At 37.8% G+C, this 288,358-nt stretch overlaps 3 protein-coding genes and 2 pseudogenes across 5 annotated transcripts; 2 read left to right on the plus strand and 3 right to left on the minus strand.

The window, feature by feature from the left end:
• Window positions 1-10,574: 10,574 nt before the first annotated feature.
• LOC149167178 (malate dehydrogenase 1, mitochondrial pseudogene) lies at window positions 10,575-11,266 on the minus strand (annotated as a pseudogene).
• LOC149167179 (uncharacterized protein At2g34460, chloroplastic pseudogene) lies at window positions 11,072-11,816 on the minus strand (annotated as a pseudogene).
• Window positions 11,817-18,803: 6,987 nt separating this feature from the next.
• LOC149167180 (DNA (cytosine-5)-methyltransferase DRM2-like) lies at window positions 18,804-169,499 on the plus strand. 3 transcript variants are annotated; one of them, XM_089432896.1, is made up of 8 exons: window positions 18,804-19,205; window positions 19,356-19,514; window positions 33,735-33,831; window positions 33,969-34,015; window positions 34,119-34,271; window positions 113,941-114,040; window positions 146,103-146,206; window positions 167,486-169,499. In XM_089432896.1, exons 1-8 carry the CDS (start codon window positions 19,203-19,205, stop codon window positions 168,752-168,754), a joined length of 1,932 nt encoding a protein of 643 aa, XP_089289022.1. In that variant the 5' UTR covers window positions 18,804-19,202; the 3' UTR covers window positions 168,755-169,499. The 3 variants fall into 3 exon arrangements, with proteins under 3 accessions (XP_089289022.1, XP_089289021.1, XP_089289023.1); XM_089432895.1 differs by lacking the exons at window positions 18,804-19,205; window positions 19,356-19,514 and adding an exon at window positions 31,487-32,303; XM_089432897.1 differs by lacking the exons at window positions 18,804-19,205; window positions 19,356-19,514 and adding an exon at window positions 32,144-32,323.
• Window positions 169,500-244,409: 74,910 nt separating this feature from the next.
• LOC149167181 (uncharacterized) lies at window positions 244,410-247,404 on the minus strand. Its single transcript, XM_089431476.1, has 2 exons — window positions 247,318-247,404; window positions 244,410-245,563 (listed from the first exon to the last, which is right to left on the minus strand). The coding sequence occupies exon 2, from the start codon at window positions 245,235-245,237 to the stop codon at window positions 244,695-244,697; it is 543 nt and encodes a 180-aa protein (XP_089287602.1). The 5' UTR covers window positions 245,238-245,563; window positions 247,318-247,404; the 3' UTR covers window positions 244,410-244,694.
• Window positions 247,405-261,368: 13,964 nt separating this feature from the next.
• On the plus strand, window positions 261,369-265,610 carry LOC149167182 (disease resistance protein L6-like). The gene is made up of 4 exons (XM_089430399.1): window positions 261,369-262,170; window positions 262,263-263,461; window positions 263,562-263,764; window positions 263,866-265,610. The coding sequence occupies exons 1-4, from the start codon at window positions 261,668-261,670 to the stop codon at window positions 265,465-265,467; spliced, it is 3,507 nt and encodes a 1,168-aa protein (XP_089286525.1). The 5' UTR covers window positions 261,369-261,667; the 3' UTR covers window positions 265,468-265,610.
• The last annotated feature ends 22,748 nt before the right edge of the window (window positions 265,611-288,358 follow it).

Here is a 288,358-nt window from a genome sequence, read left to right on the forward strand (position 1 = left end):
AGGAAATCAAGACGGTAAGAAAAATTGACGAAGAGCAGGTTACATGGAATGAGTTTCAAAACATTTTAAGGACAGGTATCTAACTGAGCGCTATTATGATGAAAAAGCAAAGGAATTTCACAAGTTAAGATTGGGAACCTTTAGCATGGATGAATACGTGGTCCGATTCACATACTTACTACGCTATGCGCCTTACATGCAAGAGGAAAAGGCCAAAATTCAACGCTCCATGAGAAGCTTACCCAACTTTATTTAGGAAAAATTGGAATTTGATTACCCAAAGACAATGGACGATGTTGTGTCGAAAGCTCACATTTGTTATCAGCAAATGAAACAGAAGAATGAAGGACCAAAAGGGGGTTTGACTAAGAAGCGTAGAAGCTTGATTCCAAAGAGACACCCAAAATTTGGTAATAACATGAATGGACAACAAAAGACTTTCAGCAATTTTCCAGCCAGGAATCAGCCCAAAATTGCATATTCTGAGAACAGACCAGCAGAGGGAGTCACTAAATCTGTCAATGATCAGCAATCAAACCGTCGCTGCAATGCCAGGGATGTAGAGAACCCCATTATTACAAAAATTGTCCGCATAGGTCTAGAACAGAACAATTATCGAATATGCAAGAAGCATCCACGGTTGGGGAAGTGGCAAGGAGCATGCCCAAAATTAACGCTGCCTTGGATGATCATCAGGCAAAATTTCAGCCCACAATGATCAAATGTGAAGGTATGATTGCTAAGCAACCTGTCTCTGTTTTATTTGATCCAGGTGCTAGCTTAAGCTATGTTAGTCCTAAGGTGGTAGAAAAGTGTCAACTATCAAGCATAAAATTTTCAAAACCTTGGCTAGTTCAATTAGCCACTAGGACAAAAAGAAGGGTTAATGCAAAAACAGAACATTGTCCCATAACCATTTCAAGGCAACCTATTTATGTTGACCTTAATATACTTCCTTTGGGTTCTTATGATATTTTAATCGGGATGGACTGGTTGGAAAAATGTTGGTCCCTAGTGGACTGTAAACAGAAAATTGTAAGTTTTATTTCTGAATCAGGCCAAAGGAAGGAACTCCAAGGAATAAAAACCAGCACCAAGCTACGTCCTATTACTGCTAATCAGTTAGGAAAATGTATCAAAAAAGGCTGTCAAATATATGTTGTTCAGGTGGGGTTTACTAGTACCAAAAATAAAATGACCTCCTTGGAAAACATTCCTATGATTCAGGAATTTGTTGATGTGTTTCCATAATCCATTCCAGGTTTACCTCCAAAACGTAATATTGATTTCAATATTGAGCTCATTTCGGGTGTAGACCCTTTATCCAAGGCCCCTTATCGCATGAGCATACCTGAGTTAACAGAACTCAAAATGCAGCTTCAGGAGCTCCTAGACAAAAAGTATATCCGTCCTAGTGTGTCTCCTTCGGGAGCTCCCGTATTATTTGTACGGAAAAAAGGACGGGACCCTGAGATTATGTATCGATTATCGACAGTTAAACAAGCTAACCATTAAGAATAAATATCCTTTGCCCCATATTGATGATCTATTTGATCAGGTACAAGGAGCTAAAGTGTTCTAAACAATCGACTTAAGATTTTAACTACCATCAAATAAGAATAAAAGAGAAGGACATTTACAAGACAACATTTCGTACCCGTTATGGTCATTACGAGTTCGTAGTGTTTCCATTTGGCCTCACAAATTCCCCAGCCACCTTTATGAGTCTGATGCATGGTATTTTCCAGCCCTACCTTGATAAATTTGTATTGATTTTCATTTATGACATTTTAATATACTCTAAGAATCAGGAGGAGCATAAAGAGCATCTGAGAATAGTATTACAAACGTTATGGGAAAATCAGTTATATGCTAAATTCAGCAAGTGTGCTTTTTCAAAGATCAGATTCAGTACTTGGGTCATGTTATTTCAGCCGATGGAATAATAGTAGATCCAGAGAAGATCAGAACAATCATGGAATGGACAACCCCAAAGAATGTCGCTGATATCCAATCATTCTTGGGTTTAGCCAGGTACTACTATCGATTCATTGAGGGATTTTCAAAAATCGCCTTTCCAATGACCTCCTTACAGAAAAAGGGGTGCAATTTCAAATGGGCAAGTGAGTGTCAGCAAAGTTTCGAAATGCTGAAACACCTGCTTACCGGTGTGAAAAGTGGAAGATCCGTAAAAGTTTTTCGTGGTTTGCACAAATGCAAGTAAAGAGGGTGTAGGTGGAGTGCTGACACAAGAAGGAAAGGTTATTGCGTATGAATCACGAAAATTGAAGGAATATGAACAACGATATTCTGCGTATGACCTTGAGTTGACAGCAGTAGTGCATGCACTTAAAATGTGGCGACACTACCTGCTGGGGAAGAAATTCCTGCTATTAACTGATCATAACAGCCTTACAAATTTCTTCAACCAGTCTAGCTTAAACACTCGACAGGCCAGATGGACAACATTCTTAAGCGAATTCAATTTCGACATGAAACATCTTAAAGGAAAGGAAAATCGGGTGGCCGACGCATTGAGCAGAAAAGTACATTGCATTTATGAGGTCCAAATGAGCCAAGCAAGCTCAAATATCCTTGAAATCATAAAGGAAGCAATTATGAAAGATCCAGAGTATACCTTCCTTTGGCAACAAACAAGGGAGGTCCTGCTAAAAAAGGAAGAATCTGAATTTGAAATAGATTCTGACAATCTTCTTACTTTTAAAAACAAAATTTATGTCCCTAACCAAAACTCGATTAAACAATTGATATTGGATGAATTTCATAAAAAACCATGTGCTGGTCACCCGGGGTACCAGAAATTATTTTCAACCATCAAAAAAGGGTATTATTGGTCGGGTTAAGAAAGGATGTCACTGAATATTTGTCCAAATGTTTGGAGTGCCAGCTGGTGAAGGCAGAACATCAGCATCCCGCAGGTTTGCTGTAGCCACTGCCCATTCCGGAATGGAAATGGGAAACCATATCTCTAGATTTTATAACTGGCTTACCTCGTACCAGAAAACAACATGACTCAATTATGGTGGTAGTAGACAAGTTGAGTAAAACTGCTCACTTTATACTCGTGAAATCCACTTACAAAACTGTGGAGATCGCAGACATATTTATGAAGGAGATTTTTCGTTTACATAGAATACCCAAAGTGGTAATCTCCGATAGGGATGTAAAAGTTACATCCACCTTCTGGAAAACTCTCTTTTCTGGATTAGGTACTCAGATCCAGTTGTCCTCGCTCTGAAATACCTTCAACCCATCCTGGACAAAGACAGTAACTTGTCAACCTCGGTAAGAGCCATGTCCTCCACACAAAAAACTAAAAGAACCACTGACAGACAATGTTAACCGTGACTTGCCTTCTCTAGTCCCGCCATCATAACCAGTGCAAGCCTCAGGAGGAGGGACTGCCTCAACGAATTAATTCGTCATTGCAGAGCAACAAGAAGCCGCAGACCAAAGGTAACAATGAATCCACAGAACGTTGGGCACGAGGAAGCGGTTAGGTGATAAAACCCTAACCAACCACCACCGTCGAATTGCCGGACAAGAATCAACGGAGGTGAGGTGGGACAGATGGCATTAGAACGATAAACTAGGTAGCAATCAAATGTATCATCATCGACTGAGATCACACCACGACTCGCCGCGTATGAAGACCAACTCAGCTAGAGCAGGGCAGTGAATGCCATAGTACCGAAGGCCATGTGATCTATTAAAATTAACCTCCATAGTATCATGGTAAATTGTACAAGCATTAAGCACATACACTGGAGGGTGAGCTAACCGACTCTATGGGAGCCACAAATCATATCAGAACTTTAATGCTCAATAAATAAATATGTATTGGTAATCAGATTTAAGGGTAAACAATTTTTTTTTATTTTTATATTGTTATTATATTTTGTTAAAAGTGATTGTTACATAAAATTACCGTATAAATTCTCAAATAATATATTAAATCATATAAAATAATAAATTATATCGTATAAAGAATAATATCAATTAATATATATTAACTACATTTACTAACCACCTTTCTTAATATATTTATACTAATTTATTATTAATCACATTTTAATTTTGATTCCAAAATTTCACTTTTAATTACACTCATTTATATTTTTCATGTGAAAAATTATATTGTTAAATGGTTGAGATAATAGACCAACCTCAACATTATTACTTATTAAAACGAATGCAATTTTAGTCAACATACTTGTGGACTAGACTTAAAATCCATTGATAGAATTCCCACCAACTTGTCATAAAATGAAATGTTCTTATTCAAAAGTTAACTTTGTTCATCATGAGCATCTTGATCATTAAATACTTGAAATCACAATCTTTTAAATATCCCTAATAGTCACACAATACTATTATGTAATGGTAAACAAAATTACTATTATACATTATTTAAATTACATTATTTAAAATTTCCCCAAATTCTCCTATTGAATGCAATGTTCTAGTTTGAAATATATGAAAGTATGATTTAAATTATATTTTAAAGAATTTCATTAAATTATCTTAGTGAATGAAACATTCCACTTTGAGAAATATGGAGGAAATTAGAAAATGTAATCAATAGATAAATTATTATTTTACATCACTTAGATTACATAAATTTTAATCTAGATTTAAACTATATTTTTTTCAAAGTTATTGAGATAATGGTTAGTTAAATTATTATTTTATATTGTTTAAATAATATTTTTAATATGTCTTGTTAAATACTTTATTCATTTTGAAAGGATATAAGGTAATTAATGCAAATGTAAATTTTTTATTTTTTTTACAATATATTGGAGTCTAGTTATGTAAATGATGGTCAAATTGTACTGGTCAATTTTGTCTAAAATCAAATAAAAATTAATATCTTCAAATAAAAAAAAATCACAATTAAAAAAAAAAAAGAACTATATCACCTAAAATTAATAATGTGATTGTGCCTAGTATTACAACTTCAACATTTTCTTATTTTATTAGTTCATTTATTGTGCTTGATAAAAATATCTTCATATATTTTTTTTGTTCAGGTTTAGTATATTCAAATATATTTGTGATGCTTATCTTTACCATATTTGAATGTTCATCTTTAGCATTTGTATTCATGCAAATGTAATATTGTGTAAAACTAGAATTTGATGTGAAGTTATATATATATATCGGATTTCCAATGCGACATAACAATATATTTATACCATTTTTTTTATATTCTCTTGGTGTAATAAGGTAGAAATATTTTTTTGGTTTGGAAGTACAGTTTTAGGATTTTATATTCATTCTTTTTATTCTAACTCAACTATACTTACACTAAGCAAGAGTATCTACAATGTAGCCTTTGTTTAGATGTGGTCAAAGTTCAATAATTAACTAGCTATGCGGCCTTGTTGAAATATAAAATTGAAACTTATTAAAGTCTAATAAAAATAAAAAATCACTGCAAAACTAAAGCTTATAATATTAAAACTATAAATACAAAACTGAAGCATATAACGCTAAAAATATTTATTATATCTTTCACTGGAAGATATAACATATTCAGTGTTTCATTGACTAACTATTAGTTTTCCTTTGACTATTCTTTTGAAAATTATTAAAGTTTACCATTATAAAAATAAATTTATTATTTGTAAATCAAATTTAAATTTATTTATCTCAAATATTATTGATTGAAATATTTCACCACCTCTTATGTAATGATGGAAAAACTAAATTCAATGCATTATTAATGATTTTTATACTATCCCTATTATTTATTAAAAATAACCTATAATTATTTATTTTAATAAATAAACAAATTAACATTTAACGTGAAATGAAAAACAACTGAAAATACCAAGTTTGAAAAAGAAATCAAATCATTGAAAAGCTTAGACTGCACATTATTTATTATTTCGTGGCAGATCGGTGCAGGTTGCTCCCGACCAGGTTTGATGGGTACTGCGGAAATAACATCAAATTATACCTATTTGAAATTCGCAGTGAGACGGTTACGTGTATTACACCCATTGAAACTAACAGAGACGGTTACGTGTATTACACCCATTGAAACTAACAGAGACGGTTACGTGTATTACATCCATTGAAACTAACAGTGAGGGAGGCAGTTATCTGTGGGAAAAATATATCATTAAGAGGACACATATTATGAAAAAAATCTTAATAATTAAGAATAAATAAGTTATATTCATATTAACATATAAAAAAATAATATTAAAAATATAAAATTATTTTTATAATATAAAAATTATATTTTATAAATTTGTTTATAAAAATGTAAAATTTGTATATACTAAATAAAATGATGAAAACAATTTTATAATAAAAGGTTTATATAAAATATAGATTTGTTTATTAATGTGCAAATTTTATAAATATTAATTTAGATAGGTATAAATATATTTTTAAATTTAAGATTTGATTAAAAGTTTATAAAAATACTTGATGTTTCTAGAATGGATTACAGCAACAGCAACAGTGTAATTGTTATAATGTTTTTTCTATATTAAACAATTCACATTTGTATCTGTTTTTTTCTTTAAATTACATATAATAAATACATTATAATATTTGTCATATTTCATTGTTAAAATTTTATTGGCTATCTTTAATTACAATAAATGTAACGTCAATAAAAATGAAAATATTTTAATTTTCAAATTTTTATCTACATAAATTAGAATCCCATCATTATTGAAAATAAAATTTTGAACATTTATCTTTTTAGTATTAATAAGAATTCAATCGTGCTATTGTGCTCTTTTATGTGACTAGTTTTTCACTATTAGATTCCCATGGAAATGATATCTATCAATATTCTAGCGTTCCATGTTAATAAATATAAAGAAATCTCCCCCTTATGATCATGATATACCAAACAAATCATGTTAATATATGTGCACATAAATAAATTTACACTTTATTATTATTTTTAATAATACACACATATATAACATTAATGTGACAACATCTCCTATATTAAACTGTAAAAAAATTCTACAATAAAAATAATTATTCCAAAATATATTTCTTTTAAAAAAAAATTAGTTTTCAACACATATACTTAAATTTAAAATTCACAAGCATCGGTTTCAAAGTTAAATTAAAAAAATTTCCCATCCATAAAGAAAATAATGTATTTTTGCTTAAAGCAATTATTTGACAACTAAAACTACTTTACAAACTTTGCATTGAATATGTCACGTCTCTTTGGAAAATAAGAATTTTGTAGTATTTTTCTAATATTAATTTGTAAAATAAAAGTAACGATAAAATCATTTAAGTCCTCCTTGAGTTAACAATGTAATTATATGTAAATGTTATATTCACCTAAAAAATAAAAGATAAAATCATTTATAATAAAATTTTATTATAAAATTTTATTATTCTCTAAAAGTGTTTTATTAAATGGTAAGTTGTTGTGTTGTGCATATTCTATTATACACTTTTCTAATGTCAGGACAATAGAGTGCTCATAAATTTGGTTGGTATTTATGTACAAAAATATTCTCTGACAAATAATTAAACATTAATAATGAGTGCATGTGAGTAGATAATTGAGGCACTCATGAGCTAAAGTTGACCATTAGTTCAGTGAAAACCTGTGAGTCAAGGTAAAAATCATGAGCAAATGAAGAATTAAAAAAAAAAATATTATTATTTTATTAATATATTAAACTTTTCATGAGCTAAAGTTGACCATTAGTTCAGTGAAAACCTGTGAGTCAAGGTAAAAATCATGAGCAAATGAAGAATTAAAAAAAAAATATTATTATTTTATTAATATATTAAACTTTTCCATTCATAAAAAATGATGAGTATGCTAAACAATAATCATGATCCCAAAATTAGAAAAATTAAATTAATATTGAAATAAAGGTTGCAAGCCAGGTTGTGTAGAGCTTAAAATAGATACAAATGGACAATAACATTAAAATTCATTTATGAACTACTTCATCTATGTGAAATATTTCATCTATGTGGGACCGTAGCAATATAAAACCTTAATATAATAATAAACAAAGCACATTAGTGTAGTCCAAATTTGAACAAACTTGATTTGTGTTCTAAGTAATTTAAATTTTATGAAAAAAACCAAAATTAGTATTTAAAATAAAATTCATAAAATAGGTATATTTATAAAGGGAAAATAATTAACAGTTTGTTATCAAAATCTTTAAAATTTACAAATTGCATAACTTGTTCCAAAACCATTTATTAAAAAAGAGTTCAAATTGAATGCAAAATTCTTTAACTTGTGAATAAGAGTTCTACATGGTGGATAGATATTGTCCATTTGATAATTCAAATTAATATCTCCATGAAGGGTAGAATTTGGTAGTGCAATAACATTTCATAGCTTATTTTGGTCATCAATTGATAAAAAAAAATTATTGAACATGGCTAGTGAACGATGTTTTTTAAAGTTATAAAATAATATTCCTAAATATTTATTTCTAATTTTAAAAAAATATAAAGCATCATTATAGATTTTGAGTATTGTATAATAGCCCTTTTTTTTTTCTCTAAACTAAGCCGCACGTACTAGCTACTATGTAACTTGTTAAGAATATCAAATTTACAACTGAAAATCAGAAACATAGAATTTATATTTAGTTATCTTGAGATATCGAATTTATGAATGAAAAATGAAAATATGAAAAAAATGAAAATATGAAATTTATGTTTCACCACATTGAACTGCACTTTTTTGTTATATAATTTTAATTACACCATTTTTAAATTAAGCTAATTGAATGTTTTTAAATTATCATATTTATAATAAAATTATAAATATATATTAAAGTTATAAATTTATGAAAAATACTTATATCAAAAATACAAAATCAATATTAAAAATCATATAGAAATATAAAATTAACGTAAATCTTTATTGACTAACATAACATTGTAAATTTAACTATAAACATTTCAATATAAATCCAATTATAAATGTTTAAATGTAAATTTGCATGTATGAACATAATTAGTGTAAACCAAATGTCATCATGTAAACTTATATATAAACTTTTATAGTAAAAGGCAAAAACATAAAAATTGAAATTTATGTGTTAATAATTAAAAAATGAAGGCATCTAATTTAGAAATGAAAATTGAAAATATAGTATTTATGTTTTGTTGTATAAATATATATATATATATATTTTAATATAGTTAATGTGTATAAATAAATCTAATTTTTCATAATATTTAAAATATAATACAAAAATTAGAAGAAACACTGATCCCATTGCAAACACAATCCACCTTGAAAGTTTACAAAATGAAAAAATGTTAATCAGGTATAACATTGCATTGAGGAAACCTAGAGTAAATTCTCCAATCCATAAAGGCTTCACAAAGCATATAAAAAATTAAAAGATATTTGTGAAAGTGAAGCTCATTTGAAGACGATGCATTGTTTCAGGAAATTGACTTTCCATTATTTTAAGTACCATCATCTTACTACTAGAAATTGCGCTGAGAGGTGCAAAGGAACGTTGATAGGAGGAGTGGGAGAATGTGGAAGGCAATAATGAAGCCAAATATATGGATAATGAAATACAATCAAAAATTGAGTTTTTATGTATCTTCACAGTGTGACCGTTTTAACATATTTGTCGCATATTTAGTTTTGTTCTTTTTCATTTGAGCTTTGAAGTCCCTTTATCTGGTGAGCTTATAATAAGAGTGCCTCTACCACCAAAACCCTTACATGAAGTTGGTGCCTAATTGCTTCCAGTCTTGCAAGTTGTTAGGGATGCAAAAACAATTTGGATGGGCAAGAACCGAACCTCCGTAGTAGTTGGATAGATGAATCTACATCCAATATTAGTCAAGATTAGTAGCTAACATTGGAGAATCAAACCTATAAATCACATGTGGCAAGTGCAATACTCTGCTATAAGAACTGGAAAAGAGGGATTGCAACTTGTGAGGCCTTATTAGTACTTGAAATATATGGTGCAACACTCACCATTATCTAAAAACATTCATTGTCCTCACACCCACATATATTGTAAACAAACTTGCCCCTGTGCAAATCTCTTCAATAGGGATCGTGTTTGTATTCTCATTGCAAAATACAAGGGTGCATATAATTCTTTGACAAACGAAGATCCTCCTAACACACATTGAAACCTGATAAAGTTCTTAACAGCGTTGCACCATGATCCCAATTTGATATAATACCTTTGACTTTTTTAAATCTATGACAAATTGAATACTTGTCGACTCCACTAAATTGTCATTGTACCTCACCCAGTTTAACATAAAAAGTGACTCTTATTTCTCGTTTCAAAAAGCTCAAAGTTTGAATTCGATGGGTTTCCTCCCAACTTTATTAAGACCACAAAAATTTCCATTTCTTGGAAGCAGACCTGGGATGGAATATTGCACAATGTTCAACAAAAATTTCACAAACTGGCTCTAGCATATTTAAACTCTAACTACCCCAATAGGGTGCCTACTAAACAAATATGACAAAATGGCAGTATCTTAGCTTCCTTCAATGTAAATATCGAACACTGAAGTACCATAAGGAGGGTCCTGACTCAATTTTTTGTGGAAAACTTCACTCCTTTCTCAATAGAAGACTTGAGTTCAGGTTTCATTGCTTCCAAACCATGTTGTTCAAAAGGAGAGATGGGGCCCAACCCCAGAACCTCCTCGATGGCATTTTTACCTAATCTTACCTTTGAGACAAAGAAAGGCAATTCAATAATGTTTGACTGAACATATGTACATTCCACAATATATGAAACTCCATTCAAACCCTTTAAACATGCATCAACAAATATTGCTCCAACGTATGCCATAGACAATGTTGCATAACCTTTTCCATCTTTTGTTGTGACAACTTCAGTTCCTCCATCTCGAGTACGCTAAGTTAGATCTTTGATATCCTCATCTGAAAGATTAGTATTTGGTTTTGAAGTAACATATGAAAGGAGAGGAAATATAGTGACACCGACATGTCCTCATACAACAAGGACATTCACTTCTTCCACAGGGACACCTGCTTTGACAACATATAAAGTCTTTGCTCCAACTACATCAAGCATGGTGACACCAAAGAGTTTTTTTCATTATAGGTTCCAACCTTCTTGAAAGCCTCAACAACAATGGGTACATTTGAATTAATAGGATTATTGGTCATGTTTACTAATGCTTGAGGGTAACGTTTTGCAATGGCTATACATAGGGATTTGATAAGGCCAACATTGATATTGAAAATGTCGTCACTTGTCAAGCTAAAGACATTGAGTACAATATAAGCAAAATTAAGTAATTGTCCAATTGTTGCACCATTGACTATGATGGAACTAATAAGAATGAATCTGTTCACACCAATACTTCGACATGCATCAACTAGATTCATCGTACCAAAGTTATCGACTTTCCATGGAGCCAGAAAATCCAACGAAGGACGAAACCCCGTTGCACAAATGACAACTTCAGCAGGTTTCACTCAATTTAGCAACACCCTCCGTCACATTTTCCTTGACAATTTGAATTTTGGCATCATTAGTGGGGAAATTGTTCTTGGTACTGTCCACATTGCGGATACCAACCCTGACATTGAATCCTTTGGATACGAGTTAGGTTACAATCCATTTACTAGTGTTTCCTGTGGCACCTGCTTTATTCGTCCTATTCTCATTTGGTTTCCCTTGTCCATCCTTCTCCTCCTTGAGGCTGCAAAATGTGACATGGAAATGTCGCATGCGAGTGCTTACAGGAGATAGACGGGGAATGATATTGTGAAATATGGTCGGATAAGAGCCACCTGCCATGCTGTTGTTTTTGCTTCGTTTTCCTCTACATCTCAAGTCCTTTGACAAAGTGACTACGCAAGCAAAAGTAGTAGTTATCCACAAACTTGGCACGAAAGACAACAAAACTACACCCAATAGCTCTGTATTTTGCTCCACCATGAAGTGATGTCCAACCATAATATTATGTCAGAGAAAGTAAAGAAAATTGAGGCATGTGCTCGAGTATTGACATGATCAACATCAACTGCAATTCCAGGCATGCCAACAATATCATAGAGAGCGAGATCATATACGAGAGGGTTAAGCTTCATTAACAAAGCAAAGGGGCTGGCCGATTCCTCTCGTTGCACCAAGTACAATCATCTTTCGAGGCGAGGAGTTAATGCCTACTATTGAGTACATTGAGTTAACAACAAGTTGGAGAGGAACGAAAAGGACGAAGAAGGGAAGGTCACGTGTCGAATTTTGATTAGTGAGAAAAATAAATCTTTATGATTGGCTGGGGAGAACAATGTCTGCTCACCCGAAGCCCACAAAGAAAACACCTATTGATGTAATTACTTGTCATAACAATCGAAATAATTATTTTGTACTCAAATATTTAGGAGGTTGTTATGAATTAAGTTCTCTCGTAAATAAAAATTATATATGAGATCATGATAAGAATATTAAAATTGAAATGACAAATAGATGAAAACACTAGATTTGTGACTTTGTCCATTAAAACTACCTACAACATATAGTTTTTCCTTAAGTCTTTAGATGTTAGATTTTTTTTCCTTAAATTGGCATTGTATTGTGGAATGGCTAATAAAGCCTTCAAGTTATGATCCAATCAAATATTTGAAAATTGATTTTATGATTTTATGTCAATTCTAAATTAAAGCAATTTTATATTGACAATGGTTGATTAATTATTTGAGAAATAAAGGAAGAGTTCATCATAAGTTTTTTGGAATGAAAAATAATAACAATTTATATAACGATGGAATTAAATGTTCTATATTTTGACTTTTCCAAATATAGTTTTTGAAGGTTAAATGTTTTGCATTTTGATTTTTTTTCACTAGAATTTGACAACACATTTTTTATTGAGGTCACTACTTTTCATTTGTTATGTTACATTTTTGTATGTATATATAGATCCAAACACATTAAAAAATATTTATGATATTCAAACTGAACACATTCAAGAATTTAAACTTACAATTTCAACGAATGCTTATCCTAAAAATATATCCAAACATAATATATATAAAATAAAATTAAAAACTAAATAAAAATAACTTATTTAAAAAAAAATCTTTCGGTGGAAATCACATAACAAAATTTTTTGGCCAACCCGTTTCGAACCAACATTAGGACCACATGGAGAGGCAGACCATGACAAAGGCTTAAATAGAGAGCAATGTAAAGACGATAATTTCAAGTAACGACTATTTTTGAAAAATAATATTTAAATTATGGTATTAATTTATCAAAAACAAATATTATTAAGGAACCGTTATATTAAATGGCTAGTTTTTGAAAAACAATATTTAAATTAATTTATTAAAATCAAATATTATTAAAATTCTATTAATGAGAAATAATCCAGAAATATAACTAACAAGAATAAAAAAAATAAATCAAAGTAAATAATATTTAAATTATGTTATTAATTTATTAAAAACAAATATTATTAAATAAGACTATATTTTTTTTTTCTTAATTGGTCTACTCCTATATTGATACAAAAATGATATTACAGAGAGGCAGATGCCTCGAGAGTTCTAGCCATGGAGTTGGCATTTTTACAAAAAACTCTTGACGTACTTACTAGAGAACCTGCATATTGACTTACATCAGGATTTGTAGTATCTGAAAACATTAGATTCCAAATCTTGACAATGACCAAAACTAACCCATATAGTGACTAAAAACTGACCCATACAGTGACCAGGACTGACTTGTGCACAACTAGCTCTTGGACAGATTCCAACATAAACATAAACATAAACATAAACAGACACCAACATATAAGAGAGAGCCACCCTCATAGTGGAGACCGACATATAGAAATGACAGAGACCTGATTCAACGAGCTTACAAGCATGAAAACTATGTATCCAGAGGGAGTTGAACTTCTTTCTTCGGCAACTGACCAAAAAACCAAAGGCGCAAACTAGTTCAATCTTCATCCGAGGTTGCTGGCTGTTCTTCTACAATTCAGCACCCAAATTGGTCTGAGTCTTTGGATTCAGACGGATGGGCTGCAGAACTTGAAGGGTCACCTCCCGCTGGTGCACTTAGGCCAACATTTGCATTTGTATTCAAAATTGGCAAGCCGCCTGAGTCTCGGCGCTGGGCGATGTTCTGGTCTGCCATCCTATGTTCCAGAGGAGCCCCAGGATTAACCTCCCCCGAACCCACAGCGTCCTCACACATTTTGACTGTCACTGAAACGATGAAGGATGAGTTTCCAAGAGAACAGGGAATGCGGAATCACGCTGTATGTGAGTGAGAATGATGTGAACAAACTTCAGCTTTGACTTGCCCTCTTCCCCTGCCCCTGCCACTTCCTGTAGCAGGATATCTGTTGCAGCAAAACTTCGAAGCGTCCAACGAGGGGTCCGAAGTGGTAGAGGATGGCTGGCGGGAGACTCGGCCACGAGAACTGCCCTGTCTGCACCCCATTCTAGGTCGTTCTCTTGGCATTTTGTGAAGAGCAGGACTGACAAACGGAGAGGGAATGGCAGGGAAGCGACTGAGGAGTAAGCACACCGAATGTAATGGAGACTGAGCACGCTGATAACTGTCAGCACCATGAACCAGAGCTGAAGGGAAGCAGGGGATGGAGTTGGCGCTTGAGGAACAACAAGGAGCTGCCACCTCGTTGAACCTGAAAGCGCGCGGAGGAGAAACAGGAGTGAGGACCAAACCAGGCGCCATCGCAGATAAAACGAATTCAAGGGAGGGCAGCGTTAATGCTGCAATTAATAAGTTTGTGCGAGACCATGTCTCCATCCTGCTGTAGTTACATCTGGCGATTGTGAGCGGCCACGCGCCCACCCTCCACGCCACCTTCGTACCCTTGAGCCGACTATTCACTCGCATCTGGGAATTAAATAAGACTATATTAAATAGCTAGTTTTTGAAAAATAACATTTAAATTAATTTATTAAAATCAAATATTATTAATTTTTTTTATTAATGAAAAATATAATTAACAACAATAAAAAAATAAAGTGAAATAATATTTAAATTATAATAAGTGAAATACTATTTAAATTATAATATTAATTCATTATGAATCACATGAATTAAAAAATAAATTATATTCTTACTTTTTCATCTCAACATTAAAAATAATCATAATTACTAATTACTTTAAAATAATAAAAAACCATTATTAACCCATTAAAAAAACCCTAAAAACAACATTCAATTAACTTACTAAATTATTATAAAATTGTTATCCAAGAAAACTACTTTAAAAAAATTTAATTGTTATATAATTAAAGATCAATGGTTATCAATAAAAACTAATATTTAGTAACAGTAATTGAAGATGGGTTGTTATCCAATAAAACTACTTTTTGAAAAAAAGATATCGATAAAAACTACTATTAAATAACCATAATTGAAGAGGGTTGTTATCCAATAAAACTACTTTTTGAAAAAAGATATCGATAAAAACTACTCTTAAATAACCATAATTGAAGATGGGTTGTTATCCAATAAAACTACTTTTTGAAAAAAGATATCGATAAAAACTATTCTTAAATAACTATAATTGAAGACGGGTTGTTATCCAATAAAGATATTTGAAAAAAATAATTGTAATATAATTAACGATTAGTTGTTAGTGGTATTCTATTTCTATTTCAAAAATTATAATGAATTAATATTATATATTTATTTTTAGTTATTACTTTTAAATCTTATTGACTGAATAAAGAATGGAGAAAATTATTATTTTGTACAATATTAAAAACGTTTTTACATTTAAATGTACGAGAACATTATTAAAAAAATAGAAAATAAAGAAAATTACAGTAGTATAAAGAATTAATTAGTGGTAACATAAATAATAAAAAATAAACATGATGCGGTGAGGAAGAATCAGAAGATTAAAAAATTATGGTATTATAAAATGTAATTAATAATAATATAAAGATTAAAAATCATTAGTTTGTTTTTATTTTTTTCCAAAGGGCTAGTTTTATATAAAGAAAGAAAACAAATATTATGGGGCCATAAAAATTAAAAGATGAATAAAATTAAGATACTAAAAGATGTTATAAGGGCTAAGCATTAATATAGATTAATGTCAAGCAAACATTTAACACACAATAGGGATCAAATTTCTTCAAGTGCAAACTTATTTAGAGTGGAAAATATAGTGTGCAATTTTTCATTGTTTACACTGTATTTTTGAATGACATATAGAGTACATAGAGGATCAAACTATAAAATATTGAGACCACTTCAAACATTTTAACCTTAGAACTTATTTTTTTCATGATATATACATATTTTTTAAAAACAATATATACTACTAATTGCACCAAATTTTGCAAAGAAAACACATATGGAAGAAGAACATAGATGAAAGGAGATGTGATATGTTATGTGAACAAAATGTTGTCTAGTTTGGAAGTATTTCCTTTGCAACATAATTAACTGCCTCTAACAACTAGTAATTAATTTAACTTTACAACAATTGGATAAATCTCTGCTCTTCTCAACAAAATGACATGGTACACAACTAGTCTCTGCTCTTCTCAACAAAATAACATGGTACGCTATTATCTATGACCGACTAAAAGAAGCTTAGACAAAATAACATGGTACACGATGTTCTATGACCTACTAAAAGAAGCCTAGATGGCCCATGGCTGAAGCAACATTTCATGTTCAACACCAAAACAATTAAACAATCCTCAATAGTTAGGAAAAGAAAATTTGAAAACATTATAATATATACATTGAATATTTAAAACATTGTTGGGAGAAATCACATTGGAAGAGTTTGGTGGACGGTTTCAAACCAACTAGTGTGGTTCATCATCAAAACTACTTGATGTACCACACTCGTTGGTACTACATGATGTACCACACTGGTTGATTCAAAAAGCTTATACCAAACTCTTTCAATGTGATTTCTATCGAAAATGTTTTAAATATTCAATATATACATTGTTAAAATTAAAATATTCTACATAACATGTATATCGAGACATTTTATTAGTCCAAATTAAAATGATTTTTATTATTATTTTGAAGTATACATTAATACTAATTTGTATTAAAATATATTATTGAATATTTTATTATATATAACATTAAATATTTCTTTTTAACAACTTTACTTCTTCTTCTATATTTATAGATATATATGAAGTTGATATCGACATAACTTAGTTAATACATATTTTCAAATAGACATAAATTAGTTAACACATATTTTCAAAAAGTTTATTTAAATCACGTGTTGAAATATTTTTGAAAAGTATAAGGTTCAAACATCTTACTCACATTTCTTTTACTTCTAATTCCTTTATATGCATAGCATGTTCATTATTTTTTATTATAGTCAACATTGTTTTTCTATTTAGAGTGTATTTTACTTTTATTTTAAAAGAGAAACATGTCAACTCCATATTGAATTCTATATTGAGCACAAACATATTTACACATCCCCTCAAACTGGATTGTAGAATGAGCCTCGGCTCAAGAAAAAGAAAATAAACATTATGAGATGACGAAGAAAAATTATGATACTATAAACTTGGTGTAATCAATAATAATATTATTAAAAAAAACATTATAGAAGTGAAAGAAAATAAAGAAAATAATGATAATATAAAGACATAATAAATAGTAATATAAAATGTCAAAATCATCATTCCATTTCCAACATAAAGAATAAGGTAAACATTATGTAGTGTCTAAAAATTAGAAGATAGAGAAAACTATGATACTATAAAAATGTAATCAATGGTAATACAAAAGATCAAAATCATCTCTCTATTCTTTTTTTCCGAGGAAAAAAGCGAACTTTTTTATAAGTAATAAAAAAGTTACAAGCATATGAGTTAACATTCCTGAGACCAACTGTGATATTGAGACCTACATCAGTCCCAAAGAGAGAGCAAACACTTCTCTGTGTATCACCAGCCGACATATAAACAAAACAAAAAATCATTTTTCGCCTAACAAACCAGCTCGGGATCATTACCTATCCCAGGCAACTTAGTCGAAATAGTGGACTGTCCGTATCCAAAAAACGTGGGCCTCCTTACAAAAGAAAACAACCCACGGGATACCAGCAAGAGCTCCATAGATCATCTCTCTATTCTATCTTGAAGAAAATAAACATTATGGAATTATCCAAAATTAATCAATAACAATACAAAAGATCAAAATCATCTCTCTATTTTATCTCGAAGAAAATAAACATTATAGAATGATAAAAAATTAGAAAATAAAAAATTATGATATTAAGAAAATGTTATCAACCATAATATAAAATATGAAAACCATGCTTGTATAAGAAATAAATTAAACATTATTGAAAATTGAACAAATTCTTGTAAATTTCATATTGAAATAAAATATTTAATAATTTTCAAAATGTTCAGGATCACGAATATTTTTTAAAAATATCTCAAGTACATCAAATGAAAATTTCAAAATATTTATTATAATCTCTATTTCTCTAATTTTTTAATTCATCAAAATTATAATGATTTAAAAATACTTTTCAAAAAATAATAAAAATTTAACTTTAATAATATTAACTACCATCATCAATACTAACCAATTTGAAAAGTCATAAAGAGATATGCAATGACAAAGTACGAGGAAGCATTATATGACATACATCTGACATTTGTTGTTTCAAGAATTTGGCTTATCAAAAGCAAGCATGTCAGCAAATAGTTTTAATAAAATAGCTCCTGTTGGACTGTCATAGAAATTCTTCTCCAAATTCATTTCAGCCCAGCCCTTTAATAGCGGGTATGGAGACGAAATTGCTCGACGCCCAGGAACGTCATTAATACTCCCCTCCAATCTCCTTTCCAACCCACTTCCATCCAATTTCATTTCCAACCCAGCCCTTTAGTTGCCATTTAGGGAAGGGAATGGAAGGACTTCCCTCCAATTTCATTTCCAACCCAGCCCTTTAGGGAAGGAAAGGGAAGGAGAAGGAGTTGGTCGTACTCTCCAATGCATGTGTTGTGTATTAAAGTGTTCACACCTGTCACTTCATTCATTCAACTAGTTTTACTCACATCCCAATATTAAGAAATCTTGCATGCTTTAGCCTTCGAACATTTTCTGGACTCTTTACTTATTTTAATCCCCTCATCTAACATTCGGCGCAAAGTGCTTGCATATTGCAGTTCGTTACTGAAGATGGTACGTACTCGTGAGCATGTTCCAGAGATTTTCAGTAGTTTTTGTTTTGGCTTTTTGTTTAGTGTTTTTTTCCATGCTGTTTGTATTTTTGGCAAAATCTTGTGGGTGATGAAGATAGTCTTATTGTTGGTTTTTTATTTTTATTTTCAGGTAAACATAGTTGATTACGAAGACAGTGATAGTGATTTAGAAGATGAATCTTCTATTAAGAATACAACTGGAGGCAACGAGTTTTCAAAACTAGAGCATGACAAAAAAGAAAATGGAGATTCTATATGGCAACCACTCTACTCAAACAACACAAATGAGGTGACCGTCATTTCCATGTTTTTCGTATCCTTCTACATGTGATGAAATTGGGGAGTGGGTTGCAAATATATGCCAATGGAATCGGCATTCTAAACTCCAAAAACCCAAATCCTTAACAAGTTTTCTATAAATGCGTACTGCTTTCAAACTTTTCATTTTAGGGGTCATATTGTCATTGTGGCACTTACTCCACTTTCTTTTTAAATGCTTTTTCAGTGCGGCGCTGACATTAGATTTCTGACTTTGCCTTTTAATTTTTCATTCTTTTCAATTTACTTTTAGTATTCATTTTTTCTAAACAGATTTGACCATCTGGATTGTTGGACATATACCCTACCGTAGCCCTTTTACATTTGATGAAAACTCCAGTATCAAACTGATTGTTGGACATATACCCTACCGTAGCCCCTTTACATTTATGAAAACTCCATTATCAAACTTACTGCATTCTTGGTTTGGCTACAAAGACCAATCTAGAAGATAGTCAGTTCATTGCGCATTCTCTTGATCTCCGCCTCTCTCAATTTTTGTGGAGTGCTCTGGAAAGGCCAAAATCAAGTAGGCGTTTATGCTCATTAGTTTCCAAGTATGTGAAATGGAATACGACAGGAAATATGCTTCTAAAAGCACAGTGGTTTGGAAAGATTAATATTTAACAGCTCTTAATGTTCATTGGGTCTTCGGGTAACAGAAACTGCAAATGAAAAATGGCAGGAAATGGGTTTCCAAAAACATAGTGGCCTGGAAGGACCAAGATGAAGCAGGCCCTTATGCCCATCCGGTTTCCAAGTATTGAAAACCGGAAACAGGAAATAACGGAAAAGGGGTTTATGGTAACGGGTAAGGGAAAGGTCTGGAAAGAATCGAAAACTTGGGCAGGCTTCTTCAAAAGGTGCAGGAAACAAGAGAAACATCAACCAAGGATTTTGGTTTTTTTAGAATAGAAAATAAAATTCGTTATCAATTCATAAGTTCATTTCATACGGAAAGCAATAAACGATAAAACACAAAGTGGAAAGACAATCACAGTACATAAGCTAAATTTGAACTCAGTATTTTATGTTCATACTTCATAATAGATATAGTGAAGGATTGAAGTAGCAAAATCATAAATGTTAACGCTCTAGGGTTAACATCATGGCTTGACCAACAACTGCATTAATACATAGGTGGTTCATTAATATCGAGATTATATTCATCATCCAGTGTTAAGGCTGTCCGAAAAAGACAGCTAAGTGCTTATTTGTTTTCCGGTCCGTTGCTCCTTTTTGTGTAATCAGAAACGTGTCTTTTTTTTAGTTTTTTTTAGTTGTTTTTAAAGAGACTTTTGGGAAGTCTTTTTTGTAATCAGAAACGTGTCTTTTTTTAGTTTTTTTGAGTTGTTTTTAAAGAGATTTTTTGGAAGTTTTTCCGGTTAAATTTCTCTAAAATCCGACAGCAATTTATTGGAATCGCAAGTTTGATAGCTAATTTCTGCACAATCAAAGTGTTCCAGGGGTTTTTCAGGGTGCTGAATCCAAATATGGAGTTAAAAAACCATTTTAAATAATATGGAGTTAAAAAACCATTTTAAATAATACAAATCAAGATTTAACCTCAATTTTTTCCACCGGATTCCTCACCAAAATCTCCAAAAAATTGCACTGAAGACAACTTTTTTTTTGAGTTAGATGCCTTGTCGGTAGACCGATTAGGTTTAGTGGAGACTTTTAGGATCATGCCAGTTGTTTTTTCCAAAATGATTTTAGGTTTAAAAGAATCCCGAGTCAAACTGTCAAAATTGGCCAGCAGTATTTGGTTGTTTCTGAAAACCATTGAGAAATAACTAGAGTGGTTTCTGGACGCTTGTGCAAACTGCCATGCGCCATAAACGGTTCCAGGACAAATTCTTGGGCTAGGAATTTTTTATTATATTCTAAATGCATTTCCTCTACACCAGAAATGGCTTCTGGATTCATAGCTTATGCCTCACATCAAATGTCATGTCTTAAGACATGTCTTTAATCCATTGTAAGTAAAAACCAAAAGTTTACATTGGGCACTTTGGAAAACCGAAATTTTCCTCGTGGGGAGTACAACTCTAAAGCATTAGTATAGGAATGAAGTTATGCAATGAAAACAACTACAAACCTCTGAGACAACACAACAGCAACAAAGCAATGATTCTCTCCCGTTTAAAAGTGCCCCTCAGTTGAGATTTTGATATTAAATTTTGTAGTAGATAGTCCAATAAGGTTTCAATTTGTATAACTGAGATTTTGATCTTAAATTTTGTAGTAGATAGTCCAATAAGGTTTCAATTTGTATAACTGAGATTTTGATCTTAAATTTTGTAGTAGATAGTCCAATAAGGTTTCAATTTGTATTTAACGGATATCGTGTAAAAAACCTAAATGAATTATGTTTTGATTTGCAATTCAGTTTTGGTCTCGAGACTCTACAGCTCAGCTCAGTATGAAGTGTAAGTTTGTCTGTTCGTCATCTATCGCCCAACCCAGTACGATGTATGATGTGTAAGGATGTCTGTCTCTTATCAAAGTTGAAATTTTGTTCATATCGATAAATATATATATATATATATATATATATATATAACTGTATAAAACATTTAAAATCTAAAATTAAAAAAATTAAATAACTGTATAAAACATTTAAATAATGTCAGCTCACAAAAAATTATATCTTTTTTTTTTTTTTAAATTTAAAATTAAAAAAAATTAAATAACTATATAAAACATTTAAATAATGTAGCTCACAACAAAAATTGCACGCGAATAAATTGGATCTCTCTCGGCTTATGTTAATGTTAGATCCTTATTTAAGAAGGATCTATGCTGTTTCTACAGTTCAGTATGAGGGGATGTGTATGTCCTCCCTATAAAAATTATGTTATAAATAAAAAAATAATGTCAGGGCATCTAAGTCACATGACACGAGGACACGAGACACGGAGGACACGTAAATACGAGTATTCAATACGAAACGCAACGACCTCGAAACAGGACACGGGGGACACGTTTCATATATATATATAATATATATATACCTAAATATAGTTTTTTATCCATATTAAATTGCAGGTTGTAGCTTATCTAATCAAATTAAAATATAATTACTTTTCAAAGTTCATAGTTCACTTAAAAAAAATAAAATCAAAATTTACTATTTAGAAATTAGAATGTGATATGCTTGGTCTTGATTCTTGAATATTCAATGTTCATTGTTCAAGTACAACTTACAAGCACATAAGAAAATAACTAAAGTCTAATCCTATTGATTTCCTCTGCCCCTCTTGCGAGAAAATGCCACAGCTTTCCCTTTCCCTCTAGATGTAGATGTTGGTGCTGGTGGAGTTGGCAGTGGAGTTTGCTATTCTCTAGAAGCTGAAGAACAAGAAGTAGGAGCTATAGGAGGTAGACCACGTCCTCTAGTGGCAGGGGTAGCCCGGGCAGGTGGTGTCACCTGGAAACATTACAATCTCCCAATCCTGAAATCATGAAAAACTGATAAGTCTGATGCATTTTGAATGAAATCTAAAATTCTACTTTCTCCATATGAAATCCAATGAGGCCGAAACCACTCTCAAACATACTGAGTCATTTCATGGTAATGTTAAAAATTTAAGTAAAAAGATGAAAATGAAGATTAAGGAGAATGTCACTTTTACTTTAAGAATTTAACATTACCATGAATAGCATATCAATACTAGGGCCTAGACTTGATCATTAAGCTGCCCCACTCAAAAATTATTTGTTTCTTTCAAAAAAAATTGCAGCTTATGCAGGCAACGTTTCCTATCAACAGAATATGCTTTTTCGAGATGCAGGACACAACGAAAACCGGCAAATACGTTTTACATTTTACAGGACACGATGAAAAACGTTTTCGACACGTTTTAGGGCCGTTTTTGTGTCGGACACTTAAAAGGAGTTGTCTTTAGTGCGACTTTTTGGAGATTTCGGTGATGGAATCCGGCGGAAAAAATTGAGGTTAAATCTTGATTTGTATTATTTAAACTGGTTTTTTAACTGCATATTTGGATTCAACACCCTGAAAAACCTTGGGATGCTTTGATTGTGCAGAAATTACCTATCAACCTTGCGATTTCAATAAATTGCTGCTGGATTTTAGAGAAATTTGACCGGAAAAACCCACCGGAAAAGCTTCCAAAAAGTCTCACTAAACACTACACCCACGTAAAATACGGGACACGGGACCTTGGAAGACGTGTCCTGTGACTTAGTCGGCCATAATAAAAAAAATGAATATGTTCTAAAGTAATTAGAAGTAAAAAAATTTGCTAAGATGTTTAAACCTTATACTTTTCAAATCTATTTTAACAAAAGATTTAAATAAACTATTTGAATATCTATATTAACAAATTTATGTCGATATCAACTTCACATATATCTATATATAGAAAAAAATTGTTAAAATAAAATATTTTAATGTGGTATATAAAAAATATTCAATGTAGGTTGAAAATATATTAATAATAAAAACCCACTTTAATTTTCGTGATAAAATGTCTTGATGCACATGTTAAGTAAAATATTTTAATGTCAATTACATATATGTTATATATCATTTATTTTTTGATGTATCCATCATTAAAAAAATAAGTTTTTTTATTTTACTATGGTTAAAATGCTTATTTGATCTTATATATACTTTATTTAGTATTAAAAATTACAATTTAAATAATGAAAATTAACACATTCTATTTTGCACTCTAAAGAAGTTGGCCCGCAAAGAAATTTGATCCCTCTTGGGTTATGTTAGATCCATACTTAAGATATATTAGATCCGTACTTAAGAAGATGGATCTACGCTGGTTGTACGAGCAATATAATTTTAGTACGAGCGATACAATTTCAAGCTTGATGCTGATACCTAAAAGATGGGTTCAACCGTAAAACAATAAAACTCTTGCTTGTACTTGTTTATGAACTAAAATGCTTGGGAAAACAATTTAGAGTGAAAAATTGAAGAAATTTAAGACTAAACTTCCCATCACATACACAATAAACAGAATAACCAAAGCTTTCAGGTGAGCCACTCCCAATTGTAAAGACAAACTAATCTTGAATTATTATAGTGTTTGTTCAGCTAGACCAAAATTTTTCAGAGTTGTTGCCAAGAAACGAGGTGAAAGCAATAAGTACGACGTTGCATTCAAGCTCCACAATTCTAGCTCAAGGTTAAGTCTTGTTTTTGAACTCTTGCAACTACATTGGATTCAAGTTCCACACCTCTAGATTTAATTTTAGAGAAACCCTTGTTTTTGAATGCATGCAGCTATGTTCGATTCTAGAACCACAAATTAAATTCTAACTTTAATTTGACCAAAAACTATTATTTTTGATGTCAGACAAGAGGTTTGAATTTCTTGGATGAGCTGGCTAATAAAATCCTCTAAATCGACGAAAACAGAGTCCTTTGACTAACATGTCATACCATGAAATTTCACCAGTAAATTCAAATTACCATTTATTTGGCTCTGGTTTTGCTTGTGAGACGAATTGAGCTCATTGGAAGTCTGGCTCTCCTGAATGTGTTTGTATCAATGTAAGCAATGAAGGATGTTGGCAGCTGTTAGGTTCCTTCCAAGAGGCATCTTCAATGGGCAGATCTTTGCACTGCAGCAGATATTTTTAAGAAGCCTGTTTCTTAACCTTTCATCTTTGGAAACCAGGATATGCTCATCTATCAGGATCAATTTTCCTTCCTCATCAAGGGGAGGTAAATCTTATGAAACTATCAAATCCTCTGCAATTTCCTTCTTTAAATTAAAAACATGGCATGGGTTATGTACCTTGACGCTTGCTAGTAATTGTAGAGAATAGGCTACTCATTCAACTTGCTGAAGGATTGCGAAGGGACCATAACACTCAGAAGATAGTTTCTTACATACCTTTTTCATAAAAGTGGTCTGTACATAAGGATCTCCGATTGCAAATTCTAGTTCGGAGCAATGCTAGTCTCCCCTTCATTTCATCGTAGCTTGAAGCGTTTTAAGGTTATCCTTTAGAGTTTGAAAGATCTGCTGATTCTCTAGAATGTAATCTCGTTTGGTTGACTCCTTGGTGTATGGGAGAACGCAAATCTGTCAATGATGGTAGCCTATATCCATAGAAAGCCTTGAATGGAGTTATTCCGATTGACACTTGATGGATGGTACCAATTCTCTTCTCAGTACAATCTTTAAATCAATGTTACCAGACTTGGAATTAGCAATAAATTGGCGAGGCAAAAGAGTGTTTTAAACGGACCGGGAAAAATGGTAAATTCAATAAATAAAGATATACATATATATTGAATTAAAAAATAATTATTTTTCATTAATATTCAATAAAGCTATGTCTAAACAATGCATAATATCAATAGATGTCCAAAATATCATGAGCAATATCCATAGAAAGCCCTGAATGGAGGAGTTATTCCGATTGACACTTGATAGATGATACCAAATTCTCTTTTCAATACAACCTCAACCTTTAAATCATGTTACCAGATTTGGAATCAGCAATTAAATCTGTAAATTAAATAAATAAAGATATACACATATATTGAATTAAAAAATAATCATTTTTCATTAATATTCAATAAAGCCATATCTAAACTATGCCTGTATTATTCTACGCCTCTATTACATAGAATAAACTGACACTGAAACTACGGCTCTATTACCTTCTCGGCGTATGAGTTGTGGGCCTGAGCGGTGAGAAGTGAGTTACAGACTGGCGTTGAATTTTTAACCTAACTAAACCACGTGGTGAACAATGCGGCAACCCGAAAAGTTAAAACCCGTGCTCGCCGAGTCGAGGGCTGAAACTTGCGTTGAATCGGTGAGTTACAAGTCAAAACTGCGTTGACCAAGAGTCAAACTCGGTCAAAGCGAGTTTGACTCAACCAGAGTTGAATTGGATCATTTGAGGGCCGAGCAGAGTTGGAATCATGAGTGATGAGACTCATGTTTCACTGCTTTAAAGCCATGCAACCTGTAAATTATGCACATAATTCTGTATATAACCCTCTTTTGATTGACCATCTTTGTTTGCCCATCAATCTGAGGGTGGTAGTTTGGTAGCTGCTACTGAATGACAAAGTGCCAGTTAACTCAAAAAGTTCCCTCCAAAAATTACTTGTGAATTTTAGATCCCTATCACTCACGAATGTTTTGACTTGTAGGTAGTCCATGCAACTAATAAATATTTTCCATAAAACAATTGCCAGTTGATGGGATTTGTAAGTGGTATCAGTAGGGATAAAGGGAACATACTTAGCTAATTGGTGGTATCAGTAGGGATAAAGTGAACATACTTAGCTAATTGGTTAACAACCACAAAGATGTAATCCTTAACGCTTACTTTAGGGAGAGCTATGGTGAAGTCCATGCTGGTAGATTCCCATTTCTCACTGGGGATGGGTGATGGCTGAAGTAAACCTGGTCTCATAATTGTTTGCACTTTGTATCTTTGACACTGCTCACAAGCCACAGCAAATCGTGGTTATCATTCTTCAAAGTCTTCCACTGCATATCTTTCTAATCTGTGCATGAGTTTTGAACAATCCAACAGGTCTGGACAATAGAGAGTAGTGACTTTCAGTTATTACCTTTAGCTTAAATTTTGGTTTGGGACTTAGAAGTTAGAACAACTCTAAGTAACAGGACACTTCCAAACAGGGCCCGTGTCCCATATCTTAAGACACGATGCATTTCCTAGAGCACTAAGTTAGGTGTGGGTGATGAAGTGGATGTGATGTTAAGGGAAGGAAACTTGATGAGTTGACTCTCATAGCTAGACAAGGTATTTTTAAGATATTCATCCACACAAGTGCCTTTAAAGAGAGGATATGCCTAGCATTGAGTTACCATTCCTTGAGCCATCTTTATCTGACTTCCCCTTTCTTGCCCTTACCATTCCTTGACCCTCTTTATCTGACTTCCCCTTTCTTGCCCTTTTCTTTATTTGATTGGTCCCTTTCTTTAGTTACTCATTGTTAAGCATGGGACTTGGGGCATTGGGATTTTTTCATGGTGGCATGGCTCAAGCTTTATTATATTAGCTGCATTTAACCTCAAGCTTATAGCTCTTAAGAAGAGGCTTTCCTCTGTGTGACGATAAGTATATACCTTGATGAATGACATGACAAGCCAACCATGAGTGGAAATATGATGAATGTGCATGGAATTGGCTATGGGTGATAGGAAAATTACATGGAACACCCACCTAGGTTGTTAGTGGTTCATTTGACTCAAAAGCAACACACTTGTCTATTAGAAAACTATGAACCCACCATAGTACAACCTAGTAGGAGACAATATTTTAGAGTGTTATGAGCCATTATCATATCACACCAATGATCATGACAGCCATGACAAACATAGAGAACAATATCATCCAATACAAACAAAACATAAAATATAGCAATGCATGGTGCAATCTCCGTCACCTATCATCATGAGAGTCATTTGAGCAAATGTAAGGAGTATCTTTGGCAAATGTCCATGGATAACCATAGATCTCATCTGTGGAACTGCTGATTGTGATGAAAGTCACAAGTAAAAAGAATCCTCTAGTTATTCTAGAAAGTCAGGGGATAACCCTGCCAATGTATTATTTTATGTCATAAAGTCACGTAAAGGAGTGATGGTGGTGTTGATGTCTTATTTTGAGCATTTACATTCTGTTGTAATTGCTATTTCAGATATATTTTAATTGTTGAATACTGCTGTTTAGCATGTTTGCTGAATATGTCAAACATTTAAATTAAGGTTCCAAGCATATTTTCTTGCTTCCAGCTCCATCAGTCCTTAGATAAGGCACTAAGTAGCTGCTAACATTCAGTGAATAAGAGGAGTTTCTGGTTTGTCAAATCTGGAAATTTCATTGTGAATAAGGACAGATTTTGACAAATCAAATAGGAATCCTCCCTTGTGCTGGAGGAGAGCAAGCCTAAAGAAGGGAAATTTCACTAAGGTGACAGTGAGTGAAATTTCCAAGTTGCCCTAGGTTTGCATCTTTATACTGGACTTGAGTATCTTTGAACTGCAGGTCTAGAAGGTAAGAGTGTTGACAACTATTTCAAAGGGGGAAATAAAGAACATTAATAGAACAAGATTCAAACTGGAACTTCAGGGGAAGATGTCTCCATCGAAGTGGTGGTGACAAAATTGGAAAAACAAGAAGAGCAAAAGTAAACAAAGAAAAGGATAACAAAGTGACCCCTAAACAACCTATAGATAAGGAACTAAAAAGGGAAACGAAAGATTCTAGCTTTGACCTCAATGAAATTGCCAAAAAGAGGGTGTTATAGAGTAAATTTGTTGCAATGGAAGATCAACACTGCATAGCGACAAAACTAAGTTTCAAAACTGGGTACAATCTCTTTGGTAGTTTAAGTTGCAAGAGAAACGAAAGATACCCTTGATTTGAATGGACTTGATTTCAAAGTGGTGTTTTGGGAAAGATAGGAGAGGCAAAAGAATTTGTGTCCAATCTTACTTAGAACTGCCTGAAATAGGTATAATCCTCTTTGTCCTACTAACAGCTTAAGGAAGAAAGTATTCATTCAGTGATGAGGGTAAAGAATTCTACAAATAAAGCGAATGGGTAAAAAATTCTAAACGTTTGTAAAGTGTACATGGTGAACCACGCACTTAGTGTGTGAAAGTCAAAACTCCTTTATGAATTAATCTTCACAATGTTTCGGAATTGATAGTAACGCACATCTTTCAGGAAACCAGCAAATTTCATCAAGTATATGTTTAGTGTATAGTGTGTAGTGTGAGGACTGATGAAAGTCTTTTTTGGAACTCAATTTAATTGTCTTTCATATTTTATCTTTTAATCAAGCAGGAAAAGGTCGATCACACAATTATGAAGTTAAGTCCCAAGCAATATTAACATCTTTTATCTCGTGTCACCTAGTGTTCACAGAGTAGTATACGAGCAAGTTAAAAATAGGCAAGACCAAAGTAGAGGACTGTATGCAGTTTAGGGAAGTGGGAAGGACTCCACCAAGGGAGTTTGGTTGCCTAATGCACCACTCACTTAACGATGTTTATAATTAATAATAATAATCTAATTTAAGGTCATAGTCTATCCACATGCTAAATTGGCATATGAAATCCCCCTGGAGTGTTTTGACTGCTTAGATTAAGCACGTGTACATTCCTTACTTTTTTTGAATTTGAAACTGTGACCTCCAAAGGAGAAAACATATGTTCTTAACCATTATGCCCACTCAACGAATGTGATCAATTGAGGTGTTGTTTGAGGTATGTTTTGCTTACATACGTCTTGGAACAAACTTGTCCGCAATGAGCCCCCTACTGAGTATTCCCCAGTTCCAATGCTTACAATTTTTCCTAAATGAAATTGTGAAATATTACCTTTTCAAAGTGATTTTACAACTGTGTCTCATTCCCACAAATTGCAACTCAGCTATTAATCACCCATAGGCAAGTTGCTTAAATTTTGAAAGTTGCCAATGAATCAATGGGAGACAGTATGGATCAGTGTTACTTGGGAGCGGAAGCGAAAGTGGGGAGCGGGAGCGAAAATGGGAGTGGGAGCGACATTTTCTGAAGCTCCTGGTTTGGGAGCGAATCCCGGAGCGTTTTTTATATAATATATATATTTTTATATTTGTTATATTTTGATACATACATGTCAAAAAAACCATGTAGAATAATGAATTAGATATAAAAAAACATAGATTGAACCATATAACAACAATCATCTAGAAGTTATAATCTTCATCAACAACGTCCACAAGTTAGTAACATAGTAACATACAACATATTGAGTCTTATGATTCATCAATCTTAAAGTTTCAAGCTTTCAAAATTCAATATATAACATTTATCATCATTGATCACCAAAGTTGTACTTGTAAGCTAAGTGTAACCATTACAACAAATAATATCTAACATGAAATGAAATGTTATAAAATGAAATGAAATGAAACAACTTTCAACTTTCATGAAGCATCATATTCATAATTCATTACTAATGAGTTATAATTGCCAACTTCAAACTTAAATTGTCATATATTGTTTAAATAAATATCATAATAAATATGAAAGAGTCAATAGTTATAAAAGCTACTAGAAACTAGAAAAGAGAAGTAAATCTATTATCTATTTCTTATGCTTGGGCCTTTTGCCACCACGAGAAATGTCTAATTTTTTAGTCTTGTTGGAAAATCAGGATCTTTGTCATTAATATCACCCTCTAAGCATTAATATCCAGAGGTATCTTTGTCATTACCTTTGTATCTGTATAGGGATCTTTGTCATTAATATCACCCTCTAAGCATTAACATAAGATAGAAAAAGCATAGCATGTCAAGTCAAGATTTTGGTTGAGTGATGCGTACATTTTTAGGAAGGTCATTAGTGATTATTATAACATTCAACATATTATCATCATTATTAGTAATGTAATCAGAAATGTTACAGCCTTTGTGCTTTCGGGTCCAACTCCTTCAAAGAACATGTCATGCATGGCAGATGGTATCTATCTTCCTTGCATGGCAATTAAAAGGCCTATGGGACCATTGGGATATTCTGTCAAGACCTATTTGAACATTTCAATCTTCTTGACGTCAGCTTGGTCTCTTGACTATATGCAGGAAAAAGATTGGCTAGAGAAGATTTGTTATATTGGAGGGATTTATGTTATCAAGAGCAAAATCAATGACAATTAACAAAACCTTAACCAAACTGAAAATTAATCGCTCAAATAAATCTCTGTACGAAGACATTCATCAAAACCTTCTGTTTGTAGTTTTGAACATCTATCTTTTTCTGAGTGGTAAGAATCCTTGATAAATATATGGAGTGTTGTTTCTAAAGATTTAGAAGAGACGTTATGAGACTGTGTTTATAGTGAGTTTATTTGCAAATCTGATTTCTTCATTTTTATTATTTATTTATGGCTATACAAATTTTCACTCTCTTTAACATTTTAAGGGTGGATTCTGATCATGATTTTCATGGATCTGTTTCTAAATTTCAGGAAATGGATCCAAAAAATTTAAAAACCCTTGGAAACATATCCAATTCCAAATCTGAAGTTTCCGATTTTTTGAAATGGCACAAAAACATTTTTACAGCGTTTCGGTCCTCGGAAAATGATCGTATCTGTTTCTGTTTCGGAAACAGGGATCCGCGTTTCCAGCAAATTCTTAAGGCGTTTCCGGTAACTTAGCCTCAAAGGTGGCTTTTTGAATTGGGGCTGAACAGAGGCTTGAGGTCTATTTTCCCCCACCTTCTGGTTGGTTCACTGTGCTTCTGTGGTATCCTATCCTAGAGAAGATTGAACCCTGGGTTTGTTTCCGGGGGAACCCTTCAGCCTCCCCCTTGTAACTCTTTGTGACTGGTGCTCTGTCTCTGTTCACTCTCATCTACAGCCTAAATTCCTCGAGGCATGGACCATCTCTGAGAGCTCTCATGGGCACCAGTGAGCCATTGCGGGCTCTCATGTGTCAATAGGACACCAAAATTGAGGAGAATAGAGCTTCTCTCCATTCCTTCACGTGTTAGCTGTATGGACATGGATACTCTGCAAAGACATTGTACTGGACATCATGGTCAGGCTTAAGAGGCAAGTCAGTAAATTGGAAACTGAATGCACAACTCTCCATTCCATCATTAACTCAGTAAGTCCCTCTGTTATTCAAGCAATTCTAGCTGCAAATCAAGCTGAAGAAGATGATCAGTCTGGCCTCCCAGACTTAAATGAACCAGTGCAGGACTCTCTTCAATGGAGCCTGCAGGTACAGCTGAAGACAATGATGTACCCCCACTCCCCCTCCAGTTAATGTTTTTTAGAGTTTTATAGATTTCTGGGTCCTTATGTAAAATCTACACTAAGGTTTTTTGTACTTGTTTTGTCTACCTACTGGCTGACTTTTACCACTGCCAGTTTGCATAACAGTTATGTACAGCCTTTAGGCTCCAGGATTTATGGCCTTCTGTAATCTCTCTGTACTGATGCTAATTGACAAAAGTCTCAGCCGTTTGTGCAATATGCAAATTATCTACCAGTTCTCGTTTAAAAAGTAACCCTTTTTAATTTATAGTAAATACATAACACTGAGATGCATACAAATGGGCCAAATTGAGTAAAAAATTCCCATCAGCAAGGTGCTACCAACTACACTGACTGCCAGGACTATGACAATTATTTAGGGTGGATTGACCCATGCTTGGGAAAAAACTCTGAAAATCCAATAAACTGGTGTGGGTCCCACTGGGCAATCCAACTTACCCCAATAGAGGTGAAACTAACCAAAACAGAACAATGTCGCTGAAATAATCACTACGACAGTCTGAAAAGTCATCAGGATGAGTTGACTCACTCCTGGAAGTGGGATAACTGGGTCAGGTTGGTGATAACCAGGTGCATGAAGTATATGCTAAAGGGCAACCTGGTTGCATCATTGAAATTGGCAGAGGGGAAAACTCTCTGCTCCTGCTACTTCTATTGAAGGATGACTTGAAACACCATGTTGCTCCAAATTCACAATTTGGGATCAACAGGTAGGTGTGTCATTTTCAAGGAAACCTGCAAAGTAATAAATCTACTTTTTCTGCACAGGCATTAGCTTATCGACATGGAAGGATACCTTGACTGTTTTGACTTGAGATATTCTTTTGTTTGACTGTTCTGTTCTCCTGTTTGATCACATGGTATAGAGGATTCCCCTCAACTTGAAGGATATGCTAAACTCCTGTTTCTCTTCATTTTATGTTGCTTTTTCTTTAGTGGCTTAAACCTATCCCATTCAAATATATCTTTGGAAAGGAGAAATTTCTGTGTTTGACTCTTCTTTTCTCTTGTTTGAAAAATGGGTTTTCCCCAACTTGGATGATATGCTCAACCATCTCAACATATGCTCAGCTTTGTAATTTCAATGACAATAAATTAGTGCTCCTTAATGTCTTGTCGATTTTCACTTAAAATGGTAACTTATTTTTTGGTATTTGTGAAACTGCATCATTTTGCAGTTAGTTTTTGAACAAATTCATCCATGGTGACACCATGTGATTAACATTTTGAGTAGCCTATTCAAAGGACGTTTGGTCAGCATCTAGATTTTTGTTATTTTTGAAAGACTGATTTTTTTCTAATTAATGAGACAAATACCAAAATTCAAATAATTATTCTGATTTCTTATACGTTTTATTTCATTCCTTATTTACAGGCAAGCTCATCTAGCACATCCTGGAGTAGCACTAAGAGTAGGTTTGTGGATATGGGATATGCTTCTGCCTTAGTTGAAAAAGCTATTAGGATACATGGTATGAGTGCATTCCTTGACTGGTTATTCAAAATGGTTTATAATTAAGTTCAGTTCAAATGTATTTGTGCATTCACTGAGGCTTTCCCTAATGGTTAAATTTCCAAATGTACTATTCTCTTTTTCTCATTGTTTTAGGAACAGAGAATGAAGCAGACATACTAGATTATGTACTGGCTTATCAAGTGAGTTAATCCATTTACATTCTTTCCCACTTGTAATTTTACAAATTACTGAATAGAACTATATTTTTTGGATGTGATAGCTATTGCTGTTAAATTTTTACAGGCTGCTAATTATTTGTCTGGTTCAAGTGACCTGGATTCAAGTCAGAGGGATTCATTTCCTGATCCAGAGGGATCAGAGTGCGATGATACATACAATTTTGGGAAAACCCAAGTAAACAATCAGGAACATATTGCTTCAAGTCAATTTTCCAAGGTAATCATAAGAATCTTATGTAGATTGGAATCACACATGTGGCTATTTTTTCAGAATTGGAATAACAGATTTGGTGTCTCTGCCCTCCTATAATATTCTGTTATCTAGTGTATGGTTTTTGATGACCACTTATTGGCCTTTATGTTAAAAGAAATTTTATGCTCCTGTAGACCTAATGTTTGTGGTTTATTTTCCTACTCAAAGTGCACTGCCAATGTCCTAGTTTTAAAGCTATTTCATTCCAAACAGTATCCAACCAAATCTCAAAGTTAAAGCTTTCTTGTTGTGGTTGACTGTTTGTAGCTTAGGCAGCTGTATAGGTGTAAGTGTCTAGCCATGTGGAAGTTGCCTAATTCGCTCTTAACCTTAGCAATTACTTTAATATTTAAGTAATTGACTTTTATAAGATAATGTGAGTCAATCTAATGAAATGCAAACGTTATTTGCACTAGTGAATTAGATGAATCTCAGCTGTTGATCTCAAGTGATGTTGAGATCTAGTCTCAACCATCAATCACTTTGGAGAATAGGGTTGTGGATTCTGTCAATAGCTTAAACTTATAAATGGAGGGCTAGGCTAAGTGAGAAGAGACATCTTTGAGCACAAGACAGTGAGAATGAGATTTCAATGATTGGGTGGAGAGGGACTTCCATTCAAGAGTGCAGAGTACGAGAAAGAGTACAAGGGGCAGCAAGGGAAAGATCCAAATTAGCTAGCAGATTGAAGGACATATCAAGGGTTTGATCAACTGGATTATTTCTAGGTTCTTGTTGTATGTATTATTTTCCTCAGAGGGTCATTATCTGAGGAAGGGATTCCTTGTAAGTTCTTAAGCTATTTGAATGAATAACTGATTTAAAGGGAAAAAAAATCTTTTTATGCATGTGTGAGATTGGTGTGTGACTTAATTTGCTTGCGCTATTTATTTTATTACGTGTTAAAATCCCAGCAGTGATTTTTTTTCCTTGGAAAAAATTGTAAATTTTTTCAACCTGTAAACAAGGAACAAAATTACATTTTGTAGATGCCATTAGGCATTTGTTCATGTTAACCTTTTGGCTGATGCACAATAAAGAAAAAATTGAAAAAAAATACATAATTTTTCTGGGGGCTAAGTGTGGTAATAATCACTTAACTTCTCCTTTTTGCTTTTATTTTTTAAACTTTTTGCCAAACCCCATGGTTCGGACTGGCTGTTACTATTGCCAATTGATTTCCAACTTCTTGCATAGGGACTTCTTTGTTTGAATCAAAACTCTCAGATACATGGGTTCTTTTGATATCCCCCAATCCCTTATCAATGAGTGTATCTTTTTTTTGTTGCTCTGGTGCTTTGATTTCTACTAATTCTGTACCTGTTGGGATATGGGTCACGATTCGTGACTGGCCCCTAGCTCCTTCATCTACTTGGCTACCATGTTATGCCAGGGCATCCATATTTGGAGTATTTTCCATGAGCTCTTCTTTTTCATCCTTAGAATTGTCAGGTATCTTCCATCTATTTGGCTTACGGGCTTGCCTCTTTTTCTTTTTTGCTAGTGGGCATGTGTTTTGCAGGGGTCTTGTTTGGAAGTAGATTCAACATCTAAATGCCATATTCTCATAATCTAGAACTTGGGTCCATTGAAAGTTTTCATGTTTTAGATGGATATGATCAAATATAACTTTACTAAGGTCTATCTCCACACAAATTAACTTTATTAATGTCTATCTCCACACAAATTGTGGCAAATGTAAGGGGGACCTTTTTTCTGTTTTGTGAGTGTCCATTTTTCTGAATTTTCCAAGAGTATTTCCAATATCGATGGTGCCAAAAAGGGAGAGGGAGATTTGGTAATCTCAACCAAACCGACATTGTAGTGACCACCATGCTTGTAGAATCAAATTTTGGGAACCATGGGGTAATAAAGAGCCCAACTCTACCCCAAAACCATGGCCCATCGTTTAGGACTTGTTCCCTAGCTTTCTATGTGTCAAATTTGTGAAAATTACACAACCAGAATCCTATTGCAGCGACTCGAAATTATTCTCCCAATTGTTATTTTAATTTAACAATTTATTTATTGTTTCCTACAACAAATATTGAATAATTCACACTGCAACCTACACAAATAAAATTGCGGAAGAATAAACGCTAGACGAAATGTTAGCACACAGATGCAAAATAACACAGTTATTTTTTGGACAGATGTCCCTAGAAAAACCCAACTTGGGAAAACCGATGTAGCAGTTGAGGGTTTTAATATTAAGCAGTAGTGAAATAATATGAGTACAACCAGATGCCGAAATTGGCAATCCTACAGAGAAACACTGGCAAGAAAAATTTAGTGAGGAAATTTCCTCACTCCATAGGCAAATACGGGCTCTAATCTCAGCTCAAATTGAGGCATACAAACTGGCTCTACGCAGCTACTGCGTCACCCTAGCGTAGTCCCTTCTGCACTAAGTTTGAACTAGCTTCTCCTCAAGCCATCTGGTCTGTTGCTGTCTGGGAAAATGTCTCTCCTTTCCGAAACCTCTGTCCAGCTTCTGGCACTGAAACTCTACTTGCACCAGCAAATTCGAAATTGCCTTTAGAGGATACTACGTTAGCCTCACTATGGCTCTTTTGCCTCTATGCAAATGCACTCACTGGGTTTGGAAAACTTCCTCCGGCTTCACTGTCTCTGCCCTTCTCTCACGGCTTCGAGCTGTAGCTCTCTCTTCGGCAACTGACTGTTGCTACTCAGACAATCGATCTGCCAGGAAATCAAACCGCTCAAGTCACTTCTCCAAGTGCCCATCGACTTCTTCTTATAATCCTCTGTTGGGACTCCAACGACCAAGATTAAATCTTAATCGATGGCTAAGATTATCTTGAAGTCGATCTGTGTGAGTTTCTAGATCATTCTCACCTTAACTTAATCAATTTTGATTAATTAACCGTATTCTCTAAGTTTATGTTAGTCTTTGGTAGCACCGCATGTGCTCTAGCCATGAAAATTGGTGGAGAGGCTAAGGCACATGAGTTCTAAAGAACCCAGAAACCATTTGGTGAAATTCCACTCAAATTGTATTTTATTAAAATAATTAATATTTTTAATGGGGTTCCTAAGTATAAACTTAAGGAAATTAAAATATTAATGGGTATTAATCAAAATATGGGTGAGAATGATCTAGAGGCGGATGAAGTCATGTTTAAATCTTAGCCGTTGATTAGAGACTTAATCTTGGCCGTTGAAGACTCAACAAGAAAGTATAAAATGGAGGCTTGGGGTTCATTTGGAAACATAAAGAGAGATTGAGGAAATCAATTTTCTTAGGTGAGAAGTTTTCAGGGGGAAAATCGATTTGGGGAGATCTTGCAGTTGAGGGGTAGTGAGAATCTGGGAGAAGGAATTTCTGAAGAACACTGAAAGAGAGACGGAGAGAGCTTGCAGAAAGGCAGCGCAATAGCTGGGAGAGTTGACGTAGAAAATTTGCTTGTCACGTAGAATCCAGAACAACCGGGAGAGTTGACGTAGAGGGCAGAGAAGGTGACGCAAGGTTAACGCAGAAATAGCCAAGGTTAGCCGGTGTTTTGCCGGATCAGTCGACATTCTGTCGGGTGAAATGAGGTAAAATTCACTTAGATTTTCCGCCAGTATTTTCTCTGTAAAGGATTGCTAGATGAGCATCCTAGAGTTGTATTCAAAAATTTCTCCTGCATAATAATAACCCTCAGAATTACTGCACTAGTTTCCCCGCATTGGGTTTTTCTGGGGATTATTGTGTCTAAAAATAAGTGTCCTATGTATCTTGGTGTTTGCTTTGTTTCCTGTGTCATGAGATCAAATATTTAATTAAGTGTAGGTTGCAGATGTAATTTGCTTCAGTATTAAGAAGAATAACTTGATGAATGTAATTTAAAAATCAAGTAGGTGAAGTAGATTCATATTTGTTGTAGTAAGGGTTCCTTCGAGTCTAGGAATTTTCACATGGTATCAGAGCATTGATTTTGAAACAGAAAGAGCAGATCCAGTACTGAGCAGTGAGGCTGAACGCTGCACTTGGCAGCAATTCGAATCCCCTTGAAGGGATTGCACAATCCTTGCCGGGAAGTAGATCTGAGGAAATCTTCTCTGAGTGAGACAACAAAGAGGTACAATTTCCAGTTCGTGAGTTTGCAAACGCAAAGAGAGTGACATAGAGCCTCAATGCAGTGCTTGAAGGGAGCAGTTTCTGCTGGGTAGAAATTTGCTGGAAAAGAACGAAGACTCGTAGAAGGGGAATTTTCTCCTTAGAGAAATTTCCGCTAGAAAGTTCGAATTTCTCACTTGCTGGACAACTATGCTAAACAGTGACTAGAGGAGTCAATTCGATAGTTGGATGAGATGGCATCGCATGGGCTTAGAGATTAGAACAGGTTGGAAGGTGCTTCCAACTATGTCATATGGAAGACCAAAATCTTAGCTGTTCTGGAGGAATATGATCTTGAGGCCTACGTCAATAGTGTTGTAGCTATTCCCGCTGACAACGATCTACAAAGTTGAGCAGGGGAAGGCAAAGAGGCTTATTCTCGATGGAGTTCGAGATCATGTGGTCTCACACTTGTAGGGCAAGGATACAACCCGAGAGATGTGGAAAGCCTTATCTTCTTTGTATGAAGGCTCTTCCGAATCTCGGAAGATGTATTTAAAGCAGAAGTTGCAACAGACCTTGATGCAGAAAGGAGAAGGGGTGAACCTCTGTCTTCAGTGTCTTTAGGACACTAGAGGCCAACTTGTTGTAGTGGGGTCCACTCCTTAGCCAACTGCGATGGTGAGGATAGCCCTGGATGGAGTCTCGGATGAATGGCAAGTTTTCGTCCAAAGAATATTGCGCAAAGAAAAACCACCTTCATGGGAGGAGATGTGGGCGACTCTTCAATAGGAGGAGTTAAGGAGGGACCTAGTGAAGGTCAACCTCAGTGGCAGCAGTGGGAGTGGCACAAAGACGAAGGAGGAGGAGGAGAACATAGCTCTAGCATCGAAGGGACAACAGAAGCCGAAGCGAAAGAAGGACATTTCGAAGGTGAAATGTTTCAGTTGTGGCGAGATGGGCCACTATGCATCCTAGTGTCCTTTGAAGAAAAAGGACAAGGATGAGAAACATGATCCTAAGGCTACTTCAACAAAGATTGACGAGGATGAGTTTTCCATGAGTGCCCACGCATCTCCAGGTGGGAGATGGGGCGATATTGAGTTGTAGTCGGGAGGACTACATATGGGCAGGATCCTTGAGGAGTCCACCTCTTAGATCCATTCCTTGCTACGGGAGCCGAAGATTCAACATTAGTGGGATGGACTTAGTGTCAGAGGATGCAGTGGAGTGTTTGGAGGACAAATGCAGTAGCTGAGGACTAGAGACTCATCAACGTAGAGCAAGGTTGGCTGCAGTGTAGTTGGCACAGTGCAGGAGTCAGCAGCAGTGCAGAAGATTCAGAGGGTCAGAATCAGCAGTAGTCAGATTCCAACATTCACTGTATTATGTTGAACAATTAAGTTCAACTAATTTTGGATGTTTTTCAGTTGCTTCTCTCAGCAACTGAGTTGCAATATGAATGCAGTGCTAGAAGTGGTAGTGCTAGCAGCATAGTAGATGCGACATTTGAGAGGGAGTTGTATTACAGATGCAACAATGGCAATGTCATGGGCAACAATACAGTAGCAACAACAACATAGTGTTGGTGGCAATAGCAGTGTAGAAAGGAAGTGCTTCAGAAACAAAGCAGCATGTAGGTGGACATTGTTGCTAGAGCACTCTCCTTGCTAAGAGGGAGTGCTATTTTTTGGTAGCATTGGATGTGCTCTAGCCAAGAAAATTGGTGTAGTAGAGACTAAGGTACATGAGTTTTAAAGAACTCAGCAACTGTTTGTTGAAATTCCACTCGGATTGTATTTATTAAAATAATTAATATTTTTAATGCGGTTCCTAAGTATAAACTTAGGGAAATTAAAATATTAATGGGTATTAATCAAAATATGGGTGAGAATGATCTAGAAGGCGGATCAAGTCATGTTTTAATCTTAGCCGTTGATTATAGACTTAATCTCGGCTGTTGAAGACTCAACAGGAAAAGTATAAAATGGAGGCTTGGGGTTCATTTGGAAACACACAGAGAGATTGAGGAAATCGATTTTCTGAGGTGAGAAGTTCTTAGGAGGAAAATCGATTGGGGAGATCTTACAACTGAGGGGCAGTGAGAATCCAGGAGAAGGAATTTTCAAAGAATACTGATAGAGAAGTGGAGAGAGCTTGTAGAGAGGCAGCGTAGTAGCCAGGAGAGTTGACATAGAAAAGTTTTTCGTCACGCAGAATCCAGAACTGCTGGGAACTATTGGAACAACCAAGAGAGATGACGCAGAGGGCAGAGAAGGTGACACAGGGTTGACATAGAGCCAACGCAGAAATAGTTGGGGTTAGCCAGTCTTGTGCCGAATCAGGGGGAATTCTGCCGGGTGAAGTGAGGTAAGGCTCACTCGGATTTTTCGACAGTATTTTCTCTATAAAGGATTGCTAAATGAGCATCCTAGAGTTTTATTAAGATATTTCTCCACCATAATAATAAACCCTCAGAACTGCTACACCAGTTTTTCCCGCATTGGGTTTTTCCGGGGACTATTGTGTCCAAAAATAAGTGTGTCTTGTGTATCTTGTTCTTTGCTCTATTTTTAGTTTCATGAGATCAAATATTTAATTAAGTGTAGGCTGTATAAGTAATTTGCTTCAGTATTCAGAAGAATAACTTGATGAATGTAATTTAAAAATCAAGTAGGTGAAATAGATTCAGATTTGCTGCAGTAGGGGTTCCTTCGAGTCTAGGATTTTTCACATGGTATCAGAGCATTGATTTTGAAACAGAAAGAGCAGATCCAGTACTGAGCAGTGAGGTGAGAAGTTCTCAGGAGAAAAATTTATTGGGGAGATCTTACAGCTGAGGGGCAGTGGGAATCCAGGAGAAGGACTTTCCGGAGAATACTGACAGAGAGGCGAAGAGAGCTTGTAGAGAGGCAACGCAGTAGCCAGGAGAGCTGACGCAGAAAAGTTGCCTGTCACGTAGAATTCGGAACTGTCAGAACTGCGGCGAACTGTCGGAACAACTTGGAGAGCTGACACAGAGGGCAGAGAAGGTGACACAGGGCTGGCACAGAAATAGCCGGGGTTAGCCAATCTTGGGTTAGATTAGCCGTAATTCTGTCAGGTGAAGTGAGGTAAAACTCACTCAGATTTTCCGCCAGTATTTTCTCTGTAAAGGATTTCTAGATGAGCATCCTAGAGTTGTATTTAGATATTTCTCTTGCATAATAATAAACCCTCAAAACTGCTGCACTGGTTTTCTCGCATTGGGTTTTTCCGGGGACTATTGTGTCCCAAAATAAGTGTGTCCTATGTATCTTGTTCTTTGCTCTGTTTTATGTTTCATGAGGTCTAATATTTAATTAACTGTAGGCTGCAGAAGTAATTTGTTTCAGTATTTAGAAGAATAACTTGATGAATGTAATCTAAAAATCAAGTAGGTGAAGTAGATTCAGATTTGCTGCAGTAGGGGTTCTTTCGTGTCTAGGGATTTTCACAGTTTAGACTTAGGAAATATTTAAAAACTGGTTAATAATCTAATTAAGTCATTTCTAGGCAAAATTTCTAGAAATAATTTTTGGGTTTTGGATATCTCATGTATTCTAGCCTCTCCACAAAGCTTCAAGGCTAAAACACATCTGATGCTACAACAACTAACAAAAATTAAATTATGAATAAACCCTTGGAACATAAGTAAAGTTCACAATTGGGTGTCCAAGAAGAATATATTCACTAATTTAAATCTTCAGTTCTCGACCAAAAACCATTAAATTTGCAAATTAATGCCATAGATCGTAGATCAACAAAAAGCAATTTTACCTTTGGAGGTTTAACATCCATTGCTGGTGCTTTTGCCGCTTGTTCAACTGTGTAAGGTCTTGGCATATTTTGGATCTGATCTGCAAGAATGGAAGCATTTCCTTTTATTGCATCCTTGAATGAGACTGTTCCATTGAGGTTTCTAGAACCTATATTATGGTTTCTGAGACTTGTTGCTCCACCTCGTAACGTAAGATTTAATACTATGGTGGGATCCTTTACCATGCCAAATAATTAGCAATATCTGCAAACCAAGGAGATTTAATAGATACTGCAAAAATAACTTCATTAGGAAAATTATCTTCTACAGGTACATCATTATTGTCATTTTGAATCCCAGATAGAAAGTCAACAATTGTATTTTGTTTTCCAAGTCTATCCAAAATAGAAATATTGAATTCTTGTGACAATAATAACCATCTTGTAATTCTGCCATTAGTGATTTGTTTATTCATTAAATACCTATTTGGAGAATGATCTGAATGTACAATGGTTTCATAACCAATGATGTTGTCTGAATTTATTAGTGGCATGGAAAACAACTAAAACCTCATTTTCTGTTACAGTATAATTTAACTCTGTAGGAGTCAAATTTTTACTGGTGTAGTAAATGGCATAAGGAGTTAAATCCTTTTGTCCTAATACAAATCCTAAAGCTGTATCTGAAGCATCAATTGAAATGTGAAAATGTAGTTTCCAATTTGGTCCTCTTAGAATGGGTGCTTTAGAAATCCTTTCTTTCAATGTTTCAAAAGCTTTTTGGCAATCAAAATTCCAAATGAATTCACAATCTTTTGTGAGCAATTTGAAAAGTGGAGAAGCAATTTTTGTAAAGTTTTCTATGAATCTTCTAATAACCAGTAAAACCAAGAAAACTTCTAACATCTCTTTGACAAGTTGGAATTGATAATTTAGAATTAATTTCTACTTTAGAAGTATCCACTCTAATTCCATTCCCTGAAATATGGTCTCTTAAAACAATTCCTTTAGTAAACATCATAAAACATTTTTCATGGCTTAATGAGAGATTTTTTTCCTTAAATCTAATGAGAATTTTTTCCAAAATTTTAAGAGCTTTTTCAAAGGAATTTCCATAGACAGTAAAATCATCCATATAAACTTCTAAACAATTGTGAATTAGATCAGAGAAAATAGCAAAAACTGCCATTTGGAATGTCGCAGGTGCATTACATAACCCAAAAGGAAGTACTCGGTAGGCATATGTTCCCCATGGACAAATAAAAGTGGTTTTATCTTGATCTTTTGGAGCTACTTGGATTTGGTTATATTCACTAAAACCATCCAAGAATGAGAAATATTTCTTTCTTGCCAATGTGTCTAAAACTTGATCTATGAAAGGAAGTGGAAAATGATCTTTTAAAGTGACTTTATTCAATTCCCTATAGTCAATGCATACTCTCCATTTTCCATTATTTTTAGGAACAATTACCAATGGTGAAACCCAGTGGATATCTGATATCGGATAAATGAAATTCAAATTCAACAATTTTTGTAGTTTCTCTTTAACAATTTCCTTTAAATTGGGATTCATTCTCCTCTGAGGTTGTCGAATTGGTTCAACATTTTCTTCAATGTAAATATGATGTATACAAATATTGGGATCAATTCCTTTCATGTTAGTGTATTACCATGCATAAGCAGATGAATGTTCTTGTAACATTTTTATTAAATATTTTCTTTTGGAATTCTTCCAGATTATTATTGATATTCAAGGTTTTTTCTGGAAGGATTTCTATTGAAGAATTGCCATTTTTTTTTCCATAGAATGTAAGGATAATTGCCGAGATGATAAATATTCAATATTACATTGTTATTGAAAAGTTTGATTAGATTCACAATATGAGGAAAACTCATTATTTTCCATTAAATTCAAAATCTGATCTTCTTCATTTGTTTGTGAAGTAACAAAGATTGGTCGTATATCAATATCATCATCTATCCATTCTTCACTTTCTATCTCTATTGTTGTTTTTGCAGGAGGATATAATGTGAATTTCTTTGTTGAACTTCCATAAGAAATAAACATATCACCAGATCTACAACTTATTACAGCATCAGCTGTAGCTAACCGTGGTCTTCCTAGAATCAATGGATGTCCTCCTAAATTACTCTTGGGTATTAGAATCATAAAATCAACATGATACTCCCAAGAATCTAAGGATACAAATATGTCTTCTAATACACCATCAGGTTTAATAACAGATCTGTCTGCTAATTGCAACAATGTAGCTATATATTGAAGATTAGGAAGTTTCAATTGATTCATAGTTTGTTTACTAATGATGTTTATAGCTGCTCCTAAATCAATCAATGTGTTTTCACAATGGGACTTCCTGGATCAAGATATTTTTGAATTGTTGTTTTTCCCATCATGATATCTGCAATTTTTCCAACTATTTTTTTTTAGTTGTGTTTAATTTGTTCAAATTTTTATTTTTTTCTTGGTCTTTTCATACTTAACTCCTTGATTGTCTTTGCAAATATTGGTATTTCTTTGATAGCTTGTAACAAAGGAATTTTTATACAAACATTTTTCAGTTCATCTATCATATCAGAATTAGGCAATAAAATCTGTTTTTCTACTCCTTTATCAATTTTCAATCTCTTAGGAAAAGGTGGTGTTTGGAGAAATATTGGAAGTTGTTCTATGATGGGAGTTGAGTTTATTAGAATATCATCAAAATGTATGAGGTGGTTTGTTTTTGAGATTTTTCTTCTTGATTAAGAGATTTCTCTTTTTCAGAGAGATTCTCCTTCTCAGATTCCTGAATAGCAACTGATGGGGACTTCTTTTCTAATACTCTACCAGATCTAAGTTGGACGTTGTTTAGATCTAATGGAGTTATCATGTAGGTTTGGAAATTTTGTCCTTCCATATTGTAAACAGGTTGCGAATTTTTATTATTATTTGGCTTTGGAATTGGTTGAGCGGGGAATTGTTTTGGTTTTTGAGGAAATGGTAATGAAAGTTGTGGATTTGAATTCGGAGGTTGAGTTGGTTGAACATGTTGAGGAAAATATTGTGGTGGAAAAACAGGGTAAGGTTGTTGATATTGAGGATATTGAGGGTATTTGCCATGAGGATTTTGCTATCCTTGTGCCCAAGGTTGAGGCCAAGATTGCCAAGGCATGGGTGCAGTCTAATTGTTCTGTGATGGTTGTGCAAATGCTTGGGTGTTAAAACCCTGAGTCACATTTGGTTGTGATTTTTGCCACGGTCTCTTAGCAATAAAACAGGGGGATCTACTTGATTTGGTATTACTTCCTCTGGATAAACAACTTTAAAACCTGGTATTGAAGGACATTCCTTTGTATCATGATTTTCTGCACATATAACACAAGTTTCTACACTTTTTAAGTCAAGAGGGCATTCTCTTAGAGCATGTTTTTTTCTACGTGGGACAAAAGATTGATAATGCATCATTTTTAGCCTTTTGCTTATTCTGCACTTTAATGGTATCTATTTGTTCACTAAGACTCCCCAAAATGTCTGTTTTGAAGTTGTCAAACAAATTTCCTAATTCAACTCTACTTACTGTCCCAGTTGCAGATTTATTAATTCTAGACATGAGAGGATCTCTTGGATTCTTTCCAGTTATTGCCTTACCTCTTGTAATGTGTATGTATAACTCACAAATGTCTCCAAATGATAACTTAGAAATATCTCCCTTACCCATTAAATTGAGAAGATCAATCCATTCATCTCTTATGAATTTTAATTAGAGAGCTTTCAAAGTTTCTTCATCTAATTCATGCATTTTAGCCCTTTTAACATTATAGGCAAATATTTCAATGAAATATTCAAGGTTTTCATCTTTTTTTTTGCATCATTTTAAAGACTTCATCTTTAAGATTATTGGGCATATAATAGCCCTTATATTTCTCTAAGAATGTAGTTTTTATTTCTTCCCAAGTTCTTATAGAATTTACTCCTAATCCCATGAACCATTTTAATGTTGCATCCTTAAGAGTTGTTGGAAACAATTTCAACTTTTGAGTGTCATGCAAGTAATCATAAGATATACACAAGACTTCAAACTCAAAGAGAAATGTTTCACAGTCCTCACTTCTTAATCCATGAAAATTTGGAAGGATCGAGGGTGAGATGTTTTTCATTGTCGCTGTTGTATCTTCATCGAGGATAGGTAATCCAAAGGGTTTTGGATCTCCTCTACCTCCTCCCCTCCCCTTTCCTCCACCTCTTTCTCCTCCAATCCTAGGTTGTTCACCATTTATATTATGTACCTCTCCTTCGCCTTCTCCAACCATTGTAGATTCTTCAGAACTAATATACAGTTCCAAAATTGGCTTTTCTAATTCCTCTTCTAGTTCTATCAATGGTAAGTTAAAATAAGTTTCTTCTTCCTCTTCTTCACTAGGGATTTCTAGTTCTTGTACTAGAAGTTTCTCTCTAGTTGAAGATAGGAAAACTACTCCTTCTGTTGGGGATGTAGGATCTTCTTTTTCTATTATTGCTTCAGTTGATGAGGTTGGTGAATCTCTAGGTTGGATTTCGGATCTGAGTACCTCAAGAAGTTTATGTTTGCTTGCAAATGATGGAATATGAGTTTGAGTGGGTGGTGTGGCACTACGAGGTCATGGTGGGGTGAGTGATGATGTTGGAATTAAGTTTTTACCTCTACTTACAAATCTACCTCTAGAATCTCTTTCCCTATGCATATCATTTTTTTAAGTAAAAAGAAAACACTGTTATATACACTTCCTCCACAACGACGCCAAAATGTTTAGTGATTTAATTGATCTTAAATTACTTACATGAATTATTAACCAACGCTAGTAAAGTGATGAAGTGTAAGTGCACTGTATGTGCTAGTGTTTGGTTATTTACACAAATTCTAAATTAAATTGAGTTATCAAAATATAAATTCTAAATTAAACTAAGTTATTGAAATGCACATGAGAAAATCAGTTATTCTTAGAAAATAAGATTATCATCTACAATGATGATCACACTCTCTGGTTTAAAACAAAACTATTTCTACTTATAAGATTCCACACTTTACTTTAAAATAGAAATCAATCTCACACTGTACATAAATGAAAACAGTGTTGTTAAAATCCCGATAAAATCGCGATTTTTTCAAAAAATCGCGATTTTAACCATAACCCGATCAAATCGCGATTTTTATCCATAAAAATCGCCAATTTTTTTTATACCCGATTTTTTCGAAAAAATCGGGATTTTTTGTGAAAAAATCCCTACTGGCGCGGGCAGCGGGCTTTTATATGCAAAAATCGATTTTTTTTTTATTCATTTGGCTGTCCGCGCGGAGGAGGAGGAGAAGAGGTGAGGGAGAGCAGCTGAAGGGTTTCCGTCGGATTTGGGAGCGAATCCAAGCGTTTTTAGGAGGAATCCAAGCCAAGATCACCAATTTGTCCGTAAAAAAGGTATGTAGATTAATTTTTTTTTGTTTTGCTTCTATAAAAACTTTGTTTTTCATTGTTTTTAAAGAATTTTTTGAAATTTTTCATTGATTTGGGATGGGTTATTTGTTATGACTATGAGAACCAATTTTTTATTTTTATTTTCTCATTTTTTTTAAACATTGTTTATTTTTTTTGAATTTTCATTGTTTTTTGGCATTTGCCATTGGCATTTGGTTGGGTAACTTGGGTTTGGAAATTGGGATTTTGGAAATAATTAACTTGTAATTTTGTAAATGCTAAATTGTAATTTGTATTATGTAATCCTAAATTCCTATTTCCTAATCCTTATTTTTCCATAGGTTTGCAAATTCAAAATTCAAAAACAAACATGCCAAGGAAATTGGATCCTTTCTGGGAATATGGTGAACCTAAAACTCCGAATGATAGACAAAACTTGTATTGCAAGTTGTGTGGAAAGGAGATATTCGGGGGGGTGTACAGGTTGAAGTTCCACCTTGCACAAATCCCTGGACGTAATGTGGAGCCCTGTAAAAATACAAATGCTGAAATTATCCGAAAAGCCATGAAATCATTGGGAGAATTAGAGCACACTAAAGAGGCCAAAGAAGAACTTTTGAGGCAACTAAAAAGGTCAGCTGAAGGAAGTGGGCCAAGTGGCACTGGTTCTACTGCAGCGTCAGTCAATCCGGTAGCTGCATCATCATTTTTTGTTCCTCGAACCACACCTGGTGCACAACCAACTATCGGTTCAATGCTAAAAAGAAATGAAAAACAACAAGCTGACAAGTTGATGACAAAATTTCTCCTCTGGAGTGATATTCCTTTCAGCATTGTAAGGAATAATCCATTTTTCCAACCTACTGTTGATGCTATTGCCAGTGTTGGCCCGGGGTACAAAATCCCTTCTCTTCATGATTTCAGAGGCCGGCTTCTTCAAGATGAAAAGCGTGACTGCACCCAAAGATTGGAGGATTTTAGGGCATCATGGGCACAAACAGGATGCACTGTTATGTTAGATGGTTGGACTGACCAAAAGGGGAGAACCCTTATAAACTTCTTGGTTAGTTGTCCCAAGGGGACTATGTTTATCAAATCTGTTGATGCAACTGATCAAATCAAAGATGCAAGAACTTTATGTGATTTGCTGGATGTGTTTATTTTGGAGGTGGGTGCAGAAAATGTTGTCCAAGTCATAACGGACAATGCTGCAAATTATGTTGCTGCTGGTAGAATGCTTATGGACAGGCATCCTACTTTATTTTGGACACCTTGCGCTGCCCATTGTATTGATTTGATGTTAGAGGACATAGGGAAAGTTCCCTTTGTCAAAGAGACTGTTGACTCATCAAAAAGCATCACAAAATTTATTTACAATCACACATCTGTGCTTAGCTTGATGAGACAATGCACCAACAACAAAGAGTTGGTGCGCCCCGCCATTACACGGTTTGCGACGAGTTTCATATCTCTTCAATCCCTCTTGAAATCTATGTGGGATTTGAAGAGAATGTTTCTTTCAGAGGAGTGGCGTTCTTCGCCAATGAGCCGCAAACCAGAAGGAGAGGCCGTGTGCAGACTTGTTTCATACCAAGAAGACTTCTGGGCGGGAGTGCAGGAGGTGTGCGCTGTCACTGAACCTTTGGTAAAGGTTCTTCGGTTGGTAGATGGTGAGAAGCCCGCAATGGGCTATTTGTATGAAGCCATGGACAGGGCCAAAGAAGCCATTCGGTCCTACTATGATGACAAGGGAGATGATGGGTTCCAGAGACAACTCCTTCTATGGAACGTCATTGATGAGCGATGGAACAACACACTCCATCGTCCCATTCATGCTGCTGGGCTTTTCCTGAACCCTGCATTTTCTTATGCATGTGGGTTTGATTTTGATACTGAGGTCGTGGAAGGATTATTAACCTGTGTCCAGAAGATGGTGAGATCTCCAGAACAACGTATAGAGATCTCTAGACAAATTGAGACATATAAGATGTCAGGTGGCACATTTGGCTTTGAGATGGCTGTCATTGATAGGACGATTAAAATGCCAGGTATTTTTTAGTTTGTACTTTGTAACTTTGTTTCAAATTTCATTGTCTCTTCAAATTCCATTTTTTTCTTATGTTTATTTAAAATTTTATTTGTAATTTTGTTGTAGACGCATGGTGGAAGATGTATGGTGTCAGAGTACCCCTTTTGCAAAAGCTTGCCGTACGCATCCTCAGCCAAACATGCAGCTCCTCGGGATGTGAGCGCAATTGGAGTGTATTTGAAAAAATACACAACAAGAAGCGCAATAGGTTAACACTTAAACATTTAAAATATTGCAAATTTCCAAATAAATTTTTGAATTCATTAAACAATATTTTTTTTTATAATATTAATTATTAATTATTATTTCATGAACTTTGTACAGGTTGGAGTCCCGTAGACTTAATGACATGGTCTATGTCTACTACAATCTTCGATTGTGGGCGAGGCAACTAGAGAAGACACCTGATATGGATGCCATCTCATTGGATGGGATTGACACCACTGCTGAATGGAGGGTTGAGACCGAGAGGCCTCTCATGGATCCCACTGAGGATTGGTTAGTGCAGGATGAGGGGGAGGAGGAGGGGGAGGAGGAGCAGGAGCAGGAGGAGGAGGAGTTGGAGGAGCAGGAGGAGGAGGTGACACCGCCTACCCGGGCTACCACTACCACCAGTAGAGGACGTGGTCTCCGTCTACCTACAGTAGCTGCTACTTCTACAGCTACTCCTTCAGCTTCTAGAGCACGTCAGACTCCACTGCCATTTCCACCACCACAGGCACCAGCATCTTCATCTAGGGGGAAAGAGAAAGCAGTGACATTTTCTCGCAAGAGGGGCAGAGGAAATCAATAGGATTAGAGTCTTAGACTTTCATTTTATTGTATATGACATTATGACATGATGAGATACATTATCATATTTTTTGTTGATATTTTGAGGCTGAGTTGGGACTCAGGACTTACTATTCAGGACATGATTCAATGTTATGTGTGATTTTAGCGCTAGAAATGATATTAAACATCTTATATATTAGTTTTTTTATCATATTTATGTGTCAATGTATTTATTTTATGTTGTAGATGGTTTAGATATTAAAAAAATTGAAAAAAAATGAAAAAAAATGAATATTTTTGTGCCAAAAGATTTTTTCCCGATTTTTTCCGCTTTTTTCCCGATTTTTACGATTTTTTCCGCTTTTTTCCCGGCGCGAATAAATCCCGATCGCGATTTTAACAACATTGAATGAAAATCAATCCATATTTTGATTAAATGAAATTCACACTCTGTTGCATAAATGAAAACTGCTCTTACTTAAGAAATCTCATGTCTAAAGAAAATTACACACTTGCATGAAAAATGAAATGAAACAAACTTCTACTTAAAACACACTCACACTTACTTGAATTAACGATCACACATGCTTGAATTTAACAACTAATTCTGCAAATTAATCTACTGTCTAAGATGAAACTCTGTGAAACTAGATCTTTGCTGCTAAGCTTTATTCATGAGCATTCAAAATTTGAACAGTAAGAATGATTAGCATAATGATTTTAACTTAAACTTTGAAAGAAAATTGAAAACATGAATATTCGATTGAATAAACAGAAATCTACAAGAATATAAGGCTAATAGCTCACTCTTAAAACAAAACAAGAATCCTTACTGTCTCAAGGGGGCCATACACGAGAAGCAAACAACCATTACGTTATTGATCAAGCACTTTAACCACGCATTGAGAAAATGAAGCAGTTCTTTTATAAACAGAGTTTAAATCTCAATGTTGTGTCCTTACTTAACAACTTGTTTATTTCTGCCGAGAGGCATATTTGTAAAGCTCATAGCAATAAATTGTTCAGAGCTATATGCCTAAGCCCTATCAACAAAAACCAAATTTAACTTGAAAAGATAATATTGCATAATTTTCTCATGATTTGCTATTATCAAAGAAAATCACGAGGCACGAATCTCATTTTCGCTTGCCTGTTGCTGATTATGGAGGTTGAATTTGCCTTTGACCTCATTGCTAGGACTTGCTTCCATTGATCTGGTTCACGAGAATAGGAGGAAATTGTTGACGGCATCAATTGCTACCTTTCCATATATTTTGCTTCCCAGCTGGCACCTTGGAACCTGTCAAACCACGGACTTGGTTGCAGAATCGTGTATTAGCTGCAGAATCATTGCAATTCGGTAGCTGAAGTAAACATTAAACTAAATAATAAAGAACATTATCAATTTATGAAATACAAGACAATTGTATACCTGCCATGTCATAATTTCTGTAACTTGATGCCCAATGTGTGATTATGAAGGTAAAAAAGAAATAGATAGAGTGAAAAAGAGTATGAAAAAGAAGCAATTGTGAGGCTCAATAGTTCCTTAGGAATCAAGGTATAGTAGGTGGAACCAAAGATCCTGAGATGCCTTATCGCAGGAATGTGGCCATACCGCATTTCATGGAGAGGCTTAGTTCTAAGAGCATAAGATGGACATTTGTTTTTGACATAAGCTGCACAAAACTACATCAACCAAAACATCATTGAGAAAATCATATTTAAGATAATCATGTTCATTCTTCCAATGACACCATTTTGTTGGGGGTTATATGGAACAATAGTTTGATGTTGAATCCCATGTTGGCGAAGATAGTTTTCAAACTCGTTAGAATCCATTATCAGTCCGAAGGGAATCAAATGTGATTGTGCATAATTCGCAATCCATGCATTAAATTTTTTGAAAGTTTCAAAAGCTTTTAATTTGTTTTTCAACAAGTATACCCAACACAACCTCGTGCAAGCATCAATAAAGGTTATCATATATCTATTTCCATTTGTAGAAGGAACAAACATAGGCCTGTTACTGCTCAAACTAGCGGGGGTCCTAGGAGGGGATCCTAAAAGGGCAGCTGCTAGGTCAAGGGCAAGAATGGAGTGATAGCCCATTGTCACCTCAGCTAAGGCTCCTTGCTCTTTACGAACTTTCATCGATGGGAGGAGGCTCGGTATAAGGGGAATCACTAGATGAATGAGCCAATGAAAGGATGAGGAGTGATTCCTAAGGCCTATTCACAAGAGAGACTCAATTGTATGGTTTGCTTTTTTGAGAAGCAAGATATAAGGCTCCTTAGGAAGGGCTAAGGGGATTTCAAGCGCTAGGGTTTCAGGATAAGACTTGTCAGGAAGATACCTAGCCCTACATGTGAAAACTTGGTTTCCAAGCGGTCTTTATGAAATTATTCAATACGTTTTGGGACCACATGGCACCAAGTGGACCCAAAATTAGATCAAGGGATGGAATTGATCAACCAAGGGTATGCTTGACCTATTGAGGGGGAGAAGGGGATCAAAGATGAAATTTTCAGTAATTTTGATGTAATGATCCCAATGAGGTCACTAGCCAAGGGAAACTAAGGGCATGAATTGATCTCGGAGCTAGGGTTTGAAATATCTCAAGATCCCACTGTTGGAATTGCTACAAATTTGGAGGGCCTCTAGAAGACACAACATCACAATAGTGGGAAAATGATCGAACTCTTTAGGTGGGTGAATCTTGAGAAAATTGATGCCCTAGGTCACCTATGGAGGCTAGGCCTAGAAAGAAAGGGAGAGAGGTGAGGAAAAATATGCTTTTGAGTGATCACCTATGGAGGATTAGTGCCTTGTCCTTTGGGAGAGATGGAGTCAAGGAGATTTTAACATTTGGAATGGATTCACTTAGTCAAGGAGGCCTTAGAAACAACTTCGCATGGCATTAGGGCATGAGAATAGCTGCTTCAAGGTCTTTATACTTCAATTTGCAATATTTGATGACTTATCAAGATAAAATTTTGACACAAAATATCTCTAGGAATATTCACTCATTCATACATGGCCCATGACATGATGCAACACTATAAAAGATCAAATTTCCACAATTTCGCATTAAAAAAACTTTAGCCTAATATAGCGAAAATCCCAGCAACATGCATTTGACAACAAAAAAAATAACAAGTATAGCATTTAAAGATTACTTACATGCAAGAAAGAGTATATCCAATCATCAACATAATGCCAATAATGAAGCTCCAAGACAAAATGAAAGAGATCCAAACATCAAAATTCATCCATTCATCCAAACTCGTCCTCCAAAAGGATAGTGAAAATATCACATGAGAAGATAACCCAATCCAAGTGATGATGATCAAAATGAATAATCTCACTTCTATTTATACACTCTAATGAATTCGATTTAGCTAAATTGGCCTAATTGAGCCCCTAAAATAAAATAATGTGCATAATAACAATACTTTTGGTGACAAGCTCACCAAATAGCTCAATAATACATGAATAAGCCTCTCAAGAGGGCCAAATGATTAGTAAAGTGAGTCGTTTGGCCTTTGAGGAGCTTTAATGAAGTCCAAGGGGTGCCATGATGTAGAAATGGACTCCCAACATAGTGGACAAGGGGTTGGCCCCTTGTTTTCCAAATAAGAACCTGTGGTGCTCCTAAGTGGGTGTGGGGGCACAAGGACATCCTCATGGGTCTCCAAGTGGATCGAAACTGCCTGTAGATCATCTGTAAGGGCTAGGATGGTGATGTAAGCCCTACCTCTGCAGCGAGAGACATCCGCTAGACCCTGGAACATCTGCCAAATGTATGGTTCAAGTGTGGAGCCAACTGGGCATGGTGAACTAGGTGCATCATCCTCATCCAAAAAGGTGGGATCACGAGCAATCAATGATCCGTGTTGGGGATCCATGAAGTAATATCTGCTATGGCGGAGACCCATGGCTCTCAATGCTCACCCCACAAGTGCCAATGTGGCTCTCTAGAGAGCTAGAACCCCGTATAGGGAGACCAAGCCCCAAATGAAGACCAACCTGCAATCTTGCATAAGATTCAGTGCGTCCCTTTGCCCTCCAATACAACAAGTCATTAGCATACTCAAGTAATAAAGCTTACAAGTCATGTGATCAATGGGGCACTTCATGGTGGCATGCCCTTTTGTAGTGGGCTTTGGCATGTACAAGTGTCTCTAAGCTCAATAGGGAGTTAATTGAGGACCCTATTAGGTGCTTTTAACCTCTAAAGGGGGTGACAAGTCCATGGTACATCCTTTAGATGGTAGGTGGCAAATGATATAATAATGGAATGGAGTGGGGATTATGGGAATCATCTAGACCACATGTTAAGGTTCATCGGCAGCCATAATAAGGGAAGCCCACACTTGGGTATGTGAGTGTAGGAAGGAGCAAATCGTGGTACATGAGTTACCCCGACCTTTGTTTTTCCACCTTTCTTCATATGCCTTTTGCCTTTTATTGATTTTTCTTCATAACTGCTCGTGGCTCCAGGGGATGAGAGCATGATGTGAAATATGTAGTAGTGGATACCCCCTTTAAGGTGGGGCGGTTCATTGCGCAGTGGGGGTTGGGACAATCATTGCTTCCTTAATGATAGAGGGGGCTCATCTAGAGCCCATAGGAACCGGGGTGATGGCCATGGATAAGGGGTAGAGATCATGTTTGTCTTTTGCCCACGTGCTAAATTTGTATGGTCCGACCATCTTTTGCATTTTGTGGTACATTTCCTGTTGAGAGTGGCCAAATTATTCTTTTTATTTTCTTTTTAGTTGCATCAACCTCCAAGGCATCATTCCAGGCCTGATTCAAGGTGTGGACAAGGGGATGGTGAAGCTAACCCTATGTGGACCTAGTGAGCGTACGTGGGCCCAGATTGGAAAATAGATAAATGGGGCTAAAATGAGTAGAACGAGAGTGATGTAGGTGGTATCGACCCTTAAGAAGCAGGACCACACGGCGAAAATTGGGATTTCCTATGTAGTGCGAACCCAAAGGCCAAATGGTCAGTAAAGGAGATCCCACGGGACTAGGATACAAGGGTAACCATGAAATCGGGTAGTGGAGATAAGAATACAAACCTAACCCACTCTTTCTGCTGAATCCCCTCCCTAAGTCATGCCCAAAAGTGCCCATGACAAGTAAGGAAAATTACTCAAGTATACCAACGAGAAGTCATACCGTTGGGGTCGGGAGGCCCACCTTCAAACATACATTCATAACAGATGGGCGAGGGACAACATGGTTGGCTCAGGGGACGGAGAAAGTGGCACATCGAGCTATTTGGGGCTATTGATTGTCTATTAAGGACCATCTAGGAGAAAATATGCATACTACCCACAGTTGGTGGGTAACATCTAGCTCCAACTAGGACATGAGCTCTCGAAATGGTGTACGGACCCACTCGAGCAGGAGGTCATGAGAACACCAACAATCTCTTGGTACCATAGATCTATTACCTGCACATATCAAAGACCAATCACATAGGGCAACATGTTTTTGTGGTGTCTTATGATCACCCATGCTTAATATTAGGCCGTAACATCAACAGGAAAGTAAAAATATGCAATTTCAATCCAAATGTAGCTAATCTACCATGAGAAATATTATATTAGTTCTAATGCAAAAATCAACATGCCATGCATCCTACTCTCACATGGATATATAATACAATGTCAAGTATCAAGGATATGGGTGATACGACTTAACTTGACCGGTTGCGGCCAAAGTTTATCATTGAGTTTAGCAATGTAGTAATAATCCTCCCCAACTTTCCCATGAATCTTGACGGGCATTGGATTTATATTTACCAAGACCACATCCCCAACCTTGTATTCCCTTTTAGGCTTCCAATTTTTGCTTGCTTTGTGATTTGGTCGCTTGAGAATACAAGCTTCTTGTGAAGGGAGAATTGGAGAGGGTTTGTCAATCTCATGTGTCTTGTAGTATGGGATCGGTCCTGGCTTGACCACATGAGAAGGGTATGTAGGCTTTCTATAAAGGATGGAGGGGTTTCCATCAGATTGCGGGATAGTGGCATCTGAAAAGTCCATTTGGAGATGGCCCCCAACAGTGGCTCCCCCACTTCCTTGATAGCAACAACCCCCACACGTCAGGGATATCTATGACCACAACGTCCATAAGCAATGATATATCGGGGTTCATAGCCAAAGAAACCTTGAGGTCCTTTATGAGGCCTTCCACTTCTATAGGCTTGGAGTTAAAACGACACACCTTTTTATATGGCCGAGTGATGTTAAGACCCAATTGCTTCATGACTTTTAGTGGCATGATGTTTGCGGAGGCCCCTGAGTGCAACATACAATTATGTAACAAAAGGTCATTAATGGCCAAGTTAAGCATGAATGGCTCATGCCTTGGGGTTTAGATCGGGAAGGTGAATGTTTTCCAAGTCTTTAGGTAATTCCTCCTCTTCAAAACCTAGGGATTTCTTGATTTTTCATTGTTGTCAGGGAAGTTTTGCAATCTCCTTTAATGGAACCGGCAAGGTCATTTTCCTTATAGTGGTTTATAGATCAATGTGAAGTCCAACCTCTTTTCCCTTTTCCTTGTTCTTGATGGTCTCTTTCTTTTGAGGATCCTTGTTGGGATTGGCCTTTGTTGGAGGATCCTTTTTAGGAGGATCTCTAGGTAGAGTGATCCAGGTCCGGGTGTGACAAAGGATCCTTCCAAGACCTTTTACTTTCGTGATGTGTTAGATTGCATTTTTAAAATAACATAAAGGAATACATGTGCATGCTGTAAAGAAGAGGAACATGTCAATCATCAACAACATAAAAACATAAGCCGTTGATAATGGAGTTCGCCCAGGAGGGACTACATCTCCGGGCCCTGGTGTCAAGATGGTGTAGGCTGTTGCATTAAGTGCTGCCAATAGTGATAATGTACACAAGAGATGATGTCGCGATCATACAAGAAAAATGCCCTCACGCAGGAGTGGCTCTAGGAGATGTTCCACTACAGGAACTCTCAATCAAAAGACTCCTATTAGTATGACTCAAAACTCATGCACGATGAGCATCTCGCCAACATGGCATAAAAGGGATCTCAAAGAAAACATGCATAGCGACACATGAGTATCAACATACAATAAAGGGATCTCAAAACACAACATGACAAATCATGACAATAAGTACATCACACAGAGGATTCCCCATCACATCAAGCAGGAACCATGAAAATGAGTAAGAAACAGGATCCCACATCAAACATCAAGCAAGGACTTGTGCAGCACAATGCATAAAGAAGAAGTACATGAACACTGCATATACCTCACAACCAACGACCATCTGAAGAAGCGGATGTCAAACTGCTAAAGCTGTTCGGACCATCGATCTCACAGCATCAATTGCATGACTGCTCGCACATGGATGTTGACACCTGCATTCCACTTAGAAAAGTGGTTGAAGAATAGAATGAGAGAATGAGAAATCTGAATGCACCATCAGATTTGTGGCATCGAATAGTGCAAAATCGACTATCCAAAATCTGAATTCTGAGAAGTTGAGAATCTGGGGCTCAAGGAATCTTTTAGATTCCCCCTAGATTCCTCAAAGATTCTGCTCCATGGGTGGACTGGAAATTTGCAACTCCAAAGGCGAATCTGACTTCGCCATTGCGATCCCTGCGGAAAACCATGAAAAACAACTGTAAACTTGACTATATTCCAACATGGAGAAAAATTACCTCCTCAGGAAAATTGCAAGGATCATGGTTCCGCTCCTTGTTTTTGCAGCGATCATGGTTCCACCCTCATAATGAAAATGACCGAAAAATGCAGAACTATGATGGAGAAACGAACAACGCCATTGCGTTCGTGGCGTCGAGAAGCGTTGAAACCATATAAAATTTGTCAAATTATGACAAAGTGAAATTTCGCCCCTCTTGCAAAATTCTGCCTTGAACTGCATGCACTGCCTTCCTCTGCCTCGAAATTTGTGCCCGCTCCTGGTTCCTCCATCTGCCCCCGAACTACGTGCAAAATGAGGTTTATATTATTCTTTAGGCAGAAATACCAATAAAGCCTATTTGGTGCAGTGGTAAACATAGGCATTAGTTGAGGAGGGGTCGGGTGGTCAAACCCCGCCCCTCTCATTTTTTACACGTTATTGTATTTTTTTGTAACGAATTAAATTTCAAACGGGGGTCGGGTCCGCATTGGGCGGCCCGCCCCATAATCCGTCTTGGCGCGCATTAAGTTCTTGTGGTTGCATTAACGTTTGGACTACCGGTTTTATGTGGTGGTACTGTAATGGGGGTACGTAATGTTTATGGGCACGTACTATTTATGGGGCTGCTCGCTTGGGGGCCGGCCACATGGACCGGGCGGGTTCGACCTTTTGCCGACACCCTTAGCCACTGTCGTCGCATTAAGTGTGAGGTTTGTTGGGGTGTGGGCTGGGTCCATTGGAGGTGGCCTGCCCACCCCCTTAATACATTGTTTTAATGTTTTATGGCGTGGGTGGAGGGCTCGGCGGGGTGATGGCTGCTGAGCCAAAATTTTAATTAAAATTTTTATGTGGGGTTTTGGGGTTAGGCTGGTGGGGGTCATGGCCCGTCGACCTTTATAATTTTCTTTTGTAATGTAGTATTTGGGGTGGCGGGGGTGGTGGCCCACCACCTTATTTATAATTTTTTTTTTACTTTTATAAAGGGGGAAATTTTCAAAGTTTTAGAAAATAAGGGATATTGGGAAAATTAACGAGGCCGCAATTTCAACTGATTTCGGGAGCTAGGTTTCATGCCTCGTGGTCGGTCAAATTGTAGGACACTTAAATCTGGCCCACAACCCAACTTTGACCAAAACTTTGACTGGCTCGTTCTCCCTCATACGAGCTTGGATTGACGAACCGTTCGCACCTCCGCGATCAGGACGACGAGATCTACGCTCTGGTCCTGGGTCGACGTCATTCTAAACACTTTGATTTTCGAGCGTTCATAAACCCTCTTTGTCCTGTGTGTCTCTGGAGCCACTTGGATCAATCCTCCCCACTGAGGAGCTTTTGGTCCTCCAAAAGCATGAAAAATAATCTGCAACTTCTCTGTACCTTGTCTGCATCACAAGAGTCCTAAAAAGGTCTCACGTCCATGTCCTTCACCTTTGTTCTTCAGAGCCTTAAGCGACGAGCCAACACCTGCTACCTTTGCAACCTGTAGTACATTGTTTTGCAAATTACATGCTTGACTTTCATGACCAACTAATGACCCAAACGTCCCATACTTGCCATGAGTTTATAACACATACTCGGTGGTCAAGTTACATCAACATGGATGCAAGACCCCAGCTACGACAACAAGGCCAACCTATCATTGTTGCTTTAACAAGTGATGGAAAACACATCACCACTACAACACATGATTTACAAAGATAAGGCCAAACACTATTGTTTTGACAAGTGATGGAAACACGACATCACTTTCAAAGTTTAACATGCAATCCAAAATAATATCAAACATCATTGTTGCTGAACAAGTGATGGAAAACACATCATCACTTTTATATTTTAAAATGCAACAAATGATTTACAAAAGAACGACCATGAAATGACAACATGTCTAGAAACCATTTTTCACTTATCAATGTGAATGGGTCACCTCCTTGTGGTGGTTTTGCTTGTCGAACAACTGCTTCACCTGGTTCATGCACCAACGCTTTGTCTTTAAGGCGCTGCTCTGGATGGAACCTCCAACAAGTGGCTCTTTGATGGCCACTTTTATCACAATAACTGCGATAGGTTTTCTTCCTCTAGATCTGCTTAACATGTTTCTTTACCTGTTGTTGAGGGGGTTTTTCACGTCGCATCCTTTTGTGTGCTGCCATTCTTTTCCAACACTTAGAAAATGTATGGTTATGTAATCCACAAAAGGTACATGTTTTTCGATGCCATGTTTTACGTTCATCACTAACATGATTAGGATCGAAATGAACATTCAAAAATCGAGAGTGGTTATACCTTTCCTTGCCGTCTCTGGTGTAAGTATGGCGATGAGAGCTTGCCTCAGCTCTTTCCCTGCAATGGAAACTGCCATGGGATGATGGGGATGTTTTCCCATCATTCTCTTTCCTCAACGATTTCCGGAAGCATCTGACACCTTTGCGCATTCTCCCTTGGTGTATCTTGAGCCTGCAAATTGAGGTCTTTGCATAACCTCCAATGGTTGAGTTATGCCTTGGTTATTAACACCAAGTTCTTCTTCCTCCTCGTGCCTCATCCTTGTAAGGAGCCTCATGTTTGTCCCTGTAATTGGGATCTCCAAATCTCCAACAGAACTCATACTATGTGAAGATGAAACTGAAAGGAAATCAACATCTTTTACCTCCTCTGTCGATTTGGAAAGAACTGATGAGGGTTTCTCATCATCTGTTGTTGGTGGTTCGCTAACTGTCGTGGCGCATTCCCCAACTTCCTTTCTGACATACCCAAGTCCTGTTCGACACGGTAATTCCTCTACTTTGATGGGGTTGACAATGCCTTGGCCATTAACGCCCAAGCCTTTTCCTTCATACCCCATTCTCTTCAACAGTTTGGAGCCAATTCCTGTGGTATGATTTTCAAAAACAGCGAAATCATCATCAGGAAACATACATGAATTTAGAGAACTACTTTTTACCTCACATGGGTCATGCTGCAGCTCTTTCAAGGCCTTGTTTTTCCTCTTTCTCTTCATGTAGACACATCTTCAATTCAATGTTCTCTGTTTAAAGATTATGTTTGAGTTTTTCCAGGGCCTCTTCCATGGCTCGCAATTGAAGCTGCAATTGCTCCTTTTCCTCTGTCTCTTTCTGTAGAGTTTCATACATTATCTCTACCCTTTTGGAAATATTGAGTATGGTCTCATACATCACTTTTTATTCCTCTGTCGCTGCACGTTCCATTGTTCACGCTACAATTCACATCCATGCAAAGACCGCTTTGATACAACTTGATCCAGGTCCGGGTGTGACAAAAGACCCTTCGAAGACCTTTTACTTTCGTGATGTGTTAGATTGCATTTTTAAAATAACATAAAGGAATACATGTGCATGCTGTAAAGAAGAGGAACATGTCAATCATCAGCAACATAAAAACATAAGCCGTTGATAATGGAGTTCGTCCAGGAGGGACTACGTCTCCGGGCCCTAGTGTCAATATGGTGTAGGCCGCCGCATTAAGTGCTGTCAATAGTGATGATGTACACAAGAGATGATGTCGCGATCATACAAGGAAAATGCCCTCACGCGGGAATGGCTCTAAGAGATGTTCCACTACAGGAACTCTCAATCAAAAGACTCCTATCAGTATGACTCAAAACTCATGCACGATGAGCGTCTCGCCAACATGGCATAAAAGGGATCTCAAAGAAAACATGCATGGCGACACATGAGTATCAACATACAATAAAGGGATCTCAAAACACAACATGACAAATCATGACAATAAGTACATCACACAGAGGATTCCCCATCACATCAAGCAGGAACCATGAAAATGAGTAAGAAACAGGATCCCACATCAAACATCAAGCAAGGACTTGTGCAGCACAATGCATAAAGAAGAAGTACATGAACACTGCATATACCTCACAACCAACGGCCATCTGAAGAAGCGGATGTCAAACTGCTAAAGCTGTTCGGATCATCGATCTCACAGCATCAATTGCACGACTGCTCGCACATGGATGTTGACCCTTGCATTCCACTTAGAAAAGTGGTTGAAGAATAGAATGAGAGAATGAGAAATCTGAATGCACCATCAAATTTGTGGCGTCGAATAGTGCAAAATTGACTGTCCAAAATCTGAATTCTGATAAGTTGAGAATATGGGGCTCAAGGAATCTTTTAGATTCCCCCTAGATTCCTCAAAGATTCTGCTCCATCGGTGGACTGGAAATCTGCAACTCCAAAGGCAAATCTGACTTCGCCATTGCAATCCCTGCAGAAAACCATGAAAAATAACTGTAAACTTGACTATATTCTGACATGGAGAAAAATTACCTCCTCAGGAAAATTGCAAGGATCATGGTTCTGCTCCCTGTTTTTGCAGCAATCATGGTTCCACCCTCATACTGAAAATGACCGAAAAATGCAGAACTCTGATGGAGAAATGGACAATGCCATTGCGTTCGTGGCGTCGAGAAGTGCTGAAACCATATAAAATTTGTCAAATTCTGACAAAGTGAAATTTCGCCCCTCCTGCAAAATTCTACCTCGAACTACGTGCACTGCCTTCCTTAGCCTCGAAATTCGTGCCCGCTCCTGGTTCCTCCATCTGCCGCCGAACTACGTGCAAAATGAGGTTTATATTATTCTTTGGGCGGAAATACCAATAAAGTTTGTTTGGTGCAGTGGTAAACATAGGCATTAGTTGAGGAGGGGTTCGGAGGTCAAACTCCGCCCCTCCCATTTTTTACACATTGTTTTTTTTTTTTGTAACGAATTAAATTTCAAACGGGGGTTGGGTCCACATTGGGCGGCCCGCCCCATAATCCGTCTTGGCGCGCATTAAGTTCTTGTGGTCGCATTAACGTTTGGATCGCCGGTTTTATATGATGGTACTGTAATGGGGGTACGTAATGTTTATGGGTGCGTACTATTTATGGGGCCGCCCGCTTGGGGGTCGACCACGTGGGCCGGGCGGGTTCGACCCCCGTCGTCACCCTTAACCACCGTCGTCGCATTAAGTATGAGGTTTGTTTGGGTGTGGGTTGGGTCCACTGGAGGTGGCCCGCCCACCCCCATAATAGTTTTAATGTTTTATGGCGTGGGTGGAGGGCTTGGCAGGGTGATGGCCATTGAGCCAAAATTTTAATTAAAATTTTATGTGGGGTTTTGGGGTTAGGCCGGCGGGGGTCATAGCCCGTCGACCTTTATAATTTTTTTTGTAATGTAGTATTTGGGGTGGTGTGGGTGGTGGCCTGCCACCTTATTTATAATTTTTTATTTTTTGACTTTTATAAAGAGGGGGAAATTTCCAAAGTTTTAGAAAATAAGGGATATTGGGAAAATTAACGAGGCTGCAATTTTGATCAATTTCGGGAGCTAAATTTCATACCTTGGGGTCGGTCAAATTGTAGGACACTTAAACCTGGCTCACAACCCAACTTTGACTGGCTCGTTCTCCCTCATACGAGCTCGGATTGACGAACCGTTCGCACCTTCGTGATCAGAGTGACAAGATCTACGCTTTGATCCTGGGTCGACATCATTTTGAACACATTGATTTTTGAGCGTTCATAAACCTCTTTGTCCTGTGTGTCTCTGGAGCCACCTGGATCATAGAGATTCCTTAGAACGGACTTGCTTGGGAATTGAGTCATATTTGTTGGGTTCCTTGGAGGTTGTGGGTTCTTTATTGCTGTTCTTTCGTGAATATTGGACCCCTTTGAATTTTCCACTATCCTCAGCGTTAAGAATTGGATCTTCCTCTTATTCTTTGAAGGTGACCTCACTAATGGGAGGATGAGTGTATGAACATCCTAGCGGAATGTTAAAGACATCAGATTCTATGAGGTTAGCTTGCTCATCTACTTCTCCATCATCACTCTCATCCTCATCACTTTGCTCATCTTCGGAAGATGAATCTTTCTCAACTGCATTAGTTGGAGCCAAAGTGTTTGGGACTTGAGATGAGCTTGGCTTGTCTTCCTCATTTTTCTTATTAGAAATTGCCTCCCTTTTGGGATGTAGCTAGACTTTTGGGCCCTTTCCAAGGCAGTGAGTTTGTTCATGTAGAGCCTATCTCGTGATTTCATTTCTTCGCAGAGCTTTTCCATTTTCTTGAGGAGCACTAGAAGGGTTTCTTCGTGTTGATCTTTGGATTTTTCCTTCTTGACCTCTGCTTTAGCCTTGGGGTGGTCATTAACATCCATTCTAGAGATTCGTAAGTTTTCCTCAACTTCCATTGCTATCTCTTTAGCCTCAGCCAAGGTTGAAGGTTTCTTGTCCCTTAATGCATAAGTTAGGTGGCCACCCACAACTTTGATGAATTTGTCGAGAATGTTAGCATCGAGGGGCTTCAAATGGTCGGGGATATCCCTAACTACCCTATCAAATTTTTGGATGAATTCTCGGATGTCTTCCCTTCCCCTAGTTATTTGATAAAACTTCTCAATGTTGAAGGTTCCTTGTGCATTACATGACCATCTTCTCATGAACATGTCCTCAAATTGGTCAAAGTCTTCTATGCATGTTGGGGGAAGACTAAGGTACCATTCTCTTGCTTGTCCTTCAAGGGACAAAGCGAAAAGCATCATAAGCCTATCCTCACCAAAAATCATCCTAGGGGACATGTTCCAATAGAAATCTTCAACAAAGTCACAGGCACTTATGGTAGCATCGCCTTTGAAATTGGGCAACCAGTTATTGTATTTCTCAGGTAAATGTTTGGGGTCATCACTCAACTTCAAAGTGGCAAAGACACTAACCAAATGCCTTTCGATTTTGGTAATCTTGGGTCAGTGTTGTTTTGGGTCAGCGCTGGAACTAGTTGCCATCTTTGGAGTAGGATAACTGACCTTTTCAAATTCAGGGAGAAGGGCAGTTCTAACAAGTGATGGATTTCATTCTCCCCTTCTTGTAGCAGCCCTAGTTAAAGGAGGAGTGTTGTCACCTACAAGTAAACTAGGGGTTTGGACAATGAATGGAGATGCCAGAGGAATATCAGAAGTGTCGTCAATGAATCAATTCTTCAATGATTGGCTAGGGAGGTGGACTTGTTTCCTCCTCGGCAATGGCGCCAAAATGTTATTGCTCAAACTAGAAGGGGTCCTAGGAGGGGATCCTAAAAGGGCAGTTGCTAGGTCAAGGATAAGAATGGAGTGATAGCCCACTGTCACCTCAGCTAAGGCTCCCTGCTCTTTATGGACTTTCACCGATGGGAGGAGACCCAATATAAAGGGAATCAATAGATGAATTAGCCAATGAAAAGATGAGGAGTGATTCCTAAGGCCTATTCACAACAGAGACTCAATTGTATGGTTTGCTTGCTTGAGAAGCAAGGTATAAGGCTCCCTAGGAAGGGCCAAAGGGGTTTCAAGGGCTAGGGTTTGAGGATAAGACTTGTAAGGAAGATACTTAGTCCTAGAAATCCTTGTGAAAACTTGGTTTCCAAGCGGTCTTTGTGAAATTAACTTCAATAAGTTGTGGGACCACATGGGACCAAGTGGACCCAAAATTAAGTCAAGGGGATGGAATTGATCAACCAGGGGTGTGCTTGACCTAATTGAGGGGGAGAAGGGGATCAAAGGAGAAATTTTCTATAATTTTGATGCAATGATCCCAATGAGGTCACTAGCCAAGGGAAACCAAAGGCAAGAATCAATCTTAAAGCTAGGGCTTGAAATATCTCAAGATCCCACCGTTGGAATTGCTTCAAATTTGGAGGGCCTCTAGAAGACACAACAACGCAGTAGTGGGCAAGAGATCGAACTTTTTGGATGGGTGAATCGTGAGAAAATTGATGCCCTAGGTCACCTATGGAGGCTAGGCCTAGAAAGAAGGGGAGAGAGGTGAGGAAACATATGCTTTTGAGTGATCACGTATGGAGGATTAGTGCCTTGTCCTTGGGGAGAGATGGAGTCAAGGAGATTTTAACATTTGGAATGGATTCACTTAGTCAAGAAGGCCTTAGAAACAACTTTCCATGGCATTAGGGCATGAAAATCATTGTTTCAAGGTATTTATACTTCAATTTGCAATATTTTGATGACTTATCAAGATAAAATTTTGACACAAAATATCTCTAGGAATATTCACTCATTCATATGTGGCCCTTGACATGATGCAACACTATAAAAGATCAAATTTCAATAATTTCGCATTAGAAAAGCAGTAAATTTCAGCCTAATATAGCGAAAATCCCAACAACATGCATGTGACAAGAAAAAAATAACAAGTATAGCATTTAAAGTGTACTTACATGTAAGAAAGTGTATATCCAATCATCAACATAATGCTAATAATGAAGCTCCAAGACAAAATGAAAGAGATCCAAACATCAGAATTCATCCAAACATCCAAACTCGTCCTCCAAAAGGATAGCGAAAATCTCACAAGAGAAGATAACCCGATCCAAGTGATGACCAAATGAATCATCTCACTTCTATGTATATACTCTCTAATGATTTTGATTTAGCAAAATTGGCCTAATTGAGCCCCTAAAATAAAATAATGTGCATAATAACAATACTTTGGGTGACAAGCCCACCAAATAGCTCAATAATACATGAATAGGTCTCTCAAAAGGGCCACATGTTCAATAAAGTGAGTCGTTGGCTCTTTGAGGTGGTCTAACGAAGTCTAAGAGGAGCCATGATGTAGAAATGGATTCCCAACATAGTGGACAAGGGGTTGGCCCCTTGATTTCCAAATAAGAACCTATGGTGCTCCCAAGTGGGTGTGGGGGAACAAGGCCATCCTCATGGGTCTCCAAGTGGATTGAAACTGCTTGTACGCCATCTGTAAGGGCTAGGATGGTGATGTAAGCCCTCCCTCTACAGCGGGAGACATCCTCTAGACCTTGGAACATTTGCCAAGTGTATGCTTCAAGTGTGGAGCTGGCTGGGCATGGTGAATGAGGTGCGTCATACTCATCCAAAAGGGTTGGATCACGAGCAATGAATGATTAGTGGCGGGGATCCATAAAGTAACATCTTCTATGGTGGAGGACCATGGCTCTCAACGCTCACCCTACAAGTTCCAATGTGGCCCTCTGGAGGGCTAGTACCTCGTATAGGGAGACCAAGCCCCAAATGAAGACCAACTTGCAATCTTGCATAAGATCTAATGCGTCCCCTTGCCTTCCAATACAAGTCATTAGATTACTCAAGTAATAAAGCTTGCAAGTCATGGGATCAATGGGGCACTTCATGGTGGCATGCCCTTACATAGTGGGCTTTGGCATGTACAAGTGTCTCTAAGCTCAATAGGGGGTTAACCGAGGACCCTATAGGTGGTTTCAACCTCTAAAGGGGTTGACAAGTCCATGGTACATCCTTTAGATGGTAGGTGGCAAATGATATAATAATGGAATGGAGTGGGGATTGGGGTAATCATCCAGACCACATGTCAAGGTTCATCGGTAGCCATAATAAGGGAAGCCCACACCGGGGTATGTGAGTGTAGGAGGGAGCAAATCGTGGTACATGAGTTACCCCGACCTTTGTTTTTCCACCTTTCTTCATATGCCTTTTTCCTTTTATTGATTTTTCTTCATAATTGCTCGAGGCTCTAGGGGATGAGAGCATGATGTGAAATATGTAGTAGTGTATACCCCCTTTAAGGTGGGGCGATTCATCGCCCACCAGGGGTTGGGACACTCATGGGTTCCTTAATGATAGAGGGGGCTCATCTAGGGCCCATAGGAACCAAGGTGATGGCCATGGATAAGGAGTAGAGCTCATGCTTGGCTTTTACCCATGCGCTAAATTTGTATGTCCCTGCCATCTTTTGAATTTTGTGGTACATTTCCTATTGAGAGTGGCCAAATTATGCTTTTTTCTTTTCTTTTTAGCTGCATCAACCTTTGGAGCATCGTTTGAGGCCCAACCCAAGTTGTGGACAAGGGGAGGGGGGAAGCTAACCCTATGTGGACACAGTGAGCACATGTTGACCCGGATGGGAAAATAGATGATTGGGGCTATATGAGTAGAATGAGAGTGATGTAGGTGGTATTAGGAAGCGGGAGCACGCAACCAAAATGAGGGTTTCCCATGTAGTGCCAACCCAAAAGCCAAATGGTCAGTAAAGGAGATCCCACGTGACTAGGATACAAGGGTAACCATGAAATCAGGTAGTGGAGACAAGAATACAAACTTAATCCACTCTTTCCGTTGAATCCCCCACCAATTCATGCCCAAAAGTGCCCATGACAAGTAAGGAAAATTACTCAAGTATACCAATGAGAAGTAATACCTTTGGGGTAGGGAGGCCCACCTACAAACATACATTCATAATAGATGGGTGAGGGACCACATGGCTCGCTCAGGTGGCGGAGAAAGTGGCACATTGAGCTATTTGGGGTTGCTGACTATCAGCTGAGGACCATCTAGGAGAAAATTTTTCTCCTATGCATACTACCCACATGTGGTGGGTAACAAGGCCCACACAAATCAAATGAATCAGTGCAAGTTTTCTACGTGCTCTAAAAGTAGATTCATGAAGTGGTTGTTTGCTATGTTTTCCTAGGATACGAGCTTCACATTGCTTTAGTGCCATAATAATAGTTGGCAAACCAGAAACACCATTTTTTTTCAACAAATGGAGACTGTCATAATTAAGATGTCCAGATCTTGAATACCACAAAAGACTAGATGGAAATGTGCCTTCATTATACTGAGAAAGGTATGCAGAGTTCTGTGCACGAGCAAATAATCCTTGCATCTTCGATAGTCTCTCCTCCTCTTCTCCAACCATGACAACTATGTTGTCAGATGCTTTCCTTATCTCTACTTTGCAATCAAACATATTAATAGAGTGGCCTTGCTGGTGAATGTGAACCAGGGACGACATATTTCTTAGCAGTTATGGAAGGTAGAGTACATCATGTAGAAGAAGTTTAGGAAGTCTAGGCAATTTAAGCCTGATGGTGCCAAGTCTTGACGGCCTGAGACTTGACTTGTTTGCAAAATACACTGCTCCATCTACATTGTCACTGAGGTCTTTTCATAAGTGTTTCTGAAAGGTCATATGGTAGGTTGCACTTGTATCAAGTAGCCATGCATCTCTCCAAGAAGCAAATGAAGTATGAAACAAATTTTCAGTTACTCCGATATTGCAATGAGCAATAATGTAATGAGCAGATTTAGGCGCTTTACCTTTTTTTTGGATCTAGTGCTTTATCTTTTTCTTATTTGTCGTCTTGTTAGATCCTCTCCCAGGGGATTTTGCATGTTGTTGCATCATGTCCATCTTTGTTGTAGCGAAGATCAAATCTTTCTCCTTGATGCTGTTTACCCCCCTTTCCTCTAAAATTCTTTCTTCCATGTCCTCCTCTGTTGCCACTTCTAATGTGAATCATGTGAAGCAATGAACATTGCTTATTTGGAGGATTCAGTTGCTATCTTCCTCTTCTTGAATGCTTTCTCTTGTTCTGCAAACTTCTCCACCAAGGTGTCAAAAGTAATGGATTTAGTTGCTCACTATCGTGCAAGGATTCAAGAAAATTAGAGTATGTAGGATAGAGGGCCTTGCCAAAGGCTGTGAGAGGAATGTCCATCTTAACTCCAATGGCATCTACATCATGCATGATGGCTCTAATTTTAAAGGCTATGGCCAAGGGGTCATCGTCTTTCAACTCAAGGTTGAAGAGTTTGACCATCAATTGAACAACTTCCAATTCTGAGTGTGTCATATAGATCTTTCAAATTCTTCAATGCACCATAAGAATTTGTAATTGAAACTATATGATGACTCACCTCTTCACTTACAAAAGCAACAATCAAGGCATAGGCTTTGTTGTCCTTGTTCTCCCAAATGGCTAGCTCCTTATCTGATGTGGGCTTGACAGGTGCCTTGTCATCCTCTCTTTCACAAATGCCTTTCCATAAGTCATTAAAAATGAGGGTATGCCTTATCCTTCTTGACCATTCTTTGTAGTTGTCTTTTCCATTCAATACTACAATAGTGGAGATTAGAGAATGCATCTTCAACAAAGCTCTAAGCTGAGACTCAAAAAATGAATAAGCAAGAATGTTGCAATAATAATATCTATTTCTTCAAATATTGACAAGGAAAGATTTCTTTAGTTCCTTATAGTGAAAAAAGGAAATAAATTTCACACATTGTCGAGTTATAAATCAGCAATATGAATATTCCTTGCCAAAAGAAAAAACTCCATTGCATAAAAAATATACATAAATAATCTCTTGTATATTTATCAAGAAATGCTAGACATGCTGATCACATCCATCGCTTTGGCTCATCAACACCTTACCATCTAAGATGGATCAGCTACCTTGCCTTTAATGTGAAAGGTTCAAGTGCAAGATCATGTCGTTGGAAGAGGGTAAGTAGACCACATTGGGGGCTTCGAGAAAGAGTGGAATCAATGTCCTTGACAGTCTTGATACGCCCGAGCTCTATTAGCCTTAGTTCTGTATCAGACATGGCCAAACAATTTGGAGTCATATATTGTTGAGTCTATCTCCTAGAAAATCCTTGCTTCCTCAGAGCATCTGCACGATAGTGAGCTACAAACACATATCCCACCCCTTGGGCTATAAATATTGCAATGTCTATGGGTGGAATCTTTCGTTTCTTCAAACATAAAGAACTTGACTAACATGCCATGGATTTGCAGTCTCACTCTCGGCAATTTGGGATTCGTAGTCTCACTCTCAGCAATTTGGGATTCATAGTCTCACTCTCTCAATTTGGGATTTGCAACCTCACTCCAAGAATTCAATTCCTTCCCGAGTTGGGGCTTAAAAACTTGGTTCTTATCAGGCTTGCCTAACAACCTGTTAAATGCTTCTTATAAAACTAAACAATCCCAAGAGAATGTTTCTGACTTATTTGAAATAGGTGTAGTTTAATCATTTCATAGATATACAACTTCATTCACATAACAAACCAATCGAAGTCTCATAGTAGTTTTTTTTGATAAATTCTTTCTCCTCCTATATCTTGTGGTGGCCCGTGGGGTCCAACAACTCTCAGTTTTAGGCAGTGAGCGTTTTTGGTGCACTAACACAAATGCGAAGGCCACAAAAGGCATGCAATTATGAGTAACAATGGGACAAACGAGCTAAACAAAGAAGGCAAACAATCATGAGTGATAGAGGGACAAACAAGTAGGGCAGAGAAGGGAGGAAATCATGAGGGACAAAGGGACAAATGAGCATGCCATAGAAGGTAGACAGTCATGGTAAACTCCTAAGCTCTGGAAAAGTTGTCAGAGCTAACATGCTAGAAGGTAGGAGTTATTGAGTGGGGCGAACAAGTAGAAAACCTCTGCTCTAATACCATGTCAGGCCAAGTTGGGTAACTCCCAAAATTCAATTTTTGTATTGATGTGAATAGACTATATAGAATTACAAAGTGATCCTTCAACTTCCAAGGTCAGTGCACTGTTCATATTTCTCCTATATACATATTTACAAAATATACACCAATTTCCCAAGGATTAGGTGTCTAACATATCTAATGTTTCAACCTTTGTTTTAATTAAAAACACTCTATCTAAACATGCTTCATTGTATTGTTTGATAAGATAAGGGTTCCCCTTACTCCTTATCTTTATAGTATATTTATTGATATCTTGGGGTATTTATTGGATTTATCAAGGATGCAAGGCATAATTTATCGTATCTCTCTCATGGATGGATTGAAAATTGTATCAATAACCTTTTGTTGATGATTCTCTTCTTTTTGTGCACTTGGATTAGGATTTGGTACAAGTTACTACTGGTTCCTGGATACCTTTTGTTGTGCTTTTGGGGTTGTGCGCAATGACAAAAAAATAGAATATGATACTCTTGGATGGATTCTATCTTCCTATATATAAGATGATCTTCAACTCTCCTTTTCAATTAAGGTGCTCCCCTTATTAGTGCTAGATACATTAGATGAGAAACTTCTAGAGATTTCATGTGTCTTTTTCTTTATTGTAGCACTAAGAGGGTACTTAAGGAAACTTTCTCTCAAAATAACAATAGAAATCCCAAAATTACTAGTCTCTTCTATATACTTACATGTAGAGTGCTTGTCTTGAAAATGCTTTCCTCTTGGTAAATGGGTTGCTCTAGATTTATCTAGGTAGAATGCTCCTCAAAACATGCCTTTCTTCCTTGCAACATGTGATCCATGACCACAAATTCTCTTCAATAAGTGGAGCGTTCCTCATACAATGGAAATAATTAATCATCGAATATTGTTTCAAGAGAGGTTTTATGTTAGTTTAATTGAGAAGATTGTTATCCTTGATAGACACTTCTCTTTTAATCGGTGATTCCACGCCCTTACCTATTATTCTGAATTAACACTAGAATTCGTCTCCACTATATACTCCAATGGATAAAGTTTACTCTTTCAGGGCCTACTACATGTAAATTGACACCAAAAAGGAAATTCCAATTGCTGAAAAATACATAACAACTTACATAACTAAAATGCGACACAGGAAACATGAGGGAGATTGTGTCTAGAACCTGAAATGTTGGTCCAGTGAAATGATGGAATTGTTAAAGAGAAAAGGAAATGGCCAAAATACCGTTCTGGCGACTTGGATGGAAAGCAAGTATTTTGAAAATTAACATCGGTTTGGACTAGAACTGTCTTATTATGTATGAAATTAAAATCGGTGAGGTCTAACCAACATTGACTGCCTCTGTAATCCAACAGTAATATCATAAATTTCGTGGGCGCATATCCAAATTGAATTTTGCCTAAGATAACAATATTTCTAAACTACAAAATTTTAAAGGGGGGGAGGAGGAGGAGGGGTCTCAACATAATTGAAATGAGCTATTTCCAATATTTTGAAAGTAATTATTGCAAAACCATGCATGAGATGTATTGAACAACTTAGGCATTCACCCAACTGGTAATTTAAGCTGTGTTTCTAATCTTTTCAGCAAACCTAGACACATCAAATAAGTCATGGCTAACTTAATTGTGCATAAATCAAAGAGTGTGATTATGTTACTTGTTTGAGTAATTTATTGACAACTGAAGGAGGAACTTCCACTCTCTCCCAACCATAGATCAACTCCATTGTTATGTCTTGGAGTCGACCACCCCCGAGCCAGATCCAATGTACGAGGAAGTAGAGGTTTGATAATAAAACCGTAATCAACAACCCAAAAACGATTGTGATGGTCACGATGAAGGGATAATATCATCTCAACTTCAGATGATTATTCGGTTTGAGGAAAATCATGTTGATTAGTGGTGATGATATGTATTTATAACATTTTTGCCCCACTGCCTCGCCACCTCCTTGGCGAAGTGGGGGTTGGGGGTACAACCTTAGTTTTCTTGTCAGGGACACTATCCCTTCAAACATCGAGGGACAAACATGCTATCAATAAATGTTTTATATTATGTGCCCCCTCTTGGTTTAATTTGTATAATAATTAATCATGTCGTAAAACATAATTATATTTTAAATAAATTATAAGTCTAATATTTTAAACATGTTTTATATATTATATTTAAAAATAATTATGTATTTTCTTTAATAATTACATTTAATCAATAACTTAGTCAATATAGGGGGGTTGACTTTTCCCAACTGCAGGGTGTTGGTATTTGATTCAATTGACAATGGTGCGACTTTTCAGGGCAACAGGAAAAACTTGACAATTTCTTTCTCAGACCAAGGATATGTAAGGCAATCTGACCCTTAGTCGTATTAATTAATTAATATTAATCATTAATTTAGGTTTTTGACCAATCATGGTTACCTCCATGTTGGTGTGCCCACCACTGTTATATTTACCATTGCAAGGTAGACAGGGAGGGTGTTACAAAGAGGGAGGCATGATTATAGAGCTTGGTGATAACGCTGCTCATCTTTTGAGAGGAGTTAGCTCCATTTCCTTTCAGATGCCTTAAGGTGATGCTCTTGAGTTGATATTATGTTCTATTTCTTCTTGGTTTGAAGAAGAATCTTCTTTCAATTTCTTGTATGATAGATGTATAGCGGGGAGTTGCATTTGGCGAGTGAAAATGCACCATCATAGTCTAGCTTGTTCGAGGACTTTGACTAGAAGGGTGAGAGAGGGTGGCCTTTACACATTTTACTTGCTTATCCAATGACCCTTCTACATTCCAATGAGAGGTTGAATAAGCCTTATAATTTTATGGAAGCTCGAGAGCATGTAGGAGTGCTCAAATCTTTAGTGAGGGTGAGTATACCTCTTGTTATCTCCTAGATTTTCTTGCTCAATTGGAGGGTCAAGAACCAACTAGCTTTCATTAGGTTGGTATCCAGTGATACTTGCATTAATTTTCCCAATGATCAAAGTCCATTTTAGAGGAATGTTCTCTAGTTTTTGAGGAAATTGTTATTTTTACCAATTTACCTATTTTCTAGGACCTTGAGTTTTGAGGTTTGTAGGTCAAAGGAGATAGCATATTTGCGATCCTTGTGAACTCCCAATGCCAATGAGCTTTTTACATCTGACATGTGAGACATCGATATTTTAGCGAGAGGGTGGCCTTTACACATTTTACTTGCTTATCCAATGACCCTTCTACATTCCAATGAGAGGTTGAATAAGCCTTATAATTTTATGGAAGCTCGAGAGCATGTAGGAGTGCTCAAATCTTTAGTGAGGGTGAGTATACCTCTTGTTATCTCCTAGATTTCTTGCTCAATTGGAGGGTCAAGAACCAACTAGCTTTCATTAGGTTGGTATCCAGTGATACTTGCATTAATTTTCCCAATGATCAAAGTCCATTTTAGAGGAATGTTCTCTAGTTTTTGAGGAAATTGTTATTTTTACCAATTTACCTATTTTCTAGGACCTTGAGTTTTGAGGTTTGTAGGTCAAAGGAGATAACATATTTGCGATCCTTGTGAACTCCCAATGCCAATGAGCTTTTTACATCTGACATGTGAGACATCGATATTTTAGCAATTATGGTTTTAGGGTTCATATGTTTTGTTTGTGTGAAATTTCGGTTGTTCATCACTTTAGTAAGGCATTACATAAGAGATAGGCTCGTGCTACTGGTCTGTCCGAAGGGAAACCAGACCAGTAGGACAAGTTCAAAGTCTTGAGATTACATTGACTCCTTTTGACCATGGTGTTTGACAAAACAAAAACATTACATAAGTTTGCAGATGGACAACAGGGATGCAAGCCCTTCTCTTTAGAGTAAAAACTACAAAAACAGAGTGTTCATAATATCATAGGGAGCCATTCTTGAAGTATATGAGGAATGAAGGACCACCATTGTGGAACTCGAACAGTAAGGGCCAAATATGATAAGAGTAGGGCCAAGCCATGAGGCCACAAATTACTTGGAAACACGCATGCTGAGTTTCAGAGTAAAAACTACAAAAACAGAGTGTTCATAATATCATAGGGAGCCATTCTTGAAGTATATGAGGAATGAAGGACCACCATCGTGGAACTCGAATAGTAAGGGCCAAATATGAGAAAAGTAGGGCCAAGCCATGAGGCCACAAATTACTTGGAAATACACATGCTGAGTTTCCTGAAGTGACTAGCGCGACCATGAACCATGGAGCCGTGAGCAACAGAGACTAACCTCGAACGCGGGTGTCATGAGCCAAGGGTCATGGATATTGGAATCATGAATTGCTGTGGAACACTAATAAGAAACCACAAACCACCATGCAGCCTAGTGCAACACTGAGTAGTCACCAAGACATAGTGGAAGAGGAACCGTGAATTGGCTAATAGTGCCTAATTTACATTGTATATGATGAACCCTAGGCAGAGTCATCGACGAACTATGAAATAGAATTATGGACCCTTTAAAGACCACCATCATGAGATTAAGGAGCAACACAAAGAGCTTATCCATGAAGCTTGAACTAGAGCTAGACACGAAGGTACATGCGAGAGAGGAGTCCATCAAAGTAGTCAACAAATAAAGATTATGCAGGGAATACAATGTGATAATCGACCTGTTGTCGCTCAAAATGTATAGGCATCGTAGCAACGACTCAGGTCGGGGGCTGTCACCTTGATCCCCAACCTCTCTGTTTACGCTGTCTCCCAACAACGGACTATTGGGGGTAGACCCTATGGAAATGAGATGAAGAAGGACTAGTTGGGAAACAACTAATCTGGGAGACACAGTTGAGCAACCAAGTACTTGTTTAGATTTAGCAAGATGTTAAGGATTCGATTAGATTTATAAGATTTGAAACCAGTGCCTCATGGAGTTCAATCCTCTTGCTTTACAAATTTTGAGACCAAGTACAGGGTAAACAACTGTTGCTTTGATTTGTACTATGAGTTCAATCCTCTTGCTTTACAAATTTTGAGACCAAGTACAGGGTAAAGTTGTAAACAACTGTTGCTTTGATTTGTACTATCTTATATGAAAATGCAATTCCTATAACTTAAGTGAAATGCGGGAATCTTGGTTGATTTTACTTAAATGCCTATTCTAAATATGTCTTTTGATCTTTGTCTGTGTTGGTCTTAGACTTTATAGCAAATGGTAGAGAGAAGTCAAGGTGAAGCACACAAGGGTGTCATTAACGATCCCTTTCCTTGAAATCTACCATACCCGGTGCCTCCGTCACTGTAAAGGTTGTGGCTCTAACGACTGCAAGGTCACCGGTTTAGATACTAAAAATGGTAGACTTCTCAAGAGAAGACACAAAGGTGTTCCTATCTTTCTTTCAACCAAGATTATGCTTGGAGGTCGATTATTAAATGCAAGACTAATTTAGAATGCAAATGCAATGTGAGATTAGCGGATGATTAATGAAGCGAAATTGTTTAAACCTTAGAAGCACTTAGATTACAATTTATTCTGAGTTATGTCACTATGTACTTAAGGAAAGATTCAATGGGTAATGCCAAACAAAAAGATAAATGCCAATCTTGGAAAGTGCCAAAAAAATAAAATAGATGAATGAAATGAAATCTTCACAAGATACACAATTTGTCAAGAGCACTTATCCAATCTTCAACGTAAAATGCCAAAGAAAATTACTTGAATTTCTAAGACAAATTATTTCAGAGGTGCCCAATTTTCAATTAGATCTCAAACCAATCAATTATCTTCAGATTACTCAATGTTAAGCAATTGGAGTAAATTATCTTCAATGCCACTTAGCCCGAACAGAATTAGATCTCAACACATCTATCATTTGAGAATTAGGAAAAAGACAAATACCATCAATTCCTCAGATCTTAACTGCTGAAACAAATACGTGAGATTAATGAACTTTCTTGAAACAATGAGCTTATGTGTGTTCAATTCAAATTTTATAACCCAGAGAAAACCAACAGTTACTTCTGAAGCAGTTCACCAATGAAAACTCACTTGAAACTTAAAAGATTATGTTCAGAACAACAGTAAATTCTCCTAGGATAGCCGTGAAATTAAAAGCTTGCGAGATTAGCAAATAAATTTATGACAGTAAAGAGTGAAATACCTTTGTACCCAATGCCTTTAGCAAGCCTAGAAATTACAATTATATCACTGTTATTTTCAGATTTCAGAGATTATGACAGTATTTAAGAATTTAAATCAACGTCAAATATGTCCAATAGTCCTGAATCTATTAGTTTCTCAAATGTGTTTTTCAAAGAAAGATGCAACTCTGTTTTATGCTTAGACTTCAGAAATTACGTTTCAGAGTTTATAATGGCAGCAAGCAAACTTATGACAACAAAGAAAATGCCTACTGCAGTGAAATATATTAGCCTTCTGAACAAACTATTACGACAATCACTCAAAATTTGTGATGAGATTAATTAGTTAAATGCCAAAGAATTCTTTATTATAATTTTAATGTCACTGCTTTCAGATGTGATCAACTTGATTAATTAGACAGTGTATGAACAATGAGAAAAATAGAGGCCAGAGAACGAAACCTGAGGTCCTAGGCCTTGAAGAAATTGGTCAAAATCTTCCAGCAATGAGCCAATCTGAAAATCACCAACTTCTACCCACAGTTCTCTTCAACTTTAGTTCAAATCTGAATGGCAAAACCCTCATCCAAACTCAGATTTTTTTTTACCACAGATAGGCCCAAACAAAAGTGGTTCAAAGTGATTGAGAAGGCACCTTTTAGGGCCTGCTGTCACAGAATATATGGCTCAGAAAATAGCTGCTTCAAAGCTCATAATAGGGCTGCAAGAGGCAACAAAAAGGGACTACTCAAAGGTTGCTACAGGCAAGGAATGCGACTGCTGTGAGGGAGAAAGGAGGCAAGAGAGACAACCTTTAAAGGGTTGCGTTAATGAAACGAGGAAGGGACAAGGGAGCGGAGGCTTGGACAAAGGTTTAGGAGAGGCCGCAGGCAGGGGAAGAGGGATAGCAAGGAGGAGCGGAGGGCCGCAGGCAGCGTGAGGGTTGCGAAGAGGAGAAGAAAGGCAGCGGAAGGGAAGGCAGAGGGAACGGAGGCTGTCGAGAGGGTTTGGAGGAGGAATAAGGGGTCGCAGACCAGAAGAAAGGAGCCACATGTAGGGAGGCTTTGAGACATTGGGAAAATCTTGCTGAGAGGGTTAAGGCAGGACGGATGGCACCTGGAGGTTACAACAGGGAGGAAATTTTTTATTAAGGGCTTCGAGAGGGCTATGAGGGCTGTTGAGGGTTTATGTTAGACCTCTAGGGCCTTTACAAATAAATCCCCAATGCTTCACACAGAAAGCATCTCAAACCCCAATCTTCTTCCTTGAAAAAGATAAATTTCGATTTGTGGCCTTGCAAACAAAATTTGAGACAAGATCTTGCTCTTCAGGGCCTAGATTTGTCTCAATATCCCCAGATCTCCTTGAAAAAATCTCTGATCTAAACTTGCACAAGTGAAAGACAAAATACCTAATACCTGATATATACAAATATAATTAAAACCCCAAGACCCAGATTTTAAAATTTTAAAATATTCTACAAAACTTCATATCTATACAATTAAATTACTGATTTATCAGATCTAAGGAGTATGAGTCTAACTTCGGTCCCAGATTTGTAGATATAAGCTCTCTTTAGCTAGATCTATCTATTTAGCACAAATCATAAAAGATGATTAATTAAAAAAAATGATGTACTAGCCCCAAAGATCTCGCGAAAAGAAAATCATATGATAAGTCTAGGAATTTAGATCAGGAAGACTCTTTAGATCTTATGCCATGGGAGTCAGCTGGTTTAGTCGAGAATTTCACCAAACGCCTAATTTTTTAAATCCAAATGATTTCTGCACACTTCAGATTAAACTATCAGATTAATAGAGACGTAAAATTACAATGTAATTTTTCAAGAATTAGAGATATTCTTTAACTCTATTAAATTAAAATGCTATTTTAAACCTAATAAACTATGTAGGATCCTTGTGCAATAGGTTGTTCTCCAAAGGCTATTAACCAACAACTTATTAAAAATAGTATTCAACAGAACGTTAAAAACAATATTACCATAAGATGCATGAGAGGAACACCACCATCAATGTAAACCCCAAAGACTTTGCGTTATTATTATTCCAGAAATTTATTACAAGAGAGCTTCAAGAGAAAATACACGACTTAATGATCGGATCCTTTGTGAGACAAATGACTTCTAATTTATAGATAAATTCTCCAAACGACTAGTTGGCTTGATCCTCATCAAAGTAATCTCGTCTGTTGATAAAGATTTAATTATCTTTTAATTTCCATCGTCGAAATATTTATTTTTTGAGCAATTTTCGAATATATCAATTAATTCATTTTTAGTTAACTCAAAATTAATTAATTAATTATTTTGAGCCAATTTCCTAAAAAAATTGACTTTGACTTAACCACCAAAGCCCAAAGTCTATTTTTTTTGAAATTTTCAATATTCCCTTGGTGGGGGACCTTCAAAAATTAATTTATCTAGAATCGACGAATTTTTTAATTTGGAGAATTTATTTTTTCTAAGACTTAACTTTGATTCTAATTAATTAAATTTTTGGCTTATGATTTTTAATTTATTTTTGCCAAAAAATATTATTAATTGACACATGAGAGGATTAATTATTTTTTCCAATGCTCTAATAATTTAACATCATGGCTAAAATACTATTTACATAAGATAACTATATTTAATCCATGAAGGGGGAATACTTGTTCGTTATATACCCTCAATTATTTACCCACTTCTGCTACTCAAAATATGATATAGTAGATTAAGTGATTTGCTAAGTCACAGGACACGTCCCCTAGGGTCCTTTGTCCCGTATTTTACGTATTGGACACGAAAACGGCCCTAATACGTGTCCAATACGATTTTTAACGTGTCATAAAAATCGAATACGTATTCGACGTTTTCGAGTCGTGTCATACATTTGGAATACGCGTATTTGGTACATAAAATACGTTGCCCTAACGTATTTCGATTTTTGAATACGTATTGAAAAAAAGCGTGGTTTATAACGTAAGCGTCGGTCTATTCCGGCCTATTTTCGGTTGTCGGGAGTGTTCTGTCGTGTGGAGCGAGCTGCGGGAGTGTTCTGTCGTGTGGAGCGAGCAGCGGTGAGGTGATGTTGAAACAGTCACAAGTTTTCAAATCCAAAAATTAAAAAGGTTATTAAATTGGCAAACCAAATGTTTGTATTATTGAGAGCAAAATTGTAATGTTTCATCCATGACACTGAAACTTTCTAAGGATAAGCGAGGTAGTCGCGAGGAATGTCACCATATGCTTGAAGGATTAAAGAAATGATAAAGACTTAAGTTCATCAAGTCTTCGTTTAAAGGATGATAAAGATTTAAAGTTCAAGAAGTACTAACTTGAAAGTTGTTATTTAAATATTTTAATGTTTTAGTTTTTTTCAAATTTTCTTCACAATTGAAATGGTATAGAATAAATATAATATCAATAAAGAATTTACAAAAGAATGAAACAAAACCAATGTTATAAAAGAATCAAAATAAACTAGATATATACAAAATGCTGAAAATTAAAGAAAAATTTAAAAAACTTTGCAGTAAAAAAGTCCCGATGAAAATGAAGTCCTGATGAAAATAAAGAAATCAATTTGCTTGTACAATAATGTAAAAGATAGCAGTGATTTGTTATTAACTATCCAATTCTCAGTTTCAGACAATATCTCCCCTTCAAGTTCCTGCAGAAACTTGGACCAAAGAAATCTTTGGAATTATTACATGTAAAGAGAGTCCTACAAACGAAATTAAGTGTTTAAAAAATATAAAAGATCTTAAAATATGACTTGGACCACTTTAAGCAATATGAAGCACATAAATATAATCTACATTAGTGATCACTGATGAGCATTAAAAAAATCAGAAATATTAAAGAGTGCAAACCAAATAAGAAAAAGAGCAGAATGCAAACCAAATGAGAAGAAAAGTAAATGTAAAGAAGCGTATCAAAATCATTGTGTGCTTTTTCTTTTTCTGGGCCAATTTTAAATAAATCCGCCATACTATCAACAAAGCTATATAGTCCATAGGAAATTGAAAGTGGAATGAGAAAATAATCAATTGTAAAACGATCTCGAAACTTGGGCTTACTTCCCTTTTTTATAAGATTATGTAACATGGTATATTACAGCAAGTTATATATATGATCATATCTTCATGAAAAATATAATAAAATAAGGCTTCATCAATGTATTTAAACTTTGGTGCAAATATACTATATATATATAAATTATAGTCGTTTTCATCCAAAATTGAAGTCTTTCCTAATGGGACCCCTTCCTATGTTCTATTCTTGCAATTTAGGTAAGGTGAAAAACCAATCTTCTAAATTAAGACTTAGCAATTCTTTGCATACTTTTGAAATTAGTTGAGCCATATATTAGGTGAACATGTACGATTAGGGGAATATTTTTCATATTGAAAATTGATTAAAGGGATCCTGAAACCTTAGTAATACCACCGAAAACAAGATAGAAGAGGGTAATAGATATTTGTGCCCCTTCATAATGTCTTAAGAAAGGGTAAAATGTGTAAAAAATTTTGTGCTGCAAATATGGGTAATGGTAGAGGCTTATATATATATATATATATATATATATATATATTTTTTTTTTTATTAAATATATATAAAACGTGTCCCCCGTGTCCTGTTTCCAGGTCGCTGCGTTTCGTATTGAATACCTCGTATTTACGTGTCCTCCGTGTCTCGTGTCCTCGTGTCATGTGACTTAGGTGATTTGTAATCAAATAATTTAGCCAATTAGCTAGATTGATTCTCAAATCACTTTATAGAAGGCTCGACTAGAACACTAGGACTTACTTAAGATCTTGATGACAAAATCTATCCTAGCTTTGGGGTGAGGCTTGAAGGAAAAACTCTGCCGATCATTTGTGTCTAAAAACACAGACGAATCAGTGAGACAAAAAACCTCCTAGGATAGAAATCGTCACCAAAACAATAGGCTTACTTAGGTTGTTAGATACAAATATGGTCATACTGGGATCATTTACATTACAAACTTGTAGAATGGATTTACAACTTTAAGAAATTGAAGGTTGATGATGAATCTTGGATAATCTAAATGATGAAATCTCTTTTGTGAAAAAATGGGTGTACTGCTATAGGGTCGTTGACACGGAGTGGTCAACACAACCAACATGAAACCTCAATCCACCACTCGACCAAATGAAGCATTGCGCTGAATGCGAACACTGCAATGAGAGAGGAAGTCATCAAAGTAGCTTGTGCACTGAAACTATACAAGAGAGCTGGTGTGATAAGCGAATTATCAATGTCAGACGAGTAGTTCAGCTTGAGCCCCAAAGAAACCAAGGAAATTCGGTCAGAGGAAGATTGCCCAACATCAAATGCAGAGCTGCACAAATTTTCCATGCCCGAAAGAACTAATAAATATCTATCGCTGGTCCAACGAAGGAGTGCATGGACACTAATATAATGATCGACATGGCTACCTAAAATCAGCATGTCTAGGCTCAAAGTAAGGGTGACAATGCTTCTTTTAGCTTGTAGAGGCATATCTATGGGAAAGTTATGTTGCCGAATGATGATGGGCTCTATCATACATGCGAGAAGGCCTGCCTCTGCATAATACCCAACCATCATGAGATTGCTCACCAAAGAGTACTGACATTCAGGGACTGTTAATGCTCGCTTCACCTGACGATTTAACAACCTGTATTGTTTCTTGGATGGAGGCGCATGGCAGGGTAGGTGACTTGCGGTTCTAGATTGTTCTATCATTGTTATGACATCGAGTTGAAGTCATCACCCGTGATGGGGGATTCAGGGTTCATATGTTGAATTTGAGGATATATTTGGATTCCTTGCGAAATTGAGTTTGATGAGATTGATTTTATTGACATGCAAGATGCTTCTATTTTTAGCAGTGCCTATTTTTAGGCATTCTATATTTGCAATGATCTCATATTAGTTCCCTTCATTTTTTGTCTTTCATATTTTTGGCATGCCTATATCTTACAGTGTTATCTTTAGTAGGTGTGGATTCTAGACTCCTAGTTCTAGTGAGAAATGGGGATTTGCTGTGAACTGAGCAAGTGGAAGTTTTTCAGTATGACATCTGGCAACCATCCCAAGCTTGTCTCATCAAGGGAATCCTAAGTTGCCCTCCTTAGATATATTTGACAATTTCTTAAATTTGGTTTCCTTGCATTACCCCATATCTATTTTTAGTGGGTGACTCATTGCCAATTTTGCAATCTAGGTCACATAGCTAAAATTGGATGCTTTTATAATTCCTCTTTGCTAGCTTTCAAGGACTGGAAGTTTGGAAATGTTTATTTTTCACCTGGTCAACTTCATTGAGCAGTTTGCATGTGAGATAGAAATTTATAATTGGACAAAAACACTGATTTTAAAATTTTGATATTGGAGGCAGTCAGTCAATTTCTCAGGTGTTATTAATGCAATTCAAGGTGTTTGCATGAACTTTAGTTTATTTCTTAAGAGGTCAACTCACATTTTCACTTGTTGCCATGGTTTACTGAGTTTTTGAGCCATATGTGTGGTTGTGAGTAGATTGGGAGTTATTTATGGCTGTTATCTGGCAGATTTGCAGTAGTTTTCTTCACTTAAACAGCCACCCAAGTTCTAACAGCAGTTACAGTTAGTTATTGCATGAGCAGGCCATCTAGTTTTGGGAATCTGCAGATCTATTAGAGAGTGAATGACATTATTTTATTGAGTTATTCCATTGAGCAGTCAGCATTCTTCTCTTCCATCTATCCATTCTTCCCATTGCTGTCTACATGCATTGTGGTGCTTAGTACGTAAGCAGTCTTGTATTTTTATCTTTGAGTATGCAGTTTCTTTACAGCTCTTCAAATTCGGTGGTTAGATAGTTTTTCTTTGTTACAGTTGTGTGGGTAGGCTAAGTTGTTTTACTTTGATTTTTGATCACTTAAAGCACATATGCATCTTCTTTTCTCCTTTCATACTTTAGCTATTGTGAAGTGGAGTCTCTCATATCCTTTAATCTAAATTTCTTGCATCTTTGGGTATTTGCATACATATCAAGGATGGCTATTTTGTATACTAATCAATTGTAATAACCGTGCATTTTTTAAGTGATTATCAGTGCATGAACACAAGGGACACCCCTTTGTGATTGGAGAAACATGAGTTCGAACTTCGAATGGCAGAGTAATTAGTGGTGACCTTAGGCTAATTACACATAGTTCTTTCTTAGGTTTGCATGGAGTAGATCTAAGAGATAACACCTCCAAAGAGATATGTTAATCATATAGCATTGGTTTCTTCCATCCGTGAGCCTTTCAATTTGCTTGAGGAGGAGAGGTTTGACACCTTGATGGAGGATGATGTGATTCCATGTTTGCAATTGATGGGAGTATTGTAGAGTATAGGTATAGAGTATTTGGGTTCCCTCAAATAAAGGGGGTTGATCATCGGTGTTACTCCTGCTTAAAGATTTTATGAAAAAGAGGGATTTTTAATAGCTTATGTTGTTTTCAAAGGTTTGGAGGTGCACGAAAGAGATTCTCATGTTCATAGGTTGTTGATAGCCCCGCATGAGTTGTTAACTATACCACAACCTTGATATTTCAAGATCAATGAGTTGACTTGTGTAGACCTACATATTTGTGATTTTAATGGATATGATCCACTTGTCTTGTTGTTTGGGGATGTGATTAACTTTGCAAGACATCCCAAACAACTCATGATGTGGTGTTCGGTATTTTCTGGCCAGTGATGATGACTTGAGAGATGATGGAGTTAAGGTAGGTGGCTTATTATCTAGGTTTATGTTCCTTCATATTTATTGGTGGTTAACGTTCTTTGGAGGTTCAAGATGCCATGATAGCATCATGTGATGGATGGGTGACAAATCCTTTTTCATGAGATAATGACTCATTCCAAGACTACAACAAGTACACATTTGCAAATGGAAAATTTGGTGAAATTACAAAGGGAGTTGACAAGTGTTGGTCAAAACACATTCCTCTCGAAGAGGGAGTGTTAGCTTTTGAGGTTATTCCAAAATTGTTTACACCATGTTTCATAGTGCTTTATGAGATTTGGGGTACATGATGTATGATTAGCCTCTCGATGGTTCGTGATGGATTTACACATTTGAGATGGCTTACTCAGTGGATGCTTGACCTTGGTTGGATGCCTTCATGACATTCTTCCTTAGAGTGTTGGAGATCTTCAGGTGACTTGGGAACATTCTATACGCTGGCCAAGGGGAGGAGGTTGCTTCCTTGGAGAACACCCTATGTTGAAAGAGGAGCATTTTAGAAGGGAACATTGAGCCCTCAATAGCATGGGGTAACTTGGATGCAAGCATGAAGGCATGGAGTTGATGTGGGGGCACTTGGGTTGTGACAATGTTCATGTTAGGGGAGTGGACCTAGTGGAGCACATGTCTTAATATGAGCGTTGGAGTCCTTGGAAATTTGGAGGGGAGTTGGACACATCTCATAGAGTGCTTGCATTGGGCCTTGCTTGTGTATGACATCACCTTGGAGATTGACATGTGTACACTTGGAATGTAGCATTTCACACGTGTGAGTCTGCTTGTGGCTTTGTGAGTTGCTTGTAATGATTTAAATACATATGTCATTGGCATCCCTTACCTCTAATATATATAGGAGGAGGGAGTCCATTCATATCATCTTCATTGTACTCTCTTTTGGATGTTTTGGAGCATATTGAATGATAGGGTTAGGGTGTCAATCTTTGTGACACTGGAGCTAAGGTTTTCTGATTAAAACCTATGTTGTACTTGTTGAAGTGGAAAGGAAGAGATGTCTTGCCAAGGAGGTTTTCTATTGTTAATGCTAGTTTGTGGAGAATTTTTGGTGGAGCTAGTATTCTTGGTTTTCCTTAGCGAGGGTTTTAAAAAGCTAGTGGATTGTATGAGCCTTGGGATGGGGCTATGCTATATACATGAAATTCATCTCTATACATATATATGAAGTTTTTAGCTATCTAATAATTGTATTATTGCATATTTGATTTTCAGCTATCTATTTCTTCATGGTTTGGTATTAGTATGTTTGGTTGATTGGACATAAGTTAAGGCTGAATTTGTTAAATGATTTGACATTGATCTTGAAGAAGATAGGGAAGATTTATTGCTGTAACTACTGCTGTGATAAGGTGATTTTCAGATTTGTTTTTTGCATGATAAGACTATCTTAGAAGGCTGAAAGCGTAAAACTTGTTGACACAGATTTCGTATCTTTTCTCTTGGATTGCCTTGTTGATTAGGTTTGTTATAAGGTGAATTTTTTGTTGTTGTTGCTGTTATTTTATCATATTAAATTGTTGAATTTGTAGCTTGGAAGGTGGTTCTGCATAGGTCATGTACCACGGCATGCAAATAGCCACCTCAAATAAGTCCTACTTTGATTATTTAATTAATTCCCTAAGTCAGGACTTTAGAGAGCAATTTAATTTAATTATTTGGCTTGCTGGCCACCTTTTTGGAAAAGGTAAAAGGGTGAATGACAGATTAAGCAAGCCACCTTTTTGGAAAAGGTAAAAGGGTGAATGACAGATTAAGTCGTAGCCCTTGATCTCAGAGATGAGATGAAATCGTAGCTATCCATCTCTTTGGGGATTAGGGTTAAGCACTTTATTAAGGGAGTTCGAGCAGTTGAGGAGATTATTTGATTGGCATGCTTGGACATTCAGTTGGAAAGAACATTTTGGCAGTCAGAGCAGCAAAGAGCAAGTTGAGACACTAGGGCAATGTACAGGGAAAGATCAGATCAACAAGTGGGTAAAGCAAAGGGGGCTGTACAACCATGAGTTTCTTGGGCCGTATAGGCCGAAATTTGTTGGGCTGTTGGCTGGGCTGTACAATGCTGTGTAGGGGTCAAATCGACTTAGATTTGCTAGGAAAAATTGTTGTAGCAATTTTCTGTTGTAAAGATCTGCTATAAACTAAATTTCTGAAGCTGAATCGAAGCCCGCTGTTTGCTGGTTTTCGCCACACTGGGATCTTCTGGGGTAAGACCTGTCTCATTCTTTTATGTGTTTGGCTTTGCGAGTTTTGCTTCTATTGTATATGCTAGTTAAGAACCAAGAGTATTTGCTGTTACAAATCAGTTTAAAAAGCATCTTTCCTTTCTGTTCTGTGAATATTTGTTGAGCATCAAATTTGTAGTCAGTTTTTCAAGAATGAAAAAAACATCTCTAAGGCTTAAAACTAATAGAATTAAAATTAGGGAAACCTCTAGCAAAAGGGGGAAATTTTCTTAAGTTGCATCGGTTCTTGTAGTTCAAAAATTTTTCTACAATCCCCTATGTAAGGATAGTTTTCTTGGCCCTATCCATGGCCTCATTTAAGTAATCCATTGCGAGGTTGTCCCCATCAACCAAGAGAAGAATCTTTCCTAATGGTTTCCTAATAGCACAAACCTCCGTCACTCCGCAAAAAGTTTCTTGGTGTCTAGCCTAGCTAGGTTCTACCCATCCACTTTAGTGATAAATGATGAAGCACGCCATTCATCTGAAAGAAACATTTTCTTCAACTCCAACATTCAAGTCAAAAGAGATTGAATAGAAGTGAAGCTAGTGGTGATAACATATGATTATAGATGCACCAATTCTATGTAACTTGTGAGTTTTCTCATAAGGCTAAATAAATGCATGATTATATATCAATTTTGTGATGCTCCTAGTCAATTCAATGATATCCTTGAGATAATAAATTTTGCCATATACTCTAAAATAAAATCAATGCAATGAGAAACATAGGGAATCCAAACCAAAGTATATTGCCTTGCCATAAGCAAATTTCCAGCAAACACATAACTAGCAGTAGCAATGTTATTCCTTGTGATTTGGACAAATTCCATGGACCTATCTCGTGGATGAACACATACAACAACTCACTTGGTAGTGTTGCATCCTTAACATATGCAAATGTGTCATTATATTTTCACCCCTTTGGGACAACTAACCAAGAAATTAAGAAGGGTCCTAATGTTTCCATTGGTCCAATTGTTTGACATCACAATGAATGTAATGACTTCTCATGATTCCCAAAGCTCCTTCAATATGTGAATCCTATTGAGCTTTTCATTTTCAAGGATAGGCCCTCTCAACTTGTCATAGGTAGGGCTTTGTACCTAATAAAGTCAACAACATCAATATTGTCAAATATGGACTAGTAGAACATGTTGAGATTTCTAGGAAAACAACCTAGAAACAATTTTCTTACACATATAACTACTTCCAATGATTAAGTTAGCATTAATTGCATTTATAATTCATTCAATATCATTAAGTAGTTATATGAAAGAAAATTCAACCATCAAATATGAAAGAGCAGTAGTAAAATAATCATGAAAACATGAGACAAGAGGCACATAAATTAGGCCGAAGGCTAGGGAAAAACCCACAAGGGGAAAACCCAGAAAATTCTTTCCTTATGAGAGAGTTCTGGATTCATCAATGCATTAGAAAGAACCATAGCAAGATAATATTGTAACTAGTAACCAAGAACAAGATAAGTGCCAAGCCAATGCCCAAGCTCTCCATCAATTTTTCAGCCCCCTTCTTCTACTCCCAACATCACTGGATCAAAGATAGATAAAACAAGTTCGATGTCACAAATGAGAAGAACTGATCTCCTTTATAATGTCTTCAAGTGAGGGTCAAATGGGTGCCTCTTAGGGACCCAACCAACCTAAACTAAGTGAGGCCGACTTGAAGATTTTGGAGAAAACAATAAAAATTCAATTTTCAATTTTCTTCATGATGAAAATACTGACCATGGCTACCATATTTCCAACACTCCCTCTTAGCGAGGGAGGTATTTTTTCACTCTCTCTCTCTCAATATCAATCTCCATGACCAATTCATATGTCTCTTGCCCCACAACCCAAGCGAAAGATCACAACTACAAGTCTCTCTCCCAGTCAAGATCAATCTCTCCAACCAATCCATAGGTCTCCCGATGCACAACCTAAGGGAGAGATCATCAGTCTCATCATAAGGAAAGATACATAGCATCCACCACAACAAGTGGGATCAATCAATGAGTCCAAACCAATCATATCCATAGGGTACATCTCCCGGACCACAAACAAGGTCTCCCGACTCACATCCTAAGGCAGAAATCCCTATCTCAATCCTCGACTATACAGTCTCCCAGTCCACGGCACAAGGGAGAGAACTCGTCCTTCTCAACTGTTGTAATGTTTCTCGAAGGCAGTTAGTTCATGGCTGCGAAACTGCGCCGAGAAACCAACTCAACCAACTTTAGGTTCAAGTTGGCCCTCAAACCAGAGGGGGTTGCCTCAAGAGTTATGAGGCTTTTTGCTATTCACTGTCAATGGAAAACAACCTATGAAGCACAATGCCCAGATCTAGGGTTTGTTGTATAAGTGGTTGTTGATGAGTCACAAATCCCTTAACAAATAAAATCCTCTCATGCAGAGGCCTTATCAAAGTGCCAGTGTTTAGCTATGACATAATAACATAGCTTGAAAGGTTTTGATAAAGGAATAGAAGAGAAATTAGATGATCCAACATCCTCCCTGGATACCTAATCATCTAACAATAGCAAAAACATATAGATGAACCTATACAATGAACAAAAATACATCTAAGCATAGCATAGAAGCAACAATCTGGTGATTTCTAGGTGGCTAATTAAACATATTATTCAATCTTTTACTCAGTGTAAAACATAACTTTGCTAGGGATGTTGGGGAGGCTGATACTCAGCCCAACCCTTCCCAATATCCTACACTACCTTAAATATATGTAGAAACAAATTATGAAGGCACGGGAAAAGACATACATGTATACAAGTTCTGTCAATAAACTGAAGCCAAAAGCCCTTGATTAAAAACTTGGTAATAGTAGACTTCACAAAAATCTCAGGGTTTTGGCATCAAAAGCCAACCCTTTTACATTACAAATAAAAGAATATATAGGAAAACATCTATCTTAAAACAATTGTAAACTTTTAGGAATAAAATCCTAAACAAATATTCTAAAATCAAATAAAATATTTAATTTGTTGTAGAAAATCTGGAAATAGTAGAAAGTTTTCTACCTTTAAATTTGGGAATTGGTTCACTAGTGCTAATATTCTCCTTTAAATATGTAGTTGATCCTTTAACTGCTTATATTCTGCCTTGGATTCTTAATCTGTTTTAATCACTGTTGATTCTCCTCCTTAGAATCTAGAAGTGATTCTCGGTTACTTAATTTGTGGTTGGGAGTTTGGATTTGCCTTTGTTGCCAAGTGTCTTGATGTGTTCGAAATTCTCCTTGAGATCTAGGATGTCTTTGATGCTGATGATGCTTTGTCAAGAAATTTGGATCTAATATGTAATCAACTTAAACTTTATCACCTATCCTTTGATTTTAATCCACAAAATTTCCTATTCTTGAACAGACTAGTGATTTCCAAACCTATGCCTTGAAGTTTGGAAATGATCTGTTTTTTTAATGATATAAATCTAGAATTTGATATTTGATCAACTGGAAAGTGCTACCTGCCCACAGAACTGTGAAAATTCCTAGACTCGAAGGAACCCCTACTGCAGCAAATCCAAATCTACTTCACCTACTTGATTTTTAAATTACATTCATCAAGTTATTCTTTTGAATATTGAAGCAAATTACTTCTGCAACCTACACTAATTAAATATTTGATCTCATGAAACAAAAACAGAGCAAAGAACAAGATACATAGGACACTTATTTTTGGACACAATAGTCCCCGGAAAAACCCAATGTGGGAAAACCGGTGCAATAGTTATGAGGGTTTATTATTATGCAGGAGAAATATCTATACAAATCTAGGATGCTCACCTAGCAATCCTTTACAGAGAAAATACTGGCGGAAAATTTGAGTGAGTTTTACCTCACTTTACCCGGCAGAATTCTGGCTGGTTTGGCACAAGACAGGCTAGCCGCGACTATTTTTGCGCTAGCCCTGCGTAGGCTCTGCGTTAGCCTTTCAGGCTCCGTGTCAACTTCTTTGCCCTCTGCATCAGCGATCCCGACAGTTCCCAGTAGTTTCGGCTGTTCCCGATAGTTATGGATGCTGCGTGACAGGTAACTTTTCTGCTCTGCGCTGGCCCTTCTGGCTCTATGTAGGGACTGCGTGGTCCTAGACTAGCCCAGTGTCAGCCTTTCTCAGTTACTGTGCTGGCTCTCTGCAAGCTCTCTCCTCCTCTCTGTCAGTATTCTTTGGAAACTCCTCCCTAATTCTCACTGCCCCTTTACTGTTGAATGATCACTTAGTTTGAATTTTTCAGCTTCCTAGCCCCATAAATCGAATTCTAGATCAATTCTCTTCCTCTGTGTGTATTTCCAAATGAACCCCAAGCCTCCATTTTATACTTTTCCTGTTGAGTCTTCAACGGTCGAGATTAAGTCTCTAATCAACAGCTAAGATTAAAACATGACTTGATCTGCCTTCTAGATCATTCTCACCCATATTTTGATTAATACCCATTAATATTTTAATTTCCCTAAGTTTAGACTTAGGAACTCCATTAAAAATATTAATTATTTTAATAAAATAAATCCTGGTGGAATTTCACCAAATGGTTTTTGGGTTCTTTAGATTCTAGAACTCATGTGCCTTAGCCTCTCCACCAATTTTTAAGGCTAGAGCACTTCTGATGCTTCCAAAAACTAACTCTTAGCGAGGAAAGTGCTCTAGCAACAATGTCCGCCTTCATGTTGCTCTGTTTTTGAAGCACCTCCTTTCTGCATTGCTGCTGCCACCAACACTGTGCTACCATACTGCTGCTCATGACACTGCCACTGCCACTGCTGCATCTGTACTGCAGCTCCCTCTCAAATGCTGAATCTGCTACGCTGCTAGCACTTCCACTGCTAACATTGCATCTGTACTGCAACTCAGTTGCTGAGAGAAGCAACTGAAAAACATCCAAAATTAGTTGAACTTCACTGTGTTCAACATAATACAATGAATGTTGGAATCTGACTGCTGCTGATTTTGACCCTCTGAATCTTCTACACTGCTGCTGACTCTTGCAGTGTGCTAACTGCACTGCTGCCAACCTTGCTTTGCGCTGATTAGTGTCTGGTCTCTAGCTACTGCATTTGTCCTCCAAACACTCCATTGCATCATCTGACACTAAGTCCATCTCGTTACTGCTGAATCTTCGACTCCCGTAGCAAAGAATTGATCCAAGAGGTGGACTCCCCAAGGATCTTGCCCACATGTAGTCCTCCCGACTACAGCTCAATATCGCCCCATCTCCCCCCTGGAGATGCGTGGGCACTTATGTCAAACTCATTCTCATCAATCTTTGCTGAAGCAGCATGAGGATCATGTTTCTCATCTTTGTCCTTTTTCTTCAAAGGACACTGGGATGCATAGTGGCTCAACTCACCACAACTGAAACATTTCACCTTTGAAATGTCCTTCTTTCGCTTCGGCTTTTGCTGTCCCTTCGATGCTAGAGTTGCGTTTTCCTCCTCCTCCTTCGTCTTTGTGCCACTCCCACTACTGCCATTGAGGTTTACCTTCACTAGGTCCCTCCTTAACTCCTCCTGTTGAAGAGCTACCCACATCTCCTCCCATGAAGGTAGTTTTTCTCTGACCAATATTCTTTGGACGAAAACTTGCCATTCATTCGAGACTCCATTCAGGGCTATCCTCACCATCGCAGTTGGCTGAGGATTGGACCCCACTGTAGCAAGTTGGTCTCTAGTGTCCTGAAGAAGCTAAAGATAGAGCTTCACCCCTTCTCCTTTGTGCATCAAAGTCCGTTGCAACTTCTTCTCTAGAGACATCTTCTGTTGTTCGGAAGAGCCTTCATACAGTGAAGACAAGGCTCCCCACATCTCTTCGGGTTGTATCCTTGCCTTGCAAGTGTGAGACCACATGATCTCGAACTCCATCGAGAATGATCCTCTTTGCCTTCCCCTGCTCGGCTTTGTATTTCTTCTTTTGATCATTGTCAACAGGAACAACTACAACACTGTTGACATAGGTCTTGAGATCACATTCCTCCAGAACAGCTATGATTCTGGTCTTCCATATGACATAGTTGGAAGCTCCTTCCAACCTGTCCTGATCTCTGAGCCCATGCGATGCCATCTTACCCAACTGTCGAATTGACTCCTCTAGTCACTGCGTAGCACTGCTCAACTACTCAGCAAGTGAGAAATTCGAACTTTTTGGTGAAAAGTTCTTTGAGGAGAAAATTCCCCTTCTACGTGTCTTTGTACCCTTCAAGCACTGTGCTGAGGCTCTGCGTCACTCCCTCTGCCTTTGCAAACTCACGAACTGGAAATCGTACCTCTATGTCGTCTCACTCAAAGAGAGATTTCCTTGGATCTCCTTCCCGACAAGGACTGCGCAATCCCTTCAAGGGGATTCGAATCACTGCTCAACACTGGATCTACTCTTCCTGTTTCAAAATCAATGCTCTGATAACATGTGAAAATTCCTAGACTTGAAGGAACCCCCTACTGGAAGGAACCCCTACTGCAGTAAATCTGAATCTACTTCACCTACTTGATTTTTAAATTACATTCATCAAGTTATTCTTCTGAATATTGAAGCAAATTACTTTTTCAGCCTACACTAATTAAATATTCGATCTCATGAAACAAAAAACAGAGCAAAAAACAAGATACGTAGGACACACTTATTTTTGGACACAGCGGTCCTGGGAAAACCCAATGCAGGAAAACCGGTGTAGCAGTTCCGAGGGTTTATTATTGTGTAGGAGAAATATCTGAATACAAATATAGGATGCTTAGCTAGCAATCCTTTATCGAGAAAATACTGGCGGAAAAGCTGAGTGAGTTTTACCTCACTTTACCTGGCAGAATTCCGGCTGGTACAGCGCAAAACTGGCTAGTCCCTGCTATTTCTGCACTGGCCCTGCGTCAGCCTTTTAGGCTCTGCGTCAACTTCCCTGTCCTCTGCGTTAGCTATCCCGGCTGTTCCGGCAGTTCTGGCTATTCCCAACAGTTCCAGATTCTACGTGACAAGCAACTTATCTGCTCTGCGCTGGCCCTTCTGGCTCTGCGTAGGGACTGCGTGGGCCCAGACTAGCCCAGCATCAGCCTTTCCCAACCCTGCGCTGCCTCTCTGCAAGCTCTCTCTGCGTCTTTGTCAGTATTCTCTGGAAAGTCCTCCCGGATTCTCACTGCCCCTCTGCTGATGAATGATCAATCTGAGAGATATCTTTGTTCAAGATATACTAAACTGTTGCCAGATGTAGACCCTTTGAATGTTGTTTGTCTTTTAATGCCTAAGTGTTGCTTTAGAATGTTCAATGGAACCTTTATCCATTTTTGACAGATCTCCTTTCTCATTGGTAGCCTTATCAATTAGATTTTCTGTTTGTTGACCGGTACCCTGAAAATTATAGATTTGCATTCTAAAAATTTCTCTAACAACTGCCTCTCCAACACTTTTGTATCTGTGTATGATGCTTCCCTTCATCAGTGAACCCTGTCTTGTAATAACTTTGAATACTGATTTTCAAGAGACTCCAAAATTCAAATACTTCTGCATATTTGCTTTGCTATCATAAGTTCTGCCACTCGGTTGTATTCAAGACTTCTAGGTGAAATATGCATCATGATCATTACAACCATTTCTGAAAAAAATAAAACAGTCATCAATAAGTCGATGACAGAGAACCAATGAATCTTGGTAACTATATGCATTTAGGAGGAAAATCATCACAAAAGATGAAATAACAACCAAAAAGGAACTCTGGAAAATCGTGAAGAATAACCAATAACACTCTGAGTGGGTCTTTGTATATTATTGCAAACAATTTCCAGTGGCCTCATATTGAATGTCCTTCCCTTGATGCTTCTTCACTTTCAACCAAACAGCCTTATCACTTTTCTGAACTCTTCTATTGCACATGACCAGTGTGAAACAGTAGAATCTAGTTTATCATTACCAAAATCAAACTCTGTGCTTTGCTCTAGTGTTGCAAATTCTATTGTTTTCCACTCATCTGAAGAAGTATTATGTCAGTAGGCCCTTTCTTCATTTACAGACCAAAATTCACACCTCTAGATGAACTAGCTAATCTATTGTTAGCACAATATCGACCAAAAACATTGGATACTTTATTTGGATAACCTTCTGTCTAAATAAAGCAAGACCGCTAAGCTAATACCAGAACTTTTGCTAATGGTGATGGTAATGTTTCCCGCTGCATTAAGGGCACCAGTCCTTTCACAGATCTTGAAACTCATGCCAAATAAGTTTTACCTTTTTAAATGGTTTCTCGAATGCTCTTCCATTTCTTCAGGTTTGCAAGGCAATTATCCTTACACTTTAAAGGGATGAATCCTTGGCTCCATTCACGTAAATTTTTATTTGTTTCCATTGAGAACCATGCTACAATTCAAGAATCTTCTCCTCCTACAGAACAGGAATCACCACTGCTGGCATACTATTTCATTTCGGGAGACCTTACACGAAAATTATTTTGTAAAATACTCTTAATTTCCCAAGATATAATGAGAAATAATCATCTGATTGTAAGCCCTGCCTTTCCAGGCTCAAAATCAAATCATATTCTGCATGTGACATCCTCACTGTTAATCAAATATTGGCAAATTGCATAAGATTTGGAGCTGCTTCAATTTCTGTGTCATTTTGCAGCATGCTGAGAAATGCAATTGCAGTTCTAAGGGCATTTTTAGAACGTTGATGCAAGCCTTCCCTTATCATCTCCACTAATGGCATGCCATGCAGTCATCGCAGTCCAAATGACCAGGTTGCTCTCATGCATTTTCTGTAAGACTTGACAAGCATCTTCCCTCTTCCCATAATTGGAATATACAGTAATAAGGGCATTCCTCACAGATGTAGCAGACCAAAAATTTTGATTTGATCATATATGCATGTATTTCTTTGGTTCGATCCAGCAATCTCAGGTTTACACATGCTTGTAAAACACTTGCTCAAATAAACTGATCTGGCTTTTTTCTTGTGCTTTGCAATTGACAAAATAGTTTGATCGCCTTCTCATCATAGCCATTTTGAGCATATCCAGCAATCATTGAAGTCCTTGACACCAAGTTTCGCTTATCCAATCTAACAAACAGCCTGTACCCATCCTCTGGTTTCTCGCAATTTGCATATAAGGTAACCAGAGTACTCCCTGCACAGGCATTAGTTTGACATTCACATTTGATCATTTGAACATGAAGTTGCTTGCTGAACCTGATATCGACCAGACAGGTACATGCTCTAATGACAATCGAGAAAATGAACGGATTCAAGTTCATTCTTGGTCCCGTCTCTTGCATTTAACAAAAGAGTTTGACAGCCTCCTCAGCGATTCATATCAACTTCTGCAAGATTGTAAAAAGCAACGACAGCCTGCGCATCTACTATTTCCTTTGCTGCCTTCTTCAAAACATGTACAAATTAGCTAATATAATTCCAATGTTCCAAATATATGCCCAAAATTCATTTTGTGCTGCAGATCTTTCACCATCAGTCAAAAAAGGTCCTCTAAATTGGATGGAAAACCATCAAGTTCAGCAATACCAACAACAATTACATCACTTAATGCCTTGAAGTTGATACCCTGACTGTAACTTGTAAGCTCCAGTAGCTCTTCCTGGAATGCCATTTCCTTGATATGGAATCAGAACTAAAGATGTCATGTGTTTCATCTTTGTTCAAAAGAGTTGGATGGTCACATAAAGCTAGCACCTTTCGGAAAAATGTTACAGGCTGTTGACCTAAAATTCTTTGTCGGTTTTGACAAAACCTGCGACCATGGCTCTTTGACAACACTAATAACCAGTTTTCCCTATTCAAACCTGTTGGCATGGCACTTCTAAATATCTTTCTGTTTTGTGTACAGTTTATGCCCATCGAAGAGAAGTTCTTTGCAGTAATTTCCATCCCAATTTTTTGTATCGATCTAGCCTTAGTACGATCGTGTCATTCCATGGAGAATGCATATTTCATATTGGGATTTAAATATGTAAAACTTCATGCAGCATGCCATAGAGAACCACTTACAACTGTACTCAAAACCTGGCCACATATGGCAATGAAGCTATTCGACGAGATGTTGATTGGAAAAGCTACTAGAGGAATTGTGGAGGGGGTCACCGGCAATAAGTGTTTTTTTTCGCTGGGGTTGCTGCAATCCATCAACTGCTGCCATGTCACAAAAATGGTTTCAGCAAAAACAACTATTGCGGACCCCGCACCCCCACCCCCCTTGCATTAAATGTCAACCAGTCTAGGGGGTGCGAAATTCGTTTATCTACCTTCTACGCATGGAGATAATGACACCTGGGTGCTAGATGTGCGTTGTTTTAAGGCTATGGAATTATCCTACATTTGCCAGGAGAAAAGAGCTATGTGGTGTTTATATAAACCAACATTTGGAAACTATACTAACATACAACATATCTGCGGCTCTGCGCCTTGTGGGCTCCTCCTTTGGCTTGGTGCTTGTATAGTTGAGTGCTAACATGGCTTGGTCGTGTGACTTGTGTGTAAGTATTTGGTGGAGTTTGATGCTTGATAAACTTGGTTGTTGACGAACTTGGTGGATGATGAATCATGAACCCTCTGTGTTAAAATAGACTTAGACTTGGAGATTGGGCTCAACTCAATAATTTTTAAAACAATTTTAATTTTAAACCAATAATTTTATAAATATATATAAATGATATTTTTATAAAATTATAGTTATTTAAAATTAAAATTAAAATTATTATTAAAAAAAATGCAACAATCTATATAATAACCATTTTGCCACGACAATTTACATAGGCCTCAAAGTTTAGCTAGGAAATCAATTAGCAAATTTTTTGAAATTTTTTGTAGCTTTCCTCTGGTCAAGAAAATGCTACAACACCAACCAAACCATAGGTCTCTCAGCCCACAACTTAAGGAAGAGAACTCAAGATCAATCTCCTCGACTAATCCATGGGTCTCTCGGCACATAGCCTAAGGGAGTGACAATCTTCCTGAACAATACATAGGTCTCCCAACGCACAACCTAAGGAATATTCATGATGTTATATAATCAATGCTCCCTCTCCAAGGGGATTCTCAACCATTCCAGGTTCTTCACATAAACATCAACAACCAGCTCAACAACAAAAAAAGTAGCCATGGTGGATCTTAGTACTTTATCAAACATTTCAACAACATCCAACTATTCATTCAGCTTCAGCTAGGGCTTCTCATAGAAGAAATCATCAATATATAGGTCTCTCGATGCACAACCTAAGGAATATTCATGATGTTATATAATCAATGCTCCCTCTCCAAGGGGATTCTCAACCATTCCAGTTTCTTCGCATAAACATCAACAACCAGCTCAACAACAAAAAAAGTAGCCATGGTGGATCTTAGTACTTTATCAAACATTTCAACAACATCCAGCGGTTCATTCAGCTTCAGCCAGGGCTTCTCAAAGAAGAAATCATCATAAACAATGGTTGAAACCAGTAGACACCAAGTGGCTTCTGATAGAGGCAAATATTAGCAACAATTGTCGAATCCAACAAATAGTAAGTGGCTTCTCACAAAAGCAAATATCGACAACTTGCTATCCAACACAGGATCAAATAGATCAACAACCAACTTAACAAATCAACTACATTTTGAGCTTCAATCGTGCTACATGCAACAAGACCATCAACACAACAGCCATAATACATTCAGTCCAGATAGAGTTAGAAATTCCATGCATCAGGTGGTGCAGCGAGCTACGAGAGATCAATTTAACAACAAAGTCTCACAACTTCTTTAAATTTATCATTAAGCAAGTGTCCATGGACTCATAGTCCATCGTGCCACAACCTTAGTAGGGATTTATAATACTTTCAATCTTATAGTTTTTCAATCAACTCCCTCTTACACTGGATGAAGAGGACCTGCAATGCCCAAATTTTCACAAACTAGACAATCAAATTCAACATAGAATTACCAATTTAATTGCAGATACATACTTGGATATCTATTTTGAAATCGATCCCAGGCTAACGTTGCTTTCAGTCTGCTCCTGCTACCAAATTGACTGAATCCAACTTGCCTATCTGGGATCAACCTATTTGGTTCCCAAATTTAGAAGACTTCAAAATTGAAGAATTCTGGTTCCCGTGCCCAAAACCCCAAGAACAATGCTCAAATCTTGATTTCTCAGTCAATTCCACCCTCCAAATTCTCCTTTCGTGCTCTATTGTTCAAGATTCCCCCATTTTTCTTACCCCATTGACATTGTTGTGAAATGGCCTTTTAAGGTGTTCTCAAGTTGTCATCGCCCCCTCGCCTCTGGTATTCGTGGACCTCGCTTTATTAGCGACAACCAGATATGTTGGACTCAACATATTTACACGTATTCAAGGTTTTTTTTTTAAAACGCACTAGATTGAAGCTATTATAATCCATTATTTGCTAATATCTTGGTGATTTGTTTACATCAACATCTTTTATTGTATACCATATGTTATAAATACTTTTAGATTTTATAGTATATGTATATTTTCATTTCCCACTTTGTTTGCATAATAAATATTATATATTATAATTCTTTTATTTTTAATTTGTATAATAATTAATATATATTATAATTATTTGTATTTCCCTTGCTATTTGTATAACACATTGCCTTTTTCCTTTATGTTGTATAGTTATATATATTATGATGGTGGTACATGCATTAAGTACCTTACTGAATGTATTAACATATATATTTTGAGTTAAGTATTCACCTATTAATTTTCAATAATTAATTTGTTCGTCCTTTACTTGGATTTTTTTGATAATAAGTTAGTATATATACTATTGCAGTGCATGCGATGCATGCATATGTAGTTATCATATGCATGCCTTGTATTCATGCTAATATTTCTATGCTACCCATAATTTGAGATGGGTCGTCACAGGACCTCAGTCCTTGTCATATCATCAATACATAGTAAACAAATCACAGGCTCAACTTCATCATAGCCATCTTCATCTACATAGATAAAAAATGTGCTTCAATTAGGCTGATCTTGTTTGCTCCCTCTAAGTCCAAAGCCCATCCAATCACAAGTCTTCTTGTCACTTTGTTCTTCCATATTTATAATGGTTGTCGCAACCTTGACATACTACATCATGTACAAGCAATTCGCACTAGAAGGCCATGGAAGAACAAATACAAGCGGACATACAGAGACAAGAGACTCATAATAGAAACAATAATAGAAATAATCAAGAAAATACTTATCTCTTGAGAATGTTCCAACTCCCCCTTGATCTTAGTCTTCATGGATCCAGTCAACCTCGGTGAACTCATCAAGGAGTTATTCTCATCCACATCATCAACATCAAGGAATCCACATCATCAAGGAGGCAATGACATCATCAAGAAGTCCACATCATTAAGGAGTCAATGTCATCATTAAGAAGTCCACATCATCATCAAGGAGTCCACATCAAGGAATCCACTTTATCATCAAGGGGTTCACATCATCATGAAGTCCACATCATCAAAAAGTCCATATTATCAACAAGAAATCCATATCATCAAGGAGTTGGGGTTTCTTTTTTCAAACAAACATAATCAATTCTAGGATTTGGTCCATATGCCTTGGATCTTCTTCCAAACCCTACCTAGGGTTTACAAACCATAAATAATCTAGTGTCAATAATAACTAAAATAATAAAAGAAATACAAGATACTTATCCTTTTGAGAACATGACAACTCCTCTTAATATTTAGCCTTCTTGCATCCAACTTGCAAATCAACCTCATCATCAAGATGTAAAATCTTTTAGGAGCTATGGTTTCTTCTTTTAAGCAGAAGCAATCAATTCATAAGCCTAAGGCCGTCTGAACCCTTTTTGTCTAGATAGGGTTAACAATTTGGCTAGGGTTTTGACTTCAAACCCTAATAATTCTTCAAGATCAATCTAGGGTTTACAAAGCCAAGACATAGAATCAATAATAGACTTTAGGTCCGAGGGACATAATAGATCAATCTGCCATCTTCATGAGTTTGGAGCTGTGAGATGCTTACTAAAAATAATATGAGACATTTGTACTTACATAGTTCATATCATACAAGATCAATATCCTTATACAATGCATCTCCTTTTCCAAAAAGGTCTAGATATCATCAACTTGTGTTCTTGAACATCTTGTAGGAGCCTTGTTCTTCTTAGTACCTTCCTTCAATACTCGGCCTCTGATGCAACATCTTCGCTTCACTTTTCAGTGTGACTACAAAATATATCACAACATGTTGAGCTTTAGACTATTTACCTTCAATCATTATAGTGTGATTACACTGCTCCATTAATTTTTCTTGACTGTAGCTAGTCTTTATTATGACTTGGACAAAACAATTTACAGGTTAGCCAAAGATTTGGTTATCCATTTGATGAGATAATTGTTCCAATATACAGACTTAATTTTGTGCTTAAAAGCTTCAATTTTTAAGATCGTCCTTCCTTCAAAGGCGATTGACTTGTGATGACCAATTCGGTTTTACATTATATTCACCATAGACTTGAACCATATGCCACATGAACTACCTTGATTTGCTACTTAAAGTTACAAATTTTATCTTGTAGATCTACGGGCTACTGTGATCTTCAACTTTCCTCTGAACTAGGTGGCACAGTCTTGGATCATGGGAGAGTCAACTCCTTTGCTTTTAGATCAATTAGGTCGGCCTTATTTGTAATGAAGGTTTTGATCTTCTTTGTGTATATAACCTTAAAATCAGTTGGAGATTCATCTTCCTTAGACTTGGATGCTATCATACTTCAGAGATACAAAAGCTTTGAATGAGTCAATATAAATACAATCATTGATCTTGAATGATAAATAACAGATATAGACTTCTGGTCTATCATAAGAACATGGATTCGTCACAAAAACATCCGACATATGCCACGGTCTCGGAGCAAGGAGGTTTAGAACAATATCCTTAGCCTTAAAACAAATTTTCATTAGTCAAATTGTTCAACCTGAGAAGTCTCAATTTGATTCATCAAGGGCCAACCTTAGGAATTTCGACCTCTAAGTCATATTTCTTAGAGCTTGCAATATTTCCATAGGAGATAAGAATACCACAAAAATAAGGTGCACAGGTGGCTTGCATGAATCATCACATAAATTATTTTCTCTTGACCACCAACACTACAAGGATATATCACAAGGCTTAGATCATATCATAGAGTTTGGATTAGCCACATAACTTAATATTTTGCATGGATTCTTATGTGCCACAATGCTTTGATTACACAACGATAGCTTGGGTTCTCATAAGTCGGATCAATGGGCTTGAACTTCAGGTCATACCTCAAATAACTCACTTTTCCATAGTCTAATTGTCATCATAAAATATTTTCCTATGACCAGAATCTTAAACAAAAATGATCCTTGAACTATACTCAGACTTCTCATCGAACTTGGATTTTCAAGTTCCACTTTGACATATAATATAACAATATTATTACAAAGAATATGAAACACTTACCTTAGAAGGTTTGGATGCCACAGAGAGTTCAGATGCCTCCTCGAACTTTGTACAGGCCCATAGTTCATACTTGGTGTAATGCTTTTTTAAATTTCGCCCTTATTCCATAAGGATAAAATACCTCAGGTTTGCAAGGTTTCCAGAATCCATAGAAAGATAGGTGCCAAGGATCATAGGGACGGATCCTTCTGAGGCTCGAACTTCAGTCTTGAATTAACTCAGAACTTTGGAGGAGGTTTGGCTAGGAGCAAACCTTCTAAACTCGGTCTAATAAAAATTTGGATCAATGACCTGATTCATAGAAGCCTTTTAAACAGAGACTTCATTAGCCCTTAAACCTTTGCATAGGAGGAGCTGCCAATCTCTCATAAAGGAGATGATTACAGAGCTCATATCACACACAATTTCAAAGGATAATGCCACATATTTTTTTATGGAAAGCCAAAAGAGGCTTACATGGATGCTCATATAACAAAGAATATCCACAGGGAAGTTCGCATGAATAGGTTTAGACCTCTAGAAACTGCCTTTTTCATTTGATTCGAATGCCTAAACCTTGCAATAAATTTGGTTAGACTTTTAGCAATTCGTCCTTTTCTTTAAGCTGCTCTTCAACCTCGCTTTGATACCATGTTGAGCTTTCTAGGGCAAAAAACTTAGAAACAATTTTCTTCCACATATAACTTGTTCCATTGTTGCAGTTAGCATTAATTTCATTTATAATTCATTCAATATAATTAAGTAGTTGTACAAAATAAAATTCAGCCAATAAACATGAAAGAGCAGTAGTAAAATAATCATGAAAACATGAGACAAGAGACACAGAAATCAGGCCGAGGCCAAGGCAAAACCTACAAGGGGAAAACCCAAAATATTCTTTCCTTATGAGAGAGAGAGAGTTCTAGATTCATCAATACATCAGAAATAACCATAGCAAGATGATAGTGAAACCAATAACCGAGAACAGGATAAGTGCCAAGCCACTGTCCAAGCTCTCCTTTAGTTGTTTGGCCCCCTTCTTTTGCTCCCAACATCACTGGATTAGAGATAGATAAGACAAGTGATGTCCCAAATGAGGAGAGATGATCTCCTTTATATAGCCTTCAAGTGGGGGTCGAATGGGGGCCTCACAAGTACCAAATGACCTAAACAAAATGAGGCCGACTTGAAGATTTTGGAGGCAACAATAAAAATTCAAATTTCAATTTTCTTCATGATGACACTACTGATCATGGCTACCATATTTCCAACATAACTAGTTGTTCTTGGCAATGTTGAAAGAAATGCATTACATAGAAAACATTTTCCCATAATCTTGTTAAAACAGTGCGAACAACGCATATGGGTTTCCAATCAATTAATTAATCATGAGCAAGCTGAAGCTCAATAATAATACAGAGATATTTACAATAATAGAAACATCAAGTTTCTATGTAGAATATGGAAACAATCAGTTTCATCTAAGAAACTGCTAAAAGAATAAAAAATAGCAACAGCTAAAAGAATGAGCATTAAATACTAAATAGGAATATTCTAATACCCTCTCTTAATGCTCAATCTATTTACAACACCAATAGACCCTCTGAATTTTACAAATTTATCAGGACCAAGAGGCTTGGTGAAAATGTCGGCGGGCTGCTCTGTTGTGGGAACATATTGCAACTGAACTGAGCCGTCTTCAACAAGCTGGCGAATGTAGTGGCAATGAGTTTCCACATGCTTTGTTCGTTCATGAAAGACTGGATTCTTGGCAAGTTTGAGCACTCCCTGATTATCACAAAACAAAAAAGTAGGCCCTGTCTGGGAAACATGCATATCTGCCAGCATACGTCGAAGCCAAACTGCCTCACAGGATGCCTTAACTGCTCCCCGATACTCTGCTTCTGTTGAGGAGAGAGCCACTGCCTGTTGCTTCTTACTAGTCCAAGTAACAACACCGGATCCTAGATTAAACACATACCCAGCTGTAGATTTACGATCATCAACCAAACCGGCCCAGTCAGAATCAGTGTAACCACTGAGTATAGGATTGGAACTTCGAGTGTATAGGAGGCCATAATCAGAAGTGCCACGCACATATCGTAGCACACGCTTTGCTGCTTTCCAATGATCAGCTTTAGGAGCTGACATGAAGCGGGAAATGTAGCTTACTGCAAAACTGATGTCAGGTTTGGTAGAAGTAAGATAGATGAGACTGCCCACTAATTGCCTGAATAAAGTTTCATCCACAAGGGGAGAGGATGACTGTGCTGAAAGTTTGAGCCCTGGTTCCATAGGAGTCGTGGCCGGTTTGCAATCCTACATTCTGAACCTGTCCACAAGATTATTTTTGGCATACTTGGACTGAGAGAGAAAGATCTGATTTTCAGTCTGCCAAACTTCAACCCCCAGACAGTAATGAAGAAGTCCCAAGTCTGTCATCTCAAAAGTTCTGCATAAATCTTGTTTGATCCCATGGATCAAATGTGCAGAGCTGCCAGTAATGATAAGGTCATCCACATAGACAACCACAAACAAGATATCATCACCAGTATGCTTGATGTACAGGTTTGCATCAGATGGGCTCCGCTGAAAACCCTGATCTGTTAGATTGCTTTAGCTAACCGACACACTTTCTGTTCTTGACCAGCAACCTTGAATCCTGGAGGCTGCGTCATATAGACTTCTTCTTGGAGATCACCATTTAGGAAAGCACTTTTTACATCCATCTGATGAACTTTCCATTTGAACTGAGCTGCTAGGGCAAGGACAAGCCTTATGGTACTCATCTTGGCTGTAGGAGCAAAAGTCTCCTCATAGTCGATGCCTTCCTTCTTTGAGAACCCTCGAGCCACAAGCCGAGCTTTATACTTGTCTATGGTTCCATCAGCTTTGTATTTCACTTTATACACCCATTTGCAGCCTATGGGCTTTTTCCCTGCAGGAAGATCAGAAAGTGTCCATGTGTGATTCTTCTAAAGACTCTGGAATTCGGCTTCCATAGCCTGTTCCCACTCAGATGTACCCTTAGCCTCTGAATAGGTTTGAGGCTCAAAAATACTGTGTAGGTTAGCCATAAGAGCAAAATTGACTGTAGACTGTTGTCTGTTCTTATGTCTAGAAGTTCTACCTTCAAGGAGCTCATCATCCCGGAGATCACCAATGGTTTTAGCCCACCATTTAGGCCGAAGAGTAGAAGAACCAATATCAGGAGTAGAGGAACCAATATCAGGAAGAGGTGGAGAAGACTCAAGAGCAATAGGGGCCGCAAGAGGAGGGTTATTTTCTGGAGGAAGCTCAGATAGAGTATTATCAAATACTGATGCTACATCATCCCTCCCATCAGGTGGACCGACCGGAAGAAGAACACTGTGAGGCTGATCCTCAGAACACTGCTCAGAAGAAGAAGACTGAAAGAATCCTCTGTCTTCATCAAATACTACATCCCGACTGAAGCTAAGACGACCAGTGGCTATATCTATCAGCCTATAGGCCTTGTGATGATCACTGTACCCTGTCATCATGAGTTTCTGGCTTTTGGAATCCAACTTAGAGCGCTTAGCAGCTGGAATCCAAACATATGCAACTGAGCCAAATACTTTGAGATGACTGATCTTAGGTTTACGGCCAGACCAAACCTCTTCAGGAGTCTTCCCTGTAACAGCCTGAGTGGGTGATCGGTTAAGAAGGTAAATAGCAGTAAATACTGCTTCAGCCCAGAATCTGTTTGGAACACTCCTGCGTTGTAACATGGAACGAGCCATTTCAACAACCGTGCGGTTGCGACGCTCGACAACACTGTTCTGCTGAGGAGTGTAGGGTGTGGTTAACCGACGTTTGATGCCATGAATATCACAGAAGTTGGCAAAAGCTGAAGAACAAAATTCCCCCCCATTGTCGGTCCTAAGAGTCATGATGTTACAGCCAGACTCTTTTTCAACTAAGGTTTTAAACTTCTGAAAGGTACTAAGTGCATCAGATTTATTTTTTAGAAAATACACCCACATCTTTCTATTGAAATCATCTACAATAAGTAAAAAATATTTGCAAGCAGTGATAGAGGCTGTATTCATAGGACCACAAATATCAGCATGAAGTAACTGAATTACCTTAGATGCTCGCCAAGATTCTCCATCCTTGAATGGAGACCGATGTTGCTTTCCCGCTTGACAGGCGCCGCATACCCCCAATTGCTGAGTCTGAATATCAGCTAATCCTGACACAAGTCCCTCCCGAGAGAGCTGAGAGAGATACTGCATATTTAGATGCCCATATCGCTGATGCCATAGAGTACTGATGGGAGAGACACGTGCTGCTAGAGCCACTTCTGGAGAGTCACCGGTGTCAAGTAGCCTATATAGACCATGGTCCTCTAGGCCAACAGCAATTGTTAGACTAGTCTCCCTGTCAATAATGGAGCACTTGTGCGCACTGAACACTACATCAAGCTGAGGAGAATTCCTCATAATCTGGCTGACAGACAGCAGATTAATTTCCATACCAGGAACATAGTATACATTCAAGAAGATGAGTGTGCGCCCACCAGACTGGATTTGAACGGTACCTCTGCCAACCACTGTGTATTTTTCACCTCCACCAAATACCACGGAATCACTGAAAGGTGAGAAGTCAATAAACCAGTCACGCCTGTGAGAGAAATGGCGTGATGCACCAGAGTCAATGTACCAAGCAAAAGACGGTACATGATCTGACGACCTTTTAGCCATAAAGGCGTAAAAGGCAGATTCTGTCTGCTCAGAATATTCCTGACTGCCTTCCAACATGAGATTAGTTAACGAAGCCATCTGCACGTTTCCCAAGATATGAAAAATACAAAAAATCCTGCACGGATTTCAACGCGGATGCTGGCTGATCCAGACAAAAATTGACAGATGTTGATATAAATATGAAATAATTCTTAAAGGAAACTGATTTACTGTAAGAAGCACAATTTTCTTAAACAAACACTAGATAGGAAGAATCAACAAATTGTGGAGATCTCACAAGACAGAGAACTGACTGCGATTTATCCAAACAGAATCGACAATTTTGTTCTAAACCAGATCCAAGAGTTTCTCAAAAAGAAATGCTTAGACATGAAGAAATGATAATGCAGGAGAAGAATCCATTTGTGTATCGAGATAGACGACTGTAAGCTTTTATCACAGTGAGCAAAGCCGAGGCTAAGACTCAGTGAAGGCTACCTGGCTTACAGAGGGCTCGACCTTAGAAAGGAATGAAAGAACTCAAGAGATTAGGATGCGAAGAGGATAGCTGATCAAGAAATCTCCCTGAGAGCAGTTTCGAAATGAACTACTGAATTTTTCAAACTATGAAAAATTATTTCGAAAAAAAAAATCCCTGTACTCACGATGACTGTTCAAATATCAGTTCTTAGAAAAGCCGGAAATTCAAATATCAGTTCTTAGAAAAGCCGCTGATAGTAATGACTGCCGCTGAGTCCAAGCCGACAGTGCCAGACTATTCTGTTCAAAAGCTTCCAACACGCAGAATCATTGAAATCTGCGGTGATCCGAGAGCTTCCGGACTGGAATCAGGTTGATTTAGCGCTAAAAAATCGATCGATTTACCCTTGGCAAAACAGAACCGACACGCTTACGCCAATCAGAAGTCGTAAGTGCCCTTTTCAACACACAGGTGCCACGGCAAAAATTCTACGTTTGACCACGATACCGCTTTGGTCTCGATCCCGTCAAATGAACGAAGCGGATGAAACGAAAGGCTCTGCGGAATTTCTCGATACTGCTGTTGTGCCTCCCGCTGTTGTTGCAATCCGCTCCTTCGAATCAACAACTATTGCAGTTAGTGTGTTGCGGATTGTCGTGGTGAAATGCTTAACCGGATGAATGTTGACGCCTTTATTTACACATTCACAGACGGTATGCTTGAAATAATAAACACATGCGTATCAGGTGCAGCTCCTTTGCATCGGCTTCTAGCATACGAAGACTGCTTGGTGGACGACGGCGGAAATTTGGCGGCGAGACATATGCCAAAAGTTTTACGCCACGCCTTTAGTCAGCCTGGAGGAAGCAACGAAATGTTGACAGTCTCGGCTTTTGCCGCCAAAAAAAATGTCAGTCTCGTGGTGCAGATCCAGGATTGGACGCGGCGGCAGAGAGCGGTCTTCGCCGATTGCAGAGGTGACGTAACTTCTGACCACAGTAGAAGGTGGAATCGAGTAGGTCAAACAAAAAAATCCACACGATAAAAAAAAACGAGCAGTGGTCAAACAGCGTCTGATCCAGCACGAAGTATGAGGGAAGTGTTTCAAATCTCTCGGATGACACCAGAAACCCTCACAAAACCACCGAAGAACAACTCAAACAGCAGATTCAAAGCCTAGAGAGTAATTTCGAAATGAAGCACAAAATTTTTCACACGAATGAAAAATTATTTCAAAAAATACCCGTGCTCTGATACCATAAAACAGTGCAAACAACGCATATGGGTTTCCAATCAATTAATTAATCATGAGCAAGCTGAAGCTCAATAATAATACAGAGATATTTACAATAATAGAAACATCAAGTTTCTATGTAGAATATGGAAACAATCAGTTTCATCTAAGAAACTGCTAAAAGAATAAAAAATAGCAACAGCTAAAAGAATGAGCATTAAATACTAAATAGGAATATTCTAATATTGTTCTAATAGGAATATTCTAATACTGAGGAATATTGTTCTTGGCAATGTTGAAAGAAATGCATTACATAGAAAACATTTTCCCATAATCTTGTTTGCTTCTCCCTTATTTAACTGGTCACCTAATAAAAGGTCATGCCCTAGCAATGGTTCTTGGAACAAAGTTGAGCTTGTTGAGGGCATTGTGGAAGGAGGCGAACAACAAGCTCTCAATGCCCCCTTGGCCCAAAAGAGTTTGTAGTTGCCACAGATCTTGTAACTCCGTTAGCTCCAACCTTGAATTCAAAGCTTCCTTCTCTTCTTTCTATTTACCCATTTCAATAAGAAATTTATTTGGGTTTGAAGCCTCACCAATTCCCACTTTATGCTCAAGAATTTTGTAAGGTGTTATTTCAAGTAGCTGATTCTACCTTACATTTCCTTGCCACACAACTTAGCAGCCAACCTTTTCCAATTATGAGGTTCAATCAGCTCCCCATATTCCCATCATGGTCCAATGCATTCAACATTTACATAGGGCAATGATGATACCTAGGACATAGAAGTAAATGGAAATCAACATAAAATAATACTACAAATAAAAATTCAAACCTAAATAAATAATAAATTTCCCATTAAAAAATTGGCAAGAAGAGGGAAATCTACTAAATAGTGCAAACCATAGCCCTCCATGACATGCCTCTTGGTCTCCACCCTCCACATTTTTGTGGTGTCAATCCTATCCAATGAAAGGGCATCTAAATCAATTTTTCTCTCAAGTTTATTGTTTTAGAAGTTGGAATTGGCCCAGGGTTAGATTGGACTTGTATTGGAATTGATTGATGACTCAATTTACTTAAAATACATAAAATATGAAATTTTTGAGTTAAAAAATATAGTCATGTACATCAATGTAAATCCAAACCATTAGAGACCAAATAGCAATGCCTTCTCATGCATATACTATGTAAGAGTGAATATATCAAAATGCCATCAAGTTTAATACATATCTGAAACAAAATACATAAACAAGGCTCTAAATAGGCTTTAGAGTTAAAAAAAAAGAACATGCTATAACCTGCTACATAGAAATGATCAACATGACCAATCTTCAAACTCATCACTACTATTTAGAATGGGATCCTCATCATGAAATACAGGATCATTCTTTGGCTTGGACTTGATTGATGGACTCATGAAGGACATCTACAATACTAGTGGTGGTGTAGCTTGTGCTTGCCATGTGTGGTGCTACTAGTGGATCATCATTCGATCAAGAACTCCTCCAAGCTTGTAGACGAGATGTAGCCTCTAAATTTGGATGCAAAATCCAATGCAAACAAGCTCCAAGCTTACTCTAAAGCACAACTTTTCAAGCAACTCCACTAACTCCAAATGTTAACATCTTGTATAGGGCTGTACCAAGTTTCTTGCTATATTAGAATGCAGAAATGGTTGTGGTATGGCCTTGAAATGCATTTCCAGCTATACAATGATGTCCCACATTTGGGAACCATGTTTGATACAGCTAGAAACACATTTTTTTGGCCATACCAACATTCATAGGATGCATTTCCAATGCTAAATATGCTTATTTTGACTTGGCTTTTTACTAGGTTTGACCTAAAATGCTAGCAATTAAAGGCAATTTTAAAATCCTAAGATAAAAGGAAAATGTCAACTTTTACTTAATTTTTTAACATTACTATTAATTGTTTCAGGATGTTTGAGAGTGGTTCCGACCTCATTGGACTACATATGTAGAAAGCAAAATTTCACATCTAATTCAAAATTGGTAGATTTAACAGTTTTCAGGATTTGAGGATTGGTAGGATTACAACATTTTTATTGGAGCCTATCACACATGAGGGTGTGGGGTTGGCTCTTAAACAAGAGCACCAATCCCTTTATGTACCTTGATGTTGGTGGTGTTAATTGTTGAACTCTTTTATCATGGTCATAGCAAATATGTACCCTTCACTCAAGTCAAAATCATTGATTAGCCATGTGTTGGTGGTGTTAATTGTTGAACTCTTTTATCATGGTCATAGCAAATATGTACCCTTCACTCAAGTCAAAATCATTGATTAGCCATGTTAAGATTTTTCTAGCATATTTTAAGGCTTGGATTAGGTAGTTTCATCAAAATTGGTTGGTGTTGAGTGATGTCCCTGGAGAATCGAGGTACAGGCAAAGACTAGACACAAGGCAAAGGGTGATACTAATGATGAGGATTCCGCTATAAGCAATGGTGGAGCATTGCTTGTCATTTAAATGTTCTTGCTTGTTTACTCAATTCCTTTTTCAAAGTTGTAACATAATATGCTATTTCTAAAATAGCATATTAGCTATCTATCTATATATATTGTGTTTCCTTGTTTCCAAAATTTTGAGGCAGCATGTTTCCATCACAAAATGTCATACCCTTTTCTTTGTATGAGGCTCAATGAAAGAGGTATGGGGCAAATGGGGAGGAGGGGGGTCACAGCGTGGCGGGTAGGTCCTATAAGATTGTTTTAGGATTATTAGGGAGAAAGGTGGGGTGTTTTGCTTTGCTTTTTATAATTTCTTGTTGTTCTCTTGTGCTTTTCTTTAAAAAATTTGCACTGGCTTGTAGGTGATCAATTCAAAATAGAACATGCCGGTTTGCTTGTTCAATATGGAACCAGCCACTGAATTGATTCGAAGGTTGAGTAAACTCCTAGAGGCATTGAACTGGTTGAATTGATAGACTTGAAGTTTTATTTGGCCAAATTTAAAATACCGCTCAAGCTTTTCACTCACATGAAAACAATAGATGCAAATCAATCCACTCTACACTAAATCTGTTATGGCTATGAAAATTCTTGATTTCCCAACCAAACTCAATGGAAGATGATAACTAGCCTCTTTGCTCTCAATCCCATGTTTCTTGTCTTCAAAATGAGCAAAAAATGTGGAAATTTCATGCTTTATAGGAAAATTATTGGCCCCTCCGACATACTTTCTACCAGATCTATTTTTCCACTATCAGTATTTTGTTTGTCTTATTTTAGAGCTTTTACTTTATTTTACTTTCTGCATCTTGCTTTATTGAGGATTCGTTTTCCACACTTTTGCTATGTATTAGCACAATCATAGTTGGCAGTTCCATTTACGTACATTTGTGGTCATTTGTTGGACATCAATAAAATTTTCTTATCTTATCAAATTGCAATATAGTGCCTATATATAATGGTATTTGGCAATATCTTCAAAGTGAAAAAACATGATTTTAAGGCTGTGTATTTGCAAGGTGAAAATTTCATGAAATATTGCCTATATTGCGATATGAGTGATATTTGGAACATTGGTTCAATTCCATAAGGTTGGTAGACTGGCTTGATGTCTCTCTGGAAAGCTCTCAATCAAGTATTTGATCTTTTTATAGCTAACTTATATTGACTTAAATTGTGCTGGGCTGCATGCAATGTAATGCTGCAAAATATGGAAATCCATGAAAAAAGAAGCAAGTTTATGGGGTGTTTTGGACAACATTAATAAGCAGATGGGATGGACATGCAATTCCATTTATGATTGTTTTTTAATAGCTGAAGAATCTTCCCTTGAATTTACGTTTATTTTTCTTCTATTTTTCAACAACGAAGCTTTTAAGGTAGAAAATCTAGAGTGAACATATACATAGATAGGTAGATAAGAAATTCTCTGTTGAATCTTCTCCCCTGTTTTGTTGTTCTACTAAATTTGATCCCGTACGGTCAAGTTCTGTGAGATGTTTATATGTAATATATTTTCCACAATCTTTTTTGAGGTGCAGAAAATGTCTCATTGCAGGAGTTTGAGCTTATTTAGAGCTGGTTAGTTCAAATATGAAGGCTTTCAATATTTTTGTTTCAATTCCCTATATTGCATATCCACCAGAAACATCTTCTATCTGGACTCTTTCATTTTGCTAAGAAAAATTACATAGTTGTAAATTTCTAATTGTATAGAGCACACTTACATCCTCAAGAATAAGGTTTTCTGCTTTGCTTGTGTACTGAATTTGGTGTTGTCTTACATCATGAAAAGGAAGATAACTTTAGGCTGGCACTGCCTCCCACACTTGCTTTATGTATACTGGCTCCTTACACATTAGGCTGGCATTGCCTTACGCTCTCCCTTGCTTTATGTATGTCATGTAATATCTAGTCTCATTAACTTGTTGGTTGCTGAAAGATGTTAATATATTTTCTTTCATACTTTCTAATATATTTTAAAATTTATATATACATGCCTGATATATTGTTTCTCCAAATTATACTAGGATCCTCAGCTAGGTGATTCTCAAGCAGATTATATCAAGGCTCAGTTGTTAGAAATGGGGTATTCTGAAAGTGAAGTATCTTCAGCCGTAGACATAAATGGTACGTGTACTTCCAGTTAATGATTGAAAATTTAATGCTGCAAATGAATTTTCTATTGAGTTTTGTACATGGATAGGGCCTCCTTTTTTCAATTATAGCCTAGAAGAAAGATAAATTGACTTTGTTAATGTCTTCCATTGGCAAAAAGCCACTAATGGGATAGAGAGAGAGGGAGAGAGAATCTATCATATTACCCACCACCAGTGGGTGACCCCTAAGGAGAATTTTTCTCCTAACATTTGTCTTCAGCCAGCAGCCAACAGTCCCTTGCAGCCACCCGATAGCTCGATGTGCTACCATTCTCCGCCACTTGAGCCAACTGTTGTGTAGCCTCACTCATCTCTCATGATCATATGTTTGAAGGTGGGTCGTCCAATCCTGAAGATATGATTTTTCATTATGTGATCAGGTGTTTATGGTTGCTTTTCTTGGGCACACTTGGGCATGGATCACTGGGAGACTTTGAAGAAGGAAGGGCTTTGATTGTACTCTTGTTCCCTCATCTCAGATTGGGGGTTAATCCTGTATCCTAGTCCTGTGGGATCTCCTCTATTGGATATTAGCTTTAGGAGTGGCACTATACGGGAAACTTGAATTTGGTTGCGTGGTCCTGCTTCCCGATACCATATATATCACTCCCTTTTGTTCATTACAACCCCTTTTCACATTTTCCCCATCTGGGTCCACATTTGTCCATTGGGTCCACAAGGTGTTAGCCTCCCCTTCCCCTTGTCCACACCTTGGGTTGGGTTTGGAACGATGCCCTAAAGTTTGATGAAGCTAAAATGAAGATAAAAGCGTAACATGGCCACAGACAACAGGAAATGTACCACAAAATGCAAAAGAGGGCCACGATAATAAAATTTAGCACATGGACAAAAGCGAAACATGAGCTCTACCCCCTATCATTATGGCAATCACCTTGCTTCCTAGGGCCCCTATGAGTGCCCCTTGTGTCATTAAGGAACCCATGAATGTTCCAACCCCTAGTGGGTGATGAACTGCCCCACCTTCAGGGGGTAATCACTGCTCCATTGTACACATCATGCGCTTATCCCCTTATGCCATGAGTAGTAAAATAAAGAAAATCAATAAAAGGCAAAAAACAAATGAAGAAGGGTGGGAAAACAAAGGCCAGGGTAACTCATGTACCACAATTGCTCCCTCCGACGTTAATACACCCAAGGTGTGGGCCTCTTTCATCATCGCTACCCTTATACCATGGCATGTGCCTTGGAGGTTTCCCTTTGTGCCCACTCCATTCCATCATCATTTCACATGACACTTACCATTTGATGGGTGTACCTTGGACTTGTCATTCCCTTAGAGGTTGAAACTACCTAATAGAGTCTTTCATTAACCTCTCTTGCTAAGGAATGTAACACTAGGGCATGTCTGAAGCCCCAAATTTGTAAGGGAAACCCACTACTGAGTGTCCACTTCTGGCCTCGATTATAAAAGCTTATTTACTCAATCACACTAATGAATTATTGTATTGAAAGGTGAGGAGACACATCGGATCTTACATAGGATTGCAAATGGGTTTTTATCTTGGTCTTGGCCTCTCTATACTAGGTCCAAGCCCTCCAAAGGATCATAATGGCATTTGTGGGGTGAGAGTTGAGAGCCATGGACCTCCATCCATGCAGAGCATTGATTTCCACACCATTGGCTTCTTCAACACCACTTGCTTGTTCGTGCCCCAGTTATTCAAAGAAGATGACGCACTTGGACCACGTTGCCCAATCGTCTACCCATTGCACTCGACACGTGGCAGTTGATCTAGGGCCCAGAGAAGGTTTTGTCTTTCCTAGGAAGACATGGGCGGGCTTGTGTCATCTTCTAGCCCTCATTGATGGAACATTGACTTGATCTTGAGACATTTGGAGACTCATGAGACGCATTCAGAGCCCACAGCCAAAATAGGGGTTTGTAGATGTTTTGTAGCATTTGGAGGGCATTTCCACATCATCATTTTTTAGGTTCTCACTCTCATTCTTAGCATAGGAGGCCTCGACACTACCCCTCTAGGCCCCCACTTCAGCCTTGTATGGGCTTGAGAGGGCTAATTTGACTTAATTTTTTAGCATTGTTGGCTTGTAGCCATGGGTGGGTTACTAAACATTCTAGTCATTGGAGGGGCTACATGTTTCATAATTTGAACACTTAGCTATTGTATAAATAGGAGAGAACTAGTCTCTCCCTATCATCATCACTTAGTATTTGATATCTCTTCTTGAGAATTTCAAACCTGCAATTGTTGGACGAATTTGGATAATTTGGATGCATTTTAATGTTTGGAATTTTTCGCTCTCTCTTGGAGCTTCATTTTGGCATTGTGATGGATGGATATATTCTTCATTATCTTGTAAGTGATGTTTAATGCTATATTTATGATTTTGATTAATGTCTAATGCATGGAATATTGTCTCATGGTTGTTAATGTGCCCTAATTGATGAAATTTTGTTTAAACATTGAAACTATTGGGAAATTTTGCATGTGTTACTCATGGATAATGAATGAATGAATGTTCCTAGAGGATTTGTTGCATTTTACATCCTTGAAACTCCATCAAAAGTGTCATCGAAGTATAAATATCTAGAAGTCGTTTTGTTGTTGCTTCCATTAAGGGTAGTGAAATTCCTTCTAGGTCTCCTTGAAGAGCAAGTTGCCATATCAAGATAACCTTTGACTCCAATTCTCCCAATTGTTAGGCACTAGTCTTAATCCTTGGTGATCACTCTTAAATTGATAAATCATCCTTCTTTCACCTCCTTTGCACCTCTTTTCTTCGTCCCTTTAAGGATAAGGAGGCCTCTCTGAGGCTTGGTGCAAAATTCATTAGAGGAAGGCATTTTAAATTTCCCTTGGATAGAACTCTTCTTTAGTGTCTCCTCTAGTGATCCTCAAGTTTTGGCGGATTTCCTACGTTTTGGTGGATTTTCCATGGTGAAATCTCCAGAAATTTGATGCCCTAGCCATCACACCAAGAGGGAACCCTAAAATCTAATCCTTCAACTTGGGGATTTCTTCAAGGCATTTGCTTTAGTTCTTGTTACCCACCACTTGTGGGTAATGTATATAGGATATTTTTTTTTTTCTCTTAGATGGTCCTCAGCTAGCAGCCAACAACTATTTGCAGCCACCGGATAACTCGATGTGCCGTTGTCTCCGCCACTGATCCAGCCATGTGGTCCCTCACCCACTTGTTATGATTGTATGTTTGAAGGTGGGCCTCCCGACCCCAAGGGTATGACTTTCCATTGGTATAGTTGAGTAATTTCCTTACTTGACATGGGCACTTTTGGGCGTGGATTGGTGGGGGGATTCGGTGGAAAGAGTGGGTTAGGTCCGTATCATTGTCTTCACTGCTCGATTTTGTCGTTATCCTTGTATCCTAGTCCAGTGGGACCTCCTTTACTGGGCATTAGCTTCAGGGTTGGCACTACATTGGAAATCCCGATTTTGGTTGCATGGTTTTGCTTCCCGACACCATATATTTTAGCCCCATTCATCTCTTTTCCCATCTGGGTCCACATATGTGTCCACTGGGTCCACATAGGGTCAGCCTCCCCCTCCTCTTGTGCACACCTTGGGTTGGACTTGGAACGATGCCTCAGAGGTTGATGCAAACTAAAATGAAAATAAAAAGCATAATTTGGCTACTCTCAATAGGAAATGTACCACAAAATGCAAAAGATGGCCGGGACATACAAATTTAGCTCGTGGGTACAAGCCAAACATGAGCTCTACCCCTTAGCCATGGTCATCACTCTAGTTCCTTCGGGCCCTAGATGAACCCCTTCCATCATTAAGGAACCCATGATTGTCCCAACTCTTGGTGGGTGATGAACCACCCCACCTTAAGGGGAGTATCCACTGCTATATACTACACATCATGCTCTCATACCCTGGAGCCCTGAGAAATTATGAAGAAAAATCAATCAAAGGAAATAGACATATGAAGAAGGGTGGGAAAGAAAGGGCCGGGGTAACTCATGTACCACGATTTGCTCCCTCCTACACTCATATACCTAGGGGTGGGCTTCCCTTGTTATAACTACCCTTGTACCATAACATGTGGTCTAGATGATCCCCTCGATCCCCACTCCATTCCATTACTATATCATTTTCCACCTACCATTTGAGCGATGTACCATGGACATGTCCCCCCTTCAAAGGTTGGAACCACCTAATAGGGTCCTTGGTTAACCGCCTATTGAGCTTGGAGATACTTGTACATGCAAAAACCCACTATGGAAGGGCATGCCACCATGAAATGCTCCATTGATTCCTTGACATGTAAGCTCATTTACTTGATTATCCTAATGATTGGTTGTATTGGAGGGCAAGGCGACACATTAGATCTTATGCAGGATTGCACGTGGGTCTCCATTTGGGGCTTGGTGTCCCTATATGGGGTCCTAACCCTCCAGAGGACCACGTTGGCACTAGGGTGACCATTGAGAGTCGTGGGTCTCCACCATAGCAGAGAGTACTTCATGGATTCCCAACACCACTCATTGATTGCTCGTGTTCCACCTTTTGGATGAGGATGATGCACTTGGTTCACCATGCCCAACCGACTCCACAAATGCACCATACACTTCAAGGGTCTAGAGGATGACTCCCGCTGCAGAGGGAGGGCTTATGTCATCATCCTAACCCTTACAGATAGTCTATAGACATCTTCGATCCACTTGGAGACCCATGAGAATGTCCTTGTACCCCCACACCCACTTGGGAGCACCACAAGTTCTTGCTTGGAAAACAAGGGGCCAACCCCTTGTCCACTATGTTTGGAGTGTAGTTCTTCATCATGGCACCCCTTAGACTTCATTAGGCCTCCTCAAAGGCCCAATGCCTTACTTTATTGATCATTCAACCCTCTTGAGAGTTTTTTATTATGTTGTTGAGCTATCTTGGTGGGCTTGTCACCAATGAATGTTATTTTTGTACATTATTTTATTATTTGGGGCCACAATATGCCTAATTAGACAAATTGAACTCCTTAGTGATTGTATAAATAGAAGTGGGGTGAGTCATTCTAACCATCATCACTTTGATTGGGTTATTAGCCCTTGTGATATTTTCACTATCCCTTTGGAGGACGAGTTTGGATGATTAGGATGAATTTTGATTCTTTGGATTTCTCTCTCTTGCCTTCGAGCTTCATTATTGGCATAATATGATGATTGGATATACTTTTTTGTACATGTAAGTGTTATTTTCATGCTTATTCTTGTTATTTATTTTTGTCACATGAATGTTGTTGGGATTTTTGCTATACAAGTAAAAATTTACTGTTTTTCTATACGAATTGGTGGAAATTGCGATCTTTTATAGTGTTGCATCATGTCATGGACCATGTATGAATGGGTGAATGTTCCTAGAGATAATTTATGTTGAATACATCTTGACAAGTCATCGATTATTGCAAATCGAAGTATAAAGACCTTGAAGCAGCGACTCTCATGCCCTAATGCCTTACAAAGTTGTTTGAAGGGCTCCTTGATTGGGTGAACTCTTTCCAAACTATAAATTCTCCTTGACTCCATCTCTCCCAAAGGACAAGGCACTAATCCTCCATAGGTGATCACTTTCAAAGCTTATTTCTCTCACCTTCTCCTTTTCTTTCTAGGCCTATCCATCGTAGGTCACCTAGGGCATTGGATATCTCACATTCTAGCTATTAAAAGACTTCGATCTCTTGCCCTCTACTGCGCTGAGGTTTTCTCTAGAAGCCCTCCAAATTTCACGAAATTCCAACTGCGGGGTCTCTAGATATTGTAATCCCTAGCCCAAGGATCGTCTCTCGCCCTAGGTTTCCCTTGGCTAGTGACTTCATTTGGATCATTGCACTTTATTTCAAGAATACTTGTCCATTGATCCTCTTCTCTTCTACAATTAGGTCAAGCCCCTCTTTGGTTGATCAACTCCATCCCCTTGACTTAGTTTTGGGTTTGCTTGGCCTTGTGTGGTCCCACTACCTATTAATGCCAATTTCACAAAGGTCACATAAAAGTCAAGTCTCCATAAAGATCTCTAGGTCTAAGAACCATCTTGACAAAGCATACTCTCAAAACCTAGCCCTAAGGATCGTCTTGGCCCTTCCTAGAAAGCCCATCACCTTGTTTCTAAGGCTAGCAACCCATCTAATTGAGTCTCTCTTGTGAATAAGCGTAGGAATCACCTACTTATCTTATCATTGACCATATATTCTGGTGATTCCATCATACTGGGTCTCCTCCCATCGGTGAAGGTTCGTAAAGAGAATGGAGCCTTAGCTGAGGTGATAGTGGGCTATCGCTCCATTGTTGCCTTTGACCTAGTAGTTGCCCTTCCTAGGACCCCTACTAGTTTGAGCGGTAACATTTTGGTGCTGTTGCCGAAGAGGAAACAGGTCTACCTCCCTAATGAATCATTGAGGAATGGATTCATTGACGACATTTCAATATTCCTCTGGCGACTCCATTGATTGTCCAAGCCCCTAGTTTGCTCAAAGGTGACAACATTCCTCCTCTAACTAGGTCCGCCGCAAGAAGGGGAGAACGAACTCTATCACCTGTTAGAACCACCCTTCTCCCTGAATTCGAAAATGTCTGTGATCCCACCCCAAAGATGGCATCTAGTTTTAGCACTGACCCAAGCCAAGACCAACCTAAAATGACTAGAAGTGAAAGGCGTTTGGTTAGTGTCTTTGCCCCTTTGAACTTGAGTAATGATCCCAAACCTTTACTCGAGAAGTACAATAATTGGTTGCCCAAGTTCAAAGGTGATGCTACCATAAGTGCCCGTGACCATATTGAAGAATTCTATTGGAACCTTTCCCCTAGGTTGATATTCGATGAAGATAGGATAATGATGTTGCTTGCTTTGTCTCTTGAAGGACAAGCAAGGGAATGGTACCTTAGTCTTCCCCTAGGAATGTGCTCTAGTAATGCTTCACCACAAAAACATCACACTAATCTTCCGCATCGATACATGTGTGGATGCTTGGCTTGCTGCCTCACATCCCCTGCACTGCTGCTTCCTGTGTTGCTGCCCATGGCTCTGCCACTGTCACTGCTACATCTGTACTGCAGCTCCCTCTCAACATGTTGCATCATGTTGCCCATAGCACTACCATTGCCACTGCTGCACTGCAACTCAATTACCGAGAAGTAAGTAACTGATCTACCCAAGTACTGACATCCTTGTCAGCCTAGAAGCCTCCTGATGCTGAAGCTACCTTTGCTGCTATTTGGTGCTTTCTCTGCTGCCTCTGTGCTGCTTCAAACACCTCTGTGCCTCTCACACTGCTGCAACCTCCTTTGTGCCTTTCTGCATTGCTGTAACCACCTTTGTGCCTCTCACACTGCTGCAACCTCCACTGCGTTGCTACAGACCTCTGCACTCTAGCACTGCCTTGTCGCTCCATTCGCATCTTGCTTCTATTGACATTCGCCATCCTGCTACTGTCATTCGGGGTTCTCGTAGCTAGATATGATCCAAGAGTTTGGGTACCTCAAGGATCCTGCCCCACATCTTTTGTAGTCCTCTTGACTACAACTCGATGTCTCCCCACCTCTTCTCTAGAGCTGCATGAGCACTCATGGCACAGTCGTCATTCGTCTCAACTTCTTTTTCCACCTTAGCCGGAGCTGCCTTGGAGTCAGAAGCTTCTCCCTGGGACACTGGGTTGCATAATGACCCAACTTCCCACAATGGAAGCACTTTGCCTTGGAGATATCCTTCTTCTTCCTCTTCCCTTGCTGTCCTGCAGATGCGAAAGCTGCATCCTCCTCTTTCTTGATTCGTCCTCCTTTGTTGCTACTTCCTGCCTTGGTCAACCATCTCATCTGTTCTTGGCAAATCGCTGCCCACATCTCTTCCCATCTTGGAAGAATAGCTCTACCCAAAATGCCTTGGACAAATGTCTCCCACTCCTTGGACACTGCATTCAGGGCGGTCCTCACCATGAACTCTTGATCCGGTGTGGCCCCTATGGAAGTAAGTTGGTCCCGAATCTCCTGCAATCTGAGGAGGTATAAATCTATCTTCTCCCCCGTCTGCATCTGATACAGTTGCAACTGATTCTCTAAAAGCATCTTCTACTACACGAAAGTGCCCTGATACAATGTTGTCAAAGTATCCCACATCTCCTTTGCCGTGTTCTTCTTGACAATATGTGGTACGACATGATCCTCGACCCCATCAAGGATTATGCACTTTGCCTTCACCATTGCATCCTCATACTTCTCATTATCAGTTGGGTCTACTGGGATAGCCACAGTTTTCAAGGCGAAGCCCTTGATGCGATGTTTATCCAGAACAAACATGATACTGGCCTTCCAGATGACAAAGTTGGAGGCTCCGTCCAACATGTCCTGATCCCTCAGTCCGTTCATTGGCATCTCTGCTCCTCCTCTGGACTCCCTCTGAGTCTCAACTTCCTTCCTGGAAGTTCTCTCCTAGACTCCCTCTGAGTCTCGATTTCCCTGTTGGAAGTCTTCTTGCCAACCGTCGATCTGCTCCTCTCCGATCCTCTTTGCATTTGCAACTCGGATCTAGATTTGTTGGCTAGAAATCCCTCAAGGTAGCAGCTCCCTCTACCTTGGTTCTGTCCCATTAGGTATTGTTCTGCGTCGACAACAACAACACCCCACCAGTTGAAGACACTGAGCCTCTTAGCTCTACGCAATCCCGACAAGGCTGAATCGCTCCTCTGGCCATCTACGTCAAGCCTCCCTGGCTGAGTAGGATGACGTGGCTCTTCGTGAGCCTCTTTTGCTTCTTTCTGCCTCGGCGTTGGTCCTCTCTTTGGCTCGAAATGATGATGCAGGCCCTTTGCATCACTCCTTTGCTGCTTTCTGCTTAGGAGTAGCTCTGTCTCTCGAGACAACTGCTACTACTAGAAATGCCCTCTGATTAAGCTGGTGCCTTTAGTTTTCTTGTGATCTGCAACACTCTGATACCATGTTGAAATTTCTAACACTTTAGAAATTCTTCTTGCATTATCTAATTTATTTCACCTACTTGTTTATTCCTTAACAAGTTATTTAACCATATAAATACTGAAGATAAATACAAATGCAATCTCAACTCATATACAGACCATCAACTAAAATAATAGACAAACACGCTGAGGGAAACCGTTATTTTTGGACAATCATCCCCGAAAAAACCCAACTTGGGAAAACTTGTGCAACAGTTCTGAGGGTTCTATCCAGCACTTCTCCAAGGCTTTGCGTCAACCTTGCTAGCCTCTGTGTAGCTCTAGAGCTCTCTAGCCTTCTGCGTCACCCACGCAGGCCCTGCTAGCCTCTGCGCAGTCTCTCTGGCCTTCTGCGTGGCTCCCGCTGGCTCTGCGTAGCCTCTCAATCACTGTGCTGGCCCTTTGGCACTATCTCTGCCTCTCTGCTATGTACTCACTGCCCCTTGCTGCAACTCAGATCACTTGTTCGATTTCTCTGAGCAAACCCCGTTCTAGAAAATCGAACTGACTGATCAATCTTGGTGTATCCCCAACTAACCTTCAAGCCTCCTCTTATACATTTCCTATTGACGATTCAACGGCCGAAATTAAGTCTCTAATCAACGTCTAAGATTAGATTTGGCTTGATCCTCGTTGTTTAGAACTTTCTCACCCATTTTATATTAATACACATTAATATTTTAATTTTCCTAAGTTTAGACTTAGGGTCTCATTAAAAATATTAATTATTTTAATATCTCTCCATTCGGGTGGAATTTCCCCAAACGATTTCTCGGTCTTGGAGATCTGATGTGCCTTAGCCTCTCCACCAATTTTCATGGCTAGAGCACATTTGATGCTACCAAAAATCAACATTCCCTTACTTTAGATTAACAGATCCAAAGTCTCGCTTCTTCTGTTTAAACTTATGCTCGATTTTGACGGCATATTGGTACGCCGTGCCAAGCCAGGAGATGGCTAGGAACTCCATCTCGTCCTGGATGTATCTATGTAGGTAGCCGCGGTACTTGAGTACCAAATGTTTCTCAGAATCCTTGATACCCAACTTCGTGCGAAGGGTATGAAAAACATTGGTAAACTCCGAAACATCTTGGTCCCTTCCTTGCTGTAGCGTGGTCCACTTTATGTATTTGTCCTCATAGCTCCCGACAGGGTAGTACTTCACCTTGATGGCATTCTAAAACGAATTCCAAGTGGGAGTGACTGAAAACAGTGAGGTCGTACGTTCATCCTTTTGCTCACAGTAGGTTTCCTACCTGTCCTTAACGTGGGGGCGACTTTGAGAAGAGCAAAAGTAATCTTTTCCCGACTGGAAAAATCATGAACAGAAAAATATCCTTCTAACAGATTTAACCATTTATCTACGACGTCTGCATCTATTACGCCCTCAAATATGGGAATGTCAAAGTTGATTTGTACCTTAAAAGGTGTGGAGCCTCCAAAGTGGCTGCTGGATGTGGATGCACTGCCGATGGGCAACTGTTGAAGGATTTGGGCAAAGTTATCCATCATCGCGTTCCTTGGTTTCTCGAGGGCCTCCTCGAGCAGTATTTTGATAGGATCTCTTGCTCCCTCGTCTTTCTTTTCTTCCCTCGTGGGCGGCCATCAGCGTTTGCGAGGCTGATCTTGCAAAGGTTCAACTAGATCGAGCACTAACTCCTTATATCTCGACTTCGTTGGAGACATGCAAAGAAAAACAAAGAAAGAGCAAACCACTCTGATATCACTGATTTGGATTTAAATAGGGATGCAACAAATTACAACTATAACTATAAATACAGAGATGCAATAGAAATAACACTTCATTTCATTAATATCAAATACTGAAATATGCTTACAAACAGAATGGAAATAAGACTAGCTCGGGTGATGGTAGCTTATCTCTGAGAAGAGATGTGGCGGCTACATGCCTTTGAACTGAGTTACAATGAGGCTCAAGGGCCTTTTTTTTATTGAACAATAAGAGAAAACCTTAAACAACCAAAACCCTAACTCGAGGAGATGCAACACCAAGAGTTTATGGGCCCTGTTGGGTTTGGTTGGGCAGCCAACTTTTCGGGGTCGTAACTTGGTCATATTATCTTCGTTTGACGCGCATGATACTTTGTTGGAAAGATCTCTCTGAAGACTACAGCGGCTGATGTGATTTTTGCCAAAAAATGTCGTTTAGGGCCTCAAAATGACTCCGGAAGTCCAGGACCCGAAAAATTGCCAAAAATAGTAAACTATGCTGCAATTAAGGAAACTGAAAAAAAACTAAAAGAACAATGGTGAGGGTCCAAGTGGAACAGGCAGGTGGCCACCAATATCCACCTGGATCAGAACCTTGGGGGCCTAACCACTCATGTTTGAGTGTTTGAGGAGATGACATAGGTAGATCAGGAGGAATTTCATTTTGACTTTTCAGATGAGGATTCTTCTTTTATAGTTGAGTCCACGAGATCTTACGAGGATAACTCTGAGGAGCATGAACAATCATTTGGGGTTGTTGATAGAAGCCTAGATATGCATGCACGTGTGATGGAGTATGGTGAGTAGTAGATTGTCCCCATGAGGGAGGAAGGTTAGGGAGAAAACTTGCAAGATGATCGATTGATGAATCAACTTGGAGAGCATGTAGAGAAGTGTGAGTTAGTTGAGGAGGATGATATGCACAGTGTGCATGATGACTCATGAGCCATTTTTGGAGAGCTAGTTGGAGGATCATGTTGAGCCCATGATGGAAGAGGATGAGCAACCATCTTTTGGACTAATCATTGATGAGGAGCAAATAGATGCATAGGCAGCTGGCAGAGTTGCAGTACTTTCAGGCAACAACCCTCTCCATGGGTACATAGATAGGGCTTGCAACACAGTTTGCCCACTTGTGTCCATTATAGAGAGAGAGGCAAAGTTTTCTAGTGGATCTTATTGATTGACCAGGCAGAGTTGTGCGAGTTGAGCATGGTGCAACATAGTGAACTTGTTTTATATTCAGGTACCCATGCATCCGATCTTTCCCACAGGATGGGTTGGTGAGAGATCATGAGTTGGTATCCTATTGATTTGGTGATGTTTTTAGTTAGGGACAGTGCAACTGGGGCTTTAGACGTGAGGGATGTTGCATGTTTCAGTTGGCAGTGGGATGTAGGGTGATAGATCATCAACATTCCAGTAGCACTAGCCCAAAATCAACATAGTGGAGTTGACCTTCGTTTATGCCAAGAGTTGGAATGGAGAGAAATGATGAGTTGGTGTTTTATTGTTGGAGCAACGTCCACAGCCAGAGACAGAGCACAACTAGAGCTATGGGGTATGGGCGATGATGATTGGCCATGGTGGTTTTGGGATCCAGGTGGATCCATTGATGGCATATTAAATCAACAGCTTGTTTGGGACCCAGGTATCGAGGGACGCATTCATTTTGGCATAGCATGGAGGTATGATGTGACCCAGTTGTTTGTATGGGATCTTGGTATCAATGTGCAAAGGCCTCTGCGGTGGACATATATGGATTGCTTGAGGACAAGCAATCTTGGGGCGAGAGGACTTGTAATGTCCCCGTTAGTTTCCTCCATAGTACAACTATTGATGATTGGCCATGGTGGTTTTGGGATCCAGGTGGATCCATTGATGGCATATTAAATCAACAGCTTGTTTGGGACCCAGGTATCGAGGGACGCATTCATTTTGGCATAGCATGGAGGTATGATGTGACCCAGTTGTTTGTATGGGATCTTGGTATCAATGTGCAAAGGCCTCTGCGGTGGACATATATGGATTGCTTGAGGACAAGCAATCTTGGGGCGAGAGGACTTGTAATGTCCCCGTTAGTTTCCTCCATAGTGCAACTAGGATGGATTTTCATGGCACAGGATGGCCAGGTCATAGGAGCAGGATTACGTCATCATGGGTCCCGAAGAAGTTTTGAGGAGTTTTTTATGGGATTTGATGACGTTCGCTTGGCATATTCGTCATCAAGAGCAGTTCCACACAACTTGTTTTTGGTTCCATTGCTTTTTGATAATTCTCGTAAAACAGGGTTATTATTGAGCATAACTTAATTTATGACGCTTAAGGTGGCATTCCGGGAGGAATACTTGATAGAACTCCTTAGTGTAATATTTATCAGTTTAGCTTTATTCTGGAGGTCGATGCAGTATTGTTGCAGATTCCTTGGGAGGCCATTGCTTCAACCATTTCCATGTTATTGCACTAGCATGTAATATCTGTTGCATATTAATAAAATAAGGCTAAGTTCTTCTGCATGTTTATCTTGTTTATTCTTTAGTTGTAAATTATATTTCCAGTGTTGTTGTTAATTTTATGGTTCAATATGTGTTAATTGTTTAGCAAGTTAATGACATGACTTTTTGAAGCAATATTCTGTAAATTTTGTATTGGGGATATTACACTAAGGCCAAATGTGCCATGGTCAAGGGGCCAAATGTGCCATGGTCAAGGGGGTAGCAATAATGAGGAATTCCACATATTGGACATATGTGAGGAGGGAGCAATCTCGAATGCATGAATTACCTTGGCCTTTGTTTTTCCACCCCTCTTATTGCCTTTTGTTTTTTCTTAATTTTTCCTTTATAAAACTGCTCAAAGCTCTAGGAAATGAAAGCATGCTTTGAATGATGTGTAGTAGTGATTACCCCCTTAGTGGGGGGGCGATTCATCACCCACTAGGGGTTGGGACATGCAAAGGTTTTTTTTTATGATGTGATAGGGCAACATTGGCCATAGGAACCGAGTGATGACCATAATGATAAGGGGTAGAGCTCATGCTTGGATTTTTCCCACATGCTAATATTAATGCCCCAACCATCTTTTGCATTTTTATATAATTTATTTCTTTTGTTTCTTGCTTGTGGTCATTATATGTTTTTTCCTCTTCTTTTAGCTGCATCAATCTCCTGGGGCAACGTTTCCAAGCCCGACCCAAATATGTGGAAAGGGGAGTGGGGTGTGCTAGATTCCAGTGAACCAATGGACAAGTGGATTCAGAAGAAGGTGGAATAAGGGATTGTATTGTACAGAGGGGAATGATATGTATTGAAAAGGGATAGATGGAACATGCTATCTCAATCATAGATTCCCAAGTAGTGCCCCTTCCTAAAGCAATAAGCCATTAGAGGTGGTCCTGCTGGACTAGATAGAAAATTAACCCCCACTTAAGGTGAGGGAACATGACAACAATCAAAACCCTTCTTTCTTCCAAGTCACCCCACAATCTATGTTGCAGGAAACGTAGGGCAAGGAGGCGTTTCCGTATGGAAACGGGTACGAAACACGTATGGTACGGCCTTGAAATGCATTTCAGGCCATAATGCCACGTTTCATGAAACTGAAACGTGGCCAGTACGGCTTGAAACGTGTTTCAGGGCCGTACAACTCACGTTTCAGCTTTTTACTTGTGTTTTTTTAAATTTGTGTTCCAATTTATTTTTAGGTTATCCTAGTGACTTCTAGTTGCTTCTAGATGCCTGTCTAAAGTTATAAAAGTGAACTTTTGCCCTTGTGTTGATATGTAGTTCATGGTAATGTTAAATTCTTAAAGTAAAAGTGATATTCTCCTTTATTTTTCATTTTCATCCTTTTACTTAAATTTTTAACATTACCATGAAATGACTCAGGATGTTTGAGAGTGGTTTCGCCCTCATTGGATTTCATATGGAGAAAGTAGAAGTTTAGATCTCACTCAAAATCCAGCAGACTTATCTGTTTTTCAGGATTGGGGGGATTGCAATGTTTCCATTGGATTTTATCATGTACTAGGATATGAAACTTATATTTAATCAAGAGAACCAAACCCTCTATGCAGGGAAGACTCCCAATATGAAGAGCATGTAGGGTACTAGGGTACGAAACTTGTATTTAATCAAGAGTACTAAGGTCGTTCGACTATGTAGGAGGAGACTCCCAATCAAGCACGAGACAAGAAATTAGAAAGTTCTCGTTGCTGATTTTGGATATTTCTATTTTCATTATGTGATCATTCATGAGTAAATGTGATGTAAATTTAGAGACTTATATTTTATGCATTGACAATTGACAATTTTATCATAATGTAATAAATTAGAATGTATCATATATGCTTTATGATTGCACATATTTCTTAAATGTTCTAATATATATATATATATATATATATATATATATATATATATATTCGTGTTTCCCCGTTTCCAAAATTTGGGGAGGTCGCGTTTCGTATCGGTTCCCGTTTTGGAAACTCGTACTCGTTTCCCCGTTTCGTGCAACCTAGCCCACAATCTATGCCAAATGCCCAAGATACAAACAAGCATAAGCACCTGAATGCAAAATGAATAAAGTACCTTTTGACTAGAAGCCCGCCTTTGAACATGTGATCCTGACAAATGGGTGAGGGGGCATATGACTAATGCAAGTGGCAAATATATAAATGGCACGACACATCGACTACTAGGTGGCTCTCATGGGTTGTTGGTTGCCGGTTGGATGAGATGATTAGGAAAAAAGTTTTTCCTAGGGGTCACCCACTTTTGGTGGGTAACAATGATTAAATGCTTGGAAGATACCAAGTTAGGAACAATATCATAGTCCATAGTTAGATCCACTGTAAAGAGAAAGATAGGAGCTAGTGGATGTGTATGCAAGATTTGATATGTAATATAAACACAATCCTAGACTTGCGGTCCAATTATCTTCACTTTATGATTACAACTTGTTGAAGGCTCAAAATTCTCTACCTCAACATTATAAGGGAGACCAACTGGTTGGGACCTTAGAGTAACTCCTTTTCCATTTGGAATGGTGGTTCCAACTAGCTAAACTAGGTCTAGTTACCTTCTCTCTATGTCTACTTGCTTAAAGTACGACTTTCACTTACCAATAGAGAAGAGATGTTAGATCAACCCTCTTGCTGATCAGGGAAGAAATTGACCCTTAAGTTGATCTGGGGCTCAACCAAGCCACAACTAAATTTTGCCTCTTTGATAAGAGGACTTCTAGGAATGTAGAATTAAATCTAAATGCAAACAAAAGGAAAGAAATCCTAATCCTGTCTCGATTAGGAAGATATGTCTCAGATCAACCCTCTTGCTGATTAGGCAAGAAAGTGACCCTTAAGCTGATCTGGGGCTCAGCCAAGCCACAATTAAATTTTGCCTCTTTGATAAGAGGACTTCTAGGGATGTAGAATTAAATCTAAATTCAAGAAAAAGGAAAGAAATCCTAATCCTATCTCAATTAGGAAGATATAGATTTAACCCAACTGAGAACAAAGTAATTAAATGATTGAGATTTCAACATGCCTGGTTTATGATGAATATCTGGCTAATGAAGTAGTTCAATTAACTGATATTATAATTTACCAAACACGCTATTTAGAGATCTATTAACAATGAATGGTGAACTAATAACATTAGGAAGTAGTTCTCATAATGCCAATGGAAATTAAATGACAGATTTATGAGTAAATAGTTACTTAAAAATATGATTTAAGCATAAGAGCATAAGAGGAAATTAACAACAAATCTATGAAACAAACAAATTAGATAGCTAATATGTAAGACATGAATTCATATTTACAATAGCGCATAATATAAATCCAATTAACATAATTCTGCCATAAAAAATGAATTTCATATTAAAAATAATAGTATTTTTAATACAAATAATTTTGAACTTGTTCTCCTGCTCTGTTATTTGAACCTGATCTCCTACAATCTTCTCCAAAGCATGAACTTTGTTGCTAAAAGCAAGAGCTGCAATAGTGCAAATTCTGCCTCTCATACACAGTTCAGAAAGAAAAAAGACAAATCCTAATAATTCCCAGATCTGAGATTGATCCTCTCTACCAACAACCTTAAAATCCCTATTACAAAGTGCTTTAAGAATTACAAATTTGCAGAAGAGAGAAGCCCTTTGCACATTCTACAAACCACTATTTATAATTTACAAAAATGAATTCCAAATAGGAGATCTGTTGAAGAGTAATTCTTCTCCAACAATTTTCATTGGTCCAAATTCTTTTTCTTCCATCGCTGGAGCAATTCCATTGATTGAAATCTTCTTTTCCTCATCTCTTCAACTATTTTCTTGCCAAAACCAATTAAAAGTTAATTAAAATCAAAATATCAAATCTGGAACACAAAATATTTCCAATCAAAACTTAATTAAATAAATAAATAAATAAAATGAAATCTGAGCTTTTTATTGATCCCTGTAAAGATTTAACTGGTCAAGGAGAACATAGTCGAATGGATCTGTATTCAACAGAGGTTATGAGTAAATGAAAATGCAGAAAATTAAACTCAGAAAATTAATTTTGTTTAAAAATTCGGAGCTTGATCTTCTGCTAAATTTTAGACTCATTAAATGATCAAATTTGGTTATGCAACCACTTCATAAATATTCTCCATGATTTTATCTATCCAACGAGCCATCCTGGGCCTCATTTGGCCAAGTAAAATTCAACTTATGAGCTTCCAAAGTTGAAGTGTCAAAATTGCTAGAATTTTGGAAAATTCGTTGCCTAGACCAAAAATAGGAAAATTTAATTAAAAATTCTAATCCTATTTAATTCCAGAATTATTAATTAATCATAATTATGAAATTATTTAGTTATATAAAAATTAATTTACAAATTAATTTAACTATAAATTAATAGAAATTAAATTATTAAATTAATTTATTAATTATTAAAAATGATAAAAAATTAAACTAATTAATTAAAAATAATAATATTAAAATATGGTGGGACATGTGGCAAGTGGCTATTGGTCCATGATTATGGACCCAAGTGGCTTTTGGTCCCAATGAATGGGCCATTAAGTGGCTTTTGAGCTCATATATGAGCAATATACAAAATGGGGAGGGGCTTTTAATGAAGTGAGAGGAGTAAAGGTGGAGGCTTTACCATATAATAAAGTGGGAGGCATAAGGGATATCGGAGGATACGAGATATCAGGCATCAGAGGATTGGGAGGTATAAGGGATCAAAAGTTACGATATGCCATGGTTCCGAATCTCGATAAATCTTATGTGTCGGGAACCATCAAGGCTATGACATATATCAGAGCATCAGAGTTATTAAGTATCAGAGGCTTCATAAAAAAGGTTCTGATATTATAAAAGTGTCGAGGTCCAATATATGTTAACGATTAATGCAAGCCCATTGAACATATGAAGCACATCAGAGGAGAGAGAAATAGAAGTATCGAAGGTTTATATATATTAGAGCATCGAAGGAGTTTGTAATAACGAAGATTTTATAAAAGGAAGTTACAATATTAATGTTTCGAGGTGTGAAGGCGTAAAGGAGGTGAAGTAAAGAGAAGTGGAGCCCATGTGGACTAGGTCTTGTTACCCACCACTTTGTGGGTGATATCCCCAAGAGAAATTTTTCTCCATGATTAGCTTTAGCCAACAGCCAACAACCCCTTGCAGCCTCCTACTAGCTCGTTGTGCCATTTCTCTGCGACTTGAGCCAGCCATGTGGTCCCTCACCCACCTGTATTGGTCGTATGTTTGAAGTTGGGCCTCCCGAATCTAAAGTTATGTCTTGTCATTTGATAATTGAGTATTGGGTTTACTTATCATGGATACTTCTGGGTATGGATTGATGGGGGGATTTGACAGAAAGGTTGGGCTTAGTTTGTGCTCTTGTCCCCTGATCTCTTTTGGTTGATACCCTTGGATCTTAGTCCCGTGGGATCTCTTTTATTGACCATTTGGTTCTAGGGTGGTAAAACTTGGGAAACCCCGACTTTGGGTGCGTGTTCCAACTCCTTTATCCGCATATATTACTCCCTTTCCACTCACTATCCCCCATTCATCATTTCTCCCACCTATGTCCACATTTCCATTCCGAGTACACATAGGGCCAACCCCCCTATCCCAATCCCTTGGCCACATTTAACAGGAAATTGTACCACAAAATGAAAAAGATGGCCGAGACAAAATAATTAGCATGCGAGCAAAAGCCAATACATGAGCTTTACCCCAATCCATGGTCATTACCCTTGTTCCATAGGCCCTAGATGAGCCTTCTTTATCAATTAGGAACCCATGATTGTCCCAAGCCTTGGAGGGCAATGAACCGCCCTACCTCAAAGGGGGTAATCACTACTATATCTTACACATCATGCTCTTGTCCTTTGAGCCTTGAGTATTTAATTAAAGAAAATTCATAAAAGGCAAAAAGCATGTAAAGAAGGGTGGAAAACGCAAGATTGGGGCACCTCATGTATCACAATTTCTCCCTCCTACACATTACATACCCAAGTGTGGGCTTCCCCTTATCTAGCTACTTCTATGCCCCAATATGTGGCTCAGGATTGCCCTTCTCATTCCCTATGCCATTCCACTTATTTATCACTTGCCACCCCCATTAGAGGGATGTACCGCGGACATACTATCCCCTTTAAGCGTTGAAACCACTTAATAAGGTATTAGGTTAACCCCCTTCGGAGCTTGGAGACACTATCACATGCCAAAGCTCACTACGGAAGGACATGCCATTATGAAGTGCCCACTTTGTTATCCATGGTTTGTAAACTCTTTTACCCAATTATTTTAATCACTGGTTGTACTGGAAGCTTAGGGGACATATTGGATCTTATGTAGGATTACAAGTGGTTTTTATTTGGGTTGGGTCTCCCTTTACGGGATCCTAACCCCTAGAGGTCAACATTAGCACATATAGGGTGTGCATAGAGAGCCATTGGCCTCCACAGCAACAAACAATACTCCACGGATCTTCATCGATGCTCCGAGACTACTAGTGATCCACTTTTGGGATGATGGTGATATGCTTGGTACATTATGCCCAACAGGCCCCCACAGGAGCCCCACACTCTTGGTAGGTGTCCTAGGGCTTGTATGATGTCATGGCAGCATTCATTCCACCACTTGGACCCTTGTAGAGGATCTACAAGCATCTTTGATTCATATGGAGACCCATGGGGTCATTTATGTGCCCTCAGACTGACTGGGAGCACCACAGATTTACTATTTGGAGAAAAAGGGGCTATCGCCTTGTTCATCATATTCTGAGGAATTTATTCCTCAGTATGGCACTTCATGGTATTATTAGGCATTTGGAGGGCCTCACGACATGCACATATTATTATTTGGCCCCTTGTGAGGCTTATTTTTACGCTTGTGAGCTAGTTTGGTGGGCTTGTCACCAATAGGGGGTCATTTATGTGCCCTCAGACTGACTGGGAGCACCACAGATTTACTATTTGGAGAAAAAGGGGCTATTGCCTTGTCCATCATATTCTGAGGAATTTATTCCTAAGTATGGCACTTCAGGGTATTATTAGGCATTTGGAGGGCCCCACGACATGCACATATTATTATTTGGCCCCTTGTGAGGCTTATTTTTACGCTTGTGAGCTAGTTTGGTGGGCTTGTCACCAATAGGGGTTTTATTTGCACATTATTTTATCATTAGGGGCTAGTGTAGGCCCATAGGCTAATTCAAACTCCTTAGGAGGCTATATATTGATGTTAGATACACTCATTTGGATCATCACTTGACTTGGGATCTCTTTAATATAAAGAACTTCACATTTGTTCCTTGGATGATATTTGTTGGAGATGGATGAATTTTGACGTATGGATTTGTTTTATTTATCTTGTCTTGGAGCTTTCTCTTGTAAATGAAAAGTTTGTTGGATATACTCTATAATGTTGTAAGTAAATTTTGATGTTATTATTCTTGTTGCTGCATACTGCTAAAATTAGGGCTAGTTGATGCATGATTGAAATGTGGAATTGAGCATGTTTTAGCTAATTTAATGTAAGGGCCAATGTTATATGAATGAAATGTCCTAGAGATTATTTTTCTTGATAAGGTTGCATCGTTTGCTTTGAAGTATAAATGCTTGAAGGTCACTTTTCTTCTCTTTCTCTCAACATTGGATGAAACTGACTTTCTGGGCCTCCTTGATCAATAAACCAAGTTCTTACTCATCATCATCCTTAAGTCCATATCCCCAAATGAATTAGGCATTGATCCATAGAAAAGGGTGGTCATCCTCTTCACCTTTTGTCACTTTTTCCCAGGTCTAGTCCTCAAAGGTCACCTAGGGCATTCATTTCCCAGGAATTGACCCAAGGAAAATCTTTGATCTCCTACAGGCTACTAAACTGGTGGGTCCCCTCCCTCTCCTCCAAATTTGAGGCAATTATAACGGTGGAATGTTCAAGAATCCCAAGCCCTAGCTCTAGGATCGAATTTTGCCTAAGCATCTCCAAGGCTAGACCTCAATAGGATCAATTCGACCTTTTGAAGTAAACATTCTTGTTTGGTCCTTTCACTTCACCTTGTCCAGGATAGGAACATCATTGGTTGTTGCATTTCATCCCCGAATTTGGGTTGGGTCCACTTGGCCCCATGTGGTCCCACTTCTCAATACAGATTATTTGTCAAGGACCATTTGGGAATCCAAGTTTCCTGAGGATTACAGGGATTGAGAACCCCATTTGTAAGTCTATTCCTTCTCCCTCAACCCTCTAATCTTCACCCCTTACCCTTGGAAGACCAAGTCCCTTGCTTAAAGAGAAAGCAAGTTCCATTCTTCACTCCATCCTCAGGAAAGGGTTTCTAGTGTCACCTTCCACCTATTCATTGACATATACTCTACAAGTGATCCCTACACTACTGAGACTCCTCCCATCGGTGAAAGTCCGTAAAGAGCAGGGAGACTTAGTTGTGGTGACAGTGGGCTAAGCTTCCACTGTTCTCCTTAACCTAGCATTTGCCCTCTTAGGAACGCCTTTTAGGTCCCCTACTGGTTTGAGTGATAACAGGTCCCATCCATCATAAACTACAACCACCTAATAATTAAAAAAATTGACAAAATGAACTACAACCACTTTGCGATTTTGAGATTTCAGGTCTCATAATTTGCTTTAAAATTGGGAATTGGAATAAATTACCGAGATCCCGGAATTGGAATAAATTAGTGAAAAATGAAATAATTAGTAAAAATTAACTAAGAATTAATATTTACAATAAATTACTAATTTATTTACAAAAAATAAAATAATATACATTTTGTACATTTTTTAATTTAGGTGGTAAAAATTATTGAACCTCGGATGAACACCATTTGCAAATCGTGTATCCAAATGAGATTAAACAAGTGCCGATGGAAAGCTAGCGAAAAATCGAACTCGATGAAGCAATCAAATAGAAATCCGACGAAAACGAAAAATTGGCAAAATTGTAGGACACTTAACCAAAAGAACATATTAAAAAGGTGATTTAGCCAAAAATTTATGGAAAGGATCCCCATTATTTGAAATAAATAAGTCAAAAAAGGGGGTGTTGAGTTTTCACTACAACACAACTTTGAAAGAGACAAAAATCACCTCCAAGCTACTTTAAGGCACAAGAGTGAAATTGCGCAGTGTCAATCTAGTGGTGTAATGTGTATATTGATTAGAAACAAGGTAAAAAGATGTATAACATTGAAGTAAACAAGAACTTCTACAAACGATGGTGAATCCCCCTAGGGTTTCCATTGTTAGCACTTGGAATTCAACAAATTTATCACCAAATAAACGATTAACAACAATAAGCACTTTAGAGATTAAATTCACAAATAGATGTGTTAAAGAAACTTGTAGAAGCAATCTAGTAATGAAATAGAAGTTAGGTATGAGTGTGAATACACCTTTTAGCACGAAATCTTAGCATTAGCTTTTCACCAAATCTGATTTCTGTTGCTGTAATTTAATTTTTAGATTTGTTAAAAGTCTTAAATCGACCCACAATATGTTAGACCAAAAGCACAATTATATAGGGTCGATTTACCTTCTTAAGGTTAGAGATCAACAATCAAGCATAAATCCTTGAATTAAGATGTCTAGAAAATGAAATGCATTGTAACTACATTCAAATTTATCTTTCTTTGATTTTTCCTATTAGATTTCTTTCTGCACAAACAAAAAGTCAAAGGATTTTGGTTTTAAATTTTTAAGTTGGTTGTTGGGAGAAGACAAATGCCTTTTCTCCAATTAGGGCTTATGGGTTCAAGAAGTATGCCCCTCTCACAGTTAGTCATTCCTATATTAAGGATTAGAGTGAGAGATTGGGACACAAGGGTAGAAGAATCTCTTATCTAATCAAGATAAGGTATGAAGTCCAAGGCTCTACAAGAAGGGATTCCTTAAGGGAAAATATTTCCCCAACCAGATCAACTATAACTTGAACAAAATACTTAAAACCATTGCCATGAAACCAAATGAGCAACGAGATGAGAATTTAGCACTTACCCAAGATACCAAGAGAAGAAGGAACAAATCCTAAAATGTCTTCTCTCTAAGTGGTATAGTAACCACTCAAACGGATTGATCTTGCAAACTAGTAAAGTCTTGAATTATCAAAACAAATCTTTGATGCACCATGAAAATAACCAAGAAGGTGAGCTCTAAAAATTGACAACATAATCTCCAATAGGTAGATATCCAACAATTCACTAGAAATTAGAATGAGAGGAGGCCTTTACTTGGAGGTGGGGTTTGTAGCTCCTCATTCCTTATTATTTTCTTTCTTTGTGAATTTGGCCTAAGAGAATTATAAAAATGTGACTTTTCATCCACATAAGGAAGGAGACTAAGTCAAAACTAAAGGTAAATAATCCTATATGCACATAAAACCCTCTAAGTGAGGGGGGTCCCATAAAATAAGAAGTTGACTAGTCGAAGATCAAAATTCCTCTTGAAAGGCCTAGTCCAAGGCTCAAAACATTGTGTAGAAGTCTCCCAAACAAGCAAAGTGCTAATATCTAGCTTCTAAATGTGGTACAACCTCATGGAATAGGTGAAGGAGGCTTCTCGAAGTGGACGCCTCCTCAAATAATGCCCAAAAGCCCTCAAAATGTGCCCCCAACTTAAGGCCATGTGTATGTCTCAAGTCAAGACACCTCCATGAAGCATGGGAGTGGCTCTTTGTTAGTTTTTGGTAGAAATGGACAAGTGTTCTAGTTTATATGGTTTTTATGAGGCTAACGAACACAAGATTTCCATAACCCAGAAAAGGTTTCACATGAAACCCCTTAGAAACACCTCAATTAGATTAATTAGCCAATAATTAAATATTTCCTAAGTCTAACTTAGGAAAAATGGTTAATTAAATCAAATTAATTGAGGAAAATTGATTTTTCTCTAGAGACTTCTGGAAGTCACTTGATGGAGTTAAGATGATCTTAGCCATCGATTGTGATTAAATCATGGCCGTGGGTCGCTGAATGAGATATTATAAGAGCAAGTCGATGGGTTTAGAGAAGATAGAGAAAACACTTGTTCAGTTCGACTTATCCAGTTGCAGCACATTAGCAAGTGCATAGTTGAAGTAGAGGGAGACACCAGCGACAAGGTTTCCAACACTGAGAATTTTCGTAGAGATTCTCAAGAGGTTTCTAGCATTCTAGTTTCAGGAAAGGAGGTTAAGATTTCTAGCAGAGGAGGTCAAAGCAAGCAATGCACATTTCTAGTGTGAGTTAGCTAGTCAACTAGTGTGTGTTTTGGAGGCAACAGTTCGATTTCCAGTTTCAGGAGGTGATTCAAAGTAAGTGCGAGTTGTCTTATAGAGCAGCGGGAGGCAGTGAGATTGACAGAATGAGTTTCTGGGGGTTGTGCGAAAATTCCAGAGTCACCAGTGCGCATCTGTAGTCAACAGTGCGAATTAGCTGTGTTACCCACCACCAATGGGTGACCCCATAGGAGAATTTCTCTCGTAGATTTGACTTCAGCCGACAACCACTAGCCCCTTGACAACCACCATTGTAGTTGTTGTGCCAGATGTCTCCGGTCTCTGAGCTAGTGATATGTCCCCTTGCCCATTTGTCGAGATCGTATGTTTGAAGGTGAGCCATCCAATTCGAAAGGTATGCTTTTTCATTATGTAATTGGGTGTTTATGTTTGTTTTTTTTAGGCACACTTGGTTATGGATTGTTGGGTATCTTGGAAGGAGGAATGGCTTTGACTGTACTCTTGTTCACTTACCTTAATTCCGGGGGGGGGGTCCCGTGGGATGTCCCTTATTGACTTACGACTTTAGGATGGGAACTACTTGGGAAACCTCGATTTTGGGAGCACGGTCCTATTTTCTTGGTCCACATTTTTCACTTCACTCCACTCATTACATGCCTTATTTCATCATTTTCCCTCTCTGGGTCTAGATGACCACTAGATCCACAAGGTTTTGGTATCCCCCTCCCCTTGCCCACGTCTTGGGTTGGGCCTGACATTATGCCCTGGAGGTTGATGTAGATAAAAAAAAGGTAAAAGCATAATATGGCCACATACAAAAGGGAATGTATCACATAATGAAAAAAAGGGATGGGACAATAAAATGTAGCACATGGGCAAAAGCTAAACATGAGCTCTACCCCCTATCATTATGGTCATCACCTTGGTTCCTAGGACCCTTATGAGTGCCCCCTGCATCATTAAGGAACCCATGTATGTCCCAACTCTTGGTGGGTAATGAGCTGCCCCACCTTAAGGGAGTAATCATTGCTATTTCATACACATCACGGTCTCTTCCCCTGGAGCCCCTAGCAGTAAAATAAAATAAAATCAATAAAAGGCAAAAGACAAATGAAGAAGGGTGGAAAAACAAAGGTTGAGGTAACTCATGTACCACAATTGCTTTCTCCTACATTCATACACCCAAATATGTGGACATCCCTCATCATTACTTCCCTTGAACCCATGTCATTTGCCCTTGAGATCCCTCTGTCCCAATCCACCTCATCAATATTCACATGACACCTGCCACTTGAAGGATGTACCTTGAACATGTCCTGCCCTTTAGGGGTGGGGAACACCTAATAGGGTGGTTTATTAACCACTCCTACCTATGGAGGTAACACCATTACATGCTCAAAGCCCCAAATCTAGAAGAGAAACCCACTATGAAGTAGCCATTTCTACCCTTATTAACAAGCTTATTCACTCAATTGCACTAATGAATGATTTTATTGGAAGGACGCATTGGATCTTATATAATGTTGGTAGATGGTTTCACTTTGGGTTTGGCCTCCCTATACGAGATCCAAGATCACTAGAGGATCATGTTGACACTTGTAGGGAAAGTGTTGAGAGCCATGGGTTTCCATAATGTGACAGAGTGTTATCTCATGCCATGGGAAACCTCAACACCTTCAACAACTTGTTCATTGCACACATTAGATGAGAGATGATTCACTTGGACCAATAGTGCCCTCAACTGGCTTAGCATTGTATACCGGGTTTGGCTGTTGATCTGAGGCCCAAAGGAGGTTTGTCTTGTCCTTCAGACATTCTCTCATTTGGAGTAGTCAATAGGCTTATTTTGCACCAGGAGACTGATGAGACCACTACTTGTGCCTGGGAGCCGTTTTGGAGCACCACATGATGTTTTACTTGGAGATCAAGGGGCTACCCCCTTGAACATCATTCATGGAGCCCTCTTCTTCATCATGGCACTTGAGAACTCGATTAGGCCTTCCAACCACCCTCCTACACCATTGCTACATAATTTTTACTAGTGGTGTTGTGCATATGCATAGTAAGTTCTATTATTTATTTTAGGAACCAATCAACTAATTCCCTAGATACATTAACATAAACATCATTTATTATATATAATTTATTTCTATTTATGACATTATTACTATTGTACATAACATTTGTTACTCTTGAAATAAACATTACAATGGCTAACTCATCTTTAACGCTTAATGTTATAAGGTAAATAGACAGGATGGTAATACTTTTCGTGCTCTGTGAATAATAATGATTATGAATGATTATGATATACATTACACTGATGACAGGTCCCACAAGTTTCTTGATTTCTAGACTCTTAATTTGGGATTTATAATTAAATTTTAATGACTTTTTCATGATTATAGTTTTATTAAATTTTATGTTTAGACTTTAAAGTTTAGTTGCTACTTAAATTTTGAAATGATTCATCATGCACCATAGAATGATTATGTAGACAGTAGTACACTGTAGATTGTAGCAGACTAATAGTAATTTTTAAGTTCTTGACAATGGGCAAGGATGACGAGATTTGTTTTTGTGATGCACAACGCTGATTAGATAGTATTAGGCTCTAGTATTTTATTTTGTAATTTGAATTTAAAAATTAGTACTAGTTCTAAATTTTATATTTTAATTTATCATTCATGTTTATGTTGAATTACTAAATTTTATTTTTTAATAAATATAAAAATTAGTTGCCGCAGTTGCTGTCCCCAACCTGCCATCCCCTGAAAATTTGGGGGTGCTCTCTAGCCGTCCCAGAAACTCGTCCCCCCTTACCCCTCGTGCCCCAATCCCCACAACCAGTGCAATATAGATATATATATTATATATATTTTTTGCATTTAAATTTTATATTAAAAGAAATGTCCAAAATACCAAATTACTTGTAGAAGATATGGAACCATGCATATTTGTACATAAATAAAGATAGATATGGCATCCATCATGTTAATTATTTGAGCATCAACCATCTAGAATCTAGATTCTTCTCTTCTTTTCTAGCCTTTGCCTCTACCTTGATTGTCTAGGGATATTAGTCAACATTGCCCAATTTTGATCGATGATTTTTAGTTAACATGCTTGATAGATGATTTTTACTTGATTGAAAGGTAATCTTTTATTAAGGGCATGAGAAAGGAGTTCAACAATTAACACCACCAACACTAGGGTACATATAGGGTTTGTTGCTCTTGATTAAATGCCAATCACATACCCTCATGCATGATATAATCTAATGAAATGCCACAATCCCATTGATTCTAAATTCTTGAAAACTGTTAAGTCTGTTGAATTTTGAATAGGATATGAAATTCTATCTTCTCCATATGAAATTTGATGACGCTGGAACCACTCTCAAACACCCCGAGTCATTTCATGATAATGTTAAAAATTTAATTAAAAGTGACATTCTCCTTTATCTTACTTTAAGAATTTAACATTACCATGAGGGAGCATCAAGGGAGCACCTTGGGAGTGTTCGAGAAGCCCCAACCCAACTTAAGTCAAAAAAATAAAAAAATAAATTAGAACTCTGTGGAACCTCCTGTCCCCTTTGGATTTGCTTGGGATTTGTACGGATTCATGCCCAAGCTGCCGTCGGATCCACGGTTCGGAAATCTGAAACCACAGATCGGGTTGGCACGGTTTCGAATTTCCAGGAACTGTCTTTACTGGCTCAATCCGTGGTTCTGGATTTCCGAATTGCAGATCCCCCACAGATCTATACGGGACGTGATTCCTGGTTTGGATCCTTAGGGGAGCAGCGTTTCGTGCAACATTGGGTGTACTCCTATACACTATGCCCCCACCTTTGCTTGAAGTATTGTCATCAGATCCATTATCCTCTAGATAACCTATAGGGTAGAATTGGAACTTAATAGGGGTTTTGAAGTCCTTCCACCTAGTTATTTGAAAATCACCCTCTAGCCTTAGTGTTTCAGTATGACTTTTCCACTAGGTTAGAGCATGGCGCTCTAACTTTAGTCTAGCAAATGATATCTTATGCTTTTCATCTATATGGTGAACTTTAAAATAAGCTTCTCATTGCTGCAATCAATGATTTTAACATTGGTTTCTCCTTATATCCATCTTCACTTCCATCTTGAATAGGGATGTGAATGGTTAATGACACTTGAACTCTGCTACTCTTCCTCGAGTTCTATCCTTGACTCATTTTTTGGGTCTTCGTGATCTCTTGATTTCCCCTTTGATCTGGCCTATGAGTTAGAGCCTCCATCTTCATCAAATGGTTTGAGCTTGCTTACTAGCGCTGCCATGATGAGGTTCATATTGTGGCTGATGTCAACGATTGGTGCTTCCAACCTCACAAATCTCTCTTCTGCAGGATCATCAGGGTCATTGTGAATAGATTTGTCAACCATAGCTACGATTTTGCGGCTTTATTCTTATACTGATTCTTGGATCCCTTGCAACTTTCCACAAATACCCAAAAGAAACTTGCTCTGGTACCAATAGGATCTGTAAACTACTAGAATTATTCCATTGGAATAGTTTGTCACAACAGATCCAATGAAATGATTGAAATTTATAATTAACCAATTTTTTGCTTAAATAAATAAACTATCTAAAATGAGAGAAATAAGAAGATGCAAAGAAATACACACACCATTCACAATAGACATAAGTTTTTCCCTAAGAAACCTTTATGGGAGAAAACCTGACTAGAAGGTGTAGCTGCTCTGCTCCCTTTTCTCTCATGTGGAAATATACAAGTACAAAGGAAGAGGTACTCTATGGAGTTACGTGAGACATGTGGCCTATAAGGTTGCTACGAAACATTAATCCCCTCTATTATGCTTTCTAATTTCCCACTCACATTTGCTTTGCCCAAATATGCGACAAAATATAATAGCATAGAATGGAACCCCCGATATTTAACAAAGCCCAATGGCCAACTAGGGGTAAGATTTGACTCTGTCAACCCTCGAGAGAGTTACAATTTGGATTTTCTGGAATCTTTTCGAAGGTCCACACATGGTTAGCTCCATATGCATGAAGAATGGGGGTTGGCATGACATCCGCTCGTACCGTGGTGGTCAACACAGTAGGTCAACTTGCAGGAGGCATAAATTTTGCATATAAGTCTGATTGATATGATCCTCGCACCATTGGAGAGGTCTTTGAGTGTAGAATAATGCAAGAGTCTGATACAAGAGTTTTTGGATCCCAAAAAACATCATTTAATGCCTCAAAATGGCTTCAGAATGTTTCAGATCTTGATTCTCCAAACTAGGACCTGCTGGTATAACGACTCTACAAGCTACTCCCTCTATTTTTACCTCTCCGAAAGCATAGAGATAGATGAGAAATAATATAATGATCCAATGTGATCAATTAATGTCCAACAAATAACCACAAATAGGTCAATGGGATTGCTAAGTACAAGAGCATCATTTTATAAAAACCAAGATAGACCTAATCTTAGATGTAAAATATCTAGACTAGGAAAGGAAGAAATGCTGTTGGAAGAGATGAAACCACTAAGGGTTTAAAAGATAAAAACAATAGACTCCATAGGGGAAAATGCCTTGGAAGAGAGCACAAGGGTGGTGGTCTTCGTATCAACACTTGAAGAAGAGGAAGGAGTTCTTGCTACATTATTATAAAGTTAGAAATGGCATCCATTGCAGATTAATGATTAATCATGTGAACATCAACTATTTATCAATTACAATCATAGAAATTCATAAACCATATAATAGGAAATAAACTTGTTATTTATGTAATGAAATCGGCTATTTGCCAACCATTAGTGTGATCTAATAGTTATGTTTACAAAATAGGATGCCTACATAAATTCTGAAATGAAAATTTAACTATGGTATGAAGATCGAAAGTTCCAAAACACAAAATTAGAAAAAGGGCCTTTTTCTTCATTTTTGGGAAGGAAGGTTGCACTGAGCAATAGCGTTTTTGAGAAGCGATGATATTCATTTCATTAATATTATTTATTGCTTCATTAAGAAAAGCCATGATCATGTTCACTGCCCTGCAGTGATTATAGATTATGTCCCTGTACCACAAAATTAAACATAGAAGGCATGAAAGCATTAACTTGCAGAAACTACTTAGCCACAAAAATGGTGACCAATTCAACTCTAGTTGAATGCTGAAGAAAACAAAGATAAGATGCAATTTACAAAAAATCCAGAGCTTAACAAATAATACGAGAAACTATAAAACTTATAAGAGAATTGAACAAGAACTGCTGATATAAGGGCACTTACAAAACAGAGATACGTACAATTCCAGGAATCATATATTATATTGAACCCAAACAGATGGAAAATTTCCATAGTTCCAGGTGTCATATTGTATATTAACCCCAAACAGTACTTTTTTATAGTTCTGGGTATTGCGTGCGAGATTAAATCCAAAAGGTTGAACCTTTTGTAAACATGGACCAAACAGATTCATTATCAACATCAACAGCACAGCGAACAGTGATAACATCAGCACCGTGAACAGGCTTAATAGCAACGGGTGAAGGCCTTCAAATGCAAGATTTGATGCTAAAGGTAAAAAAACTCTAAGATAATGCTTCATTTAATAAAATAATAGAAGCTGCTGAGGCAAAGCTATCCAATAGTAAACGCCTTTATGTTATATATGGACGTCTATAACAAAATGCCTGTATCAATATCTTTACATATGTATATAACATACAACCGTTTATTGTGAGAGAGATTTGAAGAACATAGAAAAGGCACATATCTGCTGATCCTGCGCAACACACATAATGATCCTTATCGTTTCAGAGCGTTCGGATTTAAAAGTGTTTGATTAACACGTTAATTCATTAATGCGTAATAATATTAAATGACGGAATTTATATTTAGAAACCTTTCTGCAATCCCTATCCACGAGGCTTTTCAGGATTAAAGAATGCATAAAGATGAAAATGCGAATAGTGTAGCCTAATGTCTGCCTTGGTAGATTATAAAATTGCAGTGCACTCCTTATTGTGCAACAATATCCAGCTTGATGGGAGGGTTATGTATTCTTTTTATAAGCAGTGCTCTTGAATATATTTCTAAATAAAAGCAAGCGTTGTATCAGACAGAAAATTCGTATTTTAGGCTATCCATTTTGGGGTAGCCAAATCGTATTTGCTACAAGGATTGTTAGCTGTAAATACGTAAATACTTGAATTAGTAGCATCGTCCGAAGCAAAATGCCAGAAGATAGTATCGCATTTTACTGTGCAGTGATAAGAATGCAGGTGTCAATAGTATTCTTTTTTATTTCTTGTTTTATACTTCAAAGACCCATTTTCTTCAATTGCAATTGTTTTACCTATTTTAGTATAATTTTAACCATTCAAGTTCCACCTGTACATTGCAAGAACCAGTATTGCACGTTGATTTGAATTTTACATAATCTCATTGTCACTACATCTTTTTCCTTCTGAAGTTTCTCTTATCTATTTTTTGTCTGTCTGTGGAAAATGCCATATCCATCTTCTAGGCTTACTTCGAGTTATGCGTTTCTCTTGCATATATTTGAAGATGAATAATAATTATTTTATTTATCTGGGATGCAGGAATCGATTCCCCTATAGTTGAATTGGTAGATTTTATAGATGCTCACCGGCGTGGGGTAGAAAACTATGAATTTTTGGAAGCAAATCAGAGTTTTGGGAATAAGGTACGTATGCATAGCTTTTCTGGAGATATGCTTACACTAGCAATAACACAAGAAAACCAGGATCCACATATTCTCATTGAATGTCTTGGCTTTGATGAATGGTGTTATCAACTTATCAAAGATTCTAGGACTTAAAACTGCTATGGTTTAATGGCATTGTTATCAACTTATCTAAGATTCTAGGACTTAAAACTGCTATTATTTAATTGCATTGACAATTACGAAGTGGCCCAGGAAGCTAGTAAAATATTACATCTAACTCTGTCATAGTACAGTTTAAAACGAAAAAGCTTGACATCTTGAATATGCCCTGTTAAGCTAACAGTGGCCCTGACGTTTCCAGATTCTATGGAATCTCATATGAGTTGGAGATACATGGCGATTTCCTGTTGTTTTTATATTGCAATCTCTAAATGCTCATCTGGGCTAATACATTCCAACCTCTGGTCATGGTCCCTTTTCCCACACATTATCACAGTAATTTTTCTTCTATTAAAGCAGGTTAATAGCAGAAACAGTAGAGAAACATCAGGCTAAATCTCCTCTTTAAAACGCAACAGACTTCTCTTATTACTTCAATGTTCAACAAGGCTATGTTTTATGCTGCTATCGATGATTCTAAGAATTAAAACTAAAATTGTTGAATGGAATTAACAATTAGAAAGGGTCCCAAGAGGCTATTAAAACATTACATCTAACTCTATCATAGCACAGTAAATATAAAAGCTGAACATCTTGAAGATGCCCGGTTAATCTTGTAATACCCTGGTTTTGATTCCCCATGTTAATAGTGTCTGTGGTACATGATAAAAGAATGGAGAGCTGTTGGTATCTAAGAGCCTGGATAAAATATAATTGTAGAGAAAAATGAAATAACATAACAAATGAAGTGTGGAAATTCTATCACTGAAGCAACTGATTTACTTTTTCTACTTATATCATCATAAGTTATTCATGAAATTACTTCAACAAACATTAAAATAAATATTGTTGCAGATATCACACCGTAATACAGAAACAAACATATGCACACATTGACACAGTTATTTTGGACTAATGTGCCCGGAAAAACCCAATGTGGGAAAACTGGTGCAGCAAGGGAGGATTTTATCATTCAGCAATTTTTTTGTACAACAGGGTGCCAAACTGGCTTACCCACAGATAGGCAAACTTCCAACACTTTTCTAAACCCAGCATAGGCCCTACTGACCTCTGCTACAGTGTGAAATCCTCTGCGTCAACCCATTGAGGCTCTGTGCAGCCTTTCTAGGCTTCTGCGTCACTCGTGCAGCCTCTGTGTGGATCTACGCAGTCTCTGCTGGCTCTGCATGGCTTACTCTAGCTCTGCGTCTGCCTCTTCTGCGCTAATCTCCCGTCTCTCTATTTCGTACTTGCTGCCTCCTGACTGCTCTCCAGACCACTGGTTCAATTTCTCAACAAACCCCGCTCCAGAAATTGCACTGACTGGTCCCCTTCAGTGTATTCTCCAAGTGCCCCTCAAGCCTCCTCTTATACTTTTTCTGTTGACATCTCAACGGTCGAGATTAAGTCCCTAATCAACGGCTAAGATTAGATCTGGCTTGATCCATGTCTTTTGGACCATTCTAACACAGATTCATATTAATACACATTAACATTTTATTTTCCTTAAGTTTAGACTTTAAACTTAGGGTCTGCATTAAAAATATTAATTATTTTAATATCTCCTGATCTGTTTAGAATCTTCCCAAACCCTTTCTGGGTATTGGAGATCTTATGTGCCCCAACCTTTCCACCAAATTTCGTGGCTAGAGCACATCCGATGCTACCCCATATCAACACTCCCTCTTAGCGAGAATTGTGCTCTAGCAATACTCCTCATTGAGTATTACTCTGATTATTCGACATCGGTACATGTGTTGATGTTAGGCCTTCCTGCCCACCATCCTCTGCACTGCTGCCCATGACTCTGTTACTGTCACTGCTACATCTGTATGACAACTCCCTCTGCATCCGTGTTGCTGCTGGTCCTTTTTCCCAATACTGCATCCGCACTGCAACTTCCTCTACATTTTTGCTGTTGTTGGTCCTTTCTCCCAACACTGCATTTGCACTGCAACTCCCTTTGCATCTGTGTTGTTGTTGGTCCTTTCTCCCAACACTACATCTGCATTGCAATTCCCTCTTCATTCATGCTGCTAACACACTACTTTTGAAAGGGGTTCTTTACCATCCTTATCTTTTCCCTGAAGTATCCAAATTTTGACTTTCCAAGGGCCTTGGTGAGGATATCTGCCACTTAATCCCCTGTAGGAGTGTAGCTCAACTGTACAGCTCTTCGTGAGACACAATCTCTAACAAAGTGACACCGGATATCAATATGCTTTGACCTATCATGAAATATTGGATTCTCAGATAGTTTGATGCAACTCTGATTATCATACATGATCCTGGTCGCTTCCATATTTCTTCTAAATAGGTTTACCAACAGTTTTCTAAGCGATATGGCCTCACACAAAGTTGTGCTTGCTGCCATATATTCTGCCTCAGACGAGTTCAGAGCCACAGACTTCTGTTTCCTACTGCACTAGGAGGTTATTCCTGATCCAATGTTGAAACAGTGCGTAGAGGTACTTTTCTGATCCACTGAACTTCTTGCCCAATTTGCATCAGTAAATCCACTCAACTTGATATCTTCCCCTTGTTGTACAAGAGCCAATAATCAACTGTTCCCTGTAAATCCCTGAGAACGTGCTTGGCTGCTGCCCAGTGAGCCCTCTTTGGTTCCACCATGAACTGACTGAGGGTGTTGACAGTGTAGCAAATATCTGGCCTGGTATTGACTAGATACATCAAGGATCCTATGAGTTGTTGGTATAGGGTGGGATCGACATCCTTGTCTTCTGATGCATCAATCTTCTTCCAGTTGGTGATCATTGGCGTAGCCATAGTTCTACAGTCTTCCATCCCGAACCTTTTTAGGATTTCTGTAGCATACCTTACTTGCCCAAGGAAGATTTCTCCTTTCTGTTGCCAAACTTCCAACCCTAGGAAATAATGCATTCGTCCCAGATCCTTCATATCGAACTCTGTGGCTAGATTCTTCTTGTGGTCTTCAATGAGTCCGGATGATCCTGTCAAGAAGAGATCCTCGACATATAATACTAAGTTAAGTGGCTTGCTCTCTACGACCAGATAGTAGAGATTTGGATCTGTGTCACTCTTGACAAACCTCATCTTCTGCAAGTAGCCATCTATTCAACCATACCATGCTCTTGGTGCCTGCTTTAGCCCATACAAGGCTTTCTTCAGTCTGCATACATTAGACTTCTTCTCATGAGTTTCAAAGCCCTCTAATTGTTCAATGTATACTTCTTCTATTACCTCGTTCAGAAATGTCGTCTTGACATCCATCTGATGGATCTCCCATCTCCTCTGGGCTATAATAGATATCACGGTCCTAATAGATGTATACCTGCCTACTGGGGCGAAGGATTCCTCATAGTCAATCCTTTCCTTTTGAGCATACCCCTTAGCCATAAACCTGGCCTTGTATTTTTCAATACTGTCGTTCGCAGCATATTTGATCTTGTAGATCCATCTTGATCCTACCATAGATCTATCTTGAGGCCTTGACACCACCTCCCAGACATCATTTACCATTATGGAGTTATACTCCTCCACCATCACATCTAGCCAGACCTGATGTTGATGTTGGAAATAATACTGAGAGGGGGGGTGAATCAGTATTATCAGATTAATCAAACTTTTCAAATGCCCAAAACATATACGCTACTTCAGTTAAGTGAACCAGCGTGTACACGCTACTGTGACGAAGTAAAACAGCGTATAAGCAGAAAACTCACAATTTAGTTGGCTTATTCTTCAATTAAGTGCATCAGGACATTATTCATCATATTAACAGTAAACATGTGCAGTATAACAGAACAGATAAAAAGCCACACACATGAACACCAAGATATAAGGTGGAAACCCAATGTGGGTGAAAACCACCTGCTGCAAGTTGTCTCTATCTTTCTTAATATGAAACTTCAGTTTACAATCTTTTGTACTGGTGCAGCCTTATACCAGTACGCAGGCTACAACCTGCAGAAGGCTTCAACCTTCTCTCGTTCTCCAAACTTCCTTGGAAGGGAGCTCCAACCCCCTTTTGCTTTTGTACTAGCCAAGATACTAGTACGTAGGTGCTGACCTACAATCTTCCTTCTTCCAGGTATCACTTTTCATACATTTTCAGACTTGGATATTCCTGAAGCACAACATTACAATCTGAAGACCACAATTCATTCAATTTTCACAACAGATCATTGAAGCATAAAACAACCAACTTTGAATCACTGAACCACTGAACCCTGTCAATCACCAGTTACCAGAACACAGAGCAGACTACAGAACTCTGTAATAACAGTCAGATCCCACTGTAAACCCAAATCAAGCTTCAAAAGATATACGCTACTTTAATGAGCAGAAACCGCGTATACACGCGCTTTTACCGAAGCCAACCTGCGTACAGATCTAAAAATAAACTTTCTCAACTTGCAGCTGTACCAGATATTAGTTAGACTCAGAACGTAACATTGCGACAATATGCAGATCTAGAAATGCGCATAATCAACCATAACATGATAGTGCATTTCAAACCATTTGATCCCGATCTCTCCTTAGATCTAGTTCTCCATCAACCGATGAGATCTCTCCTTAGCTCAGATCAACCAACTCAGAACCTGCATATCAGATCTCTTTCTCTCTTAGATATTCATGCCTTGTCGAAAGATGATCTTTGCCTAATGATCTTCTTCTCCTTATATAGCCTTAGGCCTTTCTCAATACCAAGAGCCAAAACCATAGTAACACAATACCATCAACTTTAAAACTAGGGATCGACACGCCCGTCGAGACATAATGGTCCGAAATCATAGGCACAACTTCCAAGGTCTAACCACCATGAACCAAAGGAACCTTTCCACATACACGCGCTTTTTCTGAATCGAACTTGCGTGTACACGCGACTTGGGCTTAACGAAACAGCGTGTATGAGCTTTCTTGCCATGCTGTACTGAGATCTGTCTTCTGATTAAGTTGCCATCACCTGTACTAACCTTTGAGCACCTGTACCATCCACTGAGTGAGTTGCCATCAAGGACAACACTTGAACCATAATGCCAACAATCTCCCCCTTTGGACTTGATGGAAACCACCACACCAAGTCACTCTCCCCCTTTGACATCAAGGGCAAAGGGAGGACCAAGATATTCTCTTCCTTGGTAATCCTTCTGCTGTCCATACTCCCCCTGAGTACATGCTGAAATCTCCAAGTGTGCTCCCCCTTTGTGAATGCCAAAGAGTACCAATCTATCCATCCTGCTCACCAAGTGCTGTTCATGCTCCCCTTGACTGTAGGCAAGATCTGCAAAAGATGTTCTTCAAGAAGAACATGACTCTATACATCATAAAAGACCTTCCTATAACCAAAGACTCATACATACATCCATTTCTCAACTAAGTGAGGATATACAAAAAAATGACTCATCCACCCAACCAAGTGGGGATACATCAATATTGACTCATCCACCTAACCATGATAATACATGAACATTTCATCATTCATCCCAGGCATAGTGGGGAAACCAACAAAGGCCGTTACATGACCTTGACACCATAAAAGAGACAAGAGAGATACATGACATAGAGACAACAGATCTAGACCAAGACTTAGGAAAGACACCAGCAGCATCTGATAAACATCTTGTTAGATCAGCAACGAGAATTTCTTTCTGAGCTCCTTCTTAAACCAATCAACCAAAACATCTGAATGCCAACAATGCTTTATGAGACTTTTGAGCTGCTCCCCCTGAACCTGTGCCTGTTGCACTCCCTGAAACTGTGCCTGAATACTTCTGACATTCCTATTGCTGTTCAGAACTTCATAGTTTTCCTTTGCTGTTCAGAACTTCATATACGCGTTTTATCCTGTATAAAGCAGCGTATGTACGCGGATATTCTTTCTGCAACAAGCGTCCAGCATACACGCGACTTACTCAACATAAATCCGCGTGTATACGCACATATCCCTTCCGTAACCTGCGTATACAAACTTTTCTGTAGAACAAACAAATTTCAACAACAGGATGAAGCATCAACTACTCCCAGCTTTTGTCTGAGATATTCAAAAGTTTCCCTGGGCAGTGGTTTTGTGAGAATATCAGCAACTTGCTCCTTAGAAGGAACATACTCCAATTTGACCTTCTGCTCAAGCACTTGTTCCCGAAGAAAATGGTACTTGATTGGTATGTGCTTGGTCTTTGAGTGCATGACTGGATTCTTTGAAATGCTGATTGCACTTGTATTATCACATAAGATAGAGACAGGTGGAGTGCAAGTGATTTGAAAGTCCTGCAAGGTCTGCATCATCCAAAGAAGTTGTGTGCAACAAGATGCTGCAGCCACATATTCTGCTTCAGCTGTAGATAAGGCAATCGAACTTTGCTTCTTGCTGAACCAAGACACTAATCTGGAACCCATGAAGAAAGCACCTCCACTTGTGCTTTTCCTATCATCCACACTTCCAGCCCAATCTGCATCTGTGTAAGCATGAAGAGTGAGATCTGTATTTCTAGGATACCATAAGCCATAGTTTTGGGTCCCTTGAAGATATTTGAAGATTCTTTTGACTGCCTGAAGATGGGTTTCCTTTGGGTTGGCTTGAAATCTTCCAACCATCCCTACTGCATGAGTAATATCTGGTCGAGTACCTGCCAAATAAAGCAAACTCCCAATCATGGATCTATAAGTGGGTTGGTGAACTGCTGCTGATTCATCATTTGCACTGAGGCTGCATCCTGTAACCATGGGTGTACATACTGGTTTTGACTCTTCCATGCCATACTTCTTCAAGATCTGCTTGAGGTATTTGGTTGAGACAAGAAGATACCTCCTTCATTTTGTTGGATTTGCAATCCAAGAAAATATGTCAATTCTCCAAGAAGTGACATTTCGAACTCTTTCTGCATAACCAAGGCAAAGTTTTGACTCATAGTTTCTTCATTGCTGCCAAAAATAATATCATCTACATAAACAACAAGAATTAGCAATTTGTTATTTTCAACTTTTATATAGAGATTGCTATCTGCTGATCCTTTTGAAAAGCCTTGTTGGTGAAGATATTTGTCCAACCGATAGTACCAAGCCCTTGGGGCTTGTTTGAGCCCATAGAGAGCCTTTTTCAATCTGCATACAAGGTTTGGATCATTCCCAAGAATGAACCCATCTGGCTGCTCAATATATACTTCTTCTTCTAAGTCTCCATTCAGGAAGGCTGATTTCACGTCCATTTGAAATACCTTGAAGTTTTGAAAGCTTGAGAGAGCAAGGAACATTCGGATGGCCTCTAGTCTTGCCACAGGAGCAAAGGTCTCTTCAAAATCTATTCCTTCTTGCTGTGCATACCCTTTACAAACAAGTCTGGCCTTGTTTCTAATTACTTCTCCATTTTCATTTAACTTATTCTTGAAGACCCATTTTGTTCCTATTACATTCTTATCTTTTGGTCTAGGAACCAATTCCCAAGTGTTGTTCCTTTCGATTTGCTCAAGTTCTTCATCCATTGCTTTGACCCAACATTCATCTTTGCATGCTTCTTTCACATTTTGTGGTTCAATGGAGGAGAGTAGAGCCAAGTAGCTTGAAGCTTCTGCAAGTGTCCTTCTTGTTTGTACTCCTGCTTCTTTCTGCCCCACAATCTGAGTTTCTGGATGATTCTTTTGGACATATCTGGATGGAGTCTTTTCTTCTATTCTTGTCTGCTCCTCTGGTTCTTCTTGAGATTCTTCTTCTTCTTGAGGTTCTTCTTCTTCATCATTTCGCCTTTGAGAGTAACCTTCATCTTCTTCATGATGAACTTGCCTAGGAATATATCCCTTCTCATCAACCACTATATCAATACTGTCAACAATTCTGCCAAGTCTTTTATTGTAGCACTTGTATGCTTTGCTATGTGGAGAATAACCAAGAAGAATGCCCTCATCTGCTCTAGGTTCAAGTTTGCCAAGTTGCTCATCAGTGTTCTTAATATAACATTTGCTCCCAAAGATTTTGAAATGCTTCACGGAAGGAGTTTTACCACTCCAAAGCTCATGAGGTGTTTGAGTGCTGTTTACTCGGACATTTGTTTTGTTAAGAATGATAACAGCAGCATGTGCGGCTTCTCCCCAGAAGGTTGCAGGAGTACCTGATTCATCGAGCATAGCACGAGCCATTTGTTGGATAGTTCTGTTCATTCTTTCCACAACCCCATTTTGCTGAGGAGTTCTAGCTGTAGAGAATTCTCTTCTTATCCCATGTTCATCGCAGAAATCAAAAAATTCATTTGATGTGAACTCCCCACCTCTGTCAGATCTGAGGCACTTGATTTTGTGTCCTGATTCATTTTCGGCCAATGCTTTGAAGGATTTGAATTTTTCGAATGCTTCATCTTTGTGCTTCATAAGCCCTAACCAAACAAACCTTGAGAAATCATCAATGAATAATATCAGATATTCTTCTCCTCGAGGTGACCTTTTCCTAAATGGACCACATACATCTGTATGGACTAGCTCAAGAGGCAAGCTAGCTGACCCTTCCTTCTCTGGAAAGTTAGTTCTGGTCTGCTTTCCAAACTGACAAGATTTGCATATGGTGTTGTCTGGAATTTTGATATCTGGAAGATCGCGAACTGCCTGATATTTGCATGCTTTCCTTATTTGTGAGAAGCTTAGATGTCCCAACCTTCGATGCCATAACCAGTGCTCTTCATCCTTGCTAAGATAGCATTGTTGTTGTTCTTCTTCAAATATGTACAGATTATTTGGAGTTCTTTTGCCTTTGAGAACTGTTTTACCTGTATCAAGATCACGAACAAGACATCCATTCGATCTGAAAATAACCTCTGTTTTTTGATCACACATCTGGCTGACACTTAGAAGATTATGTTTCAATCCATCAACATACAAAACATTTCCAGCCTTGACCTTTTCTTTTAAAGGAGCAATACCTTTTCCTTTTATAGTAGCAGGAGTATCATTTCCAAAAGAGACTTTCTTTCCCTTTTCTAAAGTAGAATAAGATTCAAGTTTTTCTTTATCACCTGTCATATGTTTCGAACATCCACTGTCAATGTACCATAGATTTTCCTGTCCTTCTGCATAAAATGCTATCCCACATCTTTCTGTTTGAGGTTCCTTTATTCTCCATGTTTTGGTGCTTGTGGCTTGTTCCTTTTTCTCCTGAAACCTGCTCCTGCATTCAGAGTCTTTATGACCAAAATTATTGCAAATAGAACATTCAACTTCATTTTCAAGCACCGAAAAGTTGTTATAGGTCCTTTTTGTAATCCCTGTCATACTTCTTTGTTTTTGAGCTTCCCTAGTCATGATTGTTTTATATGCAACACATTGAGCTGCTCTGTGACCAAAGTTGTGGCAAGAAAAGCATTGTCCATTGAAGAAGCTTCTGCGGTTATTGAATCTACCAGCCAACTGATTGTAATTTCTATTTTCATCTATTCTTGAGCCAAACTGAGAAGATTTTACCTGTGGTTGGTTGTAGCTTTTGTTCATCCTTAAGGAGGATTGTCCCTGATAGTTTCTGTTTGTAACTCGTCCCTGCTTTACCTGATTATCTTCATTGTTCTTCCGCTCATTTCCTCTTGCTGCATCAAGATAACTTTTTGAGGTGGATGCTTGAGAGGTTTCTCCATTATAGCCCAAACCTGTTTTGTTTAGAGGAGACCGCTGCACACTAATAATCTCATCCAAGGTTTCAGATCCTTTGACAAATTTAAGATTAATAGTTTTTGTTTTCTCAATTTCTTTTCTGAGACCAACAATTTCACCTTCTAGTTTTTCAAGATGTTTTTCCTTTTCATCAATTTGAAATTGCAAAGTATCAATAATCACATTCCTTTCTTCTATGCTTCTCTTGAGTCTAGTGATTTCATTATAGAGATTATCCACATCTATAGCATCCTCATAATCATCATCTTCAAATGCCATTAACAGCTTATATTTATTACCTTGTTCATCTTCATCACTGTTTGATAAGCCATCACTATCTTCATGGGTGTAGTAGCTTTTCCTATTTGCACTTTGTTTCTTGTTCCATCTAGCAGGTTCTTTTCCTTTATCCTTATAAGGACATTTTGCAGCATAATGACCTACTTTCCCACAAGCAAAACATTTGAAAGGTAGCTTACCTCTGAACCTTCCAGAACCCCTTTGAAGATTTCTGACAAAATTTGATTCTTCTTCCTCTTCTTCTGGAACATGGCTTGCTTCATAGTAATCTTCTTTTCCTGATGCCTTAAAAGCAGCTTCCCTTCTGTCAGATGGACCTCCTTTTCTCATTTCATAAGCGGTTAGAATTCCATGTAGCTGAGACATAGTGAGAACACGGAGATTTTCTTTTTCTTCTATTGCAGATACTTTAGATTCAAACTTGGGGGATAAAGATCTTAGAACCTTTTGAACTACTATAGTTTCTCTTATTTCTTCACCCAAGTTTTTCATACAATTAACAATCTCATCTACCCGGAGAAAATAATTAGCCACACTTTCATCATTATACATCCTGAGAGTCTCATATTGAATCCTGAGTGTTTGAAGTTTAGCTTCCTTTACCTGTTCATCTCCTTCATAGCTAGTGATCATTTTGTCCCATATTTCTTTTGCTGATTTGAAGTGCATGACCTTCATGAATTCTGTTTGAGATATACTTCCTAATAGGGTAGCGACTGCTTTTGCATTTGTTTCATATGCCTTTTTTTCATCTGGATCTGTAGGAGTAGCTGAAGGAAAAGCATAGCCTTTTTCTACAATGTCCCAAACTTCTGTACCAAGAGATTGAAGATATGCAGTAACTCTTACCTTCCAATAATTGAAATTTGTTCCATCAAAAACCGGTGGCCTGATTGATGCTTCTTTCTCGTAGTTGCTCATGATGAATGATCTTCCTTCAAGCGATCAAGCTTCTCTGAAGGACCTGCTCTGATACCAATTGTTGGAAATAATACTGAGAGGGGGGGTGAATCAGTATTATCAGATTAATCAAACTTTTCAAATGCCCAAAACATATACGCTACTTCAGTTAAGTGAACCAGCGTGTACACGCTACTGTGACGAAGTAAAACAGCGTATAAGCAGAAAACTCACAATTTAGTTGGCTTATTCTTCAATTAAGTGCATCAGGACATTATTCATCATATTAACAGTAAACATGTGCAGTATAACAGAACAGATAAAAAGCCACACACATGAACACCAAGATATAAGGTGGAAACCCAATGTGGGTGAAAACCACCTGCTGCAAGTTGTCTCTATCTTTCTTAATATGAAACTTCAGTTTACAATCTTTTGTACTGGTGCAGCCTTATACCAGTGCGCAGGCTACAACCTGCAGAAGGCTTCAACCTTCTCTCGTTCTCCAAACTTCCTTGGAAGGGAGCTCCAACCCCCTTTTGCTTTTGTACTAGCCAAGATACTAGTACGTAGGTGCTGACCTACAATCTTCCTTCTTCCAGGTATCACTTTTCATACATTTTCAGACTTGGATATTCCTGAAGCACAACATTACAATCTGAAGACCACAATTCATTCAATTTTCACAACAGATCATTGAAGCATAAAACAACCAACTTTGAATCACTGAACCACTGAACCCTGTCAATCACCAGTTACCAGAACACAGAGCAGACTACAGAACTCTGTAATAACAGTCAGATCCCACTGTAAACCCAAATCAAGCTTCAAAAGATATACGCTACTTTAATGAGCAGAAACCGCGTATACACGCGCTTTTACCGAAGCCAACCTGCGTACAGATCTAAAAATAAACTTTCTCAACTTGCAGCTGTACCAGATATTAGTTAGACTCAGAACGTAACATTGCGACAATATGCAGATCTAGAAATGCGCATAATCAACCATAACATGATAGTGCATTTCAAACCATTTGATCCCGATCTCTCCTTAGATCTAGTTCTCCATCAACCGATGAGATCTCTCCTTAGCTCAGATCAACCAACTCAGAACCTGCATATCAGATCTCTTTCTCTCTTAGATATTCATGCCTTGTCGAAAGATGATCTTTGCCTAATGATCTTCTTCTCCTTATATAGCCTTAGGCCTTTCTCAATACCAAGAGCCAAAACCATAGTAACACAATACCATCAACTTTAAAACTAGGGATCGACACGCCCGTCGAGACATAATGGTCCGAAATCATAGGCACAACTTCCAAGGTCTAACCACCATGAACCAAAGGAACCTTTCCACATACACGCGCTTTTTCTGAATCGAACTTGCGTGTACACGCGACTTGGGCTTAACGAAACAGCGTGTATGAGCTTTCTTGCCATGCTGTACTGAGATCTGTCTTCTGATTAAGTTGCCATCACCTGTACTAACCTTTGAGCACCTGTACCATCCACTGAGTGAGTTGCCATCAAGGACAACACTTGAACCATAATGCCAACAGTTGAGCTGCCTCCTTGAAGCTGGCAGTTTGTCCATCCTGAGCTACTAAAGCCTGATACCTGTCTGGCTGTTTTCACTCCCTTTTACTGTTCCTTGGCTCTTTGATGAAGTTCTCTGCATCACGCAGAATCTGACGAAGTTCCCTGCTGGTTCTTCCTTTGCGAATAGGTGCTTCTGTTTGCTCCTCTTCCTCATCCTGAGAATCTTCCTGATCTGAGGAAGGATTCTTCACTTCCGTTGGTTGAAGAGGCATGACCAATAGATCTTCTTTCGACTACTCCTTGGAAGGCATTTCGCGAGATCTTCTAAAAGCTCTGTCCTCCATGAACTTTACATCTTGTCGTACTAGTACCTTCCTGCTCCCTGGAAGATAGATCCTGTATACCTTAACATTATCGCTATATCCTGCCAGATACCCCTTTTCTGCAGTCTGATCCAACTTCTTCCTCTTTTCTTTGGGTATGCTACAATATGCCGAACTCCTAAATATCCTAAAATGACTGACTTCAGGTGTCTTCCCAGTGAAGACTTTTTTTGGAGTAATCTTGCCCAATGCTCGATGAGGAGTCCTATTTTGAATGTCGACAAATGTGTTGCATGCTTCTGCCCACAGGAATTTTGGCATATCCTGATCATACAACATGGCCCTAGCTGCTTCTACAATATCCCTATTTTTCCTTTCTGCCACCCCATTCTGCTCCGGACTGTAGGGAGCCATCCTCTCTCTTCTGATACCCTCCTTAGCACAATAATCAGTGAAGTCCTTATTGACATATTCTCCACCATTATCTGAGTGCAAGACTTTTATTTTCTGACCTGTCAGATTCTCCACTAGAGCCTTGAACTCCTTGAATCGACATAAAACCTCATCCTTGGTTTTCAGAAAATAGATCCAAGTTTCCCTTGAGTGGTCACCAATGAAGGTAAGGAAATACTCTGCACCGTTGAGAGCTTTGACGGACATAGGTCCGCAGATATCTCAGTGTATCAATCCTAGTACACTCTTGGCCCTGTGGTTGCTCCTAGGAAATGCTGCCTTGGCATACATTCCTAGAGCGCATACCCTGCATATATCATTTCGTTCCATACTCAGATCCGGAACTCCTGTTATAGTGCTCTGAGAATTCTCAGAGCTCCATGGTGCAAGTGACCCATCCTTTTGTGCCATAGTTCGTTCAAGTCTTTGTCCCCATGACTGCCTATTAGTGCCATTGGAGATTCTAGTTGTAATCTGTACAACCGATTACTTTTGATCCCGATCTGCACTTTCTTTTTCCAGCTCGGGTGTTTGACGTATACCTTTTCCTTGATGAAATTGACGTCATATCCCTTGCCTTGTAGTTGTGACACGGAAAGTAAGTTCATCCCCAAACCTGGCACATGCAGCACATTTGTGGCACAAAACCGCTCTCCCGATTTTGTCTGAAAAAATATGGTATCCTTTCCTACTGAAACACACTTTACCTTGTTCCCCATGGTGATATGAAAGTTCATCTTCTCTTCTCGATATTCTGAGAAACACTCCCTGATTCCCGTCATATGCCACGAGGCTCCACTGTCTATATACCATACTTCTGATGATGCAACACTAGTCATGCATGCCACTTCTTCTTCCAACCTGGAAGCCAACATAAAGAAATCGAAATCTCTCTCTTGTGCAATCCTCTGAAAATATGTGTGAGTCTCCTAAGGTGGGTGCCTTTGCATCGTGGTCTTGACCCATAACTGATTTTCCCTTTCTGTCTCTAATTACTGCTCTGATACCATGTGAAAATTTTATCATTGCAGCGACTGATTTACTTTTTCTACTTATTTCACCATAAGTTATTCATGAAATTACTTCAACAAACATTAAAATAAATACTGCTGCCGATGTCACACCGTAATACAGAAACAAACATATGCATACATTGACACAGTTATTTTGGGCTAATGTCCTCGGAAAAACCCAATGTGGGAAAACCGGTGCAGCAAGGGAGGATTTTATTATTCAACAATTTTCTTGTACGACAGGGTGCCAAATTGGCTTACCCACAGATAGACAAACTTCCAACACTTTTCTAAACCCAGCGTAGGCCCTACTGACTTCTACTATAGCCTGAAACCCTCTGTGTCAACTTGCTGAGGCTTTGCGCAACCTCTCTAGGCTTCTGCGTCACTCTTGCAGCCTCTACGTGGATGACGTAGGCCTTCTGGCTCTACGCAGTCTCTGCTGCCTCTGCGTGGCTTTCTCTGGCTTTGCGTCTGCCTCTTCTGTGCTGATCTCTCGTCTCTCTGTTCCGTACTTGTTGTCTTCTGACTGCTCTCTAGACCATTGGTTCAATTTCTCAACAAACCCCGCCCCAGAAATTGAACTGACTAGTCTCCCTTAGTGTATTCTCTATGTGCCCCTCAAGCCTCCTCTTATACTTTTTTCTGTTGACATCTCAACGGTCGAGATTAAGTCCCTAATCAACGACTAAGATTAGATCTCGCTTGATCCATGTCTTTTGGACCATTCTAACATAGATTCATATTAATACACATTAATAATTTATTTTCCCTAAGTTTAGACTTTGGGACTCCATTAAAAATATTAATTATTTTAATATTTCCTGATTTGTTTAGAATCTGCCCAAACCCTTTTTAGGTATTGGAGATCTTATGTGCTCCAACCTTTCCACCAAATTTCATGGTTAGAGCACATCTGATACTACCCCAAATCAACATGAAGCACTCAGATAACACGGAATTTATGTTGTAAAACCCTGACAGTGTGTCAAGGAAACATCCATGAGGTTAGGTATCAGTATTTTATATTGATCAAGAAACAATATTACAATCAGGCTTACAAAAACAATTCAATCTCTCGGGCTACATAGATATATCTAACTTGGCACCATTACATTTGTTTCATGCATTGCTACCATTATACAAATGGAGTCATCTACAGAGGCGGAGGAATTGCCCGGAAGGCCAAAAGTGGCTGGAATCCGGACAAATTTTTTTCAAAAAGTCTTGTAGAGGCAGTGTTTGAATCATGTTTTTGATGGTGGAAATGGATTCAGCACCATCAGAAACTTCCAGGGCACCTAAAATTATGAAGTTTAACAGCGTTTTCTTGGATTTACAAAAACCCCTGCTGTATTTTTTCAAAATACGACCGGAATTTCCATAACTTTCCTGGCAAAAAAGCATAATCGTTAGACTACTGCTTATATAAACTACCAAATATTTACTTGAAGTAAATTTTGGTTTTTACAAGATAGTTTTCTTTTAATTGTTTTCATGATTTTAACAATCTCCAACTTGGCAACAATTTACTTGATACCTTTCCCAAGACCATTCATCACCTCTTTTGTAAGCCAATAGAAGTTGAAGACCACCACAAATTCTCTAACGATACTAGTTTTGTAGACATGTCTACTTGTTTTCAAGTATGGACTTCCTTAAAAGTTAATATCTATTCCACCTCCATCAATAACTTGTATTACAAATGGTACTTAATATCAATATGCTTAGTCTTATTATGATACACTGGATTGATAGCCAAATGGATAGGACTTTGACTGTTAGTCTTGTATTCTTCCAAACTCACTGAAAAGACCCTTCAACCAAATTTGCTCCTTGCATGCATGTAAGACAGTGATATATTACGCCTTAGAAGTGAATAAAACAACTGTTTTTTGAAGTTTTGACATCCAATTAAGAGATCCTCCTACAAGAGTAAAGATAGAACCTGAATCAACATAATCACAAACAAAAAATCACTACAACCATTAAAGGTGATGCAATAATCACTTATGTCTCTAAGATACTGAAGTAAACATTTCATTTCATTCCAATGTTCTCTCCTTGGATTTTCCATGTATCTACTGACAACAGCCACAATGTGTCAAATATATGGGCTAGCACATACCATCAAATACATGAAACTTCGTACTGCATTAGCATATGGTACATGAGACATATAATCATTTTCTTCCTCACTGCTAGGACATAAACCTAAAAAAAACTTAAAATGGAAAGCTAAAGGGGTAATTATAAGTTTCACATTATCCATATACTTCTGTTCTGATAACTTGAGCTTACCATTTTTACTGTCTTGGTGTATTTCTATGCCCAAGGTTTCTTTCGCTGCTTCTAGATCCTTCATATCAAAATTCCTAGCCAACCGAGTCTTTAACCTATTGATCTCTTCTGTACTTTTGCATGCAACAAGCATATCGTCAACATATAACACCAAGATAGTGAATATACCATTCAAACTTTTGAAGTAAACACAATGGTCATACGTGCTTTTAGTATAGTTTTGGCTCATCATGACGGAAAATAAGTTCTTGTTCAATTGCTTGGGAGACTGCCTCATGTGATACAATGACTTCTTGAGCTTTCAAACAACCTTCGTCTGCAATGTTGAACAAATATTCTGGATGTTCCATGTATATTTCTTCATCCAAATCTCCATGTAGAAATGTTGCTTAAATATCTAATTGCTGTAATTCAAGATCAAGTAGAGTAATTAGCGCTAACACAATATGAACAGAAACAAGCTTAACAATTGGTGAAGAGATCTCATGGAAACCAATACTTTCCATGTAAGAATAGCCCTTCGCTACTGGTCTAGCTTTATATCTTCCATGTTTACGATCAACACCCTCCTTCAATTTGTAGACCCACATACACCTAACAAGTTTTCTATATTTTGGGAGTTCTAACAGCTCATTGGGTCTTGTTTTTCTCCAAGGCATCCATCTCCTCTTTCATTGTCATCTTCCATGTAGCATTATTGATATCATCTATTGCTTCTTGATAATAAGAAGGTTCCCTATCGTCAGTAATCAAAGCAATAGATGAAACAAAATCAGTATTGCCTTTTAGTAGGATTTCTGTCCCTAAGAAGGTTCCCTATCGTCAGTAATAAGAAGGTTCCCTATCGTCAGTAATCAAAGCAATAGATGAAACAAAATCAGTATTGCCTTTTAGTAGGATTTCTGTCCCGTGTAGATCTTCTTGGTGTTGGTTGTGGAATTTCCACATTTTCTTGAATATCTTTAGCATCCATAGATTCTTTATAATTGGAATATTTTTATTGCTCCCTATTTTTTTTTTGTAGATGGTTGAGTCTCCAATATAATTTTTTGATTTAGTGGCACTTGTTTTTGTTTCAAATCAACTTTAACAATATTTGATTAATGAGGAGGGATTCATCAAATATTACATATTTGCTAATGATGATTTTGTTGGTAGTAAGATCCCATAATCCATATCCCTTAATTATATCATTATAACCAACAAGGACATATTTCTTCAATATGCGGTCTAATTTAGAACACTAGTTTTAGGAGTAAGACCATAAGCTTCACAACCAAAATTTGAAAATTTGAAAAATCACAAGGATGACATGTCAATACATCTTTAGTAGTTTTACAATTTATTGCAAATGATGGTGATCATTTTACTAGATAGCAAGCTGTATTGACTGCTTCTGCCCACAACTCTTGTTGCGAATTGGCATTGCTAAACATGCTCCTTGCTCTTTCTAAGAGAGTCATGTTCATGTGTTCTGCCATACCATTTTGCTGGGAGTATATATAGTGGTTTTATGCCATTTGATTTTAGATTCTGCAATATTTTTCAAATTCTAAAGATGTGCCTCCATTATCCGTTCTTAAACATTTGATTGTCTTGTCAGTTCTCTTTTTTACCATAACTACCATAACTCTAAATTGTTTAAATATGTTAAACACATCAGAATTTTTTTTTAAGACACAGATGCACACATTTTAAGAGAAATGATCTATAAATGTTGCAAAAGATAACGATCCACTAAAAGAAACCATAGGGGATGGCACCCAAACATTTGAATGGATATAATCTAGAACGCTTTTACTAGTATGAATTTCTACTTTAAACTATTGTGTACATTGCTTTCCAAAAATACTTGTGTTTGTAGGAATACAAATTCAAAGATCTTAAATTTCGAAGTGATTTGGGGTTTATCAGTACTTGTAGCCCTTTCTCACTCATATGACCCAGTTGGTAATTCTATAAATGATTAGATTCATTTGCCTCTTTAGAGACAACTAATGCTTCATTTATTTGAGTACTCCATTTTAGCTTGTAAAGGTTTCCAATCTTTGTAGCCTTCATAACCACCAAAACTCCTTTGGACACCTTCAATCCTCCACCTTGACCTATCTATTTGTAACCTCTATATATCAATATTCACAAAGAAATTAAAATCTTCTTTAGTTCAGGCACATCTTATCTTTGTCAATGTCTTTATAATACCATCAAACATTTCACTCCTAATGCATCCAACCCCAACACTCTGGGAAGAAACATTATTTCCCATAAAGAACAATACCGACGTCAACTTCTTTATAGTTATGGGAAAAAGATTCTTGATCTAACTGTAGCCGATATATAATGATTGAGCTCCCTTGAGGTCTTCCTTTCCTGAAAAATAAAATTGCTTAATGGATTTCCTTGATTGGAAAGAAACATTATTTCCCATAAGAACAATACCGCCATCAACTTCTATATAGTTTTGGGAAAAAGATTCTTTATTGAGCCGAGAGACTCATTTTACAGCCCAGTATGAGGAGATATGTAAGTCCTTCCCGCACATCTTATCTTTGTCAATTTCTTTATAATACCATCAAACATTTCACTCCTAATGCTTCCAACCCCAACAATCTGGGAAGAAACCTTATTTCCCATAAAGAACAATACCGACGTCAACTTCTTTATAGTTATGGGAGAAAGATTCTTGATCTAACTGTAGCCGATATATAATGATTGAGCTCCCTTGAGGTCTACCTTTCCTGAAAAATAAAATTGCTTAATGGATTAAAATTGCTTAATGGATGTCTTTGAAATAAAATTGCTTAATGGATTAAAATTGCTTAATGGATGTCTTTGAAATAAAATTGCTTAATGGATTAAAATTGCTTAATGGATGTCTTTGATTGGAAAGAAACATTATTTCCCATAAGAACAATACCACCGTCAACTTCTATATAGTTTTGGGAAAAAGATTCTTTATTGAGCCGAGAGAGTCATTTTACAGCCCAGTATGAAGGGATATGTAAGTCCTTCCCATCCGTGCCCCTTTAAAAATAATGTCAACTATAATGAAAAAAATGAATATGATCTAAAGTAATTAGAAGTAAAGATTCCCATAAAGAACAATACCGCTGTCAACTTCTTTATAGTTATGGGAAAAAGATTCTTGATCTAACTGTAGCCGATATGTAATGATCAAACTCCCTTAAGGTCTTCCTTTCCTGAAAAATAAAATTGCTTAATGGATTTCCTTGATTGGAAAGAAACATTATTTCCCATAAGAACAATACCGCCGTCAACTTCTATATAGTTTTGGAAAAAAGATTCTTTATTGAGCCGAGAGACTCATTTTACAGCCCAGTATGACAGGATATGTAAGTCCTTCCGTCCGTCCGTTCCCCTTAAAAATAATGTTGGCTATAATGAAAAAAAAATGAATATGATCTAAAGTAATTAGAAGTAAAAAAAATGTGTGAATCAGATGTTTAAATATTATACTTCCAAAAATATTTTAACAAAAGATTTAAATAAACAATTTGTTAAACTATTTGATGTTTAAATATTATACTTTTCAAAAATATTTTAACAAAATATTTAAATAAACTATTTGAAGATTTATGTTACTTAATTTATGTGAATATCAACTTCATATATATCTATGTATAGAAAAAAAAAAGTTTGTATGGTTAAATTTTTTATTTGGTCCTATATATACTCTATTTAGTATTCAAAAATACAAATTAAATAATGAAAAATAACACATTTTATTTTGCACTCTAAAAAAGTTTGCACATGAAGAAAGTTGATCCCTCGGCTCATGTTAGATTTGTACTTAAGATGGATCTATGCTGGTTACAATGGATTAAAAACATGTCTAGAGTTTGCACATGAAGAAATTTGATTCCTCTCAGCTCATGTTAGTTCCGTATTTAAGATAGATCTATGCTGGTCTAATTGTAACTGATGCATAATGATTGAGTTAAGCTTCAGGTCTTTCTTTCCTGAAAAATAAAATTACTTAATGGATTCCCTTGATTGGAAAACTTAGTTACAAAGAGATTAAAAGTATTTTAAAAAGTTGAGTTCACTTATATTCCAATCACAGTGGTGACATTTTTAAGAGTTGTAGGCAAAATAAGACCTCTTATTTGTACGAGTAAAACAATAGAAAGACCTCAGAGTAAGATATTCAAAGAATGCTCTGCAAAGATGGAGCCTTTGCTCCATCTTTGTTATCGTTTTAATTTTTTTACAAATAAAAAAGTTAAGACGAAGTATATTTACCGGTTAAAGGATGTTTATATTTTACTTGAAATTTGACTGCAATCAAATTGTTGGAGATGGATTTATTGTTCTACAATCAAATTGTTGGAGATGGATTTATTGTTCGAGACCAGATGGCCTTTTTTCTAAGATTTTGATATATGAATTTTCTAAGTTCTATGAAATTAGATACAATGTGCCATGTTTAAAGGTAAGAATTAAGTTTGAATATCTTAAAGGATGTTTATATTTTACTTGAAATTTGACTGCAATCAAATTGTTGGAGATGGATTTATTGTTCGAGACCAGATGGCCCTTTTTCTAAGATTTTGATATATGAATTTTCTAAGTTCTATGAGATTAGATACAATGTGCCATGTTTAAAGGTAAGAATTATACTGGTAGACAGAGTTCTTTGCATTGAAATTACCAAGTATAAATTATGTTTACTGATGTGCAGGGACTGGAGGCAGAAGATGAAAACTCATGTTTAAGAGAATATCGGAAAAGAAAGCAAGAAGATATTGTCTTGAAAGCTGGATCATCTTCAATAAAGAAGAAAATGCCTAGAGCGCAAGAGAAGAAAATATTGAAGAACAAAAATATCAGAGAAACAGTACAATCTGAACAAGTTGAATTGAATGATGAAAATTTAATGCTTCCGTATCCATCCCTGGAGGAACTTATTGGGTTTGGAGTTCCTGGATACCCTGGGCCTGTGGAACAGCGTCCAAAGGAGATCAAGGCATCTATGCATGGGCCTCCATTCTTCTACTACGAACATGTGGCCATGGCACCAAAAGATGTTTGGGAGACAATAACTCGTCATTTTGGTGGCATAGGGCCAGAGTTTGTTGACTCGAAATCTTTTTCAGTTTGTATGAGGCCAAGAGGCTACGTTCACAACCTTCCTATAGATGGGCGGTCTCGAGTCCTGCCTCTGCCTCCTATGACAATCCATGAAGCATTCCCTCACACAAAAAAGTTTTGGCCTCCCTGGGATAATAGAGAAAAACTGAATTGCATGTGCCCAGGACGAGTCAGTGATGTCCTATGCCAAGCTCTCAGGTCTATTTTGACAACCTCAGAAGGAAACCCAACAGTACACGAGCAGTCTCATATACTTGAAAACTGTAAGAAGTGGGACTTGGTGTGGGTGGGGCCAGATCAGATGGCTCCCCTGGAACCTAATGAGATAGAGCTTATACTGGGATTTGATAAAGATCACACTCGTGGAGCATCTTCTCGTACTGATCGCATACAATGCCTAGGTAATGCATTCCAGATAGACACAGTTGCATACCATTTGTCTGTTTTGAAACTATTTTATCCGGATGGACTGAATGTCCTTTCTCTATTTTCTGGTATTGGTGGTGCCGAGGTTGCTTTGCATCGTCTTGGAATACATTTAAAATGTGTTGTGTCAGTGGAGATATGTCCAAAAAACAGGCTTATCCTTAGTAGCTGGTGGATCAAAACAAATCAAACGGGTAGATTAATTCAAAAAGAAGATGTACAACATTTGACCAGAGACGTACTACAGGAACTGGTAGATATGGTAGGAGGTTTCGATCTTGTCATTGGTGGCAGCCCATGTAACAACCTACCTGGCAATAATAGAATTGGCATGGACGGACTAGAGGCGAAACGGTCTTCTATTTTCTATGAATTTCCTCGGATTTTAAATGAGGTGAGGCAAATAATGCGCTCAAAAAGGACGCGAGCATAGCATTTTCCCTTCTATTTTGGGCTTACTGATAGGGTGGCCACCCGAGTTTCACGGAGAATCTTCAAATGGATTTTGATTCTTCGTTCATTCTCTCATAGTTGAGCCATCGTTTTCAAATCAAATCACAAGTTCCATATCTGAAAACCACCTTGATTCATAGCTAGAAAGGAAACAATCCTCTTTTTTCAATGAGTTTCCTTGGATTTCGAATAAGGCAATACAAATAATCTATGTAATCTATGTTGCACAGGGACTCGCCCCCGAAAAATAACCTAGGTACATTGTGTTCCCGCATTCCGGGTACTTTTGGACCATTACGAAATGCCCCCAAATTGGTGGGGATTTCGTCAGGGACTCGGGGTTTGTTGGACATCGCTAAGATGTTCCAGACAGATTTTAGGGATTTCCTGATCAAATTTCAGAGATGTTTTTAGCAGATTTCAAGGATTTTCTGTGCAGATTTCAAGGATTTCTGAACAGATTTCAAGGATGTTTTGGGGAAATTTCAGGGATAATCCAAGCATATAGTTTCAATTTGGACAATCATGGACATTGACAATATGATCATTTTTCCCATCCATTATTTTTGTAATGCATTGAATCTAAATCTTTTGTACAAGTTGGAGTTCAAAGCATGGGTTTAGTATGATGGGTTTCAATTTGGATTTCTGTGATTTAGATATTGTATTTTCAATGGTAAAATTACAAGTAGCAGTATCCATGTTTAAAAAACAGAATGTAACATTTTAAAAGGGTGATCACTGTGGTTATTACTCTTGTTCTTTTTTATTTTTCGGATCATCTCAACGTTTACACATTGTCCGTAGGTTTTGAGGAGTGATTCAAATTTAGTTCTTGCACTATACCAATTTCAAGCATTGTGAAAACAATCAGATAGTAGTGACTTGGATTGGGTACTAAATGTTTAAATAAGTTCTTATTCAATTTTTCTTAATATGAAATATGAATTTAATCTCTTTACAAAACCAAAGTATTTTTTAGTGGTTTTCAACACCGCTGTAAAAATTTGCAAAGTGTATTGAGAAAGGTATGTCTTTTATATTTAACATAGTCATCATTAACAATAAATATGAGGACAAAAAAATCGCTATAAAGACTAGTGGCCAATAATGGAATGTCGCTGAACCCTTTTCTCAATTGTTCAATATTTTTCATAATTGACAAGTGTAAGACTTGTGCATAATATTATGGTCATTGGGTGGCTGCTATGTCCATGGAAATATCTGGGCTTTCAAGCCCCTCAAGTCATTGGATGGCCGCTACGTCCACGGAAATATCTAAGTTGATCAAGCCCCTCAAGCCCTGCGGCCAATAACTATGCCCCAGGGTGGCTGCTACGTCCACGGAAATATTTGGGTTGATCAAGCCCCCAGCCAATAACTATGTCCAACCCCAAGGGCTTCGGGGAGAATTGACCTTGTGACCTCCCGATCGGTGAGGCACTGATTTGACCGGTTGAGCTAACCCTTGGGGCTATATATATATATATATATAATTGTTGTTCATATTTAATCTCTATACAAAACCAATGTATTTTTTAATGGTTTTTAACACCGCTGTAAAAATTATGCCTTCTATGTTTAACATAGTTATAATTAACATTTTATGTTTAACATAGTTATAATTAACCAAAAAAACAAACAGGACAAAAAAATTATTGTAAATATAATTCTTAGTTTAATAGATTCTTCATAGATTTTATTGCAAAATGAAAGTAGTCACAGTGGTGATTATCTGTTGGTGATTATTTGACAACCCTTAACCCTTCCTTGAAGACTTTGGTTTCATCAAGGCATTGGTTGTCTAAATTTTTGATGTTTATGAGTATTTAAAGTTTTTGTTAATGTTGTAAGAACCCTTTAATCAAAATGAGTACCTGATCTCCAAGTTGGTTGGCTCTTTTCTTTCAACCACGTCTTACTTTCAAACAATCTATAGAAACCTTTTGATCTCCAAGTTGTTCACAATCTGAATGTTGTATTTGATTTTGAATACAAGTTCTCCAAGTTGGTCCGTGTCTTACTTTCAAACAATTTGTAGGAACTTTTTGATCTCCAAGTTGTTCACAATCTGAATGTTGTATTTGATTTTGAATACAAGTTCTGGTCACAATCCGAATGTCATATTTGAGTTTGAGTATCAGTTTGTGAATGTTGAATTTGGTATTTATTTATTTTTTTTCACACCGAAATTGAATTTATAAATTTAGGTTAAGGCCAACTTTATTATTGGAAAGAAATTCTAAGTAACATCATATTTTTGACTTTATAATTTTGTATTCACTTTTCTTTCTAATTATAACCGTGTTAATTTGTATTCACTTTTTATATATATATTAATATAATCAAATATTTTAAATACTTTTTATATTGATGGATAAAATAATTGAAAATGATGGGGCTTTTGATAGATGATGATTGAATGCTTTGTTAATGCACTCTTTGATGTGAAGTTATGGGTTCAATTCCCTACCTGGATCTGGGTGTTGTATTCTTGCCAAGTTTACAAAATAAAAATGTTAAAGACTTATGGATCACCCCGCTCAGCTAGAAAAGTTACCAGAGGAAAGGATATTAGTGGAATTAAACGACAACATACAACAACTGAGATTTAGACAAAGACTCTACAAGAATAGAAGAAGGAAATCAGGTTGCTCTTGTCTCTTCCACGCCAACTCTAGGAGAATGGAGGAAAACTTAACTTTTCTATTCATTTGTATTTAGTTGTTTTTTTGTATGAATTTTTGATCATTAGTCATAGACTAGATGATGGAATGCTATTAAGCATTTGCAACATGTAATTTTGTTTTTATTAATAAAATTATGATTTTTCCTTGGGAAAAAATAAAATAATTGAAAATGAATATTGGTTTTATAATATCGTAATGTTTTAGTCATTAAATATTAATATAATCAAATATTTTTTTATATTGTTTTTAAAAATAATTAAAAATGTTTATTGGTTTCATAATATTATAATGTCTCACGTTTTAGTGATATGTGCTATATATAATTGGTAACTTTGTATTCACCTTACCTTCTAATTATAACTCGTAATTTTGTATTTACTACGTTTATAAAAATTAAAAAAATATTAATAAATATTAATATATTATATTGATTATAAGGTTTTACTCACTATACCCCGATGGGGTGACCCAACAATGACAAGACGAGCCTCGGGGCTTCCCCCCTCCACCACATGGTGCACATGTGACATTTAACACAGGGGTTTGTCACCTTATACTCCTCCCAGACGATCATTCTAGATGAGGTTGTGGGTATGATAAACAGGGTGGCAGAGATCTTGGTTCAGTTGGGAATTTGGGCGATGTATGTTGGTAAGTGGGAAGTTGAAGGAGTGGGCGATGGAAACCATAGAAACTCGCCGAGGTTTTGGCTCTTGAGGTGTGGCACTGTGGAAGTCAGGTCCATTCTAGTCTGGCAAGAGTGTGGCTTTCGAAGGAGAACTTGGGATCATGGCTCTCTTCTACAAGGAAAATTGGGTATTGGCACTATCATAGGCTGGAAACTCTCTTTCAATCGGGCCCCCTGGCTTCGCTAGCTCAAGGTAATCTATCTCAACGGTTTTGAATTGGGAATTGTGATCTTTGTCTTAAAGGAAATTCCATGGAGTATCCTGGGCATCATATGTGGGTTTTGGGGTCCCTAGAGTGGTGACGACTCTGTCTCAGGGACTTGGTTTTTATTTGGGTATCTTGGTAATGGTGGGGCTAACGAGTTGGGTTTTCTCTCTGGATCTCTTCAACTCACGCTCGGAAGCTTTTCTCACCTTGGTTTACCTTTTCATTCTCTCTTTCAGTGGCCCCTAGTCAAAGGGTTGTTAGTCTTTGAATTTTGGTCGGGTGGTAGTTGGTTTGTCTCGCTCTCCGACTCTGGTGTCTCCAAGATCCCTTTTGAGGCTGTTGGGGAGGCCATTGGTGATGTCTGTGGAACAGGGGCTACTCGGCCTAAACTTCTCACAAATTGTTAGGCAGCCCCTTGTGGTACCGCATCTGGGTTTGCTCAATTGTGTTGGGTGTCCTCTTCCCTTGGTCGAGGTTGCTGCAACGACTGTTCTTTTCATTGCAGGTTTACTACTGGGTGTCTTCAGCCCAATTTGATCAACACCCCTGCAACTAGAACAATTTCTCGTCACCGCGAGAGGCCATGCCGTGGGGGTGGAAATTTGGGGAATGTTGGTCACCTCGTTCCTCACAATAGCTCATCTTCAAAGACTTCAGCTAGCACGGCCCGAGAGGGTAAGGTGGAGCTCTCCCTAGCTCGCTCCCCATGAAGAATTGAGGCGCCTACAACCATGGAATCCTTAGCTACATAGCTTCATGACATCCAACTTAATATCGCCATCTTACACGACCACAGGTATGAAGATTGCAATGAGATTGTTGCTTACATAAATGACATTCAGTGCAACCAAAACAAGATACTAGAACAATTGGATTCTCTCCGTCGAGACCATCGCAGAACAAATAACCACCTTCATAATCTGGAAGCTCGGGTGGAGCATATAGATTTTCACATGCATGACTGTGATGGCAACTTTGCAGCGGCCCTGTACTCCCACTTCAACCCCCTCCATGAAATGTTGCTGTTGGCCTTTGTTTTTTTTTTGTTTTCTTAAAAGTACTAAATGGCTACGATGCCAAGCAGAAATAAAGATTGTAAAGTTCCATCTTAGACATCCTCCGACACCCTCTTCCAACAAGTTTGATCAGAATGAGGAAGAAGGGGTCGTTGAGACATATTCTATAATCTTGCTCTTCATGAAAATCTAATGAAATTTTTTGATTCACAAAAAAAAGAGAAGGTTTTACCCACTATGGTAGCGATGTTGTGAAACATTATGTACGATAATGTTATGTTGGTTTTTAAAATTAAAATAACAAGTAATAATTACTAAAATAAGTTGAAGATATAAATTTAATGAGTTTATGGATGAAAGTTTACAAGTCCTTAGTATTGCATAGCCAATGATACTTGTTATGCTGAAACATATTTAACGGGTTGAGGAAATCCATTATATAATATAAAAGTGTGAAGACTTGACATCTTTGAATGCTTGGTAGATTCAGATTGGACTTAATTATTATAAAATAATTAAAATACATATTAATTTCATAATATAATAGTGAGTTAATAACATGTGCTAATATCATAATGTCTCAATGGCAAGTCCCACCATATAATATTATTATTATCGCTACCTTAGGCAAATTATAAAGGAATTTGATTCATGCATTGACCATGAATTAATTGACTCTTTGACAAAAAATTAAATAGAAATTTATAAAGTTAACATTATAAACCAAATTAATTTATTTATGAAATATTTTAATTTTTTTTTTCTATGGTTTGATTGGTTCAACATGTTTGAGTCTTATTGTGCAATGATGCCAATGTACCTATGGTCATAATATATAACTTCCATTTTTGAAGCCAATAGACATGGAATAGTAGGAAATCAAGACAGGGAGAAAAAGAAAAATATATCTATGAATATCGGATAGGAGAAAATGAAGGGATGTTCTATCAAGAAGAAAGTTCTTTTAAAGGTATTAATGAGTAGAGCTAGAAACACCATTGGTAATGGTCATAATGATGATCTACATATTTTAAAAATGTGAAGGTGTGAAGTTGCATGATGACCAAATGATAATAAACGAGGAAGATATAGGAAAGAATGTTGCTAGAAATTTTAGACGGATACCTTGAGAAGGATTGTGTACATAGTGACAAAAGAAGTGAAAGTCAATTAATAGAGATTGTACTTGACTCATTGTTTCATGAGTAGGACTTTCCATAACGTTAAAAGAGGTCGTTTCCAGATTTAAGTTTCTCATGGACAATGATGGTAGTAGTGTTTCCAATTGTTTCAAAATCTAAAATAATGATACTATTTAATAAGAAAGAGTCTTTTGCCCAACTTGATGAAACTGAATTTATGAGAAAGCAATCAAGTGGTATTGAGACACGAACTTTACGAACTCGACGAGATCAGAAAATATTTCTGTGGATGAAGTGCTGATTGTTAAATAAGTCAACATGGATTAACAAATCCTTGCAAGTAAATTAAGCATGATATAAAATTAAATCATGATGAAAAAATGTTTATATGCAATTGCATATAGCGGTATTGGAATCAGTAAGCCAAAGGGTAAATGGATGTAAAATCAAAGGATTTTAATTTTGAGATAGATGATTTAAATAATGATTCTATCACTAGGAAGAATATATGACGAGAGATTAAGACTCAAGATGATGAGGCTCATGTGAAATTTAACGATGTACTTAGATGATTATACCATTGGTGTAAATAATCAACTACCCAGTGGAAAGAAGTCGAACTGATTATTGAAAAGCAATTGACAACTTGATGAAACCATATTGACGATGTTTCATGCTGTCATGGTAGGAAGATAATGATGTACATATGGTTCTTATAGTGATAAGGTATCCATACGATAGTAGCGATATGCAGAGGTATTATGATGTTATGTCAAGATATATTGACATATTCATTTACTAAGTGATGATAGGTATTTAATGTTCAATACTCATGATGGATATGATATGCATAACGTGGCATAGGAATTATGATGCTATAATATGAGGATTATTGACATGTGGTTCATTTATGAGAATTCATGATATGTCTTCAATATAATTATGTTGATGGTATAACTGAAGCATGTGATAGTTCCGTACAACTCTATGACATGCATGAGCATGCAATTCCTTATTATTCATAATGTTGCAATTAACAAAGATGAACGTTCTTATGATGACATGCAAGAGTTGGCATGTGGATTATTTCCTATGATACTATGATGGTATGGTTAATGCATTGGATGCATATGATTCACAGGACTCCACAAATGGGCCGAGAGGGCCAGTTTATTTGATGATCTCGTGCGAGCCCATACGCACGAGGGAGAATAAGTAACACCATATGGGCTGGGGACAAAACTCAATCAACACTACATATGCCAGTGGTTCCTTTGTCTTGTGTATAGCTCTTGATGGATAGCTCTTGAAGAGCTATGAGACCATCTTGAGGAGGCCAAGTGCCTGATGTTCTAGGCTTGGTGTCTGTTATTGGATTGGGATGTCGAAGTCTGGAAGGGTTGTATAGGACTTCGATGCCTGGGGCTGTGCGCCTGAGTAGTTGTGGAGGGAGTGGGCCAGCCTTGCCAAACGCCCGGGGTCATTGAGTACCGGACCGGATGCCTGCCTTGGGGCAGATGAGGTCTGAGTCAGGCGCGAGCCTTGGGGCCAGCCTTGGACTAGGATACAGACCGGGTCAGGCTTAGCCTGGTGCCGAAAGTGGGAAAAAGGACAGAGATTCCTTGAGATTTCCCGGGGGTGTTGGGGACTTTCGATGCCTGCTGGTTATACTAGTTCAGCAAAGGGTGTTGGCAACAGGAAGTAAATAAAATAATAAATAATAAATAATAAAAATAATACATAATACATAACTCAACATAACTTCGGGACGAAGTTCCTTAAAGGGGGAGAGTATGTAATATCCCTTCCCTTAATAATAAATAATAAATAATAAAAATAATAAATAATACAAATAAATAATAATAATATAAATAATAAATCACTTAATAATAAATAATAAATCATAAATGTTAAATAATAAATGATATTTAAAAATATACAAGAAAATAAATAAAAATAATAAAAATAAAAATAGTAATAACTATACTAAAACTCTAAATCAGAATAAATAGAAATAAAACAAGAAAACTATCAAAAAGAAGGAAATAAAACAAGAAAGCTAAAAATCAAAAGAAAAGTAAAGAAATAAAACAAGAAAGCTAAAAATCAAAAGAAAGTTGCATGTAGACACATGGAGTGTGTGCATGTGGTTCCCCTTCCAATGTTGTTCTATTTAATAGATGGTGAGGAAGATGAGAGGCATTCTTGCATTCCATCTTTCCAAGATTCTATCTTTCATTCTCTTGGGAGGATGGTGTTTTAAGACATAGGAGTCACTGGCAGTAGTATGTTGATTGAGGGCTCGGGGGTGGCCAGTTGTAGCAAATCCTTGCACAATTGAGCCTACGGTTGGGTGGAAAGTCGTCCCCAAAACCTTGTTGTGATAAGCCTACTTCTACGACAGGTAAGCACTATTCTTAGTTGAATTTAATGTTAATTAGAAAAGTTAATTAGATATTTATTTTTGGACTGTTACATTTATAAAGTTAACATTATAAACCAAATTAATTTATTTATGAAATATTTTAAATTTTTTTTTTTCTATGGTTTGATTGGTTCAACATGTTTGAGTCTTATTGTGCAATGATGCCAATGTACCTATGGTCATAATATATAACTTCCAAACCCGAGCCCATTTTGTTTGTACATTGTGATAATAACAAAATATTTAAACAATCTTATGTACATGTTTTATTTGAAAATCTCTCCAATGACTGAGGAAAATTGGGTGGTTTCTATCAAGAATAAAAAGATATAGCGATGATTTAATAGGCTTTGAGTCTTCTTGTGCAATGATGCCAATGTATCAACGATCATCAAATATAACTGCCAGACCGTGTAGTTGCTAGACCCAAGCCCATTTTGTTTGTACATTGTAATAATAACAAAATATTCAAGTAATGTTATGTACATGTTTTATTTGAAAATCCCTCCAATAACTGAGGAAAATTGGGTGGTTTCTGTTGAGAATCAGATAGTGATGGTTTAATCATACATAACATTTACCATTTGAAAAAGAGAATTCAATGCGTTGACAAGCGGGAAAAAAATCGAGATCATGAAAATCCAAACCATCATATGGTATAATACTTGTAATCACTCCCTCCTACATTTCCCTGCTTTTACTAGCTCTCCGGGATAACCATGAGTTGAGTGTTACTATGATATACCCGACTTCCAAATACCAGTTATGGAAGTGGGGTCGACTAACCAAAAAATTACAACCATCCCTCAGGGACTACAAACCACACAAGAGCTTCACAACCACCCCAGGTGATTAATCCCTGAGTTGGAGCTCTTTTTCACTAACTTAACACCCCAACTGCATCCTTGACACACTATGCATGTAGTTATTAGGATCCAAACGCATGCACAAGCATGCCTGCGAGTAGTTGTGACAAAAAAACCCCTGTTCTATGCATACAGTTGCAAGATTTATGCCACCTTTTTAGGAAACCCTCCAGACCATTGCCCAAAACCGCCTGTAACTTTCCAGAATCATAAATAACATGGTAACAAGGCTAACCATTCAAAACTTGAACAAGATCTTGAGCAGAACATGCCTAGTACATGATAAACATTTCGTCAAACATATGGTGAACATAAAAGCTACAGGTCATGAATGCATATCTGATCATAAACTTCTAAACTTCATTTGAGAATTGCCAAGAAGGCTCAATGCCATTTCAAGCTAGCTGCAACAACACTTGTTAGTCGATGCATTCATCAACCATTCAATAAACTATCAAATGATGAACAAGAGCTATAGTTAGAGCACATCATAGAACCACACTTATAACCGACATATAACTAGAATAGAATCCATGAAAAATCAGCCATAAAATCTGCGTAATAACAAGTACTTGTGTTCATTAATTACATTAGAATAATAGCTCATATTAACTTGTACAAAATCCAGGGGACTTCCACGTACCACCCAACCATAGGTTGGGATAAACTAAATCTTTCTTTCAGCTAATCACCCTCGTGCTCTATTCAAAGCGTGAATGTGAGATATCATGGGATAAACCAATACATAATCAACCAAGGACTCTGGAGGTTAAACCACCTCCACCTTCAAGCTATTGTGATTTCACCTAAACCGGTCCCGAGATCACAAAACCAAACCAAGCTTGAATGCCTCATAATTTCTTCACTGTACCTTGAGGAATTTTTTTGTCTCCACCCACTGGTCGAGGGATTCCCGAAGAAAACCATCTCCACCCCCAACCCTTGGGATTTCCTTGAGGCCACCTAACCCGGTTCCAAAACCTTTTGACAATTCAAAGCTCAACCAAGAATGGATCTCATGACACCATGACTATCTAAGAGATGGAAAGGCAAGGATGAAACCACTGCCAAGCTAGACAAAACACATGTCAATGGAAACAAATGAACCAAATAAACAAATTCATGTACCATGCATTCACATCCCAACAAGGAAATCACACATGCAACCACCTACAAAATCCTCCTGCTGAAGCTGTTGATTCAACCTTCTCCTTATGCCCCCTTGCTTTCCTTTGCTTCTATTTTCTTTTCCTTCTCCAAATATGAGTGAATGGTAAAGTTCCCCCAGGAATTGTCTAAGTGTGCAAGAGTGTATGAGAGAGAGAGAGAATGAAAGGAGAGAGCAAAAACTGAAGTGACAAAAGTTGTGAACTATTTCTCTAATGTATTTTTATCATTGATGTCTCATTTTCCTTTCATTTTCTTCTAATTCCTTTTGCGTGCAAATTTGTGTCTCTTCATCTTCCTTTTCTCCTATTTCCCTTATTTCTCATAATTAAATGTCAATTATTGCCTCTTTACCTTTGGAAATTCCCTTAGCCATTAATAAAAACACAAGTGATGCCCACTAAAGTGCTTTCCCAACTTTCAATTTGGAATACTATTTTGCCATTTTCTTTTATTACATGAAATTTTAACTTACGGCTATTACAAATCCCTCCCCCTTGGGGGAACACTGTCCTTGGCATTCGATGACCCCTATGAGTAGAAAACCGCTGAAAACAAAACATACCACCTATGCAACGTTATATCATAGCTCGATGCACTATTTACAATGACATCTCGCTGAAAAACAAAATGAACATACCACTTATTGGAGTTTATAACACAACTCATTGCAGTATTTACAACCACACACACGCACACAAAAAAAATCATTTTCTTGAAACAACAAATAATGAAGGATACAAAACCCGCATCTCATTAGCCATCTCCCATGTAGCTTCATTGGGCCCAAAATGCTGCCACTGCACTTTAACTTGCTCGATTGCTCTGTTCTGAAGCATGAGCTGTTTCTGTTGTAACATGCACTGAGGTTGTAGTTGGAACTCTACCTCTGGTTCCATCTACAATATATATCAATCAATCACATGATCAACATCCTAGACATATCTCCTAAGTAATGAAACATGGAAAAAATCATGGTCTTTCAATGTTTGACGCAGTGCAAGTCGATAGGCCATTGGTCCAATCCTCTCAAGGATCAGAAAAGTCCCACAATACCGATGTTCCAGTTTGGCACATGATCCAATCCTCAAAGAGCTTCTCTTGGGCTTGATGCGCAAATACACATGTTCTCCAACTCGAAACTCCTTGAATGCTCCGTGTTGATCTACATAACTCTTCTGTCTGTCCTGTGCTACCTTCAAATTCCTTTTGATAACCTACATTTCCTGCTCCATCTCAGCCAACATATCTGGGCCAATCAACACCTTGTTCACTGGATCACACTAGTTGATAGAAGTATTACAACTTCACCCATAAAGAGCCTCAAATAGACTCATCATCAAATATTCTTGATACCCATTATTATATGCAAACTCTGCCAATGGAAGATACTCCTCCCACTTCCTCTGCTGATGCATGACATACATACTCAACATGTCCTCAAGAATCCTGTTGACCTTCTCTGTCTATCCATCTGTCTATGGATGATAAGATGTATTGAAATCCAACTCTGTCCCCAAGCCTGCAAGTAACTCCTTCCAAAACCTGGAAGTGAAATTGACATCTCTATTTGATATGATCTTCTTGGGAATTCTTGCAACCTCACTATCTCCTCGGTGAAGATCTAAGCTATCTCACTAGATGAATTTGTAGACTTTACTGCAATGAAGTGGGATACCTTGCTCAACCTTTCAACCACAACCATGATGGAATCATGCTACTTCGATGTCCTCGACAAACCTATAATGAAGTCCATGGAAATAACCTCCCATTTCAATTATGGAATCGGAATATGTTGTAGCAAACCAACTAGATGCTTACACTATGCTTTCACCCGTTGACAGTCTAAACATCTAGCAACAATCTCAACTACCTATTTCTTCAAGTTCAACCAATGATATAACTTCTTAACCACTGCCAAAGTCTTCTTATATCTTGGGTGGCCTGAATATGGCTTGACATGAAACTCTTTTAAGATAAGATTCTTCAACTTACTACTATTTGGCACATAAATCCTATTCTTGAATCTGACCAAGCCATTTTCTATGAGGTGATACTCCTCATCTCTATCACCTTCACCCTTCATCGAAAACCTATGGTTCAACAACTGGTACCTCTCATCATGTTGCTTGCATGCAAGATCCACTCCTGTAAATATATCTCATAAGAGCTCATAGCGGAAATATGATTCACTAACACTCTCCTACTGAGAGCATCTACAACCCAATTCTCCTTTCCCTTAGTGTATCTGATCTCAAAGTAAAACTCACTAAAGGTAGGCAACCATTTAGCTTGCTTAGCATTCAGATTAGGTTGGTCAAACAAGTACCTTAGTCCACTATGATCACTCATCAAAACAAACTTCCTGCCAAGAAAGTAATGCCTCCACATCTTCAAGGCATGAATGATAGCTTCCAACTCAAAATCACGAGTCACATAGTTCTGTTCGTGCTCATTCAACTTCCTGGACTCATAACATACCACCTATCTTTCGTGCATCAAGACTCTACCAAGTCCTTTCTTGCAAGCATCCGCACGTACTACAAACTCATCAAGATCTGCAATCTTCAAGACCAGAGCATTTGTAAGCAAATGCTTCAACTGCTCAAAATTAACTACACACTAATTAGTTCATTCAAATTTCTTTCCCATTCTTTGCAAAGATGTAATATGATAGAAAATCATTGAGAAATTTTTGCTGAACCTCTTGTAATAACCTGTTAGTCCCATAAATGATTTGACCTCATCCATATTCCTAGGAGCTGGCCACTCCATGATTAGCTTTAATCTTTTCCGAGTCCACTAATATGCTTTCCTTGGAAACAACGTGTCCCAAGTAATGAATATGAGGCTAAAATAAACTGCACTTACTGAGCTTGGCATAAAATTGATGCTCCCTCAACAATCTTATCGCTATTGCTAGGTGTTGTGCATGCTCCTCCTCGTTCTTGGAGTATATCAATATATCGTCAATGAACACTATCACAAACTTGTCCAAGTAAGGATGCAACACATTGTTCATCAAACACATGAAAGTGGTTGGAGCATTAGTAAGACCAAAATGAACCACCACGAATTCATAATGCCTATACCTGATACAAAATGCAATATTGCAGATGTCTTTTTTTCTTATGCACACTTGATGATACCCCGATCTCAAATCAATCTTTGAAAACATTGTTGCTCCCTTCAATTGATCAAACAAGTCATTAATTTGCGACAATGGATACCTGTTCTTGATCGCGATCTTGTTTAGTGGCTTGTAATCAATGTACAATATAAGAGTACCATCCTTCTTCTTTACAAACAACACTGGTGCACCTTAAGGTGACACACTTGGCATTATGTATCCCTTATCAAGCATTTCCTTAAGCTGTGACTTCAATTCCACCAACTCTAGAGTGCTCATCTTGTAAGGTGCCTTTGATGCTAGTGCTCCTCATGGTACCAACTCAATAGATAAATCCACTTCCCTATGAGGCGGTAACTCTGATATTTATGCAAGAAATACATCTTGAAGCTGTTGTAAAACATGATACCTCTTCAAGACTTCATCATCATCAATATATGTTCCTTTTCATTGGAAACATGCACTACAAACAATGCACACCTTTTCCTACAACTGCGCTTAGCTTGCATAGCTATAACAATTCTCACTGATGTCTGATTCTTCTTTCCCTTCAAGACTTTCTTCTCTCCATAATCATTCAAGCACTCAATAGCCTTCTCATATAAGTCTACCTTGGTCTTATAAGTAAATAACCCATCCATGCACAAAAGCATACTATATGATCCCAAAGGAAGTACATTTAGATGTGCTGATATAGGCATAGCATTCATCTTAAAAGTATAAGATCTCACCCGATGATGAGCTCTTTTCTTGGTCTTATAGCCAATTGCAGCAACTAAGACTATGCATGCACTTCTTTATTCAAGCCACACTTATCCACTAAGTCAAGACTAACATAACTATAATTAGATCCAAGTTCAATCAAAATGGAAACAAATCGATCGCAAATCTTACCTTCCATCTCAATAATGGATGCTTCGTGGTCTTCCTGCCTGTTATCAAGTGCTGCATAGATTCGAGGAATGTTCTGATCAACATCCCCAACTATCTGCGCCTCCTAAGCACTTTAGATTTGTGTCCTACCACCTTGGTAGAATGGACAATCCTTTTTGCGATGGTCTTTGCCACAAATCCAAAATTGCAACGGTTCTCTGCCACTACCTTTATTCTGCTTCTCTCCAGGCTGAGGTCCATGTCCCTTCTCAGTTGCATTAAAATTCTTATAAGGAGCCACATTTTCTCTCCCCTGCATCCTGAGGTCTTGCTTGCTTCTGAGGCCATTTTTATTTAGTCTTCTCATTCCCTTTCCAATCACGCTTAGGCTCAAACTTGCACTCTGATTGCTCATAAAAATGCTTTAATTTCCTAATGAATACCCCCAATGACCAACACTCATTATACTCAATCTAATCCTTGAATGCTAATGACGGTCCACTGATGAACCTTTGGATCTTTGTCTTCTAAACCTTGAGATAAGGCACATATCTCAACAAATCCAGAAATTTAGTATGTACACTTCATCTGTCATGGAACCCATCTTCAACTCATAGAATTCCTTGGCATTTCCATCATAATATCTCTCAGACAAATACTTCTTTTTGGGGAGTCTTTTAAACTCATGGAAACTCAACTCTTCTACCTTGATGCTTCTAACATGCTTCACATCTTCCCAAAAAATATATGCTTTTCCCTCGAGACTGAAGATCACTATATTGGATTTCATATTCTCTGAATAGTTATGCAATCTGAAGAACTTCTTCATCCCTAGCAGCCATGTTTCTACATCTTCTGACTTCTTCATCTCTCCATCAAATGTAGGATGCTTGACTTTCTTCAACTCCTTTATAAAATATTGCTTCTCACTCCTCCTATAAGGATCATGATTGTGGTGATGACGATGATGTCTCTTTGAACTAGAACCAGAATAGAACCCATAAACACTACCTCTCCTGTCAGGTGTATCCAACCATTTTCCACCTATGATGTATCCTTTTTGTCCAATCTATATCCTGCTCAAGACCTGCTACCATATGCCCCATTAGTCCTTTCCTCCTATCCATGACTAATCCTTAACTGTCCCTGTATTTGCAAATATGATAGGCTCTGAAGGATCACTGCATTAACCTCAACTTTATTTTCTTGAGCTTTGACAAGGTTTTGCTAAGTCCCAATCAACTTGTAATTATCTGCCTTGCAACTTTTGATTTCTACCTTCAAACTTCTCAATGTATCTGCTATATCAAGAGAATACTCATCTCCTTGCTGCTCAACTGATCTATAAGGAGAGTCACGTGAACTGTAATCCACCATTCTGCTTGTCATCTTTTATCTTCTTCTTCATGCAAGCATACCATGTTAGATAAAACAATTAGAAACATAATCAAAATCTGATCTGGATTTAAACAGGAACACAACAAATTACAGATATACCCATAAATACAAAGATGCAGTAGAAATAACACTTCATTTCATTAATATCAAACGCTGAAATATGCTTACAAACAGAATGAAAATAAGACTATCTCGGGCGATTGTAGCTTCTCTGAGAAGATATGTGGCAGCTACATGCCTCTCAACTATGTTACAATGAGGCTCACGGGCCTTTTTATTATTGAACAATAAGAGAAAACCATAAACAACCAAAACCCTAACCCGAGGAGATGTGACACCAAGAATTTATGGGCCCCATTGGGGTTAGTTGGACAACCAACTTCTCGGGGTCGTGACTTGGTCATATTATCTCTGTTTGACGTGCATGATACCCCATTGGAAAGATCTCTCTAAGGACTACGATGGAAAAGACGATATTATTACAAACAATGGCGGTAGATTGCCAAAAAAACGTCGTTTAGGGCCTCAAAACGGCTCCAGAAGTTTAGGACCTAAAAAACTGTTAAAAATAGTCAATTGTGCTACAATTAAGGAAACTGAAACAATGAAAGAAACAATGGTGGGGGTTCAAGTGGAATTGGCGGGTGGCCACCAATATCCATCGGGATCATTCCTTCCCCCTTAGGAAGCAATGGTCCCCATTGTGTTGAGTTCCTCCATGAGATGAGGAAACTTCTGCTGAACTTGGTCCATGGTGAGCCACTTGCCTTGTTGAAGGAGTTGGTCTGCTTTGACAACTCGATACAGTTGGATCTTCTGCTAGCGAGTGTGCTTGATCTGGGTGTCCATGATCCGATCAGTTGTGGCTTGTTCCATGCAATCTGGATTTAACTTTGTAGGTGTGAGTTGTTTTGCAATGTATGATGTGTAAATGATGGGAAGTATGGTCGAAGGCGGTCCACATTGAATAGTGGGTGCAGGCCAAGGAATGGGGGAATGCTGAACTCAAATGCATTGTCTCCCACAACCTTGTTAATGGTGTAAGGACCCTATCAGAGTGGTCTGAGTTTCTGATAGGCTCCGATAAGGCGTTCCTTTTGCAAATGCAACCAGACTTTTTCACCCACCTGAAACTTGTGTGGCACCCGATGTTGATCATGTCGCTTCATGTACTTGGCATTTGATTTCTCCAGAATGTCGTGGACCTACTGGTGGATATGTTGGATGTGCTCAATGAAGCTGTTTGCCTTATCGGTTTTGGACTAGACATGAGTCGAATCTGCCTAAGTAGGTGCAAATGGCATGGCCACATCAATGGGACATAGTGGATGGAACCCCAAGCCCCCCTGAAAAGGCCTGTGCCAATCGAGCTGTGGAGAGCCCAGTTATAGTCGTGCTGGACATAGGGGAGGCTCTCATCCCATGTGCGTGGACGCTTTGAGTTGTACATGCGCAGAATGTGTACGATCATCCTGTTGATGACCTTTGTTTGGCCATCAGTTTGGGGATGGAAAGTTGTGGACTTAGTGAACTTGGTGTCCAGCATCAATCAGACACTGGACCAAAATGTATTGAGGAACCTGCTATCCCGATTTGAGATGATAGACTGTGGGATCCCAAAGTGTACACACACTCGTTCAAAGAAGTTTAGCAATGGCTTCCACTGTGATATTCTTCTTGCAGGTAGCCATAATGGCCATCTTCGAGAATCTGTCGATGACCACAAAAACACAGTCGTTTCCATGCTTAGTAGAAGGAAGGCCCAACATGTAATCCATGGAGATGGATTCCCAAGGTCGACTAGGGGTAGGCAGCGGAGTATAGAGGCCTTGCTTCTTGATGGACGGTTTGGCAATGACGCAGGTAGTGCAGGATCTGATGTACTTCCCGACATATGGTTGAATATTCGTCCAATAGAAATACTTCTGCAGTATTGCCACTGTTTTCTCGACCCCAAAATGCCCAGCGACCCGACTGTGGTGTGCTTCCCAAATCATCTTGGGACGATCGCTTGAAGGAACACAAAGGTGTCCCAGATGGCATAATAGGGCATCTTGGAGGTGAAAATATGGAATTTGCTGACCCTCCAAAAGCATCTGGTATGTGTGGTCGAATTCTAGGTCACTTTTGTAGAGAAGTGGCCAATCAGAAATCTCGTGCCCACAAGAGTTGAGAACGGTGGTTAACGCCATGATCGGTGGTTGATTGAGGCAATCTACAACATTAATGATGCTTCCTTTCTTATACTTGATATTCAAATGGAACTGTTGCAGGTATGTGGAACACTTCTGATGGTGATCATTCTGCAACTTCCCTTGCATCTATATGAACTGCAGGTGCCGGTGGTCTGTTTGGATGACGGTTCCTCCCCAAAATGTAATACTTCCATTATCGGCAGACCTGCACAATGGAATACATCCCTTTGTCATAAGTGGGATAATTTCGGACTGTGTCTGAAAGTGTTTCACTGTGATATGCCATTGGATGCCCCTATTGAGTAAAGACAACCCCAATAGAATAGTCAAAGGCATCTGTATCGATCTCAAATCGCTATTACAAGTTTGGTAATGTGAGCACTAGTGCAGAGCAGAGGCAATGTTTCAACTCTGTGAATGTCTTCTATTGAGATTCAGACCAAAATAATTTTTCTTTCACTACTCCCTTGGTGAGTTGACTTAAGGGCCAAGTGATATGAGAGAATCTCAACACGAACCTGCGGTAGAAATTGGCAAGACCCAGAAAGCTGCGCAGCTCTGTTAGAGTGGTTGGAGCTAGCCAATCCTAAATGACTTGGATCTTGGCTAGATCCACATGCAGCCCTCGTTCATCAACAATGTATCCCAGATACTGAACCTGGGTCATGCCAAAAGTGCATTTCCCGAAATTGGCACATAGCTTGTGTTGTCACAGTGTTTGGAAAAGCTGTTGGATGTGGTGGAGGTGCTCTTCTCAACTCTGGCTGAAGATCTGGATGTCATCTAAGTATACCACTACAAATGAGTTGGTGAATGGCCGCAAAATGTCATCCATCGGCTTCATAAAGGTTGCAGGAGCATTCGTCAACTCGAAAGGCATAACCAACCATTCGAAAAGGCCCTCCTTGGTAGGCAATCTTCCACACATCAGAGGGTTCGATTGGTACCTGGTGATATCCTGATTTCAAGTCGATCTTGTTGAAATATTTTGCCCCCATTTAGTTGGTCTAAAAGGTCATCGATCTGTGGGATTGGGTACCTATTTCGGACAATGATCTTGTTCAACGCCCGATAGTCAATACAGAGTCTCCAAGTCCCATCCTTCTTCTGTACCAACACGATCGGACTCCCAAAAGGCGATGAACTCAGACAAATGTGACCTTTCTACAGCAGCTCCTGAATCTGCTTCTTGATTTCGTCGTTCTCCAGAACGGAGCGCTGATAGATTGGTCCATTGGGCAGCGGCGCACCTAGGGTCAGATCGATTGAGTGCTTGACCTGACAGTGCAAAGGCACCCCTGCGGGGGAGGTGAAGATGTCCTCGTACTCTTCCATGACCTTGTCCATCTGTTTTTATCGTGCATAGGAGCCTTGTATGGAGGTCGTGGCCACTTTCTTCTTCTTTCTTGAGGGTGTATCATTAGGAAAACAACTTTCCTGGTTTTGGAAATCAGCTTATTGCATTGTTTTGCAGTAACCAAAGAGATGGCGATAGGCGGTGCTACCTCCGGTATCTTGTACAACTTATTTCCCAAAGTAACAATAACAACACGAGGCCTTGACTCATACATAGCATGTCGCTTCCATAAGTATGGTTGGCCTAATAATAGATCACAAACATCAAGGGGAGCAACGTCACATAATATCTCATCCGTGAAGGGCTTGATGCTGTATGGAAGGCGACACTGCTGGCTCATGTGAAGATCTCATCCTTGGTGAAGCCACTCGATGGTGTACGGTTGTGGATGTGCTGTGGTCGGTAAGCCCAACTGCTTCACAACCTCTATCGAAATGAGGTTCTTTTGGCTCTCGCTGTCAACAATGCACTGTAGCGAGGAACCCTTTATCCACATCTGGGAGTGGAAGAGGCGCTCCTCTTCCTCTGAATCTTTGGGTTCCTCCTTCTGGATCTTCATGGTGGAAACGGTGTCGTTGGGCTTTGCATCGATATTATGCTTCCCTTTGTCATTCCCCTTGTTAGGTTCCGAAGCCTTTAGCTCGGTCACCAGTGACTGCTTGGCTCGACCCTCACTTGTGTTGTGAGTGGAGCTCTTATGGAACTCACACCACTTTCCCGTGTCCTTCTTTGGCTTTGCAGTGTTGTTCTTTGCTTGCAGCTTTGGCAGGTTGTCCTACGCCACCTCGCCTTGGCTTTGTTCTTTGTTCTGTAGTTTTGGGGCACCTTGCTTCTTCTGTTTAAACTTTTGCTCGATCTTGACAGCATATCGATATGCCGTGTCGAGCGAGGAGATGTTGATGAATTCCATCTCGTCCTGGATGTACCTGTGCAGGCAACTGCGGTACTCGAGAACCAAATGCTTCTCAGAATCCTTGATACCCAACTTCATGTGAAGGGTATGAAAAACATTGGTAAACTCTGACACATCTTGGTCCCTTCCCTGTCGCAGCGTTGTCCACTTTATGTATTTATCCTCATAGCTCTCGGCATGGTAGTACTACTCCTTGATGGCATCCCGCAATGAGTTCCAAGTGGGTGCGGCTAAAAAAAATGAGTTCATACTATCATCCTTCTGCTCACAGTAGGTTTCCCACCAATACTTGATGTGGGGGGCTGCTTTGAGAAGTGCAAAAGTGATCTTTTCCCGGCTGGAAAAATCATGAACGGAAAAATATCCTTAGCAGATTTAACCATTTATCTACAATGTTTGCATCTATCTAACCCTCAAATATGGAAATGTCAAAATTAATTTGTACCTTAAAGGGTGTGGCGCTTCCAGGGTAGCTTCCAAAAGTAGATGCATTGCCCTTGGGTAGCCGTTGAAGGATCTGGGCAAAGTTGTCCATCATCGTGTTCCTTTGTCGCTCGAGGGCTCCTTCGAGTAAGATTTTGATAGGATTTCCTGCCCCCTCGTCTTTCTTTTCATTTACCATGGGAGGCCGTCGGGATTTGCGACTCTAGTCTTGCAAAGGTTCGACTAGTTCAAGCCCTAACTCCTTATATCCCGACCTCGTTGGAGACATGCAAAGAAAAATAGAGAAAGAGTAGACCGCTCTGATACCACTGATCCAGATTTAAACATGAATGCAAAAAATTACATATATAACCATAAATACAAAGATGCAATAGAAATAACACTTCATTTCATTAATGTCAAACACTGAAATATGCTTACAAACAGAATGAAAATAACACTAGCTCGGGTGATGGTAGCTTATCTCTAAGAAGAGATGTGGCGGCTACATGCCTCTCAACTGCATTACAATGAGCCTCAAGGGCATTTTTATTATTGAACAATAAGAGAAAACCCTAAACAACCAAAACCCTAACCCAAGGAGATGTAACACCAAGAGTTTATGGGCCTCGTTGGGGTTAGTTGGACAACCAACTTCCTGGGGTTGCGACTTGGTCATATTATCTCTGTTTGATGCACGTGATACCCCGTTGGAAATATCTCGTAGAGGACTATGACAAAAAATATGATTTATCAAAAAATTGTTGGCGGTAGATTGCCAAAAAAACGTCATTTAGGGCCTCAAAACGGCTCCAGAAGTTTAGGTCCCAAAAAACTGCTAAAAATAGTAAACTGTGCTACAATTAAGGAAACTGAAAAAAACAATGGTAGGGGTCCAAGTGGAATTGGCGGGTGGTTACCAATATCCACCTAGATCAAAATCATTCCTTAGTGAATTTCAAGGGAGGCTATCACATCTGCACAAATTAGTACATATTAGCACGATGCATATACCTACATCATGAAATTAACACATCAACATTATGCATGATAAGACAAGACTGCAATAACAACCACGTGCATGATAACCATAACCATCACAATGCATGTATACCAATATATATTTAGCCCATCCAATCCAAGTGTTTGAACCTGGAAGCTCTAATACCACCCTGTAACTGCCCCCTCCAGGCTCCCACATTTACCTACTTTTAACAACTCTTCGGGGTAAACATAAGCTGAGTGTCACTATGATATGACCTGATCTCCAAGTTCCAGTTATGGAAGTGGGGCCGACTAACCATAAACTTACAACCATCCTTCAGGGACTACAAACCACACAGGAGTGAAACAACCACCCCAGGTGATCAATCCCTGAGCTGGAACTCTTTTTAACTGACTTAACACCCCAATCGCACCCTTGACACATTGTGCATGTAGTTATGAGGCTGTGACCACACGCACAAGCCTTCCCGCCAACAGTTGTGACAAAAAAACCCATGTCCTGTGCAAGTGGTCGCGAGATATATGCCACTTTTTCAGGAAAGCCTTCATACCACTGCCTAGAACCTCCTGTACCTTTACAAAATGATAAATAACATGGTAATAAAGCTAACCATTAAAAAATTGAACAAAATATTGACCAAAACATGCCTAGTACATGATAGACATTTCGTCAAACATATGGTAAACATGAAAGCTACAAGTCATGAATGCATATATGATCATTAACTTCTGAACTTCATCTGAGAATCACCAAGAAGGATCAATGCCCTCTCAAACTAGCTACAATAACACTTGTTAGCCCATGCATTAATCAAGTATTCAATAAACTATCAAATCATGAACAAGAGCCATAGCTAGAACATATCATAGAACCATGCTTTTAACCAACATATAACCAAAATAGAAACTATGAAAAATCAGCCATAAAATCCACATAATAACAAGTACATGTGCTCATTTATTACATTAGAAGAATATCTCATATTAACTTATGCAAAAGGAAACCAAGTCACAGACTTCCACATATGACCTGAGCATAGATTGGGATGAACCAAATATTTCTATCATCCAATCACCTTGTGCCATGTTACAAGCATGAATGTGAGATCTCATGGGACAAACCAAGACATAATCAACTAGGGACTCTAGAGGTTAAACCACCTCCACCCTCAAGCTACCGTGATCTCACCTAAACCAATCTCGAGATCACAAAACTAAACCAAGCTTGGATGCCTTAGAATTTATTCACCATACGTTGATGAATTTTCCTGTCTCCACCCACCTGTTGAGGGCTTCCCAGAGAAAACCATCTCCACTCCCAACGCTTGGGATTTTCTTGAGACCATCTCACTTGGTTCCAAAAACTTCCAACTATTCAAAGTTCAACCAAGAATGAATCTCATCACACCATGACTATCGAGGAAATGGAAAGGCGAGGATGAAACCACTGTCAAACTAGGAAAAACCAACGCCAATGACAACAAATGAAATAAATAAACAAATTGATGTACCATGCATTCACATCCCAACAAGAAAATCACACATGCAACATGTTACCTGCAAAATCCTCCTGCTAAAGTTGTTGATCCAACCTTCTCCTTATGCTTCCTTGTTTTTTTTGCTTCCATTTGCTTTTCTTTCTCCAAATCCGAGGGAATGCTAAAGTGCTCCAAGAATGCTCTAAGTGTGCAAGAGTGTATGAGAGAGAGAGAATGAAAGGAAAGAGTCAAAACTGAACTGGCAAAAGCTTTGAACTATTTCTCTAATGTCTTTTTTATCATTGATGTCTCATTTTTCCTTCATTTTCCTCTAATTTCCCTTGCATACAAATTTGTGTCTGTCCACCTTCCTTTTCTCCTATTTTCTTTATTTCTCATAATTAAATGCCAATTATTGCCTCTTTTCTTTTACTATTTTCCTTAGCCATTAATTAAACCTCAATTGATGCTTACTAAAGTGCTTGCCCAACATTCAACTTGGAATACGTGTCTCGTGACCTTGGTCTTATTTTGCCTTTATTACATGAAACTTTGACCTATAACTCTTACAATACTATAAGTTAAAGCCATCCCAATTCTTTTAATAATGTCCAATAAATCTATCAATCAATCCTCACATTTAAAAAATAATGCACTTGTATGATGTTTGAAATAAATACGTGGACGTTGACCACAACAAAGCATGCACCAACATGGAAGAGTAATTCGAGTAATTCGATCACACAATGTCGAGCAATGTTAATATCATGACGTATAGTGAGATCACTCTCTTTTTTATTTTTAATGCGAGTGATATGATGGCAAGAGCTAACCAACCTGCCATAGGGCATTTAATGCCTCTACGGTGACTGGTTCACATACACAAGCACATACATATTGCATAGCCTGATTTGACAGCCCATATGATGGTCATACATTTTTCGGAAACACCTTCACGGCTCTCTCCTATTTCCCGGTAGCCCCGCATGCGAACGGAACTGGCAGACAAGACAGGCCCCAAATGAATATTTATTCATCCAGCTACAGCTAGGCGATGTGCATTAATGCGCTGACGAGGCTCTCAAATTCAAATTTTCAATCTAACTCCCGCATCCAAGAAAATGCTCTCAAATTCAAATTTTCATGCTTCAGAGTAATAGGGAAATCAACTCACGGGGCAAAAATTTCTTTACCAGAGCTCAAAGGCCGATATTCAGTTCCTTGTCAGGCGTATTTCCAGGTTTCTCAAGGCTGCCAAGTAGGTCGAGCGGGTTGGATGAGCACCAATTTATCTCCCTGCCATTCTAAATCTTTGGCTGGATCATCATGATATGTTATCTGATTTACACAAAGTACTCTGGAAGCAACAAGGAGTGCGAAAGGAAAATGCATGTTGGCCAGAGGCATCGTGTCTTCCAAGCTCGCTTTGGCCCATGGATTGAAGAACAATGAATTCATGTTCATGGGATACCTTGTTGTGGGGTTTCATAACTGCATGAAGACATCCCCATCATGCCAGAAGATCGTCGTCCTCCGATATTCTGAGTGCCTGTTATTGGGATTCCGAGTCCAAAATTTTGTTCTTATATGAGAAAATAGTTATTTTCAGGCTCTCGAAAATGAAGCCCTTCGTCTCAGACGTGAAGAAGTTGCAGGACATGGTGCCCCAGAGTTTCTGAGGAGTGTAAGTTTACAATGATTTTCTGATACGCTTCCTCAAGGGCTCCACCACGTATCTCGGGCAAGCCGAGGATTCAGTGGTCATCGAATTACTGTCGCGTGGAGAACAGATCACAGACGAGGTTGAATGAAGAAGGGTGGGAGGAGGTTGAGCAGATGGCTTTCTTCAAGCACGACTAGATATTTGTTGCCATGTGAAGGTGGTTCGTTCACTATCAGATAATAAATCCTCAGAGCAGATCCTGAAAATTAAAAAATGTTGTCTATAACTGTGTCTCAAGAGATCATATCTAGTTATTATATCACCATGAATTTTCTAAACAATCGAATAGCTGATTCGAACAAGGATCTAGTTTATCTTGCGTTGTTTTGCGGCGCCATATCTCTGGTGGGGCTGGCTTTAGTCCTTCCATGGGACAACATTTAGAGGTCATGACATGATCATATGGACAACAGACGGACTAATACATGCATGGACGACAAATCCGTAAAAGCGCTCCCTTGTCTTATTTAGGGAAAATTTATTATACCACAACTTGCAACAGTGTGTGTTATCTGCTTGACAGAATTCGTAGGAGGAGAAGATGTGAGATTGTTGCCGAGCTACAACCATGGCTTCCACATGGCATGTGTAGACAAATGGCTTTGTTCTCACTCTTCTTGCCCTACCTGTAGACATTGTCTTCATTCTGGCTCTAAAGGTGGGGCAGACAACATTCAGCCCGCCATATTATCTATCCAGGAAGCACAGACTCATCAGTAGGAGCTTCTCAGGACCCTGGCTCTATCATCGACTTAGAGTTGGGGGTTAAACAAATTGTGTCTGTGTGATTTTTGGATGAATTTTAAATTATTTCTTCCATGTTCTGGAAAGACAAATTTTCGTAAGTGTCCAAACAGTTTTATATTTATATTAATATGAAAACTTAGTCCCATAAAGGAATTAATAAATTATGTAGTGTAATTATATTTATATTAATATGAAAATTTATTCGTAGAAAGGAATTAATAAATTGTGTAATGTAATTGATTCACTGTGATAAAATTTAGTGAAGACCCGGTTCTAATAGGGTTAATAATTTTATTACTTGGTGAAGTATTTAATTTATTTTTTTAACTGTTTCATCTGTAAAATTTGGAACATTTTTTAATTTCTAATTTATTAAAAGTATAAATATATATTATATCAAGCTTAATTTTTTTTCAAAATTATGCATATTGTAATTTAAAATTGAAAAACATCTCAAAAGAAAACTTTTATGGATAAGTTTTTCTCATTATTTGAAAAATGTGGAATCTAAATCCAAAATATCACAATATAATTGAATTATAAGTCAAAATAGCTTTGTATGAAAGCCTAATTTCATTATTATTATTTTTTTCATATATTTATATTCTCTAGAAAACATATTTTTTCGAATTATTTATTTTTAAATTAAAAATAACCTAAAAAATAAACAAAATTTTTATTTATTTATTTTTAATTTAAAATACAAAAACTAATTATATAATTAAATATGAAAAATGAATAATTATTTCTGTGTTTAATTTTAAATTAATATATATATATTTAATAAAAATAAATTAATTTTTAATTAAAAAACAAAATAAATTATAATAAAGAAACATAAACATAGATCCATGTATGGGTTAGTTTTAATTAAAATATTATAAAACACTTGTAATCTTATTGTCATCATGCTTGTTCTATTCGTTACTAACATTATAATGTGGTATGAATGAGATTACTCAAGATATTTCACTCTTATTCTTAACCATAAATAAATAAAATACTCAACATTTTTCTTTATATATGTAATCTTTTAAAAATATTTTAATATAAAAAATAATTTTATATGTATATACAAAAAAAATAATAATATATATTTATAAATAAAAAAAAAATATTTTAATGTTTACTATATAAAATATTTTCTATATATAATCTTTTAAAAATATTTCAATATAAAAAGTAATTTTATATGTATATATACAGAAAAAGAATTGATATATGTGTATAAGTAAAAAAAATATTTTCTATATATATATATAATATTTTAAAAATATTTCAATATAAAAAATAATTTTATATGTATATATACAGAAAAAAAACTTATATATCTGTATAAATAAAAAAATATTTTAAGGAAGAAGGATTATATATAATTTTTTTTTTTTGGGGGGAGGTCTGATGGAGTTCACGCGTCGCGATCGTAAAGGCTTAGGTTAATCTAGCTGCAGGAGCCGCAGGAAAACGGGAGCTCGCCGGAACGGACAGCACAGATCTGGGAACAGGGTTTTGGTTTCCGTCTTCAGACAGCGACTGCGGTATCTACGGTTGACCGGTATGGAGGGCCTCGAAGCTACGGAGCTTGTGGACTACTCCGCGGACCCACTAGAAGGGATCGCCATCTTCGGAAACCCTAACGAAACTCCCGCACCAGCTGTTGAAAACCCCGCCGCCCAGGACACCCTTCCTGTGGTTTCTCTGCCGTCTCCTCCCACATCCCCTGCTCTGGATGCCCCGCCCCTTTCACCAGGTACTGCCCTCCTCCTATCACAATTATCACCCGACGCTCTAACCTTCGATTTGCCATCTCCGCCAAGAAGCGTACTTCCCTCCGCCCCTGTTGAGATTAGGGCAGCAGCTGAAATCCCCATCGCACTTACCGAACACCAGGCGGCACCGGAAAACACCATCACCCCTGTTGAGTCTAGGGCTGCAGCGGAAAAACCCTTGAGCGAAGAAGGGATTAGACCCTCGGGCAGCTTCAGCACGCCGGCCCTCAATGCACAGCCCGCAAAACCCCCCCTGGGGTCGAGGTCACCAACCCACTCATAGATCATCCGACTGCTCCACGCTCGAAGAAGCGATCGAAGTGCATCAGAGCAACTGTCAAAGACATTACAGTATCATTCGGTGATCCCACAAACTTCGAGGAGACCATGGCACTGGCTCGAACGATTTTGGTTGGACATGTGCGGGGGCGTACCTTCACGGCGGAGAGATTGAAACTATGGGTGAAAGAAATTTGGGGCGCGCTATTCACTGAATTGCCGGAAGTACAAGAACTCCCAAGGGGATGGTTCTCACTCCACTTCACAAAAGAGGAACACACGAATTCTGTACTAGCACAGTACTGGCACATAGAAATGGCACCGGTGCTATTGAAAAGGTGGAGCCCTCTATTTGATCCGGAACGCGAACAGATTGGAGCAGGCCCTCTTTGGGTGAGATTGTCGGGGTTGCCTCTACAATACTGGTCTGAGGAAGCATTCGTCAAGATTGGGAATGCTTTGGGAACGTATTTGGACCACGATCGATCCTACAAGGAGAACAACAAAAGAATACTAGCTAGAATCCTGGTCCATCTGGATACCAGGGAGGGATTACAAGAAAAGATGACTCTGAGATGGGGGAATTTCAGCAGATCGCAGATATTGGATTACGAGGGCGTTCCCTTCAGATGCAACCGATGTCACCAAGTCGGTCACTTGTTCAAGGACTGCCCATTGAACAACAATCAGGAAGGATCTCCAAAACCGGCACCTGCGGTCACCAGCGGAACCCCCCCATCTATATCTCGTTCGCCACAAAGCAGCGCGGGACCCCAAGGCGAACCTGCAAAATTGGACAAGCGAAAGATAGCCCCGCCTTCGCCCCCGCTGACCAGGGCTCGGGCAGCAGCAGCGGCCGCGCAAGTGTCGGGTATCTCTCCTATCCCTCTCTCTAAATCATCTGATATCTCATTTGCACTTGAAAATTCAACTGCATGCACTATGGTTCAATGTGATATCCCCCCTCCCCCTCCGTCGTCATCCACTGCTCCGACCACTCTGCCCTTTTCATCTCCGCCCCCCTCGCCATCATCATCCCGTTCGACCCCATCCCACCCATACTCCCTTCGCCCTCGCTCTTCACATCTGGAGGTCTCTGAAACCCTTTCCGGGCTGGGTATTGTCCCTCTAGGCCCTGGGTTCCTTACTACCCGGGGTCGCAAATCATATCTCAATAAAGCCATTAGGCACGCGGGCGCGGAAGTAGCAGCTGGGCGTCAAGCCACCATCGACGGGGTCCTTAGAGCAACAAAACCCCCAAAGATCGGCCCCCCATGAAGTGCATCTCCTTCAACTGTAGGGGCCTGGCTAGCTCCCCAAAAAAGCTAGCCCTAAAACGACTTTTTGAGGTCGAACTCCCCGATATCATTCTCCTACAAGAAACCCTTGGTTCTGCAGAGTCTACTACACGAGCCCTTGCCACAGTAGGAGCCCGATGGAACTTCATAGCTTCGGATGCCATGGGCAGATCGGGTGGTCTGGCGTTCGGATACAATCCCAGTTCTATCAGACTTGACTCCTCTTGGGGAGGTCATGGATTCCTAGGAGCTGATATATTCTCTATTGAACTCGGCCTCTCCCTTCGCATTGTCAACATATATGGGCCTTGCCAACAGAGGGAAAATTATTGGAGTCAACTCCTCAGCTGTAATCTATTATCACTTGATCACATCATCATAGGAGGAGACCTGAACTTCTCCCTGGGATTCAGTGAGTCATGGGGATCATCGGCCCAGATAGATCCCCTCACAGATTTCATGAGACGGTTATTGGAGCAGCATGACCTCATTGATATCCCACTGCAGAAGCCTCATCCTACATGGAGAAATAGAAGGATAGGATCGGCTGCCCTAGCCCGAAGATTGGATAGATTCCTGATGAAAGGCCCTCTGATTCATCGACTGCACACATACAAACAGTGGGTAAGCAATGGAGGTATCTCAGACCACTCCCCAATTGCTATGGAAATCCAGGGACCGCATCTGAAACCAAAAGCACCTTACAAGTTCAATCATCTGTGGCTACAAGACCCTAGCTTCTCTAATCTGATTACAGCATACTGGAGAGCACACCCCATTGATCGAGAATCCTCGATGGCAAGGGGATTTGTTAAAAACCTGACTGAGCTCAAGCATATAGTGATCAATTGGGCCAGGGAGAAGAAGAATCGAGAAGATGAGCAGCTCATCAAGGTAGAAGAAGACCTGAATGCTCTTCTGGACGAGAGAAACATGGGGTTCATAACTCAGGATGACAAGGCCCGCCTCGTGGAGCTGGAAAATCAGAAGAATAATATACTAAAGGGTAGGGAGGAATCTATCAGGCTTCGTAGTAGAGCTACTTGGCTTAAAGCCGGAGATGAGAATACCAGATTCTTCCACAACTTTGCCAAAGGAAGGAAAGTGGCAAATACCATATGGAACCTCCCTCTCCCCGAGGGGGGACTGGCAGACTCCTTTAACAAGCTCTCAAATCTGGGTACCTCACACTTCAGAGACCTATACAAGAACCCTGCAGGTACAAATCTGGCAGAAATCATCAACGTGGCCACACACTTCCCCAGATTTGTAGAAGAGGAGGAATCTGAAGACCTTGAAGCCCCCGTCACTATGGCAGAACTGGAAAGTACTATCAAATGGTTTCAAAAGGAAAAGAGCCCTGGGCCGGATGGCTGGACTATAGAGTTCTACATTGCCTTCTTTGATCTGCTGGGAGGAGATATCTTAAAGGTTGTTGAGGAAAGCAGGACCTCGGGTAGTCTCTACAATGCTATTAATTCCACTTTCATTGCCCTCATCCCTAAATCAGACAACCCATCCTCATTTGATGACTTTCGCCCCATATCCCTCTGCAATGTCCTCTATAAGATCATCTCTAAGATCATTGCCAATAGGATCAAGCCCATTCTTTCCAGACACATCTCCCCTCAACAATTTGCATTTCTGGAAAACAGGCAGATCCATGAAGCCATTGGCTCGGCACAAGAGGCGATACACTCTATCTGGACTAAACATCTCAAGTGTATCCTGCTGAAGATAGATCTATCCAAGGCATTTGACCGAGTAAGCTGGCTATATATAAAAATGATCCTTATTCACATCGGTTTCCCCCCCACCTTAATCAACTGGATCATGGCGTGCATCACCTCCCCCACCTTCAGTATCTTGATCAATGGATCAGCCTCACATTTCTTTCACTCCGAAAGAGGGCTGAGGCAGGGCTGCCCCCTCTCGCCACTACTCTTTCTTTTGGTCATAGAAGCTCTAAGCAGGCTTATCATCTCTGCAAAAAGGGAGGGGACTATCAGAGGCCTCAAAATCACGGAAGTATGTTTCCTCACTCACCTTCTATTTGTAGATGATGTCTTAATTCTATTGGATGGCAGCGTACAGGACTCAACATCTTTCACTCGTATCCTAGATCTCTTCTCAAAAGCTACGGGCATGGAAGTGAACAGATCAAAGTCCACTATCACCGCGGTGGGTACCACAGCAAATGAAGCGCTCGTGGCCAGACAGGCGTTTCCTTATACCACCCAGCCACTGGACAGAGGCCTCAAATATCTGGGATATTGGCTAAAGCCGACATGTCAAAAGATAGCTGATTGGGTATGGCTAGTATCAAAGATAGAAAAAAGGTTAACATGCTGGAGTCACAGATATCTCTCCAGGGCTGGGAGACTAACCCTGATAAAATCTGTACTTGAAGCTACCCCAGTATTCTGGATGGCATTAGCTTGGATACCCCGGAACATATTGGCTAAACTACAGCAGCTATGCAATAGATACTTATGGGCTGGCAACCAAGACAAGCGCATCTTTGCCTGGATTGGCTGGAACAAGATTGCCATTCCCAAGAAATGGGGAGGTTGGGGGTTGAAGGAGCTCCCTATCTTCGCAAAAGCACTAGCAGGAAAAATGGGTTGGGCTCTACTGACGACCCAAAGTTTATGGACCAGTATTACATTCCACAAATACATATGGCCACTCAGCATCAATGACTGGGCAAGGCTCCCTGAGTGGAACAAAACTGGCATATCTTCGATATGGAAGGCCCTCTTACATTCACTGCCTCTCATTAGAGACAACCTGGTCTGGCGTATCAGAGAAGGGAACAATGCAAGGATAGGTCTTGACCCCTGGACGGGGAGTGGGGGAAGGCATACACTACCACAAGATCTGGTTGCACACCTCACAGCTCGGAACATAAAGGTAATCTCACAGATTGCGGACCATGACCATTCGGATATCTTCCACCAAGCTTGGAAATCAGCGCACCAACTAAACCTCCCTGGAAGATGGCATACAGCATGGGAAGAATACAGAGATGCCTTAACAGAATCACACATTAGAATCACAGAGGGCCCGGACGAACTTGTATGGAACCAGGCAGAACACGGGGTATACACACCCAAGGATGGTTACATACAGCTCATTGCACATAAAAAACCTGAGGTAAATGCTAGTTGGTGGCAGAGTATATGGAAACAATCCGCTTCCCCATGATCAAAGCTCTTCAATTGGTGCATTCTGCGGAATAAAATTCCCACCGGAGACCAGCTTATGAAAAGAGCCCAGCATGGCCCCACGTGGTGCGTACTATGTAAAGCGGACTCGGAATCTACAGACCACTTATTCCTAAATTGTCGTTCGACATTGAACCTGTGGAAAAACCTCAAGTCTTTCATAAACTTCGCGGGCGAATGGGCTGGTACTGATATCATTAGCGCATGGACTGATTGGGAAAAGAATAACAGAGGTTCAAAATCTATCAATCTCCCCATCATTGTAAACTGGGCCATTTGGAAAACAAGAAACAGCGTGATATTCGAAAACAAGCCAATTCACTGGCCACTGCTAGAGGCTAGTATTGTAGCTGCCCTGAGGGAACTACCCGACCCACCCCCTCCCTCAACTCGACAACCTGCCCCGCCCCCTCCCATCGACCCAAGCACGCCTTGGGCATATTTCGATGGGGCGGCAAACCTGCAAAGATGTGGTGGAGGCATCATCCTACATATATCAGAGAATCATCACTACAGAATTAAGGCTGGACTGGGAGCTGGAACCAATAACTATGCAGAACTCATCACTCTCCGCCACTTACTTCACTTTGCCTTGAGGCACCACTGCACTAGCATCAATATATTTGGGGATTCACAGATCATCATTAACTGGATAAATGGCACAGCTACTTGTCACATGCACTCACTCAGCATTATATTACATGAAGCACTGACATTCAAATCAGCTTTTAACAATATTACTATCTCTCACATCTACAGGGAACACAACAAGGGTGCCGACAAATTATCCAAGGAGGCAGCGCTGATGGACAGAGGCATCTGGGAGATTACAGAGGTTAAAGATCAGCAGGAACAAAATTTTTTCCACCGACCGTATATAGACCCGGGATATCCAACCTTGGGTCAGCAAGTAGCACAATAGGAACCGCTTTTTTAACAGCAGTACTTACATAGACTCATACTGAATTTTTTGATATTTTGAAAATGATGAACAGGCTACTGTAATAGAACAGTCCGCATACCCTGCGTGGTAATGCAACTTAACAGCTCAACTGTTAATACTTGTAAAAACAGACACTCTCATGTAAATTTTTGCTAATTAATGCAATATTTATAGATTTTTCCAGAGGAAAAAAATATATATATTTTAATGTTTACTATAAAAAATATAAGTATTTTAATGTAAGGAAGAAGTGGTTGAAAATAAAAAAAATGTTCATTTACTTAATATAAAGTTGATATGATGAATTTAATATTGATAAGAATAATAACAACAATAATAACAAATTCAATATAGATTATAAATATATTTTTTCAATCTATAAGATCCATATGCTTATTTTAAAATATATTAATAAAAAACATATATTAATAAAACAATAAATTTAATGTAAAAAAAAATTTTATAGATAAAATATTTCAATTCACAATTAAATATAATATTTCAATTTCAACTATCTATTTATTATATATGGTTAAAAATAAAGTTTGTATATATATTAAATAAACTAATAAATATTTCAATGGATAGGTTAAATATAATATTTTAATTTCAATTGTGTATTTATTAAATATGGTTAAAGTAAAATCTATGTATATACTAAATAAAGTAATAGTAAAAATATATTGTGGTGGGTATAACATTTTAAGTGGTTTTATTCTTTTACATTTTAGACTATTTTCAAGTATAATTTTTTGATTAATTTTTAACTTAAATAAATATTTATTGAAATTACAAGTTTAAACTATTTAATTTACACAAGCCAAGTGTCTAAAAAAATTCATAACGTCAAATTCATTATACATTTAAAAATACAATTCAATATATATAGTGAAATTAAATTCTTTGAAGTATAAATATTTTTTTCTAAAATTTACAGGCTTAACAAATTATATTTAACATAAATCTATGAAATCTATGAAATTTTGATATTTAAATTATTTAACATCTACACCACGATATATATATCTTATTTAAAAAATTATAAAATAAATAAATAAAAATATATTAATTCAATATATTAACTTACTTAAAATTCGCATTAATTCAACACTTCATCAGTGTCATGTCAACCTTGCAATGTACTTAATCAGCATTAGAGATGAAATAATAGACTTCATCAATATATAGAAAAAAAACAAGTTTTTTAAAATTGGGCGGAAAGTGGAAAAATAGTACTTTAAAAATATAGTAATTTTGAAAGTCGAATTTAAATGTGTAATTGATGGCTAAATTTTATATATATATATATATATATATTAGTTTTGTGAGAAGTTAAATAAGTTTAATTTTTATTTTTTAAATATTATAACACTAAAAATATAATTTTTATAGATTTCTTTATTTATTAAGTAATTTTATTTTTTTATTTGAGAGTATATTTTATATTTATTTATTTAATCATATTGTAATGTTTTTATTTATTTTAATTTTAAATTTAACTTAAATGTTTATTTAATTATATTGTTATGTTTCTATTTATTTTAATTTTAAATTAAGTTAAATTTAATTTAATTTTAGATTTATCAAGTATTTAGAGGAATCAATTCTCTTGATTTAATCCCTGTACGAACTTGGTAGACCCCTAATTAAGATGGATTTAGGATGGTTTAATCTCCCTCTTTAAATATACTATATTCCATATGAATACTATGGGTTAATACAATGGGTTATCTTAAATATGGAGCTCAAAAACTTAGACCCCTAATTAAGATGGATTTAGGGTGGTCTAATTTCCCTCTTTAAATATACTATAGTCCACATGAATACTATGGGTCAATACAATGGGTTATCTTAAATATGGAGCTCAAAAACTATGGGTAACTCAACCAAGTCAATGAATCAATTCTCTTGAGATACAAAGGGACTTGGTAGATCCCAAATTAAGATGGATCTAGGATGGTTTAATTTCCCTCTTTAAATATGCTATATTCCATATGAATACCATGGGTCAATACAATGGGTTATCATAAATCTGGAGCTCAAAAACTATTAGTAACTCGACCAAGTCAAGCTTACCTTAACTACCAAACAAAATGAATCAAAATAAAAAACATATATTTGTTATTTTAACATTGCTTTATTTTATTTTCACCGTTAAATGATTACATTACGTTACAACATCTATAACCATAGCGGACTCGAAAACAACTCTTGGGGCAATTGTTGTGGAAATTATATGTGTAATAATTCCAACATTAAATTATCAATGTGGGGTCATAACACTTAGAAGCACAAGCGCAGGTAATGCAGGATCACAACATCTAACCAAAACTAGAATATGAAATCAATTTACTATCTAAGTACGTAATTTATAATCATTGTTCAAATGAGTTTATTTCTAATTATGACCTAAGACTTACCTATCATAGCCTACTTACTATGATTTAATACTCAAAACAAATTCAATCCAAATCTATAGTTCAAAATGAAACACTCTTATTATTTGAATACTCTAATCTCACTTTAAATAATGGCAAACTCAATCCAACAATAAGATGTACTTAATCTATGTGCAAGAACCTTAAATCAACTGAGGCTAACTCAAAAAGGCATCAAACTTATGCTAGATCTTAATCCAGTAGAATCCTATGATAGCTTAGTTACTCTGATTTAATACTCAAAAGAACTTCAATCAAAATCTACAATTCAAGATGAAACACTCTTATTATTTCAATAATCTAATCTTGCTTTAAATAATGGCAAACTCAATCCAACAATAATATCTACGTAATTGATGAGCCCCAAATTTGGTAGCATTTTGGGCTCATTTGGCCTAACTACCCTTGTTCAACCCTTCATTTTTCATAACTTATGCATTATTTTCTAGTATGTTTATGTCATTTGAACGAATAAGGGTAGTCATTATTCCTAGGTGGCTAACACGTGCTCATTTCAGGATTTTTGACACATGTGGAAGCAAAACCGAGCAGACATGGGCTAGGAGACAGCCAAGCTTGGGTTGAGGATTCGTACGGCGTTTGTCTATGGCATTAAATAACCTCCCTCGGGATCTTCACCCCCAACTCCGAGCTCCAAAGGCCATCAAAACCGGATCTAGAAGGCAACCAAGCAGATTTCTTGAAAGGAGCTGTTCACTCACAGTTTGGGCAGCCAAGTCCCATAAAATTAGGAGGCCATCCAGGGCCTCGTAGTGTATAAATGATAAGGCTCCAGCCTTCGAAAATGACTTTTGAAAAACTTTTGCACATTCTGCACTACGTGCTGCTAGCTCTGTTTTGTTCTTTTGTAGCCATTATTGGCATAACTCTTGACTTATGATTATTTTTTGATAATGGGAAGCAGTCGGATTTGATATCAGCTCTGAGATTTTTATAAGAGCCATAGCTCTCGGGGTTGGGCCCAACCTGAGAGCTTAGGGCCTCCTTATTTGTATTGTTATCTTTCCTTTCAGCACTGTGATTTTCCTTTTATGCATCTGAACGAAGTTTGTTGAGCTAGGATTTAGTTGTGTTGGTTAAGTAGGATACTGTTGATGAATAGAATTACTTTGGATGTATAGAATAGATTGATAAGACAAAGATTGATAAAAGCTCCATAAAAGGGTTGCCTGCACTCTCAGTTTCACCTCTCCCTTATTGGATCAGGGGCTGGAATTGTGGAGCCAGTGCTGCTCAACAAAAACACTAGTTTGCTTGGCCATGCAATCATTGGTGTAATGTTTTTCACTTGTAGAAATTAGTCATGCGTTTAGACCTTTTTAGATGTTCCTTTGATTAAGTGCTGTACATGGTTTTCTTTGGGAATAAAGTTGTTGTTCATGCGTTTCATTGACAGTTCTGATAAATTAGCTAAGATTTCGGTTGTATGTAGGACTTGGTTGATTCAGTTAAATACACACCGTGCAGGGCTTATCCATCTTTCTCTCATCCACCTAAGCTTCGTCCAGGCCAGCTGCTCCCTCTCCTAGTCAGCTTCCTCGTCTCACCACTCCTCTTCTGTCCACGTAACCCTACCTTCTTGCTCTTCCATTGCCTTGGTCTTCCTTAAGACAAGTTAGCTCTCCACCCCCTCTCATCACTTCATCCACCAGTCGCTGGGTCATCTCAGACCCCTACCCTACCTCCCTATCCATTCATGCAACCTCTTCCACTCACCCATCCTCCAAAATCCAATCTTAAAACATCCTGTAGAAATTTCTGAACATCCTGTAGAAATTCCTGAAACATCCTGTAGAACCCCTGCAGACTTCCTGTAGAAGCTCACAAACAAGGTTTTTAACAACCAAACTTTGTGAGACCCTCTGGAAGAATGTTAGGGGCTCCTTAGGCCCTCTCTGTACCATCCCAACCTTTTCCAAGCATTTCTCCTCCTTGATCCACCCCTACACAGTGAAAAGCCAGTTAAAAGCACATGCATGATAATTCTAATAACTTAGTCAAAAATACAAAAAGATGTTTTCTTCAAATAAAGGTAGTCTAGATACATGTATTTTACCTTCATAGAAGTAATGGCATCTTCTTCCATATTTTGCCTTCTTTCCTTTGCATCAGTAGGATTAGCTGGTAGAATTAGGGTTTGCTAGGGTTATGGTACTCTTTGACTTTCAGTTTCTTTCTGCAAGTAAGATCAGCTTCCTTTGAGTTAGCTTCCATCCATCATGTATAAAGCTTCTTCTGAAAGCTCATAGAAGTTGGCTTGAGCCCCTAGCGGACTTGTGCCGGCTGACCAAGTGACAGCTGCGACAAGAGCTAGTACTTGTGCATACAGCACCGTCGCTTCCAAGTTTGTTACAAACTACCGGGTTGATAAAACTAAAGAAGGGAGTTCCAGGAGTTGTAGCATTATTGCTACAATACTGGGGCCCACCATCTTTTTGGCGCCGTTGCCGGGGAAGCATCAGAGTATTGGTGATTGTTGCTTTTCTTCTATTTTTCCACACTCGCCTTCTGCCAAATAGTTCATTTCATTTCCATTCTGCAATTTCATTTCCGCAAAAGTAAAATAGATATTTCCTACTTTCATAGATTAGCAATTTCAATTCTGCAAGCATAGATTAGCAATTTCAATTCTGCAAGCATAGATTAGCAATTTCAATTCTGCAAGCGTAGACTAGCAATTTCAATTCTGCAAGCATAGATTAGCATTTCATTCCCGCAATTTCATTTGAGCAAAATAGATTAGTCCTTTCCTGCTTTCATTTCAATTCCGCATTTTCATTTTAGCAAGATAGTTAGTTGCAATTCAGTCTATTTCAGTTTTGCAGGTACAAGCAGAAAAAGCAAAAAGCAATCAAAAGCCTTTCCATTTCATGCCTCGTAGGAACAGAGATAAAACTGGCAAATTCCTACCCAACACCCCCACCACTTCACTGAGTCACCCTTCTCTCTTCTTTGGTGACAATGATCCAGAAGAACTTATAGGCGAGCCTCCTGAGACATACGAAGATCCTATACCAGAAGAAGAGTTAGAAACCATCCCACCTGAAGCCATGGCTGAAGATGGAAGAGAAGATGAGAGAATAGAAGGTGCCTTTCCCATCCGAGAGACCAATGGAGACATGAAAATGAAAAACATAAGCCCCTCCGCTTTACCTCACTTCCATGGATTGACTACTAAAGACCCTGATACCTTCCTGTTTGAGTTTGTTGTCCTTTGTCGAACCTATGACTATACAGAAGATGAGAAAAAACTGAAACTCTTTCCCTCTACTCTCAAGGATGCAGCATTACGCTGGTTCATGGGATTACCTGGGAACAGTATCACCACTTGGGCTCAGATGCAGCAAGCTTTCAATAACAAATACCGGGACTACTGTAGGTCCAAGGAAGCCAAGGGAGAGATCTTTCGGATGACCATGGGGAATGAGGAGTCTTTAGAAGACTATGAGGAAAGATTCCAACTTAGCTATAAACGAGCTAGGTGCACACTTGACTATAAATCTCTCAAGTTGGTCCTGCTCTGAGGAGTCCCCGAAGACCTCCTAGATACCCTCCACATGCTAGCTGGAGGAGACATCTACCAACTACCTTACGAGGATATAAACACCGTGTTTAGAAACCATTCTAGGGCAGCCCGGAAAAGAGGTAGGGGAAACCCCCTTTCAGCTAGTGCTACTTTCTCTAAGCATGAGTTTGTTAATCAGCTGGAGGACCTCAAAAGTGAGGTGAGACAGACCATTGCCATGCAACTTGATACATTCCAGATCCAGCAAAAGAAAGAGGAAGCTGAGAGGGCTTTGGCCATCTTCTGTCCTAGGTGTACAAGGAAGCACCCTAAGAACGAGTGTCCCTTACACTCGGTAGAGGTATGCTTCGTTTGCGAGGAGAACCACCCCACAAACCAATGCCCAACCTTACCTGGGTTTAAGGCCATGTACCAAGGAACTGAGGCACCCACTGAACCTCTCTACCTCCTCAATCAAAGAAGGCCGCATGGACCTAGACCCTACCAGCAGGGGATGCAAGGGACATCCCAAGCTTATTATAGCCCCAACCAATCCACTCCTATGCCTTCTTGGGGCCCCCCTGCTCATCCTCCCTGGTCTGTGCCTCCTCCATGGTCTTACCCACCTCAATACCATACTCAGCCCACTACTCATCCGTTTCACTCACCTGTCCAGCCATAGCATCAGTGGAACGCACCTCAACCGGGTGGAGGCCCCAGTACAACACTCCTCCCGCCATTTTGCCTCCACCACCAGCTCAACCACAACCATTACCTCCTGCTCCTCCGAGACAACCCCAAATGCCTGCTCAACCGAACCCGAACCCCAACAACCGACAGGCCCAGCAGGTATATACCGGGGAAACAACCTGCCCTACCTATGCTGTGGAGATCCAGGAGATCAACCTGCGATCCGGGAAGACTCTTCCGGATCGCCAACCTCCTCCCTTAGAGGATGAGGAAGATAAACAGGAAAGTGAACCCAAGGCCACTCCACCCTTTCCTGAGAGACTAACAGTAACCACACAACCCGACCCAGAGGAGAATGAGCTTCTGGGAGAACTCAAACAGTTGTGTGTAAGAATACCACTTCTCCAAGCCATCAAAGATGTACCGATATACAACAAATTGGTTAAGGAAAAGTGTTTCAGGCACCCAGGCAGGCGAAAAAGAGATGCCTCAACCATCAATGTCATAGGACAACTGTCTGATCTTATGTTGGGGCAAGTAATCTGTCCAAAGTATTTGGATCCTGGGAGTCCTGTAGTTGATGTCCACATCAATGGCACCATCATACCCCACACTTTGATTGATTTAGGGGCTGCCATTAATGTGATGACCAGGGATACCATGCTCAAACTCAACCTTCAGGGTTCCTTAAGGAAGACCTCGACAGTCTTGCAGTTGGCAGATCGCTCCACTGTGACCCTCGAGGGGATTGTGGAGGATGTCTTGGTCTCTGTTGACTCGTGGGAGTATCTTGCGGACTTCTTGGTTCTTCAGCCAAAGGCAAAGCTTACCGGATACCCCCTTATTTTGGGAAGACCTTGGCTAGCCACTGCGGATGTTTACATAAGCTACTGAGCAGGGAACATGACCATCAAAAATGGTCCTATGTCCAAGCAGCTAGTCCTATACCCTCCTGCCCAACCTCTATTAGAGCATGACTTACCACTTTGGTTGGAAGAAGGAGAAGAGGATGAGGTGTACTCTGCACCTTTTTGCACCTTAGAGACCACCGGGGGAGGTCCCCAAACTGAGGATGATTTGATTGAGACCTTGATTAAGAATTCGCCTCCCAGTGCATTGTCCTTAGAGAAATTGGTGGAAGATGCTCAAGCCAGCACCTTAGTGGACCTTTGCATGACCGATCCACTCTCTCCCAGGATCAAAAATGTGGAGTTTGGCCCTGAGAGATCGTTAAAGATCAGCTCCTCCCTATCTCCTTCCCAGGAAAAGGAGCTGTATAGTCTGTTGGCCAGTCATCTAGATGCTTTCGCTTGGAGCTATAAGGAGATGAAAGGGGTCCACCCTTCGGTCTGTACCCATCACATCTACATCAAAGAAGATTGTAAACCAGTCAGACAACCTCAGAGGAGAATGAATCCAGCCCTTAAGGACATTGTCAAAGAAGAACTGCAAAAACTGTTGGATGCAGGATTCATCTACCCCATCTCGGATAGCGAGTGGGTGTCCCCTCTGGTGTTGGTACCCAAGAAAAATGGAAAGTGGAGAATCTGTGTGGACTACCGAGAGCTAAACAAAGCCACCAAGAAAGACCAATTTCCTCTGCCTTTCATAGATCAAGTGTTGGATGGACTAGCAGGGAAGAAGTTTTTCTCTTTCCTAGATGGGTTCAACGGGTATAACCAGATCCAAATCAGCCCGGAAGACCAAGATAAGACCACCTTCACCTGTCCTTGGGGTACCTTTGCTTACCGAGTCCTTCCCTTTGGGCTATGCAACGCTCCTGCCACTTTCCAAAGAGCAGTCTTTAGCATCTTTTCTGAGCTGGTCCATGATTCGGTGGAAATCTATATGGATGAATTCACTCCCTATGGGTCCGACTTCCAAGAAGCATTGTCCAATCTGGGAAAAGCCCTAACCAAGTGCATTGAGATGAACCTATCCCTTAGTCCGGAAAAATGTGAATTCTTGATGTCTGAAGGGACCGTGCTAGGACATACCATTGCTCGCCAGGGATTGCAGGTGGATCTTGATAAAATTGCTCTCATCAAAAAGGTTCCACCTCCTCAGAAAGTAAGAGATGTTCGGAGTTTCCTAGGCTTAGCAGGATATTATAGAAGGTTTATTAAAGATTTCAGTAAGCTAGCCTCGCCACTGTTTGGCCTCTTAGCAAAAGATGTTGAGTTCAAATGGACGGACGACTGTCAAAGGGCTCTGAATGAATTAAAGGACAAGTTGGTGTCTGCCCCGATATTAAGAGGTCCAAACTGGGCCCTACCTTTCCACATCCACACTGATGCCTCGAACAAAGCCATAGGGGCAGCCTTAGGACAGGTTGAACAAAAACTCCCATATGCCATATACTTTGTCAGCAAAAACTTATCCAAGGCAGAACTGAACTATACTGTAACTGAGAAAGAGTTCTTGGCTGTGGTCCATGCCCTGAACAAGTTCCAACACTACATCACTGGCTATCAAACATTTGTACATACTGATCATGCTGCAATTAGATATTTAATGAATAAACCAGATGTGAATGCTCGTATTATTAGATGGTTACTTATGTTGCAGCAATTTGATTTGACTATCATTGACAAACCAGGTAAAGAAAATGTTGTTGCTGACTTCTTGTCTAGATTGGATTTACCTGCAGGTGAAGATGGAATAGTGGACGACCAGATGCCAGATGAACATCTGTTTGCTATCTCAGTACTCTCCCCATGGTTTGCTGATATAGCAAACTATCTGGTCTCAGCACAGTTCCCTCCGCATATATCTTCCAAGGAGAAAAGCAGAATTGTAAGGAAGAGTGCCTCGTTCACTTGGATTGGGGGCAACCTGTTCAAACTTGGCCCCGATCAGATCTTAAGGCGGTGTGTATGGGAGGAGGAAGTCTTTGACATCCTCCTAACCTGTCATGACGAGCCTTGTGGAGGACATTTTGCAGCCAAGAGGACTGCCTTCAAAATTCTACAAGCAGGCTACTATTGGCCCACGCTCCATCAAGATGTCAAGAGATATATCAGCCAATGTGACTGATGCCAAAGGATGGGGAAGCCAACCCCAAGGGACGAAATGCCTCTCCAACCTCAAGTGACTCTTGAACCATTCGAGAAGTGGGGCATGGATTTTGTGGGTCCTATCAATCCTCCTTCAAGGCAAAGGTCTTACATCATTGTGTGCACAGACTATCTGACCAAGTGGGCAGAAACCAAGGCAATCAAAGCAACGACGGAAGAAAAGGTGGCTGAGTTTTTAAGAGAAAACATCTTCTACAAATTTGGCTACCCAAGAGAGCTAGTCACCGATCAAGGAAGCCAGTTCACCTCCAACTTAATCGAAGATTTGCTTGCTCATCACAAGATCAAGCATAGGACTTCCACCCCCTATCATCCTCAAGCAAATGGGCAGGTGGAAGTCACCAATAGAGCATTAGAAGGGATTTTGACTAAGGTGGTGAGCAGCAACAGGAAGGATTGGGCAGACTGCCTGGTTGAGGCCACCTGGGCTTACAACACCACTTGGAAGACCACAACCGGTTTCACACCTTATGAACTGGTCTATGGGAAGAGAGCTTTGCTGTCAATTGAGTTCGAGTACAACACATTGAGGATGGCAGCTCAGCTGGACCTAGATCTTAGCCACGACCAACAAGAAAGGTTATTGCAGCTGAACGGGCTAGATGAACACAGAATGCAGGCCCTTCTCCACTCAGAAGTGGTTCAACTTCAGAGGAAGATATGGCATGACCGACACCTCAATGACAAGCAATTCCAACCGGGAGATTGGGCGCTGTTGTATGATTCTAGACACAAGGATTTCAAGGGGAAGTTGAGGACAAGATGGTTAGGGCCATATGCAGTGGAAAAGTGTAATGATAATGGGTCTGTTCTCATTCAGACCATCGATGAGGAAGCCATCCCCATGCTCGTCAATGGGCATCGACTAAAGATCTACAGGAAACCTCTTTCGAGGCAAGAGTTCATCAAAACTGTGGAAAAATCAGTACTGGTCATAGAGAAGGGTTCTGCCTCTGTTTTGGGCGTACCCTGAGCATTCAAAAAAAAAAATCATAATAAAAAAGATCCTTGGGTGAAAACCTTTCTGAGGCTCCCAAGGCAGATGGTAGGGGTGAAAACCTCATTGAGGCGCCCCTGCTGTCTCTCTGAAAAATTGGAATAAAAACAAAAAAGATCCTTGGGTGAAAACCTCTCTGAGGCGCCCAAGGCAGATGGTAGGGGTGAAAACCTCATTGAGGCACCCCTGCCGTCTCCTCAAAAAAAAAAAAAGAGAGAGAAAAAGAAAAAGAAAAAAGAAAAGAAAAAACAGTAACAGAAAACAGGCTCAAGTTTTTGAAGTTAATGGAGGTTGCAGGTATCCCATGCAGAAAAGGAGGCCTCTCAGCTCAAGGATAAGGGTCCCTACCATGCTACCAGGTGACCTCACCAGCACTCCCTCCAGAAACACTCATCTCTTCCAAGGTTTGGGCACGGTCCGGTCATAGTTTAGCCTCCTACAGGAAGCTACAGGACTTTCTACAGGAAGTTCTGTATTTCTACAGGAAACTTCCTGTAGAATCTTAGAACGGGCCAGGACCGACTGTGTAGGAAAATTTGAAGCCCGAAGTCCAATAAGGAGGCATGCAACCAATGTTTTTCTCCAGCACCCACTGTCGTCGCCTCCTTCCACCACCATGGCTGCCATATGATTGAAATACCTGCGCAGTCAAACCAGAATGTTGGAATTTCAGAAGAAATCATTTTTAAATGAAAAACAAAGCATGCAGAGGCCGTTGCGCTACCTGTCAAAGAAATTCGAAGACCCTGCAACCGTGAATGTGACTCCACCATTTCAGCATGCACCTGAGACGGAGAAACGGCTACAGGATGTCCTACAGGAATCCTGTAGCAGTTGATCCGGCTAAAGCACATGTTATGGAGATACCTGAAACTCGTGAGCCAGCGCATGCACTATCCACAACCGAGCAACCGGTCTCGTAACCAGCAACAGTCAGCAAACTGGAGCTCCCGTGCCTGTGCACGAAGCGGCAGCAAGTGGATCCATCACCCTCGGCCTGAAGCGTGAGAAAAATAACGTCACAGCCGCACAGGTAAGTGCCTCACCCTGTTTCGTCAAATCACATGAATAATACTTTAAAATGTGTGTAAACATGAAAATGAACGGGTTGAGCAAGTCGGGTAGCCATTCAACTGGCCACCACAACCATCTCGACGGCCTCGTCCGATCCGAAAAGCTTTGGGGGCGTCGACAAGGCAGGAAATGGACACGTGGGAAGAGTCCAGTTGGAGAGAAGCGACGATCTACCAAGAGTGGCGGCGGTAGATATGCAAGGAATGATTCGGCGGTCAGGCAGACATTCAGTGGTATGATCACAGGTGACGTCGGCCAACGGGCCGATGGGGACAGCTCACCCCCGAGCCACGAGTTCCGCAGAGATTCAAATCTACCGGCTAGATCGTGTATGGCGCACTACACTCATTTATTCCAACCGCTTTGCAGCCGAGTACGCATCCGCAATTTCCTGAAGGTTGATACTCCGAGTTCTCAGCCTGCTCAGCATCCTGTTGTTGCACAGAAGGCCCAGAACCGCTGAAGCGCTCCCCAGAACCCATGCACGACTCCTACAGGAAGCTGGGCTACAGGAAGCTCAACGTCACGGAAAAATCAAACTGTTCACGTCAAAGGTGGCAAGTCTGGAACGAGGTAATCCTAAACATAGTCCTCACATGCAATTGGTTCGAAAGGTGGTGAAGTCGACGTACAAAAAGGGTAGAAAACCGTAAATTTCAGTCTGTGCATGAATTTGCAAGTGTCTTCTTATTTCTGCATGAGAATTGTCGTCGTCGTGTATATGCCGGATTTTCTACAAGGTTTGGTTCATAATTGAGCCACTGTCAAGGCTCACCTGTAGACAGTCGTAAATTTTTACCTGTGTGCATGATCGAGGCATAACTCTGCGCTCTGTCTGAGGAAATCCCAAAAGTCCATCTTTGTATACGCACCAGCCAGCTCAGGCCACCACAACAAGCTTTTACCATGCCGGGTGGGTTCATCAAGAAAGAGCCTACAGACTCAAAGAAACTACGGGAAACCCCTGAGGTGGTAGACCTGTTTTCTCGTGGTCGGTGGATGTCATTCTGTGACAAGCTTCAAGGTCACGACGACGAGGTTGCAGAGGAATTCTTGCGATCCTTGCAACCGAAGTCCAAAACGTTGGCTGTTGTCAACTTCAGAGGTTTGACCCTCAGGCTTACCCCACAGTTCATTAGCAGGGTCACTGATCTACCGATGGGGGTACCTTGGGATAAGGAGGAGAGAAAACTAGGCCAGAAGGCTAAGAAGGAATTCTTTTTTCCAGAGGAGAAATTCTCAGAGGACAAGAATGGAGTGCGAAGAACCAGCCTACAGCCGTTCTGGAGTGAGGTCAGCCTCCAAATTATGAAGTATATCACGTGCGAGGGGTGATTAAGCATTGTGTATGGATACCATTTTCGGCTGCTCACAGAACTTAGACACCAAATGGACCTACCCTCAGAGAAAAGTTGAGCATCCCTTACTTCCTCCTGCAGTCCATGATCGAGTGTGCCACTAAGTTGAAAGAGGGGACGCCAGATCAGATAGCCCATCATGGGCTCATTAAGCTCCTCGTGGAAGATGCACTTCACACGTATACCATTCCTCTCTCCTGGGAAACCTTCCAGAATTTGACTAAGGATGATGATATCCGAGTACTGGCTGAGGAGCTCACCTCCTCCAGCAGCGAGGAGAAGGAACCAATTCAAGAGAAAAAGAAAGAGCACAAGGGAAAACAAGAGAAAAAGAAGGAGCCCAAGGGAAAACAAGAGGGAAGACAAGCTGCCAAAACAGAGGGTGACAAAACCACATTAACCCCCAGGGAAAAACGGCTACAAAGCAGAGTGGAAAGGACTGAAAAGGTCCATGTCGGTGAGGGCACCTCTAAGGTAGCCTCAGCAAAATTGAAAGAAAAAGCACCCTCAGCCAAGCAGGCTAAAACGGTGCCATATGTTTCTACAGGAAAATTGAAACCGGCTTCTACAGGAAGCCACAAATCAGCCACTACAGGGCTTTCTACAGGAAGTCCTGAGAAAAGAACACAGAAGGAGAAGACAGCCGAAATTCTTGCTCGGGAGGCAGCAGCTGTGCTGGCCACCCTAAGTACCTCCCCCAAGCCAAAGGAGAAACGCAAAAGGGAGATTCCTCTGTATTTCAAAGCGAGGAGAAGTGTGAGAATTAAAACTGGCAGGCCCCAACCTCCATCTAAAGACCCAATTACCGTCGAAGACACCCCTACCTCGCCAAGGGAGAAGTCCCCCTCCAAAATATCAGTCACTTATGAGCGGGGGAGCCCCAAGACAACTACCTGGAGGGAGAGAATGGAAAGGTCAACGTCAAAAACCCCTCTACAGGATGCGAAAGCAGTTCTACAGGAAACTTTAGCCAAGCTCAAGGAGACCGAAAGGATGGAGGGGGAGGCAGCTACCTCACCACAAAGGGAAGCAGAGGTAGAACACATCATGGAGCCTAGCCCCCAGCCCAGCTTGAGCTCTTATTATAACTTTTTGGAGGCTGGGAAAATTATCCCACAAAAATTCATAGTACCGCTCTTCTTTGCATTAGAAGAAGAAAGAGTACGAACCCACACGTGGATGAGGATAGCTAAATCTAAAGGAGTAGCAGATATAGGCCCCTTGGAGGAACAACTCAAGGAGGCAATAAGGGAATTAGCTATGGCCAAGCACGTGGGAAACTGCCAGCGAGTATTTCTACAGGAAGAGAATGAGAAGCTCAAACTGCAGCTACAGGAACAGAGGAAAGAAAGGGGCACGACCTCAGGGGACACTACAGCAGAACATCAAGGCAAAGAAGGAATGCAAGCTGGTCCTGAGGGACTAAACCAACATCTACAGGAAAGGGAACTGCAAGCAGACATAGAGATACAAGCTCTCAAACAGCAGTTGCAAGAAAAAGAGGCAAAACTGGCCTGCATGGCCAGTTGGGCTATGGATGCTTTACAATGTAGGCAGTGGGCCAAATCTTATGGCCTATACCTATGGGACCAGTGGCTGCAATTCCAGATTAATGCATTAGCACAGAGGGGTATCTCCCAGATCCAAAACCCCCAGCAGTTTACAGATTTATGCAACAGTAGCTCCTCAGAGGACAAGGCCAAGCTATCGGAGTTCTACCTCCATAATTTGGCCCTTCCTAATGAAACTTCATGGGATCCCAACACGGTTGTGGAAGATATGCAGCTAATGGCATTTACCTCATGGTTAAACCACGAAGAAAAGAGAGCGACAAAGGTCATAGATGTTATGAACCGGGAGTTACATGAACCACTGTTAATCAGAGCAGAGCCAGGGGACCCCACTGCATTGATATCCACCCACCAACACCTAGCAACCAACCCGCAAGCTTTACTAAAATACATGGATCAGCAGGCTCAGGCTATAGCACATTTCGAGGATATGGAGCGACTACTAGGGGACAATTGTGTTCATGCTTGCACCCGGAGGTGGAACACATTGTCCCACAGCCTCAAAATCAGAAAGTATCACACTCCAACTAGAATGAGGGAGGGTCTAGTACGGGTACCTCTCTACAAGAAGTCCATGCAGAACCTCCAGGCCAGCTGGATCGGCCTCAAGCTAAGCCCACCTTTGCTTATGGGATTGGTAGAAGGAAGCACAGAAAAAGAAGAACATAAGCAATGGGAAGAGGTGGAAAAGAAGGTCGGGTTCCATGACAGTGAGGAAGATACTACTGCAGAAGCCTGGGATGTGAGAGTGGCGGTTAAGGCAATGAAGGACGAGGAGCTGGATTAGTTGCTCAAGGATGAGCAATCATTTTAGCAGGGGGGTGATGATGAGCCCCAAATTTGGTAACATTTTGGGCTCATTTGGCCTAACTACCCTTGTTCAACCCTTCATTTTTCATAACTTATGCATTATTTTCTAGTGTGTTTATGTCATTTGTACGAATAAGGGTAGTCATTATTCCTAGGTGGCTAACACGTGCTCATTTCAGGATTTTTGACACATGTGGAAGCAAAACCGAGCAGACATGGGCTAGGAGACAGCCAAGCTTGGGTTGAGGATTCGTAGGGGGTTTGTCTATGGCATTAAATAACCTCCCTCGGGATCTTCACCCCCAACTCCGAGCTCCAAAGGCCACCAAAACCGGATCTAGAAGGCAGCCAAGCAGATTTCTTGGAAGGAGTTGTTCACTCACAGTTTGGGCAGCCAAGTCCCATAAACTTAGGAGGCCAGCCAGGGCCTCGTAGTGTATAAATGATAAGGCTCCAGCCTTCGAAAAGGACTTTTGAAAAACTTTTGCACATTCTGCACTACGTGCTGCTAGCTCTGTTTTGTTCTTTTGTAGCCATTATTGGCATAACTCTTGACTTATGATTATTTTTTGATAATGGGAAGCAGTCGGATTTGATATCAGCTCTGAGATTTTTATAGGAGCCATAGCTCTCGGGGTTGGGCCCAACCTGAGAGCCTAGGGCCTCCTTATTTGTATTGTTATCTTTCCTTTCAGCACTGTGATTTTCCTTTTATGCATCTGAACGAAGTTTGTTGAGCTAGGATTTAGTTGTGTTGGTTAAGTAGGATATTGTTGATGAATAGAATTACTTTGGATGTATAGAAAAGATTGATAAGACAAAGATTGATAAAAGCTCCACAAAAGGGTTGCCTGCACTCTCAGTTTCACCTCTCCCTTATTGGATCAGGGGCTGGAATTGTGGAGCCAGTGCTGCTCAACAAAAACCCTAGTTTGCTTGGCCATGCAATCATTGGTGTAATGTTTTTCACTTGTAGAAATTAGTCATGCGTTTAGACCTTTTTAGATGTTCCTTTGATTAAGTGATGTACATGGTTTCCTTTGGGAATAAAGTTGTTGTTCATGCGTTTCATTGACAGTTCTGATAAATTAGCTAAGATTTCGGTTGTATGCAGGACTTGGTTGATTCAGTTAAATGCACACCGTGCAGGGCTTATCCATCTTTCTCTCATCCACCTAAGCTTCGTCCAGGCCAGCTGCTCCATCTCCTAGTCAGCTTCCTCGTCTCACCACTCCTCTTCTGTCCACGTAACCCTACCTTCTTGCTCTTCCATTGCCTTGGTCTTCCTTAAGACAAGTTAGCTCTCCACCCCCTCTCATCACTTCATCCACCAGTTGTTGGGTCATCTCAGACCCCTACCCTACCTCCCTATCCATTCATGCAACCTCTTCCACTCACCCATCCTCCAAAATCCAATCTTAAAACATCCTGTAGAAATTTTTGAACATCCTGTAGAAATTCCTGAAACATCCTGTAGAACCCCTGCAGACTTCCTGTAGAAGCTCACAAACAAGATTTTTGGCAACCAAACTTTGTGAGACCCTCTAGAAGAGTGTTAGGGGCTCCTTAGGCCCTCTCTGTACCATCCCAACCTTTTCCAAGCATTTCTCCTCCTTGATCCACCCCTACACAGTGAAAAGCCAGTTAAAAGCACATGCATGATAATTCTAATAACTTAGTCAAAAATACAAAAAGATGTTTTCTTCAAATAAAGGTAGTCTAGATACATGTATTTTACCTTCATAGAAGTAATGGCATCTTCTTCCATAGTTTGCCTCCTTTCCTTTGCATCAGTAGGATTAGCTGGTAGAATTAGGGTTTGCTAGGGTTATGGTACTCTTTGACTTTCAGTTTCTTTCTGCAAGTAAGATTAGCTTCCTTTGAGTTAGCTTCCATCCATCAGGTATAAAGCTTCTTCTGAAAGCTCATAGAAGTTGGCTTGAGCCCCTAGCGAACTTGTGCCAGTTGACCAAGTGACAGCTGCGGCAAGAGCTAGTACTTGTGCATACAACACCGTCGCTTCCAAGTTTGTTACGAACTACCGGGTTGATAAAACTAAAGAAGGGAGTTGTAGCATTATTGCTACAATACTGGGGCCCACCAGTAATCTAAGTGCAAGAACCTTAAATCAATCGAGACTAACTCAAAAAGGCATCAAACTTATGCTAAATCTTAATCCAACAGAATTCACTTTCACTCAAACAATGTTAAACTAAGGCAATAATTCAAAACAAAATTGCAATTAATCTAATTCCGGGGATCACACAAAACAATGAGCATTCAAACTTTAACCTTTCAATATTCCTAACATCACTCTGCAATAAGAATTTAAATAATCAAGATTAAATTAACATGCTTCAAATCTAAGAAACTACAAAATAAGAAATTATCCTATCCTTAGATTACTTTAATCAAATTCAAGAAATCATTCAAACATAAACGCATTGACTAATGGTTTTACCAATAACTAATTACAATTATAGTGAATTTCAAAACTAAACTACAACTCCAAACAATGATTTAGTGGCCTTGTTGCATTGCTTTCAAATACTTGATTGCCAAGACACAATGTTATAGGAAATTGCATTAAATCAGTAAGGTACATAATCCATTTCAATCATATTTAAAAGAAATAGAGTTATCGATCTCTTGTTTATCCAATTAAGAAGCACCTTTAAGTATTCAAATCGTAAACTTGTAACAAATGGATTATTCATGAAATAAAATCATTGATCAACACCATTCATTAGCTTGCAACGAGTTGGAGATGATATGTATATTCAGTTTCAAGAAAACAAATTACAGCCTTGAGTATAGAATCAGAATTATGAGATCTAATTAACAAATGCTTTCAAAATAAAATCCCTACGTCTAGATTTATCCTATGATGTTTTAAAAAACTTGCTTCCATGTGGTGGTGGGCCCTTGCCACTCCTGGAACAAGTTTAAATTAATGCAATACTCTTTAAAAAATCAAAATCACATTAATACTTACAACAGATTGAGTGTAGAATCAGAATTTTTTGTTATGGTTCAGCAATCATGCATTTAAACAAACTACATCAAAGCTTCCAGTTATTCATAGTGTAAACAATATTACATACAATCCTTATTATTTCTACCTCTCCCAGCCCCTCAAACTACATGTAGAGCATCAACTTTTATAAGGTGAACTGGTGGAAACAAAGAACAACCAAAAACTCAAAAAAAGCAAATACAACAACAAAAAAATCATATGCAATCTTCTAGAGAGTCTTCAAATGGATGATGGTTTGGTTCATCCTAATCATGGAATTGATGGAGGAACTAATTCCATTTTTAACACAAAGAAAACTCATCAAATTCGTTTTCCTCCACGTGGACCTAGAACCATTCACAACCAAACCCAAATCGTCCAGCGACTCTGTACTTACGAAGAGAATTATGGCACTGATTCTGGGTTACATGAATAAGGGTATTTTGAACAAGATCCATGTCTCATAATCTCGATATTATTTCTCATTTGATCACAAATTGAGATTTTAACTTGTAGCAACTTAGTTTAATTGACTCATGAAAATTTTCGGATGGAACCCTGTGAAAAATGAACTTAGCAAAAACCGTCGTTAGTAAATCATAGAAAATTCATCTCTAATCATAGAAAATATAAGAAAACTAATGATAATCAACCACAAGGTGTAAGATGTGATTTGGCGGCAAGTTGAGGAATTATGGTATGAAATGAGTGTAAACATATAGGAATTTAGGGTATGAATAATGGTATTTGTACGGTGGAAAAATGGGCATATTCGAGGCCCAAGATCCCCCCATGCCCGAGGTTTTGCATGTACTCATGCAAATAAATCCCTTGCTCATTAAGAGATTCTTAACATTTTGTAGAAGTTGGTTCTTTGTGGGACAACATTGCTTTAATATTTGGAGGTGTTGGTTTTTGTGGAGCAACACTGCTTGAATATTTGGAGGTGTTGGTTCTTGTGGAGAAACACTCTTCACATTTAACATATCATACTAATTTATAGAGCAAGACAAATTGAGGACAAGAAAGGGATGGATGAGGAAGAGATGAAGAATGAAATGAGGCGGTGATGGAAATAGTAGGTACATGAATAGGTTCTTGCATACTCGTCATCACAAGGCCAATGCTTATAGGTGGTTTCCTTTATCATTTCATGATAGTAATGATTTCATCCTCCAAATAGAATTCTTTTTATCATGGAAGGATAAGACACGATAGAGACTACCTTTACACCATAAGGATTTTTGTTTTAACATGGTCTTGTAATCAGAGTATAAATCTTTTTATTATGAGTAATGAATGGAGGGAAGAGAGAAGGATAATGATTTATGCAAGATGAAATGCATGGAATGAGAAGTGGTGAATCATTAATTTTCCTGAACCCTCTAATGAATTAGAGAATCTTAAGCCAAATTTACCACAAGTTTTACCTTTGTCGTTGATGTGCTTGGTGCTGCAAGATGAAGTAGAGGATGGAATGGCTGGAGTTAATTTGAGCTAAAGAAGGCTAAAGGATGAACTGAAGGTATCCTTCTCCCCCATGCCTGAGGAGTTTTACTTCCCCAAACAACTGAGGAAATGTGAATGTTGCTGCAAATGAATGGCTAGGCTCCTATATGGAAGCCTTTACTGAAATGAATATACTGCTACAAATGAAAATGGAAATATTGATACAAGGATCCAAACTACTGCAAATCTATGTTGAGATCACAAAACCATATAATCATCAACTGCTACACTCCCATGTGAAATCTTTCATATGTGAATAAAGGGTGTGGATGTCAAACATAAGCAAGAATCATTGGAATACCAACCATTGAGGCGGTCATTAACCAAAGCGAGATATCCCACCTTTGATGTCAAGGGGAATCAAGGCAATATATACATTCTACTAGCCATGAATGGATTTGTCAAAGTAAAATGGACTACAAAATCCATTCACCAAGAAACATTGATGTATTTCCTTAGTAGACGACAAGGACACCTGCCACTAAGGCATGCAGGCTCCTAGATACCTTATCTAACCCTAACCTTAATCCCAGATAATGTGTTGATGTCAATGGGACAAGGCTTGTTGGCATATGGGCCTTAAGGAATCCCACATCAACCAACTTGAGTATAAACATAATGACTTGAAAGATACATGATTTGAAGAACTCATACAAATTTAAAAACTTTATTGGGAACTTTACCTGCCAGTTACCTGGTTTTCAAGCAAGGTTCATCCCAAGTCATGCCAGACAAGCTGGTTTAACTTGGATTAGCATTAGAAATTAAGTGAGTGATTAATCTACAACATGTTCAAGGAAGTATTTTCTTTTTTCATAAGAATTTGGGTATTTAATATTGTTGCTTCTATTCATATTTCCTTGCTTCGCAAATGTACGAGATGAGCTAATAATCACTGAAATTAAATGCTTAGCCATTCCTTGATCATATTTTTCATGGGTCTACAACTTCTCGCATTTTAAACTAAAGAAGGCGCAGAAGTAAAGGAAATATCAATATCTTGCAGCATTAATCCTATCCATGATTTTATCTCTTCCCATTCTGAACCTTAGAATTGTCGAGTTGAGTTGAACCATTGCATTGTACTCATTCATATTGTTTTCCCTTTAGTCATATTCCTTTCTTATGAAATGACTCAAACCCTCTAATTGGTGAATCTCATAATCCTGATCCTCTACTTTGCATTTTTCTAAGATCTTTCCTCAAAATTTTGGACTTTTTGGCTTATCAGATTCTTGAGTCTATATTACATCGAAGCTATTTTATAAAAATTATGAAATTATTTATCTCCAATTTTTGGATGTCCAATGTACTGATATTCCTACATAATACATTAAAAAGGAATTCACAAGTTTTATTTATGAAAAGTTCCGAAATTATTTTATTCTGAAGTCTTGCTTCCCGATTCTTTCCTTCAATATTAAAGACTTTTATATATCGGAACTTCCGATAGTGGAAGTGAAAATCAATTAAACCCCGAAAATAAATTCCACCGAAAACATTTAAATGATAAAGACTTTATTTATTGGAATTTTATCTATCGGAGAATTGTTCCCATTTCGAAAGTATTATTTATCGAAGCTCTTACTTATCACTTTGATTCTCTCAGAGCCTCGAAATCTCAGAATATCAGGTTAAGTATCGTCATAGGTCTTTGATCAATTCATTATGATCTTTCACTATGCTCACATTATCTTTGTATATATTTCATGTTATCATGGTGGTCAAGAGCTTGGATGTATTTTAATTATAAATTTCATCAAATCCAAGTATTTATTCCTCGGGATGACTTTGTGACTTTGGGGATATACATTCTTTATGGTATGTGCACATAGGCCTCCTTTACTCTTCTTGGAAATCTTCCTGGCTAATGAAAATTTCCTCATTTGTGGTTCATTTATGTTGTTGCCTTTGTCCGACTGTTGGATGCCCATTTCATTATCTCAGTCATCATTTAGTATGCATCTTCATTTTCTTTTCAAGGCACTCTTGAACAATAATTATAATAATGCAACAATTGTTAAGGAATTTGGAACAAGTAAACGCAAATGGATCATGGTTAAATCATGTTTAATTTCTCCTATATTTGAATTTTGATATATCACTCTATATTTAGCATAAAAAATTTCAAGACCTCTCCATCTACACATATGCATTACATTGTTTGGACTTGGTCATGATTTTTGACAATTTGTGAGAAGCATGGAGTGAATATAAAATTTGAAATATTAAGAGAACAATCATCACAACAAAAACATCGTATCATTATTCTAATTTCTGATGAATTTTATTTACTTTAGATTCTAGGTTATTGCTTGCTTTAGTTCATATTTAATAAATGATGATCTTGGGTCAATAAGATTTCAGAAAATTCAACATCTTCATGCTTATAATTCTAATTAAAAGAAGTTACTTTTATTGGAGAAAATGATATCTCTCACAAAAGATCAAACACAAATTTCCAATAAGTTTCATATGCCCACTTTCATAAAAACATTACAATATGATTAAATAAATAAATATAAAAATTTATATAAAATATACTCTCAAATTAAAAATTACTTAAATTTTTTTTTCCCTTTGGAAAAAATGTAATTTTCATTGATATATAAAAATTACATGCTGTATATGCATAAGCATATGCTGTAAGAGGTAGTGCCTATCAGCTAAATAAGTTCCAAAAAAAAGAAACCCAAAAATTTGATGCCTTTTATCCACGCAAGGAGGCATCCTTGTCTGATCCGTTCATCATATTGTTTTACCAAATAAAAGTAACATAAAAGTTGTAGTTATATAGCATCCATTGTTCTTGCTATATAAACATATGGATATTTACAGACTGTAATTGAAAGCAAAAAAATCCATGATCTAAGCTTGCTGTGAGCTTGCTATAGCATCTATGTCCATGAAGGGCCGGTGTAGTATTGATAGAAAATTCCTTCTCTTTGTTCTTGGATCATCCAAGTGCCCGATGGCCTGTGCATAGCTTCTTTGGATAGTCTGTCAGCATCTGCATTTCGCTCCGTGAAAATATGATGGCATGTAAAAGTGTCAAAAGAAGTAATAAGATGATGAGCCTCATCTAGAATGTGTGATAGTGTGTATGCAAAGCATATAGATTTTTTGTTAATCCAGTCACAAACAATTTTTGAGTCTCCAAAGAGTTGAAGGTCTCAGCAATGGATTTGTAGCGTGTGTTGTATGAGGAATTTTGCAGAGGATAGCTCTGCGAAATTATTTGTGCCTCCCCCGAAACCCATCTGTATATGGATGGAATGTGAATCAGTGAGGTTAAGAATGGCCCCTCCCCTGCAGCCATCCTCCTGGGCAGATTTGTCAAAATAAGCCCACAGTTTTGAATGGTCAATGGATTCGGGTATGATGGATTGAGGTCGGGATGTCTCCTCGTCGTCTGGTATGATGGAGTAGTCGGAGATGATACGGGAAGCAATGGACGGCCAGTGCAACAAGGAGTTTTGGAAAATGAGGTTGTTGCGAGCTATCCATAGTCCCCAACATATAAGTAAAGGGAGATTTCTAATTTTTTGAGGCCTAGCGCTTGTCCACCAAATCGACCAAGCTTCCTTTACAGAAGCGCCTTGCCACCTTGTTAGGGAAGAAATCACGGCTGAGATCAATTGCCATAGCTCTCGGGTAGCTATACAGTCAATGAATAGGTGTGAGGCCGATTCATTATTGCATTTACATAGGTGACACCAGAAAGGGCCATGATGAGATCGCTTGAGTAGATTGTCTCTAGTGGGAATTTTGTTCTTAAGTATAGTCCACATGAGAAGTATACTCATGGGGGGGGGGACTTTAGCTTCCATAGATGCTTCCACCATGACTCTATGACCTAAGGGTGACGATCTTCAGCTAGAACTAGATATCCCTCCTTTGGTGAGTATTTCCCTATTTTTGAGTGTGCCCAGATGACTTCATCTTCTTCCTCACTAATTTGAATATGTGCCTCAGTGAAGGCCCTGATGAAGGTTTTCTAATGATGTGTCCATTGATGGGGGATGTTTAATCTCTGAGCTGGTTTCCAGGCTTGCTGAAAGGGGGTGGAGCGATTAAAATATGCTATGTGGCCAATATGGGTAATGTTGTTGTCTCTGAGGAAAGCTCTGAGGTCATCTAGCAGCCTATATATATTCCCACATCCAATCCATGGATCCAGACCAATCATCACTTTCAATCTGCACTGGATTTTCCAAGTGATGTCGGCCCTGATGATGTCAAGTGGTTTTATTACCGCCTTCCATATGATTGAAACCCCTGAATGTAATCTCTGTGATTGGCTTATCCAGTCCATTAGGTTTGAGGGAGCAATATATTTTGAATAGGCCACCCTAGTCATAGGCTATTGGTTGTGATAAGTTTCCACCCTAGTTTCACTGCCAGGGTTGTGGAGAAGTCTTCTAATTTCTTTATGCCCCATCCTCCCCATTTCTTAGGCAGATTTAGGGCCTCCCATTTTACCCATGCGAATATTCTTCTTAACTGATGTCCCTTCCAAAGGAATCTACAGCATAAGGCCTGAATTCTAGATAGTATACCCCGGGGGATCCATGCCAGTGACATCCAGTAAACTGGGATGGCCTCTAGAACAACTTTAATAAGATTAAGTCTGCTTGCCCTGGAGAGGTATTTGTAGTACCAAATGTTTAGTCTTTTCTCCATTTTGGAAATGAGCTAGGTCCAATCTGTAATATTGTAACCCAGAGATTTCAGCTTGTAGCCCAGATATCTGGGTCCATCTTCCAGCCTAAGAAGAGTGTACTGGAACCTTTGCATCACATAATGGATTTCATGGGGAGAACATCCTGCTTCTGTGAGGGTTGATTTGTTGCAATTGACAGTCATGCCTATGGCTGTTTGGAATAAAGCAATTGTGTTCTTCATGATTGTTAAGTCTCCAATGCTTCCATTAAGAAATAGAAGGACATCATCCACAAATAACAGATGAGTCAAAGTGCAATCATCCATGATTTTTATTCCTTTCAGTCTGCCTCTTCTGAATTCTTCTTTGACTAGCCTACTGAGACCATCCATTATCAATAGAAAGAGCAAAGGGGATAGGGGGTAACCCTATCTGAGACCTCTTTCGGAACAAAAAAGGGGGAAGTTGCCCCATTGATAAGCACATTGAAAGGTATATTAGTGATGCAGCTCATGATCCATTTAATGAATTCAAAAGGGAACCCTAGGTGGGTTAAAAGAATTCTAATATACAGCCAGTTTGCTCTATGAAAGGCTTTTGAGAGGTCTACCTTTAGGATCATACCTTTGATTTTCTTGGAATGCAGAGAGTGTAGTACCTCCTGGGTAGTTCCCATAGCTTCATGGATTTGGAGATCTTGTAGGAAGGCAAATTCTTTGGCAAAATATTCTCGGATAGAATGGGTTGCATCTGATTTGCAATAATTTTTGCCACGATCTTGTAGATGCAATTACACAGAGATATAGGTCTTTAGTCATCAAAGGTAGAGGGGTTGTCGGATTTTGGAATCAGGGCGACGAATTTGGAGGTGAAGGATTCGAGGATCTGCCCATTGGATCTGGAGTGTTCAATGACTTTAAGAAGATCCTCCCCCAGGGTTTCAAAAAAAGTTGAATAAAAATCGATCGACCATTCGTCCGGCCCTGGGCTTTTGTCCCTCTTAAACCATTTGATCGTGGCTTCTAATTCACCGATAGTGATCTCCTTAGTCAGTTCCCTGCCTGCTTCCTGATCCACAAAACGAGGGAATAATTGAGCTACTTGAATGATTTCGGCAAGATTTGCTTCAGGGGGGGCCCTGTAGATCTGTTTAAAGTGAGAGTTCGCTAAAGAAGCCAACTGAGGGAAAGTATTGACAGTGTGACCTTGCTCGTTCGAGAGTTGCCAGATGGTGTTGATGGATTTTCAGCCATTTGCAAACTTGTGATAGAATTTTGTATTGTCATCTCCCTCGAGCAGCCAAGTCACCCTACTTCTCAGTCTCCATAATTCTTCGCGTTCCTTGAGGATTTTCCTTCTGGTGGCATATAGTTCAGTGAGTCTATTCCTTTGATCAGTCACTTTGTAGGCCCCTTTCAAGTCTTGTTCAATCTCATCGATTTCCTTCTTGGCATTCAAGAGAGTTTGATCGTCTTTTATTCTCTTATCGTAAGCCCAAGATTTGGATAGTCTCTTCAACTCAATGAGGTTATGGGAAAATCCCTCTGATATGTTCCCACCGGCATCTAGGGGATGCACCTTCCAGCATTCCTTGATCATTTGATTATATGTGGGGTCCTTGAGCCAAGTGGAGCTAAACTTGAAAGGTCCCTTGGGTTTCCGAGGTCCCCCACTAAATTCCATGAATATAGATAGATGATCAAAGACTCCTCTTGATCCCACCCATTGTCTATGAAGAAACCCGAATGTCAGAAGTCCTTCCTTTATAAGGAAACGGTCGAGTCTTCGAGCAAGACTAAGATCGCCAAATCCATGAAGCTATGGGAACTGCCCAGGAGGTACTACACTCTCTGCATTCTAAGAAAATCAAAGGTATGATCCTAAAGGTAGACCTCTCAAAAGCATTTCATAGAGCAAACTGGCTATATATTAGAATTCTTTTAACCCGCCTAGGGTTCCCTTTTGAATTCACTAAATGGATCATGAGCTGCATCACTAATATACCTTTCAATGTGCTTATCAACGAGGAAACTTCCCCCTTTTTTTGTTGCGAAAGAGGTCTCAGACAGGGTTGCCCCCTATCCCCTTTTCTCTTTCTATTGATAATGGAAGGTCTCAGCAGGTTGGTCAAAGAAGAATTCAGAAGAGGCAAACTGAAGGGAATAAAAATCATGGATGATTGCACTTTGACTCATATGTTATTTGTGGACGATGTCCTTCTATTTCTTAATGGAAGCATTGGAGACTTGACAATCATGAAGAACACAATTGCTTTATTCCAAACAGCCACGGGCATGACTGTCAATTGCAACAAATCTCGAGATTATGAGATGTGGATCTTGTTCAAAATACCCTCATTCATGTAACCCAGAATCAGTGCCATAATTCTCTGCGTAAGTATAGAATCGCTGGATGATTTGGGTTTGGTTGTGAACGGTTCTGGGTCCACGTGGAGGAAAACGAATTTGATGAGTTTTCTTTGTGTTAAAAATGGAATTAGTTCCTCCATCTATTCCATGATTAGGATGAACCCAACCATCATTCGTTTGAAGACTCTCTAGAAGATTGCATATGATTTTTTTGTTGTTGTATTTGCTTTTTCTGAGTTTTTGGTTGTTCTTTATTTCCATCAGCTGCACCTTATAAAAGTTGATGCTCTACATGTAGTTTGGGGGGTTGGGAGAGGTAGAAATCATAAGGATTGTATGTAATATTGTTTACACTATGAATACAATGGAAGCTTTGATGTAGTTTGTTTAAATGCATGACTGCTGAACCATAACAAAAAATTCTGATCCTACACTCAATCTGCTATAAGTATTAATGTGATTTTGATTTTTAAAAGAGTATTGCATTAATTTAAACTTGTTTCGGGAGTGGCAAGGGCCCACCACTGCATGGAAGCAAGTTTTTTAAAACATCATAGGATAAATCTAGACGTAGGGATTTTATTTTGAAAGCATTTGTTAATTAGATCTCATAATTTTGATTCTATACTCAAGGCTGTAATTCGTTTTCTTGAAATTGAATATACATATCATCTCCAACATGTTGCAAGCTAATGAATGGTGTTGATCAATGATTTTATTTGATGAATAATCCATTTGTTACAAGTTTACGATTTGAATACTTAAAGGTGCTTCTTAATTGGATAAACAAGAGATCGATAACTCTATTTCTTTTAAATATGATTGAAATGGATTATGTACCTTACTGATTTAATGTAATTTCCTGTAACATTGTGTCTTGGCAATCAAGTATTTGAAAGCAATGCAACAAGACTATTAAATCATTGTTTGGAGTTGTAGTTTATTTTTGAAATTCACTATAATTGTAATTAGTTATTGGTAAAACCATTAGTCAATGCGTTTATGTTTGAATAATTTCTTGAATTTGATTAAAGTAATCTAAGGATAGGATAATTTCTTATTTTGTAGTTTCTTAGATCTAAAGCATGTTAATTTAATCTTGATTATTTAAATTCTTATTGCAGAGAGATGTTAGGAATATTGAAAGGTTAAAGTTTGAATGCTCATTGTTTTGTGTGATCCCTAGAATTAGATTAATTGCAATTTTGTTTTGAATTATTGCCTTAGTTTAACATTGTTTGAGTGAAAGTGAATTCTGTTGGATTAAGATTTAGCATAAGTTTGATGCCTTTTTGAGTTAGTCTCGATTGATTTAAGGTTCTTGCACTTAGATTACGTAGATATTATTGTTGGATTGAGTTTGCCATTATTTAAAGCAAGATTAGATTATTGAAATAATAAGAGTGTTTCATCTTGAATTGTAGATTTTGATTGAAGTTGTTTTGAGTATTAAATCAGAGTAACTAAGCTATCATAGGATTCTATTGGATTAAGATGTAGCATAAGTTTGATGCCTTTTTGAGTTAGCCTCGGTTGATTTAAGGTTCTTGCACTTAGATTAAGTAGATCTTATTGTTGGATTGAGTTTGCCATTATTTAAAGTGAGATTAGAGTATTCAAATAATAAGAGTGTTTCATTTTGAACTGTAGATTTCGATTGAATTTGTTTTGAGTATTAAATCATAGTAACTAAGCTATGATAGGTAAGTCTTAGGTCATAATTAGAAATAAACTCATTTGAACAATGATTATAGATTATGTACTTAGATAGTAAATTGATTTCATATTTTTGTTTAGGTTAGATGTTGTGATCCTGCATTACCTGCGCTTGTGCCTCTAAGTGTTATGACCCCACATTGATAATTTAATGTTGGAATTATTACACATATAATTTCCCCAAAAATTGCCCCGAGAGTCGTTTTCGAGTCCACTATGGTTATAGATGTTGTAACGTAATTTAGTGGTGAAAATAAAATAAAATTAAAATTAAAATAAAGCAATGTTAAAATAACAAATATATGTTTTTTATTTTTATTCATTTTGTTTGGTAGTTAAGGTAAGCTTGACTTGGTCGAGTTACTAATAGTTTTTGAGCTTCAAATTTATGATAACCCATTGTATTGACCCATGGTATTCATATGGAATATAGTATATTTAAAGAGGGAAATTAAACCATCCTAGATCCATCTTAACTTGGGATCTACCAAGTCCCTTTGTATCTCAAGAGAATTGATTCATTGACTTGGTTGAGTTACCCATAGTTTTTGAGCTCCATATTTAAGATAACCCATTGTATTGACCCATAATATTCATGTGGAATATAGTATATTTAAAGAGGGAAATTAGACCATCCTAAATCCATCTTAATTAGGGGTCTAAGTCTTTGAGCTCCATATTTAAGATAACCCATTGTATTGACCCATAGTATTCATATGGAATATAGTATATTTAAAGAGGGAAATTAAACCATCCTAAATTCATCTTAATTAGGGGTCTACCAAGTTAGTACAGGGATTAAATCAAGAGAATTGATTCCTCTAAATACTTGATAAATCTAAAATTAAATTAAATTTAACTTAATTTAAAATTAAAATAAATACAAACATAACAATATAATTAAATAAACATTTAAATTAAATTTAAAATTAAAATAAATAAAAACATTACAATATAATTAAATAAATAAATATAAAACTTTATATAAAATATACTCTCACATAAAAAATCTTAATAAATAAAAAAATCTATAAAGATTATACTTTCTAGTTTTATAATATTTAAAAAATAAAAATAAAACTTATTTAACTTCTCACAAAACTATTTAAAATATTAATAATATATATATATATATATAAATGAAAATAATTTAGCCAGACATTTAAATTCGACTTTCAAAATTTATATTTTTAAAGTACCATTTTTCCACTTTCCGCCTAATTTTAAAAAACTTTTCTTTGATTTTCTATATATTGATGGAGTATATTATTTCATCTCTAATGCTGATTAAGTACATTGCAAGGTTGACATGATACTGATGAAGTGTTGAATTAATGGGAATTTTAAGTAAGTTAATATATTGAATTAATATATTTTTATTTATTTATTTATTTCATAATTTTTTAAATAAGATATATATATCGTGGCGTAGATGTTAAATAATTTAAATATTAAAATTTTATAGATTTATGTTAAATATAATTTGTTAAACTTGTAAAATTTAGAAAAAAATATTTATACTTCAAAGAATTTAATCTCACTATATATATTGAATTGTATTTTTAAATGTATAATGAATTTGATGTTATGAATTTTTTTAGACACTTGGCTTGTGTAAATTAAATAGTTTAAACTTGTAATTTCAATAAATATTTATTTAATTTAAAAATTAATCAAAAAATATACTTGAAAATAGTCTAAAATGTAAAAAAATAAAACTACTTAAAATGTTATACCCACAACAATATATTTTTACTATTACTTTATTAGTATATACACATATTTTACTTTAACCATATTTAATAAATACACAATTGAAATTAAAATATTATATTTAACCTATGCGTTGAAATATTTATTAGTTTATTTAATATATATACAAACTTTATTTTTAACCATATATAATAAATAGATAGTTGAAATTGAAATATTATATTTAATTGTGAATTGAAATATTTTATCTATAAAAAAAAATTACATTAAATTTGTTGTTTTATTAATATATGTTTTTTATTAATATATTTTAAAATAAGCATATGGATCCTATACATTGGAAAAATATATTTATAATCTATATTGAATTTGTTATTATTGTTGTTATTATTCTTATCAATATTAAATTCATCATATCAACTTTATATTAAGTAAATAAACATTTTTTTACTTTCAACCACTTCTTCCTTACATTAAAATATTTATATTTTATATAGTAAACATTAAAATATTTTTTTATTTATACACATATATAAAATTATTTTTTATATTGAACTATTTTTAAAAGATTATATATATATAGAAAATAATTTTTTTATTTATACACATATATCAATTCTTTTTATGTATATATACATATAAAATTACTTTTTATATTGAAATATTTTTAAAAAATTATATATAGAAAATATTTTATATAGTAAACATTAAAATATTTTTTTTATTTATACATCTATATTATTTTTTTATTCTTTTTTGTATATACCTATAAAATTATTTTTTATATTAAAATATTTTTAAAAGATTATATATAAAAAGAAAAGTGTTGAGTATTTTTTTTTTTTTATTTATGGTTAAGAATAAGAGTGAAATATCTTGAGTAATCTCATTCATACCACATTATAATGTTAGCACCGAATAGAACAAGCATGATGACAATAAGATTACAAGTGTTTTATAATATTTTTATTAAAACTAACCCATACATCATTATAATGTTAGCACCGAATAGAACAAGCATGATGACAATAAGATTACAAGTGTTTTATAATATTTTTATTAAAACTAACCCATACATGGATCTATGTTTATGTTTTTTTATTATAATTTATTTTGGTTTTTAATTAAAAATTAATTTATTTTTATTAAATATATATATTAATTTAAAATTAAACACAGAAATAATTATATATTTTTCATATTTAATTATATAATTAGTTTTTGTATTTTAAATTAAAAATAAATAAATAAAAACTTTGTTTATTTTTTATGTTATTTTTTATTTAAAAATAAATAATTCAAAAATATATTTTCTAGAGAATATAAATATATGAAAAAAATAATAATAATGAAATTAGGCTTTCATACAAAGCTATTTTGACTTATAATTCACTTATATTATGATATTTTGGATTTAGATTCCACATTTTTCAAATAATGAGAAAACTTATCCATAAAAGTTTTCTTTTGAGATGTTATTCAATTTTACATTACAATATGCACAATTTTGAAAAATAATTACGCTGATATAACATATATTTATACTTTTAATAAATTAGAAATTAAAAAATGTTCCAAATTTTACAGATGAAACAGTTAAAAAAATAAATTAAATACTTCACCAAGTAATAAAATTATTAACCCTATTAGAACCTGGTCTTCACTAAATTTTATCACAGTGAATCAATTACATTACACAATTTATTAATTCCTTTCTATGACTAAATTTTCATATTAATATAAATATAATTACACTACATAATTTATTAATTCCTTTCAGGGACTAAGTTTTCATATTACTATAAATATAAAACTGTTTGGACACTTATGAAAATTTGTCTTTCCAAAACATGGAAGAAATAATTTAAAATTCATCCAAAAATCACATAGACACAATTTGGTGTAGCCACTACCGTTTAACCCCCAACTCTAAGTCGATGATAGAGCCAGGCTCCTGAGAAGCTCCTGCTGATGAGTCTGCGCTTCCTGGATAGATAATTTGGCGGGCTGAATGTTGTCTGCCCCATCTTTAGAGCCAGAATGAAGACAATGCCTACAGGTAAGGCAAGAAGAGTGAGAACGGAGCCGTTTGTCTACACATGCCATGTGGAAGCCATGGTTGTAGCTCGGCAACAATCTCACATCTTCTCCTCTTACGAATTCTGTCAAGCAGATAACACACACTGCTGCAAGTTGTGGCATAATAAATTTTCCCTAAATGAGACAAGGGAGCGCTTTTATGGATTTGTCGTCCATGCATGTATTAGTCCGTCTGTTGTCCATATGATCATGCCATGACCTCCAAATGTTGTCCCATGGAAGGACTGAAGCCAGCCCCGCCAGAGATATGGCGCCACAGAACAACGCAAGATAAACTAGATCCTTGTTCGAATCAGCTATTCGATTGTTTAGAAAATTCATGGTGATATAATAACTAGATATGATCTCTTGAGACGCAGTTATAGACAACATTTTTTAATTTTCAGGCTCTGCTCCGAGGATTTATTATCTGATAGTGAACGAACCACCTTCACATGGCAACAAATATCCAGTCGTGCTTGAAGAAAGCCATCTGCTCAACCTCCTCCCACCCTTCTTCATTCAACCTCGTCTGTGATCTGTTCTCCACGCGATAGTAATTGAATTCGATGACCACTGAATCCTCGGCTTGCCCGAGATACGTGGTGGAGCCCTTGAGGAAGCGTATCAGAAAATCATTGTAAACTTCCACTCCGCAGAAACTCTGGGGCGCCATGTCCTGCAACTTCTTCACGTCTGAGATGAAGGGCTTCATTTTCGAGAGCCTGAAAATAACTATTTTCTCATATAAGAACAAACTTTTGGACTTGGAATCCCAATAACAGGCGCTCAGAATATCGGAGGACGACGATCTCTGGCACGATGGGGATGTCTTCATGCAGTTCTGAAACCCCACAACAAGGTATCCCATGAACATGAATTCATTGTTCTTCAATCCATGGCCAAAGCGAGCTTGGAAGACACGATGCCTCTGGCCAACATGCATTTTCCTTTCGCACTCCTTGTTGCTTCCAGAGTACTTTCTGTAAATCAGATAACATATCATGACGGTCCAGCCAAAGATTTAGAACGGCAGGGAGTTAAACTGGTGCTCATCCAACCCGCTCGACCTACTTGGCAGCCTTGAGAAACCTGGAAATACGCCTGACAAGGAACTGAATACCGGCCTTTGAGCTCTGGTAAACAAATTTTCGCCCCATGAGTTGATTTCCCTATTACTCTGAAACGTGAAAATTTGAATTTGAGAGCATTTTCTTGGACGCGGGAGTTAGATTGAAAATTTGAATTTGAGAGCCTCGCCAGCGCATTAATGCACATCGCCTGGCTGTAGCTGGACGAATAAATATTCATTTGGGGCCTGTCTTGTCCGCCAGTTCCGTTCGCATGCGGGGCTACCGGGAAATAGGAGAGAACCGTGAAGGTGTTCCGGAAAATGTATGACCATTATATGGACTGTCAAATCAGGCTATGCAATATGTATGTGCTTGTGTATGTGAACGGCAAGGGCTAACCAACCATATATTGTGTCATAAATGCCCTTGCCAGCTATGTATGTGGTGCAAACTTGGGATGGCATACATAAACACTCCGGCGGGCGACCTCGCGTTTCCGGTGACATACCCGGGACCCACCAACGAGGGCCCGCCCGCCCCGTCCCTCCGTTCCCGCTATCCACGTCAGCGCACGGGATCCATTTTCAAATGAAACTCTTCCCTCGCGCCCATTTCATTAAAATTGATTTTCGAACGCCGATGGCTCTGCAACCTGCTCTGCGCATCCGTTGCTAACAACCGCTGCATCCTGCTTCGCATGTCCTCTGCTACGTGCTCTACGACTGCTCTGCGATCACAGGTATTTCTCTGCAATCTAAAATTCCATAAGACTTTGGACATTTGACAAGTCTGCTATTTGTCTGCTGCGAAATCTGGCACTTATTCCGCCTTTCATCTTCTATTCAATCATTTCTACACTTATTCAACGGTGGGTTCTTCTTAGGATTTGGGAGTGAAGTGGGCAGAATGAGATGGGCTGAAACCCATAAACAAACGCCATGGCTTCATCAACGCCGTGCCTTCATTTTCGGGCGCCCCCTGATTAGTTCACTGTTATATGAAAATTGTTTTACCATCTGACATGCTCAGCACAGATAATTTTAGATACGAGAATGCATTATAAACAACATTTAAATTTTGCATCTAAACATTTTCTTGCCTCTGCAACCTCGTTTTCTCCCTCTGAGCGCGCTTAAAATTTCGAAGTTGAATATCTAAAGGTTCTCGGTGATCCGAAAATTCATTACTCTAGTTTAGCAGGCGTGATTAAAGATTTCTCCAGGTTTTAAATCGATATCAGTAGTTATTTAAGATTTTCTCGATATCAGGAGCTGTTGCAATCAAGAAAGACTGCTGAAGGAGATAAAATTCATAGGCATGGATTTTAACCAAAACACCAAGCTGGAGAACACCGGAGTGCTTGGAACCCATAACCTTTTATCTGTAGATATAAATTGTTAACAAAAATATCAGAACAGGGTATCCTGCAGAAACCCACCTTATTCCCTATTCATTCATGTATATGGAATTATCACAATCAATAAAGATAGCTTGGTATTAAGTTTAGATAATGAGCACAGAAGACTTTCCACCTGTTAATGTTGTAAACAGTCGATACAACCACGTCAACGGATAACTTTGTAAACACAGATACAGCCACATCAATAGATGGGCCTGAAGGCACATAATTTTCAGTCGGATAAGCCAAATGCATCTAGACATTTATAAAAATGGTTCAAGAAACAAGGTCCAAGTAAACAAATAGATGCTCACTTTCTTTCTTTTTGCTTGATGCTTTTTTAGATGCTTCTCGTTCTGCTGCTGCCTTCTTTTCGTCCTCGGTCTCCTCACCAAAGAGGTCCAAGTCATCATCATCTTCCTCATCTTTAGGAGGAGACTGACAACAAGTCATTAAATTCTCAGTACATGACCATGAAATAAGATGTAAATTTTCTAGATCATAAAGTCAAATGTGCCACTATAATCCTAAATAACTCATGATAGGTTATAAGTGTAATCTAAATAATTGTCAATGAGAAGTTAGAAATAAGTAGGTCTAACAGAACCAAAGTTTCATTCTTTGTGTTAACTAAAAAATAACAAAAATTATTTACAACTAATAAACAGATATTCATTTATGGATTAGCATAGAACATAAAAAATAAGATTGTGAAGTAGCCAAAGACCTCCCAAAATCAAAACAGAGAATAGAATTCATAGTTTGATACTGTAGGTCCTGGTCTACAAGGGCCTGGACGTGCCTTTTATTGATGGATTATATAGTACTAAACACATTAATCCCAGTAAGAAATTTATAATTCAACTTAAAAGTATTTTTATCAGATCATTACCAGCCTGAAATGCTTGCACTTTCATGTCAATGTGGATGCAGAATGGATACAGAGAAAAGAGAGAAAAAGCAGGTTAAGGGGCATGAAGTTGTAGCTCAAACAGCTTTAAATTTCCTACTAACTTCTAAGGACACAACTGCCATCAATATCAACTTTTCAAAAACACACCTTCATCGAGAGGGTTTCCAGATCCATCACTGTACGATGTAAGGAATTGTTTGGTGGAATACCATCCTAGTAAACAACCTTCCATCCAGCCATTAACGTGGCTTGGATAATTTTTACATGAACAAAACCAACTTTAATAAACTATAAAATTAAAATAAAAGAAGGAAACAATTTAAAAAAAAAACATTTGAAGGACAACTCTCCAACCTGCAATTGCAGCTGGCCAAATAGCTTCTCTAATATTTTACATTTCAAAACTAGTTCGGTAATTTGAAGGAAATTTGCCCATTGTTGCTGTAAACAGTTTCAGGAAATTGGCCCATCCCTGAGCTAAGCAGTTTCACAAAGATGAGATTTGGGCCACTCTACCCAGAAGGAATATCTATAATAAAGTTATCCCCATTGCTAAGTTTTCCTCTCTAAAAGCCAGTTACATTACCTTGAGTGAGGTTTTGTAATTTATAGATATAGAGGTGTTTTTCTGCAGTGAGGCTAAGAATATATCCCAAATCATGGAAAAAGCTCTTTCTTCACTCTTTCTCACAGAGAGGGAAGAAAAATGACAAGGGTGAGAATACCAGAGTCAAATGAATTTGGTAAAAGCAACGATTTCTAAAGAGAATCCACTGGAAGACGGAAAAGGGCTATGAGAAATCTAAAAGAAAATCTTAATTAGTGCTGGCATTCCCAGAATATAATGAAAACGTTATAAACAATAAATATAGTTGCAGTTACCTTTGCTTAAAGGAATAGAATGTTAGAAAGTTAAATAGGACACGCCTACAAGCCTTCTCTTGCATGTAATATGTGTATCTTCTAAATAAGAAATTTTCAATTTTACCAAAAACAAGTGTGTTTTCATTTAAAAAGATAATAAATCTCACTAAGCAAATCCAAATTCTGACTGTTAACATCTGTATATCGTAAGAAAACAGTACCTCGAAGCCAGTAGGGCACTGATATGGTTGTACCACCGAGACACATTAGGAAAGTTAGGTGTAGGTGTCTCTGACACTTGCTGATGCTGAGGATGTGCATCCTCTAAGTCTTATCACTGATATGGTATTTTCTGTTATTTTTCAAGGATGTGCATTCAGACTTGAGGTAGCATAAAAATAATCAATTTCAATCAGGATATTTTGTCATGTTAAAGTATTCTAACATGAATCTATTTTGTTGTTGTCACTATGCAGTGCTTCTAAGCCCACGGAATGGTGGAAAAGTGGACACTATGCATTGAAGTATCATGCCGCCCCAATCCGGGTCCAGCATCTTTAAAAATTGTCCTTCACAATGGGGCAAAAAATCATGTGATTTATAGAATATGGGAAGTGCAGGGAAAGACAACCAATAACGAAGCATACTACATTACACTTGTTGCAGGTTTAAAAGAGGCAAAACACAATGGGGTGAATAACATAACAGTGCTGACAAACTCAGAATTAATCTGTAATCACATGGAAGGCATCTACAATGTTAGCGCAGACAATTTGAGGCCCCTCTACAGAGAGGCAAAAATCTGGAGTGCTCGATTTAATTCTTTTTCGATAAAGCACGTTGCGGAGATCCATAAAATCTCTACTCATCTAATGGTTGGAGCAATCTCAAGTGTAGATGCAGGTGCCAGAGATGATTCAGGATCATCGTTCATTCCACTGGCAAACATTGATCAGCATCAATATAGGTCTCGACTATGTGTATACACCATGGTTGTGCCGTCATTTTTATTGGGATTCTCATACCGTGGTTCTTTCAGTAAAGTACTCGTTAATGTACTTTTTTTTGGTTTTGTAATATCATTCACCTTGGATGTCCAATCATGTTATAACTGAATTCATGTGTCCAATTATGTACATTATATTTGAGGTGAACTAATTATTCTTAACCTACTGGTGATTCTGAAGGCCATCCACAAGTTGGCAAATGTGTGGATCATTGCTTTCAGTGCATATGAATATGTGAATGTTTGATTGGTTTTAATTATGTCCATTTAATATTTTTCAAACTTGACTAGACTACTATTGGACATGGAATTATAACTCCTCAGCTTAATAATATGTATGCACAATCTTCTTCAAGCATCATTCATGATTGCCTATTAATACTTGGAGGGTACCAAAGGCTCATAGTTACCTTGTTATCTACACCTGTTAATTCCATCCACATACTTGCAGCTGCTCCATAAAACAACACAACTATCTGCACAAGCAATCTGATTTCCTTCATTTGAAGCATTTTTGTTGAGTAGGGTTTGCAACACACAAGCAATTCTAGGTAATGTATCCTTTCTTTTCCTTGCTTTCCATACTATATGCACTCACCACATATTTATTTCCTTCAACTTGTTGCTTGACACGAAGTTGGAATCCTTAACACCTACATATAAACTTAGAATGCTGATCACTTGGAACATGTAAGTATTAATTCTCTTTTTGTTTCTTTAAGGACAACTGTTTTATAGCTAGGTTCAAGCATGTTTGCAAACCTCTGGTCGTCTGATGATAACCATTCTTCGACATTTGGGTGAGACAACCGTCACAACTGAACTTTAGTAACATTCATGTTAGACCTCTTATTTCTTGTAGGTTAATCAACCTCCATGCATAATTACGCTACACTCTCAGTGCATGGATGCTCACATTATCATGGAATAGCATTAATGATCCACAACTTCGTTAGAATAAATTTCTGCAAGAATACATTTCATACATAGAGCAGAGCAGACGACTTAAAGGAAAAAAAGGATGAAAATAGTCAACTGAGAGACCACGTTCCTCTTGAATAATGTGCCAACGACCAGGAATCAACCAGAAAGTAGTTATGGAAAGACCATCTGCCATCTCAATCCTTTCCCTGTACTCATGTTGAAAAGAGATTGGTTGTGATGAACTCGACTTAAAATGGATCTTTAACAGTTTTGGAAAGACCATCTGTCATCTCAATCCTTTTCTTGTTACACATGTTGAAAAAAGATGGTAAAATTGTTTTGTGATGAACTAGACTTCCTCAAAATCGATCTTAACATTTGTCTTTCCATAGTGCATGCACTCTTCATCTAGTTTATTACCATTTATGAATCACATAAATTTGGATGTTGTTTACACATTTTTCCATCAGCAAGAAAGAGAGTCAACTTTAAGGTCACGAGCTTTGAAAATTTGTTAATTGAACTCTGAAATTTGTTAATGGTTAGTTCTTTCTCTAGACCGGCTTTAGACTGAAAAAATAAGCACCTCTTAAAGAAAATTATTCCACCAGCTCCACTGAATTGAGGTTGTCCCTGAGCAGCATCATCAAAAAAAATTCCTAAGCCATTGATTTATCAATTAGTTGCACAACAATCTATCTTGGGTAAAATATCTGGGGGGTTTGTTATCTTTCAACTGTTTGAAAAAACTAAGATTGTTCAGTCCTTGCTATGTAGATTGGATTATTAGGGTTAATTTATTCTCAAATAAGCTAATTAAACTCCCCAGGCAATGATAGTAAGTAAAGCTTCAAACCTCTTCACAGTATGATTTTCACACCAATGATTTAATCAGTCTTCTGTTTAATCAGTCTTCTGCAAGAGGACTCCTACAAACATATCTTGCAAGCCCCTCTATCTCTTTCCAAAACTTGAATAGCGAGAAAAGGACAGAATATAAAACTTGAATAGTGAGAAAAGGACAGAATATAAGCAAATGATGCACACTCTCTTCTTCAACCTTGTTCCAGGTGAAAACATTATTGTCCAAGTTCTAGCCAGTGGAAAACCCTTAATTGTAATGAACATTTCATTTTCCATATCACCTTGAAGTACCATTTAAAGCCCCAAAAACCCTACTTTCACCCAAAAAAAAATAAAAATCGAGACCCAATATTGGGAATATAATGCTAACCAACTGGTCTCTTTGACCAAATAATCTCGTCTGGCTAACCTTTAATCCTTACATGAACATCACAGGGATGCAATATATTTCTCTCATTCCAGGGCATCGTCCCCATATAATCCAAGCTCCTAAGTAGATTTCCATGCTAGGACCCAATTGACATATTCATAGATATGTTCTCTGATTGAGAGTAATGAACCTTTTATCGTGCAACATAAAAAAACTAGTGTAACGTAATACACTATTCAACCATTTTGATGATTATGTTATAATTCAATTTGTATCATTTAAAGACTAGTCAATATGATTTTGCAAACTTAGTAGAAAATCCATGACTCCTAATTCTTGTTGTGGCTGCCCTGGTTGAAGCTGTTGGTTCCAGCATGTGATAGTCGATGTTAATTTCAAGTATAAATGATAAATCAAACAGTAGTAAATGACATTTAATCAGGATTGTTCATGATGAGTGCAATCCTATGAGCATGAGAAATTATTACAATCTTTATAGTTTAATCATTATTAAATAACTAACTAGCTGAACAAAGGACAGGAACTCTGTGAAGGGATTGGTTGATTTGCAGACATTGTAGAAATGCATAATTGTAATGTGTACAATTGTTAGTAATGGTTCTAACTAATAGGCCACAACACTGAAAGTAATAATATTAGCCATTCATGCCACCAAAGGCTGAGAATGACAAAGAATGACATAATGGGGTTTGGGTTCTTTTTGAGGCTGAGCTGCTTTAGCTGGGCTTTAATTTTTAGCTTCCTCACTTCTTTTGCATCATCAATTAGAAGCTCTTGCAATAATATTATTGATGTGCTGGATGGCATTGCCCAAGTAGCTAGAAGTTTTCTCCTTAATTCTGTTGGTATTAATCTTGTTTAGTTACATGCTTTGATAGGTAAGTGATACGAACAAAACTATTTTTCTTCTGTATTTCAAGCTAAAGCAAACTTTTGTTTAAAAACATACAAATGTACACGGCCTGTTGTAGTGGAACATGTGTAAATCCAATAACGACAATAAAGGCATATGTTATGTGCACTGAACAACTTTAGCTAATATATGTAATTATCTCTATATAAACGATCTTCTACACATATCACAATCGGTAATTTAGTTGAAGTATACGCATTCCTATCACCATGAATACAAAAGCAAATTGCTATAATAAGCATGAACAAATAAATAACAGAGACATTAATATTGCAGAGGGAGATATTTCTTGAACTCTCTGTATCCAGTACTCATAATAACATGATGATTAAGAATGCAAACTTGATTTTTACAAAGTTGTATATGCCAGATTAGAATGCAAACACTAAGCAAAATCAGAAACAGAGATACACCCATGAAATGAAAGTCTGAACTGGCTAACATGTAAAGTCATTTGCCCAGCAATAGGCTAATAGCTGTATTTTAATTGCAAAGTAGACTGATATCAAAAAAATAAATCTACATAAAACAAGATAAAGTAATCCATAATATGAAAATGAAGGGTTACATATAACAATTCTTAGCAGTAAAAAATCAAAAACCATGCCCTTGGTTATTTAATCTCAGGCTCAACAAAAGAACAATAATCAATGCCACTTTCCAAAGTAAATTTTGAAAACTAATCCGAGCATACACAGCAATGAGAAATGAGCACAAGCAAGCCAGTAACCATTTAATCAGAATGAGATGGTCTTAATTCAGTTTCTAGAAGATGATCAATGCTACTCTATTTACTAAATGCAAGTCTGTTAAGATAACACAACTTCCCAACTTAAGATTGCAGTCCTAACAACTGAGTAATCAAAAACCATGACCTCTGTTTTTAAATCTCAGGCTCAACAAAAGAACAATAATCAATGCCACTTTTCAAAGTAAATTTTGAAAACCAATCTGACATAAATGGTTAAACGAGCTGTGATAATCATGTCCATTGATGCACAACAATGGGAAGCCCGTTCACTTTGTATGCCTCTGAATGTTTCAAAGATCCCACTGTCCTCATTTCATATAGCAATGGGAAGCACAATTTCTTTGGTCATTCTGGAACCTTGCAAAAATTCTGTTACAGTGATTCAAGCTTCCAATAGAATGTCAGAGTTGCCATAATACACTAGTTCTTATCACACCAATATGACACTGGTATCGCTAAGTTGTTTCCTGCAACATCATATGCAGAGATGCATAGACTTTCTAGTCAACCAAGAGATTAATGATGCCAATCATTTTACAGTGTTGGATTGTAGTTTATATTGCTGATGGTTGTGCCTACCGAGAGTTTCATAGCATGAGGGTACTGTCAAGGAAGCATTATCTTCCTCAATAATTACAAAATTACTTCCTTATCAACAATTCCAGAGTTTATTAGGTTTTGTAATATATTGTCTGCCTTGACAGCTTCAAATGCTATATTTTAGACATTTCTGTGCCTCTCAATCTCCACCTGAATTATGGTGTGCTATCAATCCACACTTCTTTTAAGGCCTGAAAATATGGATGGAAAAAGAGGTTTGATATAGATTTGACGACAATGCTGACAGAATAGACTAGAAACAGTGCAGTACTCCTAGAAACTTGCTTGGAGAATCACAGGTCATCAGCAGCCAAAGTTCAGGACCAAGTGGGAAAAGTGTATAATTAATGAAAACAAGAAAAACTCAGAATTTGAAATAATTAAAAGAGTTCATGAATTTTTCCCTTAATAATATTAACAGAACTGTTTCAATGGTCGCAAAAATGCAGAGCTTTTGATATTACAAAGACCAAGTTGGTTTGCCTGCGAAGGAACCACAAGCATAGTTAAACATACAAATAGAAGGAAACCAGTTTCAATGCCCTAACTAGCCAACAAATTTCACCAACCACTAAGAAGTTCAAGTTATTCAAAACTGTCCCAAGAGATTCACACATAATTATGTTCCCTGTCAACCTTTTAAATGCTCAATAAATCAAAGCTGGAGGGCCAAATCAGGCTGTGAATCAACCAGCATTCCAGAAGACTGCCTAACTGGAGACCTTGGAGACTGTTTTTCTACATTCAAATCTGGTGGAATCGAATTTGAAAATTCAGATGTCTGTTGAGAAGGCTGTTTTGAAGGTAAAGACTTCCATAGTTGTTTTTGAGATTGGGATGTATCAGCTCCCATTGGTATCTGCCTGCAATTAAAAGGACTCTGTGTGGTTGAATTCGGCAATTCTAACATCGAGTTTACACCTCCCTGAGAAGTGGCATGAGATGACAGATTCTGAGGATGCATCCAGCTCAGCTGTGAACGCATATACAGAGGCATGTCCATGGGTGCCTGCTGTTGAATAAATTGAGGAACACTACTAGAAATGCCTGATAGTTTTGTATCACCATATGGTTCCCTGGCCACACAATTGGAATTACCATCCAACCTTCTATCAAAACCAGTGCTGCCAGAAGTTGTCGTCTGGACACTTGAAACAGGTTGCACATGTTCAGCTGGTTTGGCAGATGCCCATTGCATAAGTCAGTTACTTCTGGAGACAATCTCAAGCAATTTTGACTGGGATACATCTGAGGTAAATTTTGCACCTGCCAGATTGACTTCACTGGATTTAGCAATTGATGAAGCTGATTTCAACTCACTCTGTTTGACTCCTTGCAAAGGTGTTTGAAAATTTATATTGTTGGCTGACTGTGAACTCATAGATAGAGGAACAGGTAACCCAGTAGATTGAGACAGAGATACTAGTCCTGTAGATTGAGCAACTGTTGCAACTGTAGATTGAGCCAAGGTCTGTTGATCCTTGATCTCCTCACGCAATAACAAAGCACCAGGAGGAGCTTCAGCTGTAACAAAAAAGAAAAAAACACGTTGTTATGCAATCGCATACCCGCCATGGCCTTATATAACAAAACGAGCCAATTATATATATATACTCTTTGTCAGCTCAAAATTTATAACCAAAAATAAATAATCAAAATACAAGCATTATCCAAAAGGAAAAAGTGTACTGTAGATGTTATGAAATCAGAGTAAACAATCTCAGGGATCTGAGCAATTGTAAATAGTGTGATCTTATGAAATAAGAGTAAACAATCTCAGGGATCAATGCTCAGAGCACTAGTTTGGTGACTTGCGGGCCTAAATGTTAAGTTCTAGTAGATTCGGACAAACAATCAAGGGTGAATGTTCACTCCTAACAGTCCAGGCCAAAAAAATCATATAGCAGTCGAGGCCAAAAATAATCATTTATACAAGTCCCTGGGGGAGTAGCTTCATGTGTCTACAAGCTGGTGTTGCACATCCACTTGCTAATATTGTGTATGTAATTGTGGTTATCCATATATCAGTTTAACTTGAAGTAACCATTTTTCCTTTTTCTGTTACTAGTCTCATAATTCAAGAATGCTTACACAGCCTTGTCCTATATAAATATTTGTAAAGCTTATTCTCTGTTGGAAAGTCCAGTATCCTCAACTAAACTAACCATTTTAAATCATCTATAGTTTAGATGATCTCTTTTTATCTGTCATGATTTGTTGTTTATGGTTAATTCAATAACCAATATCTTTTTCCTCCTCCATTGCGGATGCAAGTATCTTTAAGGGCTAATAGTAGTATTGTCAAAGAACTGAGCTATTATTGTCAAAGAACTGAATTCTAAATTTACAATGGCAGGTATGGGAAGTGAAGCTTTGGAAAATCTCTGCCTCCCTGTTTTCCTCACAAATAGATCCTTCCAATTTGCCTGAGAAATCCCTTATGGCAGTTTCAAGGGTAACATTCTTATCTGGTATGTCGGTTCCAGAATCTGCACAAGGGGCTACTGATCATTCACATAAGTTTATCCTTCTGCTGTTAGTCGCTCTTCAAATATGATGTATCCGTCATCACTGGGAGGAGCAACCATGGTAAATTCTATGGGATCTCCAACAGGGGGCAACCATATGATGCTATCTCCCCATTCACTAGGTCCATATTCTCAGAAAGGTATTGGTGGTCATTCGCCTGGGCATATAATTCCCATTTCTTCTTTAGGTGTGCCTCAGATGGGATACCCTATGCAACCAAGCATGCATAATTGATGAAAGGTAACAATCAGCTACTGCTACTATGTAATGCATATGTTATCTTACACTACAAGTTTATCTGAGACTAGAAGGATTTGGCCATTCTTCTTATTCTTTATCTCCTTCAGCTACAAGTTTGGCTCTGCATGATTATAATCTATGGTTTTGTGACCCATTTTAATGCGGATCATTCACATAAACTACTCGATAGCAGCGGAGCTTTCATTACCCTTTTGTTTCAACGATTTTCTATTCACGATGTGAAGATTTTCCTGTAGATTAATAGAGCAATAATTGTGTATGGGTTTCTACACAGTCGATCAATCCAGCCAAACCGTTGGTTAATATGAAATGCAATACCCTTGGTTAATATGAAAATGCGAATCGAACTCCTTAAGCGAACACAGAGATTTATAATTACAGAATGTTGAGAGAATGCGAGGGTTTTAGCAGTCTTTAAAACAGATTTAAAACAAAATGAATGTTTAAAACCACGATTTGACGACTGCAGAGACGGTGCAGGAATTTACCAGGAGGTAACAGAGCTCAGTCCGGCGGGCACTGGGTTGCAGAGTTTCAATGAGCGCAGCGCTTCAGTCCTGCGGGCACTGGGTTGCGGAGCAAACGGGTTCTGGTTGCAGAGTTAAATTGGCGCGCGAAACTATTTCTCAGAATTATGTTATTGAACGAGACGGGGTGGGTCCCGCGTGGGTCATCGGAAACGCGAGGTGGCCGCCGGAGTCCGATGCCTATGGATATGTATGCCATCCCAAGTTTGCACCACACACATAGCTGGCAAGGGCATTTATGACACAATATATGGCTCGTTAGCCTTTGTCGTATGTGAACCAGTCACCGTAGAAACATTAAATGCGCTATGGCAAGCTGGTTAGCTCTTGCGGTGATATGATTGTTAAGTCATGGTTATAATGGTCAATTTGATCGAAATGAATATGCGGGCACATGCGTAAAAATTGATGACTTGTGGCACGTATTTGCCACTCTAACCAGTATTTGATATACATAGTAAAATGACACATCAACTATTACGTGTTGTAAAATATAAAGCCTGTCCCATCAATGCTTATATCCATCTGCTAGAAATTAATAAGAAATAATAATAAACAGAACTTTTTCACCTCATTCTTTTATACTTTGCGAATTGTAGTCCCAAAGGATTCTACCCTTATGGTGCTGCCAAACGTTTTGCGGGCGGTTACGTCTCACCCTCGACAATAGACAATAGTGACATAGTATTCCTAAATGCATTGCCAAAAATCAAATGTTTCTAATTACTTCATTCATGTATTCTTAAATGCATGGGTCCAAATTAAATGTGTTTTACGAAGAAGGGAAACAACTCTGGACCATCGTAGAGTGATGCTCAGTCGAAAAAAGTTTGAAAAAGAAATGCCAAATTGTTTGGAACTTCACCATACCCAAATTAAATGTAAAAACCCAAATTAAATGTGTTTTACGAAGAAGCGTAGTAGTCGTGGACCACCTTAGGGTGATGCTTACTTGAAAAAAGCTTGAAAAACAAATGCCTTAAATTGTTTGGAACTTCACCACCCAATACATGCGTGTTTTGGGTCAAGTTTCATGATTCCATTTTGTTAATATGATAACTCTTTGGGAAAGAAGAAGATATTTTTCATTTTTGCAATGAAGGCCCTTCAGTGAGACAATTTTTACAAAAATAACTTCACATATACACTATGTTAGATCTTATTACACTTTCTTTTATCTCATTTTTTTGTTGGGTTATTTATGTTTATTTAAAATTAGATAAAATTTCAAATGTGTCATTAGATTATATATAAAACATGAATTCAAATTTCAAATTATTATTATATATATATATATATATATATATATATATTATATTTTCTTCGATTTTTATTTTTATTATTAAATATAAAAAAATTATATATAAAAAGTTCAATAGTATAAATAAAAGTTGAGTGGAAATGAAATGTAATATATTTTCACAAATTGAAAATAAAAAAATAGAAATTATATATTACTTATTTATATATTTATAATTTGTATCAATTTCTACTGTGTCTTTCGCACTGCTGCAACCTCCAATGCGCTGCTAGAAACTTCTGCACTTTAGCACTGCCTTGTTGCTTCGTCACACCTTGCTCCACCTGGCACCTGTCATCATGCTACTGTCGTTAAGGGCTCCCGTAGCCATATGTGATCCAAGAGTTTGGGCACCTCAAGGATACTGGCCCTGCATGTAGTGCTCTCAACTACAACTCTATGTCTCCCCACCTCTTCTCTAGAAGCACATGAGCACTCATGGCACAATCGTCATCAGTCTCGACATCCTTCTCCACCTTTATTGGATTAGTCATTGAGTCAAAAGCTTCTCCCTTGCCTTTCTTCTTGGGGCACTGCGATGCATAATGTCCCAACTCCCCACAGTTGAAGCACTTGACCTTGGAGATATATTTTTCTTCCTCTTCTGAACCCCCTATTGTCCCACAGATGCTAGAGTTGCATCCTCCTCCTCCTCTTTCTTGATTTGAGCTCCTTTACCGGTACTCCCCACCTTAGTCAACCTTGTGATCTATTCCTGTCGAAGCGCTGCCCACATCTCCTCCCAACTGGGGAGAGTTGCTCTGCCCAAAATGCTTTGGATAAACTTCTCCTAGTCCTCAGAGACTATATTCAGAGCAGTTATGACCATAAATTCTGGATCCGATGTAGACCCCACAGAAGTAAGGTGGTCAAGAATTCCTTGCAACCTGAGGAGGAACAGATCTATCCCCTCTCCTTTCTGCATCTGATATGACCTCAGTTGATTCTCTAGTAACATCTTTCGATGCATGGAAGAGCCCTGGTATAAGGTGGTCAACGTCTACCACATCTCCCTTGCTGTGTTTTTCTCAACAATATGTGGTATGACATGATCATTGAACCCATCTAGAATCATGCATTTCGCTTTCGCCTCGTCCTCTTAATACTTTTCATTTGCATTCGGGTCAACTGGGACAATTACGGTTTTCAAGGCATAGTCCTTGATGCAATGTTTATCCAGGATTGCCAGGATCCTGGCCTTCCAGATGACAAAATTGGAAGCCCCGTCCAATCTGTCCTAATCCCTCAATCCGCTCACTTCCATCTCTACTCCTATTCTCGACTCTCTTTGAGTCTCGACTTCCCTCATGGAAATCCTCCGGCGAACTATTGAATCACTCCTCTCCAATCCTCCTTTGTTGCTAAAACTCGGATCTAGATTTCTTGGCTAGAAATCTGTTGAGGCAGTGCTTCCCTCTACTTTGGTTTAGCCCCCTTAGACATTGTTCTGCCGAGACAGAAACAACGTCCCACCAGCTCCTCAAATCACAATATGCACAGTTCCCTTAGCCCCAACAACTGAAGAATCTGAGCCCTTCAAGCTCTGTTCAATCACGACTTGGGTTGAATCTTCTCCTCTTGGCCAATTGCGTCAATCCATCCTGGCTGAGAAAGATGACGTGGCTCTGCGTGAGCTTGTTCTACCCCACTCTGCGTTTGCACTGACCCTTCTCCTGGCTCAGAATGTTGACACAGGCTCTGCGTCAGCCTTTACGTCACCCTCTCAACACTGCGTCACTCGTCCTCTTGCTTCTTCAGCTCTGGAATAACGCTGTCTCTTGGGGCAATTACTTCTTTGTTGCAAATTTTCAGATTTCTTTAGCTGGTGTCTTCAATCCTCCTTGATCTGCAATCCCTCTGATACCATGTAGAAATTTCTGAATCTAACACATTAGAAATCCCCACTGCAATATCTGGTTTACTATCTCCTTCTTTTTCTTTACATTAACATGTTATTTAATAACATAAACATCGAAGTAAACATAATTGCAAACTTCACAAATATACAAATCAACAATTGAAATAAATTGAAACAACACAAGGGACACCGTTATACACTATAATATATTATAATAAAACATGAAATAATTTAAATTATATTATAATGTTAAACTTTCAACTTTTTATTTATATATAAATAAAAAAGAGGACTATATATTATAATAAAATATTAAATAATTTAAATTATATTATCTATTATAATAAAATATTATATAATTTAAATTATATATATTATAAGATTAAGCTTTCAGGTTTATATATATAAAAAACAAAAAACCGACTGCTTCCCACTATGAAATTATTTAATAAAAAAATATAATTAAAATGGATTTGACATAAATCACTTACATTTAATAACAAAAATTTAATTAAAACTAATGAAAGTGATTGGTTTATTTAAGTGTGAGGAATTAATTAAAACTAATGAAATAAGTTGTATTTAAAAAATCGTAAAGGAAAAAACACTTTAAATTTATTCATATACTAAACTGCTAAACATAAATATTAACAAACAATATCTACTAGTTAGTCTTTATCACTTAGTTTGTTATATATATATAGATATATATATTTTAAATTGAATTAATTTGATATTGGTTAATTTTGTTCACTAATTACCTCTCTTGGGGCTTATTCTCATTTTGTTCTTCTCCATGTTTTAATGGGTTGGATTCATCTACAACTACCTATAATGTCCAATTACCTATAAATGTCCAATTACCTATAACATCCAACATGTGACTCACAATAAGCCATATTTTTATTAAAGTTATTTTATCTTATAAGCAATCAGACATGATTGTGGATGTCCATGTTATATAATGGTACAACATAGTTGCATTCTTAGTTTATATATAGAGAAAGAGAGAAGGAAAGAAAAGAAGAGCTTTATATTATTATAAATAAAATGTTTGAATAGAAAATGGTTATTAATGACATTAGAAAATTGATATGTCCATAAAAATTATATTTAATTATTAGATACAAAATATAAATATATAAATAAGTAATATATAATTTCTATTTTTTTTTTTCAATTTGTGAAAATATATTACATTTTATTTCCATTCAACTTTTATTTATAATATTGAACTTTTTATATATAAATTCTTTTTATATTTAATAATAAAAACAAAATTGGAAGAAAATATATAATTTAATAAAAAAATTAATTTTATTGCTGACCTGGAACTTGTGTAACACCCGATGTTGATCATGATGTTGGTACTTATATTATGTACCAAAGGAAAAATTAACTAATAATTTTATTTAAGTACAGACAACGTCATGGTCAACATTGGGTGTCACACAAGTTCCAGGTGGGCGATAAAGTTTGGTTACATTTGCAGAAGGAACGTCTCGCTAGTCCCCACTGCAAGCTTCTCCTGCTCTGATATGAACCTTACACCAACACTAAGGTTGTAGGGGACAATGCTTTCAACCTCAACATTCCACCATTCCTTGGTCTACATCCAATGTTCAATGTGGATCGCCTTCGACCATATTTTCCACCATTACTGCACACATCAGACATTGCAGAAAAACTCACACCAACATAGTTAAACCAAAACTGCATGGAGTATGCCACAATTGACCAGATCATGGACACGCAGATCAAGAACACTCGTCGGTAGAATGTCCAACTGTATCGGGTTGTCAAAACTCGCCAGCTCTTGCACCAAGGCAAGTGGCTCACTAGGACCAAGTTCAGCAAAAGTTTCCCCATCTCATGGAGGCACTCAACGTAATGGGGACCATTGCTTCCTAAGGGGGGAGGATTAATATAGGTGGATAACTCGCCTATTTCACTTGGACACCTGCTATTGTTTCTTTTCAGTTTCCTTAATTGTAGCACAACATACTATTTTTGGCAAATTTTTAGGTCTTAAACTTCTGGAGCCGTTTTGAGGGACTAAAAGACATTTTTAGAGAAAACAGAGAGACCAGAAGTCTAAAACCAATTTGCAAAGAGTTTGGCCTCTTCTTTGAGATCTTCGAAATGAGGTATTATGATAGTCAAACAGAGATCGTATGCCAAACTTACGACCCCGGGAAGTTGATGTACCAATTTATCCAAATAGGGCCCACAATTTGGCGCTTCATCTCCTAGGGTTAGGTTTTTAGATGTTTAGGGTTTTCTAGTGTTACTCAATAATAAATAGGCCTTTGAGCCTCATTGTAACATAGTTCGGAGGCATGTAGCTGCCACATCTCTTTTGAGAGATAAACTACCATCGACCAAGCTAGTTTATTTTTATTTTTGTATGTAAGCATATTTCAGTGTTTTGATATTAATGTATGAATTTTTATTTATGTTGCATCTCTATGTATATGGGTGTTTCTGTATTTTGTTATGTTCATGCAGTCCTAATGAAGATGGATCTAGGTTGGTTTAATTTTTCCCTTTAAATAGGATATATTCCGCAGGAATATCATGGGTTTTCAATGTGATGAGCCATTTTTTTATTTTTATTTTTATAATGTTATTTTTATTTTGTTATTTCTTTATAATCTTATTTTGATTGAGTTAAAACGTTTCCATTACATTACATTAATGCTTTTTATTTAATTCAATTTAATTCATTTTTATTTTTATGTAATTTGATTTAGTCAAAATGTCAAACATTACATTACAACATCTCTACCATTGCAAAGTCTCTCAACTCTCGACTCAATCACATCATTATTATAAAAAATTTCTCTTAAAAGGTTACCATTCAAATCTAGATAGAGTAGAATATGCACACTTTTATAAACTTTTTTTTTAACCAAATTGTTATGTGGATAAAATCCCTTATTTCACACACAATCAAAACTTTAAAATTAAATTATTATTTTTATTATTAAAATTAATTTTAAATTTAATAAAAAAATTAAAAAAATGATTACAATTTAAATAGAATTTATGAATTCATGACATTATATACCTTATATTAATATTCAAGCTTAATCTTAATAAAAGAAAATAACAATTTAAATTACAATTTTATTTATTACTATAAACCATGCTTTATTAAGATACTTTAATATATTTAAGTTATAAAAAAAAAAGGTTATAGCTTGATTACAATTATAATCTACTTGATTTAAGTGAATAATATATGGTAAAATTTTAATGATAATGGGACATATGCTTATATATAAACTGGAATGACCATATAAATTAAATTGATAATAAATATTGATAAACATTAAACACTTACCTTAAAATACATTTCATATGGAAAAAATTTGGAAGAAAAAAACATAAAAATTAACTTCTTTTGTTGTTATTATTATTATTAAAATAATTAATATATGAATAATATATTTAAAAAAATATGTAACAAGATTATTAACCATGGAGATTCAACACCACTTTACCATGGAGAATCTTAATTTATAAATAGATTTTGTTACAATATTATGAACCATTACCATGGTATGACCTTTTTTTAATTAATTAATTTAATTAAAAAAAAACAAAAACAAAAAAAGCATATCAAGATAAATCTCAATCTTTGATTTATGAATATTCTAGCTTATTTTGTAGAGGTTAAATCTTTACCACCTACTTAATAATTGTTGATATTTAAATTAAAATTTTGAAAATTATATTCCAAAATAAACATGTCTATTAACATAATAATGTATATCAATTTATTATAATAAACATAAATAATGTAAGTGACTTAAATTTAAATAATTATAAATATTTATGAAAAAATAAATATAAAGATATCACTTGTTATCTCTTTGGATAAGTCCATTTTCATGGATATTTCGGGTTGTAAAACTCATTTGTAAATGATATTTGTATATCCTTTATTAAAAGAGTTTGTTGAGATTCTTTGAAAAAAGTTGAGAAATGATTCTTATTAGAAGCACTAAAGTTTAAAATACAAAAGTTGTTTTTAGTATATGAGTTAGAACTTTTTCATTTATGGCAATTTTTTATGTGGTGGCCATAGAAAACCTTAAAACCTGAAAATTTTAAACAATAAAGGAAAATTTAAGTGTCTATTAACGACTCCTTCTCACTATCTTGTGAGAGCACTGCATCAAGTACATCATCAAGCTACTAAGAAGCATGTAATAAAAGAAAGAATCATGGCCATTTACATCATTTATGTATTATAATCCTGGACATTTATGTCATGAATTTTAGGAAATTTCCAAAGAACATATCACAAGTATAGTTTATATGCAACTCTTTTAAAGTGGATTATTTATATAAGATAAAATGCACATACTATTTCAAATGTGATAATTGGAGTTAAAGGGATGAGGATATTATAGTTTGAGGTTTTTGGTAAATGTTACTCTGTTGTGTGCGTGTGTGTCATATTTTTATATAAAGTGTGTGCTCTATTGAATACTATTCTAATATTCATGTTCTAAAATATACAGACAAACTTTGTTATCTGTACACAATAATGATGCTAGAAAAATATAAAAACACCTTTAAATAAGGTTCAATATTCATATCTATTTATTTATGGTTAGTCACAAATGAACCATGTTGTTCCTATTTACAATCAAAAAATTAAAAAAAATAAATATATATATTATATCGTTTTAACCTATAAAGAGAAATTTTCATCCAGCGTACTAGTTCTTTCTTTCTTTTGACAAAAAATTCTTTTGGACACTTCGTGTAGATTTATTCTTCGAAAAGCTCATGTAGAAATGCTATATTCATGTCCATTTGTTCTACTTCAAGAACAAAAGCAACAACAAAAATAAAAGAAATCTAATAAAAATTAACACAAAAAAAGGAAATCTAATAAAAATTAACATGGAAACATGAGAAAAAAATCACCAAAATCAATTTATTTTACCTTAGAATAACTCTTTGCTACTATTCAAGCTTTGTATTTCTCCACTCTCCCCTCTGCGTTCAAATTCCTTTTAAAAACCCTTTTGTTGCTACTAGATTTTCTACCAACTATAAACTCCATTAGATCCCAAGCTCCATTATTGTCCAAATCTGTCATTCCTTCAACCATGACCTTTTTCCATAGTTTTATATCATGTGAATCCATTGCCTCTCTAACAATTATATGATCATTACGAGTGAAAAAGAAAGAGAATTTTGAATAGAAATGAGGTGGAGTATATCTTTCTAGATGCCTTCTTACTTGAACCGATCTCCCTTGTGTCAGAGTTTGTGGTTTTTCTTCTTCCAATTCTTATTCTTATGTAAAGTTTGGTTCATCATCATTAAATTCAAATTCTATCTTTCTAATTCTTTCTCCCTTAGTGGGACTTTTTGTTTGAAATCATCTTCGACTTCTCTAAATACCACATCTCAACTATACATAGCCTTTTTACTTTTTGAGTTCCAAAGCCTATAACATTTTTTAAATTCAATAAAGATACAATTTTCGACTTTTTTATATGGCTTACTCTTTTTCTCATTTGGAACATGTACAAAGCATCATAGCTAAACACCCTAAAATGATTAAGAGAAGGTCTTTGGCAAAAATCAATGGACCCTGCCTTTCCCACTTGACACTAGAAATCAAGAACACTACAAGAGATTTTATTAAATCCTCTCTTGCCTCAAATGCATAATAATACCCTCGTTATAGAGTAATGGGAGCTAACTATTCAACGAGGATGATAAAAATGTCTATATAGGTTTACAATTCACATTAATTATTTATATTGAAAATAATAATGCATTAGAACACTAATATTTATTGATTAACTTCATCGTAGCCTTTGAAGTAATCAATTTTTTTACAATTAATTATAACAATGGGAGTGCTAAAATAATTTTACGATTACTTAGCAATTATTTTTTAGCATTATGATGTTATCTCCTACTCTAGCTTTAACAATCTCTTAGATTCATAGATATCTAAGCATTATTTATTGTGGATTTTTTTCACCCATGTGATAACTAGTTAGCAAAAAATGGATTGAATCTTTCTTTCCTATTAAAAAAAAAAACACTATAAATTTTTATAAGAGAATGATTTCATTAAATTTTTATTGCCTCAAATACATAATGATATTCCATATGTAGTCAAATAAGAACTCTAAAAATATTCACAGAAATTTACAAATAACACTAATTATTTAAATTTAAAATAATAGTAGATTAAAATATTGACATTTTTCTCATTAAATTTATTATTAACTCCACTTAACTAATTCTTTACCATCAATAATAACAATATATTAAAAAAATATTAATGTAATTGCATTGTCTATTCAAAACCGCTAAAATAACGCTCGATCAGAGTGGGGCAGAGAAGAGGAGGTGGGCCAGCGGTGATGGGAAGTGGAGATGTCAGATATCATCCACACGAGCGCAAGGACAAAGATCTCTCCGAGATGTGGATGAAGAGGACAACAGGAAGGGCAGGTGGAAGGACATGGCAAGGAGGGAGAAAGCCCCGGGAGGAGGCAGGTGGAGCCAAGAGGAGAAGGGATGGGAGCCAGCGCGAAAGCAGGCAGAATGATGCTAGCAAGTGACATGATAATGGAGAAGGACTCACCGTTAGCCCCTGAGGTGCAGTGCTGCTATTTTTAGTGGAAATGTCCCCTGTTTTAGCTCCGACGGCCATGTCTTCGCTTGCTCCACTTTGGCCATAAGCCAGACTTCAAAAGTATTACTCTCGCATCTATAATTGCATTGGGTCCTGATCCAAATGGATCTAAATATGCTCTCTAAGTCTTCAAAATCTTGTAAAATCATGCCAAATATCAAAACAGTCGCATGAGAAGAACCCTTAGAATGGCGGAGAAATACTATCGGGAGGTGAAAAACACGTAAAAATAGTGAAAAACAGAGTATCGGAGGCATAAACAAGTGAAGGCATAGTAGCCATCAAATTTGGCCGATTAATGGTCTAGATATGATCTGCAACATCGCAATCGACAACCACAACAGAGCACTTACAACGGCCCGGGGCTATCGCGATATGCGATTGCAACTAATCGTGATATCACAATCGGAGAAACATTATGGAGCGGGGCCTATACCCATATATGTATGTGATGCGATTAACCGAATCTGATGGCTATATAAAAATTATTGCATAGATTTTGAGATCCGCTGAAAGACGTTTTTTAATGTATTTTCACATATTTCGTTATTTAATGAAATACAAAGAAACAACATTGATGCGATAAGACCCAGACCCGAAAGAGTTCGTGAAGGGAAATATATAATATTTGAAGTCCAGAGGGAGCCAATTTTCACGATTTTTAACGTATTTTTAAAATACAAAGGAGCAAGGCCGAAGCGACTTGTGATAATGATGAGGACGAACCCATAGAGGAATAGACCGTATTTAAGGACTTTTGAAGTCCGGAATGAACAGAGTTTTGGCGGAATTTCATAGTGTCGCAACATTTCTCTGTGTAAAATAGAAAACAATCGTTTTTGGTATTCAAAAGGATTTCAAAGGCTCGAAGACCCATTCCGTTACAGTACAGGTGGCCACCATCCTTAGAAGCGTTTAGCAATGATTGCTAACGCTAGAAGAGGGATTCGAGCAGACAGAGGCCGGGAGACAGATGGCCGGAAGGGGAAAAAGCCACAACACGATGCAGCCGAATCAACAGAAGTGATCATGGAGAATCGCTGGGACGAGCGAGCTACCTGACAGCGCAACAAAATTAACAAAATTTGGTTATTGTCTTGTTAGAAAAAGAGACCTCTGGCTCATGTCTATCTAATCATGGCATCAAGTAGTTAGAAGCCAGAGGGGATAGATTAAGACACCTTGAGCCTCAGAGAGCCCGAGAGCATTGTAAAAAGCCTATAAATAGCTGAAAGTTAGAAGTATCAGAGGCTCAACTTTAGGAAATTGTGGAGACTCTGCTCCTCTCAGCGTCTCATCTTCATTCCAGTAATACAAACTTCTTTTGTTATTATATGTTCAATCGCCATCTTTCCCTCTATTCTGGAAATTGTGGAGACTCTGCTCCTCTCAGCGTCTCATCTTCATTCCAGTAATACAAACTTCTTTTGTTATTATATGTTCAATCGCCATCTTTCCCTCTATTCTAAGCTTGCACTTGAATGGGTTATTTATGTTTTCTTCTTTGTCGAATGCTAGATAATTGTCATCTTATCTTTGCATTGATAAATTAGATTTGTAAGCTTCATTTACTTTCAGTGGCTAGCCATTCATATGTGTTTATGTATGTATTTGTTGGTACAGTCAGGATTCTCCATCTATTCATTGAATCTATAAACTATTGAGCATTAGTGGTTGAAAGCCTTGTCAAGCTAAGGGTGTTCATGCATGTTTTGAGTGAAAATAGAGTTGAAACAGTCATCTGACTTGATCCAAACCCCAATCCATTCCAATAGTTTAGAGAACGATATTGAAGATTTATATGTTTCCAAGCATCTCTGAGCTACAACCTAGGAGAGCTTCCTGGAGTGCTAACACTCACGACAGGAGAAACCAGAGGCACGAGGGAGTTAACGAGAGTTAGTGCGGGAAGGGACGGAGGGCCATCATTCTGAGGTGAAGGAATGAGGAAAAGGGCAGCGAGTAAATTAGAAGGACATGTGGTAGGTGCGTCAAAAGGCAACAGGGAAAGGGAGGTAAAACAAAAGGGCAAAGAGATAGATGTTAGTTGCATGCAGAATGTGAGAGCGAGAGTAGGAGCAGAGAAAGGTGGTGGATGCAGGACGACGATGCAGACCAGGGGAAGCAGTTGCGCCAACTCTGGTCGACGATATGTTTTTCTCCATTTCCTAAACCACAGAATTATAGTTATGTCAAATTCAATAGTCTTTGGGAAAGAGACCAGGAAAGGTCTAGACTCTGAAAGAGTTGAAACCAGGATCTCCTGGAACACCACTTGGGTTGAGAGTGAGGACGAAAGGGTGAGAGAAGCAAGAGTCAAAATTCCGACCCTGAAGAAGGCGTATAGAGAGAAGGAGGGAGGCCGGGGAGAGAAGAGCGAACCTGCCAAGGGAGAAGGTCTGAGGAATTCCACTCCGGCCAGGTGGCTCCTGAGGCTCGGAAGAGATTTCGTAGGTAACTGGAATAGGGAGGAATCCACCCTAGAGACCTCAGGAGATAAGACAAGGGATAGCACGACCTCTGAGAAACCTACATGGAATTTCCTGAGTAAAACCGAGAGGAAAACCAGAGGTTCAATTAGAGTAAAGAATGTAGAGAGGAGCGAGAATGGAATGAAATTACCTTGTGCAGTCCAGAACAGGGACATGGTCCTCCCCTATAGTTCTCCTGGTAGGCTTTCTATGGTTAAAATACCTCGTGTTGTCCAGAACAGGGACATAGTCCCCCCTAGTGGTCTCCCCGATAGGTTGTCTATGGCAAACCTTCCGTGTGAAGGCCGACAGGGAGAGACTAACCTGAGAAAAGAAGAATTGAGGGGCAACAAAGAGCAAACCCAAGAGATGGCAGGGGGAAAGCTGAGGGGAATGATAAGAAAACTCAGGCCGTCAGGTCTTGAGCGAGATACCAAGCATGGCTCAACTAAATGTAAGACAGATTGGGTGTTATACCAACAAAATACTGATACTTCTCATGGTAATGTTTTAGGTTTAATCATACTCTGCGTCCAGTACAGTGTGAAGGCAAGAAAGAACACAAAGGAAAACAAATTGGGAGAAGACAATGGCAACCACGACAGTGCAAGAATGGGAAGAGACAGAAAAGAAGTGACTAAAAAGATCAATAGAGGTATAGGTCAAAAGACAGCTAGGGGTGGGAAGCTCCAACATAAAACAATGCAAGAGATAATAATTAATATAAATTCACTTTGATAATATAAAACAACTAATATATGTTTATATAAACTAAATCGATATTAAAAAAATAATTAAAATAACAAAAATTGAATTCCATAAATTATACAAACTTCAACTCTTCCGCTTGGAATTCCGAATCGAAAATATAATAAAATTTGAATTTTATTTTGCATAAAGCAATTGGATCAACTGGATTAACATTAACTCAAGAAAACTCGATAAATTGAACTCTGAGATATTGTTAAATTAATATTCCAAACCTGAGGAACCAGTGCAATTGGTAAAACCAGGTCAGATATAAACTCGGTAAATTGAACTCTGACATATTGTTAAATTAATATTACACTTGGTTTTTCCGAACTTGAGGAACCAGAACAGTGGGTAAAACCAGGGTAGATAATAATAATGTTAAATTAATATTACACTTCGTTTTTCCAAAACTGAGGAACCAGAAGAGTGGGTAAAACCAGGTCAGATAATAATAATGTTAAATTAGTATTACACTTGGTTTTTCCAAACCTGAGGAACCAGAACAGTAGGTAAAACCAGGTCAGATAATAATAAAAGAAGAAAGTAGATTTAATAATTATGCAAAAATTTACAAGTACAACTTTATCTCTAAAAATAATTCAATCTCTGAATTTTTTTGTTAAATGTTTCAATGAATCTTGACCAAAATAAAACGTATGGACATGCCACACTGTGAAGGACAGTTCAGTGTATTAATGGGCCTATAGGGTTGTCAAGGACCGTGTATTAATGGGCCTAGAGGGGTGGAAATATTGGTGGCCTATTTTTTCAATCAATGTACGGATCTGACCCGTTCACATGCAGTTTAGGCCGTGGAGATCTGCGAGGAAGTAAGCCGCAACACAGGAAGTAACGCTATGAAAGAAAAAGGAAGGACAGGTGGCATATGGAATCATTATTTTAGATTGTACTGCCATTCCCATTCTGTCCTCACCAGCTGACCGTCTCTGCCATCCAGGAATGGAATTTGATTGGCAAATTTGCCCATCGCCGGGTGGTTTGAATCAGATTGGGGAGGTGTGAAAACTGTGAAATTTAATGGATGAGTTGTTTTGAAATTCTAACCCATCTTGCCATCCTGTTTTGGACACCAGATGTAAGTGCTCTGAGACGGATTTTGATTTCATGTGACAGAACTAGCTGTAAGAACTGTGAAATAGATTTAAATTTTTGCTTGGGAGGGACAAGATACTTTAGTTCGCTTATCTATCCATTTGTGCTACGCTTCTGCTTGTATCTGTGTTGCAATGGCAAACCTGCAAACATCTACCGTTCATCCCTCCGTCGACACCCCCTCCACATCCGGTGGCTACTACTACGATGTGTTTATCAGCCACCGTGGCCCGGACCTTAAAAACACCTTTGCCAGCCACGCTTACCATCGCCTTCTTTCTCATGGATTGCGACCATTTTTCGATAGGGAAGAATTGCGGGAGGGAGAGTCGTTACTTCCTCAAATTGAAGGCGCCATCAGAACTGCCCCTGCTCATATCGCCATCTTCTCTCCTCGATATGCCGAGTCGAAGTGGTGTCTTGATGAACTTTCTCTTATATGCAAGTCTGGGGCTACTATTATCCCAGTCTTTTATAATGTGAAACCTTGTGAGCTTAGATGGACAGGGCGGTATGCTGAAGCCCTGACTATTCATGAACAGAAAGGCAGATACGACCCTGGAACGCTTGAAGATTGGAGAAAAGTTCTCAAAGACGTCTCGGAGATAAGCGGTTTTGAACTCGAAACCTACAATGGGTTGGAACTCTTAGCCCTCTCTGCTCATATTATTAATCTAACTGGTATTGATATACATCTAATGTTTTGTTGGCTGTATTTTGAATTTACAGTGACGAGGGGAAGCTGTTGGATGATCTCGTGAAATGCGTCCTTAAAAAGCTCAGAAAAACAGGTTTGAATGTGGCAACATATCCAACCGGTCTTGAAGAGAAAGTAGCAGACTTTGAAAAGATCCTGTCATTGCAAGAGGGGCAGAGTGGAAAAGTGAAGGTCATGGGAATTGTGGGCATGGGTGGAATAGGCAAGACAACACTAGCCAAAGAACTCTTCAATAAGAAGAGTTCCAATTTTGGTGAGTCCTGCTTCTTATTTGATGTTAGGGAGAATGCAAGTAGAAGGTCTTTAAATTCCTTGCAAGCCAAACTAATAAAAGACTTAGTTCATAGAGAGGTGCAGATAGATCACATTGATGAAGGCACAGAGGTGCTCAAAACCTCTCTCAAAACTTCTCCCCACGCTTTAGTAGTTATAGATGATGTAGATCATGCAGATCAGTTGAATGCCTTTTTGCCATTAAAGGACGTCCTTCGTTCTGATAGCCTAATTTTGGTTACATCTCGTTACAAGGATGTCCTCATAAGCTCAGGATTAGTAGAATCGTCAATCTATAGATTGACTGGTCTCAATGAACAACACTCTCAACAGCTCTTTTGCTCTTATGCCTTTTGCAATCCTCATTCACCTTCAGAATTCAAAGATCTCGTAGATGAATTTTGTAGGGCCTGTGATGGATTGCCCTTGTCTTTGAAAGTCTTTGGCGGTCTTCTGTGTGGAAAGAGGGACAAATCTTATTGGGAAGGGCTATTGAATAAACTTCGCCAAATAAAACTTCCAAATGAGATTCAGCAAACACTCAAACTCAGTTACGATGCACTAGAGGAAGAGGAAAAGCAAATATTCTTAGACATTGCCTGTTATTTCATTGGAGAGAACAGGGATATGGCGATAAGAATATGGGATGGATCAGGCTGGAACGGTCTGGTGGGCCTTGCAAATCTCCAGGACAAGTGCCTCGTTGAGGTTGACACAGAAAATACCATAAAAATGCACGATCACCTGAGAGACCTGGGAAGACAAATTGTGGATCAGCAGAAGGCTTCAGGAGTAATCCCGCATCGTCTTTGGCGACTGATCGAGAACATCCCTGATTTGTGGCGGGAATATTCTGTAAGTGCTTCAGTTCTTCATACAACAAAAGTGATTCAATTCTTCATACAACAAAAGCAGATCTTGTTTCTCTGTTTAATTTGTTTGTTGCTTGTTTTTAACGAATGAACAGGTAATAACTGAGGTGCGCGGAATTAGGACGATTGCTGGTCGCCAATGGAAGATGGGATATAATTCAGAAGGGTCGTCATCATTGAAAATGAAAATGCGGTCTCCTTCAATGCAGTCCCCTTCACCGTATCGTTTCAGTAAGTTACAACTTGTTGCAACTAAAGGTGATGATTTAAAAAGCATATTGAGTAGGGTTGAGTTGCCAAATTTGATATGGCTACGCTGGAGTGACTGTCCGTACAACTGCCTGCCTCCCTGGCTTCTGATGAAGAATGTAAGGGTTTTAGAAGTGAGCGGAAACAAATTGAATACACTGTGGAGAGAATCTCAGGTGAAATCTAACTCTGGTTCTGTGCTTATTCTTTTTGTTATTAGAAGTTGCTACATGTTACGGTACATTATCGTTACTGGTATAGTAATACAGGGTCCAGAATGAGTTTGAGGGCTTTTGTAGATGAAAATATCAAATCGACGAATATTGCGTTGCAGGCACCTCTAGCGTTGCGAGAGTTGACTATTTATTCTCCTCTTCAAAAATTTCCACAGTCGTCTGCTGCGCAGCTGACACATATCGAAAAGATTGTGGTGAAGCAGAGTAATCTCAAGTATTTACCAGAAGAATTTTGTCTTCTGCGCTCGCTGAAATACCTCGATCTTTCTCTTTCCAAACTTTTGCAAAAGCTTCCATATTCTTTCGGGGATTTAACAAATCTCCAACACCTCGATCTTTCTGATACCTCCAGTTTGCAAATGCTTCCAAATTCCTTCGGGTGTTTAACAAATCTCCAACACCTCGATCTTTCTTTGTCCTCGAGTTTGCAAATGCTTCCAAATTCCTTCGGCAATTTAAGTCGCCTGAAACATCTGAATCTGCGAAATTGCTCCAATCTGACCATGTCGGATAAAACATTTGCAAAAATCAGCTCTCTTGAATATTTAAACCTTTCAGGATGCACTGGCGTGGATGTAATACCTCCCCTTGTTGCACATCAGCCGTCCCTAGAAGAACTATATCTGGTCAATACACGTTTACAAGAATTGCCTGGGGATATCGGAAACCTCAGCAGTTTGGAATTATTTAGGGTGGAAAGCCCTTTCTTGAATATACTACCACATTCGCTGGGTCACCTGAACAGCTTGAAGCACTTGGTGTTGTATAGATGTGTCGAATTGAAATTTCTGCCGGATTCGTTGGGACTGCTGACTCAGCTGTCAGAGTTGAAGATAGAAACATGTGGAATAGAGTCCTTACCGGCAGAAATGGAGAAATTGAGCAACCTGGTAAAGTTAACAGTAAAATCCTGTCCGATACGCGAGCTGCCATTGAAAAGCGGGGTGGAAGGAGCACTGTCCCGACTGGAATACTTAGAGCTGGAGCGAACAGAAATATCGAAGATATCTTTGGTTGAGGGTGTTTGTCCCAGCCTTAAACATCTCAACATCGATGTTTGCAATGATCTGGTGGAGGTTGGAGCACTGCCACCGACACTCATAAAACTGTGTGTGAGTAATTGTCATAAGTTGAGGAAAATGGAAGGGCTTTATAATCTTACAAACCTTCAAGAACTAGACATCTCCTGGTGTAAAGAGTTGGAGGAGCTGCCGTGTCTTGAAAGGTTAATATCTTTGAAGAAGTTCACAGCTCTTCTTTGCTCAAAATTAAAAAGAATAAGGGGGTTAGGGCAGCTCGCACAGCTTCAAGTAGTTAATGTGTCTAATTGCCATGTTTTAGAAGAGCTTGCAGGTGTTGAGGGTTTGATGCTGCTAGAGAGGCTTAATATTCGTGGCTGTCGCAAACTGCTGTGGTGTACAGGAGTGCTGGAGCAGTTGCGCGAACGATTGAAAGGAGGCCTGGAGGATACTGGCGTGGAGAAGGTTTCGGTATATAACCACTTCATGGATTATGCAACAGGTGAGAGGAGCAGCAAGGGAGCTATCTGGATCATTCCCGATAATTCAATGTCAAATGATCATTAGAGTTGCAGTGAGGTTACCGGAATTATTTTTCATTTGTTATTTCAAATTTATAGACAATGAATTGAATAAAGAAATGTAGATTTAATGGTACGTTATACGGAATCTAATGTATGCCTGAGCTGAGCCATTTAATTTTTAATTTTTCAATGGTGTTTGTTTTGTATTTCTTAAGTTCATTTATCTAAAATAACCGATACATTACTTTTTAAAAATATTTATTTATGTATTGATTTTATTTTATTTATTAAGTTTAATATTTTTAAAGTAAATTTGTGTAAATGATTAAAAAAAATACCATTTAAAAAATCTATATTTGTAAATAAAATTTACTTGACAGGAATATAAATTCATTCCATTTTCACTTATTAATTCATTTAAATTTATTTTTTTAATGTTACCTAGTCAGACAAACAAATCACTTAAAATACGGTACTCGCTATCGTGATCTAATTTATCAATATGAAGCATGATTAAGGAATGGTTGAAGGTTGCATTAGATTCTCGAGGAACTTAGCTGATCCTTAGCTCATCCATCTTATTATGCTATATGTCATTAGCATTAGTTAATCGTTAGTATGTATATATAGTTAATTGAATAACAATCTAAATAATAATTTATTTGAATAATATTTCAATATAAATATAAATATTAGTTTAGTTTAGTTGGAATAATATTTATTTATTGCTTTTATTCATATTAATTTTATTTTGTTGTTCTATATTTTATCATGTTCATTCATACATCAGGTTTTAAAATTGTTTAAAACATAAGTGAATATGTTGTTTTAGATTAAGTGGGAAGAGAGATTTTTTATTTAATGTAGGCTTGTAGGCATATGGTGGTTGAGGGTGTCCATGGGGCAAGGTAGTTTTTAGGTATTGCAAAGGTGTTATATGTATTTGAAATGAAATGTTTTGTTGTTTAACAAATGACCACACAATCAATAATGGTGAAAGTCTTTTTTGAAAGTAAAATTTGATAGTAAGGTTGTGCTTTCATCCCTTGTTACGATCAATTAAATCCTTTTTATGGAAACCGAGATTGAGAACTATAGCCTTTGTGTCACATTCTTTTGCATGTACTAGTTATCCTAACCCCACCTTTTATCTATATTTATGTATATGTATTTCTAATTTTGTATGGGTTAAATTGTTGTTTGCCAATTCCATGCATTCGGAAAATTCGATCGCTTAATCCAATATGTTATGGTAGAGGACTTTGCTATTTCAAGGGGCTTTCCTACAAGCAATGTTTTTCCACCATCTAATGCTCTTTTTGAGAAGGTTATTTTCACTAGAAAAGCTTAGGTTTCAAGGTTTCTATAATAGTGGGGAACCATATATCACCACACTATACATGATCCCTCCATGAAACGTCATAGGAATTTGTACATTTCCCTTTTTTGATTACACAAGAAGAGAATTACAATTAATTTATGAATGTGTATATTTCCCTTTTTTCATTACACAAAAAGAGGATTACAATTAATACCATTATTGAACTCAACCAATCAACAAAGTCTCCTATTTGGAAACACACATCTCATTCCTCAAATGTAAATAATCTTCTTGATGCTTTGCCCCTTAAATGTAAATAATTATATGGTACAAGGATGAAATAACACATTTCTATTTAAAGGATAGTAAAAATACTCTTAGGACAAATTGAACTTAAGGATCACAACCTATCACATCTCTCTTAATGTGAGTGACTTTGAGTTTAAACAATAAGAAAATAGGATTAACCTACGGTTAGATTTCTTTCTTATATTATTGCAAAGACAAACTTCATTAGAGAAATTTTGAGGCTCAAAATGGCCTCCTAAAGAATATTATAAAATAATAGTGGAAATAATAAAATAAGATTATATTACCTCATCAAATTTTGGAGGGAAAAAAATAAGAAAAAATTACTTTTTCGATTCGTATTTTCAACTTATCTCCATGTGATTTTATTGAAATTTCAAGTGGGAGCACTCGTTGGATGCATAATTTAATTTTGCATCCAAAGGATATCTATGTTGCATACTTTTGATGGACTCTACTATATGAAAAATGTGAAGTACATTAAAAGCTTGATTGCAATCACATTTTTCATGTATTTCACATTTTTTCTTGTAGTAGGGTCCATCCGAAGTATGCAACATGGGTATGCCTTGGATGCAAAATTTAATTTTGCATTCAATGAGTGTTCTTACTTGAATTTTGAGTAAAATTGTAGGGAGATAAGTTGAAAATACGAGTTGAAAAAAGTAGTTTTTAATTTATTTATCATTTTATTTTTTTTATTACAAAAATGGTGAGTTGGGTATGCCTTAGATGCAAAATTTAATTTTGCATTCAATGAGTGTTCTTACTTGAATTTTGAGTAAAATCGTAGGGGAGATAAGTTGAAAATACGAGTTGAAAAAGTAGTTTTTTATTTATTTATCATTTTACCTTTTTATTACAAAAATAGTGAGTTATTCCTGATGGTTGACATCATCATATTGGTTTTTATTATTTCTTACAAAGTTTATTTTTGTAGTATGTTTTTGTTTTGATGCCCATTTTTTTCCTTAAAATGTCAATGAAAAGATCTATACCTTGAGACAATTCACTTATATAGGTCTACAAATGGAAATGTGTATACATAAATATATTTCTTAGTGAATTTTGATCTATGGGATGAAGAGTTATGCCAAGAGGAAATTCACCTTTATAGGTCTACAAATAGAAATGTGTGTACATAAACCTCTTTCTTAGTGAATGCATGAGATGTACTAGATTGAAGAGGGGTGAATTATTGCAATAGCATATCCCTATGTTAGGATGCTTGTGCAATTGTTCATTTATGTTGGATCATTTTTATGATTCACAATCTTATAAAAAAAACTCCATGTCTAAGTACTAGGGGTAGAAATAAAAAGAGGCATTATAATACCATAAGAAAATGGATATGTACAAAATCTAGTAAAATAGGGGGTATTTTAATTGGATATTTGATATGGATGAGGGTTGAACAAAAGGATTTTGTGAGGTATTTTTCAATATCTAGGTTAATTAGAAGTATTCTTCCATATTTCATAAGAAAACATGCTATGTCATAAGTTCACTTAGTGAAGCCCCTTTGATTAAAGTAAACCCTTCTCAATTGGATAAGAGTAGTGTTGGGTCATTAAATACACTTGTCCATAAAAAAAAAATTGTATGAAAATTAGGGCTCCAAATATAATCTTCCATTCCAAGCATAAATACATTACATGAACAACAATAATCCTAAACATTAATATAGTTTAGTCCTCATACATGGTTAAAATTTATCACTAATCTATTTCTCTCTGGAATAATAAAAAAATTTAAGTTGCATTCCATAGAGTTGAAGTCCAAAATAAAATAATTATCCATGGTTATGTAAACTACTAAATCAATTAAAACTAAAGGCTATCATTTAACACCTAACATTTAACGTATATATTTTTCCACACATAACTATATAAAATAAAATTTACAATATCCAAAACTATAATATAGTTCTATTTCATTCATTATATATATATATATATATATATATATATATATATAATTTATAATTTTCCTTTTAATTTTCACAATTTTTAAAATCTATTTCTACCAAAACTATACCAATGTACTTTTCTCTGTCATTTAATTTTTTAATTGAATGTAATTGTGCACACTTCCCTAACCTCTCTTCCCCCTCTTTGTTAGTCACTGCGAATAATAGAACAAGAATAGTTCATAACTCAAACACAAAGAACAATATCCAACATTCAAAAAAGGTGATAAAGACTAAATGCATTTAGAGAGAAACTAAATTCAACTAAAAGATTCATAAAAATACAAAAACTACATAAGCAAAATTCGTTTCTTCCCCCTCTTCTTAAACCAGATAACGTCAATAAACAATGCAATATAATGATTACAATTAATTTTGTAATACCAAATAAGAAATAACTATATATATATATTCAGATTTTTGTGATTTATATTGATTTTTTGAAATTGACATTTAATCATATCATAAATATTTGTTGGTCGGTTTTGAACCCTCTAATGAAATTTATCATCAAGACCAAGATGAAAAGATCAATCTATTTTTAGGAATAAATAGCAGAGATGCATCATGTTACATAACTAACCATTAAAAATATGATATATTTTAATCAACAAAGAAACGTTAAGAAATAGTTTAATTAAGAAAATAATATGTATATATAAAAAATAAACATAAATAAATAAAAAGAAAAAAGAAATGGAACATCAATGTAATACCAAATAAGCATGTGTAATAACAACAATATCAATGCATAATAGATTCACAACATAAAAACATTATTGTGTCCTTTTTTCTCTGAATTTTTAGTGATTTATATTGATTCTTTGAAATTGACATTCGGATTAATCACATCATAAATATTTATTGGTCAACATTTCGAACCCTCTAATGAGGTTCATCATCAGGACCAAGATGGAATGTCAATCTATCCTTAGGAATAAATTGCAAAGCCATTAAAAATATGATATATTTTAATTAACAAAGGAACACTAAGAGAACGTTTAGTTAAGGAAAGAATATATGTATATATAAAAAATAAACATAAACAAAAAGAAAGAGAAATGAACGTTAATGAGGATAGGGGGGCCCTGTGAAGCTTGGACACCCCTTAGGTTAGTTTAAATCCCCTAAAAGTGGATCCCATATTCAACCCTTCCCCATGAGATTTGAATCTGAGACCTTGTAGCGACTAAAGCCCACACAAACCAATTGGTTTACACATCATGGGTAATATTTGTGCATTATGTTGGTCACAGATTGTCATTGATATCAATATGGCAATATTCAAGGAGTAGATAGAGCCAAGAGGAGCACACAGAGTTATCGGAGCCAAGAGGAGGAGACAGAGCCATCAGGGGAGCAAACAGAGCGAAGAGCAGACAGAGCCAATGGAGGCATGCAAATAAGTCATCGGAGAGCTTATATGCATGCAGGTAACAACTATAAACAACCATCAGAGCAACATAGGAACAAGCAAAGAGCCATCAGAGCAACAGAGGACGCAAACAGTCATCGGAGGAAGCAGACAGAGCCATTAGAGAAAACCTTATATATATGCGTTTAACACAAACGGAGGCCAAAACACATATATATGGCAAACACACTAACGGCGGAGAAGTTTATATATATATATATATATCGGCGACAACGCTAATCGGCGGTTCGGCTATGTGTCACCACCGAAACCTCTGATTGCGATAATGTACGCGGACTCGATGCGGCATTGTGTTATGGTTGAATGCAATATCACATCCACCCTATCGGGACTCTCACATCGCAATATCCAAAGGGCTGTTCTCCTGCTATGTGCCGATTGCGATGACACATGCAGACTCGATGCAGCATTGTGTTATGGTTGAATGCTATATCGCATCTGCCCATCGCAACAATACACAAAGGAATTACACTCTCCCGAACATCGATTGCGATGTAAGTCACGGACCCGATGGTCCGATTGCAACATGGTTCAATGTAATATCGCATCCGCTGTGTCGCTAGTCTCGAAGGGATGTTAAATCCGTCGATTGTGATGGAGCTATGGATCCGATACAGGAATATAAGCGGGTAAACTAAATTTGAAATCCACCATTAGTGTTTCTCGCCTATTTTTTCATATATTTTCCCGTGTAACCATGTTTGCTTGTGGGGTGGTTTTATGCCGAAAGGCTTACGATGGCGGTGTCCGATGGTTTTAGAAGGCTGAACGTCAGGCCAAATGGGATGATTCATGGCGATATTGATTGCGATTGGACGTGGCAATCCATTAAATGAAGCAGAGCTCTGTGTATGCCCACCATCATTGTTAAAGGAGCGCTCTTACAGTCATAACCAGTAAGATGTGTTCTCCGTGGAGTTTTGGACCTCTCAAATGAATCTATGTGTCCTCAGAAAGTCAGTGAACTTGCACAGCGCAGAGGAAGCTGAAGCAGGTGAGGAGGAAGCCAAAGAGCCAGCGAGTAAGCGGAAACGAATGGACAAAGGCATGAGAATGTATAAAAATAGTAAAAACAGAGAACTTTTGGTGTTGTTATTGTAGTGAAGAACCAGAACGTGAGGTAGCAGAAGCAGCAGAGGCAGGAGAGTAGGAGTGAGAGAACCTCAGCTGAATAGAGTGCAGTAGCATACTAGTGTATACCAAGATTGGGTTGGAGCCCAAGAGGTTGGAGCCTCAGAACTGAACAGGACTAAAGTCATTAGGGGTAGGTGCTCCTAAGTGTAGAACCACTGCTAAATAGAGTTGGTGCTCTGGAGGTTGGAGCCTCACGGAAGTCCAAGTTGGAGCTTGGCAACTATTCACAGTCAGATATATACTTATATTGTAGTTATTTCATTGCACTGTGTTGAGTTTTAATAAAAGCATTTATTCCAGTTGCTGGTTTCTGTGTTCTGTGTATACATATACATATCTATATATGCTTTTGGAAATCACTAGAACAATTAAAAAGATTGTAAGAAACACTGATTCACCCCCCCCGCTTAGTATTTCCAACAATTGGTATCAGAGCAAGCTTCTTCATACTAGCCTAACAGCTTGAAGAAGGATCCGCAGCCATGATGAGAAATCACGAAGCATTCGGAAGACCTCCTTTGTTCGATGGCACTAACTTTTGTTTCTGGAAGAAAAGAATGACCTACTACTTAATGTCCCTTGGACCTGAAGTATGGCATTTTGTTCAAAATGAATACCGAACGACTTCCACTCTTCCAACAGACCTAGACGAGAGGAAAGCCTACATCGCAAATGCAAAGGCCATGAACTCCATCATCGGTGGAATCACTGATTCCGAGTTTACAAAAATCATGTATTGTACCTTTGCCAAAGAAATGTGGGAGAAGCTAGTTGGCTTGTACGATGGAGACTCAAAAGTAAAACAGGCAAAGCTTCAAACTCACAGAAGACAATTTGAAATTGTGAGGATGGAAGATGAAGAAGATATTGCAACATACCTCCTTCGAGTAGCTGAAGTGGTAAATTCCCTGAAAGGATTGGACGAAAAAGTTGAAGAAAGTACCATTGTTCAAAAGGTATTAAGGTCTCTTCCAGATAGATTTGACTCCAAAATAAGCGCTATAGAAGAAGCAAAGGATCTAGATACCCTCAAAATGGATGAACTCCATGGAATTATCACTGCTTATGAAATGAGGAAAGGTGGCCCAAGCTCCAAAGATGCAGCATTCAAGGCCTCAAAGTCAAAGAAGGGGAAAGAAAGGAATGACTGTAGTGATGAGTCAGATGTGGAATCCGAATTGGCTCAATTTGTACGAAAGCTGAAGAGAGGATTTAAGCTTAAAGGCAAGTATCCTCTTATCTGTTTTAAATGTGGTAAAATAGGTCATTATGTAGCAAAATGTCTTCATAAACATGACAGTGATGATGAAGGAAATTCTAAAATAATGGCACACAAAAAGAAAGGGTTCAATAAGAAAACCTTGTTCTCCAAGCAAGATGAGTCTGACGAGGATGAGTTTATGGTCATAAAAAAGAAATCAGATGAGGAAAGTGATCATGATGAAAGCCAAGAAACATTATTCATGGCACTCGCAGATGATGATGACTCAGGGCTGGAAGGAAATGTATATGAACTATTGATAAGCGACATTGAAGAAAATGAGAAATTACGGAACAAAATCATTTCTCTCAAAGTGGAAAACGAGGAAATAAGAAGGAGAGAAGATCTCTTGGAAGCAAAGCTTAAAGGAAAAGAAGAGACTTGTGAAGAACGTGAGGTTGAAATAGTGTCTCTGAGAAAGGAGTTGGAGCAAATTAAAAAGGGCTATAAAAGCTCTCAAATACTTGAGACTATTCTGAAGAATCAAAAACCTCAACATGACAAGTCTGGAATACGTTTCAAAGGAGAATCCTCAAGCACTAAGAATAGTGCGAAAAGCTATGCCGATGCACTTTCCTGCAACCTAAAAGATGAAAAAGTATGTTATCAAAAGTGCATCCCAGATCCCAAGAATGAAGAGAGAATTACTCCAAAGAAGAATGTGGAGTCGAATCATGGGCACTACAGCAAATACAAACCTGTACTCCACCAAGGGCCCATCGCAAATCCAAAGAATGAGGGAGGAGTAATTCCCAGGAAGGAAATCGACTCAAACCGTGGTTGCTTCAAGAAGTACAAAACCATCTTTCTTGGACACTGCTTTCACTGTAAAAACTTCGGTCATTAAGCCAGACATTGTATGGCTCGCAGAAGTGGAAAGACAAAGCTAAAGGACCGAATAATCAACTCATATGCCCCCAAAAGGCAGGGACAAATCAAAACCTACAATTCATTTGATCCCTTCACCAAATTTGATCTGATTTTCTCTTTCTGCTACAATAATGGACACTATGAACAAGACTGCCCACTCAAAGGAAGAAAGACGAGTAGCAAGAACTCCAGCATGGACAAATGCGGCCTGGATCTATATGCTCAAAATAATGGAAACCAGTGGTTTGTAGATAGTGGGTGCTCCAGACACATGATAGGAGACAAAAGGAAGTTTGTCTCACTGAGAAAAAAGGAAGGGAATGTGTCCTTTGGAAGCGGATCTGGCATAATTGCAGGAAAAGGAACAGTTACTCTGATCAATGGAAAAGGAAACGCTCAAGATGCTTTGCTGGTTGATGGACTTAAACACAACCTCCTGAGTGTCAGCCAAATCTATGATCAAGGACATAAGGTTGTTTTCAACACCAAAGACTGTGAAATAAGGAACTCTTCCTCAGGGAAACTTGTGGAAAAAGGGGTGAGAACACTAGACAACATTTACATTCTGAGCAAGATTCAAGAAAATAAATGCTACTTGAGTCAGACAGATGAGAGTTGGTTGTGGCACAAGCAACTTGGACTTACAAGCTTCGAAAATCTGATCAATATCAGCAAGATCAAAGCTGTACGAGATATCCCAAGGCTGTTCAAACCAAATGAAGCACTATGTGGTCCATGTCAACATGGAAAGCAGACCAGAATCAGCCACAAGACAAAGGAGCTCTATACGTTGAAGCCCTTGGAGATCATCCATGCTGATGTGTGTGGGCCAACTAGAAATCAAGAACTCGAAGGAGAAAGGTACTTTGTGTTATTTGTTGATGATTATACTAGAATGATGTGGATATATTTCATAAAGTATAAATCTGAAACTTTCGAGTGTTTTAAGAATCTAAAAGCCCTTGTAGAAAATGAAAAAGATTAAAAAATTAAGTGCCTCAGAACAGACATAGGAGGAGAATTCACATCAAACGAGTTTAGTGAGTTCTGTAATATTCATGGAATTAAAATTGAATTCTCGGCTACCAGAACACCTCAGCAAAATGGGGTAGTTGAAAGAAGAAACCGAACAGTCCAAGAAATGGAAAGAACTATGCTATTAGCAGCAAACTTACAACCTAAATTCTGGAGAGAAGCAGTAGGGACAACTGTCTATACACTGAATCTAACTCAATTAAGACCAAATTGTGAAAAAACTCCTTATGAGCTATGGAAAGGGAGACCTGCTTCGGCGAAGTACTTCAAGATCTTTGGAAGCAAGTGCTTCATAAAAATAAATGATGGCTCACCCGAAAAGTTTGATTCTCGGGTTGATGAAGGGATATTTCTTGGATACTCTACACTGAGCAAGGCTTACAAGTGCTACAATTATCGACTGAAGAAATTAGTGGAAAACATTGATGTAAAGGTTGATGAAGATCTTCCAGAAAGGGAAATTGAAGAACATGAAGACGACTCTCTCATTGAAGAAGAAGAACCTAAAGAAGAAGTGATAGATGAGGAAGAAGAAGAAGAAGAAGAGGAAAAAGAACCACCTAATACCCCTTCAAAGATGAAGTATGTCCAAAGACATCATCCAGAAGAGCAGATCATTGGCGATAGATATGAAGGTGTGCAGACCCGAAGAAGGATAACAATCACACCTAAGAGAAAAGTCATTGCCCTCCTATCTATGATAGAACCATAAACATTTGCAGAAGCAAGTAAGGATCCTCATTGGGTAAAAGCCATGGAAGAAGAAATGTCCCAAATTGAGAAGAACAAGACATGGGAGCTGGTACCTCGTCCAAAGGACAAAAACATAATAGGAACCAAATGGGTGTTCAAAAATAAAATGAATGAGGAAGGACAGGTTATCAGAAACAAGGCAAGACTTGTCTGCAAAGGCTATTCACAAATTGAAGGAATTGACTTTGAAGAGACATTTGAACCAATGGCCCATATGGAAGCTATCAGGATTTTCTTGGCATTTTCTTTCTCAAAAGGATTCAAAGTCTATCAAATGGACGTGAAATCAGCATTTCTAAATGGGGAACTCAAGGAGGAAGTCTACATGGAGCAGCCAGAAGGTTTTGATCTAACAACAGGAAAGGACTTAGTTTGTAAGTTGAAAAAGGCTTTATATGGGTTGAAACAAGCTCCTAGAGCTTGGTATGTAAGACTGGATCACTATTTACAACAACAAGGCTTCAAAAAGGGAGTGGTTGGAAGTAATCTATACATAAAGACAGATGAAGGTAAGCTACTAGTTGCTCTTGTTTATGTCGATGATCTGATTTTTGCTAGTAATAATGATGAAATGAGCCATGATTTTTCTCAAAGCATGTCAAAAGAGTTTGAGATGTCAATGATAGGAGAGCTGTCCCACTTCCTTGGAATTCAAGTATCCCAAACCAGAGCAGGATTGTGTATATCTCAAACCAAATATCTAAAAGACATGCTCAAAAAATATGGAATGGAGGACTGTGCACCCATGAGCACAACTATGACCACAAACTGCAAATTGAGAAAAGATGATGACTCCCCTCTTGTAGATGCAACTCATTACAGGTCAATGATTAGAGCCCTTCTATACTTAACAGCTACACGACCTGAAAAAATGCGAGCAGTAGGAATGGTGGGAAGATTTCAATCTGCTCCCAAACAATCCCATTTATTAGCTGTAAAAAGAATTCTTAGATATCTGAAGGGAACTTCTGATTTCGGTCTTTGGTACCCAAAGGACTCAACACTGACTGTAACTGCATACACCGATGCTAATTGGGCTGGAAGTATAGATGATTGGAAAAGTACTAGTGGAAATGCATTCTTCCTAAGAGATTGTTTGGTATCTTGGCTCAGCAAAAAACAATCATCCATATCATTATCCACAACCGAAGACGAGTATATTGCTGCAGCAGACTGTTGTACTCAGATACTATAGATGAAGGAAGCTCTAAAATATCTCGACATATGTACAGATCAACCAATTAGCGTCTATTGTGACAACACAAGTGCTATCAGTCTCAGCAAAAATCCAGTGATGCACTCAAGAACCAAACACATACCAATCAAGTATTATTTCCTCCGTGAGCAAGTCGGTGAAAAAAACATTGTCCTGGAATATATCAGTACTAAGGAGTAGATAACTGATATTTTCACAAAACCTCTTCCTCAAGAAGCATTCGAACATCTACTCAAAAGATGGGGGTTATTTCTTTATCATTACTCAAGTTCATTCATAAACATGTAGCAGGACAGGGGAGTAGTTTGACAGGGGGAGTCCGTATGCATTCCTTTTCCATTGATGTCAAAGGGGAAGAGAGCAGAAGAATATTGCCATCAATAACAAAGGGGGAGATTGTTGGACACAGATTGTCATTGATGTCAATATGGCAATATTCAAGGAGTAGACAGAGCCAAGAGGAGAACACAGAGTTATCGGAGCCAAGAGGAGGAGACAGAGCCACCAGAGGAGAAAACAACGCAAAGAGCAGACAAAGCCAATGGAGGCATGCAAATAAGTCATCGGAGAGCTTATATGCATGCAGGTAACAGCTATAAACAACCATCGAAGCAACAAAGGAACAAGCAGAGAGCCATCAAAGCAACAGAGGACGCAAACAGTCATCGGAGGAAGCAGACAAAGCCATTAGAGAAAACCTTATATATATGCGTTTAACGCAAATGGAGGTGGAAGGCTTATACATATATGCATTTACCCATCGGCGGGCAAACGGAGGCCAAAACACATATATATGGCAAACACACTAACGGCGGAGAAGTTTATATATATATATATATATATATATATCAGCATATATATATGTATATCGGTGACAACGCTAATTGGTGGTTCAACTATGTGTCACCATCGAAACCTCTAATTGCGATAATGTACATGGACTCGATGCGTCATTGTGTTATGGTTGAATGCAATATCGCATCCACCCTATCGGGACTCTCACATCGCAATATCCAAAGGGCTGTTCTCCTGCTATGCGCCGATTGCGATGACGCATGCGGACCCGATGCGGCATTGTGTTATGGTTGAATGCTATATCACATCCGCCCATCGCAATAATACACAAAGGAATTACACTCTCCCGAACACAGATTGTGATGTAAGTCATGGAGCCGACGGTCCAATTGCAACATGGTTCAATGTAATCTCGCATCCGCTGTGTCGCTAGTCTCGCATGGATGTTAAATCCGTCAATTGCGATGGAGCTATGGACCCGATACGGGAATAGAAGCGGGTAAACTAAATTTGAAATCCGCCATTAGTGTTTCTCGCCTGTTTTTTCATATATTTTCCTGTGTAACCATGTTTGCTTGCGGGGTGGTTTTAAGCCGAAAGGCTTACAATGGCTGTGTCCGATGGTTTTAGAAGGCTGAACATCAGGCAAAATGGGGTGATTCATGGCGATATTGATTGCGATTGGATGTGGCAATCCATTAAATGAAGCAGAGCTTTGTGTATGCCGACCATCATTGTTAAAGGAGCGCTGTTACAGTTGTAACCAGTAAGATGTGTTCTCCATGGAGTTTTGGACCTCTCAAATGAATCTACGTGTCCTCAGAAAGTCATTGAATTTGCACAACGCAGAGGAAGCTGAAGCAGGCGAGGAGGAAGCCAAAGAGCCAGCGAGTAAGCGGAAGCGAATGGACAAAGGCATGAGAATGTACAAAAACAGCAAAAACAGAGAACTGTTGGTGCTGTTATTGTAGTGAAGAACCAGAGCGTGAGGTAGCAGAAGCAGCAGAGGCAGAAGAGGTAGCAGAAACGGCGGAGGCCGTAGAAGTAGCAGAGGTAGGAGAGTAGGAGTGAGAGAACCTCAACTGAATAGAGTGCAACAACATACTAGTGTATACTAAGATTGGGTTGGAGCCCAAGAGGTTGGAGCCTCAAAACTGAACAGGACTAAAGTCATTAGGGGTAGGTGCTCCTAGTGCAGAACCACTGCTAAACAGAGTTGGTGCTTTGGAGGTTGGAGCCTCATTGAAGTCCAAGTTGGAGCTTGGCAACTATTCACAGACAAATATATACTTATATTGTATTTATTTCATTGCATTGTATTGAGTTTTAATAAAAGCATTTATTCCAGTTGCTGGTTTCTGTGTTCTGTGTGTACATATACATATCTATATATGCTTTTGGCAATCAGTAGAACAATTAAAATGATTGTAAGAAATATTGATTCAGCCCCCACTCTCAGTATTTCCAACACATTATATGTTAGTTGATATAATATTGTTGAAAGTACTTTGTATGTCCTTAACCTATACTAATTTTTATCAACATACCTTTATGGGTATGCACCCATATTAATGACTCATAATTTTGGCTTTACATTATTTACTTGTACTCTTAGAACATCACAAAACTATATGTATAACTAATTAAAAATCATCAATCATCTTGATCAAATAAATTTAACATATAATCATTTAAAACAATCATTCAATATTACCCATTATACTTTTTATTATCACAAATATTTATTCATATTACACTTAAAGAACATTCAAAGATTAAATTTCTAAATACAATTATTTTTATCAATCAAAATTAAAAAAAATATAACTCATTTGAAATCTTATAAAATTTTCAAAACAATTTTATTTAAATATCAAGTTATCATTAAATCTCAATTTAACATATATATTTATATAAAAATTATCAAATTAAATTATCTACCCACACCCATACATCTCCCACATACATACATATATCACACTATATTATTAATACCTGCTCCATAAAATTTAACATATAATCACTTAAAATGTAATACTTTAAATAAATATAAACCTATAAAAAATATTTACTAACCTACGCAATACGACTTCTGAATTATGTCATGAAGATAAAATCTTAAATATAAAACATTACACTGTAAAAAAATAGGCCTATCGAATAACATATAACAACCAACTGTTACATTTTATATTTTATTGTGTCGTTTTTTATTACATAGTTTTTAATTAAATAAGTTATTAAATTTATTTTATTGATAAATTATCTTATAGTCCAGTATGAATAGATGTTATCGCGAAACATTATATTTAAAAATTATAAATTAGTCTTTACATTAATAGATTAAATAATATTGCCCACAGGGCTTTGGATTGACGGTGAATGGGTGCGCTGTTAAGGCACTCCTTGCGATAGGTCACTGGTTCAAATCCCCCGTGGGTACTTAGGTTAGTCTTAACTAGAAAAAAAAATAGATTAAATAATATTAATAATAATAAAAAATTAATATTTATATTAATAAATTAAATAATAATATTAAAAGAATTTTTTAATATTAATTATATATAAAAAATATTTTAATTTCCAGCTCAGTGATATATCAATTTTGTATAAAAAAAATAAAGTAATTGAAAATAAAAAATTATAATTTAGTTCATAATTGTTTTAATTTTAGAAATATTTAAATCTTTTATTAGTTAACCTAGAGTTATAACCTAGAGTTGATATGTGACATCTAAAAATAATGTTAATATCAAATTATAAAATAATTGAAAGCAAAAAAATCTTAATTTTGGTTAAAATTGATTTTTACATTTAATATGAGAGAGATGTGTGGTGTTTATTACAATATTGATATTGCAATTCAATGTTAAAGAGATGCGTATTTAATTTAATGTTCAGTTAACACATACACACATAAATATGTGAGTGTTGGCTATAAATAAAATAATTTTTTTTATTTTTATTTATGCACATTAAGTTATATATATAGAGAGATGTTTTTTCATTCACGGTATCAAGGGGATTTATAACATCAATGTTGAATATGGAGTTGACATATTAAGAACAAAAAATTCAATGCAAATATATCTCCAGAGAGAGAAAGTCTCTCTCTCTCGCTCTTTCTCTTGAGTTATCTCGAGTGGTAAAGTGAATGAATGAAGCGGGTATGAGAGTTTTATTAAAAGAGAAAGTTGGGATCCAACTTGGAACCGTTACATCTCTTCAAAGCTTCCAATATTCCTTAAGGGTTTGAGATTGAGCATAATGGATCAATCCAGTCCCTCAAGCAATTGCCCCATGATATAAAAAATTTAGTTCCATTCCACCTAAATTTTTTCCAAAATACTCCCAAGATCCAAATACATTTACATTCCATTTTCACTACTTTTTGATTTGATTTTGACTTGGTTCTCTTTTTCCTTCAGGAAATGCCCTTCTTCCTCACTTGAGTTGAACCCGTGTTTTCTACTACATCCGGTGTGTCATTCTTCAATGAATGAGCCCTATCGTCTTTGGTTTCTTCCTCATCTACTTGATCTGCCCAGGAAATTTATTTTCCATCTTTGTTCCTTGAGGATTTGAAGGGGGATTAGACTTTCACCAGGGTTTGGTACGTTTCCACTAACACTAAATTTGGAGGGTCCTCATTGACAAGCATTTATTCCTAACTAATTTTTGTTTCCTTCGGTGGATTTTCTTTGACAAGAACTTCTTCCTCTTTGTCTTTTGTTTATTTCTTACCCTAAGCCTTTTCTTCTTTGTACACTGTATAATGTTCACTTTGAGCTCCTTCCCAACATTTGGAACTCTAGATATTTTCTGGACTCTGTTATTCTACAAACGCTTGGGGAAATTTTTGATTACATGCCCTATTTCATAACGTACTGGACATTGAAATAAAACATTTTCATAATCAATATTCTAAACCATACATAGTATAGAGCAATCAAATTTATTTCGCTAGGAAAACCCTTATTGAAATCCATCTTGACACATATTAAAGCATATGTGGTATTACAAAAAATTTCATTTTCTAGGATGTTGCGATAAAAATTCCCTATGCATTTCCAATGGAAGATAATGATGGGAGATTCCAAAGATGTAGAGGAAGCTTCGAAATCCTTACCTAGATTGGATTCGTGGATATTGAAACCATAATTAGATCAAAGGTGGGATACCAAGTGATGCAGGAGCATCGACATTAGCCAGCAATGTGGAGGATTGTCCACATGTTGTGGCTAATCACAGTAAATTTCATCGACTATTACCGAGAAGGATGACTTCTCAAATTGTTAGTTATTGTAATAAATAAGGCATTGTTTTATTTAGATTAGGGATAATATTTGTTAGCTTAGGTGTGCATGAGAGCTAAGAGATAGACGATTGCTGTTAGATCTCTTAAAAATAGAATATTGTTGCTAGAGATTGTTAGAGAAATTATTGAGTTAAAAAAGAGGACAAATGTGGTGAGTGAGAGGTAGGAGTGAGGTTTGGAGTGGAGCGAGAGCTCAAAGTGTGTTGTGGACTGTATTTGGGTAACAGAGGTCATTTCATGGTGTAATCTGGCCAAAGGCCGAGACTCTGAGTTTTATTTATGAGCAATTTCAATATTTTGTGCAACGTTTTGTTAAAGCGGCCCGTGGAGGTCTTGTGTGTTTAAATTACCTTTTTAAAGTTCATGCAATTCGATCTGTCTGTGCGTTTATTCATAACCGAAAGCAATCTTGTGTTTAAAGCCAATCTGGGTTAACTAGAGTCCGAGAGCGGAGAAGCCATTAACATAGAGAATCGACGCCGAAACCTTTAGCAGAGCACTAGGCGGACTTGAAATAATATTAAGTTTGCCTTTGAACTTATCGGGTCCGGGTAACATCATCGCATCGGCATATCGGCGACAGCGGAGCGATATCGCATCGGAAGACTTAAAAATGAAAGCGGACGCGATATTTTATATATCGGGTTGAATTCCCAAGTCGGGTCCGGTTCTATATCGGCGGATGCATATATGTGTATAGCGCATCGAGCGATCGCCAATCGCCGACGAAATACTATTGGGCGGAGGTGGATGCGATAGAAATATCAACTGTGGTGAATTGTAGATCGGGTCTGCAACCTCATCGGGGGTCATCGGGTCCGCGGTATAATGTTTATGGTGGTGACGGCCGATATCGGACCTGCCGATAGATTATAAAGGCACATATATATATTTATAAGTCCGGCATTTTGGAAAAGCGGGGTTTGGTATTGTTCCATATAATTATATATATGTGGGCACGACTATAAAACGGGGGGTTTTATATGGTTTCCACGTATTTATGGTGGGTCGCTCCCGATACACGTATTTATGATGGGTCGCTCCCAATAGATGGATGATGGTGCTTGCGAGCTTTAAAGCTCGGGTGGTGGCTTCCGATGGGTGATTAAGAATGCCGATAAAAAGGTGGCTTTGATTCCTCATATGTCCATGGTCATAAAAGGCTTAAAGCCTTAAGTGCTTCCGATAAAGCCTGTAGGTTGCTACCACAGGTCAAGGGCCGATTTTTATTTGAAAAGGGGATTTTGGGTAATACCCAAGACTACCTTTTCATCATTTTTGGTATCAGAGCAGAAGAGATAGTGTTTACAGTAAAGATGCCGCCAAGGAGAGGAATTGGTCGAGGGAGACCAGAACCAAATGTAGTTTTGATAGAAGAAGTGCGGAGTTTGCATGCACGAATGGAGGCAATGGAGACAGCCCAAAGAAGAGCACCTGACGAGGGAGCTGAGAGTCCTGAAGAAGAATCTGATATAGATGTGGAAGCAGAAGAAGAGAATGAAAATATCAAAATCCTGAAGATGCTGGCAAAGGTTGGAGGCAAACCTAAAATGGAGATTCCTATGTATGAAGGGAGTTTGAATGCCGAGGAGCTCATGGATTGGATCAGATCCATAGATCAGTACTTAGATTATGAAGAGGTTGAAGAGAACAAGAAGGTAAAATTTGCAGTAACTAGATTGAAAGGTCATGCAGCCATCTGGTGGGACGAGGTACAGACATCAAGAACGAGAAAGGGGAAATCTAAGATCAAGCAGTGGGATAAAATGGTAAGTAAACTGAAAGCCAAGTTTTTGCCAAAATATTATCATTTGAATCTTTTTAAGCAGATGCCAAATCTGAAGCAAAAAGGAATGTCTGTTAAAGAATATACTGAAGAATTTTACAGATTAAGTATCAGAACAGGGCATGTAGAGGATGATTTGGAAAAAGTAGCTAGATATGTTAATGGGCTAAGGTATGAGATCCAAGATGAGATTGGTCTGTTAAGTCTGAAAACTGTTGAGGATGCCTATCAAGCAGGATTGAAGGCAGAAGAGAAGATATTAAGAAAACAAAGTCAAAGGAACAGAGGAAAGAGCTCAGCAAGAGGTAGAGGAGCTGGCCGATCTAGAGGAACACAACATCAAATTGACACAGGGAGTTCAAGCAGCAGATCACCACAGATGGGTGAATCTAGTAGAGGGAGATTCGCGCCCAGAGGAAGAGGGCGAGGAAGAGATGTTAGGTGTTATACCTGTGGAGAATGGGGACATATGTCACGAGACTGTCCTCGTAACAAGTCAGCAAGCCAGAGGGGTGCAAATGTGGCTGAGGCAGAGCCGGAACCACCTCGACTTGTAGAAGAACCACCGGAAGAAGGTGAAGCATTGCTGCTTAGAAGAACTTTGTTAAGATCAGAAAAGGAGATTGGAGAACCTGCGCAAAGGAAGAACTTGTTCAGGACTACGTGCAAGTCAAAGGGTAAGTGCTGTAAGGTTATAATTGATAGCGGGAGTACTGACAATCTTGTGTCTACAGAGATGGTGGAAAAGCTCGGATTAACAAGGAAAGTGCATCCTGCACCTTACAAAGTATCTTGGCTACAGAAGGGTCATCAAGTCAATGTGACAGAGCAATGTAATGTGGAAATGCAGATCAGCACATACAAAGACGTAATCTTATGTGACATAATGCCCATGGATGTATGTCATGTGTTATTGGGAAGACCGTGGCAATTTGACAGGAAGGTGATTCATGATGGGAGAAGGAATACATATACCATAGAGAAGGACAGAGTTAAACATACGTTGCTGCCAGTAAAGAATGATGTTGACAAAGAGCTGCCTGAAAATAGTATTATGTTGATGAGTGGCAAGGAACTGCTACAAGAGGTTGATAAAAGCGAAGAGGTGCATTTCGCTATCGTAGGAAGGCCAAAGGTAATGTTAACCTCCACCAATTTAAGTGATTTGCCTGAAGAAATTCAATCTGTGTTAAATAGTTACATGGATATCATTGTGGATGAATTGCCAAATGAATTACCACCGATTAGGAGTATAAGTCACCATATCGACTTAATACCAGGATCAAGTCTACCTAATAAAGCTGCCTATAGATTAACTCCTCAGGAAAATGCAGAGGTTGCAAGACAGGTTCAAGAGTTAATGGACAAGGGATTGATCCGAGAAAGTCTGAGTCTGTGTGCTGTGCCAACGGTGCTTAGTCCGAAAAAGGCAGGAGAATGGCGCATGTGCACCGATTCCAGAGCTATCAATAAGATAACAGTTAGGTATAGATTTCCTTTGCCCAGAATGGATGATTTAATGGACTGTTTAAGTGGATCCAGGTATTTTACAAAGATATATTTAAAAAACGGGTATCATCAGATTAGAATTCGGGAAGGCGATGAATGGAAGACAGCGTTCAAAACAAATAGTGGGCTGTATGAGTGGTTAGTGATGCCTTTTGGGCTCACTAATGTGCCTAGCACATTCATGAGACTAATGAACGAGGTCTTGAAAGAATATACAGGTAAATTTGTTGTTGTTTACCTTGATGATATTTTGGTTTTCAGCAAAAGTAAAGAGGAACATTTGGAACATTTGAAGTTAGTCTTGAAAACCCTGCAGAAGGAAAAACTACTAATTAACTTGAAGAAATGTAGTTTCATGAAAGAGGAGCTGGTATATTTGGGGTTTGTGATTTCTAGAGAAGGTTTAAAAATGGATCTGGAAAAGGTACAAGCAATCAGAAACTGGCCTACTCCCAGGAGTGTATTCGAGGTAAGAAGTTTCCATGGACTTGCTAGTTTTTAAAGGAAGTTTATAAAAGGGTTCAGTCAAGTTTGTGCACCAATCCTTGAGACCATCAGGGAGGTCAATCAGCCATTTCAATGGACAGAAGCAGCCGATAGGAATTTTAATTTGTTGAAAAGAAAGATAACAGAAAAGCCTATTCTAGCATTGCCAAATTTCAAGAAAGTCTTTCAAGTGGAAACTGATGCAAGTGGAGAAGCAATTGGGGCAGTGTTGAGCCAAGAGCAAAGACCGATAGCGTATTTCAGCGAGAAATTAAATGATGCGAAAATGAGATATTCTTCATATGACAAAGAATTCTACGCTATTGTGCAGGCGTTGAAAAAGTGGAGGCATTACTTACTGCCAAAGGAATTCATTTTATATTCAGATAATCATGCTTTGCAGTTCAGTAATAATCAACCAAAGTTAAATCAGAAGCATGCCAAGTGGGTATAATTTCTACAAAGTTTCACTTTTGTAATAAAGCACAAAAGCGGTAAGTCTAATAAAGTGGCAGATGCGTTGAGCAGGGTAAGTTTTCTTTTGCAAGAATTCAAAGTGGGTGTTGTAGGTTTTGATGAGATGATAGAAATGTATCATGATGATGAGGATTTTAGGGATATCTACACGACAGTGCAGAATCCAATGAGCCATAACAGAAGTCAATGGATGGACTACCTTATTCAAGGAGGCCTGTTATTTAAGAGCAACAAATTATGCATTCCTAAATGTTCAATGAGAGAAAACATCATTAGAGAAAAGCACAGTGGAGGATTTTCTGGTCATTTTGGACAAGACAAAACTTTCACTCAGGTGAATGCTTTTTATTATTGGCCTAAAATGCAAACTGATGTTAAAAGGTTTGTTGAGAAATGCAGGGTATGTCAGTATGCCAAAGGAAGGAGTCAAAATACAGGTCTATATCAGCCATTGCCCATACCAGATCGACCATGGGACGCAGTGAGTATGGAATTTGTTCTGGGTTTACCAAAAACTTAGAGAGGAAATGATTCTATATATGTTGTTGTAGACAGATTTTCAAAAATGGCCCATTTTATTGCTTGTAAGAAGACTAGCGATGCCACACACATAGCCAATTTGTTCTTTTCTGAGATTGTAAGATTGCATGGTTTACCTGTGAGCATTGTATCAGATCGGGATACAAAATTTGTAGGGCATTTCTGGAGAACACTTTGGAAGAAGCTGGGAACTAAACTCAGTTTTAGTTCAACCTACCATCCTCAGACCGATGGACAAACTGAAGTTGTGAACAGAAGCTTGGGAAATATATTAAGAACTCTGGTTCATCAGAATCCCAAACAGTGGGATTTGGCATTAGCTCAAGCTGAATTTGCTTACAATGATACACCAAACCGAAGCACAGGAATGAGTCCATTCCAGATTGTCTTTGGAATGCATCCAAGAGGAGTATATGAGCTCATAGATTTGGGAAAACAGGAAGCCAGAAGTGCAAGTGCTGAAGATTTTGCCGAACAAATGCAAAATCTACAAGAAGAAGTCAAAGATAAATTACAGGAAAGCAGCATAAGATATAAACAGAGAGCAGATCTGAAAAGGAGAGAAAAATAATTTCAAGTAGGAGATTTAGTCATGGCATATTTGAGGAAGGAGAGATTTCCTACAAGGACTTATAATAAACTGAAACTGAAGAAAATAGGACCCTGTAAAATCAAAAGGAAATTTTCAGCTAATGCATATGAGATTGAGCTACAAGAAGGGATCGGAATATCCCCCATTTTTAATATTGCAGACTTGTATCTATTTAGAGAGGCAGAAACAGAGTTGCAGAAAGAAGTCACAGGTGATGAAATTCAAACTGTGGATTGGGAGGAACAAGTACCAAAATCATCTCAAAAAGAAGTTGAAGCTATTTTAGACCGAAGAGTATCTAAGAAAACCAGAGGGCAGACATATTTCCAATATCTAGTCAAGTGGAAGGAGTAGCCAGTGGAAGATTCCAGTTGGTTGACAACAGCTGAACTACAGAAATATGGAGTGAGTCCTGAAGGTTTGAAGGACAAATCTTTTCTTCCCCGGGAGTCTGATGCAGGAGCATCGACATTAGCCAGCAATGTGGAGGATTGTCCACATGTTGTGGCTAATCACAGTAAATTTCATCGACTATTACCGAGAAGGATGACTTCTCAAATTGTTAGTTATTGTAATAAATAAGGCATTGTTTTATTTAGATTAGGGATAATATTTGTTAGCTTAGGTGTGCATGAGAGCTAAGAGATAAACGATTGATGTTTGATCTCTTAAAAATAGAATATTGTTGCTAGAGATTGTTAGAGAAATTATTGAGTTAAAAAAGAGGACAAATGTGGTGAGCGAGAGGTAGGAGTGAGGTTTGGAGTGGAGCGAGAGCTCAAAGTGTGTTCTGGACTGTATTTGGGTAACATAGGTCATTTCATGGTGTAATCTGGCCAAAGGCCGAGACTCTGTGTTTTATTTATGAGCAATTTCAATATTTTGTGCAACGTTTTGTTAAAGCGGACCGTGGAGGTCTTGTGTGTTTAAATTACCTTTTTAAAGTTCGTGCAATTCGATCTGTCTGTGCGTTTATTCATAACTGAAAGCAATCTTGTGTTTAAAGCCAATCTGGGTTAACTAGAGTCCGAGAGTGGAGAAGCTATTAACATAGAGAATCGACGCCGAAACCTTTAGCAGAGCACTGGGCAGACTTGAAATAATATTAAGTTTGCCTTTGAACTTATC

Source organism: Pinus tabuliformis, chromosome 5_1 (genome assembly GCF_031772625.1).
Source record: "Pinus tabuliformis cultivar Carrire ecotype Pingquan chromosome 5_1, CPIR1, whole genome shotgun sequence".
NCBI classification, from domain to species: Eukaryota; Viridiplantae; Streptophyta; class Pinopsida; order Pinales; family Pinaceae; genus Pinus; species Pinus tabuliformis.

Bases quoted from the DNA above. Each gene is read 5' to 3' on its own strand.
- LOC149167182 (XM_089430399.1), top strand. From the start codon at position 261,668: ATGGCAAACCTGCAAACATCTACCGTTCATCCCTCCGTCGACACCCCC. The intron at 262,171-262,262 runs GTTGGAACTCTT...TTGAATTTACAG, and splicing joins GAACTCGAAACCTACAATGG to TGACGAGGGGAAGCTGTTGG. The intron at 263,462-263,561 runs GTTTGTTGCTTG...ATAATTCAGAAG, and splicing joins CTTGTTTCTCTGTTTAATTT to GGTCGTCATCATTGAAAATG.
- LOC149167180 (XM_089432895.1), top strand. From the start codon at position 32,115: ATGGTCAGGCTTAAGAGGCAAGTCAGTAAATTGGAAACTGAATGCACA. The intron at 33,832-33,968 runs GTATGAGTGCAT...TCATTGTTTTAG, and splicing joins AAAAGCTATTAGGATACATG to GAACAGAGAATGAAGCAGAC. The intron at 34,272-113,940 runs GTAATCATAAGA...AAATTATACTAG, and splicing joins CTTCAAGTCAATTTTCCAAG to GATCCTCAGCTAGGTGATTC.
- LOC149167181 (XM_089431476.1), bottom strand. From the start codon at position 245,237: ATGCAATGGGCATCTGCCAAACCAGCTGAACATGTGCAACCTGTTTCA.